Here is a 244,368-nt window from a genome sequence, read left to right as displayed (position 1 = left end):
TTTTTTTTAAAAGTTAAAACAATTAAAATTTGTTCAAAATTTAAAATTGTAACTAAAAAAATCTATTTTAATTTATTGCTGTGGGCTTCTGTCTGTACTGTGGGTGCTTTGGTTCAAGGTAGAGATAGTAACCAATGAAGTCCAGGTCCAGATTTCCTCAGAGTTTTACAGTGCACAGATCTGAGGCTTTAGTCCATGCCCATCTCTTGTTCAAATCACTCAGTCTTTAATCTCATGAAAGCTGTATGCTCAGCTAAATTTAGGGGAGTTAAATGCCCTGCACAGTAACAAAGAAACACTAAAATTACTTCCCTTCAGACCCCAAGGCTCTCATGTTCTTGCACTAGTTGGGGTGCTCTTAGGTTCTGCAGAGAAGTCAGAGACTTGCCCATTCCCAAACACTGGAATTCAAGGAAATAATCTCCATGGTCAGTTACCAAAATAAAGTGTGGGGTGGGTGGAAACTAACGTCAAAGGGAGAAGTGTCAAGCAAGCTTCTGTGTTTATACTGGACAGTAAATATTAATCCTTTATTATTATTTTTGTATTAAACTTGATTTCTTGACCAGAAATCCCAAAAACGTGTGTTAGCCAAAGGTGCTGGCTACACTGTTAAAGAGGGTTTTCTTTTAAATAAATGAACATCTTTGTCCTAGTAGGCCTATACTCTATTGTCTACTGTTTTACTTAGAACATTAGCTGCCCCTAGCGCATTATCAAGAATACTGAATTTTAGCTAGACCTTAGTGTGTTGTTAAATAATGGATTGTGTGTCTTTTTTACTCTAAACTCTTGACCCTTAAAGAATGTCCAGAAAGGAACCACTTGTAACCTACACAAGGCAGATGTTTTCAGCAATTAATAAGATCATCATCAAAAGAGGCTTTAAGCTTATCAGGAATTACTTTAACAGACTATTTCTATCATAATGACTTGATTATAGATATATATTGTAATTGATAAAATAGTGGCTGGTTGAACAGATGTCTTTAGCTTATCTATTATGTAAATCACATACCATGATATTTAGAAATCTACCATCAATAGTTCATTTTCTTTCTCTTTTCTGTGAGCACAGTCTATAAAGACATACCTGTTATAGATATATGTTGTATGGACAAAACACTGTAATTGATAAGTGATGCTCATAAATGCTCTGTAATTGTTTTACAAAATGGATAAGGGACACGTGGTATGTATGGATTAATATCCAAGTATTAAGAGCTAATTATGGTCACAGAGGGTCCCAACAGTGATAAACTGGTTACAAATATTACTGGCTTATTGAATCAAAATAAGATCAAGCATAATAAAGGATTTTTCTTTGTTTTGAGCAGTATATAAGGGGTGAGTTTTGGGGAGTGTGTCATAAGTGAACTCAAGTACACTACCTCACTTCTGCAATCTCAGATTTGGTATACGTTTCCTTTTCTGTATTCTGCATAGTGCTGTAATAAGTATTGCTTGATTGTTTTACTTAAATAAAACTTCAACTGAGTTAGTTATTTGACTTCATAACTTATTAAATCTGAATATACATCATCATCAATGGTCAGGGTCTCAAAATTGGTAGAAATTTGGTTGCACAGCAGAACCATACAGAACTGTTACACTCACACCTTTCTTTATCCATTCTTTTCTGATCAGACCATAGCTGCTGTCATGGTTCAAAAGCTAGTTGCACCTCTGTCTCCTTTTAGGTCTGAGTGCACGCCTGCAGGCATTAAGCCTTGTACTTTTATCTATCACAAGGTGGGATTGCACAACTCTCCCATTCTTAGACTGGGCCCTGGGGTACAGTATCCTGTATATCAACTGTTATTATCCTACAGGCCCAACTGAGTTCAGGGACCTGTGGTTCTTCCCTTCAGGAGTTTGTGACCAGTGGCATATAGTGACAAAACAGCCTTAAAATCAAAGTTTTGTTTATTTTAGCAGTAAGAACAAAGCTTTTAGGGAAAAAGATTTTAAGATAGACATACATGTAGAGTGTTTATCTTATCTAAAATCTTACCATCTCCTGCTGGTAACCCAGGCAGGTGTAACTTCTTTGTACATCCCCAGTGTGGATTGTGTATCTCTGTTTTCCCTGAACCGCTGCGGCCTCTCTTTTGAGGGTGCCCCTTTTAATCCTCCCAGAGTTGCTCTGTTCTTTTGTATTTGTGGGCCTTTTTCTGTACAGGTCAAAACCGCTGTTCTAGGTTGGCTGGAGATAGAGGCAAAATCATCAAAACTAATAGTTCTTTTATTGTCCCTTAACAACTTTTAACTGTTTGCTGAGAGGTGACTATATTTGGCCATTCTTTTCTTTCCTGCTCGTTTTTCCAGACAGTCCCCTATTACACTAAAAGCAATACATTCATACTTAAAGCATCCCAGGAACCAGGCCAACATACAGTATTTATAAATTGTCACAGGGCACCTCCATATCTGTCACTGATGACTCTATTTGTTAGCTTGCAGAAGGCCCAAGCAGATTGTCTCCTCAATTCCCCCAGGCATTTTCAGAGGGCAAAAAGTAGGCAGAAGCATCTGGCATCATCTCACCTTCCTACTCTGAGGTCATCACCATCCTTTTCTGCTCCTTAGGACTTCTTCCCTTGTCTGTTCCTCCAAAACGTCTTACCCCCCCCGCCCCCATTATTTCACCACTGCATCACCTTCCTTCCTCTCTCTGCTTCCCTTGTCCAGAATTTTCCCCTTCCTTTCTCATCTACTCCCCATCCCTCTGGAGTCTTCTCCCAATCACACATCATCACATTCTCCTTTTTTTTTTTTTTTTTTTTTGGGGGGGGGGAAGGGGGGGAGTGTGTGTGTGTGCAGTGAGACAAATGATGAGGGTTCCGGCAGAGGGGCAAATAAGGAACAGTCTCTGTAGGCTGCTGAACAGCTTCAACAATTCCTCAATGCAGGAGATAATTTGGACATGTGATTTGCTGAACAAGAAACCTAAATAAACATTCCAAAAGATTGACATTTATTTCCTTTTACAAAAATACATATTTTCAGTCAAGTGGTAATAGGCTGACATAATTGGTGCCAGTTTACACGGTTCTAAGATATCATACAGTGCTTCAGTTAAATATTTAAAGATAAAAAGAAAAGGAGTACCTGTGGCACCGTAGAGACTAACAAATTTATTTAAGCATAAGCTTTCGTGAGCTACAGCTCACTTCATCGGATGCTGCATCCGATGAAGTGAGCTGTAGCTCACGAAAGCTTATGCTCAAATAAATTGGTTAGTCTCTACGGTGCCACAAGTACTCCTTTTCTTTTTGCGAATACAGACTAACACGGCTGCTACTCTGAAACCTGTCATATTTAAAAGATAATTTACCAGAGTAATGGCCACTTTTCAGTTTCAGGGTTAGAAATGCTAGTCATCAGTTGTGCAAAACAAATTGCAAGTTAGAGATTAATTAATGCCATAGTGGTATAATTTAAATGACAGTCTTGATACAATTTGTTAAACTACCTTCTGATCACAAATAATTTTATATAAACTGTAAGAGTATTAAAATACATATTTTCTTAAAAATAACAATGTGACCGTTTATACCTAAAGACATTTTTAGAAAGATAGTATGAAATATTTATCATACAAAGGCATTTTTTCCATAGCAGGATTGCAATGTCACAAGACTTCTTATTCGACCCAAAGTACGTAAAGCAGAATGTTTTGATAATTGTGAACCACTTGTCATTTAAGAGTATACAGTATATACTGTATTTATTTGTACATCATGGCTTCATCTTATCCTGCTTGGAATAGATCCTCAAAGTCACTCTTTGCATGCAGAGCAAATGCGCACTTTTTATACCAGTCTTAGTTTTCTTGGTTTAAAGTGATCTAGTGGCAACATATTCTTGTTGCTTAATATAGAATGAAAAATGGTTATTTATGCATATTTACTGTATGCATGTATTTTAAGTAGCTTCACTGTGCTGCAACCCCTTCTGGATATAGTCCCAACAATCCATAAGATTCCTTCAGCTGAAAGTAATATAGTTTCCTCTCTCCTGCCCCATTTCCTCCTCCTAAAAAACAATCTAACAATCATTTCCCGGCAGGAGAGAGAAGCACACCATAAGATTACTACTACAAAGATCCTCAACTACAGTGGATTCTGTGCCAGCTAGCACTACTGACATCTATTACAGGATGAGCAACAGTAACATTAAACTTGGTATACTTAGTAAGCAACACTGTATATTTTATGATGAAGACTATATAGTTAAGACTGATTAATGGAAACTTAAATCCTGAATTTCAGGAGTTCAGCTTTAAAATCATTTTAACTGTTCAATGATAAAAATACAGCTAATCTGAGGTTAGCATTAATTAAGGCCTGTGAAGACAATCACCCATTATCTCACTTAAATGGACAAAGTTAAAGGAAAATATACCAGTTTCCTCTTTCTTAGGATACATTTAACAGATGCCTTCTTTTCTGTGCAGAGACAGATGTAATATAATAATTGAAAAAAAGAGTAAAAAAATAAAACAAGATTAATGGCCAATTTAATGCTTTCACTTGTCTCTGCTAATAGCAGTTCTATAAATCATAAAATTGTAAACAATGATTTACCAACAAAATTCCTCAACTATTATGTACTTCATCCAAGTCAAAAACTAACTGCCAGGCTATTGTAACATCAGATGAAAAATATCTAAAGAAAGAAGGCATTAAAAGCAATTAGATATTACCTTAAATGGGACAGTCTCTTTACAAAGCCAAGGTGAACGTTGCTTCCCCCTGAGTTAACAGGAATGTGCACAGCAGCACCAATTTAAAAAAACATTCTGCAATGCCAGCATTGCATTGTGGTCCTGCATGTTTCATAATTTCACATACCCACAGGTTTTTCATAAGAGCACTTGGTTTTAAACACAATGAACACAAATTCTTTAGTGCCATCAGGATTTAAGTGGAACCCTGTAGGTTTCTATTTTAAAAGAAAAGCTAAAAATTGTTTTTCCACTATTACTACTGTCAATTACAGGTGTTAATATACCATTCACAGCTCCATTTCATTGATCTCTGCCAGTCTCTTCTGTGAAGCTTTGAAATATGTTGTGTGTTTGTGACATAAAAATCCTAATAGAAATCATGTTGTACCAGTTTTGAGCAGAATATCCTGTAAATCATCTGGAAGTGCTAGTATAATTGCATCAATGTGCATCTGTAGCTTTTCCATAGTGTCAGGTTTCATGGGTAGATGTTCTCTGTCAGCCTGGAACTACAGGAGGCACAATTAAACACAGTTTTCAATAAAAAACCTGCAAGTGAGTTTAATGTTCATAAAAGAAATCAGACTAATGGATCTGAAGTCCTCCATCTAATGAACAGGTACGTGGACAGTGGGAATGCAAACTTCCCCTCATACCACCAGCTTATTTCAACCTTGATTTGGACAGACTTCCAGGAATCAAGGGAAGTTTGGTTTCCGGGTTCATTTAGGACTCAGTCTTGCTCCTATTGGAGTCAATGGCAAAACACCCTTTGGCTTCAATGGGAGCAGGACTGAGCCCTTAATTTTTGGCATCTCTACTTAGATTGCCAACATCAGTAAGTGTAACTGGGTGCTTTGTCCCTCAAGGTATTGAGGGTCTGAGGCTAGCCAACCCTGATTACTGAATGAGCCACAAACGAGATCAGGTGATTTTCCTACAAAGAGCAGCAGGAAGCCCAGGCCACTGCAGGGCGTGAGAAAGGCTCCTGCTGGAAAGATGCTGACATCAGGAGAGTTTGGAGGCTAGAGACCAGTGAGTCGGAGGCTCCAATGGGAAACCCCTAATTGGGTATGGGCTTAGAGATCAGAGCCAGAAAAGGCTGAGCTCCAGCTTGGAAGAGATGGGACAACATATTGGGAAGAAGAGCTCTGGCTGTGACAGAAGATGCCAGAGCTAAGTATTAACTTTTGGGTTGTCCTGATGGACTTTATTTTGGGACCCTGAGGATTGTTTTGAAATGTTTCTGTTATTAAACCAGCACTAGGCAGGGGTGGTGTAAACCCAGAGAAAAGCCTGTGTGCAGTTATTTCAGGGTCCCTGAAGAGAGGGAAACAGAGGCAAGGCACTGGAGAGCAACCTCTGGCCAGGAGTGGGACACTCAGGAAGCCGTGGGTCCTGTTAAAGTGAGTTTTGAGCCGTCAGCTAGGCAGAGGACTGAAACAATCAATTAAACCATTTGAGTTCTGTTCACCCACCAGCCTTTTGGTTACTGCTGAACTGGGCCATCCACATTTGAATCAGTGACCTGGATGATCACCATCAATTTTCTGAGCTATCAAAATCTTGTGAGGAACATACAGTTCAATTTGAAGTAGATGTAAAACACACAAACACACTCACGCTATAATATGAAGTGACAAATTTCATCTGTACTTACTATAGTTACATACCAGTTTATTCTTTAGCTTTAAGACAAGATCCACTGTTTCTACTTCAGTATGTTTCTGACTCCAGAGAAGCAAGTCCTTTCAGATAAAAATTCATAATTCTGAAATATTTACATACATAAACACACAGTACTTTCAACAATACCATTAATTTACTTTTGAAAAACTTCTAGTATATTTAGAACATTACTGCAATATACTACTTCTCACTATTTATGCATTTGTCATCTTAGAGAAACACAGGCTGGTCAATTTCATTTTCCAGCTCTCCAGCATTAGCACACTCTTTAGGTTCCAAATGCTGCAGAGATTTTTTTATTTTTTTCAAGTGTTTCAAACTGGAATTTAGCTTTTGTTTTTGTTTTTAGTTGAAATAAAAGGTTCTGATAAGTGTCTCAATCTTTTTAAAGATTACAGTCGACAGGTGGTGAGCACAGAACACTTCTGAAACATGGAGCAAAGTTTTGATGTAAAAAAAAATTTTATAAATCACTAAAAGCAAAAAATCTTACTTTTCTTACCTCATTACAGAGCGCTTCTAAATGGAGGGCCTCCAACTTCTGCGTCATTTCCTTCCGCCGGGTCCTGAACCAGCCACTGAAGTTTGGAGATTTCAAGAAGTGTCTTTAATAAAAGAGTGCAAACAAATTTATATTTTAAATTGCATTCTCAATTCAATTCTTTCATTTTCCCCCACCATCAAGTCTCTTACACAACCTCACAAGATTGTACAGTAGTTTTGTTGTGGGGAGGAGGAGGATATAAATATCAATTAGGAGGTTTTCATCTTTCAGAAAAATTATTGATTCTGCTTGCGAAGGAAAGTTATGTAGTGGAACACTGATTAAGAAGCGTCACTACAGGTTTCTGTGTCCCTTAAAAAAAAACACCAAGAAGCCTTATGCTCTGAAGTCCTTATGAAGTCTTCAGGCACAAAGATGCTTGTATTTAAAGGACTTGTCGTTTTATTTGAAATGTTGATTATCGAAAACAATTTGATGTCCCCTGCCATTGTGCTTTAGCTAACAGTTTCCATTCTAATGAAAGGAAAGGTGATTGAGAACTAAAGGGTTTAATTAGGATTATTGCTCTTGCTAGTTCTTCATGAGTTTAGGGGTTAATATAACACAGCTTCTTTGACCTTGGGATTCTTACTTCACACATGGATAGGTATAGGAGTACTGTATAGCCATTTATTCCTGTTTGTACAGATTATTCTTAATGATTTATATTATGATATCACCCAAAGACCACCATCAGGACCAGAGCCTGATTATGCCAGGTGCTGTGCAAACATACGTTAGAGAGAAAACCTGTCCTGGAGGTCCTCCCATCCAAAAGACAGAAAAATGGAGATATAACATACAAGGAAAATAAACATGGAAAAGAGTTAACACAGCTTGGTTAGTTCCTTTTTTAAAAAAATTAGGGTAAAGGTACAGTGAGGACTGGCCACATCTAAATGTACGGGAGTAGGAAAAACAGACAAAGGGAGGGGCACCGGCCACGACTCATCTGCCTATCCATGATCAGCAAGCAGGGTTTTGGAGGCATCACAGCAGAGGTGAGTGTTAAGGGGGCATGTGAAAGAAGATAAAGGTACTACTGTATACTGTACTGATTGTAGTAATGATTATAGTAGGGATTTTTAAAAAAATGTATAAGGGGTGGTGTGGCAAAGATGCTTAAGGAAAAAGTTGTCAGACGGGCAGTAAAAGCTAAGAATTTTGGCAGTGTGAAGGCAGGGCTCAATGGTACAGTATGATACTAGGTCAGATAGAGAGGGTGAGGCTAAGTTGTGAAGATCCTTACAGGGTCAAGACAAAAAGTAATGTGGAAGTGAACGGGGCACTATTCAAAGAAAACTATGATGTGGTCAGGAACATAACCCAGGAAGATGATCTTACCAATTGCATTTTGAAAGACAGGAGCATTTTTTAAAAGAGCCTATCATTATATATAAGAACGGCCATAGTGGGTCAGCCCAAAGGTCCATCTAGCCCAGTATCCGGTCTTCTAACAGTGGCCAATGCCAGGTGCCCCAGAGGGAACGAACAGAACAGGTAATCATCAAGTGATCCATCCCCTGTCACCCATTCCCAGCTTCTGGCAAACAGAGGCTAGGGACACCATCCCTGACCATCTTGGCTAATAGCCACTGATGGACTTATCCTCCATGAATTTATCTACTGTATATACTCGTTCATAAGCCAAATTTTTGTAGTAAAAAATGGAAGCATCAGAGAAGGGGGTCAGTTTATGAACGGGTATAGAGAGGGAGAGGTGAGACACAGCCCGCAACAGTGAGGCAAGGAGAGGCAGCACGGCCAGCAGAGCCAGAAGGGAAGAGGGGGGGCCAGTCTCTCTCTGCTTCTGGCCACGCTGCTCTCACCCCAGCCTCCAAAGCAGCTGCAGCTCCGGGGCTGGCAGGCTGCAGCCGTGCCGCTCAGCTCTGCCCACCAGAGCAGGCTGTGGCAGCGCTGCCCGCCCTGCCAGAGCACACTGTGGCCGTGCCGCCCGGCCCAGCCTCCTGGAACATGCTGTGGCCGCACCACCCCGTCTGGCCCATTGGAGCAGGCTGCAGCGCGCTTCCCAGCCGGCCGGAGCAGCTCCGGCCAGGCCAGAGACATTTTCCCCTAGCCCTCCCCAGATAAGGTGGGAAGAGATGGGATGGGGAGAGTGTGGGGGTCCTGGGCTACGAGTGGGATCATGGGGCGGGGGGGGTGGTCACAGGGGTTGCTCCCCTGACCCCCAGCTTCTCCCCCGCAAAAAATTTCCCTACCAGTTGCTGTCCCGGCCCTTCAGGGTAAGCAGCTGGCGCACCGGAACACTTTGTTTACTTAGGTTTACCTCCATGCCTGCGGACGCTCGAGGTAAACAAAGCATCTCCGCCCGCCAGCAGCTTATCCTGATGGCCCAGGAGCCAAAGTTTGCTGACCCCTGAATTATAGGGTCGGCTTATGAATGGATCATAAAAATTTTCCATTTTTATGTATCCATCTTGGGGGTTGGCTTATGAATGGGTCGTAAACATTTTCCATTTTTATGTATTCATCCTCTATCATATCCCCCCTTAGTCGTCTCTTTTCCAAGCTGAAAAATCCCAGTATTAATCTCTCCTCATATGGCAGCCGTTCCATACCCCTAATCATTTTTGTTGCCCTTTTGTGAATCTTTTCAAAATTCCAATATATCTTTTTTTGAGATTGGGCGACCACATCTGCACACAGCATTCAAGATGTGGGTATACCATGGATTTATATAGAGGCAATAGGATATTTTCTGTCTTATTATCTATCCCTTTCTTAATGATTCCTAACATTCTGTTCACTTTTTTGACTGCTGCTGCACACTGAGTGGATGTTTTCAGAGAACTATACACAATGACTCCAAGATCTCTTTCTTGAGTGGTAACAGCTAATTTAGACCTCATCATTGTATATGTATAGTTGGGATTACGTTTTCCAATGTGCATTACTTTGCATTTAGCAGCACTGAATTTCATCTGCCATTTTGTTGCCCAGTCACCAAGTTTTGTGAGATCCTTTTATAGCTCTTCACAGTCTGCTTGGGACTTTACTGTCTTGAGTAGTTTTGTATCATTTACAAATTTTGCCACCTCACTGTTTACCCCTTTTTCCAGATCATTTATGAATATGTTGAAGAGAACTGGTCCCAGATCAAACCCCTGGGACACCACTATTTACCTCTCTCCATTCTGAAAACTAACCATTTATTCCTATCCTTTGTTTCCTATCTTTTAACCAGTTACCAATCCATGAGAGGACCTTCCTTCTTACTCCATGACAGCTTACTTTGCTTAAGAGCCTTTGGTGAGGTACCTTGTCAAAGGCTTTCTGAAAATCCAAGTACGCTTATCCACGGGATCCCCCTGTAGTATCAAAGCACTTATGATGTAAAAAAGATGGAGTGAAAGAGGTGCTTTACCCAGCACCTCTTGCTGGCCATTCCATCAGGAAAACTGTGCATCTTAACCTCCCATTTGAGAAGGTACTACAATTGCAGTCAAATTGATGGAAGAGATGTTCTGTGTATAAAATACATCCAGAATAGAAGACTGACCAGCATGAAACTATGAGATCCCACATTCAGCTATTTAGAGCTCCCTACTGAAAAGCTTTTCTTCCCATTTATCTAGTAATTTTTTAAATACTAGAATATAGTGCTCTATAACACTTTGCACTGTCACATAAAAACCATTAACAGGTGTCATAAACATACAACTAAGGGTAGCATAAAAATCCCTCCTTTACCTGTAAAGGGTTAAGAAGCTCAGATAACTTGGTTGGCACCTGACCAAAGAGGAGAAGATACTTTCAAATCTGTGGGGGGAAGGTTTTTGTTTTGTGTTCTCTCTGGGTCAATGAGGAACCAGGACAGGGAAAATACATTTCCTAAAGCCATACCTGAACTAAGCATTTAAGATTACAAATTGTAAGTAATAGGAAGGAAATGTGTTAGATTATCTTTTGTTTTAGCTTGTGAATTTTCCCTGTGCTAAGAGGGAGGTTTATCCCTGTTTTTTGTAACTTTGAAGTTTTGCCTAGAGGGGAATCCTTTATGTTTTAAATCTTATTACCCTGTAGAATTACCTTCCATCTTGATTTTACAGAGGTGTTTATTATAAAGAAAAAAAGGAAAAGAAAGTTCTGTTTAAGAATCTGATTGGTTTTTAGTGTCCTAAAAAACCAAGGGTCTGGTCTGTGCTCACCTTGTTTACCTATCTGGTTGGTAGATTCTCAAGCCTCCTCAGGAAAGGGGGTGAAGGGGCTTGGGGGAATATTTTGGGGAAATAGGAACTCCAAGTGGTCCTTTTCCTGAATCCTTGTCTAACTCACTTGGTGGTGGCAGCATACTCATCCAAGGACAGGGAAGGATTTGTGCCTTGGGGAAGTTTTTAACCTAAGCTAGTAGAAATAAGCTTAGGGGGTCTTTCATGCAGGTCCCCATATCTGTACCCCAGAGTTCAGAGTCGGGAGGGAACCCTGACAACAGGTTACCCAGAGGGGCATATCTAAATGGATATTTAAAGTTTACTAAACATTATGAATTTGTTTGATTAGACACGAAGAACTATGAAAATAAATCTGCATAATATTCAGTTATAACAACAATTAGATTTGCCCCCCAAATAAAAAGGGCATGTAACGTTTTATGCATCACTGTATTTACATACAAATTGGTGTCTTTTATTTTAAAAAGTGACCTGTAAAGTCCAATCCAGTCTCCCTTTAACCCAGAGGTGAGCTGTGGTCCTGCTTTCTCAAGTGTTTTCATAAATTCTTCTTGGCTGAATTGTCTCAACTGTGGTGGACTCTACAAAAGAAACCAAGTTTTTGGCAGCTTACGGTATGAGTTGTCTTTAGTCACAAACATCTTCAGCTCATTTGAGGATTATTTCCTTACCTTCCATGGAGATATGCTTTTTTGCAGAGGCATCAGGCTTGCCACATAACGTTCCTGAGATGGAAGAAAAATAGTTTAAGAAAAAAAATCCTGATCTTGGAGCCACTGTATTTTTAATCAATTTGCAGTAATATGCCACTTGGTTGAAACAGGCGGCCTAGAACAGTCTTCTCAGCTATCATAACAAACTATAATAATATACATTTATATAGCTCTTCTCATCACAAAGTGATCTATAAACTATGTACATTCAACACCACTGAAATCCAGCCAACTCTGGCATTAAAGGAGACAACTAAGCAGTTGATAGCATGTTCACATATTCTTTGAATAAATTTTCTCTCCCCACACTGTTGAAGAATTAGAGGAAGTACTCAAAGTAAAAAGAGCTATGGAATCATTAGTGTCCATTCAGAACAGACAGGATCTCTACTGCTGAGGTCTCATCTGAAAGACTACCTCACAATATCTGCCTTTACAGATATACAGATAAATGTTCCCTGCTGGGATCTGAACCTTTGGTTTCAGGGAGTTTAAAATGCTTCAGATCTGATGCTTAGACTACTAAACCGTCATCATCTTCCTAGTGCACCTGAGAAAATTTAAAACTGCAGGACCAACTATATGTTTAAAAAATAAAGTCACAAAAGTAGTCCTGAAACTCTAGTTATTTGAAAGAAATTATGACAATAGCTTTTATAATGAAGACATATTTTTATCATAGGTGTTGGCCAACAAATATTACATATGTCATCTTACTAATGGAATGATGAAGCTTTGTGTCAGTTCCAAGAAATAACGTCTAAGAATTACACTTTGGGCTTCTGCGGGACGTTTCTGTTGTACACCCTGTAAGAAGCAACCACAGTAATAATCTATTATTCCAACATATGACAAAAAGATTTCTTAATTACTCAAAAATTAGGAGACACACCAAAGACCAGGTTCACACTCCACTGATGTACACCTATTTAAAAGACTTAATGCATTGCTGTAGAGAAATCACTAACACTATTAATTGTGTTGAATTTTAATAATCTTAATATAGATCACAGTGATTTCTGTTTCTTTTTATGTTTTTTAAATGGTCTCTATATTTCAAGTTCATCTAGGAAAAGAAACTGAAACATTAGGAGAAAAAAAATATTCCGAGAATAACCTTAAACCAGGCAAAGCTAGGAAATTTTGAGTTGAGAAAACTCACACAAGAGATTTCTCGGCCAAACAGGTTTGGAAAAGCATGGACAGACATTGATTAATCATCTAAACTCTCTGGATTCTTACCCTAATTTTTTTAAATTCCACCATTCAATTTTTATTTTTAATTTTTTTAAAAGCACATGACTACAACTGCTGACAGGAAGACAAATGCTCCCAGAAGACAATGCTTGAATCAGCTCAGGCAGGGAAAAGACATAAGTGTCAAAGTTCATATTTTCAGAGTTTCTTGTTTTAGTCTCTGTGAATTCTGTCTACATACTTGACAACCCATATACGAAGAAAAAGATCTACCAGCATACAAAACAGTTTCAATAAACAGATCTGCAAGTTTACCTTTTGTAACTGTTTTATAATTTCTTCATCTCTGTTCAAGTATGGCTTGTAAGATGTATAAACACCTGGAAGAAAAAAAGAATACAGCCAAAAAACAACTAGGGTATGCATTTTTAGTAAAGAAAATTGTAAGGATTATGTTTTTATGATGATCAAGCTTATTACCAGGTTTAGAATCCAAAGTCTTTAGGTTCTTCAGCTTTTTCACTTTTACCTGTTTTGGAACTTCACCTGCCAAAATATTTAAAAACATCACCACCTTAAAAATCTTTTCTTTGAGTGCATGCACCACAATTAATACATTGTATAATACAAAATGACACATGTATTTACAAATCCTTATTTTTATTCAGTACGTTGCCTGATGACACAAGGTATCAGGTACGTAAGCATCCCAACTAAAATATATACATGAAAATGTAATAGATAAACTAAGTCTTGCAGACTTTCCATTGAACAAAAGTGCATTAAAATAAAAAATATTAAAAATCCTCTATACTGGAGAAAATTAGAAACGGTAGCCATTTGATTCAGAATGATACACATGGTTAAAAAAATTATTACCCCTATAGCAAGAGGACTGCGTTCTCCATTCATCTCCTAAATTTTATCCCATCTCCCTTTGATTCCTATAGGGTGCATACCTTCAGTAATAGTGCTTCACAATTTGGTCGATATAGTATTTAGGGTTGTCAACTGTACAGAAATATTATTAAGGAGAGATCCAAGGCCAGTCCATCCTCCCTAGGCGACCACTACTATTTTGTGGAAGACGTTCTCTCCCTTTCTCCTCCACACCGTGTTGGTGCTCCACGCATAGCATGTAGCAGCCTAGTGCTGCTCTGTAGAACCAAAAAATAAAGTCTGACAATGTTCCTATTAGGTTTCGGAGCTTGACACTAGATTTCTAAATGGGCCAGCTAGTGCAGTACTGTAAGTTATATATGGACACTCTTCACAGCCTTTAACTCTTTTTCTGGGCAAAGACAGGGGAAAGTTGAAGTTTTAAAAAAAAGGTCAGGGGCAGCTGTTTCTCAGGAACTGCTTGATCAAATGATTACACATCTGCACCACAAATTGTATATCTGGTCCCTGAAATGATATACTAGTTTTCAAGCTAATCTGACTGTGCACATGGATTTTGAAGAGGTCTGAAAATTTGACTTTAAACAAATCTTTTTGCTACTTTCACTATGGGGTGTCTATTCATGGCCATAGAATACTTTAAAACTCTCTATCAAAGTAATCTTTCCTCTCTCATTTCAAAAAACTTCCCTAGTTCCAGGGAAGACAGTTCCTAGGCCAATAATGACAGTTATACTCCAGAAGGTGGAACACTACGAAATACTTTTCCATGAAAAATGGATTTCATGCTGAAATACTCTGCCTGAAGTTATTCCTCCATTCTTGGCCCAGAACAAAGTAACGTATCAGAGCAAAGGAGGACTGAGTTCAGATACTTAATATCACAATCACACACACAGAGCACTTTATGATCTTATTACTGGTTGGCTGAAAATTTCTTTGCTATCCAAAAGGTAAGTGGACAGAAATTTCCATTTGTATAAAAAGAGTCATACAATTTTAAGTACTATAATGACTTAAAGAGCATATTACAAAAATCTAAGTAGTTTAAAAAAAAAAATCACATCAGCAAATGCATCTTTTCCTAAAACAGTGGCACCATTAGCTAGTTTTATGCAGGTAGTATTCTGTGCACTTTTTAAATGACTGTTATTCTTCGGGGTTGTCCACACAGAACATTAGCATGCAGTAAACCCGGGTGTGACTACAGCACACTAGCCTGCTCAGCAGTTATGCTCTGTATGGACACTGCTACAGTGCTTTACTGGTTTTGCAGTATGCATCGAGGTACTCCTTTTTGAAATAGACAAGCTCTTACTGTGCTCTACTGATTCTAAAAGAAATCAACTTCAAAAATTTCATGAGTGACACATTAGCAAAAGTTTAATTTCTTGGCAGAGGTATGAAAACAGACTGAGTTTTTAAAGATAAAAACACAGATGCTAATAAGTATCATGACCTCCTACCTTGAAGACAGAAAAATAGAATGCTAGATGGACTTTGCATTAAGTACCACCCCTCCAATATTTTCGAGAGGTTGAGTTCATTTAACATCCTAAATTTCATGACAAACATGGTTAACACTGTTTTGCATAATAAACTCAATCCTGGAAACTGGCTCACAAAGCATTTAGATTGTTTATTAGAGTTCAAGACTTCACTAAAGGAAAAAATAAAAAGTCAATATTTTTTACACTTTGAAGCAGAGTTCTGTTGTAGAGCTTATGTTTTACCTGGAAGTTTAATCTCTCCTATTCGGACAATGTGTGGCCAGTGCTGGAGCGTTTTTGCAAAAAAAGGGTTTGTCACTCCTAAAATGACAGAGGGCCTAGAAAAAGAAGAAATTCTTCAATCAAGAGAGCAACCGTTTTTGCCACTGAAATTTAGATATCAAATATTATTCTAACTTGAACTTATTCTTAAGAGTGAGAAATTAATACCAACACAAAGAAATAATTAACCACATGAAAAACTTATTTTTTTAAACAGCATTTCCCAAAGTCTCAGCTTTCAGAGGACTGCAGAACAGATACATCATAAGTTATGTATACACTAGTGATGCAATTTCCCTGCAAACATACAAGTACTTGTGCTAGCTCGTGTATGTGTACGCAAGCATGGGACTCACCCCCACCAGCTTATAGTGTAGATTTAATTATGAAATTAAAGAATTAACATTACCTTAAGTTTGGTTAAGGAAATATATATGTTATATATATTTGTAAAGAAAGGCCCAGACTAGCAAGTAGAAGGAAGGCCTTGAAAATAACGAGTGATAGAGGAATGAAGTAGGGAGAATGTCTGGTTCAAATCATTAATGAAATAAGGGGAAATTTCTAAAAAGAAGGCCTCTGACTGGTACAGGTGACTGCAGATGTCTTAAAATGAGCCAACATGGCCCTTCCCCAACCCACACTCCAACATTAAAACCTACGTGAACCCAGATGCAATGGGAAAACTGTTGAACAGCATGAAGGAGTCGAGGAAAGGCTTTAGGACAGAGGTCCCCAAAGTGTGGGGAGTGCCCCTGTAGAGAGGCAATGAGGGACTGCCACCCAACCCTCCCCGCCCCCAGCTCTGCTCCAGTCCCACCCCAGCCATATCCCCAGCTCCTCCCATCCCCTCACCTAGCCCTGTCCCCAGCCTTGGCATGGCTCCACACCCAGCTGGGGGCCCAGCACCAGCCTCCACCATAGCCCAGCTGCAACTCCACTCCCGGCCCTGCACCAGCCCCCAGCCTTGGCCAATGGTCGTGGCTCCATTCCCGAACCGGGGCCGAGACTGGGGGCAAGACTAAAAGTGGAGGTGCACCTGGCCACGGGCCTGGCTCCCAGCCCCCACCTGTGGCTCTGCTCCCACCCCAACCTCGGCCCCTGTCCGCGGTCCCACTCCTGGCCCGAGTGGGAGGAGGAGGGGGTGTGTGGACAAGGGTAAGTGGGGGGTGCAACTCTCAAAAGTTTAAGGATGGTTGCCTTAGGAAGAAAGGAGATTGTAAATCTTATCTGGATTAAGCCTGGACATAAGAGTGAACAGTCTCAGATTGGTTGTTAATGGAAGTCAGTAATTGGCAATGACATCACTTGTTTGTTAAAGGGTATAGAAAGTAAACTCTTAAAGGGCTCATTGCTAATACCTGCCTGATCATGTTAGAGCCCACTAATACGGAGTTAAGCACCCCTGAGTTTAGCCAGTTTGTAAGTATCTTGATCAAATGCTTATAAATGTTTTCAGAGTAGCAGCCATGTTAGTCTGTATTCGCAAAAAGAAAAGGAATACTTGTGGCACCTTAGAGACTAACAAATTACCAGTACCAGTAATGTACCAGTCAGAGGCCTTCTTTTTATAAATGTTTTGTTACTGTTGGGATGTAGTGAACTGCTTATTATTTACCTTTTTAGGCATGTTAACAGCAATTGTATAAATATCATTTGGCCTTTGGACTTAATAAAGGAACGTATGGTTAAATTATTATTTGGTGATTTCCCATAGCAATATTAATAATTTCAAATATTAATAATTCCAAAAGTAGACATAACCTTATTTAAAGTCTACACTGTAATAAGACAGCACTCCTGCCACGTCTCACGTTGTACCAATTCTAGGTTAAGTTCTCCTCAGTTGCACTGGTACATCCCTGGAATAACTACGCAAATCTATGGAATTTATCTGGATTTACATAGATATAACAGCAATTTGATCTTGTGTGTAGCTAAAAGCCAAATGGCTACTTCAAGGTTTTACTATGACAAGCCGTTATTACTTTAAAACTTGTGTCAGTCCATGTCCTTTGTCAAATGACCTATTGCTCCTCCAGATGACCAGGATTTAAGAGGGGAGAAACTTATTAGATCTAGCCTAGTTCCCTGCTGATGTATGATTGTTTGCTTTTAGAAAACACTGTGCTTTCTAAAACTAGACTGAAGAAGTCCCACGTGTTGGGAGACCATTTCATAATTCAATGTATTTCACTGTTAATAATTTTTTCCCTTTTTGTTTGCACTGTTGTTGTAGCCCTGTTGGTCCCAGTATATAAGAGAGAGAAGATGAGTGAGGTAGTATCTTTTATCAGACTGACTTTTGTCGGTGAAAGAAGTTTTCAAGCTACACAGAGTTCTTCTTCATGTCTGGTAAAGGTAATTAGAGTGTCACAACTAAATACAATACGGAACAGACTGTTAAGCATAAAGAATTAACACATGAGAAAGTGGGCAACTGACTACTGCAGTCATAGGGCAAAGGTGGATTAGTGGGTTACAGATTATTGTAGTGAAACAAAAGAAGTGGCTCTATTAAGTCGATTATTTTCAGTGTCTAGCCAAGTTACGAATTTAAGCTCCCAGGCTTGTCTTTTGAAGGTGTTTGTGCAGGTTTCCTTCGAGGACTAAGAGGTCAGATGTGGAGTGATTGTTCTGTGATAGGGTATTTTTGTCTTTTTAATCATAATTTTTCAAATGAACTCTCACAGAAAAATGGTAAGACAAAAACACCCTATCACTCTTTTTACCCTGGATGCTGAAGTACAGCATGGAAACTGTATTGTCAGAATTCACCATCTTTAGAACAAGAAACTCTCAGAAATAAAGGCCTCTTCCAGTCTCTAAATTTTTTAATGAAAAAAACCAGAAGGATGCATTTCTCTCTTTTGCTGTTATTTTTAAACATGGGTCACTAAAGTTTAGACAAACACTACTTTGGATTCCATGTGACTGGTTATTCAGTTTGCAATTTATTTGCTAAAAATAAATGGACCACAAATATAGTGTCCAAGTTGGGATGCTTTTCCATTACTGTGTTTTCTGAGGATTTTTCTTTTTTTCTTTTTTTTTTCTTTTTTTTTGAAAAAAAGAAAAAATTTCAGCAGAACAGTCACGAGTTGCTCATGCTTTAAAGGAACCTTGTTCAGAATATGATCAGTAAATCTAATGCAAACAATCAATCACTGATTAAGTTGTAATATTTCAATAAAATACATATTTTGAATATAAGTATATGATCTGGTTACCAACATTTGAATATGGATCTGAAGTGCCACAATTTGGTCTAAGAGCATTTATGAAAATTCAAGATTTCAAATTACATTTCCCAAATACAAAAATTCACAAATATGATTGATACATTCACACAGGTTCACTGAGAAGAGCACAAACTTTTTCTTAAATTTTGTCTACACATGGAAATTTAATGGAATAGCTGTTGTGAAATAAGCTGTTATGCAATAGCTATTCCAGGATAGACCCTTGTATGGATGCTCTATTCCAAAATTAGTCATTTTCTGCAGTAATTATTTTGAAATAAAGTGATTTTTATTCCAGAATATACCATCTCCATGAGGAACTATTCTGGAATGACTATTACAGAATAATTTGTTCTACCTATTCTTGTCAGTTTCCCCATACAGACAAGCCCTGAAGGGCAAGGCATCTTTTCTCATTCAGGATTCAACTCTTTCACCAATCAGGTACACACACATCCCACTGACTTCAAGTATGATCCTAAATAAGAGATGACTAACATTATACCACAGGTTTCAGCTCTTCTTTGACTCCCTCAGGGAACTGACGGGCAGGATCCCCTGGGAGAATAACATGAGGGGGAAAGGAGTCTAGCAGAGCTGGCTGTATTTTAACAAACCCTTATTGAGGTTGCAGGAACAAACCATCCCGATGTGTAGAAAGAATAGTAAATATGGCAGACAACCAGCTTGGCTTAACAGTGAAATCCTTGCTAATCTTAAACACACACACACACACACACACACACACACACACACACACACACACACACAAAAGAAGCTTACAAGAAGTAGAAGATTGGACAAATGACCAGGGAGGAGTATAAAAATATTGCTCAGGTATGCAGGAGTGAAATCAGGAAGACCAAATCACACTTGGAGTTGCAGCTAGCAAGAGATGTTAAGAGTAACAAGAAGGGTTTCTTCAGGTATGTTAGCAACAAGAAGAAAGTCAAGGAAAGCGTGGGCCCCTTACTGAATGAGGGAAGCAACCTAGTGACAGAGGATGTGGAAAAAGCTAATGTAGTCAATGCTTTTTTTGCCTCTGTCTTCACGAACAAGGTCAGCTCCCAGGCTGCTGCACTAGGCGGCACACCATGGGGAGGAGGTGACCAGCCCTCTTTGGAGAAAGAAGTGGTTCAGGGCTATTTAGAAAAGCTGGACGAGCACAAGTCCATGGGACCGGATGCACTGCATCCGAGGTTGCTAAAGGAGCTGGAGGATGTGATTGCAGAGCCATTGGCCATTATCTTTGAAAACTCATGGCAATCAGGCGAGGTCCTGGAAGACCAGAAAAAGGCTAATGTAGTGCCCGTCTTTAAGAAAAGGGAAGAAGGAAGATCTGGGGAACTACAGGTCAGTCAGCCTCACTTCAGTCCCTGGAAAAATCATGGAGCAGGTCCTCAAGGAATCAATTCTGAAGCACTTGGAGGAGAGGAAAGTGATCAGGAACAGTCAGCATGGATTCACCAAGGGCAAGTCATGCCTGACTAACCTAACTGCCTTCTATGAGGAGATAACTGGCTCTGTGGATGAGGGGAAAGCACTGGACGTGTTATTCCTTGACTTTAGCAAAGCTTTTGATACGGTCTCCCACAGTATCCTTGCCAGGAAGTAAAAGTAGTATTGGCTGGATGAATGGACTATAAGGTGCATAGAAAGCTGGCTAGATTGTCGGGCTCAACGGGTTGTGATCAATGGTTCCATGTCTAGTTGGCAGCCGGTATCAAGCGGAGTGCTCCAAGGGTCGGTCCTGGGGCTGGTTTTGTTCAATATCTTTACTAATGATCTGGAGGATGGCATGGACTGCACCCTCAGGAAGTTTGCAGAGGACACTAAACTGGGAGGAGAGGTAGATACGCTGGAGGGTAGGAATAGGATACAGAGGGACCTAGACAGATTAGAGGATGGGGCCAAAAGAAATCTGATGAGGTTCAACAAGGACAAGTGCAGAGTCCTGCACTGAGGACGGAAGAATCCCATGCACCACTACAGACTAGGGACTGAATGGCTAGGCAGCAGTTCTGCAGAAAAGAAATTAGGGGTTACAGTGGACGAGAAGCTGGATATGAGTCAACAGTGTGCCCTTGTTGCCAAGAAGGCCAATGGCATTTTGGGATGTATAAGTAGGGGCATTGCCAGCAGATTGAGGGACGTGATCGTTCCCCTCTATTCGACATGGGTGAGGCCTCATCTAGAGTACCGTGTCCAGTTTTGGGCCCCACACTACAAGAAGGATGTGGAAAAATTGGAAGGAGTCCAGCGGAGGGCAACAAAAATAATTAGGGAGCTGGAACACATGACTTATGAGGAGAGGATGAGGGAACTGGGGGATCCCAGTTGTTTAGTGTGCAGAAGAGAAGAATGAGGGGGATTTGATAGCTGCTTTCAACTACCTGAAAGGGGGTTCCAAAGAGGATGGATCTAGACTGTTCTTAATGGTAGCAGATGACAGAACAAGGAGCAATGGTCTCAAGTTGCAGTGGGGGAGGTTTAGGTTGGATATTAGAAAACACTTTTTCACTAGGAGGGTGGTGAAGCACTGGAATGGGTTACCTAGGGAGGAGGTGGAATCTTCTTCCTTTGAGGTTTTCAAGGTCAGGCTTGACAAAGCCCTGGCTGGGATGATTTAGTTGGAGATTGGTCCTGCTTTGAGCAGGGGGTTGGACTAGATGACCTCCTGAGGTCCCTTCCAACCCTGATATTCTATGATTCTTTTTCTCTTAAATAGCAGGATTAACCAAAATTAAAATAGAATCATACAAACGAAGGGATGGAAAGGACCTCGAGAGACAGGATCAAGTATACCTAAACCATCCCTGACAGGAGTTTGTCCAGCCTGTTCTTAAAAACCTGCAATGATGAGGATTCCACAACCTCCCTTGTAAGCCTGTTCCAGAACTTAATTACCCTTACAGTTAGGAAGTTTCTCCTAATATCTAATCTAAATCTCTCTTGCTGCAGACTAAGCCCATTATCTCTTGTCCTTCCTTCAATGGACATGAAGAACAATTGATCACCATCCTCTTTTTAACAGCCCTTAACATATCTGAAGACTGATCAGGTCCCCCCTCAGTTGTCTTTTCTCAAGACTAAGCATGCTCAGTTTTGTTTTACTTTTATAACTCTTCTTCATAAGTTATGTTTTCTAAACCCTTTATCATATTCCTTGGTCTCCTCAGGACTCTGTCCAATCTGGACATCTTTCTTTCTTAGAGAGCAGAGCCTAAAACTGAACAAAATACTTCAGCTCAGGCCCCACCACTACAGAGCTGAGTGGAACGGATACTCCTGTTAATAAACCCAGAAGTATATCTGCCTTTTTCACAACTGCATCACCTTGTTAACTCATATTCAATTTGTGATCCAACATAACTGCCAGATCCTTTCCAGAAGTACTAATGCCTAGCGAGTTCATTCCCCATTTTGTATAAAATAGTTAACTATAGCCTGCTGTGTCACAACACCAAAAAGAAGGGGTTTTCTTTCCAAAATGTCCAGAATCAAATTCTCAAAAAATTAGATTTATTCTTTTTCGTTTTCCACTTTAAGCCATGGTTGTGGTGCAAGAATGACCTGAACATCAACTTTTACACCTGTAATCAATCTTACTTACGGGGCCTGTGTACGAGTGGTATATTCTTTGAATTCACTGTCATGTATAGTGAAGTAGGGCCTAAAATCACTGCAGTACTTCAAAGGTGAAATACAACTGTGGAACAGAAATATAGAAGGTTGAATTAAGTATATACATAAAGATACAGTATTTCACTTAAATTTACACTAATAAATGTCAAATTTCTAGAGCTTCATTAGATGGTATTCAATATTCTTCTTAGATCAATAGAACTTGAACTATAAGGATGCTCTATCATAGTTACCTAACAAGTGCCAGAACAGTTTCTGACGATTCGGAAGGTGATGGTGCCATAACAACAACTGGTTCTCCTAACAACACTAGTTCCCAAAGCATCTGAATGTGAAAGAACACTGGACAGAAACACCTGCAAACAGATATATAGAAAGAGCATATAGACACTTTCAATATACTTATCACCAAAATGAATACAAATTCCAGTCAAAAGGACAGAACTAGATAAAGGACATTTTAAAACTATAGTAAATATTTTACCTGCTTTTCAAGTTATTAGAACAGTTTCCCCATAAATAAATATTCAATTATATAGACCTTGCTACTTATTGTGGTTACTTTCAACCAGTGTTAGATGTACTTTCCTTTAGTCATCTTAATGCAAACAATCCCTTAACAACTATTTGCAAAGATGCTGTTAAAATTAGTTGGTTAACTAGAGAGTCATGTTTTATGAAACTCCTATTGACCTGAGTGTGATTTGTGAGTATTCAATACTACTGAAAAATAAGGCCAAATTCTTACTTGAAAAGATCCACTTCATGAACAGTAGGTAAAGCAATGGAGATTTGTGTGTCTTCCTGAAAGGCAGAAAATTAACTTTTTGGTCAGTATAACACACATTAAAGTATTGAATAAAAGTTGCCCTGAAATGTTTACAGACAGTGGGCCAAAAATGAAAAGCAGGACATGTACTAGGTCATATTCATAATTTACCTGTGCTAAGGATGAAGTAAGGATATCCATTAAGTTTGTTGCAATTGTCAGTCTTAGCCCAGGGATGATACCAAATGTTTAAGACATTTCAGCCCAAGATTTAGGAGAAAATATAAGCCAGAGGGGGGTTTATCATATTCATGGCTTCTGTGACAAAATATGGAACTTTTAGGGGTTTGTCCCCTAAACGGTAATTTTTGAGTCAGCTCCCCAATAGCCAAATGCTGAGGAAGCTGCACTCCACCTACCCGCATCCTGAAATCAATGTGAAGAAATTTGACCTATTTAAAGGAACCTTGCTCCAGAGCCTGCAGTTGCTTTTCAGTAGTTTCCAGGGGAAGTTTAAGACGATGGTTTTGTCTTTTAGCCTTAAATGGTTTTTCACTTGGTAACCTCTCTCTATGGGTCTCAACTGTAATGGTATCAACTAAGCTGCTTGAACTAACAGCCCTCTGATGCTTTAGGGTTCAACCCAGACCAGTAAGGGGTTGTGCCACCACCTGCACAGCAACTCTGGGTGCCTTAAATGCTACACTGCTGTGGCTCTCAGCGCCCCCGTGATGCCAACAGCCAGCATACAAGCATCCACATCACACCCTGACTTCCACTGCCTTGTTCTTTTTGAAAAGTAACCCCACCACTCTTCCAGTCCCAAATTTTCCCAAAATCCTCTGCCAATGAGACAGTCTGCTGGGACTCCCAGAATTGTGAGTTACCGTGTTACCCCTCTTAGCCTGAGCAAATGAGAGTTTTGCTACTGCTAAACTGCGTGACAATTCCCTGACACACCAGCTTGTATGCCTTGCCAGCAAAATCTTCAGGACTCTTCCTGTCCTTGCAGGTAACAATTAGTGAACAGCCATCTCCTGGAACACCCACAGAAGTAATTAAATTAATTGCTCCTTTAATGAGATGCAGTGTATTGTCTCTTTTAATTTAACCAGGGTTTGACAAATACTCTTATTTCAATCACAACACTGAATTGTTTTATAGCAAAAATAAAACAAGTTTATTAAACAAGAAGTCATAGGTTTAAGTCATACCAAGTATAAGGAGTAAAGATAGCAATGGTTACAAACAGTAGTAAAAGTATGCTTTTATGAGTACCTAAGAACTGCCACATTAGGTTAAACCAAAGGTCCATCTAGCCCAGTATCCCGTCTTCCGACAGTGCCCAATGCCAGGTGCTTCATAGGGAATGAACAGAACAGGTGATCATCAAGTGATCCATCCCCTGCTGCCTAGCCTCTGGCAAACAGAGGCTAGGGACACCATCCCTGCCCATCCTGGCTAACAGCCATTGATGGACCTATCCTCCATGAACTTACCTAGTTCTTTTTTGAACCGTTATAGTCTTGGCCTTCACAACATCCTCTGGCAAAGCATTCCACAGGTTGACTGTGTAACTTAAGCAAGTGATAATCCTTGCCTAAGTATGTTTTTCACCTATATTCAGTCCCAGTGACTTCAACCCTTTGGTTGAAGGACTCAGTGCTCTGTGACTTCAAGGGCTCTCCCTCTTTGAATCCCCCAAGTGATGGGTAACTCAAATGACTTTTTTGCCCCTCTTATATCAGCCCAAAGTTTCTCTCTGTTTCAAGAGCCAGGAGGGCTTCTTGCTATTCTTCCCCTTCCTGTTCTTCCCATCCCCCTGCTGATTTGTATGTAAATAGAGCTTCCATATTGCTTAATTTACACTGGAGACAGGTAGATAGCTGCCTTCCCTCCTGTCTGGGAGAAAACCTGTCTCTCCCTTTGTTTGGTTACAGACTTTAAAGCACAATATCAGTTAGCATCCATAGTTCCTCATAGTGTTATACATACACCCCAGAATGATATTAATCATCAGTGTGTTACAGGCTTTCATAGAAAAGACCTTACTCACTACACTTTGTATACAGTGTTACTATATTATAAAATCAGGTGATCAGCTGCTTACTATTTGATGTTCTGACAATAAACCTTTTAAACATATTATTCGAAGAGTAAGCCCACACCAAGCTTCTCTTTCCTGCTTGCGAGTAGAGCCATGCTGTCTTCTCCCCTATTTTTTAGATTGATAGCTTTGTTTACCTTATATATAAATGTGCTTTCATTGTATCTACCTGACAACCAGGCTGGTCATACAAGCAAATACACATTTCTTTGTCTAAGGCAGACTGAGCTTATGCACTGCTTGCCAAACACATTAAGAACATAATTCTAGCACATATTTATAACACTCTGTACATGCCCCTATATACATCACACAAGAATATTAATGATCAGTGAGTTATTAGTCTTCCAGTAATATATTATATGCCACCTTTTAGGTATCTATTATGACACAGGTGTAATGAGTACGTCAGGCCTGACAGGAGATGCTGACACAGAGTAGTGAACCACCAGTGGGCCTCTGTATCATAAACCCCTTGATCAAAAAGGGGGCCGCTGGCAGGATATTTTCTGGAAGGAGTTTTCAACCCTAGAACTTGCTGCTTGGTCTAAGGGAGCCTGCACTTGGATTGCCATCAGGACACAATTAGAGAAGGGGCACAGAAAGAAAAGATGCTCCTGAGTTTTTAATGGAGGGGTTTAAAGTAGTAGAATTACAGATTATTTTGTTGGGAATTGAATTCACAAACTGTTAGATAAAACACTGAATATGGCTACTTGTTTATTGCAATTGCCATAAGCACCTAGAATTAAGAAAGGGTTATCTAATTTATTAATTAATAAATACCTATATTTTATATAGAGCTTATCAGCAGCAGATCGCAAAGTGCTTCACAATCTTTACAGGAGTGTTATGAGGGTAAATACGCTAAAGTAGGGAAGTATTATTAGTTCCAATTTTTACAGATAAGGAACTGAGGCACAGAGAGGCTAACTGATTTGCCCAAGGTCACACAGCAAGTCTCTGGCAGAGCAGAAAACTGAATCCAGGTCTCTCAAATCCCAGGGTAGTGCCCTAACCATTAGCCCATCCACAACAAATTCCATGACTCCTCTGTGACCTTTTACAAATTGGTACTTACTAATCTGATTTTACCACTGTGACAAAACCACCACTCCCTTTATAAGCCACTTAAAATGAAAATAGTTTATAGGGAAAGTATCCTGACTTCTTGGTTCACGGCACTGCCACGGACTCACAGGGTCTGGTCTATGCCCCAGCTGGTTATCAGCCTCCTAGGAGTGACTCCTTCATGTGCCAGACCCCAAGGGCCCACACAGTTCCACAGGGGCAGGCCTGTGGCCTCCAAGAGTGGGCCTTCAGCACCAGCATCCCCATCTCTCACTCATGGCTCACTGCAGCACATCCAGCCTCACCAGAGTCTTGCAGGAGGCTTGTACGGTATCCCTTCAGAGCATCACATTCTCAATGAGACAGTCAGCCTTTTAAAAACAAGGTAACCATTTATTCATTACCTGGCACACAGCATCGCAAGTCCTTAGGTTAGCATAGAGAAATGCAGGTTAAAGTATAGTCCATTCTGGTTAGCCCAGAGTCTCAGCCACACTGTAGTGAACCCTTGTTCAGGTTCTGTGTTTCTCTCAAAGTCTGACCTCCTTTACCAGTTTCCAGGTGAGAGCCCAGACTCATTCCAGAAGCCAATCCTTTATCCCCCAACCTTACACCTCCAAGTCCTTTGTTCTCAAGCTGGGGTCTGTGCCCAGCTTCCCTGCTGAGAGTCAGGTGTCTTCTCGAATTTTCCACTGATATGGAGTTGACCTTGGCCAGTCATTTTTTAATAACCTATTCAGGCTCCAGACAACTAGGTGACATACCTTCACCTCTCTCTCTCTAAGCCCACCCTGAGAGCAGACTTAGTCCTCCCCACCTTCAGGGGAAACTGAGGCAAAGATAGGACTCACAAAAATACTACAGAAAATTCCCTTTCCATCACAGGCCCACTCTAAAATAGTTGCATAACCCATCCAGAAATGGTTTGTATAGACATTTCTCAAACTATTCAGGCAAACAATGCTTCATGGAAACATCTCTTAAGCCACCATATCACATTTAAGTACTATGTTCTCTCAAGTACAGCTGCCTTTTTGCTAGGCCCCAGCACCACAAAATTAAATGGCATGTGTGGCTATGCAACCCAGAGCATGAGATGTGAAACACAGTGTCAGAAGTCGTTAAGGAAAACAGACTTGTTGAACTCCTTCAGATAGGTTTCTTCAAGGTGCAAAATATACAAGAGCATAAGAAATCAGGAGACTGCAGTGAAAGGATGGTCTGCAAAGATACTGAAAGGCACGTACTAAAGCATTCCTTTGTGCTTCTCATAGGGAACATATTACACTGTGCTCCAATATCTGCATCAACTTTCAATTTGTTATCCAGATGCAAGTCAACGTGTTCAGCCTTCAGTAACTTGGGGCCTAACTATAATCGATACTGCCTCTTTTTGTGTGACAGCATAGTACTACTGATATTTCATCATTTATTTTATTAAGATTGTTTCTACATGTACCCCCTTTAGAAATCAAAAATAAATAATTTAGAATGGACAGTGTTTTAAGATCATGCTCATTAAAATTTGTACAGACAAAGAAGCCATCTCAAACTGCTTTCACTTATTCATCCAAAAAAGCAAGAAAACTGATATGTTGGGTATATCAGCATCAAAAATGCTATAATTCACACATCTAGAATACACCAAGATAGTAATAATTTAAAACCAAAAGATACACGCTCTCTTTCAGTGGTCTGTACTATAGCAATATCTGATATCTACCTGGTGTGTGAACTGTACTATGTGGGTTGTTCCAGGCTTGTCATGACATGTTGGAATCCGCACCTTAGGAGGGGGGAAAAGAAAAAAGAAGTAATTAGCTTTCCTATCCAACTAATTTACGCTTAGAATACCAAGTATGGGACATTTATTAAGGTTGCCTGACATTTCCCATTACAAGTTTTCCCATTCCCTGTTTTCAGTTGTTTATTACTGCAAATTTTAACTCTTTGGGCTGAACTTTTTCATGCAGGCTGTCTACCTCAGGCTGAACTTTTTGGAAAATAATAAATAAGAGGGTTCTACTCCAAAGAGTGATACTTAACTCCCCCTGACAATATTGAAAATCTAGCTAAAGACCACAGCTACAAGAACTATATTAATGTTAAAGAATCCTACACATTTTTAAAAATGTTTAGTATGTAATACTATGAGTATGATTGGTTTGTGTTTGTTTTACTAGAGGCAAGCTGAAAGTTCCTTTAATAGAAAAAATCCTAATGAAAACAGAGCTCAGAACCTGTGGCATTTTAGAAGTTAGGAAAGAAATATCCTAGATAGGTTTTACACTTCTCAGTTTAAAATGGTAGTTACCAGTGAGAATGTATCTCCCAAAACCTCAGACTTCTTTCTAAACACTGGTTGAAACCAAAACCAACCGAAAAATGTTTATGTAGTTCCTGACCTCACAATCTGCAGCTGTTAGTACTGCAACCCTAAATCATATCATATTGGAAACCGGTGAGGAGTGGAGGCTCAGGAGTGCAGACTGAAACAGAGCTAGTAATTGCCTAAGCATAGTGGGGAGAAAAAAGCCATGATGCAGCTGAAAGTGTCAGCAGCAGCCTCCCACACTTTCCAAGTAACTAAATGCTAAAAAAAATAAAGCCATTATAAAAGAGCATTCTGTTTTCTTGTATCCGAGAATTAAATATTCAGAATTTAGAAAAACAGAAGATACCCCAAAATAAGGCAGATCCAATTCTTGCCAATTAGAAGTTATAATAAAAACAGAACACTGCTTTACTAGTAAGAACAGTTCTTCCAAAATTGTCTCACGCAGATCTCCATCTCTGGGAATGCTCAGGCCTCTGGCCACAAGCCTGGAACCATTTGATAACAGCAACTCTGCAGTCACAAACTCTGCATGGATGAAATCTATTCAAGGCTATGAAGGAATATGGCTCCCAAATGCTTCAGTTCCTATCCCTATCCAACCACTGCAGTTGCTATGGTTTAGTTTAGTGTGTACTAGCTTAAGCTTTTAAAATTTATTTTTAAAAAAAATTTTGTATTCAATATTAGGGGTAGGGATAGTTTTTAAGTTGCTTAATTTCTTGGACTGCCAGGCCCCATATATCAACTGACTTGCAGATTTGTAAAATATTGAAAAACTACTAGGACAAGCCAGATTTTCCTCCAATTTCCATCAGTTTATCTCCACTGACTTGAATGGTGTTACATTCATATAGTAGAAAATTTAGCCCTAAATATTTTAAAGTTTTCTCCAATGTGCCAGTATATTCTGGCACATCAATGAAATCACTATGAAAACCTCTTGGAAAGTATATTCTGGAGGAAAGGTGCTGAAACAGCAATTAGCTAGCTGCTGAGGACTGGAAATTTTGTTTTTGAAACATTTGTTTTGAACCTCTACGTAAAATATTAGTGATTAAAATTATATATATTTTTAATATGTTTTCAAAGGACTCCAGGACATTTACTCTGAATCCTCCCAATCTTAACTAAGAAAACAAGGCAGAACACATTGAATATATATAGTAAATGGGGGAGGGGAGAACCCGGTAAAAAGCCATACATTTACCTTCATTATAATGCCCATAATAGGCAAATTTAGTGTTTTCCCTGGGACTGGTGGTGGCCAATGATCAACATCACTACAAACTGAAAAACAGAGTCAAATAGGTAAGTATACTGTATATCTAGTTTATATATCCTATACTCCTACAAATTCAGATTACTTGTACAGATACTGAACAATTTAAGTCTTAAATTAACATTTGTCCCCAACAGCATCACTCCCCTGAGACCTTTTCACTTACTCATCTATTTTGTACGCCTCACATTCTGAAGTCATCTTATTGCATACCATAGACAAGGTCAATGGTGCATGTTATTCTAATATAAAGGTATTGTAAATTATTCATTTGTCCAATAACAAGTATCACTTTGTCTTCTTTTCTTTTTATTTATATTACGGTAGCAGCCAGAGGTCACCATTAGGATCAGGACTCCATTGTATTAGGTAAGTACAACTACATAGCAAGAGAGAGTAAAAGGAGCACACAGTTATACAGATTAGCCGTGAGCCCAGTTTGCTACTAAATTTTTTAAAGATAAACAATAAATATTAGTGATATGCCAATGATAAAGCCATCTGGCTAGAAAGCTTACAGGTTTTCTAGAATTTGTAGTTGTGAATACTGTTCACTAGTTCAGCAGGTGCGAGCTTTAAGCACAGAAGAAAAAGTTGTTTTTTGGTCAAAGGTTGTGATACAATACTGTAAAACCCTGCTAATATGCACTTCAGTAAATTACAAATCCCCACTGAAAGTTGATTCCAAAATTGCTGTTCACTGAAGCACAAAGCAGCACGACACTGCTCAGGACAGAACCAGCTGGGACAAAAAGGAGAACGTATCTCACACCTGGACCATTTATGGCACTTAGTGAAGCTCTGAGATGGTTATGAGTCACTTATTATTGGTAGTCTCCTATTGCTGTTGCTTCTGGGAGATGAAGGCAAACCAAGATTCTTAGTGACCCCATATCAGTAGCTCCAGAAGTTCAGAGGATCCAATGGGCATAAGGAAGCCATTAAAATGCCACTGCCTCCTCCACCTACTCTCCCTTCTCATCAGCAAAAGCTCGAGAGCTATTATACCTTTCTCTGTGACAGTGAATCCAAACTGCAAGGAGAGCAAATTACGGCGGCTGCCAACGACCTGTGTTAAGCAGGTGGGTCCCCAGACTGAGAGGACAGAGGCTCTTCAATGGGGAGCATTGTGCTACCCTTGGAAGGAGTCAGGTTCTACCATATTATAATCTTCTAGCTAATAAGTCTTCAACCCAATTTAAGAGTTTAACTAACAGCCCACCCAAATGGAAAATACATGCAAGCTACAATCTTTTTTTCCTATTATTAACAAGCTAGAAAATGCCATCAGTATTTAGCTCATGTGTTGCATGGAATTTCTATAATTTTTTATGAGCTTTTCCAAACCAATAAAATAGTATTAACTAACCTGCTTCCAGGAAAGGTTCATTCTTTTCAAAATATTCTGGTGCTATATGCCTAAGCACAGTGTGGAAAAGATGGATATAAGGAAGTTTGCTGATGAGAACCAAGGACTGGAATAAAGAAAGCAGCAAAATAATCCAAGAGTAAATCATTTTAATTGAGTCCCTTCCGAAAGTAATAATAGGCATTTTTACAAGAAATCCGATCATTTAGCAACAAGTGTGTAACTACAAGTAACAACAAACAGATCTATAAATGCCAGCAGCTATCAATTTATTGTTTCAATATTAGTGTAGTTTGGCTTTGAAAAACAAATGGCATGGTGTGATTGCGTGCAATACAAAGGCTTCTGTGTTAGGCTTGCTCAGTTTGCTATAATTAAACAGGTGGCTTTAATAACAGCCTAACCTGCAGCTCAGCCAGGAAACTTAAGGACAAACAGAGTTCTTTCTGGCTTGTGCATCGTCACCAGTAATTTATACTCTGCAAGCCAAATTCTGCCCTCAGTTATACTTATGCAAGCTTCTAGTGAGAGTAAAATTTAGCCCTACAATTGGAATTTAGTTAACAATTCTGTTGATTAGATAAAAGCCAGAATAAAATTCAGCTAATTCTGCTGTAGTTTTGTTGGATTTGAAGGGCTAACAAGAGTGAAAAGTAGTTAAAATTATTTTCACTGAAGTACACAAACATTACTTCAGACACAGAAGATGTGCTGAGTAAGGGGTTTTAAAAAATAAACAAAAATTTGAGCATTTTTCAGAGTAGAGCCACAACAGCACTGGTTCACACGTACACACCTTTCCACCTTCCAGATATGGGAACCTATAAAAGGTCTAGATCAGAACCAATAATGGGAAGGGAGAGGATCACCAGCTAAGAGATGTAAATATCAGAAGAAACTTAGAAAGGACTGAATTCAACAACAGAGTTGATGTTTTTCCTCCTATAAAAATGAATGCTATTTAAAGCTTGGCTCACACTATAGCTTGAAAATGTGCGATAACAGTTCCAAAGCCATTAAGCAAAATTTTCTCAGAACAATATTCTCCAACCATTTACTAACAGGGTTACTTAATTTCACCAGTGTGGACAGAAATTTTATTTACAAAATGTCTATAAACCACCTAGTCTGAGTTACTTTCTAGCATGGCTTCTTCACATTGTAATATTCATCAGCTCAATTTATAAGTGTTTTCACCCTCAGTAATCAGAGTATCAGGAATCTATTTCTCTGATCCTATAAACTAAAACATACAAAAAAACCAAACCTGCTATTGGAGTTTTTCTTCTGTTTGATGAACTACTCTTACTAAAAGGTACGGTGGATAGAATTATTTTGGAGATATACATGCAGACTATACATAATAATGACTTATGAATAATATTTATAGTGAAGAACACAATGCATGCCCTACAATTTTTTTTGCAGCTACAGTTCAATGGTAGATAAATCATATTTCATTTCTTGAGCACCAATATGCTCACAACTGTAAAGAAAAGCATGAGACACTGCTTCTCCCTTATTGAGCTTCAAGTCTAATGGCCTCTGGAATTGATGTTGTACATGTTTTTCTAGTAAGACATTTGATTACCTTCTGGAAGTAGCCTCTTTTTAATGTTTTGTCTCGAACTTGTCTAAAATATACATAGCCATAGTAATATGCAGGGTCCTTCTGTTAAAAAACAAAGCAAAACAGTAATTTGAAAGTAAAGACCGCTCCCTATTTTTGAATATTCTATGTGTTATTTAAAACATCATGTTTTCTTACATACTCTAAATTTAATATATTTGGTAAAGTGAAAGGATACTTTGCTTTACAGGAACTAAAAATTCTACAACTGCTTGAACAGAAAAGCTCAAGATGGACTTATCGTAGCACTAGGTGGACTTATTGTTTGTTCAGTGTGCTTGCTGTTTCTATTCTCCCTGTACCCGTCCCCCTGAAATATTCTGCAACCAGACTTAGTTTCCCCTAGAAAACACTATCAGAAAGTCCAATATAATGCTATACATTGGCTCATCAACAGTTTGGCATGGATTATCACTAATAAAAAAAAAAAATGTCAATACTGAAATTTGTTTTAAAAAAAAAAAAAAGAGAGAGAGAGAGCGCTATGCTACATAGTGTAAGGTTTAATGGTGAACTAAAGAGCTTCTACTGACCTAAGAAAAAAATTGTTTAAAATTTGTCACTTAACAATACATATTATCTTAATCAACCAACAGGCACATACCATATACTTGGATTACAGTTCATATGTTACAACTGAGGCTACAATTTAGTCACGGAGTTCACAAATTCTGTGACTTTACCGGACCTCCGTGACTTCTGGGGCTCCAGGAGAAAGAGGCGAAATTGTGCGCCCCTGTCCTATAACTGGGGCTGGCTGGAATCAGAACCCTGCAGCACCAGCCCAGCTGCTTCTGCCGGGGGTCGCAGCCGCAGCCACAAGCCCCTGCTCAACCACTTTTGCCGGGGGCCGCAGCTGGAACCAGGGCCACATGACCCTGGCCGGTGGCTAGAGCAGGGGCCATGCACCCTGCTGGCAGCTTCTCAGGTCCGTGCGCCCCCCGCCCCCGCTGCGGCTTGGCAGGGCTGCAGTCAGGGGTCCGCACCCATCCTGCGGCTGCAGCCAGGTCTGGAGCAGGGTCTGTGTACCCCCCGTGGCTGCACCTGCCACTGCAACCACTAGAACCAAGGATGGGGGCTCAGCCTGTCAATTCCTCCCTCCCCCTCAATGGAACTCCATTCCTTGCTCCCTACCTAGCCCTCCCCGTTATTTTTAGTAAAGTAAGGGACGGGTCACAAGCAATAAACAAAAATTCATGGAGCCCGTGACCTGTTTGTGACTTTTACTAAAAATAACCATGATAAAATCTTAGCCTTAGTTAAAACCTGTCTCTGACAAACAAGGAATCCTTCGTTCTAGTCTGATTGTGGACATTTTCAGTAAATATTCACGATGTTTTTCCTTTCCTTATTTTACTAATTTAAATCTTGGTCTCCTGATTTTGGTTGGTATTGAAATCATATGACTATGAACTAATGTTTAAAAGCACACGTTAAAAAGTTAATCTAAAAAACATTCCCAAAGCATTAAGAAAAAGAATGCAGACTTAAAACAAACCTATTTTAGCATAAAGTATTTAAACCATTTCCATCCACCCTAAACCTAAGAATTCACAACCTTTTCCACCTATACTTATCAATCAAGGCTTGAGTTCAGGGTTCTGTATTTTCCCAGAAGTAGATGAAGATAATTAGTTTTGTAAAGGAATTCAGAAAGTGCAGCTTTGATTTAGGTGATGCCATCAATAGCTGAAAGAAAAACAGAACTCTGAATTCAGATTTTGGAAAGTAAAAAGTTCTTATTTTTCATTAAGAAACCAAATCAATTATTTATTCAGGACCAAGGATCTGATTATTTTCTAGCTTTAGTTTTCAGGGCAACCCATGGAGTGGATCTGGTCATCAGTGGAATTCCCCTGTACCACACCACTTATCTAGCCATGAATAGCATATATACAGAAAAAGCACTTAAAAGTGATAACTACTAGAATACTTTACAGTTCAAATACCATCTGGTAGTGGCATGCAGCAAAAGAAGGAATTTGATGAATATTTCTCTTTGAAAATGTTTCTTAATCAACTTCTCTAAATTAAATTTGGTCATTATGACACCAACACCAAAAATTCAGATCAGAGTTAGGGTACCTGTGCTAAATTTTAAATGCACTTCTGAACTTTCTGTTTTTAAATTGGGATATGTTTCCTTTTAGTGTATTTCCAACCTTTAAGGAAACTGGTAAGTCTCCATCCAGCTGGTCCAGCATACAGTGCAGTGAGAGCTTCCTACCAGAAGATTGGCGAAACCTAAAACAAAACTGCGTGTCTCCAAGACAACCTATGCCAAAACAAAAACAGAAAAGAAAAAAAGGAAATAATGGTATCTTGATTTCAACAGACTTTAATTGAGGACTTGTCTACACAGGGATGACGCATCAGAGTAACTTCAGTTTGTTTGCCTTACAGTGCTTTGAGTCCACATGCAACTTTTTTTTTTTTAAAAGTGAACTATTTGATGTTTTGGGCCACAGAAAATAACCCTACTTACAATATACCTTCTCCAGCTGTTCATAACATTCAGAAAGTCTCCCTGCCATCTACTCCCGCCCCTCGTGCAGGGTGTCTTCCCTTGCTCTCACAGATGTTGTGAAATATATGCCAAGCACTTATCACACAAGGCACATAATGATGAAAAACATCCAGCCTTGATGGAAAGCACCATCACCTTTTTTTCAGTCTTCCAAATGCGTGCTCCACTGTCATTCTGCGACTACTCAGGGTATAGTTAAATCACTCCTTTTTCTTATTCAAGTGTCCAGTAAAAGCAACATAAGCCAGGGAAGCAACGGGTATGGCTTGGTCTCCCAAAATGACAGGAGAAATCCTAACTCCTTTAGTGACCATAGTGGTTTGGAGGAGCAAAAATTCCCTTGTTCATTCCAGCAAGTAGACCTGAATTTCTAAATATTTTAGCCTCATGGATCTTTCCCAACCACCCTACATTAAGAATGTGATCTTCACAGTGATCAAGTAGGCCTTGCAGCACCTTGGAGAAATACCCTTTCCTCTTGATACAGTCTTTGGTCTCGTATGGCGGTGGTTGCTCAAAGAATAGGAATACAGACCCCCTCTATAGCCCAATGCAGTTCAGGAGCCCCATCCATACAAAGCCACATGCATTGTGATGCTGATGACCTGGCACAACAGCACTATCTTAACAGCATTAAACATCTCATGACAACACCAAAGTGATTAGGCTGCTGACCAGTAGCAATCAGGCGTGGCACGCTTCCACATGGTGATGGAAACATGCATCCCCAAGCTGAGGAGAGCTCTCATGTTGGTATTCTGCCACTGCAGCTCTAGGATGAGCACCGCACAGATATCTAGGAAAGCAGCATTCCACATCCGGAAGTTCAGTAGCCTCTTGGTCCTCCCAGTTCTGCATCACTATCCTTTCCCACCAGTCAGTGGTGCTCAACTGAATGAAACTGCTCCAGAAAAATGCCCTGAAAAGGTAACTACTCCATTTTATGTCCACTTGTAGCCATACTGCTGTGGCATCCAAAGCTGTTCACAGATGCCCAGACAAATCCATCTAACCGCACAACTGCCAATGCATGTGAATCATCCTATTCTTATTAATGACTGTTATGATTGCAGCAGTGTGCCCTCCATGTTGCCTGACAGCAGTTCAAAAGTGTCGCTGGCAAAATACGGATGAATTATGGGAAGGCAGGAGAGGAATCATGCATGTGGTTAATTTGACCTCAAGTCCCAAAATTCCTGTAGGTTTCAGTACGCATCCCACAATGCACTGAGAAAAATCCCAGAGCATACAGCTGAGCAGCAGAACACTGTACCATGGGATATCTGCCCAGACTGCTGTGCAGTTAATTCAAACAAACAGTGAAGCATGGATATGATCAACGAGGAAAGTACCTTAAGCCAGTATAACAAAGCTGTGTGGGCACACTTTATTTCAATATAATTAATGCGCTGCATTCAGAACTAACAAACTAAACTGATGTAAGGTACCCATGTAGACAAGCCCTGAAGGTAAGTTATCCTTAGAATTATTAACACCAAATGACTACACACATGGTCATATTGTTCAGGACTCAACAGCTATTTAATTAACAGCTTCTTTTTACTTGTGTAATTTAACCGAGAAAGTAGGTGAATGCTCTTTCTACAACCATCTATGCAGCATCAAACACAAGACGACGGTTTGTTTTTTAACTGTAGTTACTTCAGTCTAAACTCTGCTTTTCTATTTCTCAGGCGGATTAGAACTAAAGGAAAAAAAGCAGTTATGTCACTATTGTTTTATTTAACCAACTCTTACTTTTATGGCCACTGCAGTACATTTAGTGACTTCAATAATGTCTTAAACCGATTTCTGATCATGCTTGTTGAAAGAAAAATAGACAAGTTAAATTAATTGGTACAGAAATGAACAAATAATAGAAATGCTGTACAAAAGTAAGAAAGTGAGAAGTGGACAGCACAGGTATGTTTTGCCTCCAAGTCTCACCAGCACCTGCTTCAATTATTTTGAAAGACAAAATACGAGGCAGGTCTGCATAACAAACAAAGGAAAAATAACGTTCATATTTTGCTTTGAAAATAATCTATTACCACTACAAAGTCTACTCACATTATATTCTAGAAACAAAAGAAACTTGTCTTAATACACTGCATATATCAACTGATAACTTCTCAACAAAATTCATTGTCTCGCAGCCTGATACATTCTATATCATGAAAGACCTGATAGACTTTGGCTCTTGATTCAGCTGCAAGCTAACAACCTCCTTCAAAATTTGTTCTTATGTTGTATTAAGCTTTCCTGCTCAGATTTAAAGCCTAAAAAAAGAAAATCAAATCTTCAAGTTGTATAGCTTTTGTTTTAATTGTTAAACAATTTTCCAGGCTAACTTCTGGAATAGTGTTTTCATCCAGAGGAGGACTCTCATGATTTATATCTTTTTTCATGCACAACCATGATGATAGGAACGCTAAAGTAAGTCACACTATCAGCAACAAACAATGGTTTCTCTCCTCAAATTAATCCAGTTTTATACACTATACTCCTAGAATAATTTAATCTAGTCTTTTTAAAAGTACATTAGTACTATTTTTGAGTTTCAAGTTAGGTTTTATTCTTGATACATTATACTTTCAAGTATGATTTTTAAGTGTTGGATAAATTTGCAACCATTAACATTTATAGTAATCTCAGGTGAGGGTAATACATTTCATGGTTCAGAACGTAAACCAATTATATGCAGGACTCAGGAAGGAACTGCTCCTCTACTGCAGGTATAAAAACAAAGAAAATAAATTATCTCACTTTTAGCCACAAGTCAATAGGCAAAAATAAGGCTAAGCAAATTGTAAAAGTTACATAACAGCTAAAAAATGTTGGCAGAGCATATTACCAGCAAATCTGTTTTCCCCCATCCTTCCTCTTAAAAATTACAGAACCCGAACTTTGCAGCGGGCCCAAGTTGCTAATCACAAGTCTTCAACTCCCTTTGGAAGTTGAGAAGGGAGAGGATAAGTGAAAGAAGAGTTCAGCAAGCAGGACCACACAGTAATAGAGGCAAGGATTACAGAAACAGAAGACAGAGAGCCTAGCATTCTACTTCTAGACATGCTTTTATAATAATGAAATACAGACCTTTAACAAGTTAGAAGCAGTTAATTCTTTCAATCCAATATTCCCACCTCCTACTAACTTTAAATATTTAACCTCCGTGCCTCAGTTTCCCCATCTGTATAACCCACCAATTTCATAGTTATATTGGGAGGTTTAGTCACTGTTTGTAAAATGCTTTGAGACCATCAGGTGGAAAAAACTAGAGAAAAGCACACATTTCACAAGCTAACATTCCTAATATTTCACTTACACATAATAAACTGGGGTTCCTACAGATTACTGCAGTAGAAATAACTAGATTTTAATATTTTAAATTAGGGCTGTCAATTAATTGCAACCAACTCATGCAATTAACTAAAAAAAAAAAAAATTGCGATTAAAAAAATTAATGGCAATTAATCGCAGTTTTAATCGCACTCTTAAATAATACCAATTGAAATTTATTAAATATTTTTGATGTTTTTCTACAATTTCATGTAGTATTCTGTGTTGTAACTGAAATCAAAGTGTATCTTGTTTATTACAAATATTTCCACTGTAAAAATGATAAAAGAAATACTATTTTTCAATTCACCTCATACAAGTCCTGTAATGCAATCTCTGTCATGAAAGTGCAATTTTCAAATGTACATTTTTTTTTTGGTTACATAACTGCACTCAAAAACAAAACAATGTAAAACTTCAACGCCTACAAGTCCACTCAGTGTTACTTCTTGTTCAGCTAATTGCTAAGACAAACAAGTCTGTTTACATTTACAGGAGATAATGCTGCCAACTTCTTATTTACAATGTCACCAGAAAGGGAGAACAGGCATTTGCATGGCAAGGTCTTTACATGCCAGATATGCTAAACATTCGCAGGCCCCTTCACACTTCGGCCACCATTCCAGAGGACATGCTTCCATGTTGATGACACTTGTTAAAAAAATAATGCGTTAATTAAATTTGTGACTGAACTCCTTGGGGGAGAATTGTATGCCCCCTGTTCTATTTTACCTGCATTCTGTCCCATATTTCATGTTCTAGCAGTCTCGGATGATGACCCAACACATGTTGTTCATTTTAAGTTGTTCACTGCAGATTTGACAAAATGCAAAGAAGGTACCAATGTGAGATTTCTAACGATAGCTACAGCACTCAACCTAAGGTTTAAGAATCTGAAGTGCCTTCCAAAATCTGAGAGGGATGAGGTGTGGAGCATGCTTTCAGTAGTCTTAAAAGAGCAACACTCTGATGCAAAAACTACAGAACCCGAACCACCAAAAAAGAAAATGAACCTTCTGCTGTTGGCATCTGACTCAGATAATGAAAATGAACATGAACATGCGTCAGCTACAACAGTGCTATGAGAACGCCTGTTCTCACTTTTAGGTGACATTGTAAACAAGAAGCGAGCAGCATTATCTTCTGCAAATGTAAACAAACTTGTTTGTCTGAGCAATTGGCTGAACAAAAAAATCGGACTGAGTGGACTTGCAGGCTCTAAAATTTTAGATTTGTTTTATTTTTGAATGCAGATTTTTTTGTACATAATTCTACATTTGTAAATTCAACTTTCATGATAAAGAGATTGCTCTAGAGTACTTGTATTAGGTGAACTGAAAAACACTTTCTTTTGGTTTTATACAGTGCAAATACTTGTAATCAAAAATAAACAAAGTGAGCACTGTACACTTTGTGTTCTGTGTTGTAATTGAAATCAATATATTTGAAAATGTAGAAAACATCCAAAATATTTAAATAAATGGTATTCTATTGTTGTTTAACAGCGCAATTAATCGCTTGACGGCCCTATTTGAAATTAAGGTTAAACTGTGAATTTCCTGGGCTTGTAATGCTTGGGGGTGGGGGCGAGGGTGGATAATCACAACATTCCCTGTAATACAGGTTTACCCTAAATTACTGAGAAGTACAGTCAAACTTAACTCTGTCTCAGTATAGTTTGGTCTGGAAATAGAACACACAGATTTCAGATGACAAAGTAAAGGAAGCATTTACCTGAATTGGAATCTGGAAAAGACAAATAGCAAATACTGGTTTTCTGGAAAGAAAAAACAACAACAGAGCAGTTATATTATCTGAAACACACAATTTTAAAGTGACATACTGAACTATATATGTAATAGCTCTTACTCACCTCTTTATCTGTAAGTTTTGAATGCTGAGGATATATTACCTACCAAAAATAAAGTTATTTTGTTTGAAAACAGAATGGATAACTTTAGACTGTAATAAGTTCATCTTTTAAATAGCTGCTATGATGCAGTACTCACTGACCTGTCCATGTCTATCCTAGTTTCAGTACATGGCAGTGAAATCACATTTCATAACACTATCCTTTTTCCATCTGCTAGAGTTTGACTTTCACACTCCTCAAAAATCAGTGCTCTTTGCTACTAAGATAGTCTTCATTATCACAGCTGCTAGTTATATCATAACTTGTCTTCTCAACGAGTCACTGTAAAAACCTTACTGGTGCAAAAAATGTAAGCTTACTGTCTCTCCCCCACACCTGGGGGGGAAAAAAAAAAGGTAGAAATTGACTGAATAAGGATGGTAACTAGTTAGAGTATGTTTGTTGAGAATCAGTGTTTGCTCCAGGCTACATCATCCCTTAACTAGAGTTAACATAATTGCTACTGCAGCCACTTGAGGTGATAAAAAAAACATTAAAATTGTGCGCAGGAAGCAACTGAAGAGAGACAAAGTACAGACTTGGCTTTTGAAATAAACGCACAGCTTACTCCTCATATGCCCTTTCACCAATTTGACATCCTGTCTATTGCTTCTTTGAAAACCACCTGGAGAAATAGGGCAGGTATGTTCTAAAGTTTAAAACACTTTGGATGGAATCATGGTCCCACTGAAGTCAATGGAAAGACGCCCATAAATTTAATGGAGATCAAAATTTTACCCTTTAACTTAAAACTCAAATTGTATTTACAGAGATGAGCCAAATGTTACAGCAGCAAGAGGGCAAAATATTTTATATTTAGACAGACCAGTACACTGAAGACTTTTTCTTGAGGTAATTAGAAGTACCTACAAAAACTGCTTTAAAAGAATGTTAAGTTTGCAAAGACTTCCCTTTCCTTCATGGGTCATATAGAGAACAGAATTGCTTGCACGGCCCTCATCATGCTCATTACATTTACAGGCCTGTATTAAGATAATGACTGTAATCAAATTTCATTCTTCAGGGCTTCAGCCAGTTGCCTACAACAGTCAGGAAAGAATTTCCCCTGCGATGTACAGCCATTCCCGTATGTATTCTGGAGGTGGGTTTTACCTTCCTCTGAAACATTATAAATCAGCACTCTGAGGTGGTTCCAAGAATCCTCTTCATAGATGTCTGGTTGGTGAGTCTTGCTCACATGCTCAGGGTCATACAGATAGTCAAATATAGGGTCAGGAAGGAGTTCTTCCCCAGGTCAGATTGGCAGGGATCTCACAGGTTTTTTGCCTTCCTCTGTAGCATGACACATGGTTCATATAGTGGGAACATATCCTTAATATCTCACCTAATCAATTCCTGCTACTGTATGGGCCTCAGACTGTATGGGCCTCAGACAAAGACCTTAGTCTTTCCTATTCTCTGCCCACTGGACACAGTTTAGTCTCCTGAGGACTGAAGTGCTTTGGTCTAACTAAAGACTTTGCTTTTAGGGTACCTGGGTGAAATTTAATTGCCTGTGATATACTGGAGGTCAGACTAAATGATAGGATGGTTCCTTCTGGCTTTAAGTTCTATGAAACTATGAGACAAGCTCTTAAAAAATCAGGAAGTATCATAATCAAGGTCAACTTTAATTTTACAGTCCTTAAGTACATGATTGTGTACTAATTTTTCCACAAAGGAAGCTTGCCTCCATCCTACGATGGCAGTATGAGACCTGGTTTAAGGGTTATAAACTTCGTATCATTAATACTAGTCAGTGATAAAAGTCAAGACATGAATTCTTCATCTCCTGAGACCCAGCCCCATGCACACTCTTCTAGGCCAAAGTATATTTTGATGAGGGAGAGCAGCAAAAGCTGCTGCTACCATTTTGTCATATCTTACAGAGTTTGTGTGGCCATTTCAGAATGATGCAGGAGGCTCAGTGAGCTTGGAGGATGCGCAACGCAGATGGATGCATCAGTAAATAAAGGGACAAGTGCTGAACAAGCTCCACTGCACATATACAAATGGCAAATTTTTGAAGCTTGTAAAGTGACAAAATCTTAATGGATTTTCAGTGACATCAGAAGACGCTTCTCCAACCTTAAGATCAGGCTCCTGCCAAATTTCAAATTCCTAGCACACCCTGGTTTGGAACAGCACTGTTTCAGATAAAACTACAAAACAACTTAACTTTGGCAAACCAATCCGTTTTTCCCTAACTTTGTTTTCAAAAACAGCTGAACTTGTATTGCACAATTTTTTTCCAAACATTTCTACAGAAGGCTCTAGAGAATAAGTATGAAAAAGTTCAACCAAGCAGTTAACCTTTAGGAAGAGCTCAATTCAGTTGGAAACAGTGGCTATATAACGGAGGAGTAGTAAGCAACCTTAATATAATTGCTGCTACAAACTCCATCTTTAACAACTTAAGTCCTACAAATCTGTTACTAAAAATCTGACAAACACACACACACACACACACTATCTTCTCTTTCACACACAAAAGAATAACTTAATGCCCCACTGAAATCCAGTTTGTTTTTTTATCAAATTTTAGCACTCGAATAGTTTAGGATAGGAAGTTTATGCTGTCTCCAACTGAAAATGCAGGGGAAATATAAGTAGGATTAATGTAATTACCAACAGTGAAATATGGCCAGGATACAGGAATTTCATTCTACCTATGCAAAAAGTGCCAAATTAATCACAAATAGACTGCACCTCATTTCTCTCAGAAGGAAAACTGCCATATACCAAGTCACCAACACCACCTGTAGCAGTAGAAGCCTGGGTTTTCATTGGTCTCCCTTTCTATTACTAAATGGGCCTCATCCTTTTCAGATCCCAAACAGGGCACATCACAGACAGAAGTAGCATGGATGTTAGCAGCACAGAAATTAGGCCTTATCTACAGAGAAAATGCACCAATTTAAACTAATATTTAAAATATCAGTTTAGTTAAACTGGTGCAACACTTAATACAGACACATTCTTATTTAGATCAGTTACATCTGACTATAGGCAGCACAGGTAGCAACATCTCTAGTTAAGGCTGCCTGAAACTTTCCATTATAAGATTGTTTGTTGGGGGCTGGGGGGGGTCAGTTGCCTATATCTTTACCAAACTGTTTGGCTGGAAATTCTCCATGCTTGGTACCTGCCTCAGACTGACTGGGGGGGGCGGGGCGTGTTCAGCTAAAACAATTCAGACATTTCTCAGAATGAGACATGAGTAAAACATGTTTTTTCCATATTAAATTTTTTTTACCACTATTATGTTGAGAAGCTTTGGTGCCTCCATGCTTTAGAAAAAATACTTGAAATTTGTCAGGAGGTGGGGGGTCACCAAGGTGTCAAGGATGTGCCTTTTGGGGCCACCATGAAAGTCAGCCAAAATTTGGCCACATTATAATCCTCTGAAAAATCTCAGTTTGCATATGCTGTTAGGCAGCTTAATTCTCTGAAGATTCCATCTGTACTGAGCATGCTCCAGTACTTCACACCTAACAGATGTCAACTTGACTGTGCATGCACTATCCCAACAGAGCAACTAAGCATGGTCCATTCCAGGACTGCGGGGATGAAGGCAACACTTTCCCTGCATTTGACCCTCCTGGTGACTTGTGTAGTGCCAAGTACCAGAACTGGGGACAAATGTTCCCAATTCTCCCATTGTTCGTGCCCAGGCGGCGAGGAGGAGGAGGAGACTCCATGATTTGAAGGCAGAGGGGTGAGAAATTGGTGGGGGGAGGAATGCAACGAGGGGACAAAGGGGCAGGATCAGAGGGGAACAGAACCGAGGGGAGGACAGGGTAAAAATAGGAGCCAGGGACAGTCAAAGAACTGGAAGGGGGGGAGACAAAGACAAGAACAGGGGACACAGGCAGAAGCACAGAAAGGGGCTGAGGACAGGGGAATAGCAGCAGTGGAAGAGAGAGGCTGGAGATGACAGGGACAAAAAGGTCTATAACCACTATAGATCATTGTGGAAAGTTTTGGTTTACATTACTTGCCTCATATCACATAGGAACTGTGGCAGAGGCAGGGATAGAATCTAATTTGCTATAATGGCATTCAAATGCCTTAACCATGAACACCAGAGTTTCAGCAAACCAGCGTTAAGAAAACCCCACTTAATGGTGAGAGCCTAAGCCACATTTCATAAATAAAGGCAATGCAAAGTGATTTGAAAATAGTGGGCATTGGAGACAACCGAATTTTACAAGCTATTTGAAAAGAAAAAATATATATATAAGACAGCCTTCTTGAATACTTCGCAGACTTGCAGTTTTCTAGACACGCAAGGTACTGTATTGCTCCCTCTTTCCTTTGAAAGAGTTTCAAGACAGAAGACCAGATGTGTGTTCATTAATTCCAGTTAAGAGAAAAAAAAAGTGTTCACTTTGTAACTTCCATACCTTTTGGTATCTCATATGGTTGAGAAAGTTACCTGTACTTTGTTACTCAAGGTGAAAATCTTGCTGCTGATTAAAGACAGTTTAAATGATAGAGAAGTCTTAGACCCTAAGCCTGCAGATACTTAATTTTAAAAAGAGATTCCCTCAGAAATGTATGGGATTGCTTGTGTGGCAAAAGTTAAGCATGTGGATAAGCACTTGCCGAATATGGGCCACTGTGAGCTCTCCTCACTGCTGAGAAAAGCAAAAAGGGCAGTAAGAAAAGGAGTACTAGTGGCACCTTAGAGACTAACCAATTTATTTGAGCATAAGCTTTCGTGTAGCTCACGAAAGCCTATGCCCAAATAAATTGGTTAGTCTCTAAGGTGCCACTAGTACTCCTTTTCTTTTTGCGAATACAGACTAACACGGCTGCTACTCTGAAACCTGTAAAAGGGAAGTGTTTACTTAAGTCATGTGTTGCAAACAAATTAATTTCTTTGTAGTTAGTAATACATTATAACATTAACCGAATCAAATTTTTAACTTCAATTTACTTATCACTATTTATTCTATTTACATTTCTCTTGGATATAACAAAGAAATGCCATTAAGTCTGTTTCAACTTTGTTAAGAGCTGCAATGTCTGGGTTTCAGAAACTTAAGAATATATACTTACTAGTGATCTGGAGGAGATTGAGAAGATGATCTACACTCAGACTGCTACAATACAACTTTTAAACCTTTAACACCTGGATACTATGAAAATGATACTATTAGAGAAATGTGAAAAACACACTCATTTTGGATCAAGATGACAACAGTTCAGAAAAATGCACTGAGGGGTGATGGGTGTAGGCTAAACAATTATTTGAAGTTAATTAATTCTATTACTTTTCTTGGTGTTTGCCTACTTTTTATTTTCAAATGTAGAGGAACCCAGTCAATTTAAAATCTAGTTGTTTTAAGACTAAAATAGTTCAAAATAGTGCCCTTACCTCTGAGTCAAGTCTTCTGATTTCGTGCAATCAAATCTCTCTCCTTTTATTTATTTTTTTTTTTTTAAATTTTCTCTGTTGCTGTGTAACACAAACAATAGGGGAAGTGCCCGACTCCGGGAACGCGATAGTGAAACTGACTCTACACAAAGTGCTGTCAAAAGCCCAAACTAAAAACATCTCAGAGCACGGGCCCAAACGCCCCCCGCCAGTGACGCCGACCTGCAGGGTCACGCCGGACGAAGCCGGGCAGGTGCGGCGCCTTCGTGCAGACCGAGAGAGAGTCAGTCTCGGGCGGATGGCGGCCCCCCGGGAAGGCGCAGCGCGGCCCCCCGGCCCGGACCATTCCCCTCCTCAATGCTAAGGGCCGGGCGAGCTTGGGCGCAGCGCGGCAGAGTCTCCCTGCGGCAAAGGAGCCAGGGTGGGATACCGCCCCCCCCCGCGACGGACGGTCAGGGCCTCTTCCCGCCCGCGTCGCTCACCTCCACGGCCTGGCCCAGCTCCAAGTCGAAACCCACCACGCACACGCAGTGCAGCCAGGCCGAGAAACGGTCCCAGGGCAGCAGCGACAGGCACCGGCCCAGCGCAGCCTCCTCCGCCTCACAGGGGCTCCGCGAGGCCGCGCTGAGGGCGCCGCTCTGGCTCTGCTCCCGCACGGCCATGGCACTAGCGCGGCTCGGCCGCGGCAGGAGCAGCCGAGCCGGCTCCAGCCCGCAAACCAACGGGGAGAGGGCGGCAGGGTAGAAGGAGAATCACGTGACACGCTGCGCGCTCCGTCTTCTTCGGGGATGGGAGCGTCCAAACTACTTCGGGGGGGGAGAGCGGGAGAGTCTAAAGCGTCCCCAAGCGAGCGAGCAGGCGAAAGCGAAAGAAGCCGCCCGCCGCAGCGGGAGAGTTGCCGCAGCTCTCCCCGTTGTATGAGGCGAGAGGGTCCGTCCAGCCACTGGGGCTGGAGGTTCAGGGCAGGCCCTGAACTTCGACCACTGTCGCCCTGCCCGCTGTGGCCCCACAGAGGAGGGGAGACCTGCCTGACCCAGTCCCTCTTTAACAGTCGTGATCCCACCTTTGGCCCTTTCATGGTACCTGACCCCTGGCCTCACAATTGTCACGGGGCCAGTTCCTCCGTCTTGCTGGTTGCCACAGCCCACGCTGTGCCCTCTTGCTTGTTGGCTGCCACGGCTCATGCTATGTCGCTTGTCACAGAGTTTAAGGCAAGAAGAGACTGCCAGGTCCCTGTTCATCAGGACACTGGACACCACCCCTCACCTGTGCACCAAGCCCAAACAACCAGAATTAGACCGAAGTGTTACTGCCCTCAGGGGGATTCAACTAGTGTGTCACAGATAGAGAACAGAAGGTACTGAGGTGAACCAACGCTTGAAAGCCCTGCAGTGGCAGGGGCTTGATTATTTGAGACATACTGTTGTTCCTGGTTAAGACATTAGACTGAGATTTAAAAGATCTGGGTCCTATTCCTGGCTCCTGCCCTCCTCTGTACAAGTCATTAGATTACTCTGTGCTCCATTCCCTATCTGTGAAATGGGGAAGTCATTAAAAGCCATTTCTGCATATATTTTGAACTCCGTGATGTTCTCAGCACCCCCATACTAGCTGTTTTTTGCTTTAGGATGTATTTATTGGGTCATATCAATGCCACCCAAGCCACTAGAGGGTCCTTTGCATTTTCAGGCTAATATTTGTTTTCTGAGAAACAATGTTTTCTCAAGGTTTTATGTGTCTTCTCTGAAGTGATAGTTTTTTTCAACCATAATTCCAAGGTAACAAAGATTTGTGAGTGGGGTTATTATTAAAAAGTCCTTTTCCAGGTGCAGTAAGTGGGTTTTACTTTCCATTAAGGAAAGTGTGGGGCCTTAACAGGTTGACAGTGTGTCTTTAAAGGAATGAAAAAAAGCAACAAACATATTAATATTTTAAACGGTACTTTCTTTTTTGAATAAGTAACATTATTTTTTCTAAATACAATAGTTTCCTCTAATTACACTTGTACATATCATTACAGACATTTCACACATAATAGATGTCCTGCTTTTATCATTTTGCTTAGTTGTCTTGCACAGCAGATGGGACGGGACTTCCTCAGATCTATACAACTTTAGACTTCAAACCTACACTGGTTATTTCTCAGATAGCAGCTACTCTCTTGCCCTGTGCTGGCAGGCCATGTGCCCTTAAGCCTCAGCTTCAGTGAGGCGTGAAGGTGTGAAAGTCCACTTCTCAGCAGAGTAATGCCAAACACTGATTAGGGACTGTTGCAGCAGCAACTTCTTCTTCAGTCATTGCTAACAGGATTTTCAGACCAGTCATGCTGGTTTTAAACTACTGTTTGGAAACCAATATAATTAAATATAATGCAATCTGCAGTGTGGATGCAGTTATATCAGTATAAAGGTGTTTATATTAATATAGATTGTTTCAGTAAATAGATATAGTTATAATTTCTAAACTGATATAGTTAAATTGATACAACAAAGATATGCAGACATGCCCTAAGGACCTAAATTTTGCTGCTTTAACTATGCCAATATACTTAAAGTGGGAAAAGTCCCCTAGTGTGGATGCAGTTATACCAGTTAAACTTGTGGAGTTTCAGGAAATGGAATAAGTCATACCAGTATAAGGCATTTTTATACTGGTATAATTGCATCCACAGACACTAGGGCTTTTACTGGCATAATTATGTTGGTAAAAATTACACTCCGAACCAATAACTGTACTAGTGAAACTTTTAAGTATAGACCAGTCCTTCGATGTACTGCATTTGTGACAGGCTTCTTGCCTTCCCCAACACATACTTATCCGCACAAAGGCCAAGTACAATCTGGCCCTTTATCTGTCAACACCAACCATTAAAACAGAAAATAACCCATTAGTGAATACTTCTCTGTCACTGCAATCAACCAAAGATTAGCATTCTGGGGACGTGCTCTTTCATTATATGTTTCCAATGCATCAGCAAAGAAAGTGACAGCCTACTACAGAACATATTTGTAGGCCATACATCTGTGTTGTACAGCTCTCAGACAAAAAGCTCTTCAGGGATTCAGACTGGATCACTGCACAATTCAGAACTGATATGCTCTGCTGCTACATCATTGGCACCCATGGACACTCTGGAAGCTTGAATTACCATGCATTCAAATAATACTAGCTACTCTACTAAGTATTGCAACAGGACCATTTCAACAAATGACAGAGTGGGTGACCAAAATGTCACAATGCTGTTTCCCCTTGATTAATTAATTTTGTGAAAGCACTTCTGCTACCTAAAAAAAGATTTATTACATTTCCAATCACTGCATCATAGCAGCAAAAAGGAAACTTCTTACAATATTGTATACTTTCCACACATATTAAATATTAACATATTAACCCTCTAGTGAATCAAATAAGGAGTTAGGGACAGGGAAGTCAAATCTAAGGTGAAAAACAAGAGGGCATGATTTTGGAAATAAAAGGGTAATGGGTATGTCATAGTAGAAGCAAGATGGATCTACACAAATGAATTTCAAACTTCAAGACCTTGCTTATCACTTCCAAGACTCAAAAGTATTTGGCATACCGCCTTTATAATTGTCATCAACAATTTTTAGTAGATTGTTATTCTTACCCTATACCTCAAATTTACCCATATACCATGTGACTGAGGCCCACATACCACAAGTTGAAAATCAGTTCTCTAGCAAGTTTTTATTATCTAGGCTACTGTGTTAAGGTATGCTGTATGAAAGTAGGAAGAAAATAAAGGAGATCAGGGAGAGGGAGGAAGCGGTAGAAAGTGCAGCAGAATTTAGATTCATTTGAGGAAAGAGATTTAGAGACGAGAAGCAGATATAAGGACATTTTAAAGTTAGCAAGTATAGTGAAAAACGAGATAAGGGAGCATAGCTGTCCAATTCTCAGCCTGGGCTCTGCCAAAATCTCTTTGTCTCTTGCCCCTGGGTCTCTTATGGGCGCCCCCACTCCTGGACAATCTCTCTGTTCCCAGCAGGAGTTCAGCTGACTTCCAGCATCGTTTCTGAATCCAATTACTTCTAGTCACTGGTGGCACTCCCTGGGTTCTGACACAGGTTATTGGCTGGGAGCAGCCCTCCTGGGTCCCTCACTGTATCAGGCTTGTAGTGTTAGTCTGTACCTCAAAGTGAGGGGGAGGGGTAAAGAGGAATGGAGAGAGGAAAGGCTAGCCACTGCTTCAGGCTGGGCTCCCTTTAGTACTTGAGCTCCAGAGCAGCCTCTCCTTCTGGGCAATGTCCTCCTTGTTGAAGGAGGAGAGGGAGAATGTCACCTTTGCCTTTTCCAAGAGGCACATGTTCTGCAGGTGCACGTAATTGGCACTACCTGAGTACAGGAATACTTGCTAGCCTATCACTGGGATGTGGATGTGTCCCATCACAGGGAGGAAGTTCTGATGATGAAAAGTAGAGAAGGGTGTAAGCAGAGAATTCCTGCCAAATAGCATTTTTTCTTTGAATTTTTTAGAAAGATCTTACTTAGAAAGGAAAGAGGGTTTGAGGAAGGAATCAAAGGAAGAGAAAAATCATTGGTGTTTGTAGGCATTTGAGTCAATCAAGACGAAGAAATAAAGTTCGTTGTAAAGGAAGATGGCAGAATGGAATGGAGAATGCACATATAGTGGAGAAATTCCATTAATTATCATATTTAAGTTCAATGTATATATTCAGAGGTGAAAGTAAGCCGGTACGCTCCGGTACAGCGTACCGGCAAGCAGCGGAGGCGAATTATATGGGCTCGTGGCTCCACTAATGTTCAGGGCTGGGTTACCCACCTCCTCCTCCCGGGTCCAGAGCAGAGCGTCCCTGTCTCTCCCCTGCAGCACCATGCTGCCTCCCTGCATTAACTGCCGCCGCAGGGTCCTAGTGCCCCCTATTCAAAAGTGGCAGGGCAGGCTGCTCTTCCCCTGCCCTTCCCCCTCAGACCCTTTCATTTTCCAGCGGGACCCTCCACCAGTACAGTCACCCTCCCTGCCCGCAATCACCGCTCCTGCCCCATGCTGGGCAAGGGGCAGCCCCATCTCCCATCCCCAGTGAGGCTACAGTGAGGGCCAGCAGCAGGGGATGAGGTGCACATGTGATGGCAGCCCCCCTGCTCACGGCACCCACCACAGGGGAGGTGAGGGAGATTCCTGGACCTGAGAGGGGCCCTAGGAGCACATGCAGTGACAGTGGTGGGGGTGAGTGTGCTGCTAAGGGGGAAAGGGGGTTCCCTCTCCCAGAGCTCGCTGCTGCCGGGGGGAAGAGGGCTGGAGGGAGTCCTCCTCTCTGGCTCCAGGCGTGGGGCAGCCTCCCTGCACCCCAAACTCATCTCCAGCCCTGCCCCACCCCAGAGCCCATACCCCCAGCCAGAGCCCTCATCCCCAACCCTCTGCCCTAGCCCTGAGCCTCTCCAACACCCCAAACCCCTCATCTCCAGCCAGAGCCCTCATCCCCCCCGCACCCTCTGCCTCAGCCCTGAGCCCCCTCCCACACCCCTCATTCCAAGCCACACCCCAAACCCATCCCCAGCCTCACCCCTGCACCCCCTCCCATCCCCAAACCCCCCTCCCAGAACCTGCACCTCCTCCCTCCGCACCCCCCCATCCCCAAACTCCCTCCCAGAGCCTACACCTTGCACCCCTTCTGCACCCCAATCCCCTGCCCCAACCCAGGGCCTGCATTCCAGACCTCCTCTCCCCCCACCCAAACTCCCTCCCAGAGACTTGGGCAGGTGGGGGGGGGTGGACTTTGGTGGGGGGGCAGAGCTTGGGCAGAGGCAGGTTCTGGGTACCACCAAAATTTCTACAAACCTGCCACCCCTGCCGGCAAGAGCCGGTGAGCCGTACCAGGGCAGACCGGCTTCCCCAGGTAGCAATTTAAAGGGCCTGGGGCTCCCAGCAGCAGCTGGAGCCCCGGGCCCTTTGAATTGCCACCAGAGCCCCACTGCCGGAGCCCTGGGGTAGCAGCAGCAGGGCTCAGGTGGCGATTTAAAGTGCCCAGGGCTCCTGCTGCCGCTACCGCCCTGGGCCCTTTAAATCACCGCTGTAGTCTCGCTGCCACTACGCCAGGGCTCCGGGGACAATTTAAAGTGCCCGGGCGGTAGAGGCAGCGGGAGCCCCAGGCCCTGTAAATCGCCCCCGGAGCCTGCCGGAGTCCTGGGGTAGTGGCGGCGGGGCTCCCGGGGCTATTTAAAGCGTTCGGGGCTCCCACTGCCTCTACTACCCCGGGCCCTTTAAATAGCTGCTGGAGCTGATTTAAAGGGCCCTGGAGGGTAGTGGTAGACGGAGCCCCGGGCCCTGCTGCTGGACACCCAGGGCTCCGTCGGCAATTTAAAGGGCCTGGGGCTCTGCTGCAGTAGCAGCAGCTCGAGCCCCGGGCCCTTTAAATCGCCCCCAAACCCCAGGGCTCCCAGCCACCTCTGCAGATGGGAGCTCAGGGAGTGATTTAAAGGGCCCAGTGATTTAAAGGCCTTGCCTCTTCTGGTAGAGGCCACACCTCTTCCGGTTGCGGCCCCGCCCCCTTCTCAGGACTGCAGAGTACCGGCAATTCCTTTAAGTTACTTTCACCCCGTATATATTTATAATTTTACAGTTGTAGCTAATTTAAACATCCAGTGCTATGGTATTCTTCAGATAGCAGCCTTTTTACTTAAAAAACAAACACACAAAAATAAATGAATAAAAATAAATGTTTTCAGTAAAAGCAGAATGAGGAAGACCACACAAACAAAACCAGCATGTGGGTATTTTTTGAGGTGTTCAGTACCTCTCAGAAAGTGTCCCTCTCTAGGTCCAGGGTAGAAATAGGTGGCTGGGTATTTTTACCCATCAGAATGTGAAGTTGTAGATTGCTTGCCAGGAATAAAGATAACTGACTGGCTGGCACATGCTCAATTTAGGCAAACCACCCCTTGCCACACATGACATAAAAGGCAGTAAGATTTGGCAGCCATATTAGGTATGGGTAAAGTGGCCATTCCAGTGGCCATCTTAGTTAAAGTCAGGAAGCCCATAAAATTTTATGGATGACAGCCATCATAGCTAATGGCAATAAGGCCACACTGTATAACCATATTGCATGAGGGAAATGGAAAGGAGGGCACAATCACATTTCTCTTTCTAGGCAGTTGGTGTCTATGTGAGGCCAATGGAATGAAGAGGCAGTTAAGTCATATCCACACCTGCCTAGGAATTTGGCCTAAGCGTCTCAGGATAGCATGGAGTTTCTCAGGTCCTAAGGACTGCCTCAAAATCTCAGCATCTTTTGCTGCAGTGGCCCCCATGAATTCCAAATTAACTGTAACCATTTAGGGAAAAGATCTGGGTGTTATGTGCAACTCAGTGGAAAGATCTGATTATTGTGCAGTAGTGATCAAAAAGGAAAACAAATTATTTGGCTGTATAAGGAAGAGGTATTCACACTGGAAGTTGTGAGCATTTGTCTAGGGGTCATGACCACCCTGCCTTTTCAAACTGCAAAATGGGAGGGGGCTACCAGCTAGATCCTAGCTAAATGGGTGGGATGTTGCTGATATACAGGTCCTAATATGGAAAATTGGCTTGCAGTTTAAAAAAGGTTCAGAACTCCTGGTATAAGAATGATATCGAAAATAATATTATAGTGCAATTATATAAACCAGTAGTACACACTCACCTGGAACAATGGTCAGCCAATGTCAAGTAGGACACAGCAGAAACAGAGGGGTCCAGAGACTGGCAATGAAATTAAATAGCAGCATGGAGAGACTTCCATATGGAAAGAGATGAAAAGAATAGGATTTAGAGAGGAGATGGATAAGGCCCCAATCTCTCAAATACTTAACATGTGTTTATTTTACATCAGTGGGGAGATTTTGGCAGAGCCCAGGCTGAGAATTGGACAGCTATGCTCCCTTATCTCGTTTTTCACTATACTTGCTAACTTTAAAATGTCCTTATATCTGCTTCTCGTCTCTAAATCTCTTTCCTCAAATGAATCTAAATTCTGCTGCACTTTCTACCGCTTCCTCCCTCTCCCTGATCTCCTTTATTTTCTTCCTACTTTCATACAGCATACCTTAACACAGTAGCCTAGATAATAAAAACTTGCTAGAGAACTGATTTTCAACTTGTGGTATGTGGGCCTCAGTCACATGGTATATGGGTAAATTTGAGGTATAGAGTAAGAATAACAATCCACTAAAAATCGTTGATGACAATTATGAAGGCGGTATGCCAAATACTTTTGAGTCTTGGAAGTGATAAGCAAGGTCTTGAAGTTTGAGATTCATTTGTGTAGATCCATCTTGCTTCTACTGTGACATACCCATTACCCTTTTATTTCCAAAATCATGCCCTCTTGTTTTTCACCTTAGATTTGACTTCCCTGTCCCTGACTCCTTATTTGATTCACTGTCATCTGGCTTCTATACCCTCCACTCCCCTAAGATCACTTTTCTTGCCAAGCGCAAAGACCTTAGCTTCATATTTTTTTTTTTTTGGTTTGACCTTTCCGTTACTGTCAATCACTCCCTCATCTGCTTGGGCTTTTGATTCATCCAGTTCCTCCCAACGTCACTGACTGTTCACTATGTCTTTTTCAAATGGTTGTGTCTCATTCTCCTCACCTCTCTCCAATGGCATCCTTCAAAGCTATGTCGTTGGTTCTCTCTTCTTTCTATATACCCTGCCATGGAATGATCTTATCTGCTACCATGGCTTCAATTTCTAGTTCTTTAACCATCTTCTACTAGATTGCTTTAGAGAGGCAGCATAGCCAAGTGAATAAACCACTAAACTAGGACTTCGGAAAACTGGGTTCTCTTCTTGACTCTGCCGTCTTCCTTGCTCTGTGCCTATCTGTAAAATGGGGATAATAATGTTGACTTCCTTTCTAAAATGCTTTCAGACAGGCTTCTGAAAAGCACTATATAAGAGCGAGGTGTTATTATATTGCTGATTAAGGTTATGAGTTTGGTATGGAAATTTTTAGTAAATTTCACAGCAGAGGTGTGGGGAAAAATAAGTAAGTCACTAAATAATGTAGGTTTTGCTACATCAACATACACAAGAATATAGCGTAGGTACTGAAAGGTGAGTCTGGAATGTGTTGGAGAGAGAGCCAACCTCCGCACTAATCCTGCAGGAGAGGCTCCTTTCCCATGCGACTAGGCCTGGCTCCCTGCTCTGGGAAATGCAACCTGGTGCATGGGGTCACATCACAGCATCACTCAGGTTTGGCTTGCCTGTCCCTACGGAAATGTGAACGAGCCAAACCTGAGTGGTGTTGTGACCTCGTGCCAGGTTTCCATGCCACTCAATTTGGGGGGGGGCCTAATCAAATGTGTTTTTTACAGTCATTTCCAATATTTCACAGACAATTCAAATTCATGATTTCTGTGATCACCATGACCTGTGACAAAATTACAGCTGTATTTGATGACTCACCAATCTCTGTTCTCTCCTGGCCTTTCCTCTTCAATTCAGTCATGCTAATGTCTTTTCCACATCTTATTCTGTAGCCATCAGAAGCTGTGATTGCACTGAGACACTCCAAAATATAGACTTATTGCACAACATTTAGCAAGTAAGTGCTGTAGGTTTCATGTCATGGTGATAAGAATGTAAAAGTTGAGGCTAAGGCAAGAAGATATAGAGGGAACACAGGGGGTCGTGAAGGGAGGAACTAAATTTTTATGTGCATGAAAAGTACACTTAGGTTTGTAAGTGCAGTCCTGCCTTAGAGCTTTATTTAAACTAAGATGAAATGCAGCCCCATGAAACGGGTGAGTTTTTAGCAACTTCCCCACTGTGTGGGTGGAGAAAGGGCATTGGGGCCCTGCTCAGCCAGCCTCACTTTCAGGGGCAGCATCTCTGAGTCCTGACTGCGCTACCTTCTAACCTTTCCTCAGTGGAACCTCCCTCTCCAGCCTTGGGGCGATGGCTTTTCCCCTTCTTCTTCTCCTCCTCCTCCTCCTCCTCCTCCTCCTCCATCAGCCCCAGAGCAACAGCCCCTCTTCTGCGGGAAACGTCCCTGCACCGGCTCTTCACAGAGCACAACATTCCTCTTTGCCAGCTCCTCGGGAAAGCCTCTCTCGGCCCCGCCCCACCCCACACCCTCAAAGCGCCGTCCCCGTTCCCCTCGCTTCTCCTCACACCGCCCCCCCCCAACCCGGAAGCGGAGCCCACAGGAGACATCAGGGTCAGGGCTGGGGAACAAAGTTCCGCCGGGGCTTCATTTGCCACAGCACGCAGGTGCGCGCGCTCCACATCGGCGCACTGCTGTGCGAGCGAGCCCGGCGCTTGCGCAGGAGAGGGTAGGCGGTCGCTGGCGTATCCTTCGGTCAGGCTCAGTTCACAGCGGCTCCTCCCTCTCCCGGGTGCCAGCCCTCCCTCCCCCCTTCCTCTCCCCGGCAGCGCGGCTGCTACACCGGGTAGGTTTCCAGTCACTATGGCGGCGGCTGCTGTTGGGAAGGTAAGAAGGGAGGGAGAGGAGCGCTCGCCTGCCCCTCTGCCGTTCGCTGGGCCGGGGAGCTCCGGGCCGGGGGAGGGGGCCGCCAGGCCGGGGCTCAGCCTGATCGGGTTTGTTTTGGTTTTGCAGGTCAGAAGAAAGTTTTCGTTGTCGGCGGCCGCCTGAGAACGACACTGAGCGGGAGGCATCCGGGCCCGGCTTCCAGGCCTCCCCCGCAGCCGGAGCAGGGCCAGCCCCGCTGGGCCAGCGGAGACCCCGCTCCTCAGGAGAGAGTGACAAACGGCATCCCGATGCGCAGCCACCTGCGGAGACCCTGAGCGGAACAGATCCCTCCCCCTTTGGCCGGGCGGCGGGAGACCTCCGGGAGATTCCTCCCTGGGACTTATTGTAGCAAGCCCCCGTGAGAGACACCCCTCCGCCCTCCTAAGGCGGCCCGCCTCACTGAGACATCCACCTCTGTCCCCCGTCTGAGGGGCGATCCCTTCTTCTGTCAGCCCAACCTTCGTGAGCGCCTGCAAATCCCCTGGCTGCCACTCCCCTCCCAGTTGAGGAGGCCCTCACCCCTTCAGTTCGTCCTGGAAGACCCTTCCTCTTAGTTTCTCCGGGGGTGGAGAAGAGTTTGAAGCCCCTCTCCACTCTTTATCAAATTCCATACCTGAGTGGCCAATTGCAACTCTAGCCTCAGGTCAGCTTTTTCTGGTGTAGGGGAAGAGAACAGTGCAGCTTTGCTACCTCTAGTCGAGGACCACCCACGCTACTTTATCTTAATGTCTGAAGAAGATGAAATGTGGACTGCCATGTGGATCAACTAAACTGACTGTCTTTTGTGGAGCGAATGCTTCATACGCATTCTCCATCTCTTGATCTGGGCTGTGAGGCTGGCTGGACGCTAAACGTTTTTTATCCCCTGGCTCCCGACCCCTAAATCTTTCCTTGCTTTCATGCTGCATTGGTCAAATTTTTGGTAAGTGCTGTTTACAGAAGAAGGAAAAAAAAGAAGGCAGTCTGAATCCCCAACACAAGTATTTATGTGTGACTCATCTACTTGGATTTAAAGACATCTCCACCTTTGGGGAGTCTTGCTTCTCTTCTGTGAAGTCAGATGTTTGTTCCTGTTCTTCCTGATGAGCATGGATTGAAAGTTGCGCCTTCTAGATTTTTTCCAGGGTGCTGCTAATACTGTTAAAGGACATAATGGGGCTTTTTCACTGGATTATTGCCAGGATCAGTTTACACACTGCAACAATGAGTTGTTAGGCATCTCATGTACAGGTAACATTTGTCCTGCTTTAATGTAAAATTGTGGGGGAGATTTGGGATAAAAATTTTTGGAAGGCAGTCTGGATCAGGAAGAGTTTCTCTTCATCCCTGTTTGGCGTGACATCCCCAATCTGTCCTCGATGCCTTCAGCCTTGGCTATCTTCACTTGCCGCCCGAACTCTCACCCATTTCAGGAGCGTCATGTCTACCTGGATGAGCCTGTCAAAATTGGCCGTTCGGTGGCTCGCTGCCGGCCAGCTCAGAATAATGCTACTTTTGACTGTAAAGTGTTGTCCAGGAACCATGCCCTTGTCTGGTTCGACCACAAGACAGGCAAGGTAAGTCCGTTTGTGTTTGAAAGGGGGGAGAACAATTAATGAAATACTAGATTATTTTAATCAAGGGTTGGGTTTCTGCAAGTTCCTGTAAACTGCAACTGGCTTGAAGTTTCCCTCTAAATAGTCAGTATGGTCACATTTGAAGCAAGTAAGGTGTATGTTGTCATCAGGAATTCTGATTTTCAGTTAAATTGATAAAGCCCTGCTAAAGGAAAAGCTTGAGAACAGGATTTTTTAAACATTATAAAAACATAAAATTGTTAGCAGAGGGAACTGGTGAATCCTGAAGATTGCCCATGTTCATTGTTCATTCCTGTGAAAGCATGATGTCAGAAGTCTTATTCTATGTAATACAAAAACTGAAATTATAAAACCTGAAAAAGTTACCATAAGCAAATGTTTATTTTGAAAACATCTTACCTTAAATTTAGGTTGCATTTCTCTAAGAGAATTGTTGTTTTTCCTAAAGCACAGTTCATTGTGTATAAACAAATGTTTAGTCTTTCTAATATGTACAGTGTATTTTATATTCGGTAAAAGGCTTACAATTTTAGTGGTGAACATGTCATTTTGAGCAACTGTCCCAAAAACAAAGCATTATAAATGGCTAAAATCTGTTTTATATGGTATTCTATGTACTTGCATTTTTGAATGTTGGACAAAATATTTTAGTCTTAACTTATGTGCAATCAGGATAACATTAGCTGCAATGATTATAATGAATGGCCTATGAAATCTGCTCTCATTGCTAGTGAGATGGAGTTAAAACATGCAGTGTGTTATCTTAACTTGGGCCTAGCCTTCTCAGATAAGGATGACGGCTGTCATAAAATGTTTTGGGGGCTTTGTAATACTTGTTTTGTCCACTAGGGACTGAACTGGGTTAACCAAAGCTATTTTGCTTAAGCTGTCATGTTAAATTTCAATTGCTAACTAATAGCAAAAGCTGTGCTTTGTGCACAAGCTAAAGTCAGTCAAAAAGCAATGTGCTTTAAAAATATGTATTAAAAATTCCCTGGCCTAGTGCGTGCTTATTTGCTGCTGTTCAGGTTTGCACTCTGATGCTTCTCTTTGGGGTACTTTTCAATAATTCAGTTAATTCTAATAGTCAGGTAACCAACTGTTTAAAATTGTGACCCAGCATAAGGAACCACATGGTGCAGTAAGAGTTCTTAAATCTTCTAATAATTACTATATGTTATTCAATACTTAGGCATGATGGGACAAGCAAAGAGTTTAATTTCTTAAGGCTGGGTTGTGTCATGACTTTGAAGTTGCTTACACATAATTATCACAAACTGCTATTTATGTGAATTAATATTTTACTGGATTTTTTTATATACTGCATAATGCAGTATATGAAATCCATTTTGGATCCTAACATCAGTCTATAAAATTTAATATTTTCTATTTGAGATTATATATGTGGTCTTTCCTGTTTTACATAGTGGGTTGGACTCAGTCACCTAAAATGTCTGTTCCAATCTAGTCTAGCATTTCTGACGACATTTTTTGCATATAATGCCTTCCATCCAAGTTTCTCGGTGCTTTACAAACATAATTAAGCCTCACAACAACCTTGTAAGGTCAGTGAATATTTTTACAGATAGTTAAACTGATGCACAGAGCAACTTTGATGTTGGGCAAATCAACTAAATGGATGGCAGAGCTTACAACATAGGCAACTGAATTATTTTTAATCCAGAGTTGTTAGTGTTAGATTCACTAACAGAAATCAAATAAACGAGTTTTTAAATTGCTTTATTTTCTTTGCATGACTCTGGATTTGTAGTGGTTTACTTAATCTTTCATATTTAAATTACAGGTCTGGATTTGCCCAAATTGGTAGTGAATAAAAGATGTAGGGATTTGATGGTGGATGGGCCTGTAACATATGAGGAGCTGGCCTTGGTTAAGTACTTCTGGACAGATGTCCACATAATAAACCCATAACCGTAACTGGTAATCTTGTTGGTAGTTTTGGCAGATACCCAGGAATGAATGGAGAATCCACTACATTTTCTTTCTTGAAGGTGGTCCTTCTGAAACAGGGTTGAAGCATGCTGGTGTAACAATGTGGAGCAACTTGAATTGTATACTTGTTGTGTGGCTAAATGGGGGAGTTCAGTCTCAGGGTCTGCTTGAAGTCCTATATGAGCAATAAATTGCAATAAGTTAAGGTGGCTTTTGGGGGTGGAGAGAGAATGTAGTTTTAATGATATCACAACATGATTGCCTACACCCCAGTCCCTTACAATCTGGCCTAGCAGCTATGACTGGGCTGGTGTCCCCAAGTCAAGGACAATCATGAGGTGGTAGTCAATGAACAAGGAGTTGGAGTAATTCCTAGAGGTGGGAAGGACAGGCAGGAGTCAGGATCAGCATCAGGCTGGAGTTGGAGACTGGAGAACAGAAAGTGAGGTGAGCTCTGGAGTTAGACTTCTGGCCTACTGCATAGTTGTTTAGACAACATTCTGGGACACCATCCAGGGTTAAAGAGTGAGAATGGGCCAATCAGAAGGCTGCAGGATGCTGTCACTCTGGACCTTTTGGGCGACACTTCTTGCTGTGCCTAGTTTTCACAGTGCTCCTTGGCTTTGTAGGACCTCTCAGTGGCGATGTGATAACATTAGCTATCCTAAACTCTGCAGACTTGGGTTCTAGTCCCAAGGATTCTTACAACAATAAATAAAAACACTGTAGTGAAAAGGCAATTGAAGACAGATGCATATGGTCCTTGAATTTTCCTTTATGATCAATCGCAAAAATATTCAGCTATATTGCTTATAATTCCTTACTCTTACAGAATCTGCAGTGCTTGCACAGTGCAAACAAAAAACACAATAATTACATAATTAAACATGCTAGTAACATTTGCACACAAACACTGAAATAACAAATGGTTAGCAGAGCCAGCCATTATAATAACCACTCTTACCCAGGAATGTCATTAGCCCACCAGTGATCTAATGTCTTTGTCTTACTGATTTACGTAATATGTAATCATTTCTCGGAAGCTTGCAGATGGAACAGAATACCTTATTAAGTCGACCTTTTGTGACAGTTTAGGCAGTAATTTTAAAAATATTTTATAATGGGGAGAAATTTTCATAGAAGTGCATCGCAAGGGGCATAATGATTTGAGGTACCAATAAATTAGACTGATTTTTAAACAGGAAACCATAATTTCAATCATCAACTTTAATTTTATTTTGCATTTGTGCTTTTGCTGTTTTTATTTAAAAAAAAAAGTTGATTTTCGATTGGTAACCAGTAAAACATATTGATGTGCAAGTAAATATAGTCTTTACAGCAAATTTGGTGCTTTTTGGTAACCAGGAATCTAAATTATATTTATACACATTTATTTAAGCAATTATATACCTCAATAGACGTTTATTCAGATTTTTAATTTTTAGTTGTGTTAGAAATGCATCATTCACCATTTTCTAACTAAGATTAATTTTGTACTTGTATAGTGTCAAGTATCAGGGGGTAGCCGTGTTAGTCTGTATCCACAGAAACAACAAGGAGTCCGGTGGCACCTTAAAGACTAACAGATTTATTTGGGCATAAGCTTTCGTGGGCTAGAACCCACACCCCATCATCTCAGGCATCGGCACTCTTACAGCAGGGTTATCTGGCTATTTGGACTCTGTCCTCAGACCCTACGCTACCAGCACTCCTAGCTATCTTTGAGACACCACTGACTTCCTGAGGAAACTACAATGCATTGGTGATCTTCCTGAAAACACCATCCTGGCCACCATGGATGTAGAAGCTCTTTATATCAATATTCCACATGAGGATGGACTATAAGCTGTCAAGAACAGTATCCCTGATGAGGCCCATGGCACATCTGGTGGCTGAGCTTTGTGACTTTGTCCTCACCCACAACCATTTCAGATTTAGAGACAACTTATACCTTTAAGTTAGTGGCACTGCTATGGGTAGCCGCATGAACCCACAGTATGCCAACATTTTTATGGCTGACTTAGAACAGCGCTTCCTCAGCTCTCGTCCCCTAGCGCCCCTCCTCTGCTTGCCCTACGTTGATGCCCCTTCATCATTTGGACCCATGGAAAAGAAGCCCTTGAGGAATTCCACCATGATTTCAACAACTTCCGTCCCACCATCAACCTCAGCCTGGACCAGTCCCCACAAGAGATCCATTGCCTGGACCAGTCCCCACAAGAGATCCACTTCCTGGACACTACAGTGCAAATAAGTGATGGTCACATAAACACCACCCTTTTCCGGAAACCTACTGACTGCTATACTTACCTACATGCCTCCAGCTTCCATCCAGGACACATCACACGATCCATTGTCTACAGCCAAGCCCTGAGATACAACCGAATTTGCTCCAATCCCTCAGACAGAGACAAACACCTACAAGATCTTTATCAAGCATTCTTAAAACTACAGTACCCACCTGGGAAAGTGAAGAAACAGATTGACAGAGCAAGATGGGTACCCAGAGATCACCGACAACAGGACAGGCCCAACAAGGAAAATAACAGAACGCCACTGGCCATCACATACAGCCCCCAGCTAACACCTCTCCAGTACATTATCAACTATCTACAACCTATTCTGGAAAACGATCCCTCACTCTCACAGACCTTGGGAGGCAGGCCAGTCCTCGCTTACAGACAGCTCCCCAACCTTAAGCAAATACTCACTAGCAACTACATACCACACCACAGAAACACTAACCCAGGAACCAATCCCTGTAGCAGACCTCGTTGCCTACTCTGTCCCCATATCTACTCTAGCGACGCCATCAGAGGACCCAACCACATCAGCAACACCATCAGTGGCTCATTCACCTGCACATCCACTAATGTTATATAATCCCTCATGTGCCAGCAATGCCCCTCTGCCATGTACATTGATCAAACCAGACAGTCCCTACATAAAAGAATAAATGGACACAAATCGGACATCAGGAATGGTAACATACAAAAGCCAGTAGGAGAACACTTCAGTTTCCCTGGACCTTCTATAACAGATTTAAAAGTAGCTATACCTGAACAAAAAAAGTCAGAAACAGACTTCAAAGAGAAACTGTAGAACTAAAATTCATTTGCAAATTTAACACCATTAATTTGGGCTTTATTAGGGACTGGGAGTGGCTGGCTCATTACAAAAGCAGCTTTGCCTCTCCTGGCATTGACACCTCCTCATCTATTATTGGGAGTGGACTACATCCACCCTGATGGAATTGGCCCTGTCAGCACTAGTTCTTAACTTGTGAGGTAACTCTCTTCTCTTCATGTGTCAGTATAATAATGCCTGCAACTGTAATTTTCACTCCATGCATCCAGTGAAGTGGGTTCTAGCCCACGAAAGCTTATGCCCAAATAAATCTGTTAGCCTTTAAGGTGCCACTGGACTCCTTGTTGTTTTTACTTGTAATTTGTGTCAACTCTCTTTCGATGGAAATTGGCATTCAGTGAAAAGTGGACAAAAGCCTGCATTTAATTTTTTTAATAGAAAATGACCTTATGTGCTGGACACACAAGAAAAAATTTACCAAAACATGTTTTACATTTAAAACTGACTTACCTTTTAAAAACCATTTGTAGTTAGTGAATAGATGTCACCATGTCCTTCAGGATTTTACTACAGGGCGAATTCCTTCTCTCACCTAGTTTTTATTCATAGATTGGAAGAGGGCGAACCAGCTTTCCTGCTTTTTTCAATCCTAATTGGTTTCTCGGTTTGTGCTCTCTGTACCTGCAGAAGAGGTGACTGCTGGTTTAGCACTTCAGCAAGCTCTGATTCCAGGAGCTTAGTCAATGGCTTGACTTTGTTTGCCACCAAGTTTCAAAAGATACTGCTTGCATATTTTTTTAATTTAATTTAAATACTGTTAATTGTGTTTAGGTCTTAATTTAAATTTTCAATTTCAAATTAATTTAAATAGCTTTATTTTTTTAAGAAAACTTATTTTTATCCATCCTGGATACCAAGCTTATTTGAGAATGACTGGTTGCCATACTGGTTTTGAGGCTGCTACATATGCTACACTAAATCACTGTCTAAAAATGTCGTGGAACTTTTTGTTGAAAGATTTCAGTACCATACGCTGTATAGTGTGCTTTACATATGTGTGAAAAAGCTCCCTGCTCAAAGAAGCTTACATCTATGTAAGACTAAAATGGTACTAACAGTATAAAAAAAAAAAAGTGGTGTGTGAAAGTGGGGACAGGTTTTGTGGGAAATGAGTAATAGAAAGCCAAGTGAAAATAGGGTTTAAAGCACTGGTTCTCAAACTTTTGTACTGGTGACCCCTTTCACATAGCAAGCTTCTGAGTGCAACCCCCCCCTCCTTATAAATTAAAAACACTTTTTAAAATATATTTAACACCATTATAAATACAGGAGGCAAAGCAGGGTTTGGGGTGGAGGCTGACAGCTTGTGGACACCGACCTCTCTCTTTCTCCCTCCCCCCCATGTAATAACCTTGCGATGAGAACCCCTGGTTTAAAGGGTCACGTGTAACTAAAATCTGCACTTGTCTGAAAAAAATTGCTGTTAGAAGTAAAACTGAAAAAAAAATTACTGTTAGAGATTGCACTGAAGATCACTGTGACTAAAAGGGGATGGGGGGGAAAATCTTTTTGAAAGTTTCTTTTTGTATTTGGCAGCACTCTAAGAATAGTCAGTTTTACTGTTTTCCTCGTGTAGACAGTCATGCCCTGCTTTGCTTGTGGGCTTCTCACTCAAAGGTAGAGAGGAAAGAGAAACAAAGTTTTTAAATCATAAAAACTGGTCTCAAGCTTCTGGGGACAAGTTCTACCCAAAACTATTTCTAACTTATTTTTTAAATATTCTATTACAGATTGAGTCATCACTTTAAGGAGGGATTGGAAAGAGAGAGTGGGTTACTTGACACATGGGAAGTGAGAGAGAGAGACTAAGTCTCTCTGAAATTTTTAATAAAATAATTGTTCAGCATCCCTTTACTTCCACTCCTAAAACCTACCCATAATATATGAGCTGTTCACATGTAAAAACTTTTTAAAAAACCTATTTCATTTTAATACAGTCTCAAACCCTCTAACAACTTTTGCCTTGAAAAATTGCAACTTCAAATACTGTAGAACTCTGGGTGTGACTTATTCCCGGCTGAAATGTTGGAACACTTCCAATTTAGAGTGAAAGTCCTTGGTGGAACTCTGAAATTCCCTTCAGATATTTAGGCTTTCAAAAAGGTCCATTCACCAGAGGCTTTTAAAGAAACTAATTAGCCATAGGGTGAGAGGCAAAATATTGTCATGAATCAAAAAACATGAGATGTAAAAAAAAAAGAGTTAGGAATAGGTGGTCAATTTTCATTAATGCAAAAACTGAAGTGGGTTGCCATGGGGTTCCATACTAGGAGAGGTGGTGTTCAATGCATGTACAGTCTGGAAAAGGGGTTGAGTAGTAAGGTGACAAAGTTTTCAAATGTAAATTATTCGGTTAGTCAAGTCCAGAGAGGACTATGACGAGCTTCAGAGGGACCTAACCATGCTAAATGAATGGGTAGTGTGATGGTAGTTTAAGTTTTAATGTTCATAAAGGAGATCAGGCTAGATGACCTGGTCTTAAAAATCTATGGGGGAAAAATAAGTAATGCACATTGGAAGGAAAAATGAGAACTAATAATTTAGATACTGGTGGGGCATATTAACAGTATCTGCTCCAGTAAAGGACCTGGGCATCACTGTGGACAGATGAATGAAAACCTCTGTCTAGTGGCAGCTGAGGCTTAAAAAATAGCAAACAATGTCAGGATACATAAGGAATGGAGAAGAATATAAAAATATAACACCATTATATAAAGCAATGGTTTGCCATCATCTGGAATACTATGTTCAGTATTTATCACTCTGTTCGAAAAAGGATTTTGCTGAATGAGAGAGCTCACAACACAGTGTTGAGAATAATATGAGCATGGAAAAATGGTACAGAGAAGGTAGCAGGAGTTTCTGAATGAAACTGAAAAGCAACAAATTCAAAAACTGATAATAGGAAATAAGTTTTCATGCAACACATAATTAGACTATGGAACTCATTGCCGCAGGATGTCATGGAAACCAAGAACTTGGAAAGATCCAAAGAGGGATTAGATACTTGTCTGAATGAACAGGATATCCAGAATTGTTGCAGTAAATACCACTTAAAAAGTTCTAGTGGGAAATAAAACATCGAACCTCTCTCAGGGTTTAACTAGTCTCTAATTATTAAAAGTCAGGAGTTTGCCTTGTGGGGAGCAGATTATTACATTATGATTTGTTCAACCTTACTCTGAAGTATATTGTGCTGACTGCTGCTGGAGACAAGATACTGGATTAGCTGAACTAGTGATCTGACCCAGTATGGTAGTTCTTATGTTTATTTTCCCTTTAATACTCCTGCCTTGAGGCTGTGGTGTTCTGCTCTCAGCTGGAAAGAAGTCAGTTACAAATATCTTTTAGCAAATTTCAGTGCTGCTGTTTATTTGTGTTGAGTGGCCCTTGTCAAGTAAATTGAGGCATTTCTTCTTCCACGCTTCCAATTGTTGACCTTTATCCCTGGTGATGAGGGTGATATTTCAATTCCCAAGAGAAGCATTCCAGTAAGAAGATGAAATCTGATACTCCTCACTTAATTATTTTATTGTTTTATTATTATTATTTATTATTATATGTCTATTCTATTCTGTGATCCCAAATAAATTATCCAAATTGACAGTGGTGTAAGTAAAAAGAATTGGGTGCCTAGAGTTCTTAATTTGACCACACTTTACTGCTATCACAACATTTGTTTTCAAATCTAGAGTAGATGGGGTGCCAGCCATGAATGATTGACGTCAGTTATTGCCTCCTAATCAGGATTTCCACAGAGAGATACCAACTAGAGCTGTTGCCAGAGAACTAATACCGTAATTTTTGGGGCTGATGAATTGCAATCATGGAATATCAGTCCTGAGCTAGGAATACCAACATGTTGATTAGATTTTTTTTTTTTTTTTTTTTTAAATTTGTGTACTTGAATGAGATTTTACAAGGGCTGTAAACCCTTATGTTTCAGGCTTAGGAAGAAAACCTCCCCTATGGACAGGTGACAGCTATTTTTTTGTACGTTCTTTGAAACATCTGGTACTAGTCTGATCTGGCATGGAAATTCTTGTGTTCCTAAGTCGTGCCTTGGTATAGTGCTGCTTTTTCTTAATTTTGAATGAGCAATTATTCACAAATGGATTTAATGCAATGTAATTATTCACATATACCTGTTGGAGGTGTGTATTAATGTATTCAGTATATTTTTGCACAAAAAAAATATTGAAAATGTTGACTGCTATGCATCATATTGCCTTTGCATTCTTGAACTGGTTTTCTCATAACGGTAGATGCTTGCTGTAGGGTACGTGGGCTCTTTCAGTGTATCTGCTGCATAGTCAAAGCTTCAAAAATGGCTTGAGTTAATGCTGTGAAAATGGAAAGAAAAAGCTCTGCCCCATGTAATTGACTGTAACAAGTAGCATACATATAATTTTAAAAACTGATTGTACTACAATAACATTTCAGACTATTAAAACTGAATAATTTAAAATAGGCTTGTTTCACTATGTTTGCAGTTAACTCTGGTTTTCTGTAAGAATAACCTATGTGAAAAGGTTGTCGTTTTGGTTTCAAATCAGTTATACTTCCTGGTTAACATGTGGTGTTTGGGTTGTTTATATTGGGATTACAAACACTACAGGTGGATGTTCATTTGTAGGAATTATCAGCCCACTCTCATTGGGCAAAAGATGCCCACATATTGAGCTTTTCACCCAGAGCATCTCCATCACCAGTCTTAGTGTAGGGGAAAAAAAGACAGTGCTGACTTTTCCTTGCTGACAGCTCCTTTCCCTTATGCAGCTCTTCCTGTTTGCGGTGGAAGAGCTTATTATCTAAAAATGTTTCCAGCAGTGCATTTTCAGCAACTGTCGTGAACAGGTGGCCCTGTAGGAATGATAAACAAGTAATGGTGATGCAGTAACTGTTCAACTACATTAGACACTAAACTAGATTTTCTGTAGGTATTGTCAATTTTGTGCATATGTTCTGTGAATGGGCTTTCATAAGGCTGCAGAATCACTGAGGGTATGTCTATTTTGCAACTAGGCACAGCAGCTGGCCCATGTCAGCCAACTTGGGCTTGCGGTGCTCATGCTGTGGGACAGTTTCATTGCAGTATAGGCTTCTGGGCTTGGGCTAGAGCCCAGGCCCCAGCTTGAGTCCAGAAGTTACACTACAATGAAACAGTCCTGCAGCCTGAGCCCTACGAGTCTGAATTGGCTCTCACAGGCCAGCTGCAGGTTTTTTATTGCAATGTAGACACACTCTTGGTGTCTGGTAGCTAATCCAAACATCTTGTACTGGGTGTTGTGGGGGAAAAAAACCAAAACAATCTTGAGCACCAGGCAGATCTCCTGGTTTTGTAAGATCGGGCTTCTGGCCCTCATACTTGTTTATAATAACCACTTATTGAAATTTTGTGAGACACACCTCAGTAGCATTTCTCACAGGCTTTCTTCAGTTCAACTTTTTGCTTTTCCTTATTTTGCAGATTTTAGCTGTGATAGTTGACTGAACTGCATTCCAGGTGTTTATGGGTTTTTGGTGTTTTTTTTTTTTTTTAAATTTTTTTTGTGGGTGTTTGTTTTTTTTTTTTTAAATGCACTGCATGTCAGTCACAAGTAGTCCTAGCAGTGCTATTCTCTGTTCAGCTAAGTTTTTTTTCGGCTACTTCCTGGTGTTTTGAGGAAATTGCAGCCTTGCAGCAAAAAGTGGGAGTGGCATGTAGATTATCTGTAAGGCAAGTTTTCTAAATGTCAACAATATTTTGTGGTATATGTGACTCATTTTACATTTTAAAACTTTGTTTCTGTAAATATTAATCTTTAAGAACCAATTATTTGAGATATTTAGTGTTTTGAGTTGTGTTTTATTGCACCTGGGACCAGATATAGTGGTCTTGTTAGGGGAAAAAACTAGTAAAGGTACTCCAAATTTTTGAAGATGTTAACACATGAACATTTCACAAGGATAAATTCCTTATCACAGTGACTCTTAAGCTGTGGTTCATGGGCCAGCAGTGTGGGTGAGTGGTGGGAAATCCCTTTCTGAACACATGACGCAAAGCTGAAATGAGCCTCAGGGCTGTTGAGCCCTCCCCCTTACTATCATAAGCACCTCTGTTGTACAATCACATTAATACACTTGTCCAGCTCTCTGTCTCTCTAGCAGAAATCTCCTTCTGATTTCCAGCCTGAACTTGTTCATGCCCGGTTTATACCCATTTGTTCTTGTCAACGTTGTCCTTTAGCTTAAATTGCTTTTTCACCCTCCTTGGTGTGTGTTGCCCTGATGTATTTATAGAGAGCAGTCATGTCCCCTTCTGTAATCTTGTTGCTAGGTTAAACAAGTGAAGCTCTTCTAGTTTCCTCTCACACTATAGACTCTCCATTCCCCCTGATCATTCTGCTAGCTCTTTTCTGCGCCGGTTCCGGTTTGAATTCATCTTTCTGAACATGGATGAGGAGAATTGTACACAGTATTCCAAATGAGATTTTACCAGTGCTTTGTGCAATGGCATTAATACTTCTCAATCTCTACTGGAAGTGTCTCACCTGATGCATCCTAGGATCACATTGGCCTCATTCACAGCTGAATCACATTGGTGGCTCATAGTTGTACAGTGATCGAGCAACATACCCAGGTCTCTCTTTCTCCTTTGTCATTTCCAACTGATGAGCGCCCGGCTTGTAGATGATGTTTCTTCTTATTAGACTCTAAGTACATGACTTTGCCCTTCGTACTGTAAAATTTAATCCCATTTCTGTTAGTCCAGTCTTCAAGGTCATCCAGATCTTCCTTTCTAATTTTCTGCTCCTCTGTATTGATGAGGCCTCCCAATGGTTGTATCATCAGCAAATTTCATTAGCATATTTCTACTCTGTATGCCACAGTCATTAATTAAAAATATTGAATAAAATTGGTCCCAAGACCAGTTGTTGAAGAACTCCCCTAGTAACCTTCCTCCAGTCTGATAGTTCACGTTTCAGCACAACTCATTTCCTTCTCCCCTTTGGATAGTTCTTTATCCACAATATCATTCTTATACAAATTCCCAACTTTGCTAATTTAACTGATAATAGTTCCGTGTGAAATGCTCTACTGAAGTCAAAGTATATTAGACCTACAACAGAAGCTCTGAATTATGAACACCTCAGGAACGGAGATTGTTCGTAACTTTGAAATGTTTGTAACTCTGAACAAAAGGTTATGGTGGTTGTTCTTTCAAAAGTTTACAACTGAACATTGACTTAATATAGCTTTGCAACTTTACTATGCAGAAGAAAAATGCTGCTTTCCCTTTGTTTGTTTGTTTTTTTAAGTAGTTTATGTAACACAGTACTATACTGTATTTTGTTTTGGGTTTTTTATGTCTCTGCAGCTTCCTGATTATGTATTTCCGGTTCCAAATGAGGTGTGTGGTTGACTGGTCAGTTCATAACTCTGGTGTTGGTAACTCTGAGGTTCTACTGTACTTCATTACCCTTATCTAAAAATTTGGTGGTTTTCTCAAAGAAGGAAATCAGGTTTGTTCAGCATGATCTACTTTGGCAAATCAGTGTTGCATTATATTCCCTTTACTGTTTAATTAAATTCATGGACATATTCTTTCCTTCACAATTTGTTTTAAAACCTTGCATGCTACTGAGGTCAAACTAATAGGACTGCAGTTGCCCAGATCATTTTTTCCCCCCTTTCTTAAATATATGACATTAGATGTTTCTCCAGCAATATGCTGCTACCTCTGAATAGATACATGTATTAAAAATCCTTGCTACTGAACTAGAAATCTCATGTGCCAGTTCTGTCAGTATTCTGGGATGGAAGTTATCTGGTCCTTCCCTTCTTTTTCCCCCCTCCCCCCAAAACCCCCGATTTGAGCTCTTTAAGCTTTCCTTCCACTTCAGATATGTTAGTTTCCAGCAGCTGTCCTGCCTTCATGCCTATGTTCCATATCATCATCCTGAGTGACAACCAAAGCAAAGTATTCATTTAATTTTTGGGCCATACCTATATTATCTTTAACCTCCGTCACATCCACTGCATAGTGGCCCAGCCTCATCCTTCCTTATTCTCTTTTTATTTATATAATTTTAAAAAACTTGTAATTTATTTTAGTTTCCTTGGCAAGAGCTAATTCAGCTTGACTTTTAGCAATTCTCACTCTGTTCCTACATTTTCTAACCTCCAATAGGTGGCTTTTTGTGCTGATGAATCTCTTTTTCCATTCCTCGAAGCGCTCTAATACTCACCTGGTGAATAGCCACCTCCAAGAGGGTCTGGAGTGTTCCCCTACTAGTTTTGTGGTTGACTGGTCAGTTCGTAACTCTGGTGTTCATAACTTTCAGGTTATACTGACCTAAAAATATCCATTTGTCATTTTAAAAAACACAATATGTATATCGAATTTTATCACTCTTCAATTTTTTGTGTTGTTTATCTTACCATCTAAGCTCTTTGGGGCAAGGACTGTGCCTTTGTCAGTCTTTATAGAGAATGTAGAATAGGCGCTCCAATCTTGATTGTGAGGACTCTGGGTGCTACTTAATAGAAATATTAAATACACAACCTTGTTTTGCACTTTCAAAACTATTGAGGCAGATGCAGATGGTGTACATCATCTTGCTAAGGTAATCTCCCAAAGACATAATGATTGCTAAAAATTATGCATCTTTTTGGAAAGCAATAATATCCAAATACTACTCTTCAAATATAGTGTTACTGTGATTGGTTATGTTATTTGAAACTCCTTCAAGGAACAGAAAAGATTTATAAAGGCAGAAGTCTCATCTTTTCTCTTAAGGCAGATTTAAATTGTGACTCGTTTGCCTCCTGATACTGACTTGCATTTCTTCATAACACAAGCTGAGATGACTAGACAGAATATGCTGTTATTATAGAATCATAGGCCTATTCTGAATGTCTTAACTGTAAAAGATCAGTGCAGTCAGTCAGTCAACTGTATTTTTGTAAAACAACCTGCTACTATTTAAGCTGCTGTAGCGCTTCAATGTAAGACACTACCTATGCTGATGGGAAGGACTCTCGGATGGGTGTAGGTAATACACCTCTGTGAGAGGCGGTAGCTAGGTTGATAGAAGAATTCTTCTGGTGACCTAGCGCTGTCTGCAGCAGGGATTAGGTCAGCTTAATAATGCTGCTCAGGGCTGTGGATTTTTCATCAAGACAACTTAATTTTCTAGTGTAGAGAAGGCCTTAGAATCCTTATGTAAGTAACTGACTTTTTTCCTTTCAAACTACAGTCCTTTTCAAAAGGAGAGTAAATAAGCTCTTTGGAAAGGCAACTAGAAGTGCTGTTGACATTAGGCTTCTTCCTGCTATGTGAACTTGTGATGGATTCTTTATTTTGGTATCTGAGTTGTATATCCTCCATTTTACTGTAAAATCATTTGTATTCAGTATTTAAGATCTAATTATCTACATAATGTAATGTGAACTGTGAATGGAAACCAGTGAAAAGTTCTTAATCTCACTTGGCATTTAAACCGCCTTAAATTTCTGTACAGACATTACTGAAGCATTGTCAGATTCCGTTTGTATAAAGTGTACTTTATTAAGCACAACATATCAGTAAAGTATTTTAAAACTCTTTTGTTGAAACTGAATTAATGAACTCGCATATGCGAAGTGCAATGCTAAGTTTATTTTTTGAAATGTGAGAAGAATAGTATTTGATTATGAAAGCCTGTTGTGTAGACAAAACTTTTTAAAAAAATCATTGACCATGGTAGGCATCTCTAACTAATGGTTAATTTAAAATGTCATTTCTTAGAGCTGTTAACTCTTAATACAGTTATAGGAATTTTTCTCAGTTAAATGTGAAATGGCTTTGAGGATAAATAGTTTTGATATTTATATATTATTAAGCTTTAGAATATATATTCAGCGTGGCTTGAGGGTCTTCCATTTTTGGAACTTTTCAAGTTGTTTGTTCATTAAAAGCTTAGTCACCGTCATCTTCCTCTTCCCCCCCCCCCCCTTTTTTTTTTAAGAAGTGTTGTGTCCACATTGCAACTTACCACTGCAACTGACTTCTTCGCTAGTCTTGTCAGAGAGGTCAAACATTGAATGAAAATGGAGACAGAGTCACGCTAAGCACTAAAGGATTCATCCAATGCAGACTCAAACATGCTAGTACGGAAGGGTAGAGAAGCTTTTTATGCTTTTTCCAAGGATATAGGACTTCAGGCCTATAGCTGTTTGCCTGGTGGGAGTGGCCCTGACAGTTAACCAGTTAAACGATGAAAATGATATTGTTTAACTGGTTAACTTTTTAAAACAATATTTACATCCTTAGTTTCTGCTAAAATTTACTTGTTGGAAGAAAATGAAACATCAAATAAAAATACATGATTAGTTCTGTAAGAGTGGAAATAAGAGTACTTTCGCTTGATGGCTGTCAACCACTACTTCCTTTTTAAATACTCAAGGGGAAACTTATATTTTTTGTGTTCCTCTTCATTTGAACATTTTTTTTCCTAGACTACACATACTAGAGAGAGAGAGCATGAAAGCCAGGAATATACATCTACACCAAAAGGAGACCCATACCTTCACAATCTCTGAAGCAACAGAAGAAACTTAAATGTAAGGATAGCAAGTTGGCATTAGATACAGCCACAGTAATTGTTGAGCAGGGCATTTCACAGAAATACAAATCCTATCTGACCGTAAACCAGCTGTTTAGAATGTGGGTAGGGATCTTAATGCTTTATGAAAGGGAGACTTAGTAGACCTGTGTTTCTATTGACTGTATTAAATGTAATGGTACAAAATTATACTTGCATGTGACATAGAAACACATGTTCTCTGTTATCGATATTTCTGAACATTTGAAGGCATACTTCTTTCCCCATGTGTTCATCCTAACTTCCAATTAAATTTATCTTCTAGACAGTTGATTGGAACTCTTAAAAATATCTGTATGGTATACTGACACCCTCTGACTTCCAAATTTGGACACAAAAAGGATGAAAGTGGAAAACTCAGTATTTTGTACCTGAACAAAATGTACTGCACTGACGCATTAACCAACAGCTCTCTTTCAAAACTTGAATTCTGCTCTCGGATATATATGCAACATTTTCACTGATTTCAATGGGAAGTCTACATTTATATGTGAGAGCAGAATTTTGTCATTAATATCTATTGTCACAAATTGGTGGACTTGTTTTACCCGTATGTTCATTTCCACAAGGCTAGTCAACTGTAATATGCTCCACTTAGGGCCAGCTCTACTAATGGACTATCACTTGGAAGTTTTTGTTAGTGCAGAATATGTTTGCCTCCCTGCTTTCTGAATAAGATAGTCCAGGGGTCGGCAACCTTTCAGAAGTGGTGTGCCGAGTCTTCATTTATTCACTCTAATTTAAGGTTTCGCATGCCAGTAATACATTCTAACATTTTTAGAAAGTCTCTTTCCATAAGTCTATAATATCTAACTAAACTATTGTTGTATGCAAAGTAAATAAGCTTTTTAAAATGTTTAAGAAGCTTCATTTAAAATTGCAGAGCCCCCCGGACCGGTGGCCAGGACCCAGGCAGTGTGAGTGCCACTGAAAATCATGTCGCATGCCACTTTTGGCACGCATGCCATAGGTTGCCTACCCCTGAGATAGTCCAACAAGAACATAAAATATCCACATAGTGCACAGGGTGCCGTTTACCATATAAATGAAATCCAGGTTGTTGTCTACAAACCCAGGAATGGTATGAGTACTTCAAGCTGTCTTACTTTTAACACACCTTAGTATCTGCATTCGTCTGAAATGTTTTTAAGCTCTCTTTCCCTGGAATAAGTGTGAAAGGAAAATGAAGCAGTGTATTTCAGTAACAAGCCCTTGGAATACATCTAAACTGTAGTCTGGATGCATTTTGGAAATGCTGTCAAATGTCTCTTGAACTAGACTTTTTCCTAGCTCTCAGCTTCACTTCTCTTACTTTTCTGCCCTGTTAACCGTGTGCAAGGGCTCGTCTACACAGGGAAATAGATCAAAGTAGCTAGTTATTCCTCAATAGCTGTCTCAGAATAGCTCTATATTTGGACACTCCATTTCAGAATAAAAGTCACTTTATTGCAGAATAATTTGTGTGCTTCCAAAGTCACTTTATTCCGTAAGTGTCCACACAAGAATCTATCGCAAAATAGCTTATTCCACAATAGCTACTGGTCAGTTTCCCCATGTAGACAAGACTTAGGCTGATGAGCTGAGCCACTGGCCAGGGACGGTAAAATCATGCCCCAAAGCTATTGCTCCATTTTTTTCACAACTTTGTTATTGTCAAAGTTCAACACAACACAGATGCCTCACAGCTCCTTAGGGTCTTGTCCCACTCTTGTCTTCCAGGCTTTGCAGCCCTTACAGGCTTGCTTTCAGGATTTCACACTCTTCCTGGCTGAGACTTCTCCCCACAGGCAGCTGCTGATTCCTGCAAATGTCTCTTTCCCATCCTTCAGCCTGCCAGCTGCAGCTCAGAGGTCACCCTCTCAGCTGCTATACCTAAAAGACAGGAAGTCCTATATATGACTTCCTGTACAGTGCATAACTGGGAGGAAGCATGTGACCTGCAACTCAGGCTCTTTAAAACCAGGAGCTGAAGTGTTAGTACTTTTGTGATTGAAGAGAAATATTTTATCAGTTTCTTGCAGAAGCATAGTCTATTTAAGGTAACTGTTTGCTGTGATTTTGCTGACATGAGTGCTTGTTAGCCATGAAATATTCCTACTTCCATCTAATGATGAATGAAGTTAAAACCAACTTCAGCTATTCTGGCATAGTTTTGTGATTTATTATTCAGCCAACCAGTATCCTATGTTGTGTGTGACATAGTAAATGCTGATAAGAGGAGAAGAGTTCTGATGGACTTTTAGTACAAAAGTGATTGGGCTTTTTTATTTTGCTCAGCTGACCAAATGAAGGTACTCGTCATGTATCAACTTGACTCCCTCGTCCCCCTTTCCCACCCAAACACAGCTTTATTTTGGATCATCTTGAGATGTTTGTAGTTGTACAACATTCAGTATAAATACGGCAATTGTGCCACTTAAAGTTTTTCCTGGGGTGTAAAAGAGAATTGTGGTGATTTGAAAAGCAAGCCCTATCCTATATTTTATTATTGCCACTGGAATCTTTCCAGTATTTTAAAGATGTATCTTTCATTTTATGTATTAGAGTTAGATAAGTTTGTACTGGAAGGTTCTTATAGCTTGGAGATCTCAGTAACAGGAATTTTGGCATAAGAACTTAGTTTAGCTAATAATGTAAATGCAAAAATTGACTCTTATTTAAGACTAAATTCCATTTCTATCCATTACAAAATGGGAAGAAGGTGATCAGGGTAGTATAGGCTTAGGCTGTACGTTAATAATAAATTAGTATTGTCCCTCTCTGCTATTCTCCCTAATGACTACTCCTGTTTTTGAAATCTAAAACTTGGGAACTATACCTGTGTACCCCCTTTTCTTTGTAACTGCGGTGTTGACAAAGGCCCGCAATATGAAATCTTCACTACTTTCCTGTATCTTTCAAAACTACATCTGCTCAATGGGTTTACGAATCTTTGTTTTATAATGACCTTAATCATACAAAACAGTTTCAGAGATTAGATCTTGTTGGTAATTTTGTATCTCGTGTTTTAACTTGTTAACTGATGTTTAAAAGCAATTTTTATTATAATGCTGTAACAATGGGGAGCAAAAACTTTAAACACTTTGCAATATTTAACTTTATATTATTTTTGTGTGTGTTCAAGTATTAAAGCAGAGTGGAGACTTCAGTAACCCATTGGACTCTTATACAGCATACAACTTTTCATCTAGAGGCAAGTTTTTAATAGTGAGTGATCCTTATATTGGTGTACTTTTATAATTGTGACTGAGAAATTACTCTAAAAATTGAATACAATAGGGGTTTATTGCCCAGTGTTGTGACCACATGGGTCTGATTACTAGTATTATTGTACCATGTAGATACACTGCACGCTAAGCCCAGGCTCTGACTCAAGTTTGAGTCCATACCCTCCTTCCATCCATGTACAGATGAGTGTGATTGATGTCAGCAAGCACTCAAGACTTGGGTCCTAGGACCCTGCTGGCAGGGTGGGTCAGAGCCTGAGTTCTTCTGTGACTTGGGTCCAAGTCTGGTGGTGGTTCATATGGTGTAGCTGAAGCTGCAGACTGGAGTCAGAAGTCTGCATATTCCAGTATGGACATGTTAACATGTTTGAGACCTGGGTCTGGCAATTTTAAACCCAGATTTACAGTCCAGTGTAGACATTCAAGCATGGGCTTGGAAGCACCAGGTCTACAAGCCTGGGTCCTACAGACTGGGGTTTACCATGCAGTGTCGGTATATGCTGTAGTCATGGACTGGGACTCCAAGTCCCTTTATAGCCTTTAGGTCAAGGTCCACCATCTGTATCTGGGTCTGGGACACGCCCTGGCTACCTAAGTGATATTTGTACCTCCTCATTGCTGCTGGTAGATTTCTTTACTGATATTACTGGGATTGAAGCAACTGCCAGATTTTTTTTTGCACAGAATCAGTGTCAGAATATTATGCCACCACAATGTTTGCAGCAGTGCTACATCTACAAGCCATTTTGCAACAATATGATGAAGATCTAATTGACTTGCAACATACCAGTGCTGTGTCTTAACCTTCAGTAACACCTGAAAAATTGTACTGTAGGTGTCTGTCTGTGAGGCAACAGTCAAGATGTCTTTTTTTTAAAACATAAATTGAAATATTTTCAGTATCCACTTTAGGAATTGTAATTTACACAGTAGTTCTCTCTGATCTTCCTATTTAAAAAAAATCAGAATATTGTTACTAGTTAATACTTTGTTTCATGATGTGCTTCTGACTTATTGTCTATTTCAGAAATGCATAGTTTTAGAATCATGGGCTATGTAGAAACTAGTTGATTTCATTAGATGGGAAGATTTTTTTTTTTCATAAAGAAGGTGTAGATTTGGTGACATGGGTGCAATGTTATCAGAATTTCAAATAAAGCATAAAACAGTGCACTTTCTGTGACATGGCTCTTAACCATTATTTGTCCTATTATTTTTACTTGGAGTGAAGAGTTTTTTGTAAAGCTTATGTAGGTTTTGAATGTTTCAGTTCTAGTTTTTTAAAAAATATTTGGCAACGTGATAGTCTTTATATTCTGTATATTTCACAAATACGAATTACTCCCTTTGTTGTGGCATATTGTTCTTCCAAATTTTTTCAGCAAATCTTGCAGTCGTTTCATTGTGAACAATAGAGAACTTTTTATAAAAGTTCTTGAAGTTTCTGATCCATGTGTATTGTATACTGTGTGTTCGTTTACTCTTAGAGAAGTGAAAGTGCCTAGAAAACGTACTTTAAAAATTCCTCAAGAGTTTTTGCTTAATGAATTATTGTATTTCGCATTTACCAAACAGAATTTTTTGTTTTCCTATGGTCTGGACATGCCTGTTCTCTAGAAGATTTTTTTTTATCATCATCATCATCATCAGCGGATCATTGTAGAAATCATTTTTAATAAAAATAGCATTTTCTGCTGCTTAGTGGAAGATAACAGAATTAGGACTATCTAAAGAAAAATCTTCTTACAGACATATTGAAAGCTTGACTGCAGTACTAATAACACATGCACGTACATGCTCTGAAATGGCAGAACTAAAGGGAAAGATTTATGAATTTATGTATGTACGTATGCATTCAATGGTTAGTTCATCTTTCAGAATGACTACCCAAGAGCGTAAGTTTTCAAACAGCATTACTCCTATTGGAGAACTTCATTCCCTGTATTATGCAGTATTTTACTAAGTGTTCTTACACTACATCAGATGACATCATGCTAAGATTCTCTTCTGTTCAGGTTGTTTATACTGAACTCCTCGCTATTTATCAGCTGAGCAATGTACAGGTCAATCTCTCCATATTCAAATAAATCAATCATTCCTTTTTAGGTAACTAAAATTACTTCAATTAGATGAAAACAACCATAGGACTTCCTCTTCTCCCCCCCCACCCCCACCCCCCCCCCCCCCCCAAAAAAAAAAAAAAAAAGAGAAATCAGATTAGCACAATGAAGGGATTCTTTATTTCATTGGGGAGTTCAGTCTCTAACTCAGCTACAACTGTCAGCCAACTTACAAGATGGGTGTGATAATATCTTTTATTTGACCAACTTCTTTTGCTGAGAGACAAGCTTTGAGTCCTCTGACTGGAGCTCGGGTGCTGAGCCTAGGGAAGGAGTGGACTTCAGAGCTCAAGCCCCAACTTCAAAGCACTGCCTACACAGCTACAGTATTTTTAGAGCACTGATACAAACCACGCAAGTCTGAGTCTGTCGATTCAGGCTGAGAGGCTTGCTGCCGCGATACTGGTTAAATCAGTTCATAAAATGTTACTCTTCTGTCCAGTGGAACAGTAGAGCGACTCCTCGCTATTGTATAGTGATTTCAAGGTAACCCCCACTCTTATAAAATACATTTCTGTTATTTAATGTCTACAGATACAATTTTTGAGGTCTAGTCTTGTCTTGAAATGTTCACATAATTTATGTTCCATACAGTTTATTATTTTTCTTGAAGACCTGAGTCAACCTTGTCTATATTTGAACCTGTGGCTTTCATGGAAATAAAGTAATTCAAACTGGATGTTTATTTCTTTAGGCAAATCATCCCTTGAAGTCTAAAAGCCCAGATGCACTGTCTGGTAATTTTCTCACTTCATAAATCTGCATCTTGCTTCTGTTCACTCAATTTATTCTCTAAGAATCTCCCTTATTTGGATTTTATAATAGGTGTTAACACTAGTAGACACAAAGGTCTGTTCCTCTCTGTGCAGTACTAATCTGTTTCTTCAAACTGCAAGAGTTAATATTTGCTTTCAAAATATAAACGGCATATACTGTACAAACCCTAATTGTCCTGGCCTCTTCTGTACCATACTCTCTCCATAAGACGGATAAAACTCTAGCATAGAAAAGCTATGTGATTTGCCTTGGAGGCACCGTGTAGACGAGTGGATTAGTCTTAAAAACCTGGGTTCTAATTCAGCTTTTACGCTAATTTGCAGAGTGAATTTGGGAAAGCTACTAAAGTAACTATGAACCTCAGTTTCCAAATCTGCAAAATAGGGATAATGTTTACCTATTTCTTGGGGGTATAGTGAGACTTAATGAGTCTCTGTAAAATGTTGTTGTGTAAGTGCAGAGCTGTACTAAGACCAATCAGTAGTATAGGTGAGAATGAAAGTAGATCTGTTTACTCTCTTTGCTGTGCTTAATTTAGTAGGCCTATGGCTTTTGAGGAAAGAAGGGGGCAGAGTGAGGGTTTTTATATCATGTCGGGGTTTAAGGCATTTAACTATGCGTTGAACAACTTGTTAGCTGTAACTGAACATTCTTCTGTATATACGCAGGTCTAATTTTTCCAATATTTAACACTCAAAAAAGCTCCCATTACAGGGGCTATTTACATGCCAAATGTCATGTTTTGAGATATGGGCTCTATCTTGTATATTTCAAGTAAATTTTTCAGTGTAAATACACATTCCTTGTTCACTCCACTTAATACATTTAAAACTTTTTTCTTTTGAAAGAAAATAACTGCATTTGAGACACATTAATTTTAAGACACAGAATTCAAAAATGCAGTTAGGGAAACAATTAATTAAAGTCTGGCTGGGCTAGGGTGGCTTTAAACTAGTTTAAGCGAAAGGTGGGTTTCGTAGCTTCATTTTGCCCCCCTCCCCAACAAAAATCAACAAACCCACAATGAAATAAAAAAAAATCTAGTAGAAGGAAACCGCTAAATTATCAAGAAAAAATAATTTCCTGAAGTGGTTGTGTATAAAATTGCTTGTGAACTGAATAGGATGATATAGAGCTGCTGCTGCAAGGGGAAACTGACTGGATTATTTATTTTGCCATATTTGTTATATCAAGTGATTTTAAAAAGCATTCCCCTTTCCAATCTTTCTGGAAAGGAAGGTAGATTTGTCCTGTAAACTAAAAACATAGTCCTGAAATACAGATGGCTATAAGTTATTGGTTAGGGAGGATGAAGGAGAATTTTATTTAATGGTTGACATGTATGGTATCTGACAGCCTCAAATGTCTCTGCTAATATTGTAATTTTTAGTGATGGACGTTTGGGTTTTTTTTTTTTTTTTACATAGCTGAATTGAAACTCCCATTTTCATAGTCTGTCTAAAATGGAGTATTTTTTTAAAAGCTGAGAGAGTGGGAGAAAGGCAAAAGGGAGTAGAAAAAAGGTCATGCCACAAGAGAGGACAAAAGAGGCGGCGAAGGGGTCAGAAAGGGGGAATACACCTCTTACTCCCAAAGCAAGAAATTCAGGTCTCAGAAGTGCTGGGAGAAGGATGAATCAAAAGGCAAAATATTTTTAAAAAATTATCCTTGGAGCATAGTGGTGGTCTAACTTTTTTTTACCGTTTTTAATCTTCGTAACAGTGGCATACTACCATTTTTTGATAAAACGTTGACATGAACCATGAGCAATGAAATGTGCTGAATTTGTGTGAAAACTCAGACCGATTTTGTTCTTATTTTTATTATTTTGGATAGTTTACAACTCATGTTCTCAAGTTTGTTTCCAAGGAAGCTGGGACTGTGGTAGTGAGTGGGAAGAAATTAACTTTCTATTGTACTTTTTCACTACTTCTTCCTTTACAGTCCCCCTCTCTCTCTCTCTCGGTTAGACATGATCTCTAATTCTAATAGCACTTCTCACTAGTAGTGTTATTTGTGATTTGCTGATGGGACATCATGTTTCCCTGAGACAAAAAGGTGGTGATAAACTCTCCTGATGTTAGATAAGGAGGATTACAAGCACTGTATATGATCCTGCATCCTGAAATGAACCCTGTTTGCTTTAAATTTACCAAGTAAATGGTCTGAGATTTTCTGTCCCAGTTAGTCATCTGTACTATGTTATGCATATATGTGCAACCTATATACAATGTGGTGTGACTTAGGGTGATGGAGTGAGGCTCCTATCTTTCCCTTATTGAATGTGTTTGGGTGGTTTAAGTTCTGGTGCAGTAAGAACTCCTTCCTATCTTTTCTTAATAACTTGGCTATAATTTGTAGATCTTGTAAGCATAAAGGACTTGGGAGCATGGTGGTGCTGTCAGCAGTGACCAAGAATGGTGGAATGTAGAGAGTATGAGGGGGGAAAAAAATCAGGAGTTCAGCTTTGATCATGTAAAGTTTAAGCTGACGGTGATGCATGTAGGTGGGAGATGCAGGTTTTGACAGAGGGCAAGAAGTCAGGAGTGGAGTGATAAATTTGCAGTTCAGCTGCGTAAAGATGGTAGTTGAAACAGTGTGAGTGGATAAGAGAACTCAGAGGGTTTGAAAAAAATAAGGGAGGACAAAGGATATACAGTAGAACCTCAAAGATATGAACACCTCGGAAGTGGAGTTGGTTCATAACCCTGAAATGTTCATAACTGAACACAATGTTATGGTAGTTCTTTCAAAAGTTTACAACCGAACATTGACTTAATACAGCTTTGAAACTTCATTACGAAGAAGAAAAATGCTGCTTTACACCATCTTAATGTAAATGAAACAAGTACAGAAACAGTTTCCTTACCTTGTCAAATCTTTTATTTTAAACTGTCCCTTTATTTTTTTAGTAGTTTACTATACAGTTACTTTACAGTACTATATTTTAATTTTAAGTAATTTCTCTTGCTGCCTTTTTTTTTTTTTTTTTAGTGTTTTGTTATGCATGGGAGAGGAGAGGGTGGGCGCAGGGGAAGCCAACACAAAAACCCACTGATTTAAATGTCCATTCAAATAGCACTTTAAAAAAAATGCTGCAGCAAAACATACTGGCACTAGTCTTTTTATAATGACAATTTAAAAAAAAAATTATCCAAACTTAACTTCCCTGCTTAAGTACTACAGGATAAACTATGTAGACTTGAAAAAAAATCTTTAATGGTACTTTGCTTGAGGTTGCTAACGCACTTTTTTGCTGCCAAGGTGTGTAGGTCTTGAAGCATCATTAGGTTAATTGGTGTAGCTTCAGGCTGTTCAAGCCATTGAAGACAGGCAACAAAGCACTCTTCTGCTTGTGTGTGTGGGATCTTTCCTATTCCTATTTCCTATTCCCCCTTGTTTTTTTCCTAACCCCCCCCCCCGCCTCCTTCCTCAGACGTTCTTGTTAAACCCTGGATTTATGCTGGAAATGGCCCACCTTGATTATCATACACATTGTAAGGAGAAAGAAAAGGAGTACTTGTGGCACCTTAGAGACTAACCAATTTATTTGAGCGTGAGCTTTCGTGAGCTACAGCTCACTTCATCGGATGCATACTGTGGAAACTGCAGAAGACATTATATACACACAGAGACCATGAAACAATACCTCCTCCCACCCCTTATTTCATGGTCTCTGTGTGTATATAATGTCTTCTGCAGTTTCCACAGTATGCATCCGATGAAGTGAGCTGTAGCTCACGAAAGCTCACGCTCAAATAAATTGGTTAGTCTCTAAGGTGCCACAAGTACTCCTTTTCTTTTTGCGAATACAGACTAACACGGCTGTTACTCTGAAACCTGTCATTGTAAGGAGAGTGATCACTTTAGATAAGCTATTACCAACAGGAGAGTGGGTTTGTGTGTGTGTTTCGGGGGGGGGAGAAAACCTGGATTTGTGCTGGAAATGGCCCACCTTGATTATCATACACATTGTAAGGAGAGTGATCACTTTAGATAAGCTATTACCAACAGGAGAGTGGGGTGGGGGGAGAGAAAACCTTTTTGTAGTGGTAAACACCCATTTTTTCATGGTTTGTGTGTATAAAAACGTCTTCTATACTTTCCACAGTATGCATCCGATGAAGTGAGCTGTAGCTCATGAAAGCTTATGCTCAAATAAATTGGTTAGTCTCTAAGGTGCCACAAGTACTCCTTTTCTTTTTGGGATCTTCCTGGCATTCTCGCCCTCCTTGTCACTGTCTGGTTGTGCTGTTTCTTGTACCAGTTCAATTATCTTATGGTTGCTAAGAATAGAGGGTCCATTCTCATGTTTATCCGCTTGTAACCATTCCTTCTGTTCCTTCGTGGTGATATCCAAAAGCTGTCGCTCTTCAGAGAAATTGAGTTGATTTATTTCTATCATGGTTTTCTGGATTATCTGGTTCAGTGTTATCAATACATGGCCAAAGTGTATTCCACAAATGTTTCAAAGACTGAGAGCCAGTCTCACTCCTGGACTCAACACATATATAGACAGCATCTTGATTGTCAGCTGTTTACAAAAATCTGTGTACGATTCAAATTGCATTGATCCCAGTAATCGCCGTAAGAATTTTCACTTTTGTTGCCATTTCATGTTTTCCAGAACACCTCATTCTCATAGATTTTCAGTGGCAGGGTGAGATGGCACATTATCCATCAGTAACACAGCTCAGATCAGTAAAGATTTTGACATAAGGTAGTCTTTCCCAAGTGGAACAAAGTGTTTTTAAAAAAAAAAAAAAAAAACACAGTTGGAGAAAATACCTGTATCTATCCAAGCACTGCACTGGCTGTAGTAAGTAGAGTTGACGTAGTGATGTTTGCAAAGGAGCAAGGTTTCACACTTTTGTGAATGAACACCAGTGGGAGACTGAAATCCCCACTTTCTTTAGCAGTGGCCATCAGGGTGACCTTATCTTAACTGGATTTGAAATTCTTCACCTGTTTTTCTGATCTGTCTGCCAGAGTCTTGTTTGGAAGCAGGCGCCAGTACAGGCCCATCTCATTGCAGTTAAACATTTGGTTCCGGGTAAGTTCATGCTTATTCAACACATGATTTGAAAGTGTTTTAAAATTCACCAGTGGCACTCAAGTCAGCTGTCAGAGACACTCCTTCTATCCCCAACTGCTGTATCCCATGCCAATTTTTTTATTTTATTTTATTATTATTATTTTTTTTTTTTTAAACCGACAGAGCCACCCTGTGCTTGCTTTTAAAAGGTCCTCACCTTTGTCTGGATACGTTTCTCAGAGTAACTTTCCCTTTTTTTTCCATCACACCGCTTATAGGAGTGCCTTTAGATCTCTCTTGTGCAAACCACAGGTGCACTGCCTTATCAAAATCAGCAGCAGCAGCTTTGCATATAATATACCTGCTTTTAACTGCTCCATTGTCTTTGGCTTCTTTTGCAAATTGCTTTATTTTTTCCTGGATTTTCTGAATGTCGCCGATGGTTGATTTCCTGATACCATATTCTGCTGCTATGTTGCTGAGGCGAACACCATCGTTGAGGTTTTTTTAATATTTATGTCAATTGAAAGTATGACATGTTTGTTCTTCTTACTGCTTGCCATTTTGCTTAGTCGTACAGTACTTGAAATCACTTCAGAGGCCAGTGAAACTGCCCTCAGATGTGCTTGTACTGCAAGGCCAATAACATGTTACATTAAACTTCTCAACACACTTCCTTGTGTGATCACATCTAAATACAGCATAAGAACTATGGGTAAAACTTTCAAAGGAACCAAAGAGGCTGATCACTTAGGGAAATGTTCTTCCAATACTACCCCTGTGCTCTTTTATATACTCTGCAGTCAGTGCCTTCCAGCTGTGCCTTTAAGATTTAATACTGGTGGCACTGCTTGGTTTGCAAGGAGCTCCCTGCCCTATTCCTGTTTCTTGCCTTTGGGCTGAGCTGGGCGGGCCTACCCCGCACCCTTGGCACGACAAGCCCCAGCCCTTGGCTGCCTCTACCCAGGTGTGCACTACCCACACTCCAGAGGCAACAAGCAGCAGGGAGTGGCCACCAGCCTGCTGCCAGTGCCTCTTCCTCCCCTGCCCCTCGCACTCCCAGAGGTGCTGGCAGGACCTAGGAGCACAGCTGCGGGCTAAGCTTGGGCCTCATCAATGGGTGTGTGGTGCAGGCTGTGGCCCTTTACAACTGAGATGCTTCTCCAGAGTGTTCTTCATCGGATGCATCCGATGAAGTGAGCTGTAGCTCACGAAAGCTTATGCTCAAATAAATTGGTTAGTCTCTAAGGTGCCACTAGTACTCCTTTTCTTTTTGCGAATGCAGACCAACATGCCTGCTACTCTGAAATCTACCCAAAAGTGTGAGCCTTCTGGCTTACCTCAAATGGGTGGGGGAAGAGGGCACATGGTAACTGTAGCATATACTATGGGCTTCTGATTTTAGGTTTTAATCAATAAAACGCTGGTAGAAAAAAGAGAGAAGTTGGTGTTTATTGGATAAATACCGGAAAAATACCAGAAATGGTTACTTGTCTAAGGGCTTGTCTACACTGATAAGTAATGTGGACTATAGGGGTGTGATTTCTAAAACACTAACATATTGCCCATTAATTGGTCTGTGTAGATCCTAATGGTAAGTGTTAAAGGTTCCCTAGTACACTTTAACATAATGCTGTTTGAAACAGAACTCTGTTAAAGGTCATTAGGGAACATTGCAAAGACTACTCAGGACAGTATATACTAAACATTACTCATTTCAGTATGTAAAAAAAGAGCCTCAAAGCACCCTAATATTTGGACAGTTAAATAAAACTTAAATGGCTACAAAATGAACCTGGAAAAATGAAATTAATAACCCCACCCACCCAAAAAGCTATACAGGTAACACACACTTTGCGCAGAAGTCTAACACATTATTACTCTTTAATCACAAAAGATACAAAGTACAGATCATTTAGAAAACAACAAACAAGCTAAGTGCAGTGCCCCTCATTACCTCACCCTTTCCTTAGGAGTCCTGGGCAGTCCATCTGTGTTCAGGACGAAAGGGTTCCTCTCAAGCTGCAGCCTGAGCCAAATTGTCTACGTGGCAATTACAGCCTGAGTCAGCTGGCAAGCCTGAGTCAGCTGGTGCAGGTCAGCCACAGGTGTCTAATTGCAGTGTAGACATACCCTTAGTTTGAGCTGGTGAAAATGGCTGATGAGGGCTAAAAGATTAGCTCCTGTCCTCCTCGTTAAACCTTCCAGAACCTCAGGTGATCTCCTGGTCCGCCCCAAACAGGTGACCTTGTTGCTAGGTGACCACTTCACTGCTAAACCAGTTCCTCTGGGCAGGAGTAAAGCTTTTGTCTAGTGACTATATTTCAGTGGACTAGCACTTAATTCAGTGACCCTCTTTTGTTAGCCCTTTGCCACTCACCTTTGGAATTCCAGTCCAACATGAAGGCAAAAAAAACCAGAAGACATCTAGCTCCCATTCAACACGGAGTTTGCAGCTTGGTAAGGATACATACTAAGAGTTGATAATCTGACACAGAATTAATAAATTAGGCAGAAAGATTCTCCAAATCATCGCAGAGCAGGGGTGTGTGCAAGGGGGGCAAGCAGGGGCACGGGCCCCCCAATCAGTGGGAGCATAGAACTCCTCCTGGGCCAGGCTGGGAGATCCAGCTGACGGGAGAGCAAGCTCTGTTGGCTGCAGGGCCGCAGTGGGGAGAACTATCTCCTCCAGCTGCTGGGGGAGAGTGAGTTCCTCCGGCCTCCAGGGGATGGGAGGAGCAGCAGGGGGCACAGAAACTGCCCCTCCAAAAGCAGCCATGTTTTCATTCCTGTGCACACGCCCCTGTCCCATAGGGTGTCAAAGGTAGCAAATCAAATGAGGTTGTCAATGTGAACATATCCCAACATCTGCTCCCTCCACTCTAGTAATGCGCTTAACGCCTTTGGAAAAAGAGAAGGACGTGTGGTCATAGGGCTACTACGGTTTTGTTCTATCATCATCCTTGCCAGATGATAGAACAAAGCTGTAGAAACCCTGTGACCACACATCCTTCTCTTTTTCCAAAGGCGTTAAGCGCGTTACTGGAGTGGAGGGAGAGCAGATGTTGGGATATGAGCCAGATTGGAGAGTTGAAAAGAGGTGTTTTTGTTGTGGGGAGAGTGTCAAAGGATTCTGGAGTGGTGATTATCAACAACTGAGTTGGGAGTGGAGGGTACTGAGCAATATAGATACCCTGCACTGTAATTGACCAGGTGGAGGCAAGTGGACAATGTTAAAGGAGGTGAAAAGAAAAGGAGGACTTGTGGCACCTTAGAGACTAACAAATGTATTAGTGCATAAGCTTTTGTGAGCTACAGCTCACTTCATCGAATGCATACAGTGGAAAATATAGTGGGGAGATTTTACATACACAGAGAACATGAAACAATGGGTGTTACCATATAGACTGTAACAAGAGTGATCAGGAAAGGTGAGCTTTGTTCAGCAGGAGAGCAGGGCAGGGGGGGACCTTTTGAAGTGATGATCAAGGTGGGCCATTTCCAGCAGTTTACAAGAACAGTAGGAGGGGAAATAAACAAGGGGAAATAGTTTTACTTTTGTGTAATGACACATCCACTCCCAGTCTTTATTCAAGCCTAAGTTAATTGTATCCAGTTAGCAAATTAATTTCAATTCAGCAGTCGCTTGCTGGAGTCTGTTTTTGAAGTCTTTTTGTTGTAATATTGCCACTTTTAGGTCTGTAAAATCGAGTAACCAGAGAGATTGAAGTGTCCTCCGATTGGTTTTTGAATGTTATAATTCTTGACGTCTGATTTGTGTCCATTTATTCTTTTACATAGAGACTGTCCAGTTTGGCCAGTGTACATGGCAGAGGGACACTGCTGGAACATGATGGCATATATCACATTGGTAGATGTGCAGGTGAACGAGCCTCTGATATTGTGGCTGATGCGATTAGGCCTTATGATGGTGTCCCCTGAATAGATATGTGGACACAGTTGGCAATGGGCTTTGTTGCAAGGATAGGTTCCTGGGTGAGTGGTTCTGTTGTGTGGTTGCTGGTGAGTATTTGCTTCAGGTTGGGGGGCTGTCTGTAAGCAAGGACTGGCCTGTCTCCCAAGATCTGTGAGAGTGATGGGTAGTCCTTCAGGATAGGTTGTAGATCCTTGATGATGCGTTGGAGAGGTTTTAGTTGGGGGCTGAAGGTGACGGCTAGTGGCGTTCTGTTATTTTCTTTGTTGGGCCTGTCCTGTCGTAGGTGACTTCTGGGTACTCTTCTGGCTCTGTCAATCTGTTTCTTCACTTCAGCAGGTGGGTATTGTAGTTGTAAGAATGGTTGATAGAGATCTTGTAGGTGTTTTTCTCTGTCTGAGGGGTTGGAGCAAATGCGGTTGTATCGTAGAGCTTGGCTGTAGACAAAGGATCATGTGGTGTGAGCTGGATGAAAGCTGGAGGCATGTAGGTAGGCATAGCCGTCAGTAGGTTTCCGGTATAGGGTGGTGTTTATGTGACCATCGCTTATTAGCACCGCAGTGTCCAGGAAATGGATCTCTTGTGTGGACTGGTCCAGGCTGAGGTTGATGGTGGGATGGAAATTGTTGAAATCATGATGGAATTCCTCAGGGGCTTCTTTTCCATGGGTCCAGATGATGATGATGTCCTCAATGTAGCGCAAGTAGAGTAGGGGCGTTAGGGGACGAGAGCTGAGGAAGCGTTGTTCTAAGTCCGCCATAAAAATATTGGCATACTGTGGAGCCATGCGGGTACCCATAGCAGTGCCGCTGATTTGAAGGTATACATTGTCCCCAAATGTGAAATAGTTATGGGTGAGGACAAAGTCACAAAGTTCAGCCTCCAGGTTTTCCGTGACATTATCAGGGATACTATTCCTGACGGCTTGTAGTCCATCTTTGTGTGGAATGTTGGTGTAGAGGGCTTCTACATCCATAGTGGCTAGGATGGTGTTTTGTTACTGTCTAAGGTGCCACAAGTACTCCTTTTCTTTTTACGGATACAGACTAACACGGCTGCTACTCTGAAGGAGGTGAAGTGGTGTTGAGAGGAATAATGAAGATTTTAAAATAATTAGTTATGATTGCACATTCTAGATTGCACAGCTGCTTAAACACACAAACAATCTGCACTGTCACTTCCTCATTTTAAAAACACGTCTGCCATTAAGGTTAGGTGCTTGAAGAGCAGAGTTGCTGCTTCTTGTTAGGGAGGGTCTCAAGAAAAATGGTAATCTAAGATCAAAGTTACCATATGAAGGTAATGGGATTTTTAATTGAAAAAAATGCTTAATTTACTCAGTTAGTTGTCTACATATCTTGTTTAATAATGTATATTTCATTTCACTTTATTTTACTTGGCTTAGTTGTGTGTAAAAGTAGGGTTAATATGGGAAATAGATTTATCACTAAGAGATTCACAAGCAGCATTTGTAATATGCCTTTTTACAGAAGAACAGGAATTTTGTCAAATCAAAAAAATTATTTATGGAACTGCTTGTGCACCAGAGTAATTGATCTCCAATGAAGGATGTTAGAATTAAGTTTTATGGTATTTCTAAAATGAAATCATGGCTAAATTCAATAAGAAATAAGGAATGCAGATTCTTTGACTGTATTTTAATCATTTGAACATGGACTGAATAATATATTTTGGGTCAGATTTGGACTATCACACTCCATGGAGACTATCATGTAGTAAACTTAACCTGTTTTAAATCCCACTTTAGCAGATTAAGATACAAATCTTTACAAATTAAAAAATTGGGTTTGATAGTTGCTGCTGTTTTGCATTTTAACTACACATACAGAACTACTTCTGTTCACTTGCATACTATTCCATTTCAACTAAAAAAATGTATCCGTGTACACTTGATGTGTTTTTTGGATTCTGTAGTTTATGCAAAAATATACCAGGCCATTTTACAGCATGGTTCAAAATAATTATTTAGGAAAAAACATGTGAGATTTTTAATGTTTGTTCTAAGTTTAAGTCATTTTTAAATTGTGTTTTGGTATGAGACATGCTTTATTATCTAAAAATAAATTGTAGTTGTGTTTATAATTCAGTGTGTTCTGAGCCTGTCTCTACCTCTGCATGTGTTCTGATTTGCTAACTATCTGAGCTCCAGTATTTAGTGGCAATGAAAGGTAAACGAAGTAATCGAGAAATTTCAGTTTAAATACAGTAAATAAAATTGTCTGTGCTTTAAGAAACACTTGGAATATCCTATACGTCTCTATTACTTATTACTAGTATTTGTATTACCATCCTGCATAGGAGCTCTAGTCCTGGACCAGGACCCCACCATGCTAGACAGTGTATAAACACAGAATAAAAAGACAGACCTTTCCCCAAATAGCTTACAATCTGTTATTTTAGGGATACACTTTAGATTGGTTTTTAAAACACTGAGGACAAATCTACACTACAAAATTGAGTCGACCCAAATTACATCGACATGCAGCCACCACAGTAATTAAATCGCTTTTGCATGTCCACATTGCATTCCTTGTGTCTGTGGTGCACGTCTTCATCAGGAGCGCTTGTACCGATTTAACTGTCAGTGTGAGGCATTGTGGGACAGCTTCTGAAAGGCAGAAATAGTTGACGTAGATACTGCTTTGCTTACAATGTTTTAGTACGTTTAGTATTACTGTTTTCTAATGTTTAAGGAGCTATGTGAACCAAAAAAAACAACAACCAAAAAAACCCCATGCTTAAGGATGCTGCATTTATACAAATGCTTAAGGGTGCTGGAAATTTACAGTTACATGGAAGAAAAAATTGTTGCAACCTTAACATGTTAGCAGCATTTATTCTTAAAGCTATAATTAACCATAAAGGTATCTGTTAATAATTCTTATTTCTAAACAGGTTTTGTAGTTTTCCACTTTCTATGCCACTTTGAAGTGTGCTTAATCTGCAGATGCAAGAAAAAATGAATGTTGTATGTATTGTTAACAACTCTGAGTAGAAATGCAACATGTATACTGCTTCTTTTTTCTAAATACATTCATGTTCAAAATTTTAAACATTTACAAATACCAGCAAAAAGTGTTTTGTTTTGTTTTTTGTTATTTCATACCTGATACAGATGGCTGAAGTGTCTAGGAACCACAGACTTTTTATGGATTAATTATCTAGCTTTTTTGTTGTCTGTCTGGCTACTGGAATAAATCCTGTTGTCTGGATTGGTACAGGAGGAATTAACAAACCTCTAATTTATATTAAAACAAACATGCTTTTAATAGAGAGTAACTCTTATGCTATGGAACAAACTAGATTTGTTTAGAAATATTTTGAATACTAGAATTCTGTAATATGGGCCTTGCTCATCCATTTATTACTAATGACTATAAAATGCAAATATATTTTTCAGATTAAGCATTGCTTTGAACAATTGTTTTCACCACTGGTATATATTATGTAAAATTCTAATAGATTAATCTAAATTTAAAAAAAGATATATCACTTGTTAACCTTTTCAGGGAAAATATTAAAAGGTAGCTTGTCAGAATTCTTGGTTTATTTGATGTACTGGCAAAAACCTTGCTAAAATCCACTTATTGAACAAAAGGTGAATATGTATAAATCACCTTAAACATGGAAGAAATAAATTACTCAACTTTTGCTTCTGATCCAGGGTTAGGTCATCTTTTATTTTACAGTGAAAAAGATTATACTTTACCCTTCCTCCTCACTGTTGATTATCCCCAGGCATTGCAGACTCAAATATATTTCCTGTTAAGATTCCCTCTGAGTCCTTGACTCATTGGGTGCAGCTCCTGCTGTGAGGGTGGGGCAAAATATTTGTAAATCACTCCCAGCAAATCGAGTTTTAAAAAGAAGAAATAGCACAGGTGGCAATGATCATTGACTCCACTTAATTCCTGCTGGAACAAGTAGTAAAATGACAAGTACCTAACCCAAGGAGTCGGTTATGTTGGGTCACAGGCCTGGTGCAGCTATACCACAAAAGCTAATGAAAACATACTGCAGTGTCTGATAACTGTTGTTTCTCTTAGATGTTTACTATAGTGTCTCTTCTTGATATTTCAGAGTAACAGCCATGTTAGTCTGTATTCGCAAAAAGAAAAGGAGAACTTGTGGTACCTTAGAGACTAACCAATTTATTTGAGCATAAGCTTTCGTGAGCTACAGAGCTGTAGCTCACGAAAGCTTATGCTCAAATAAATTGGTTAGTCTCTAAGGTGCCACAAGTACTCCTTTTCTTCTTGATATTATCTCCCTTAGGAGAGTAACTCGTGAAAACTGGGCAAGAAATGTATTCTATGCTCGGTGTGTGTATTTAGAAGGAAAAAAAAAAAACAACCTGGATGATGATTAGGAAAGTCCTTAAATATTTCCTAAATTGTAGCATATTCAAAGAGTTGATGAAACTGTCTGCAAATGCTTGTACTGACAAGTGAATTTAAACTAAATGCACATTAGTAAATATTTAAGAAAAGAGAGAATTCTGCTGAAGTTGTGAAAAGCCCCTTTTTTTTCTGCCAGAAAAGAGTTTTTTAGGGATTTTCACTCTTAGAATTAGTCACCATTAGTATTTATGGGAATATTTAAAATGAAGTTTCAGCTGTTAGAGCTTAATGTTTCTAGTGTTAAATGTGCAAGGAAAAACTTCGAAGGGGAAGTGAAGAGAACATCAAGGTTCCTCATATGCCTATTAGGAAACAAGTTTTAGAAAAAGTGGGGGAGGGAAATGGGTGAGGCTCTTGATAATGAATGAGGTGTGTGCTTTGTGGGTGAAATCAACTGTCACTCGCTGAAGAGAGGTGAATAAGTGGAGTTATGAACTCTAGGGAGCGTAGGCTTGCTAGAATCTAGCTACTAAGAAGCTGGACACTATTTCTAATAACTTGGTCCTATATAAGACTAGCTAGTTGAATTTAATTTTTCAGTTTTGAATGCTAAGTATTACTCATTCTAATTGTGATATATGTAAAAGCTGCATCTCAGTACTGCTAATGAGATTCATGGTTACCAAGCAGGATTCATTTATCTGACTCATGACTAAACTTGAAGAAAAACGGTAGGAAACAAGTAATGGAATGCAATGAAGTAAGAAAAACAGAATTATTTTAAAATGAAAATATTTTCAATAATTAGGTTACAGGATTTTCACTCATCTGAAAAAGTGCAGAAATTGTTGCTTGATATTCTACAAGATCCAACTCTACTGAATTGGAAGAGCAGAATATAGAGTTGGATCCTGCAAGTAAGATGTTTCCTACACTATTGTGATATACCAATGATGATTTAGGTCCTTGTTCTAGGGCTTCCAGCGGCTGATTCATTCAGGAACAGTCTATTAATCTGTCAATCCAAAGGTAAAGATGAACAATTATGTCATTAAAAAGCTGAAAGGCAAAGACTTGAACTAGAGAAGCTCAGTATAACACTGCATCAGCAGTTTAAAGAAATTATAGAAGCACTTTACACTGTGTATATTCTTCCAGATTAATTTTAGATCCACTACTAAGTAAACAAAAAAAAGTGGGGGGGAGGAAGGTATGGTAGGTGGTTAATCTGGTGGTTAATCTTGATGGTTAATCAAGGACGAGCAATGTTAAAGGTTAAATATTATAAAGGTTAGAAACATGTATACAGAAGTAAAATGTATTCTTTTTCTGTCTGAAAAAGAAATTGCAAATTAGTGTGTGACTTGGTGAAGATACCATAAAAATGCAGAGAAAAAATATGGCAAGAAGTTTTTTTGTCACTCAGTGAAAACAAAACAAAACTTGAACTTCAGCACACTATTTAAACCTCAGTGAGAGAAATAATTCCTAATATATTCCTAAGTTACTTGTGAAAGTTTGCCAGGGGCGGAGGGTGGGAAACCCACCAAAAAACCCTCAAAAACACTTGTCCATCTTCATGATTGGTTGGCTGGAAAAAAAGCATGATTGATTTCCCAGACTCATAATTACGCTTGGTAGAATGCAAGATTCTGGGTTTGATTGTCCTTTCACTTTTACAGCTGTAACTGCAGTAGAGTTCTCAAATACCAGTGGGCCAGTTAGGGTAGACACAGACATGTTTAATTTTTGGACTTATGGCTGCAACTTTAACACTTTAGACAAGGTATCAGACAGTAACTAGAGGCAACCCATCCGGGCATCAGCACAAGGAGAGGCAAGCAGAAGACAGCCTCTACAAACCTCCCTAGAAATTGAAATGCAGAGCCTCTCAATCTCTCTAAAGTATGTCCAACTCCCCTAAAGAAGCCTTATGTGAGCCTTCTTATTTAGGGGCCTGCCAGGGTTGAGATCCTGGGCATGCTACTACCAAGGAATTATCAGAGTCTTCGAACATTGCTCGAGAATCCTTGCAAATCCACACTCCTTCCCCCAATACTCCGGCAGGTGAGGGGTTTGATGCCTAACTTGCAGTGGGGGTGGGTGTGCTTCCCCTCTAGTCCCATGCCTTACCTCCTTTACTAGCCACATTTTAAGAAGCGGAATTCTTCATCCTAACTGCCAGGACCTACTGCCCACCCTTCAGCTTGTGTGAATCAAATGCATAACAGTGTCAAAGACCTGTATCACAATCCTAGCCTTGACACCAACTCTTAGCCCAATGCATAGGCGCCGACTTCCCCTCTGCCCGGTGGGTGCTTGACCCCCCCCACCCCCCGTCCCACCCCTATTCCACCCCCTTCCCTCAAGTCCCCATCCCTTCCCTGCCTCTTCTCTGCCTCCTCCCCGAGCATGCTGCTTCCCCACTCCTCCCCCTCCCTCCCGGAAAGTCTTAAGCGCTGCCAAACAGTAGTTGTTGTTGGGGCGGGGGGGGCATGAAGTGCTGGAAGGGAGGAGGAGGATCAGGGACGTGGCATGCTCTGGGGAGGGAGAAAGAGGCGAGGATGCAGAAGCTTGGCCTCCGGTGGGTGCGGAGCACCCGCTAATTTTTCCCCATGGGTGCTCCAGCGCCCGTGGCCCAACTGAATCTATAGATAACATTGCAACTTCACCACAGTATGTCAGGAAGCTAGCTAACAAATCTCACCTGTGCAGTTAACCAACACATTGTAGTTCTGCCAGCACAAACTGAGAAGTGTTTTGAAGTCCAGATGACGCAAAAAGAGTCCTCGAATCCAGAATCTGAACCATGCCATGGTACCAGTAATTCAAACCTATTAAACAGCCCCTTTCAGAAGTTGTAACAGGTGAGGAAGGATAAGATTTGAGGTGATGCAAAATGAAGCAGGAGAATGAATTACTGCTTCTTTGCATGCACTCCATGCATCTGAACAAGTGGGTTTTTTACCCACGAAAGCTTATGCCAAATAAATCTGTTAGTCTTTAAGGTGTCCGGACTCCTTGTTGTTTTTGTGGATACAGACTAACATGGCTACCCCTCTGATACTTGCTTCTTTGCAAAATCCATTATAGATAGACCAATCTTGGTGCTTGTTACAGTTGATGGGAATTGTCCAATGAGGAGTTTTCTTGTAAGAGAGCCCACCTGCCTGGCCATTGTGGACGATGGCCCGTAAGCTGTATGGTCTGTTTTCCTGAGTGCTGGCTGCAGTGGCTGGTGTTTCTTTACTGGTGTAAGCAACAGAAATATTTAGGTAGTCCTAAAGGCCCCAACCTTCGTTGGGGCTCTGTGTTGTTCTAGGTATTGTACAAAAACAGAATAAGAATGCTGTCCTACATTTGTATCCAACTACTGTCTTATATTGAAATTTGTACTGAGTGTGAGGAGGACTTTGATCAAAACATAGTCCACATTTTACACAAGGGTCACTAAAGGCACTAAACTTATTAAAGCAGTTGAAGTACGTTTCAATAGGGAATTTACAGATTACAGGCTGACACTATAGTCAGAATTTCATTGGAAATCTGGATTGCTATGGCTAACAAGAAAGAACTGGAACCACACAAACACAAAATAGAGGATTTGAGAAGCTATGGAAGCTTTCTGATACTTGGCCACAATGATTGGTCCCTAATAAAACATCACAAAGTGAGTCCAAACCAGGCAGAAGAGGCAGAAATGTGGCTGATGGAACATGTTTGTTCTTTTTTAATTTCAGCATTCCAAATTGAAAAAATGGATTTCTGTCCTATTCAGTGAAGGCGCTTGTATCAAAGATCGTGTCAGAATTGAGGAGACTTTTCTAAGTAAAATCATGGAAGAGGAGCAATTTCAGAATTTTCGTAATTTTTTTAAAAAGACATGCTCTCTTTTGAACAAGCTCTAACAAGTCAAACATATTTTTAGCACACTGAAGCTGATTTTATCAAAATGTCATCATAGATACATGAAGCAAAAGCAAATAAGTTGGGAACTGATATCTAGTGCAAATACAAAAGTATAGGCCTAACTAGTTAATATGCCAGGAATTCAAGACATGAGGACAGAATTACTTGGACAATGAAGACTTTTCATTTCAGGAAATATGCACGTATCTTTATGGCTTGAGGAATAAATATGTTTATGAAGTGATTAAATGTAGTATGTTCAATTTCATAAAACTTTTGGGTTTTTTGTTTTTTTTTTTTAAAATGTGTTTCCCTAGGGTGGGGACAACTGGGTTCTTCTGGATTGAGGGGGGAAAAAACTTGGAATCCACTGAAGCCCAAACTTGTGAGTCATGGGTTACTGGAGTTTAATGGTGACGTTTTACGCTGAGGAAACCCTGATGCCCAGCATCAAGGGGTTAATCCTGTATGTGTCATAGAACAGGCTTTCAGTTGAATTAAGTGCTAAAACAAAGGCTTAGGTGCTTGTCTTGTATCCTTTATCGCATACAGATTTATCTATTTATAGTAGTGCTTATGTGGAATGGGGTAACGGAGAACTGTTATAAAGACCAATACTGTATGTAGCAGAGTTTTAGCTGTTACTGGTCTATTTATAAATCTGTACCACAGTTAGCAATTAGAATATATTTTTAACCAATCAAAATATCTTAATTTCTGCGTCATATGATGTAAGTATATCTATTATGCTCACAAATGTGAGAGCTGCTAAATGCATGTATGCATTGTGAAGTTTTGTCTACAGTTGACCTAGTTAATGCATTTTTATCAAATGCAGTCACTTTTTGCTTGAATTTTGTTTTTAATCAGGAAAGCATTACATTAAATGGAAAAATATACCTAATATTGATTACTTGAAAGCACCTAGGGGCTCCAGTCTAGTTTAGGAACCCATCTCAGTAGGCACTGTACAAATGCATACTAGGAGACAGTTCCTGACCTGAGGAGCTTACAATGTAAGTTAACCAGACAAAAGGTGTGAGGGAAAACTGAGGCACAGAGAAATGAAGTGACTTACCCAAGGTTTTTGAGGGTTTGTGTGTGTAGGGATGATGAGATGTCAGTGATTTATCGCTTTTGCATCTTTAATTTTTATAATATAAAAGGATTAAATAACTCATTATAGGTATGGCTGGTAGCACCACCTCTTGAGATCTCCAGACTCTTTTCACTGTAATGCTGTGTGTTCAGTTCTTTATAATTTTGCCAAACTCATTTAAAAAAGTAATTGCAATTAATCCCATTGTTAAGCAATAATAGAATACCATTTATTTAAATATTTTTGAATGTTTTCTACATTTTCAAATATATTGATTTCAATTACAACCCAGTACAAAGTGTACAGTGCTCACTTTATATTTTTCATTACAAATATTTGCACTGTAAAAAACAGAAGAAATAGTATTTTTCAACTCACCTAATACAAGCACTGTAGCGCTATCTCTTTATCGTGAAAATTGAACTTTATAAATGTAGAGTTATGTGCAGCCAATTGCTCAAACAATTGGTTTACATTTGTAGGAGATAATGCTGCCTGCTTCTTGTTTACAGTGTAACCTGAAAATGAGAACAGGTGTTCGCATGACAATGTTGTAGTTGATGTCACAATATATTTATGTTCCAGATGCGCTAAAGATTCATATGTCCCTTCATGCTTCAACCACAATTCCAGAGGGCATATGTCCATGCTGTTGATGGATTCTGCTTGATAACGATCCAAAGCAGTGCGGACCAACGCGTGTTCATTTTCATCATGTGAATCAGATGCCACCAGCAAAAGGTTGATTTTCTTTTTTTGGTGGTTCAGGTTCTGTAGTTTCCACATTGGAGTGTTGCTATTTTAAGAGTTCTGAAAGCATGTGCCGCACCTTGTCCCTCTCAGATTTTGGAAGGCACTTCAGATTCTTAAACCTTGGGTCGAGTATCTAGCTATCTTTAGAAATTTCACATTGGTACCTTCTTTGTATTTTGTCAAATCTGCAGTGAGAGTGTTCTTAAAACACATGCTGGGTCATCATCCAAGACAACTAAGGCATGAAATATATGGCAGAATGCTGGTAAAACACAGAGCAGGAGACATACAATTCCCCCCTCCCCCACCAAGAGTTCAGTCAAAAATTTTAATTAACGCTTTTTTTTAAACGAGTGTCATCACCATGGAAGCATGTGCTGTGGGATGGTGGCTGAAGCATGAAGGGGCATATGAATGTTTAGCATATCTGGCACGTAAATACCTTGCAATGCTAGCTACAAAAGTGCCATGCGAACACCTGTTCTCACTTTCAGGTAACATTGTAAATAAGAAGGTAGCAGCATTATCTCCCGTAAATGTAAACAAACTTGTTTGTCTTAGTGATTGGCTGAACAAGAATTAGGACTTAGTGGACTTGTGGCCTCTGAAGCTTTCCACGGTATCGTTTTTGAGTACAGTTTTATGTAATGAAAAAAATCTACATTTTGTAAGTTGCACTTTCACAGTAAAGAAAGTGCACCACAGTGCTTTTATAAGGTAAATAGAGATACTTTCTTTTGTTTATCATTTATATAGTGCAAATATTTATCAAATAATATAAAGTGAGCACCATACACTTTGTATTCTGTGTTGTAATTGAAATAAATATATTTGAAAATGTAGAAAAACATCCAAAAATATTTTAATACATTTCAATTGGTATTCTATTGTTTAACAGTGCAATTTAAACTGCAATTAATCGTGATTACTTTTTTAAATTGTGATTAATTTTTTTGAGTTACTTATGTGAGTTAACTGCAATAAATTGACAGCCCTACTTTTAACAGTTTTTTGGGTTGAAAGTTTCTGGCTGTTTTTGGTTGAGTCCTTTGGGTAAATTTCCATTGAAACAATTCAGCTGTTTCTGAAAATTAGGCTCGGAAAAAATATGGCGTTTTGCCCATGTTAAATTCTGGTGACCTTTTCTTTGGAGCAGGGATGTGATCTTTGGTAAGGGGGTGGCCTTTGTTGCAGAAAAGGGCCTTTTGCCATTCTTGTAAAAATCTATGTAACTTTGGTCTTTGAAAAATTGACAGGTCGCACATGCACAGTAGTAGACTTCATAGTTGTTTTTGTTTTTTTTTTTTAAGCTGCTAAATTTCCTGAAGATTCCTTTCACACAGGGCATGCCGCAGCCATGGGCTGAGCAGAACTTTGCAGTTCCAACTCTGGGTTGCTTTGGACTGTGCTGGTCCAGGCACCTGAACTGAGAGCAGTGACTCTGTCTGTGCTGTGCTCTCAGTGGTCTACTGTTGAGCCCAAGTAATGTGCAAAAGAAAGGTGCATAAATTGATTGCAGAAGGGATGAGAAGGCAGTGGGGGAGTAGATTGGGACAAGGAGCTCAACTGGGACAAGGAGCTCAATTGAGGGGTGCAGGGAAGACCATTGGAGCTCGGAAGGAAGAAGTATGTGTAGGGAGGCCATTTACATGTTCCTGGAATACCTGACATTCCAGCACTTCCAGGAACAGTGTAGGCTCATCCCTGCCAATGTAGCCTTGTATGCATGGTGCGTGCAAGATCATTCCCACACCATATCACTCTTTTCCACACCATACCACTCTTCTAGTCTTACCTCACACGCACCATATGTACAAGGTCATATTGGTGGGGCCAAAGCATTGGCTGTTCAAAATGGCATCCTCCATCTGATTCTGGACAAAACCATGTCCAGTCCTGGACAGGGGCAAACCAGCCAAAAAGAGGACTGTCTGGTATAAAACTCTACAAAGATGTGCTGGTGGTGGGGTTACAACTGGAGGCCAAGTTGCGGGTGAGGGAGAAACAGGTTGGCTGAGAAGTTGGGATGGGGGAACTAGGTAGACAGGAATTTGGCCTTGGATGAGAAGCCTAAAGAATGGAGACTCTCACTGGCTAGGTGAGAATGGGACTGGGACAGGGAGACTGGTAGGGAAGAGAAGACTGGGACAGGGACAGGTAGGAGGCAACTGGGCAGAAGGGATTACTGTTGGGGCAAAAGTCAATACCCACTAATCTTCAAAGAGTGGCATGGCACCCAAGATTCCTAGTTTTAGCCATTCCTCTGCTGAGAGCACATACCTATGAAATACACTGGCAAAGTGAACAGGAGTACCTGTGGCACCTTAGAGACTAACGAATTTATTAGAGCATAAGCTTTTGTGGGCTACAGCCCACTTCATCGGATCCATAGAATGGAACATATAGTAAGACACACACAGACACACAGAGAGAGTTGGAAGTTACCATACAAACTGTGAGAGGCTAATTAGTAATCAGCAGGAGAAAAAAACTTTTGTAGTGATAATCAAGATGGCCCATTTAGACAGTTGACAAGAAGGTGTGAGGCTACTTAACTTAATGACAGGTTTCAGAGTAACAGCAGTGTTAGTCTGTATTCGCAAAAAGAAAAGGAGTACTTGTGGCACCTTAGAGACTAAAATAAATAAATAAATTGATTAGCCTCTAAGGTGCCACAAGTACTCCTTTTCTTTTTACTTAACTTAAGGAAATAGATCCAATATGTGTAATGACCCAGCCACTCCTAGTCTCTGTTCAAACCCAAGTTAATGGTATCTAGTTTGCATATTAATTCAAGCTCAGCAGTCTCTCGTTGGAGTCTGTTTTTGAAGCTTTTCTGTTGCAAAATTGCCACCCTTAAATCTTTTACTGAGTGACCAGAGAGGTTGAAGTGTTCTCCTACCAGTTTTTGAATGTTAGGATTCCTGATGTCAGATTTGTGTCCATTTATTCTTTTGCGTAGAGACTGTCCGGTTTGGCCAATGTACATGGCAGAGGGGCATTGCTGGCACATGATGGCATATATCACATTGGTAGATGTGCAGGTGAACGAGCCCCTGATGGCGTGGCTAATGTGATTAGGTCCTATGATGGTGTCACTTGAATAAATATGTGGACAGACACTGGCAAAGCGTCTTCCTCTAGTGTTGGTCCATGTGGAGAATGACAAGGTTGCCTGTGCAACCTTAATTTTCACCCCCATATGCATACACTGTTACATTCTTGAATTACATGATCACATACTATTTTTTCCATAGGTCCCCTGCCTCATTCAGTACATAGGGTGGCACCTGCAGGGTTGTGAAGTCAAGGAAACTGTTATCTGTAGAAAGAAAAGGAGTACTTGTGGCACCTTAGAGACTAACCAATTTATTTGAGCATAAGCTTTCGTGAGCTACAGCTCACTTCATTGTAGCTCACGAAAGCTTATGCTCAAATAAATTGGTTAGTCTCTAAGGTGCCACAAGTATTCCTTTTCTTTTTGCGAATACAGACTAACACGGCTGTTACTCTGAAACCTATATCTGTAGGGCCCCTGCTTCATTTGTTGCTGATGTGGCAATTTCTTGCAAGATCACTGAAAAAACCTTGTTGAATTAAGTTTAAGTAGCTTTGGAGACCATTGTGTTAAAAATGCAAATTATATGTATTACCATGGCATTGTATGTAACTTCTGTATGGGGGAGATGTGACCAGTATAAATGCTGGCAATATTATGAGCATCAAAGGACTATTTGAGACAAGGTGCCAGACAAGAAGAAACACGTGGAATAAACAAAGTTATGTGGGTTTCCCAGGAAATCTCTAGAGGGAGGTATATGCAAATGTACCACCTGCAGTTATGCAATAATTGAGTAGTTTGAAGCTTTGCCCTGAGGAGACCTTTGTTCACTGATCAGCGATCACATGAGTACCAAATCAAAGGCCCAAACTGTATAAAGGAAAGAGTGAACTATTCACGAGTGTTCTTGTTCTGAGCTGAAAGCCGTTATGAACTTGTAACCACAGAAAAACCCCTTGGTGTAATGTGAAGGACTGACCACCTACCAGAGTCCTTGCTGGAGTTGAGGGTGATCTCTGGTAAGCTTTTTAGAGTACATGTAGGTTATTTTGTTGTTTTTCATTTGCTTTCTCTGTAATACTTACACCTTAAGAATAAATGTGTTTGCTTAGAAAGAGCTGTATGCTAACTTATAACTGGGCAATTACACTGTAGCCTCTGGGGAGAAAGTAAAGCACAGAGGCAAGCCTGTAATGAGGTCCACAGATCCAAGCCACCATGAATGGGCTGTTCATTGGGTAAAGATATGAGGCTAAAATTGGCTTTCAATGTTTCAGTTCTTTACAGGATTGTTCTATTTAGTTGTAGTGTTTTAATTTTCCTTATTGATATATTCGTCAGGATTTTCTTAGGCTGTGGAAGTGACAGTTTCTTAGAAATGGAGGTTTAGTCTGTCTCTGAGGCTGCATAGGGCAGAGACCCAGTGTCATGGATTAATGAGGTCTACAAATCCAAGAAAGGAATTTTTCAGGTAAGGCATGGATAAATTACTCAGTTCTGTGTTTGGAAAGAAGCAGAATGGTGTCCTTGTATCACATGAGGCTGATAAAGTACTTTCAAGTCAGTTAGTAACTAAAGCTCAATGCAATGCAATATAATGGTTTGTAGTATCCAGGAGGTCAGACTAGGTGATCTAGTGGTCCCTTCTTACTTTCAACTCTGAATCTGTGAATGAGGAAAGACAAATGAATAGCTGTTCACTAAGTAACACAGCCCATTTTGTGTACAGAATGATGCAGGGGTGCTCTGGATAAGGGTGCAGAAGGGTGAACTATATGATCATGTAATTAAAGACAGTATCAGAATGCATAATACACAGAAGGGAACTGAATTAAAATTGAACAGGCAACCTTAATTCTGGCATTTCTTAACTTTTGAGTGCTTGAGTTTGCAACCTTAATGTTCTTTCAGTGTAATTTTTTTGTATAATATATAACATACCCAACAAACTTCATTCTGAAACGGGGTTGCTACACACAAGACATACTTGACAAACACTGCAAAAGCAAGAAAATGAAAAGTTAAGCCACTTAACAGCATATACCCTCTATTTTCTCCACCCACAGGCACATACCTTACCTATAACTACATATACCACAGACAAGACACTGCAACCTCAACTCTGGGCACCTTTTTGCCCTTCTTCATGCTCCCCTTTACTGGATTATGTTCCCCTCAATATTAATAGATGTGCATATTCATACAAATTTTTATTGGGAGTGGGTAGTTTGGTAAAGGATTGTGGGTAGTAGGGCTGTTAATTGGGGTGATGGAAGGCTGACCTCTGTAAGGGGGCAGAGTTACAGTTGTGATGTCTTCTGTGATGTGTGGTAGTTGTGGTGATGGTAAGGTGTCCCTGTGTGTGGAAGGGTTGAAGATATCTACTGCTAAATGGCTTAACAGTTGATTTTCTTGCATTTGTGGGTTTCTATCAGGTGTGTTGTGCATTCATTTGCTGATTTTATTTTTAATGCTTAATTGAGAGTAAGGACTGGATGGGGGCATTGGAGTCAGACGTATAGGAGGGGTAGGAGTGCATCTGCTGAGGGAGATGGTGCATGAGCCGTTCTGTGTTGTAGCATTAAAGATGACAGAAAAATTTACTTCCTGATAGTGACGGTTTTAAGGGCCCCTGGCTACTATCAGTGTTTCAGGCTTGCACGGACAGTGCATAAACTTTGTTATAATGTGAGTATGGGCTAGAAAGAATTCTAAATCCAACTTTTATAAAGTCCAAAGCCGTCTATTGCATCAGACTTAGGACGGACTTCTCTCCAAATTTTCAGTACATCAGTCAGCAGTGAAAAGTAGGACTGCTAAGGAAAAAATTTCAGTACAAATTCAAAGGTTTCCTAATAACATTTTATGAAGAGAAAACAAACTACAGAAAGCATTCAAAGGTCACAAAAATTAAAACTGAAATTTTTCACCAGGTGGCCATTCACTTTAAGAGAAGAAACAGATTTGTGTCTAATTTCAAGCCCATCTGAGAATCCAATTGTAACTATGGAGTTACTGTCAGGTATCTCCATAGTACATATATACATACACACAAAATTGTTGAACATTATTTAGTTTGTAAAGTCAAGGAATCGAAATTAGGAAATGTCAGTCTGACTATTGCCTGTGCAACCTTAATTCTCCCCTTCGTGTGTCCAGCCTGTGCACTGATGAGGTAGGAGTCCTGTTAAAAAAAAAAAAAAAAAAAAAAAAAAAAAGTGTGTAATCATTTAATTACGACTATCATAATGCCTGTACCCACAAGGGAGGAGAATTAAGTTTGCACTGACTATCGTAAATCTGGTATTTTCTAACTTTTAGTTGATTGACTTTGCAATCTAAATGTTCTTTTAACATCATTTTTATATGAAATGTAACAGGACTTTTAAAGGGAAAAAGTTAAAAAAGCCTTCAGTTTACAACTGTAACAACCCCCTCAGTCATCACCTGTAGGGTTTGAAACCTGAACCTACCGTGCACTTTGAGCTACAGGTGTTAATTACATTAACTTGCAGCAGAAGAAGGCTGTTATTCTGGAGGGTAGCATGTATTTCTATCTAGGGCAGGTGGAGAACCCAGCCCATCTAAGCTTGGCTTGGCTTCCAGCCCTCCCATTTCACCTACCGACAACTCCCAGGTGTTCCCATTGTGGTAGCAATAGTAGTATTGCTGCTGCTCTTATTTTGGTGGTCACAGGAACCCAGTTCTTACTGATGGTTGTGTTCAGCTATTAATTTTGGTGAGCTGAAAATTTTTCCTAAGGAATGCAAATGGGAGCGGGTGACTTTTTTTAACAGTTTAATTCAACTAAACCTGAATGGAATTTCATGGGACAAAGAAAAGATACTTCTTTAGCCTGAGGGATTTCTCCCTTCTGAATTTCAAAGGTCATCTGCAAACCGTGGAGGTACTGGAGCTTTTCAAAAATTGCATGTATCTTTTATAATGTAAATTTAGGCAACCTGAATATAGGCTTCACCACCAGCTCTCCCCCTATGAATATATACACATGCGTATTCTGAACAAACAAAATTTTAGTTTATGTATTTTCAGTAATTATATCTATAGCTATAATTAATGAACAACCTACTGGTTGTCACTTTAACATTATTATTATTTTGGCTTTGTTCCAAGGCAAGCTATTTTCCTGTAATATTAAAGAAGAAAACCAGAGTCTCCAGCGTCCAAAGCTAACTAAAGCTTATTAAGACTCTGTATAAATACTAATTTAATTATAGGGAGTATAAAGGATTAGCAGACTTTCTTTGATCAAAGTATAAACAGTGCCCAGTGCAACTGTTAAATTTAGGAGGCAGTGAGTAACCAACTTGTTGAAGTGTTGAAAAATACTTAAATAGTCAAATATACTACATTATGGAGGTATTGTCTGAATTGTTGAGGGAAATTTTAATTTTGAGGACTCTGATATTGTGGTGTCTGGGACCATATAGTACCTAATATTTTGTCAATTAAGCAAACATGTTAAATCACAACAGAATTAATCACCTTTAATACATATAATTGATACAGCACTGTCAACTATCTGTGGTAATTTTGAATGAAAGGTTCTGCTCTTTCCTTAGCAAGTGAGAGACACTTCATCCACATGCTATTAATTCTCTCTTTTTTGGAAATGTATTAATCCTTACAACCAAAATATATTTCTTATCGTGGCTTCATTGGGAACCCACCTCTCTCAGAATCTCTCGGAGCCTGGGCTCCAGTCCAAGCCTAAACATCTACACTGTAGTTTTATCGCCCGGCAGCCCAAGCCCTGTGAACCGGAGTCTGCTGCAGATCTTTTATTGCAGCACAGATATACCCATAGTTACCATGTGCCTGACTTCCTCCTCACTCACAGTAGTGAAAATCATGAGTCACTACATTTGAAGTCAGTGGTGCTGCACCAGTGTAGAACAGTATAAGCGGTGGGAGAATTGGACCCTTTGGTTCCAGGTCTAGGAGAAAAAGAATAACTAAGGCCTTGTCTACAACTGGGGATTTCAGCCATAATTCACCAGTCCTAGCTGTGTCAGGTTGGATTCAAAATAGAAAGCATCTTCGAGATTCAGAATGTGAGAAGCAATGCAATCAGAGACAGATCAGTGGACAGTTAAATGGTCAAAGGTGTCTTATAATTTCAGTCTTCTCACATGACTACCATCGCCACATATATAACGTGTATATACTATATAGAATTTCATCCTTAGGTTTCAAAATATTTAGTCATGTGCTTGTCTTGAAGTACTTGTTGATCTCAAAGGAAGTCCCAGTATAATTGCCTTTGTCCAGGGACGCTGGGCTCCTTTTATTGCTTACTTTAAGAAAGTCTTGATCAGGAGTTGGTTCATCAAATCTAACCTCCTAGCAGACTCTTTTCATCCTTGCTTTGTTGGAGTTATGGGAGGAAACGTTAAACTTCCAAATATCAAATTTATCTTCTGTGCTGGAAAATCAGTTCTGCATATTTGCAGCCACACCCTTCTATGACTGAGGTCTCTTTCCAATTAATTATGTTAGTCTGTTCTATGGAATGCTGAACTTTCAGAATACTGGATGGAAAGCAGTTTCTTGAAGAAAGTGTTGTTTATGGCAAATCTCCTTTCCAGTAATAATAATTTACATGGTACTATTTATTTTTAATTAGTAGGCTTAATATCAAAACACCTATATAGGTGTTTAGATTTAACATACAACTTTGCCACTATCCTCCTTTGTTTATAACCCTAATGGGGTGCTGACTCTCCCCAGAGAGTACATTTACTTTTGACTGAAGTTGCTGTATAGACTTGGATCTTGTCTGCGTTAGAGAAACTTCTGAAAAAATTGGCACAGTTGCTAATACTGGCTATCCCTGCTTTCAGCATCATGACTCTTAGGCCTTACCTTCAGTGGATTTCAGCCACTATCATAGCTGTATTGGGATTGTCCTGGCAACACAGAAAGAAAGACAAGATGCAAGCAGTGTGGTTTAATTAGGCTGCAGCTTTATTAACTCACCTAGGAAATACCTGACAATAAATCATACAGCGTAGGTTATCACACTTTCTTAATTGTTCCCACTTCTTTGGGGGCTGCTTTCACCTTGTTCCTGCCCATTGCTGGGACCCCACTGGGAAAAGGGGGATTGACTCCCTGCTCTACCAGATGTTAAGAGTCCCCACCCTTTTTCTGGCTTCCTTAAGAAATGCCTTCCTCCAAGTCTACTTCCAGCTCTGGTTCAGTTTATCATGGAACGAGTACCTGCACTCGACACCTGCCACATGAGGCACTAGCAACTAGCTTGACTGCCTCCACCCCCTTTCCCCATCCTGAGGCAGGTACACAGATCATTCCCTCCCTAATACTGGCCCAAAAATATCTGCTCCCCAGTCAGATAAGTGTACCTCATTGTCTGTAAATTCAGGTTCCCATTATGACATTTCTTGATTGCTAATTACTGGTCTTCCCCATTCAGGTATAAACTTAATCACCTCATGATTCACACACCTTCTGCTTTTGTCAACCCGTGGAGGCTTGGCAGCTCCCTGCTGTATTCTTCACTGTAACGTTTTGGACCAAATTATAATCCGCTCCAGGAAAATTATCCTGGATCTGCCTCAAATCCCTCGATGATCAAGTCAACCCCTGTACAAATTTCCAAAAGATTTTCATGAAGGTGGATGATGTTCACATTGGTGGCTGCTTCCTGGCTTCCAAAGAATGTGCAAGGGGCATCAGCATGTTCCAAGAACATGCACCTTCTTCCCTGTCAACTCAGGATTGCTTTGCCACTGAGCCCCAGCTACGAACTTGAGTTGAGCTGGCCCACTCACTGTTGTGCCTAGTGTACAATACTGTGTCTGTAGATCCCCACACTAGCTCATGTTATCTGTTCTCTTGTTCCTGAAATTGGATATAGTAAAATTAGCTAGTCACACTACTGGACTCTGATTTTCCACCTGGGACTTCACATTTGTCTTCAACATATTTTCAGTGTTTATCTGCCCGAGCCCCTAGACAAGAGTTGGGCAGCTTTTGCTGCCGTGATCCTGATTGAGTGGAAATAGAATTCAAATGTGTTTTGCCATGATGGGGTTCCCTAACTGCAGTAGGGCAATAGATGGCACGCATATCCCTATCTTGGCACCAGACCACCTTGCCAAAGAACACATAAACTGAAAGGGATACTTTTCAATGGTGTTGCAAGCTCTGGTGGCTCATAGGAGGCATTTCACCGACATCAATGTGGGATGGTCAGGAAAGGTGCATGATGTGCACATCTTTAGGAACACAGGTTTGTTCAGTCAATCAGGGACTTTCTTTCCAGGCTGCGATATAACCATTTATGTTGAAATGCCAATCATGATCTTAGGAGACCCAGCCTACCCCTTGCTTCCATGGCTTATGAAGCCATACACCAGCCATACACCATCTGGACAGCAGTAAGAAGTGGTTCAAAAATAGGTTGAGCAAGTGCAAAATGGTGGTAGAATGTGTTTAAAAGTTTGTTGGTGAAGTTAGCTTACTAGATTAGACCTCGGTGAAAGCAATATCCCAATTGTTATCGCTGCCTGCTGTGTGCTGCATAATGTCTGTGAGGCAAAGGGAGAGATGTTTCCACAGGAGTGGAGCTTGGAGGCGGATAGGCTGGCAGGTAATTTTGAGCAGCCAGATATCAGGGCAATAAGAAGAGCCCAGTGAGGAGATCGGCATCTCTGGGAGGCTTTGAAAATCTGTTTCAGTCATGAGCTACAGTAATGTGCGCCATTTATCTGCACTGTGCCTTCCCTTACCATCCCTTCCATTGCGTCCTTTTCCCTGTACCTCCCCTTCTCCTCCTCCCCCACAAAGTCCCCATGCTTGGAATAAATTGAGTATTTCGTTCTCGAAATGCTGACTTTTATTGCACAATCATAAAGAAACTGAAAGAACAGGAAAATAACTTAACCTTGGGCAAACAGTGGGATAAAATTTGGAGGGGAGAAACCAAGTCTACTTGTCTGTGAGAGCACAGAAGTTTTGCCCATCAAACTTCCCCATTGAATGATCGCCTTTTGTTCTTAGTACCTTCCCCCACTGTTGAGTGGAAGAGATACTGCACCTTCCTCCATGCCCCCCTCTCTTCCTGCCTCCTTTGGGGAGGGGACGGGAACAGGTCAGTATTTGCAGACCATTGCGCAGGGGCTTCAGAGGGAGTCTAGTCTCAAGCTGGTTTTCTTGGAAACTCAACCAGATGCCTCAACATGTCTGATTGGCCCTTTGTAATCTGCAGCATCTCATCCTGCATGGCATGCTCATGCTGCTGGGATGGTCTCTTGCTCTCCATGTCTATGTCCAGTTTTTCAGACAATGAAATCCTCCAGGCTCTGAGCTCTGAAGCAGCTGTCTTGGAAACATTCATTATCTTATTGAACATGTCACCATGTGTTCTCTTTTTCCCTCTTCTAATTTGCTGTAGCCTCTCCGCTGATGTGGAGGATGTGCTGAAGGCCAAGCTTTCCAGTGTAAGGCATGCAAAGCACAAGGCAACCACTGTCAGTACATATCCTGGGTCTGGTACATGGTTGCTGTTTAAAAGTCACTCCCCTTATTACACTTAAGTAAAAGCCAGAACATAATCAAAATCCCTAGCTATTCAATGAACTGGTTTGCTGTTCCAGCCCTGGTGAGTATGGTCCAGCATTGGCGACAGGTCTTGTGCTGCAACTTGTGGGAACGCAGGTAGGGAGCATAGGCAGGCAGATGGACCATTCCCCCTCCCCTTAGGAACTTGGAGGTTGCTTTGAGATCAGGGACCAGCATTAAGCCTCCCAAATTGCGGGCTTTGTCCAAGGTGGCTCCAGGAGGGGGAATTGTGGCCAAGAGAGAACACAGGAAGCCCCTCTCCCTTCCCCCCGCCCTTCCCTTAACGTTGCTGGTAGCTTGCAGATTCTGAAGATTCCAGGCTTGCAGATTCTGAGGTCAATGACCAAAACCACCAGCAAGTTGACTGTGGTTAAGGGACCTGGAAATCACCATGGTTTGGGGATCACATGCTTTATTGTTTGTAGTACGAGCACTTTTTAATGAAAACTTCCACTGTCTCCCCTAAGTCACCCTATGTGATATCAGTCTTCTGAGGGTAACAGAGGTGGCAAGGGAGCAGATGCTGCAAGCATCTGGGTACAGACCAGCTCCTTATGCTGCTATGCCAGCAGAGTTAATACTGGAGGCATGGGAAAGTGTCCTACTGTGGTGGAAGAAATAAGGCAGCTCTCTTTGCAGAGATCTCCATGGAGGATTTCCAGGCCATCCCTGTGCACATAAACAGTCTTTTCTGGGAGGCACCCGCTGCGAAACTGGAGTGGCCACTGGGAAGCAGATACCCACTGCACCTCACTTTTTCTTCAGATTAAACATAAAATATAAGAGCATGTAACCCCTACAGTTTGATTGGAATTGCATACTCACCGGAGGTGCCTTCCCTGGCATCACGCTTGGTCACCATACTGTCCGGCGACTGGCTGGACTGCTCTGGGGTTAAATAGCTCCTGGCTCTCAGGGAGAGTAGATTTCCCACTTGCCTGTCACCCATTCTCCTCCTCTTCCTTGTCCAGAATGTCCTTCTTGTTGTTTCCTGAGGTGGCCTGGGACTCAGATTCCTGAGAGGTATTCACACTGCATTTGGGGGTAGTGGTGGGGTCACCACCGAGAATCGCATGCAGCTCATTGTAGAAGCAGCATGTCTGTGGTGTAGAAGCAGCATGTCTTGTGGTGCAGAACCAGAACGACTGTTCCCTCCCTTGTCTTCTGTTACGCCTGCTGAAGTTCTTCGATTTTTCACACAGCACTGCGTGTCCCTAGTGTAGCCCTTCTCCCACATGCTCTGTGCTACCTTTTCATAGATGTTTGCTTTTTTTCAGCTGGATTGGAGCTGTGCCTGCACAGACTCTTCTCCCCACAAACCAATAAGATCCACCACCTCCCGTGTAGTCCAGGCTGGAGCGCGTTTGTGGTGTTGAGTCACTATGATCAGCTGGGCTGGCAAGCTCACCACGCTGATCAAACAGGAAATGGGAATGCAAAAGTTCCCGGGGCTTTAACAGGGGATGGGCTGTTTCCTATGTACCTGGCTGCTCTGCAGCAGAGTTGAAAACCATCTCCAGAGCGGTCGCAGTGAAGCATTGTGGGACACCTCCTGGAGGCCAATTCCATCAACTTACACAATACTGTGTCTAAAGTGCCTCTCTGTCGACCCATCAACATCAAATTAAGCACTACGCCTCTCATGGAGGTGGAGTAATTAAGTGAACATTACAGGCAAGTTAGGTCGGTGGAAGGGACCTGGGTAGTGTAGACAATACATTATTAGGTCAATATAAGGTGGCATCCATCAATCTAAATGTGTAGTGTAGACCAGGCATCAGTAGAAGCAGTACAGCATCTGGAAATGGCTTTAATACATCTGTTCATAGCTTTCCAAACTTGTAAGCTATTCAGAGCTTTGTGTGCAACCGTGAATTGATAGCAATCGCATCTCTTTCATGCTGCTGCTTTAGGAATGGTATAGATAAGCGCTGCAATTGCTCATGGAGGAAGTCTTAAAAATATGAAGGAAGGCTGAAGTAGTTGAGACAACCCCTTTTCATCCCATTCACAATCAGGAGATGTGAGGAGGGGAGAACTCGTTCTCTCTGTCAGTCTGGAAGGAGGAGAGGGGCTTTGTATTTGATACTGGTAGGTGACTAAGACAAAAAATGAAACTCCTGAGTAGGATCCAGGGACACCATTCTGTTATGGTTCTTAGCACTTTACCTTTTTCCAGACATCTTGGGTTGAAGCTGGGGGCTTGGGTTCTTCCTAGATTCTTGCCCTGAACCTCACTGTTGGTGCACTCCTCATTTCACCTATTTTCTTCTGATTAGTAGGTACCTGATAAACTTTTAAAATTCTGCTGTATTCATTTGTTATGCAGCTTTTATGTTTTAAAAAAAAAATGGAAAAGATGATGGCTTAATTTTCTTCCTTTTGCAGGAAAAATTAGTTACTTGAACATCTCAAGGGACATCGGGTTTCTTCAGATAATCAAAGTTTTGTGAACTATAAACACTTTTTCTGTACAAGCTTCACATTCTGAGGATGCAGAAAAAATGGATCATGTTAATTTTGGATAATTAGGCTCACCTTTTTCTCCTCAAACGCTTCATTCCCTTCATTTGATAAAACTGGACAAACTCCTGTAAATTAGTTGATGTTTCAGGATTTCCTTAACACATGTAACAGTGTTTGTTCCTCCTTTACCTTCTTTGTCTATCAACTACAGAGCTTCCAGCACAGGTGCTGGAGCTAGGGGTGCTTCTGCACCCCCCCCCCCAATGCTTGAAATGATTTCCTTCATATTATTATTCCTAGGGGGATTCTCTGCCACTGCACAATACAGAATTTTGCAGCAATTAACTTGCACACAGAATTTCCTTTCCCCAATGTAAATGGTCTGCAGTGTGGCTGGCTGCCACTAGGGGCTGCTGGACCAGCAGAGCCCAGCTCTTGTATAGAAAACACTGCCTGGGGGAAGGGGTGGGAACTAAAGGGTTCCTAACAGCTGCAGTTCTCAGCATGCTCTGAGGGAAGGAGAAGGCTGCATGCAGGAAACTCCGTGCAAACCTGGGACCAAGCATCAGGCTGTTTCTCCCTCTGGATCCCTGGGTTCTGCGGGGGAAAGAGGGTGTTTTGGCTGGGGGCTCACAGCTGGGCTCTGGGGGGAGGGGGTGTGCATAGCTGGGCTTGGGGGAACCCGCGGCTGGGCTTGGGGAGGGGGGGGGAGGAGAGGAGGTTCAGGTGTATTGGCTAGGGGTGGGCCTGCAGCTGGACTCTGGGGGGAGGGATTGTGAGTGTCTGGCCCCCCTCCTGGGATTGTAGGTGGGAGAGGGGGCAGAGAAAGAGGAACTGGGTTGTCATAGGTGTTTCTTTAACTCTTGCCTCCTGGGGGTATTTTTGAATGTGTCTGTACTGTTAGGAACATACTTGCTGACAGGTATTTTGAAATATATTACCAAAATAATTGAAACGGGTGTAATTATGTAGTTTTATGTTGACAAATAAAATTTGAAGAATTTTGTGGGATTTTACAATATTGTGCACAGAATTTTAATTTTTTTGGTGCAGAACGCCCCCAGGAGTATTCATATACATGGTTTAGAGTTCAGTTCAATGGCTCTCAGCACTCCCACTATACAAATTGTTCCAGTGTCCCCCGCCTTCCAGTGTTTTTCTGTAAAATGATCATGGGTTCCTTTTGTTAAATGTCATAGATCTTCTTGTTCCGTTTTATTCAGTTCACATATGATTTTAATAATTTCAGACTTCAAATTTAAAAAGTCTCTAGGATTGATTTGGCTTAGTGCTAGTTTCTTAATTTAGAATGAAGCTCTGTCAAAGCAAGGTAGAGTTCCTTTTTTTATAGTTCACTTCTGACCACTGTAGTCTTTAAAAAAAGAGTAATATTTTTATTCATAGTCATATATTAAAATGTACTTAATGCAGAGCAATTTAACAAAATAACTCAGGTTTAACCACTTCCTCTTGATCATGACTTTAAGATTAGAAAGTTGTTTGCTATCTGAGAGATCTTAGAAACACTTTATTCTCTAGTACAGGAATTCTGTTGAGGGTAGCAATATTTCCCACTTAAGGGGAGAATAAATTAATTTTAAATCTTTGATACAATAGCATTCCACCTATGGAAATCAAGTTACGGATTGAAAGAGCTATGTGGGGAAGCTTGCCTTTGTCTAGCTACCTCGCTCACTTTCTCCGTCAAAATCAGCACACGCTACAATTGAATTTTCGTATTGCTTGCTGTTCAAATAATTTTTACCTAGTGTGTTCAGCACTAAAATTTGAACATATTTCACCCACCAGAACCCCTATCATTTTGTAGTTGCCTATAGTAAACAATAATACTAGCTCTACTCCATTCACTATCCAAGTCACCAGGAAGTAAATCATAAGAGAACACAGATGATGATAATGATAGCATTATATAATTTCTTATTTGTTCAAAGCATTATATTTATCCTAGGTATTTAGCCTTCAGAGCTCAGCCTGAGGTTTCTTCTTTTCGGTCTTTTAAAGCTATAGTTGGTCACAGTATATCGGCTCAGCCTCTTTAGGTGGAACTACAGAAAATGTATTTTTATATCTTTTGCATAAGGCCTTCTCCCTTACAGGAGCAGTACTGTAAAATACATATTTTGATCTCTTAAATCACATTTTTCCAATTAAACATTTTGAAGGTATTTCTTCATCAAATTCTCCCCCAAATCATTCTGAACCAAAATTATGTTACACAACAAACTGGTTATCTCAAGGCTATGTAGTGAATAACAATTTCTCAGGAATTAGGCCTGTGGTTGGATGTTTTATTAATGTAAACTAAAAGGACATTTGCAGTGTGGGGAAGCTCCAACTTGAGCTTAACTAATCCAGGTTCAATTTAAAAGCAAAACTCAGTCTTATCCATGTAAATGAGGGTTGCTTTTTGTTGGTAATTTTTTGATTTGACATATTTCACCTTACATTGTTGCTCATGACTGGGGATTCAATACCCGCCTCCTCTTCTCAGTGTCTAAAGCAGTGGTCCCCAACCTTTCTTGTGGGAATAGCATATTGCTATTCCCAGAAGACCGTGGTGGGTGCTGGACACCCCGCCGCCAAACTGCCGCCGAGAAGAGCCCTGAATGATTCAAACATAAACTACTGCCTTTAATTCAATGAACATGTCTCTTCCCTCCCCCCTCCAACTTTTTTGAAAAGTATTTTTAGGTCCAAAACAGACCTGCTTCTCCAAGATCAGCTGACAGAGTATCAAGAACTGCCCTTTTATGTCTTAATTACATTCCAGAAAATTTCTCCACTAGATAGTGCCACCTTGTTTTCTAATTAAGCAGCATCCCTTAAGCTTCTCTTGGGTAAGCTAAATAGAGCTCCTTCAGTCTTTCACTCCAAGTCAAGTTTTCCAATCTCATAGTCTTTCTCATTGCTCTCCTCTGAACTTTGTCTTAAATTTTTTGACATCTTTCTTGAATTGTGGACACTAGAACTGGACACAGTATTCCAGTAGCAATCATACCAGTGCCAAATACAGAGATTATTAACATCTCTACTCCTACTCGATATCCCTCTGTTTATAAATTCGAAGATACGTTAACCCTTTTGGCCACAGCATCTTGCTGGGAGCTCAGGTTATGCTAATTATCTGCCATTACCCCCCTCTCCCCCCAGGTCTTTTTCACAAGCAGTGCTTCCCAGGATAGTCTCCCATCCTATAAGGATGACTTGCATTTTTTTTTTTTTTTTTTTTTGGTATATGACTTTGCATTTGGTTATATTAAAATTCATGTTGAACCCAGCTTACCAAGTGATCCAGATAGCTGTCAGTTACCTCTTCTTTATTTTCCACGCCCCAGTCGCTGTCATCTGCATACTTTATCAATAATGTCTCTTTCTTCCTGGGCATTGATAAAAATAGTGAATAGTTACTAGGCTAGAACTTGCCATGATGTAATTTCTAATGATGTAATTTTGCCCTCTTGAATAAAATGAAGTTCTAGTAAGAAGTGCTAAATCTTATAATGGTGTAACAGTTCTATTTTACCATTGCGTGAGAATTTGGCTTCGGAAGTATAAAGCAAAGTCTAATGTTTCTTTTGTGCTTGGATCAAATATCTTCTGAGAAGTGACCTAAAACTTTTAAGTTGAAGTTGTCAAGGCTGATTCCCCACTCCGGCACTTGGAGCGCAGAAGGTGGGGTCCCGCAAGGATTCTAAAAATTAATACTGGCCACCGCAGGCTTGTATTAAACTCCCAAGGTTACAGCTTTTCTCTGACTTTTGGATGGGTAGATGCTGCCACCGCCCAAGTGCAAAAACCCCTTTGAGAACCCAGCAAGGCGCACTTAGGAAGTCCTTCCTGTGGGGTACCCTCAAGCCCTTTCACCCCACCCTCCGGGGAAGAGCTGAGAGAGAAAACAAAGGAAATCAGCTGTTGCCACCAACTAATTAAACATGTGCACAAACCTCTTAAGACACAAAATCCAAACTTGTTCTTAAAAAAGAAATAAATACATTTGAAAACTTAGGCTATTGCTAGATTTAAAAAACCCACTTACAAAAATTAAGCATCAAGAATAACCACCTTGAGGTCCAGCTTAAAGGTTACAAGCAAAACAAAAGCATTTGGGGTTAGCACAGAGGAATCTACAAGCCATAAAGAAATTAAAAAATAAAAATAAAAAAAAATGGAATCGCGTCTTCCTAGATATTTCCTGATCTACTTACGTATCTGGGGGTTTCAAGTGAGTAATTTCTAGGAATGATTCAGATGATTTTTCATATCTGGCCCCAGGCTTCTTACAACATAGTTCCAGCCCTGTCTCTGCTTCTCCCCCGAGAACAGCAGAGACAGACAAAGGGGAAGCTTTTCCCCAATTTTAAAAAGTTCTGGCCTTTTCATTGGCTCCTTTGGTTAGGTGCCCACTCCCTTCCTTTTACCTATCCAGGGAAACTTTTTAACCCTTCACAGGTAAAGAAAGTAGAGAATAACTACTAAGAGGGATTTTATAGCTAACTGGCTGGCTGGGTGTCCATAAAAGGGAGATCCCACCCCCCTTTTATTTATCACAGAAATAATGAAAAATAAATTGAGACAAGGGGATGGCCTTGAGGTTGAAGCACTAGGTCTGGGATAGAGCATTTGGAGTAATTCCTAGCTCTGGTACAGATTTTTCTCGTGTGGCCTTGGACAAATGATTGAATCTCCTTGTGCCTCAGATTCCTGTCTGTAAAACTGAGATACTTCCTTTCTCCCAACTTCTTGTCTTTTCTATTTAAATTGTGAGCCCTTTGGAAGCCCCTTTCTCTCTGTGTGTGTGTGTGTGTGTGTGTGTGTGTGTGTGTGTGTACATGCTAGGGTGACCAGACAGCAAGGGTGAAAAATCAGGACAGGAGGTGGGGGTAATAGAAGCCTATATAAGAAAAAGACCCAAAAATCGGGACTGTCCCTATAAAATCAGGACATCTGGTCACCCTAATATATACAATGCTTAGCTCAGTGGGCCCTCTGTCCCAGTTGGGGACTTGAGGATCTATTGTAATATACAAATGTGTCAAGTATCAGAGGGGTAACCATGTTAGTCTGGATCTGTAAAAGCGGCAAAGAGTCCTGGGGCACCTTAGAGACTAACAGACGTATTGGAGCATAAGCTTTTGTGGGTCAATACCCACTTCGTCGGATGCATGTAGTCGAAATTTCCAGAGGCAGGTATAAATATGCAAGCAAGAATCAGGCTAGGGATAAGGAGGTTAGTTCAATCGGGGAGAATGAGGCCCTCTTCTAGCAGCTGAGGTGAGAACACCAAAGGAGGAGAAACTGCTTTTGTAGTTGGCTAGCCATTTACAGTCTTTGTTTAATCCTGAGCTGATGGTGTCAAATGTGTTTTGCTCTCTGTGTTGCCATGGACGTTGCCTTTATAATTGTATAATTTTTTATTATTAAAGCAACTTTCTAATATTTAAACATTCTTTAGCTTTAAGTCTAAGGTCAGTTTAAATCGCTCTTATCTAAGAGAGTTTTATATAATTAGTACTACATCTAATTTGGAGCTTTTGCTGAGAACTTTTCTCTGTTATCCTCTTCCTGGGTGGAATTACACCACCTCTTCTGAGGCTGTTAATCAACTTCCATAAGCTGTTTTGTTTTCTTTGTAGTTTGTTTAGAAAGGGAGAAGTTAGAATGTGAAGCGACAAACTTTAAGAATACGCTATAAAGAAAAGGAATTGAGTTTGAAATTAATACTTGTATTGACTCTGCCTAGCATTTGTAGCAAAAGGTTAATTTCCCCAAATTCTTATGTGAGCCACAATGACAAAATTAAGGAAGAGAGATGTTTAAAAAGTAGTAATTAGTAACTATGGTGACAAATGTCTTATTGCAGCAAGTCAGTCAGCTATATATAAAGTAAAGTACTTGTAAATTAGAACTCCTCCTCTAGATCTGGCTGTCTTCAAAAATATGCCTTCTACATCAAAATTAGTGACATGGATGTTAAAGGAAGTCTGTTTTTGTAAAGTGTTCTCATATTATGTGGTAAAATGTTTTATCTTTTTGGAGGGGAGGGCAAAGTATCACACGGAACTGTTCCCTGTAATATCTGATCGGTATTTGCAATTTAATGGCCGTACCTGAATGATGCAATGGATACCTGAATTTTTTGGAGATGAATTTTACTTTCTGAACTTCTGTTTATATGCAGCACTTTAGTTTTTCCAGACAAGAGTGGTGCCTAGTTGTCTCAGCAGAGGATCTTGGGCTGAAGGTGGAGCTGGGGGCTGAACTGGACAGGGGAAGGAGCTGGGGCTAGAGGCAGAGCTGGCCTGGGGTATAGAGGCAGAGCTAGGGTGGGGGCAGAGCAGGGGCTGGAGCGGAGCTGCAGCTTTATGGCGCTCCCTTCCTGTCCCCTGTGGGGCTGGCCCAGTCCCCGCAGCGTGCCCCCCAAATGTTCCTCCATGCCCCCTAGGGGGGCATGTTCCACAGTTTGGGGACCACTGATATAGAGGAAAAATATTCATTCAGTAAGAGGGACAACATTGTTTAGCATGCTGCTGGGGAGAGAAGGACTGCCTCAGGCCATATTTTTCTCAGTGTCTCTTTAATTTTCTAACTGGATTGACAGCGATCTTATGTGCTGCCTTAATGCTGTTCAGGAATCATTCTTCCACTGTTTGGTTGCCATTTTCCGATTCTGTTGATTTTGCCTGTTTGGGTAAAGTTTACATTACCCAGCTTGATGCAATCAGTGGGTCTCAGTGGTTTCCGGAAGAGAAACTACAGTTTGAGTTTATTCTTTTGGCTAATGAGGCATTTCTGAGTTTTTCAAATTACATTTGTGACACTTATACTAATAAGCAGTCCTGCTGGCTCATGTTTAGTCTGTTAGGTGGCGATCTGTAGGGTTTGAGTATTTTCAGTCCCATTTTCCACTCATTATGGAGAAATATAAAAACAGTAAACAGCCATTACACAAAAATATTGGCTGTATACTAAGAGGTTAATAGTTTGATCACTCAGATACTCTTCTCAAATGTTTCAGGCTTAAGCATTACTTTTTTGTGTTTTGTAGCAGCAGCAGTTGGGCTCTTGATTTTAAGAGGATAGGGCTGATTTGCATAGGATGGTTTAAGTCAGGGTTCGGCAATCTTTGAGAAGTGGCTTGCCAAGTCTTCATTAATTTAAGGTTTTGCATGCCAGTAATAAACTTACAGGGCACCCCCGACGGAACCCCAGACTGGCTGTGGGCTGAGCAGTGCCGGCGGCCGGGACCCCAGCTGGCAGGGACCAGCAGACAGAACCCCAGACCGGCAGTGTGCTGAGCTGCTCAGCCCGCTGCCAGTCTGGGGTTCCGTCGGCCAGCCCCTGCCAGCCAGGTTCCCAGCCACTGGCCCCGCTCAGCCTGTTGCCGGCCCGGGATTCCGTCCATCCAGGCTGGCAGCAGGCCGGCAGCAGTTCCATCCATCCTGGCTGGCAGCTAAGTGCCCCTAAAAATCAGCTTGTGTGCCGCCTTTGGCACACGTGCCATAGGTTGCTGATCCCTGGTTTAAGTTTTCCATGTGCAATAGCAAGCAGTCTTATTTGACTTGCTAATCTAAGTTTTAATGCAGTCTCTAAATAAGAAACATATTAGACCTTTGGAGTAACCATGTCATTTTCTAAGTTTGGAGAGATGGATAATGAATTCTGCACACACTTCAGTAGAGTTGGGTTCTGTGCCAACTCTTGATAGATCAGCATGAGAGGGAGGCAGAGTTGTGGCTCCTAGGGCCAGTGATAACAAAGGGTGTGTGAGATTGCAGTCCCTTTTTAATCCGTTAGCTATAAAAGGAGCCACTGAGCTGTTCTTTACTCTGCCTGGAAATTGTGGAGTTGATTTTTGTGCACTCTTTCCCTACCCAAACCCACTTTACTTTGGCGTTCTGCATCAAGTGTTGATTCTGTGTGTCAGATTTACACAATTGTGGAAAACCTAATACTATTTAGATTAATCCTCCAAAGAGAATAGCTTTATTGTATAGCAGATGTCTAAAATCATAAGCTGAGGAAAACTGTCCTACAACAAGAGAAGGGAAATGAACAATTGCCTTTCAGGAGCCAGGTAGAGAGATTCTAACAGAATGTCAACTGACAGCAAAGTTCAGATCACCAGATGAGCAAAATGCTTTCTTATATCTCATGAATGTTCTCTTCACTTTGGATTTTTGCTAACTTACAGTGTGTTCTGATGGCAGAAGTTTCTTGACTGGACATTAGTTTAATCACTTGAGAAATTAATTCCAGACTGAGAGTTGGGAATTCTACTTCCTTTAATTCGTTCATTACAAAGTTTCAGTGTCCTATTCTCTTTTCTAGTTAGCACTTCCACAGAGTTGAAGAAACTCAAAAGCTGTGGAGATAACAAGCAATCTTTTTGTAACATTCCAAGTTGGCAGGAGTACGGTTAAGGTATTCCTGGTGGAATTCTGCACCACTGCACGTATGCAGAATTCATGTGGTGTCGTCCCCCCCCATACATACACAGATTTTGCTCTGCATAATATGGATTCTGCTAGTGAAGCACTGCACTTACATCTTTTGCCCACCAGGGGCTGCTGTGGCACAAGAAGAGAGGGCAGCCAGACGCAAAGAGGCTGCATTCCTCACAGTGGGGCCAGGTGAAGAGGCACAGGATGGACAGAGCAGGACAGGCAGGGATGCGGGGGGAGGGTGTCACAGATTGGGGTTCAGAAAAGCTAGTGGGGGGGCAAACTGGGGCATGGGCTCAGGAGCTAGTGGGGTGACAGCATTGAGCCAGGGGCTAAATGAGAGGGGGGGCTGCAGGGACACAGGGATGGGGGCAAATAGGGGTCAGCCAGGGTCTGCATGGGGGAGACTCCTCAACGTCCTAACATTCCCCATTCCCCACCCCCAAAAAATTTGTTCCATACTTTTCCCACCCAAACCCAACAACCCTCCAGGTTCACTTCCATGCTCCTTCCCTCTCCCTCAGCTTCTCCATTAGTCACGACTCCCGCAATCCTCTGCACCACTTCTGAGGGGTGAGGGAAATAGGTTTCTGTACTGTAGTTTAAAGGAATTACTGAGAGTCCTGTGTTAATGTGCTTAGTAAGGAATCTATTTGTGTGGTTAAAAAAAAACAAACAAAAAACATTTCCTGAATCTCTTTTGTGTGTGTTTGTATTGTTATAGACATTTGCTGACAGGTATTTTTAAATAAATTACCAAAATAATTGAAACTGGCATGGTTATATTGAGTTATTTTGACAAATAAAGTATCCAGAATTTTGCAGAAGTTTAAAATATTGTGTGCAAATTTTTTAATTTTTTGGTACAGAATTCCACTAGGAGTATTAAAGGCTCCTTTTCCTCAGAAGTCTCCTTGATTGAAGTCTCCTGGGTTCATCATGCATACCAAGCTTATGCTAAGCAAACCAGTTAACAGCTGCATTATTGGTTACCAAAAAAAGTGTTTTCAACTTAGTTCTTGAAAAGAAAAATGTTAGTTTTTCAAACGTACAGTTCTTTCACTCTGCTTTTTTAGAGGTAATAACATAAGCCTCTGATTCATTTTCAGTATTAGATCTGTACAGTATTAAGGCTTCTCTTAATTACTTGCTAGACTTCTAGAAAAGTACCAGTTTATACAGTGACTTAAATCCAGAAAAAGTTTCCACTGGTTGTTTAAGGTAATTCTTCAATTATACAACCTAAAAGAGTTAAGTAACCATGAGAGAGATCGAACAACAAAAAAATCATACAAACTGATGATAGTATAATTCCTGCAACTAGAAAATGATAGTTGTGTTCAGTGTTTATACCAGTCCTGGGGGTTGGGTAATAATTCCTGGAGATGGATGTGGAAAACTAAGATTTTTGATGTCATTCCCTCCCTCACATAAGGGACTAGCTATCTTTGTTTTCGGTAGTTTGTCTCCATCTGTTCGAGGACACGGTCCTGAGCAGGCTCTTGTTAGAATAAAGACAGTGGCCTTGGAGGCTTAAGAGCAAAATTGATTTGTCACATGCTTCAGTGTGCTGCTTTCCTTGCAACCTGTATGAGTTACCATTAGCTTAAAGGGCACGGCTAGACTCGAAGCTCCAAAGCGCTGCTGTGGGAGCGCTCCCGCGTCAGTGCTTTCAAGTGCGAGTGTGGTCACACGCCAGTGCTGGGAGAGAGCTCTCCCAGTGCTCCTGGTACTCCACCTCCTTGAGGGGATTAGTTTAGCTAATTAGCTGGGGCACTGTTTACACTGGTGCTTTTCAGCGCTGTAACTTGCTGCACTCAGGAGGGTGTTTTTTCACACCCCTGAGTGAGAAAGTTGCAGTGCTGTAAAGTGCCAATGTAGCCCTAGCCTAAGGTACTTGGTCCTACTTGCAACAAAATATGCCTTCTCAGTCTTCAAACACGATGACTCCAGGAAGTGCCAAACCCCATTCTGGTACCAGGGGAATTCTGCTGTCCAGCTCCATTTCACATCCTACAATGCTAGAAGTTCTTTGTAAACTACTGGGACAGCTTAGACTCAAAAGATGTACACTGTGTTGGATACTCCCTTTAGTGAATATCAATAAGTAGGTAGCCATGCAAGGGATAACGTCTCAAGGGAATCAGCCTTCCAGAAGCGTGAGAGGGCTGAGGAGCCCCAGAGCAGACTGCCTATCTGTCAAAACCCTGCAGATCTACTCCAGAAAGGCTCCACGCTTATACAAGAGGAAAGGGAGGATGAGATAGAGGCAGGGCCATCCCGAGGTGGGTGCGGGCCCCCGGGGCGGAAGTGACGGGTCAGGCCCGGAAGAGACTAATCCGCCGGCCAGTCGCACCAGCCCGCGGAGGATGGAGCGGGGCGGGTTCCAGGGCGGAAGTGATGGATTTGTCTTTTCTGGGACCGATCGTGCCGGCCAATCACACCAGCTCATGGGGCCCCCTAAAGTGCGGGGCCGAGAGCGGTCGCCCTGATCCACCCTACCCAAGGGATGGCTCTGGATAGAGGGCAGGCACTGGTAGGACTGAGCCTGCGCCTTAATCAAAGACCTGACTCTAGCACTTACGAGCAACTCTGCGCCCAGGGGAAGACAGGCAAAGAACAGAAGAAGCTTGCACTGTGCAAGCCCTAGTCTGCTGGTTCAGCCTTCATGAGGCTTGTGGAGCAATAGTAATCTGTGAAGATGCCTTTCATACCAGCAGACCAAAATAAAACCTAAAACTGCAAAAGCATAATTATAGAAAATAGTCCCGTGTTTGAGATTAATAGCTGAAAAGTATGCTCATGTGTCATGCAAACTGGTCAAATTTTATACTTGTTCAATAAATGTAGTGAAATAATTTGAGGGATATGAAAATTACATAACCAGAAATTGCTCCTGAAACCACAGCATTCTAATAATGTTTCTTCATGGAGACTAATTACTAAATACTGCAATTCAAAGCCAGGTCTGCACTAGAAACTTTTGGTATAGTAATACCTTCTTGGGGTTTGATTTTGGGGGGACACCAATTTAAAAATTGCATTTCCACTTGAAAACACCACCTTGTAACACCTAAGGTTAATATAAATGTAAATATTGGAGGGTTTTTTAGTTAAATTGTATATCTGATAACACTTTGTCATCATTCTCATGTACAGCTCTGTAAGATTAAAAATGTAAAGAATTTCATTTCAATATAAATAAGATTTTTATGGAGTAAGTTTTCTTCCCATTTTATAATCTTAAATTGTTAGTTTGTTTTGTACTTGTTTCTTTAGTTTTCTAATTGTTAATAGATTTTAGATTTTACATAGAATTTTATTCTCTTCAGAGGTTTCATACTTAGACTTTATATTTATGCCGAAATAGACAATCGACAAGTAAAGGGGCCTTATTAACATGCTTAGCATGAGAAAAAAAATCAAAAAATGTTTTGGCTAGGCTGTACTCAACATTTGAAGTTACTTGTAAATGTACTCCTAAGTCATTTATGTGCTTTTGAAAATCCCACCCTTAGGTGCCTCAATATGGCCTATCTCTAGGTCAGTATTTTTTTAAATATTTGGGAGGAGTTGAGAGCTGGTCCTCTGCAGCAATATTTCCATTCTGCATTTGGGCTTGCTTCTCTCACCTTCTTGGCCCCATATCTGTTTCCTGAGTCTTCATTTTTTCCCAAGCTTTTCTTTTTACCATCAGTGCCCTGTTGTACAACCTGGCTTATTTGTATCATAGAAACACTGATTTCTTAAGGGTTAGATGTCTTAACCACTTTAAGGGTTAGATGTGTTAACTGACATGATAGTGAATTTTAGAATAGATACTGCAAAAATGCTTGTTGCTAGTCATACTTACTTGTTTAAACACAACTAGCAACAATTGTTTGTGTCGCAGCTATGCTTGAATTTACAGTAGGGTTCGTTAACACACATTAGTGTGTGTTAAAGCACACTAAAATTCAAGTATAAACATAATGTAAAATGCGAAGTTTGCAAACAGAAGTATTTCTTATTCCTAGCTTGTGTATTAACTTGACATTCTACAGTAGAATGGAATTTGTCTGTAGCTTCCATTTAATCAAACTTTCTTCTTGCAGAAAACTTATTGCAGTGTAATTTCTTTCTTTACAGTTCTATCTTCAAGACACTAAGAGTAGTAATGGTACCTTCATAAACAGTCAGAGATTGAGTAGAGGATCTGAGGAAAGCCCACCATGTGAGATTCTGTCTGGTGACATCATCCAGTTTGGTGTAGATGTGACAGAGAACACGCGGAAAGGTAAGGGTACGGATCACCTTTTTTAAGTTTCTATTTTTAACTTCAGTTGTCAAGTATACTTATTGGGAACATTGTATTACCCAGAAAACTTCAGTGGGAAAAACAAACAAATTTAAAAGTTTTAAATAGGCTGTGGTATTGTAGGGAAATCCAGGGGTTCCTGTGTGGTTTTTACCAATGTTTTTACCCTCGAGATAGGAGAATCCCACAGTATTGTCAAACAATAGGATGAGGATGGTGCTGGTGCAGATGGTCATTTGCATAAAGTATTTCTTGATAGCATGGTCAGCAATAGTTTGAAACTGATGAGGCTCTTGCTGGCTGACTTTTTTTTTTTTTTTCCTCCCCCTGCTGCTATTGCTGCTGGGAGCACTCTGAAATTGAGAGGGAAAGGGATAAAAAGACAATGGAAAGCTAGAGATATGCTGCTGCTAACTGAGGGACTGTTAAATTAAAAAGAAATGCTTCATCCTCCAACTCGAACTCGCACTCTCCTATAAGCATGCATACTCGAGAAAGTCCTGTAATAAGATAAAAGCTGCATCTCTGGGTTAATTGTTAGGGGCTAGGGACAGCTGGTCTTTCTTCTGCATTTATGTACAGTTTGGCTAATTTTTCTAATAGTGATTGTCATTTCTTGTTCTTTGTTAGGCTTATTCTATGCCAGGGGTGGGCAAACTTTTTGGCCCGAGGGCCACATCTGGGTATGGAAATTGTATGGTGGGCCATGAATGCTCACGAAATTGGGGGTTGTGGTGTGGGAGGGGGTGAGGGCTCCGGCTTGGGGTACGGGCTCTAGGGTGGGGCCAGAAATGAGGAGATTCAGGGTGCGGGAGGGGGCTCTGGACTGGGGCAGGGTGTTGGGGTACAGGGGATGAAGGCTCTGGCTGGGGGTACGGGCTCTGGGGTAGGGCTGGAGATGAGGGGTCGGGGGTGCAGAAGGGTGCTCCGGGCTGGGACCAAGGGGTTCGGAGGGGGATCGGGGCTGGGGCAGGGGGTTGGGACGCAGGAGGGGGTCGGGGTGCAAGCTCCAGGTGGCACTTACCTCAAGCAGCTCCCAGAAGCAGCGACATGTCCCCCCTCCAGCTCCTACACGAAGGCGCAGCCAGGTGGCTTGGCGCGCTTCCCCCTCAGCAGGCGCTGCCCCTGCAGTTCCCATTGGCTGTGGTTCCAATGGGAGCTGTGGGGGCAGCACGCCAAGCCTTCTGGCTGCCACTATGCATAGGAGCTGGAGGCGGGACATGCCACTGCTTCCGGAAGCCGTGTGGAGCCACAGCACGCATGGAGTGGGGCAAGGCCCCAGCTGGAGCGCCAGAACAGGGCAAGCCCCAGACCTTGCTTCCTGGAGGGAGCTCAAGGGCCAGATTAAAACATATGAAGGGCCGGATGTGGCCCCAGGCCATAGTTTGCCCACCCCTGTTCTATGCATGAGCTTATAATAGGCTTATAATACATAGCCTCAGAAATTTCTTAAGAAAATGAGTGCCTGTTAGGTGATTCACACATCAGAATTCTTGGAAAGAATCCTGCATGAATTATTTATTCAGCAACACAAAGTTTGGCAAGAGAATGTAAGTGCCTCAATGGAAGCATAAAGTTAGTCTCTACTGTTGTACCAGAATTCTTCACTTTCTTTATAAAGATGATATTCAAAAACCTTATATTAGGAAGAAGAGAGTATTAAGATAAATTGATAGTTGAGGGAAACTACTGGATTAACTGCAGATGAGATAGTATCTTACTCAGTAGTATCCCTGAATAGCAGAAATTTTAAAGGTCATAAGGTGAATAGGATGATATTATGAATTCATGCTGCTGTTTAGTGTTTTTTGTTCTTTTCTCCTATATGTTTGTAAGTGTGTGTCTCTAGCCTTGCAGTTTATATTGGGCACTAAAATATGAAGACTAAACTTTAATAGGGAATTAAGGAATACGTTAAGTAATTGGGGAGTAATTCATCAAGGCATCAGAAGGGTCTTATAGGGCTGTAAATTACCTTCAGAATAGGCTGGGAGTAAAGGTCATCCAAATGAACTCTGCTTTTTACTTCCATTCCAAACGTTCCTACTATATATATCTCTTGAGTTTCTTTCTGAACTAAACATTTTTAAGTTTTTTTGTATTAAAAGAAAAAAAGTAGAATGACGTTTAAGCACCATTTTGCTGAATTGAATAATTTTATCTAATAACTTACCCAACTTAAAATTTCATCAAGTGTCCTTCAGTCCTCTGCAAACTTGATTTTGATGAGGAATCAGTGTTGTGGGTAAAAAATGAAGCAACATTTATGCATTACAGACTTGCCTGGGAATTATTTTAAAATGCCATTAGATCTACAATCAATGAATGCCATATATAGTGCATTCCAGGAATATGTAGAATGCACTGTGCCATGGAGCAGGGGTCTCCAAACTTTTTGAATCGCGCACCCCCAGGGCCAGCTCTGGGGAAGCAGAAAAAAAAAATGCTGCTACCGGTGTGCCGCCGAAGACGGAGCAGGGAGAGCCGAGCTGCTGCCGAAGAATCAAAGGTCCAGGAGTCCTGCTGCCACTGTGCCGGCGGCGCTCCTCCTGCTGCGCACCCCCATGGCTAGTCTTGCGCACTCCCTGGGGTGCGCACACCCCACTTTGGAGACCACTGCCATAGAGTACACTCGACTGCAAATAAACTTGGGAATGTTCTATTTTTGCCAAAAATTGCTGCTTACACTAAAAGAGCGGGTGCTAGAGTTTGGAGTATCTGGGTCCAATCAAAAGGCCGTGTGAGCTAGTTGAAGAGAACACTTTGAACTTTCATGTTGTGAAAAGAAAGGTGAGTCTCAGAGACTTGTGTCAATATCTACAATTAAGACAAATTCTGTAAAATCTTCTGGAGAATGCACTAAGGAGATGTGTTCCAAGTATGGCAAGAGTAAGTATTTTCATGGTTTTAAGTTCTTCCTTCAAAATACCACAGTATCTTAGACCAGGGGTCGGCAACTTATGGCATGCTTGCAAAAGACAGCGCTCGAGCCGATTTTTTTTTAATGGCACGCTGCTGCCTGCCGGGTCCCAGCCGCCGGCCCCGCTCAGCCCGCTGTCGAACCCAGGCCGGCCGCGGGCTGAGCGGGGCCAGTGGCTGGGACCCCGGCAGGCAGGAGCATGCCATTAAAAATCCTGCCCGCCCCGGCCCTCTCTTCTCCGCCCCCCCACGGGGGCAGGGTGAAGAAGCTTGGTCCTGCCGGCTGCTGCTGCAGGGCAAGCAAGCTCCCTGCTCCCCCGCCGTGCTGGGTTCCTGCCCCTCCTCCTCTCCCTCCCTGCTGCCGATCAGCTGATGGCCCTTGCGAGGGAGGGGGAGAAACCAAGCCGCAGCACGCTCGCTGCTCTGGGGAGGAGGCGGAGAAGAGGTGGGGAAGGCGGGGTGGAATCAGGGCATATCCCCTCCAGCCCCCTGCTGTGAGCTTCTCTGGGCAGGGGGCTGGGAGCACCCCCATGACCCTAGCCCATGCCCCCAGCCCTGACCCCCTGCACCACCCTCACACACTCCCAGCCCTCTGCCCTGACCCCTGCATCCCCTCACGACCCCAGCCCTGACTCCAGCACCCCCCCACGCATACCCAGCCCCCCATGTCCTGACTCTTGCACCTCCCACCCCCACCCTGAGCACCAAACGGGAGCTCCTGCACAGACACCCCAATTCCCACCTGCACCCTTGCACCAAATGGGAGTGGTCCAGGTAAGCACTCCACACCCAAATCTCCTGCCCCAACCCTGAGCTCCCTCCCTCATTCTCGCTCCTGACCAGACCCTAAACCCCAACCCCCAGCCTACTCCTTCACCCCCAGCCTTGTGCTCAGTGCAGAGAGAGAGGAAGAGAATGGGCTAGAGCCAGGGAGAAGGTAGTTACCCACTCTATGTGGGCAGGGCTGGGATCCCAGACTGGCAGCGGGCTGAGTGGGGCTGGCAGCTGGGACTCTGGCTGGCAGGAGCTGGCGGACGGAACCCTAGACCGGCAGTGGGCTGAGTGGCAGTGGGCTGAGCCGCTCAGCCCACTGCTGGTCTGGGGTCCCAGCCGCCGACCCCGCTCAGCTCGCTGCCAGTCTGCGGTTCTGGCCGCCAACCCCTTGCCAGCCGGGGTCCCGGCTGCAGGTCCCACTCAGCCTTCTGCTGGCCTCGGTGAATGGAACCCCAGGCTGGCAGCGGGCTGAGCGGGCCGGCAGCGTAAGATCAGCATTTTAATTTAATTTTAAATGAATCTTCTTAAACATTTTGAAAGACTTGTTTACTTTACATACAATAGTTTAGTTCTATATTATATAGACCCATAGAGTGAGACGTTCTAAAAAACGTTAACATGTATTACTGGCGCGCAAAACCTTAAAGTGAATAAATGAAGACTCGACACAGCACTTCTGAAAGGTTGCTGACCCCTGTCTTAGACTATATTGCAATCCAGTCACTTCACAAATTTCATTTTGGTAAACCTAAGCTGTTTGAAAGATGGGTTGTTTGAAGGAAAGTTATTTAAAAGCTTATTAACGCATACATTCTTTTATTCATTTACAATGACCAGTATATGAGGGGAGAAATTGGCATTCAGAACAGATGTCTGTCATTAATTTGATTAACTTCCCATTTAAAATTGGGGCTGAAAACTTAACCCTGTCTTAGGCCTTAAGAAATATTTTTAAGTCAAGTGAAAAATACATACATAGACGCAGTTGTAAATTGACAAGTTAAGTGTTTATGCTAACGTTTTTAAAGGAACACTGTCACTTGAATTTTTGAAATTGATGTATTAAACATTTTTATATTATACCCTTTATATAATGTGCTCTGAAATTTTTTATCTTTTAAAATGCAGTAATTTTTTTTGCTGATATTCATGCTACTTTCCAGTAAGGAGGAGACTGGGTCAGCCAATGATATCACAAAATGTGGTCCCTGCCCCCATTCATTGACTTGGAGAGTGAGGAAGGGTAGGGTTCCCCTGCTGCCTTCCCGTCTCCTGTTCATCCCTAGCTTTATGCAGAAGTCCACAATAAGGAGACTCTGAACATAGAAACCCCACCCATTGCATTGTTGTTACTAATGAACATCCTCATGTAGTTCCAGGGGAAGAATGTACACATGAGGTACCTTCAAAGCATGAATGAGAGTGACATCGTCATGCCAGTGCACATGAGAGGAGCTACAGCTGAACAGCAGCATAATGAACTGACTATACAGAAAACACAAAGGGCTATTAAAATGCACATAGTAAACAAATGGAAACAATACTTTCTTTTGTTCATTTCTTGTAGTTTACTATAATATTATTCATAATAATAGGAAAAATGCAGACAAAAATGCCATATACAAATAGCGACACTCCTTTAAAACTAAATTCCATTCTGATATTTATATAGCATCTTATACAGACACTAGTCATCTTCGCCTTCTGAAAAACATTTGCATGCTGATAATGTAGTGATTGTACAGGCAAAGAGTAGTAGTTGTGCTTTTGAAAACCCTTGGATATATATAGATATCATCATTATAACCCATTTTTATTGTAAAGGCTATTTTGTTTGAGTAACCAGTTTTCCCAATAGAGAAGAATTCCACTTTGGTCTGGTTCATCCAAATAATTGCACATGTAAAAAGGTAATATTGCCCCTATTGGGTTGTAGTATAAGCATTCATTCCTCAAATTCCTAGTGTTGAGCTAGAATCCCTGACATAGGCCAGAGATGAGTTCGTCCAAACTTTTTTTTTTTCCTAGGTTATGTTATGTATTGGTGAGCACCTAGGCCTATTCACTTTTTCCCTACTTAGTGCATGTTTTCTCTGTTCCTCACCATCAACATTTCTCTGCATGTTGCTTTTAGTGATGGCTTGCTTTCTGTTATAGCGATTATTTATATTCTTCTTAGAGTAGTGTCCCTATGGGTGCTCCACTTTAGGTGTCTGTGTGCCCCTGCACCTCTAATCGGAGGTTTTTGGTAGCAGTGTCCCTTTGAGCCTGCGCATGTGCTCTCCCTCCCTCATGGTCTGCCTCGAGGCTATTTAGCACTGCACGGGCAAACGCCCCCTCTTCCTTCTCTACCGCCTTTGACCACCCACTTCAGCCTGGGACTTTAATCTAGTTCTCAGGGCTTGGACTAAACCTCCCTCCAAGTCCAGGGCAACTTGTACTCTCTTACTCCCGTCCATGATGACAGCATTTGTAATTGCCATCACCTCAGCTAGGCACAAAGGAGAAATAGCGGCCCCCATCATTCATGGTCTTTGTCTTAAAAATAAATAAATAAATAAAAAATAATAAATAATAAAAAAATAAAAAAAAAATATCGCCCCTTTGTCTCCTCCTCTAAGGCCATATCCCAAGTGTCTCCCTACTTTTTCTGCACTTTCCATATGAATCAACAGATCCATCTCCCTGTTTTTTCCCAAAATCACATTGTGACAACTGAGAGACAATTGTGCATATGCTAGATATTAGAAGGACATTAGTATTCTACTTGGACAGGACTAAAGACTGCAGGAAATCCCCTAAACTCTTCCTTTCATCCACAGAAAGATCCAAAAGCTCTGTGATATTTCCTCAAAGACTATCCAAATGGGTCTCTAGTTGCATTAATCACTTAGCAAGGGCGCATCTTGCTTCCATCCATACGCACTCCATGAGATCAGTTCCTACCTCAATTATATTCCATAGGGATACCCCTATCTCCCCAATCTATAGAGCAATGATTGGGGCCTCTGTCCATACTTTCACAGAACATTATGCGATCACTGAAGATTCTGATAGAGGGGACACCTGTTGCAATTTGCTATCTCAAGCTTTCCCATCCTTGGTTCATGTGAGCATGTCCAGTATGAGCCAAGCAGCGCACTCAGGACTGTGCCTGTCTGTAACATGGGGAGAGCATGCTCCAGTCAGGGTTGCTGGGCCTGCGATCACAGAGGGGGGAAAGAGGGAAGGGCAGCAATGAGCACCCTGGGTTCCAGACAGTGCCACTGGGCCTGATCCCTGCGCCCGGGGGCGGGGGGGGGGAGGGAATTAGGGGAGGTGCTGCTGGGCTCGATTGGTGGGTGGGGTGATACTTCAGGGCCCGATCCTGTGCACCGCCCCATTTTTGCACCTCTGCTGGCTCTGTGCCCTGCATGGCTGCCCCACTCGCCCCGCTCTAGCTATGGCCCTGAGCTACAAAACACAAAAATTTATTATGCTTCACCTTTAAGTTTGATCATTCATTCATTCACTGAGTAACTGAATGGAATGTTATGTGGCTATCTGTTTTTCTTTTTTGAACATGAATTGTGCAATTACATCTTCATTTTATACAGAGACATTTCAAAATCATTATTCTGCACCTGAGGAACTAGCAAATAAGTTACAAAACAAGTTAAGCAGCACTAGTTACCCTTTACTTCCACTTTCAGTGATTGTCAGAATAATGACCTAAACCTTTGATTGGTGAGCTTGTTTTATTGAAACTTGGCAAAGTTGCTGTTTCATGTATTTGGGTACCTGTTTTTGTATTTCTCCTGTGCTTTGAATGCTGTGCCACCATTTGTTTATAGACTAGACTCTACCTTCTTCTGTATACTTCTCATTTGGTAGTCTGTGAGAGTAGCTGGCTAATCAGATGGTTCAAGGCTTGACACCCTCTGCTGCTGCCACCATCCCACTGCTACTGTTTAGAACATAAGAATGGCCATACTGGCTCAGACAAATGGTTGTCTAGCCCAGTATCCTGTCTTCTGACAGCGGCCAGTGCTGGATGTTTCAGAGGGAATGAACAGACCAGGGTAATTTTGAATAATCCATTCCCTGTCTTCCAGTCCTGGCTTCTATCAGTCAGAGGTTTGGGGACATCCAAAGCATGGGGTTACGTCTCTGACCATCTTGGCTAATAGCAATTGATAGACCTATCCTCCATGAACTTATCCAATTCTTTTGGCCTTCACAACATCCCCATGCAACGAGTTCCATAGGTTGACTGTGCTTTGTGTGAAGAAGTATTTCCTTAAGTTTGCTTTAAACCTGCTGCCAGTTAATTTCGTTGGGTGACCCATAGTTCTTGTGTTATGTAAAGGGCTAAATAACCCTTTCTTATTCACTTTCTCCATACCATTCATGGTTTTATAGACCTCTATTTTATCGCCCCTTTGTCTTCTCTTTTCTAAGATGAACAGTCCCAGTCTTTTTAACCTTTTTTTGTATGAAGGTTGTTCCATACCATTAATCATTTTTGTTGCCCTTCTCTGTACCTCTTTCACTTCTAATATATCTCTTTTGAGATGGGGTGACCATAACATGCGGTATTCAAGGTATAGGTGTTCCATGGATTTACATAGTGCCATTATGATATTTTCTGTCTTATATCTATTTCTTTCCTAATGATTCCAAACATTAGCTTTTTTTGACTGCCACTGCACATTGAGTGGGTGTTTTCAGAGAACTATCCACGATGACTTGAAGTTCTTTCTTGAGTTGTAACAGCTAATTTAGACCGTATAATTGGGTTTGTCAGGGTGGATTTGATTTAAATCAAATGGATTTAAATCGTGATTTAGATCACTAGTCAGGAAGTCTCGATTTAATAATGGATTTCTACATAAAAGTGTATTCTTGTTGGTTGTTATAACCTTAATTCATATTCTTCGCAACTTGGAGATAGAGGTAGGTTTCATTTTTAGAAGGTACACAATATAAATTTATTAAGTGATTTATTTTGAAAACGTTTCAGATTAATTTTACAGCTATATCAGAAAATGAATGATTGGTTATTTCATTTACCAAAGGTAATTGAAGCAGATATTTATGAAGTCATTGGGAGGTGAACTATCTCCAATTCAACAGGTTAATCATTAATATTTGGAGCATTTTCTTGCCATGCTGTATTAGGAGGAGAACATCACCAGACAGAAATTTAAATTGTTTTATTAAACTAAAACAACAACATTATGTATTCTGGATTTTCTTCTTCAGTAGCAAACATATAATTTTTTAACAAAACAAGCATATGAATTTTTTAATTTAGTTAAACGTTCAAGTTGTTTAAAATCAGGTTTGTTTTTGTTAAAATTGTTTTTAACTAAAATAGTTTAATTTTTTTTTTTTTTAATTTCAATTGTCAGCCGAGGTTAACATGAAAAACTTAAACTATTGGCTTCTGCAGCTAACTCAGTCATCTTCACCTTCATTTTCCTGTTTGTTCATAATCTGGAAAAGAAAAACGAGCTTTCCTGCTTTTTGAGGTCCCAAACAATTTCTCAATTTGGAATGAATTAGTCCAAAGTAAGAAAATATTTTTTCTACACTGGCTGAAGAAGCTACTGCTGTTTAAAAGTGAGATTATCACTTCAACAGTCTCTGAATCCATAGAGTAACAACTATATTTTTTGCTCAAACATGAGAATTCAGGAATAGTCCAGAAGGAAGACAGGCAGTCCTTAAGAAAGAAGTATGAAATAATTTTTTTTACCAACCTGAAGGTCCTGCATGTTCAGAAATGTTCCTTTCATCATCTTCAACGCAGCTTCCTCCTGAGAAGGAACACTTCTCATGATGTTGTTTCATTCTGGCAACCAGGCCTTGCATTTCTTTGTTGCACTGTTTGCATTTTGCACGCATGCCTGTCTTACCTACAGGTAGAGGAACTTCATTAAAATATTCCCAAACTGGGTCTCTCTTACAGACCGCTTCCATTATAGGTTTTCCCTTCTAGTGAGAGAATGGTATGATAGATCTCAAATCAATGAAGGCTACACTCAAAAAGACCTCAAGACTTCTGGAATATGCTGCTCAGACAGTTTCACTTTTGTTTCCACTACCTGTCCCTCCTTTCTCACATTTATCTCCTGACCTTCTTCTTCTTCTTCTTCTTCTTGTCCAGATCTATTCCGCCCCCAACAGTCTTCTGTTCACTGAACTTTTTGAAACTTTGCACTTTTAGAGAGAGGTAGGGGATTGACCGTGTACACAGATTTGCAGAGGGAAAATAGGGTTGAGGTCTGTTATTTCTCACCTCTCTATATATGATATTATTTATTTATTTTTATTTATTTAAAAACATTTTTGCTGTTAACAAGCATGTTATCTCTGGAGACACAAATCCACAGTTTGAGAACTGCAAAACTAAGCTTCTCTGATAGTATCTTCTAGACTGAGCACTGAGTCCCATTGGGTAGATAGAAAGATTAACCTAAATAATCTATACAGAAGCCCATGGAACCCCACAAAATGGGGTCCCTAATCCATGAACTACTGGAACTCATTTACAAAACTTTTTGTGAACATTACATGGAAAATATTGTCTCATACTATAGAATTATACTTTATAATCCCTATTCCATGACGAGATATCTTTGAGCTATAATGCATCTTAATTAAAACTATCTTTAGATAGGTATTTTCCTCAAAAAGCGTTTTATCAAAAAAATCTGACTTAAATAAAAAAATCCAATTTTTTTTTTAAATCATTGATTTTTATCCACTCTGGTTTATATTTTCCAATGTACATTACTTTGCGCTCATCTGCCATTTTGTTGCCCAGTCACACAGTTTAGTGAGATCCCTTTGTAACTCTTTGCATTCAGCTTGGAACTTAACTATCTTGGGTTTTCATATCCTCTGTAAGTTTTGCCACTTCACTGTGCACACCCTTTTCCAGCTGAATATGCTGAACAGCACATATAGATTCTTGGGGGGGCCCTACTGTTTATCTCTCCATTGTGAAAACGGACCATTTATTCCTACTCTTTGTTTCCTATCTTTTAACCAGTTACTGATCCATGAGAGGACTTTCCCTCTTATCCCACGACTTCTTAGCTTCCTTGATGGGCTCTGGTGAGGGACCTTGTCGAAGGTTTTCTGAAAGTCCAAATACTCTATATTGACTGGATTTCCCTAGTCCACATGCTTATTGACGCCCTCAATGATTCTAATAGGTTTGTTAGGCATGGTTTCCCATTACAAGAGTAGAGGTGATTTTTCCCCCAACATATCATGTTTATCTGTCTGATAATTCTGGTCTTTAGTATAGTTTCAGTTAATTTGCCTGGTACTGATGTTAGGCTTCCCAGCCTGTAGTTACCAGGATTGTGTCTGGAGTCTTCTTTTTTTAAAAGTCGATGTTACAGTAGTTATCCGCCAGTCATCTGAAACAGAGGCTTATGTAAGGAAGAGGTTACATATCACAATTAGTAGTTATGCAATTTGATATTTGAATTCTTTCAGAACTCTTGAGTGAATACCATGTGGTCCTGGTGACTTATTCTGTTTAATTTATCAATTTGTTCCAAAATCTCCTCTACTGACACCTCAATCTGGGACAGTTTAGATTTGTCACCTAAAAAGAATGGCTTGGGTTTGGAGACCTCTCCAACAATCTCTGCAGTGAAGACTGATGCAAAGAATTCATTTAGGTACTCTGCAATGTCTTTGTCTTCCTTGAGTTCTCCTTTTGCAACTTGATTTTGCGAGCCAGAGATTGCATCTCCATCATACTTCTAAAGCAGTAATGTACTCCTCTTATTAAGCATGCCCTCTTCCCCTAGCCCATCCCTGGTCTCTCAGACCTCTAAACACAACAGGATATAGAGGGAACAGAAATCTACTTTTCTGGACTTATCTCTAAAGCAAATTATTTCCTTCCTGTCCATCTAGTATCCATTAGATACCACTAATGCCAAGCCCTGGGATTGACTTTGCCGTTACTTGAGCTTTCCAGACTTCTCTTCCAGTCATTCTGAATTGAAAGAAAGAAACAGAAAGTCTAAGATGGGTGACTTGAAAGCACTTGCTTCCGATTCAGGGTCCTACAACTTTCTGCAGTCATTGTCGGATTAGAGGACCCTCCTCAAAAAGATTTTCATTCAAATGGTGGTCTTTCTTTGGAAAAAAAATTTATCTTCTTATACATCCTGCAGTAGAATGATTCCTTAGTTTATTTGGTAAAATCCACATTCCAAATTCTTGGCCACCTCCTAATTTCTCAAGTCAGGTCTACATTATAAACTCACATCAGTATAACTGCCGCTTAGAGGTGTGAAAAATCCACACCCCTGAGCACCATAGTTGTACCAATCTAACCCCCAGTGTAGCCAGCATGGCCTCCCATTGGCATAGTTACGGCCTCTCATGGAGGTGGATTAACTACACCCATGGGAGAAGCTCACTTGTTGGTACAGTAGCATCTTCACTGAAGTGTCACAGCAGCACAGCATTTTAAGTGTAGACCTGCCTTTAGAATCTGTGTAAACTCCCAAAGGGCTATCTGGGAACATTACCTGAAGGTAAGGTCTCTGCAGTCTCTAGTTTCAAATGTGGTCAGTGTTTCCCCTTGAAAGCAATACTTCCTAAATATGTACTTGACAGATTTATTTCTGTGCTGAGAAAGGCATTTGACTACTCCTCCCCTATAGTTGAATATATCTATGCATTCTTTTTGTGATTAGTGCTTTAGAAAGAGTGGGGTTTAAATTCCCAAGACTATTCCCTGCTCTTTCGGTGAGTCCAAAGCCAAGGAATTGCAGACCTGGACAAATGTCTTCTGGTGACATGACATATCTCATGAAGATAACTGAACTCTTGCCCAGTCTTCTCTGACAAATAAATGTAAACATTTTTCAGGTGGCTCTTAATGAGGACAGATGCTAAAGACAAGAAAATACTTCTCTAAACATTCGTATCTTGGAACTTGATAGACCAAGGAAGAATTAACTCTCTTGTTGGGTTACCTCTCCCTTAGTTCCAGCTTCCATTGGATAGCTGTCTTAATGTTGTTCTGAAACATTTGTTCCCCTCTGTTCAAATCCAGGTTCACCATATCTCTGAAATTATCATAGAATATCAGGATTGGAAGGGACCTCAGGAGGTCATCTAGTCCAACCCCCTGCTCAAAGCAGGACCAATCCCAGTTTTTGCCCCAAATCCCTAAATGGCCCCCTCAAGGATTGAACTCTCAACCGTGGGTTTAGCAGGCCAATGATCAAACCACTGAGCTATCCCTCCCCCCTTTAAGCCTTCAAAGTTAATAAGTGTTGATATTTATAATTTGTGTTTTTTAGGTGAGTGATTTTGTGCTTAGTTGACCTATCCTGTGCTTATTCATAATTAGTTTATTATAAGAAAATGTCTCGAACAGTCCATACCTTCCCATCCCTATTACCCAGGAGATTTCACTTCCCAAATCTGAAGAATCATACAGAAAAATGCAGATGTTTTATGGATATCTGCAGAGCCATGGAAAGATCTTTTTTGATAAAACCAAGTTCTGAAGAATATCTGAGAGAGTGATTTGTTCCTGATGTGGTATAAATGAAATATAAATTGGATTTCCTTATCTTAGTCTAAGTGGTATCTTTAGTTCAAGGGTAATTAGACCCTACTCCTCTCTGTGTCTTCCTCTTTCTCTGAAATGTGAGAGGGCTTTGAAGGGTGGTTTCATGATCCTTGCTACATAGTTCTACAAGAATTCCAGCGCAGAAATTCTTTCTCTGTCCTTGGATGCAACCTTCAGGAAGTGCATCCTTAGGAAGATAATAAACAAATAGCTCCTCTGTGCTACCCTCCTTTGTCCCCTTGGAAACAGGGATTGTTAAGCAGATCCCAGGTGCTATAAATTCATGTCTGGCAACGTAGAAATATTTATTTTACCTGTTAACTTCTAATCTCCAGATGCACTCATATAAAGCTACCCAGTAAACAGAGGATGGTGTTCGACATTCTCCTTATTTCCAGAATTTACGTTCCTGTCACCTAAATTCAGTTAAGACATACTCCCATTTTTTGCCTAGTCTCTCATGTTGTCAGTGTTGTGTTTTGAAATCTGCATTTAACTTTCTTGTCTACAGAGAGCTAGTTATCTGGAAAAAAAATTGTGTAGGTACTATTGGGTGTGAAAGATCCAGAATTGAAACTACACTATAGGTCAGGAATCAGCACAGGGCATCAAGTCTTAAAGTTTCTGACTGGCAGCTTTTTGCTTTCTCATGGGGAGGTATGAGCAGGCAGACCCAGACGTTAGGGGTTAATGCTTAAAGACTTTCCCTTCATTCTGTTGCTCATCCACTTCAGAGTTCCTTGATTGTAACATAGCTGCATATTTCCTTAAACCATGTTTGCACTTCCATTAAATAAATAATGTCTTATTAAGTGATTACTAAGACTCACAGTATTCTTATTTTTTCTCAGTTACCCATGGATGTATAGTCTCCGCAATAAAACTATTTCTACCAGATGGTATGGAAGCCCGATTACGGTCAGAGTAAGTATAATCAAGTATTTATTAATATCTACGGAAATTAGAATATTTTATGAGGTTTCTTGTTAAGTATATTCCTATTGTAATAAATAACATGTAACACATGTAGATTTATATAGGTCTGTATAGGTATGTGTCGTACGTAACTTATAAGATCCCTGCCCCAAAGCATTTATAATCTAATATGCACTGGTAATATAATTAAAAGGCAGCACTCACACAAGTGTGAAATTAGTGGGGTGACAAAAGTGGGAGAAGAGAACATTCTCTTGGTGAGGACCTTTTATATGTGGTGGTTTATGCTCAAATTACAAATATATATGTTAAAATTGGTTATAAACTGTTATTGTGTATGCTTTGCTCGGGTAGATAAAAGCATAGAGGTATGAACTTGTATCATAACTGGAAACTTTGTTAATGCACAGTTAAATTATATGAACTTGAATGGTTTTAATTTTATAGTGGTATTCAGAAAAATAAATAGAATGAAAAACTGGATTCATAAACTGTGTTTTTGTGTCTTTACATGAAGACCTATATTTTTATGCATCTGTGAGTGTGAATGGGAGTCATTTTTATGAATTTGTTGAGGTGCCATTTAGATTTAAAAACTGAAATCTAGCAAACTAGATTTGCCAATTTGGTAAGTATTATAGTCAATATTAGGATGGAATTTAATTAGGATAACTTCTGAGTGCAGGGAGCATTAGTTTACAAATTTTAACACTAATTTCTTTCAAAGTCTTTTACCTTGGACGGTATTTCTCAGATGAGTACACAAGGTAATTCTTACCTAACCAACAGTTGTGTACTCTTGTGCTTCTTGGTGAATAAACAATCAAAAGGTCATCAATCAAGTTTAGATAAAACAAATGTGCTAGGCACGTACTGAACATAAAATACACATGCAGGTTTGTAAGTGATTAACAAAAATCAAAAGTGTGGCTGTGACTTTTGGGGCCCCTCAGTGCCAACTGGCAGAGAGCCTACCGTACTGTAACTCGCATCAGGCCTGACACACTGATTGCCCCAGCACTGTGTTGTCATAATATGTATCTAAAAGGTGTTATGTAAATTAGCATATGTGAACTGATGTCTCACTGGTCCTGAAAATCATGGCATTATGTATGTACAGATTGTGTACAAAATTGTGTGTGTGTGTTGGAAATATATTTTTAAAATATGTTTGGGAGTGCATAAACCCAGGCTGCCCAAGACAAAGGCATGTTGGTTTACCTGTCTTACTGGCTTACTGGAAGAGGACAATGAAAGTACATTTACATATACAATAAACAAAGTGAACAAGCAGCAGCTTAATGCACAGATGGCAGGGACAGAGTCTGTACCCCAGGAATCCTTCCTGGCTCTTGAGACAAAGACAGTGAACTTTGGGTAATATAAGGGGAGAAAAAAGGCATTTTAGTTATCCGTGACTCCAGGAACAAAGGGAACCAACACCCTTTGATTCCATGAACATTGGGTCCCCTGGCCTGGAGGGCTGCATATGCCAGTAAGAAAGACAATCTTTGCCTGAGCAATTTTAACTTGCTAAGATTACATTTTTGTCACTAGAATGCATGTCCCTATTTTTTGTTTTGTTTGTAAGTATACCTGTCTCTTTTTCTCTTCCTCAATATCACTCAAATCTCTGTTAATAAACTTAGTTTTGTAATAAAACAAGAATATCACAGTATTGTGTATTAAAGTGAAATGTGAATCTTCACCTACCCTAACACGCTGATGCATGCTCTCAATTTGGAGACAGCCAACATAATTTCTTGGAGAGGGAATGGACACTGCAGGCTCTGGGGAGCTTGGGAACTGGGATTCACTGACAGTTACCTGCAAGGCCAAGTTTAGACTGGTGGAGTCTTGAAGAGTTTGCTGGCAAGGTAGACAGACTGGTGTGTCAGGAAGCTGACACACAGCTTAGCAGCAGCAAAGCTCTCACTCTTACTAAGACAGAGTGCTAACACAGAGGCCCACAGTTCTGCGATCCTGAATGGGACATCACAGGGGCCAAGCAGCTATACCAAGGAACAATATAAATCACCCAGATTTCTTAGTACAATTACTTACAATAATCAGTTATCTATTCTTTAGTACCTCTAATACATATCACTCTTTCAGTAATTCTCCAAGGAGCAAGGATGCACTTATTTTAAGCAGGCCTGCTGTTAGAATTGTTTGATATGAAAGGAACAAGTTTAAGCAGTTGTTGATATTTTGAGTTATTGGCTTTCTTAGGCCAATGGGTGTGGACTTATAAATGAGAAATATGCATATAGCATTACTTAATTAAAATCCAAAATAAGGTTACTTGAGGTCTGACTAGAAAGAGTGTAGACACTACAAGACAACTTCCAGTTATTGTATTTCTCCTTCTATTCTTTAATATAATCTCTGTAGTGAAATCTTACTGCTTCTTCTTAGTCCTGTTAACCTGGGATAGGAAAGAATCTTTCCCACACAGCTGGTCTGAGTGTCAGTAGAATTCCTTGAGTCTGAAGCTTCTTTGTGGGATCAGTCAAATCTTCTTCTTAGTCCTGTAACCCTAGAGAAAGGAATCCCTGTGGTGTGGAATTAATAAGACTCTCAGGTCCCGCACAATGACCTCAGTTTTATGTACCCTGATTTTCCACGGGAGGTATCCAGGGTGGTAAACTGTTTCATCAATCCAGAGTGCCTACAACCTACACCAGAAATGAGCACAAAGAATTATCATCTTACTTTGCAGAAAAGAGCATGTACATTTAGGAAGACTTCTCGAACAGCTTGTTATGCTCTGCCTGTACCCACCAACCAACAGCCCATCTGCATTCCCAGAGTTCAGCACATTCACACATCAAGAGGTTCTGAAAAGTGTAAAGAAGTCTCGACCCATGACTTGTGAATCCAACTCATAGCTTTTCTGGCTTTTGAAAAAGAGCTATGAACAGCTAGTGCCACTCCTGACCAAAATAGCAAAGGAATCCTTCCTTCCTCCTTCAAACATACAGTAGTTTTACCAGAATTGTAGAAACCAACCTTGGATACATCATTTCAAGATAACTACAGCCCAGTGTCAAAATTCCGATTTCTGAGCAAGATCATAGCAAAACTAACCAAAGGCCAACTACAGTGCTGCAGAATTCCCCCAGGAGTAATGTGAAGTGGTCAAACTACGTGGACTCAGATTCTTGCAGTATGAATGTGGGAGTTGCAAAGTGGTTTGAAAAATGGAGAAGCACAAATAAATGGACATCTATTGTGGAACTGCATAATTGCTTATTCATAGAATCATAGAACCATAGAATATCAGGGTTGGAAGGAACCTCAGGAGGTCATCTCGTCCAACCCCCGACTCAAAGCTGGACCAATCCCCAACTAAATCATTATTCTCAACCAGCTTTTCTCTCTCTGCTTCTTAGCCAAGCTAAGGTGATTTTAAGGTGTCATTCTGGGGCTGTAGTAACTTTGGTGAATGGCCCTGGCAGTGGCAGAGGGGTTGAACCAGACTGTTTTTCCTTTAATTAAAAAATATTACCTGCAGTTTGAGAGGGTGGTGGTTGGTAACTGGCAGCTGCAGCCTTAGATTTCAGTCTTCTGACAGTTTTCCTGTTGCTGTCCTATAAAGTTGTTGTGACAGGAATAATGGGTCTTGGCTCCCCATAAATGGGAAATATCACCTCTTGTAATATAAATCAAATACCCTGAATACAGCACTGATAGAAGCTATGTGAAGACCCATAACAAATAAATGAAAAACATTTTAAAACAAAATTAATGGATTTCAGAATTCACACATTTTGTTTTCATTGCAATTTACTGAAATTTTGTGGCAAATTGGAGATATGTGGTGGTTTCCAATAGGAAACGTGCCTGTGTTTCAGAAATTTTTTTTGTCAAATCTGTAATTCAGCAAAACATTTCACTACAGTGAATTAGCGTTTTCTGAAGAAATTGTTTTGTTGGAAAATTTCCAACCAGCTCTACTTGTAATTGCTTCTATAATTGTTTTTCAGATGCCATGTTTTATTTTTAATTTGATTAGGTGATGAAATAAAATATTACTTTCATGCACAAAAGACATGCTTTTAAAATTTCTGTTTTGGCGAACTTTTTAGTATCAAGTAAAAATACATGATCCGAATTTAATCATGGTGCAAAATCACTATTGTATTTCATAAAACATAGATTTTTAAACTTTCGTATTAAATCTTTTTATATGGTACTTCTTGGATATTTACTACTATACTGTGAATTAAACATCAAATTGAAATTCATCCTATTAAATCATTGTTTTCTAATGTATGAAAACAATGTACTTTTTTGAAACTTGGTTTAACATGCTATTCTGAAGTGATTCAATTAAGTCAGCATTACTTAGTATAGGAAATTATTTCTATTTTAGTGTGATTTGGTTTCTAAATCTCAACTTCTGTATCAGAATATGGGAATCTAAACTGTCATTACTAGTTAAAATTAGAGAGACCAGATGGGTGAGGTAATATCTTTCATTGGACCAGCTTCTGTTGATGAGAGAGAGGAGCTTTTGAGTTTACACAGAGCTCTTCTTCAGGTCTGGGAAACTAAGGGCTTGTTTTGTATATACTACGGATATAGTGCTGCAGTGACACAGATGTGCCACTGTAGCGCTGAGTGAAGACATTACCTATGCTGATGTGAGAGCTTCTCCCGTCAGAGTGGGTATTCCACCTCCCAGAGAGGTGGAAGCTATGTTGACAGGAGAAGCCTGTGTCTTTGTTAAAGTGCTGCAGGGGCAGTGCAGCTGCGCTGATGCAGCATTTTAAGTATAAATTTGCCCTCAGAGTGTTGCTACTAAATACGAGGTAGAACAGATTGATTAACATAAGTAGCTAACACCTTTCAAGGGACCATTCAAAGTGAAGTGGCCCTTTTTCACCCTTTCAGTCTTGTGCGGGGAGAGCTGGGAGGGGTTTGTTAGTTGGTTACAGATGATTGTAATAAACCATAAATCCAGTGTCTCTAGTCAGTCCATGATTTTTAGTGTCTAGCAAAGTTATGGAATTAAGCTCCCAGGCTCTTCTTTTGAAAGTATTGAGTAGGTTTCCTTTGAGGATGAGGACTGATAAGTCAGATATCAAATGAATGCTTTGTGAAAGGTGATCACTCATAGATGATGTGGTGTATTTTGTCTTATCGTTTTCCTGTGTGAGTTCATTCAAGAGCATAGTGATTGTCTTGTTTCGCCCACATAGTTGCTATTGGGGCATTTAGTGCACTGGATGAGGTAGACCACATGTTGTGATAGACATGTATAGGACCCAGGGATCTTGAAAGGTGTGTTGTCAGGTGTTGATATATCTGCAAATTTGCATCTGTTGTTCTGGCAGGGTCTGGTGCTGCTTTGAGTAGGTGTGTCCTAGTCTGTGGGGAGCTTGCTTCTGATGATGAGCTTTGAGAGTTTGGGTGAGTTGTTTGAAGGCCAGAAGAGGAGGGCTCAGGAAAGATTTTTTTATTATTATTATTATTTATTATTTTATTTTTTTTAAGGACGGGGACATGCCTGGGAGCTGAAATTCGTAACTTTACTAGACACTAAAAATCATGAATTGAATAGAGAGACTGGATTTATGGCTTATTACAACAATCAGTAACCCACTAACAACTACCTTTGCCCACCTGCTCTCCCCCACTTCCTTTCCTTACCAGGCCACTTCACCTTGAATGGTCCCTTGAAATGTGTTAATTACTTATGCTAAACAATCCCTTTCACTTTTTGTATTAGCAGTGATGCTGAGTACTTTTCCCAGACCTGAAGAAGAGCTCTGCCTCAACTGAAAAGCTTTTCTCTTTCACCAACATAAGCAGATCCAATAAAAGATATTACCTCACCCACCTTGTGTCCCTAATATCCTGGGACCAATCAGGCTACAACAACACTGTTAAAATTCGGAAGTTATGTAAATTGCTCTTGTTGTTCAAATGTGAAATTGTACAAAAGTAGCTATTTCCTTGTACAAGATTAGTTCATTCAACTTTTTGTATAACATTTTCTTTCTTCATCAGTAAAGTTGTATATTGGTGATTTATCTAGTGCCTGTAAGTGCATGTTTTTGTGCATGTTACTGATTTCCACATGTAAGTTGCATTTGAACCTTAACAAATCTTCTTTATTTTCAAAAACATATAAAATTTTATCTAATTATATGATATAAAAATAGTGATCAAGGTTTTAGAAAGTGGCTCACTTGTTTGTTTAATTTTTAGATTAGAACTAAAAACTAAATTTGAAAAATCTACATCAAAGTATGATTTCACAAAATGGTAGTGAGCATAAGATGTAAAAACAATGTTTTTAATTTCTGTGACTTTTCTCTAAGAATGAACTTAAAAATGAAGAATGTCTTAAGTTAAACATTTACAGGAATACTGATAGTTCTTGGATTTTTGAACTGCTGTTCCGTACTTGATGTTTACTTGCATAATTCTGTTACTGAACAGATTATAAGGTGTTTTAATTCTTTTTTCAGTGTCATCCATGCTCCATTACCAAGTCCTGTTGACAAGGTAAGTCATTTGTACTCGGTCTTTAATTAAAAAGTTGAAAGAATAAGAAAAACCTAACTACTTGTAGGTGTGCCTTGCATTAGATTACTTTACATGGTTTAATATTACTGTTTAAAAGAATTAAATGTTATTCATTCGTTCAGTATCACAAGTATATGCATGGCAGACTGAGTTTTTATGGTATGGGAATGCTCTACTTTTTCCACTGGTGGTCGGGGTGGAAATGTTGGCAAAATAACATGAAGCACTACATGCTTAGGTAAATCAAGACTGGCAGAATTATAGAGCATCAAAGATGGTAACAAGAAGCGTGAATTTAATGAAATAGGACAGAGGCAATGAGAGATTCAAAAAGGGGAGTGACATGAGCAAAATGACTGGCATGAAAGATGGCTTTTGCTGCAGAATGCTCTATGGTTTGGAGTGTGAGACAATGTGAGTTTTAAGGAGGACTGAACGTTCTATCCCACCTCAACTACTGTGACATCTACAGTTGTAAGTTTTCAGAGTAGCAGCCATGTTAGTCTGTATCTGCAAAAAGAAAAGGAGTACTTGTGGCAACTTAGAGACTAACAAATTTATTTGAGCATAAACTTTCGTGAGCTACACGAAAGCTTATGCTCAGATAAATTTGTTAGTCTCTAAGGTGCCACAAGTACTCCTTTTCTTTCTACAACTGTAAATTTTTAAAAAATAAGGCAGTGGTATCCCATACTATTTAAAAAATGGTTATGGAGCCCTTTACTCAGTGGATAAGAGATGATTAGATTAGATTAGGAACAGTGAAGTGACAAGAACAGCATTTATTGACTGTTATATTGAGTTGGTTGACCCTTTGGGGGATGCACATGTATACCTCAAGCCTCTACCTGCCCTGAGCCAAGGCTATAAATAACCTGATGTCTATTCCTCTGCCTGACAAACTGTCTTTATGAACCTGTTCCTTTTCTCTTTTGTCTGTGTCTGGCAGTGTTTTTTTTTTTTAATTACTATTATTATTCCTGTTTTAAGTATGTATTAGATATTTCCCAACAAAACAAAAGCCCCAACTTAGTTGAGATCTCTCCACCAGTTCCAAATCTGATGGCAGATCAGGTATTGAAGCAAAGGCGCATCTCTTGTTCCCATGAGTTTTCTGCTCTTGGTGGATCTAGAGAGAGTCGAGCATGATTAGGAGAATGACTTTCTGCTGTTTTGTAGGTCTTTCTCTAAGTTGGCCCAAGCCAGACTCTAAAGCCTCCTTATGCAAGAGTCATTATCCAACAAAGCACTAGGGAAAATGTTGGGGTCCTTGGTATGTTGCAAAACATAGGTAGTAATGAAGCCTCACCCAAAATTTTTGACTGAATTGGTTTTAACTCTTCATTTGAATCAGTCCATTGTTGATTTATTTCCATGACCATTCAGCCATGCTGGGGGGACATCAGATGATATTAAGAGCAGTCAGCTACTATTTAGATAGAACTTTTCAAAAATCATACTGCAGATATGTGCCTTGCACTTTTTCTGAGTGGTGGAAGAACCTTGTGCAGACTGATGCTTTGTTTAGAATAGAATATATCACAGGGAGGTAGCATGGCCAAGCGGGCAGGGCCCTGGACTAGGAGTTGGGAGACCTGGGTTTCATATCCAGCACTACCCCTGACCTGCTGTATGATCTTGTGCAAGTGGTTTCACTGCTGTGCATCTGTTGCCTTCCAAGCATATTTGTGTGTGTGTGTGTTTTAATTTAGGTGGTAAACTCTTCAGGGCAGTGATTTTTTCAGTATCTGTTTGTGCAGAGCCTAGTGCAGTCAGGCCTCAGTCCTGTTTGGGGCTTGTAGGTAGTATTGTAATACAAACAATAAACAACAATACAGTAATGGTAGAATAGTAAAGGTGCTAAGAGGAAAAAGAACTGGTAGGCAGTGATCTTTCTTAAATATTTACAGATACACTTTGAATTGTCTGAATTTGATGTAGAATACCCAACATGATTTTGATAATATTTTCTTATTTCATAGGTTGCTGCTAACACTCCCAGTATGTACTCTCAGGAACTGTTTCAGCTTTCTCAGTATCTACAGGTAAAATTGGTTTTCTATGAAGACATTCTTTTTTTACTCATTAATTTGATAGTTTATGCAAATAACACAACCAAGTAGTTAATCTTTTTTTAGAATGTAAATCTTTCATGTGTATGTGTACACCTGTGTATGTTCAAAGTATGATTCAGTTAATTCTTAACTGTTAGTGTTTAGAAACCGCCTTTTCTGTTGAAAACTGCATAAAATATATGGTAATTGCCCTTATATGGTATCATCATTTCTTTTATGAATATTTTTACAGATAAATTATTTGGCTTGCATAAGTATAGAATTCTATATATGCACATCCCTGCAGACTTGATAGTGGTTTCATATGCTATATGCATCTGTATAAACATAAATCTGGTACTCCCTCACTTTTCTTAGAATTGAGAATAGGTTCCAACCTTCTTGTATTTATAATTCTTCTTTGGAATCATTTTAACTTGAAAATTATTAAAGGACTGTCAGTGAAGCTTTTTAGTAGTATAACCAGAAAAAATTCATAGGAGAATATGAATGGGAAATACTAAAATGCATTAACATATCTGGATTTTTAAAGAAATAATTTTTTATCTGTCACTTAACCACCATTTTTTCTTTTAAATAGATTTTTATCTTTATTTTTGTTCTCCTTTCTACAAAATGTAGAATAAATGTAGGTTATGTAGATTGGTTGGTTGTAGGAAGAATTATAATTCCTCTGAGAGGAAGAGGTATGTTAAAGAAAATTCTAGCTTTTGGAAAAGCTGAAGGGAAAGGGATGTTGGATTAGCTTGCATGTATGGCATATTTCCTTTTGATTCTGGAACTAGGAAGTAACATTTATGTTCTGAACTGTGAATCGTGATCTGTGAGGTTGATAATAGCTGGATTTGTGGAACTGTGTGTATTTTTAGAAATGCTTCCCAAAGTTCTTCTAAGGCATGCAAAAGCATCTTGCTACCTTCTTGCTGTTAGTGCCAAATAGTTCTGGTAATCATAAAGCTACTCTGAGGTAAAAGGCAAATATGTGTTTTGTTGCATTCCTCTATTAGAAGGGAATGTGGATTTCTCCGTGTCAAACTGATTTGATGGGAAAGTGCCAGGAGTAAGCAGAAGTGACTTTGACCTATAATTTGGACTGATATCACCTGGCTTGCAGTGCAGTAGACAATCTTATTTCTAAATCTTTACATATTCTGTTTTAGGCTTCACCTAGTAAATCTTGCAGTTCTCTAAAAATAGAAAAGGTTTAAAAATGGTTTAATCTAGTAGCGTGTTAGGAATAAAACGCTTTAGACTTACACACTTCAAGGTCAGAAGGGACCATTGTGATCATTTAGTCTGACCTTCTGCACATTACAGGCCACAGAATTTCACCCATCCACTCATGTAATAGACCCCTAACCTCTGGCTTGAGTTAGTGAAGTCCTCAAATCATGGTTTAAGGACTTCAAGTTACAGAGACTCCACCATTTACTCTAGTTCAAACCTGCAAGGTGTCTCTATCAATCTGACCTGGGGGAAATTCCTTCCTGACCCCACATATGGCAACCAGTTAGACTCTGAGCATGTGTGCAAGACTTAAGATCATCCGATAAAATACTGCTCACTCCCCTATAAGATCATCCATCAGATTATGTGAAGATTTTTACAGAATAAGTCTTTGATCTCTGAAAATCTTGTGATTTAGATTTCTTTTTTGGGAAATAACCCTGCTTATGGCAATTAACTTTTTCAGAAAGGTAGTTGAATTGCAGATATTGGTAATTATTTCATTTATTGATTATATTGAGCATGATCTGTGTGTACTATAAATGTGTACACACTGATATTTATATACATTTTCTTGCAGATAGCATACTTTGAGAATCTGAGACTAGAGCTTTCTTCTTGCCAGAAGTAAACTCCAAATTTCTGGTACTCTTCAAGATCTGATACATGTGGCTCCAAGCCTCTCTGAATAGAGAAGGGTAAACTGCACCATCTAGTGGCTTGAAGGAGAACTTTTAAAACTATTTGTTTAGAAATTAGTTTTTCACTTAAGCTTAATTAATGGAGTAGCTAACTTATACTAGAATTGGACAAGGTGCCTACTGTAAACTTGTTTATTCAAGACACACAAGGCTTTGTTCTCACTTACACTGATTTCACGTAGGCGTAACTGATTTCAGCAGTTATTCCTTGTTTACTCTGGTATGAGAGCCCGCTCAGGCTTTTGACTCTGTTACATAATTCATTTATTTTCTATTTTGGTAACCATTTATAAAACCAGTACTTTTTTCTGGTGCTCAGTTAACATAATTTACGCTACTTTCCCCCTTCTGCCTTGCTAAATGTAACTAGATTTTAATGTCACTGAATTGCAGAACAACTATATTTACCTATATTTACTTTACTGAGTAGGATGTGACATGACTGGGAATATACAAGTGAACTTATTCACTCTGAAACTGATAGTCACCTTTACTGAGGGACCTATGGATGGGTCACAAAATAGAGCATCCATAGTATCCAAATAACCCTTTTTAAAGAGGGATTGTAGAAATAAATGTTTCTTTAAAAATAACGTGTAAATCATCCCTTCTGACAATTCTCTCTACCTTCAATTACATTTCTGCCATTTTTGTTTTTAGTTTACACGTGGTAATTTTGAACTGTTTAGACTGTAATCTCTTTGAAGCAGGGACTGACTTTTTTTGCTGTGTATGTACAGGGCCTATCAGAGTGAGGCCCTGTTTCCTGATTGAGCCCTTTATTTGCTCGTGAAATGCAAGTTCAAGATGGCATAATGTTCATTTAAGGGAACCAGTTCTAATAGGTACAGTAGGAGGATTATTCACGTAATAATGGAAGCTATATTTATATGATGATAGTGCCTAGAGGTCCCAGAGACTGGGGACCCATTCTGCAAGGCATTGTATGTATCCGTAACAAAAACAGTGCCTGCCCCCAAGATCTTATAATCTAATTAGATGGTAAAAGCACAGTACTGTGCTTCCCATTTTACTCCTGAAAGCAGACTTCCATTTTACATATGCAAATTATACAAATATTTAAATTATACAAATATTTACTATAGCTAAGAAATCCTTTGTGAATTAATGAAGGACAGAATAGGTTATGAAAGTTTCAATATGGCAACATATTGTACACCTCCATTAATGTTCATAACATACTGCTTTAATTTCTTTTGAATAAAGCAAAAGTAACCGTGGCTAGAAAGTTCACTATAATATTGTTCAGTAGAAGAGCGTAGCATTGTATAAGAAGTCCAGATTTTAAAAATTGTTCACATGAAAATGTGCATGGACAGTTTGTGTGGAGTTATTTTAATTGTGTGTGGAAATGACCAATTGGACATTTTAGCTGGTCCTTTGTGCATGCATGTTACTGTGTACATGTAAAAAAGCTGTGCCCACTCTATACATATAATTGAATCAATGTTTGTTTTTACATGGTATATATGGTTGTAAATTGATTCAGAGGACTGACAAAAATTGTCCCTTAGAGGTAGTGTTTAATAAAAGGTTAAACAACACTCTCTAGATATATTTTAAAGAGTGTGTTGCCTGTTAGAGATGATTCTGATTGTACATTTCAGTGTATAAGTGTTCTAAGAGTGTTTACTCCTGGGGGAATTCTGCACCAAAAAATTAAAAATTCTGCACATGATATTTTAAAATTCTGCAAATTCTATTTGTCAAAATAACATTATATAATCACGCCAGTTTATCAAAATAATTTAATTTATTTCAAAATACCTGTCAGCAAGTATGTCTGTAATAATACAGACACAGACATACTCAAAAATTCCCCCCAGGAGCAGTTTCTGCTTCTCTACCCCTTCCCTCCCCCCAAGCCCAGCCGTGGGGCTCCCCATGGCCCAGACACTCTTCCTCCCTCCCTCCCTCCCCCCAAGAGCCCAGCTGCAGGGCCCCCCTGGCCCAGACGCTCACACTCCCTACCCCTGAGCCCCGTCATGGGGGCTTCCCCTGGCCCAGAGGCTCCCACCCCCTTCCCTCTAGAGCCCAGGAATCTGGAGGGAGAAACAGACTGATGCTGGGTCCCGGGATTGCAGGGAGTTTCCTGCATGCTGCCTCCTTCCTTCAGGGCGCACTGGGAACTCCAGCTGCCAGGAACCCTCCAGCTTCTACTCCCTCATCCCCTGGCAGTGTCTTCTACTTGCAAGCTGGGCTCTGCTGGGTCCAGAGGCCCCTAGTAGTGGCCAGCAGCTCTGCAGCCCGTTTCTGTAAGGGGACGGGGGGGAGGGAAATTCTGCACGCACAGCATAAGTTTCTGGAAAATTCTGCTTTGTGCAATGGCACAGAATTCCAGTGGCACAGAATCCAGGAGTAAGTGTTAAAAATAAGAGCCTATATAGTATGCACAATAACAAGCTGGATCTAAATTATGCGATAAGATTTCTATAGCTCTCTAATGTTAAGTTCTGTAGAAAGCTGAAAATTCTGAGGCAGATGTTATATGTAAAAAGTTGAGGTTGTGAATTATGAAAATTAATGATCATGATGGTGTTACATTTATTTTAATATTAAAATACTTATGCTGCCTTTCCCTCATTTTGATATTTTCATTCTCCCACTGTTTTTTTTTTTTTTAAATATTGACATAACCTCTACAATGAAGTTAGTACTATTTTGGGTTTTAGAGAAGGGCAAATAGATGTGAACAGGAAGTTTTAACAAATGGGATAATGAAAAAATGGGGCATTTCGTACCTGTAAAAGTGTGGGAGGGAGTCTGGGAGTTTGGGCTTCCAGGAAGTGGTTGAAGATTTTGTCACTAGTGATGACATTAAATGCTGCTTCTCTTTCCTTGCACCATGTGGGCAGGTGCAGGAGTGATTTGCAGGGATGGGGAGAACTTTACTTTCTAATTTTTCACCCAGCAATTAGCTGTCCCGTTGCCATAGTCCAATAACGGTCATTGCATTGAACAGTGATGAATAAGCACACCACTGACTGTTCCTGCTATAAAGTACTCAGCAGTAAAATAGTTAATGTTGACATTTAAACTGTTACCATGCTTCAGTTAGCATCCAGAGATGAGTGGGGCAGGTCATACCTCAGAGCTATTGTTTCAGGCAGTTGATATTTTAAAGATAAGCTAAGGCTAGATACTTACTTTTAAATAAAAGCTGAAGTGAAAGTCCTAGTCTGGGACTGTGGCTCAGCGTACTATGTTCTGAAATAGCAGTATGCTAAGCTGAACTCAAGAACTTTTCCTGGATTGTAGCAGTGTCCACATGGGATGTTACTGTGCGGCAAGCTGCTGTTCTGTAGATTCAGCCCAGGTTTGCAGTACAGTAACTTGCCATATAGGCAAGCCCATCGTGAACTCAAAATGATCCTTCCATCTGTGGAAAGAAAAAACATAGCCTGCCTTTTTTTTTTAGTTTGGCATTTTCATGTAATTTAACAGAAAAGATAGTTAGAATCTCCTATATAATACTTCATATTTCAAATACTACCAGGTTCCATGAAAAACTTGCTCTTGACTTCATTATATGTATTGCCATTCTTCACACGTTGCATGCACATCAATGTATGTATTATTACTCTCTTATTTTTGTCAGATGTAATTACATAGATTTATTAGGTATTTATTTAAATATTACTTACTGCTAAGTTAATAGTAGCTTGCAAGTAGAAGTAATAATACTGCCTTTTAAAAATCAGTATTTGCTGGCCTATTTTTTGATGGGGAGCAGTGAATATATCAGAGAATTTTTTGCATTGTGTCTAATTACATTTAAGAATATTTATATCTTAAAACAGTTTTATAAAAATTAGTCCATAAGGTACACTGAAAGTCTTGGAAAAACTGTTCCTTTTTGTAGCCAATTCTCCAAACAAATTTACATCAAATGCATAATGTGAGCATAAGCAGTCTTTTCCTGGTGTCACCACTAAGTTAATTTTTGTTTACCATTAAACTAGCTTCTACACAGTATAAAAATTGAGTTTCTCTCTTTATTCATCTGTAGTTATAAGAAGCAAAGTGTCATGATGACATTACTCTTCTAATATGTACAGGATGGAGTGGAAGCTGATCCATGTTATTGATTAATATAATGTAACTTTTTCCTAAAGCATGTACTTTAGAATATAGTAACTTTCTGTAAAATCTAACTTTTGAAAGGTAAAATGAAGTTCTAGTCCTTTATTTCCAGCATAATCTCACAAAATCACTTTTAATAGGGCTTTTTCCCCAGCCTTTACAAATAGAGAACCCACCAATAAGTTGCTATTGAGACTTCGTCAAAATGTTCTTACGCTAAAGGACAGGTACATTCGGTGCATCTGGAACTGGTATGAAAAGGATGGCTTTAAGAATCTAAGCTCACTTAAACAATTACAGGAATATGTATAAATAAAAATGAATTTAAATTTGCTAATGCATTGCTATAACTTAAAATGATTGAACATATGAGTTAAAATCTTCCAATCTTCCCTGCCTCCCCCTTTTTTCAGTTTAGTAGTATTTGGTTATACATTGCATTGCTTCTGTTTTTTCCAATAGTTAGTTTGAACTGACCTGCTTGCATTTATATTTTCATCGTAGGAAGCCTTACATCGGGAACAAATGTTGGAACAGAAGTTGGCCACCCTTCAGCGACTGCTTGCTGTCACACAGGAGGCTTCAGATACTAGTTGGCAGGTATCTGCAAGATTTCTCTTTAATGTACAGGCCTAAGAACTTAATATACAGTGGGCTATAAACTGTAACTTTCAATTTATTATAATAAATGAGTAAAAGTTGAAGGCTGGTTCTCTCGCTTAACTGATAAGGAGACATTACTGCTAATAGACTAAGTGCACACATATGTTTATCTTAGAACTAACCAGTACTATTAATTGTTTCTAAAGTGAATGTCTCTTAAGGAAGTGATATTTACCCTTTTCAGATATTTAATGTCTAGACTTTTCCTGTGAAATGCAAAAACCGTATAAACATTTTGTTTTATTCTGTTAGTTTAAATTTATTGTATTTTCCAACAGGCTTTAATAGATGAAGACAGACTACTATCAAGGTTAGAAGTCATGGGAAACCAATTACAAGCCTGTTCAAAAGTAGGTAGTTCACTTCAGATTAATCATATAGTATTTAGGAAAGTTGAATGGCAGTGTCCTCCTGAAAGCTTTGAAAATTAAATAGTTATTGTAAAGCAAACTTTCAGTGCAGTTGGAGCACAGACTTTCAAACGGGCTCACTGAAGCTTCAGTGTGGTGGGATGCTGGCTGGCTGGTAAGGAGAAAAGTGTCCTGGCTCCTTTAAGATTGCCCCCACTGCCTTGGATTTCAAGGAATAGATAGGAAATGGGTGTTGGGGGGGTCAGTTTCCTGGACCAAAGAGCAACCAGCAGGGACTGGCTCAGGTGAGGATGCAGATCAGCATGTCGGTTGTGTATTTGTACCCTGCTCCTCCCAGCCAAGACTCTCACCACAAAAGCAGTGCATACTCCACTCATGCATGAGATTAGAGTAGGATTGGGTTTCATATGTGCTGTTTTTTGTTGGGGCTGGGAAAGAATTTTTTTCCCTGACAGATTGGCCAAAACAGAGTGGATGTTTTGGTTTTTTTTGTTTTGGTTTTTACTGGGAGCAGGTTAAGGCATCACTGGGGTAGATAATGAGGTAAATCAAATTGTCACAATTTAACAGGTGGCAGGCGTCCAGTGAAGGTACTTGTTCAGTGGGGCAGTGTGGTTCCTTGATAAACTGGAGTTGGAAGTGGACTTAGGGGAAGGCTTCCCTCAAGGAAGCAGTAAAAGGGGGTTGGCAGTCCTATCATCTGGCACAGCGGGAAGATAACCGGCCCCTTTTTACTAGCCGGCTCTTAAATCTCATATGGGAGGTGGTGGGGTCCCAGCAACAGGCAGAGACCAGGTAGGGAAAGGGGAAGGCTGATGGCAGGCTTACCAAAATGTTGGGAACAATTAAAAAAAGACTGATAAACTGTGAAGTGCAGGTCATTGCCAGATATTTTCCAGATAAAAATTGTGGCTTAGTTAAACCACACCCTTGTGTCTTGTCTGTTTTCCTGTGTGTCCACAACAATGGGGTTTACAAAGTTTCACACTAGAACATTTCTTTAAGCAATTTTTGACAAACCTAAATTATACGAAATGGTAATTGTAATCAAAAGTTTTCATATTACCTCTTATTCAACATTTTCTGGGACCTTGTGCATAGCCAAAAATATGGCAGGAAAAGACATTCAACCTAGCTAAAACTTAGTTTTCAGCGTTTATTACCATGAATAGTGTTCTCTTAGGCATATACATGTAAATATGTAGTCAAATTTTTTAGGGTTTTTTTCCTACAACAATCAGTGCTCGTTGGCCTCTTCGCTCTGGATGCAAATTTTTCAAATGTAAACTTGAATAATTCTTTGCATCCGATGAAGTGAGCTGTAGCTCACGAAAGCTTATGCTCAAATAAATTGGTTAGTCTCTAAGGTGCCACAAGCACTCCTTTTCTTTTTGGATTACTGTTAGTTTGCCAGTACATTGTGTACCATTTATTTTTTTCATTGTTATCTTATGACAGCCTGGATTGTATTTAGAAAAGAGAAAAAACAAAATCCTGTAAGATAAGAACCTACATTAGACCTTCCAAGTTGGACCTCTGTCATATACTAATATGTCAAAGTTTAGGTCTGCTAAACTTGACGCTGTACTGGTAGTGCACTGATAGAAATGAGTAGATTTTGTTTTAATTTTTGTTACTTTAATAATGAAATCTGGTTCTAGAGTCTGCTGCCCTAAACATTCTAGCAAATGCCTGTCTCTTACCAGTTTATACCCAGCCGTACAAAAAGCCACTGAACATATTGTTGCCCTTAAGATTTTGTTACATTTGTCAAAATTGTTCCTCTATTCTTGGCAAAGTAGATCTTTAATGGTAGTTTAATAGAGAGAACTACTGTATGTTCAACAAAACGTTAACCTACAATAGAGTAGTGTTTTGAGATATAGCTCCGCTATCTTAAACTTCTACTTACAGAATCAAACAGAAGATAGTATACGAAAGGAACTGGTAGCATTACAGGAAGACAAACACAACTATGAGACAACAGCCAAAGAGTCCCTGAGGCGGGTCCTTCAGGAGAAAATTGAGGTGGTCAGAAAACTATCCGAAGTGGAGGTATTTAGATTTTGTTTATTTTATAATCAATGTTGTAGCACTATTTGAATATTCCCAACTGCTAGTCCTTTACTCTATTCTAGCACCTACACTGCACCAGTATATGTTTGTTGTATTAGTATTCTAGGAACAGTATACTGGAAAGTACTGGAGATGTGCGTTTTGCCTGTTATACAGTATTTTAAGCAACAAGGAAGAAGTTAATGCACAGTAATGAAAACAGTGGTAGATCAGTAACTAAAGTCCTTATTTTTCATTTTTTAAAAAACTCAGGGAAGGTGTTCTCCATGCAGAAATTAGAGTGCTGTATAATTCCTGTCTCCCATATGACATACTTCATATATTTAAAAAATACAGTTTGACAATAGTTAAATAAGACTTTAAAAATGAAAGCTTAACTGGTCATGCAAAATACCATTTTAGAACATTGGTTTTTTTTAAATGATATTTTGTTGGCCACAGTCTGCCAACTGTTTTTTTATTCCGTTCCTTCAAATCCTTCCTCAACAATTGCTTTTTTTCCTTCCTTTTCACCAGTGATCTCTCTCTATTCCTTCCCTCTTATCCAACTTAATTCTCATTTTAAAAAGTAACAGAATTTAAACTCTATTCACAATATAATTAAACCCACTGTTTTACTCTTTAAGTCTTGTTTTTCTTACTCCTTTATCTTTATTTCCTGTGTCAGCTTACTACAATGAGTAATTTGTGTTACTATGAGTAGTCTCATGGCTTCAATCAAATTATTCATGTGTATAAGGTTACTCTCATGCATCGATGTTAAAATTGGGCCTCAACATTTGTAAACTCTTTCGGTAGGACCTGTCCTTTCTATGTATGGAAAGTATCATGAAATGTTATGGCGCTATAATAAACTTGACATATAAATACGCTTATTTTTTGTTTTGTTACTTCTCTTGACAAGTTTGCTAATTATTGCAGATGCATTTTTGCTCCTCCAAACACACTTCTTTTTGATCCTGTAATAAAATCATAATACCGAATTTGTGACACATTTTGATATATTAATTTCCTTGCCTCTAAGAGAAAACTCTTAATCAAATCCTAATTTGATTTTGTATACATCTTTTTTTTTTTTTCCTTCAATTTTGCTCCACTCTAAAAGTCCTTCGGTACTTGCAGATGGAGTTTGTAGTTGAATGCTTTTGTTATTAAATGTGCATTTCACCCCTTTCTTGGCGATGTAGTTACTAGGGGAATCTAAGCTCAGATGCTGCTTCAGGTTTTTGGTAAAATAATTTAACGACAACTCGGGCTATTGCGCTGTGCCAGAGATTTTTCCCTTTGTGCTATCTGTTGGGCTGGCTCTAGCGCTCTCTGGAGTCAAGCGTGTATTCGCTGGTATAAGTGGCCCGGCCAGCCGTGCACCGTCTCAGTTCCTTCTTACCACCCGTGACAGTTGCTGGAACAATGCTTTCTTGCTCTGGCAAGATTTCTTCCCGGTGATTTTAGGCCTACCTGTACCTTGATGACTGGCTGATCAAAGGCAGGCTCAAGATAGCATCGGTGCACAGTCCGAACCACCTTCAGAGTGCTGGGTCTGCTGATAAATGAGCAGAAGTCAACTCTTTCCCAGTTCAGAGAATTTATTGGGGCAGTGCTCAACTCAACCCAATCCAGGGCCTTCCTGCCAGAGGCCTGCTTCCAGACCATGGCAAACCTGATATCCAAAGTTTTGGCCCACCCAATCACAACAGCTCAAGTGTGCCTCAAGCTACTGGGTCACATAGTCGCTTATATGGCAGTTCAACATGCAAGGCTGCACCTCAGGCCCCTTCAGATGTGGCTAATGTCAGTATACTCCCTGAACAGACACCACTTGAACTCAGTACTTACAATCCCTCCCCCAGTCCTCACCTCCCTGGGCTGGTGAAAGGAGTCAAGGTCAATAATGAAGGGTGCCCTTTGTGGCTCCACAGCCTTCAATGTCTTTTAGTCTTGGATGCGTCAGATCTAGGTTGAGGAGCCCACTTCAACAACTTCAGGACTCAGGGTCTCTTGTACTGGGAAAAACTCTCCCTGCTCATAAGTGTCAGGGAGCTCAGGGCGTTGCACCTGGCATATCAAGTATTCCCCAGTTCTCAGCAAGGTGGTTCAAGTCCTGACAGACAGTACAGCAGCCATGTTCTATATCAACAATCAAGGAGGGGCCCAATCCTCTGCCCTATGTCAGGAGGCCCTTGGTATATGGGACATCTGTGTTAGACACTCAATTACTCTTGAGGTGTCTCACCTCCCGGGAGCCCAGAACGTGTTGGCGGATCACCTCAGCAGGTCCTTCTCCTCTCACCACAAGTGGTTTCTTGCCCGGAGGTCATCCATGTCATCTTCCAAAGGTGGGGGCCTCCGCATGTGAACCTGTTCACCAGGGAAAACTGAAAATGCCATCAGTTCTGTTTGCTGCCCGGGCACGGTACGGGCTCCTTCTCCGACACCTTCCTGCTCTCGTGGGCAGGCCACCTATTGTACTCCTTTACAATGATTGCCTTGGTTCACAAGGTTCTCCTAAATATCAAATGGGACAAGGCAAGAGCTGTCCTGATAGCACTAGTGTGGCCATGGCAGCATTGGTTTGGCATACTTCTGGACCTCTCAGTGGCAGCTCCACTCTCACTGCCACTCTGCCTGGACTTGATTTCGCAAGACCGCAGCCGGTTGCTTCACCCAAATCTCGCCTCTCTGCACCTAACTGCATGGGTGCCGCATGGCTGAACCCTGAAAAACAGGCCTGCTTGGAACAGGTTGGACAAGTCTTGCTAGGTAGTATAAAGCCTTACACCAGGGCTACCTACTTGGCCAAGTGGAAACGTTCCATTTATTGGGCCTTCAAGCAGGATCTCTCTCCATCTCAATCTTCTCTTTAGTCTGTCTTGGACTGTTTGCTCCACCTAAAGCACCAGGGTCTGGCACTCTCATCTACTCCCATGGGACTTAAACTTGGTCCTTTCAAGGCTTACGGAGGGCCCCCTTCAAATCATTAGCATCATGCTCCCTACTACTTCTCTCCTGCAAGATCACCTTCCTGGCGATCGCCTTGGCCAGAAGGGTCTCTGAGATCAAGGTCCTTATGTCAGAACCATTTTTACATGGTGTTCTTCAAGGACAAGGTCCAACTGCACCCTCATCTGGCCTTCCTGCCAAAGAAGGTGTCTCAATTCCACCACAACCAGGTCATTTTTCTACCTGTCTTCTTCCCAAAACCTCACAAAAGCTATGAGGAATGACGACTTGTACATTGGACTTTAGACAGATCCTTGCTTTTTATATTGAGAGTACTAAGCCCTTCTGCAAATCCATGCAACTCTTCATGGCAGTAGTGGAAAAGATGAGAGGCTACCTGTGTCAACCTAAAGAAGCGTGTATGGATAACTGCCTGTATTTGGGCTTGCTATGAACAGGCGAATGTCCTGCCTCTAGTTACTATGACTGCTCATTCCACAAAAGCCAGGCTTCGTCAGCAGCATTCCTTGCACAGGTACCAGTCCACAACATCTGCAGAGCCATGACCTGGTTGTCTCTTCATACCTTCAGTTCGTGCTGCGCCATCATCCAACAAGCCCAGGACAATGCCAGTTTCAGGAGAGCAGTGTTGCAGTCAGCATGTCCATGAACTCCGAGCCCACCTCCTGGGGAACTCCTTGTGGGTTACCTAGCATGGAATGGACATAAGCAAGCACTCAGAGGGAAAAAAAAACAGTTACTAACCTTTCGTAACTGTTGTTCTTTGAGATGTGTTTCTCATGTCCATTCTATGACCCACCCTCCTACCCCTCTGTTGGAGTTACCAGCAAGAAGGAACTGAGAGGGTCCGGTGCCAGTGGCACCTCTTATATCGGCGCATAAGTGCGCAACTCCAAAGGGCGCTAGAGCTGGCCCAATGGATGCCAGTAAAGGAAAAATTTCCACAGTGCAGGTGGCATGCACGCAGCTAGTGTGGAATGGATATCCACAATACATCTCGAAGAACAACAGTTATGGAAGGTTAGTAACCATTTTTTCTCCAGAGCCTACTCTCATTTTTTCTTGCACACACAACTTGTTTCTCCACTTAATGTGTGGTTATTCTTATTTAAATTGAATGTTACAAAGGTGTTTTTAAATAGGTAGTATTTTTGCCAACATTTGATCTATCCATTTTGGCCTTTATTAACTATTAGAAGCAAAGAGGTTTTTAGATCATATTTCTTGTCATAAATTGAAATCTTCAGTATCAAACTTCAATATCCATAAACTGTCGCTATTTTTTGGTTTTCACATGCACCAATTTTTTCCTTATAGCGAAGTTTAAGTAACACTGAAGATGAATGTACTCACCTGAAAGAAATGAATGAGCGGACTCAGGAAGAATTAAGAGAATTAGCAAACAAGTACAATGGAGCTGTAAATGAAATTAAAGACCTCTCTGACAAACTGAAGGTAGGAACAGAACTTTATCTAACCTTCTGCAATTGTTAGTCCTTGCAATCTAACATTGCTCAGTAAAAACTAGTAATAACATTCTCAAGGTAACTTTTTTTTTTACCACCAGAGAGGGAGTGACACAGCTCTCTTTCAAGCTGGTAAATGACAATACAGACCTGTTTCATGAACCTAAGCATTTTGATTGGTGAAATGAGAAACTGAAGCAGTTCGGCTGTCCTAAAAAGTTGTTTGGACACCTATGCTGTCCGGATAAAACTGAGATATTTGTTCTGTTTTACTATAAAATTATTGAAAATAAATTGTAGAAATTGTTCTGGGATGTTTTGTCTTTTGTTACGGTTCCAAACAAGGTGTGTCTTGATGGACAGAGGCTTTTAGGACAAATTGTGGAATAAATTGCTGTGGAATTACATTAAAGAAATGGAAATACAGGAGAAAATGTATCTATATGAAATAAATAAGATTTCCATGAACTAACTTCTGGAAACGGCTTTGTAGAAAAAGGTTACAGATGGGTATTAAACTTTCTTTATTAGAGTGGCTAAAAAGGGAGTCACATCTGAATGTTTACTCACGTTCAAATTAGTGCATCATTGTCTTATAACTTAATTTTTTCTCACATTTGAGCAGGTGGCAGAAGGAAGACAAGAGGAAATCCAACAGAAGGGGCAGGCAGAGAAAAAGGAATTGCAACATAAAATAAATGAAATGGAAGAGCGAGAACAAGAGCTTCAGGCAAAAATAGAAGCTTTGCAAGCAGATAATGATTTCACCAATGAACGGCTAACTGCTTTACAAGGTCAGTCATCTAGTCAAAAAATACTTTGATTTTATCTTTTTTCTTTTAATCTGTGAAATATCTTTTTCTTGGAATTCTGTTTACAGTACGGTTAGAACACCTGCAAGAGAAAACTCTTAAAGAACACAACAGCTTAGGTAGGTATGATATTAATGTTCTTTGCTTAAAGCTGGATTTCATCTTTAAATTTTTACCCCATTAATTATATTTTAGCAATCCTTATGATCTAGGTATTGCTGACAGTAAGAAAAAAGCATTTAAAATTATGCATTTGGCTGTTGTTTCCTCTTAATCACTGATCATAGTTGCATTTGACCTGTTAAAATTGAAAGTAATATCAATGTAACAAAATACCAGAAGAGGGCACTGCTATTTAAAATATTCATCAAGTTTTTCTTTTGTCCATTGCTTGCTTGTGAACTCAAATATGTTTGTGTAGGAAAATGTTTTAAAAAAATAATAATTTTTTTTTACTTACTTGATGGTAATTTTTGGATGATGATAATTTTTGACACATTTGATCAATATGTGACAGGATCTGTCGTGCAAGAAAGTATCATTAAATTGTATCATGTGTCCTAACATAGATTATTTGGTTTGATTGTTGCTTCAATACTTAGGATAAGGAGGCAGCATGGAAAGCCAATTACATTACACAGTGCTCTACATAAAATACTTTGCTTGAATCCAGAAATAATACCCTTTCTTAATCGTAGGCATACAAGTTGATGACTTCATACCTAAAATTAATGGGAGTGCAGAAAAAGGTAGTGTATCCTAAATAAAGACTAACTTTTTTCTTATAGTTGCTGTTTAAACTTGAACAAATTATGTTTATTCTCTAAGATTTTGTTTTTAATATTTCCTGTTACTTTTTTAAAACAAAAAATATGTAGATTGTCACCTGTTAAAAAGGCAGTCGTTTTGGTTAGACTTCAAATCTAGGTTTTGTAATAAGGCTTTTCAAAACCTAATGAGCCAAACCAGAAAGTAATAGCTTAACCTTTCTTCAGATGGACTCCCATTGAATTCAAAGGAAGTCTGCCTAAGATGTCAGGATCCAGCCACTATATTAGCAGAAATAGTTTCATTACTTTTAAAAAATCAGTGTAAACATTTTTGTACTTGCTTGCCACCCAGACATTATACTCTTCAACTAGTAAGTCAGAAGAGGTAAGTAAATAGGCCTGACTATTAGAAGCAAGTGAATGTTTTCAAAGTCTACCTTGAGTGAAATGTATAAGTATAGACACAGCATAAATGGTAAAAACTAAATAAGATTTTTAAAATGCAGTTTTTATCTGAGATGTTAATAAAACAGATACAGTAACCTCCTTTTTCCACAAAGGAATTTAAAATGATTTTTTATGACCTGTGTCCTTTTAAGTTAAATATAGTTTTTTAAACTTTACTTTTTGGGGGTTTAATTACCTATATATTTTAAGACTGGGATTGCTTTTTCCTTCTGTCAAAAAGTGTGCATTATCACACCATATGTAGTAATCAACCCCAGGCTTTGACCACATACAGTGTGGTGCTCATGTGTGAGGCTAGAACTGGGCATAGAGTGCTTGAGATTATAAAATGTTGGAAAAGACTTAAGTTTTGCAATAAATAATCAGAATTTAAATTTTTTGTCTCATATGAAAATATGTACTGTAAATGGTGCTAAAATGGAAAAATATTTTTGCAATAAAGGACTTGTAAAATAACTTCGGTTGGTGAATGCTGAAGATGTTCTTTTATCTGCCACACTAAATATTGATTGGAAGCATTATTGCTTTTGATCACTAATCTTATTTAATAAACTGGCACATAGTAGTTCAGATCCAATGCTTTTAAAAAATGTTTATTCTACTTCTATAGAGTCAAAAGGGTTGTTACTGCTAATACAGTATTTTTTTTCCAAACGGAATGAGTTCTTCTACAGGGCTTAATTTTGGGAGTTTCATTTTGCTTGCATATTAAGTATGTCATAACTTTTAGCATGCAGGCTTATTTTTGTCAATAAAGCCCTCCATCATCTTTCAAGCATGAATTCTCCCTTTACCATGCTTAACCTTGCCCCCAGTGCTATTCCAGACAGGGTTCTGAAGTTCTACCATTTTCTTCTTTTATATTTATTGACATTCTCTTTCCACTAATAGATTTCTTACTGCCGTTAACATGCTTACTGTATTGCATGGCCTCCATGGAGATTGATGATACTGTGAATTGTCCAGCAGAAAAAACTTGTGTAGAGAGTTTGATTGACCAACGTTTGCAGCCTTTATAAGTGCCATAGGCATTTTGAAGCAAACTTTAAAATACTATACATTGATCCTTTATTAGATTTTTATATAAACGGAGGCTTCTTACGTGAGGTTTGTAGCTATCTCAGAATGTGTAAAACACACATGGGGAAAACTTAGATTGATACCTAAAGAAAGTGAAAGTGTGATGAACTTTAGTTATATGCTGAAGTCCCCTAAGTACCAGTTATCTCTCCTAACTCCATCCTGAATTCCAGACACTTAACTATGATGCATATTGTCTCTTACTCCTTAGTGCTAATGTCTTTTGTGTATGGTATTTCTCTGACCTACTGCCAAGTCACCGGATTGGCTGTAGATTATTTTTTTTTACTGATGTAGCATTCTATCTTAGTGTCCAGAGTTTCAAAACTTTGGAATTTTAACCTTAGTGACATTTTAATAATTGTTTAAGAAAGCTCTTCAGATGTAGAGTTGTTTTGAATCTCTAGAAAGTGATTAAAAAAAAATTTCCATAAGAAAGCGAGTTCACTTTTTTGTAAGTGAAAGAATGGTTTAAAACTGAAATGTCATGTTTTCAGTTACTGAAATTGTGACGTATCCTGTAGAAAACACTTGGGTGCACCATGACTACTTTTAATCTTCATGCTTTCCAAACCAAAAGAAAATTGAGGGTTAGGATTTTTTTCAGAAAGTAATATACTACTTTGGACAAGAGTAGCTTAAAGCTAAGCTGAAATGTTTTATTTATTTTTTTAAATTGTGGACTTCCAGATTACAAATGTATGTATTTTAGAACAAAAACGTTGAAAGGAACTGTCAAATCTAGAAATTTTTCAGTCATTTCAGTTAATGCATACGCCAATTTTTGTGGTTTTACAGCCGTATTTTCATTTTGAAAATTCTCTCCCCATTGTTGTGACTGTACTGCCACCTCTAAGCACTGAAAAATGATGAGCCAAGCCCTGAAATGTAAGAGTCAAATTGGTTTTAAAATGATATTTAGATAAATAAATAAATCATTGTTTTTTTTGCTGGCTGTGGGTTTTTTCAACTCTGTGGGGAAGCCTCGCACTCCCCATTTGTACGTGGTCATCTGAGGTTCAAAATTTAATCTAAATACATAATCGTTCCTGTTCGCCCTGTGCATACACCCTGCACTTCTTTGTGTCCCTCTCCAAAAGGACATGTAGGGCTGTGTGGGCAAGCTGCCCTCAGTTCCTTGTCAACCACCTTGGCCTGAGATGGAGCATTAATGTGCCATACTTTCTAAGTCTATTTAGCTTAGTTACCCTTCTTTATTATTTTTTTTCTTTAGTTTTATTTAGAAATTTAGGGGGACTTTCTCTCAATCCCTTTCCCCTTTGTGGAAGGGGACATTCCCCTTCTGAATACTATTGCCCCTGTTTCTGCCAGGCTCTCCTGGCTTCAGGCAGTGCATCTCTTGCTGGGAGGCTATCCCAATCAGTGACAGGCATTCCCATTGTATCTGGTGCTTGGGAGAGTCCCGTATCTCACAAAAGTATTCCATCTGCTCCGCTTTTAAAGACAGAGCAAGGAAAATTGGGAGCTAAAACTGAGTCTCTTAATGATGAAGTGCTCCTTCTATCAGGCCTCAGATCCAGATCAAGAAACCCCCCAGGACTTTGGTTGCTGAGTGCTCCATCAACTTTGGCATGTTCATCTTGATCTATCCATGGAGAAGACCCATAGAAAAGGGAGTCATTCCCCATAGAAGGAGTTAATCTAAAATAGACATTGGTCCCTGCAGAGCAAGACCATGGCAGAGACCTCTCATCCCACTCTGGGTATGGCTGAGGCTCCAGATACTCTCGATACAATCCTGTGTCCAGGGCTCTAGGCTCAGCAGAGAAAAAGAACAACAAGCATGCCTCAGTACTGAGATCTTCAGTGCCGCACAAGCCGGTCACTGCATCGTTGAAGCCTGCCCCTCTGTGAGAATGGTACCCACAACTCATTCAGTACTGTCTACATTTAAATTAGTCACTAAGATAACCTTGGTAGTGGGAAGACACCATCATTAGTACCCTCTACTTAAACCAGAGTAGACTTGCCAGAGCAGCATAGAGCCTCCGTACTGACCACAAAACAGGGTCCTGCTCTTCAAACCCACCTAATACTCCATGAGTTCAGATTCTCAAGGGGTCTAGTTTTGAGGGAACCAGAGTCTCCCTTGTTAGTCGGCACTGAAAGGTTATCAGTACCAAAACAAGCATGGTTGCCCAGGTCTGACCTTTCCCCAGTGCTGCTTGACTCTCCAACATCTTCAGAGAGTGTTAGTGTCCACCTCTTGAAAATATTCAAATTCAATTCTGGCACCTCAGACAGAAGGATTTCCATCCTGACACTTTTTGACAAGAGCGGGGAGCTACACCAAAGATGGGTCTGTTTCCCCAAGTTGGTTCGAGCACCAGTGGATACCACCCCCTATGAATTTTGGACCTCCCCAATGGCTGTACTGGTATCCTTGGGCTGCATATTGTCAGCTATTTTCCCATTCCCCTAGTCTCTCCTATGGGAATACCGGGAGAGATGCTCCCCTCCTCCAATTGCTCTTCCTCCACCACCTTCGGCACAAGAATCCTTTTGAGGAGCAGGAGGCCAGGGCAGATAGAGGTAACCAAACAAATATTTATTCATCTTCCCCACATGCAGTGGTTATGCTTCTCCTGCCAGCTGTGGCTGATGTCTGACGCTTCCAAGCATTAATGAAGCACATCATGGATTCTCACCAGATCCCCTTGGAAATGGTCAGGGAGTCACAACATAAGCTCATGGACGTTGTCCAAAGAACTCCCTCTACCTGAGTTGCCGTGCCTATTAAGGAGGCCCTGTTGGATCCTACTAAATCCATCCAACCCCCTACAATAATTCTGCCAATGTGTAAATGGAAATATTATATGCTGGCTTAAAACTTTGAATTTTTGTTCTCCCATCCAACACCGAACTCCCTGGCTGTGGAGGCAGTAAATCAATGTGGCAGACAATATAATGCAAAAGCTGCACCATATTGTAAAGACCAAAAGTGCCTGGATCTATTCATCAGAAAGACCTATTTATCCATCACTCTTCAATTTAGGACCGTGAAACTCTCATGGTGAAATACAATCACTCAAATATGCTAAATTCACCACCTTTATTGGGCGCTTGACCTGTTTCAGGCTATTATTACGAAGGTCAGTTAGCTAGAGCATCGCTACAGAACTCGTTAGATGCAGCCAATGCTGTAGCTGGATCCAAGGTCCCAAACTGCTCAAAGATCCCACTCTACTTCATTCTCAGAATTCCAGAGACCATTTGAACCAGCCAGGAAAAAGTCAAGGTTCCAGAGTAAGAGACCACTTGCTTCCTCTGCACCCGCTACTGAGCCGTCATTGTCAAAACTAATGCTCAGATGATAGTCTGCTCGAGATCCTGGAAATATCCCACAACATCGAGCTGCATATATATTTTATTCACTTTCAACCCTTTGGAGGCTCTCTCCCATGCAGAAAGAAAGTGGGAGAAACAATCAGATCAGACTACTGCATGCTGGAGTTTATATCAGGGTTCGCTATCCATTTTACCTCCCTCCCCTATATCCAGCCCCCTTCCACATCCCTCTTTAGGGACCCCCTCTCACAAGCATCTCTTAAAGCAAGAAGTTGATTCACTTCTGCCAATGGGTGCTGTACAAGGAACTATTCAGCACAGAGGAAAGGGGTTTTGCGCCCACTATTTTCTGGACCCAAAGAAGAACAGAGAATCGAGATCAATTTTGAATCTAAGACAACCAACTTTGTCAAGTGACAGAAATTCAGGATAGTGCCTCTCTCAGATATAATTCCATCACTAGAATCGGGGGATTAGTTTTTGGCCCTCAACCTTCAGGATGCCTATTTTCATATCACAGTTTACCCATGTCTCAAACTATTCCTGTGCTTTTCAGTAGAACACCTGAAGTATCGAGTGCTCCCACTTGTTCTTTCATCTGCCCCAAGTGTGTGCTCAAACATGCTGGTGGTGGTCATAGCTGACCTCTGACATCTGGGGATAATCATTTTTCCATACCTTGATGACTACTCAATGGCTGGTCTTACAACTAGGTTTTCAATACCACAAAGATGATGAGATCCCTGTTCTGCAAACTAGCATTGCAGTTCAACATCAAGAAATCCCCTTTTGAGCCTGGTATTAAAAAAGAAAAGAAGGCGGAAAAAAAAAAGTACATAGGAGCCTCCTTAGACACTGTATCAGCCAGGGTTTAATTCCCCACCCCCACCCTCACCCCAACAGGTTCTCGACATTGGTAAATCTCATCTCAAAGATTCATATCAGCCCACAGACATCAATAAGTTGTCTTCAATTACTCAGATACATGGCAGGTTTACTTTGTGGTGCCATGTCCCAGGCTCTGCCTTCAGTGTTTCCAGGGTTGGTTCAGGACTGTTTTTCACTCTGAACGAACACAGCTTAAACAAGTTAGTGTCAGTCCCTCATCAGGTAAGAGACTTTCAATTGGTGGACAAACCCGGGTAATGTCTGACCAGAGATTTGGTTTGTTCAGCCTCCTCCCTCTATCACCATAATGGCAGATGCATCTCTGATGGGTTGGGGGCACACTTAAGGACCCTCACCACCCAAGGCAAAGAGTCTACCCAAGAGAGACAACTGCACATTATGTTTCTTGAGCTGAGGGCAGTCAGGAATGCTTGTATCCACTTCCTGCCTTTAATCAAGAACAAGTCCATAAAAATCCTCATGAACAACATAGCTTGCATGTTCTGTATCAACCAACAAGAAGGGGCCAGGTCCCCCTTCCCTTTGTGATGAAGCATTAAAGCTCTGGAACTGGTATATAGCCAATTGCATTCTTATTTCAGCAACTTACTGAAACAGAACAGGTTAAGACTACCTCAGCAGGCATTTCTCACAGGACAATGAATGGGAGCTGGAACCTCTGATTTTCAATCAAATTTTTCTGACTTAGTGGGTTCCAAAAATAGATCTTTGCCATTGTGACCAACAAGAAATGCAAACATTTTTCTCAAGGAAGGGGATTGGGTCCTTTCTCTTTGGGAGCTGCCATCCTTGTTCCATGAACAAGAAGTCTTCTATATGTTTTTCCCCCCATGCCCCTGATTCTGAATGTAAGAAACAAGATAAAGCATGACAAAGCCAGAATTGTATTAATAGTCCCAATGTGGCCCAGACAGATATGGTGTCTTTATCTGATTCACCTAGCCATCGGTCAGGCAATTAGCCTTCTGCCCGTTCCTCATCTTCTTTCCTAGGATGCCAGCCTCACTCTTCATCCCAACCTGAAGATACTGTATCTCAAAGCTTGGCTCCTTGATGGTTCATGGGACTAGTCAATAGGGAGGTACAACAGGTATTACTGAAGAATAGGAAAGATTCCATGAGATACTTTTTCTCTTGTAGAGGTAAGTATCAGCCTGAGGTGTATCCAGAGAAGTGTTCCACCTATTGATTATTCCCGCTCAATCATACCTTGATTACCTCCTAGAGCTAAAAATGATAGGATTATCCATGAGCTCTGTCAGGGTCCACTTGGTGGCTATAACAGCCTTCCATGCAGTAGTTGAGGGATTGTCAGTCTTCCCATCCTACAACTGTAAGGTTTCTGAGAGGATTGGGGAATCTTTTTTCCCCAAGTTAAGGAACCTACTCTTATTTGGGATTTTGATTTAGTACTTAGATCCTTTATGGGCTCTCCCCCCTTTGAGCCAATGACTACCTCTTCCCTTGTTAATTTATCTCCTATGGCAGCCTTTCTGGAGACCGTCACCTCTGCTTATAGGGTTGGAGAAATAGGGGCTCTAACAGCAGAGCCTCCATTTTACAGTATTTTTCAAGGAGAAAGTTTCATTACATCCATGCCCAAAATTTTTACCCAAGGTGTCATCTGAGTTTTACCTGAACCAAGTTATCCACCTTCTGGTTATTTCCCAAATTCTAGAGAGGATGTCATTTTACACACTTCGATGCTTAGGAGGGCATTAGCCTTTTATGTGGACAGAACTAAGTCATTTAGGAAGTCACCCAGACTGTTCATGTCTGTTGCGGATAGCTCCAAAGATTTGGAGGTTTCCACCCGGAGACTCTCTAAGTGGATTTCTGTCTGTATCACATTTGCTACAAATTTACGGACATATGGACTCTTCCTAGGGTGTTGGCCCATTCCATAAGATCTCTATCTACATCTATGGCATTGCTCAAGAATGTTTCTATTCTGGATATTTGTAAGGCTGCCACATGGATTTCCATACATACCAGTTTTCTAAATCAGATACTACTATTAAAAAGGTTATATTGTCTTCAGTCGTGGACTTAGTGCCGAAACCCCCTCCTCCAGCTGGAGGTACTGCTTGGTAGTCACCTGAAGTGGAGTGCCCAAAGGCACGCTACTGGAAGAAGGAGGGGTTAGCTCAGATTATGCAGTAACTGGAGATCTTCGAGATGTGTGTTCCTATGGGTGATCCATTATCTGTCCCCCTTCCCCTCTGTTTTGGAGTTTCCTCTGGGGACCTCATGGCAGAGAAGGAACTGTGGGCAGTTTGCCCACACAGCCCTACATAACTTTGGAGTGGGGCACAAGGTGCACGCACAGGCCAAATAGGCACTAATACCAAAAATCTCTGATTAAAGGTGCAAGGGGTATGAGCACACCTGAAGTGGAGCACCCATAGGGGGACACATTTCAAAGAACTCCAGTTACTGCACAGGGTGTGAGTAAGCTCACCTCCTTTCCTTCTATCTATCTAGAAAAAATAGGCAGCTGCCCCACTCACATTCTCCGTCATGCTTCCCCCCATCTCCTGTCACCTACTTCTGTCCTGTATTCAATATGCCCCCATATTTCCATTCCTTTTTCTGTAATACAAAGAATAATAGAGGCCCCGGCAGAGATCAGGGCCTCGTTCCACGAGGTGTTATTAATATGTAATAAAAGACAGACCATGCCTGACCCAAAGAGCTTACAATCTAAACAGTAAAGACTGTGTATGAAGAAGGAAGTATTGTTATCCCCATTTTATGTATGGAGAACTGAGCCTCGCAAGGACTGTGATTTGACCATGGTTACAGAGGAAGTCTTTGGCAGAGCTGGGAATTGAACCCACTGCAGGATGTTACACACAAGACCATTGTGTTTCCAAGAAATCTCATTGTGTTTTATTGTGATGAGACTCCAACCAAAAGAACCCAAGGAAAAATAACCTTTGCCAATGTAAAAAAACAAAACTGTGTGTGTGTGTGTGTGTGTATTTTCAAATTTTAGGAGGGATTACCATTAAAGAGCAAAGAAAAAAATCACTTCAGCTCTAAGAAGACTCTTTCAAATAAGTATAAAAATATTCAAATTAAGAATAAAATATGTAAAAATGTTTTTTCCCCCCTTAGTGCAAGGATTTAATCTTTTTTTGTTCAAAACTAATAATATACTAATGGTAGGAACTGCTTGTCTCTCAGTGCTGTGGGGTTTGATATTTCAGTAAACTGCAGCATAAGAAGGTATCAAGGATTGCATCATCTTATATATTCTAAATTTATTTTTAATATAAGTCTGTTGGTGAACACTGAGTTAAATCTTTGGTGTAAGTATAGATTTGTCAGTGGAAGTAGAGTCAGGTGTGTGTGTGTGTGTGTGATTTTTGACATAGCTAAACTGAAATAGGTGTTCTAGTTGGTGCTAAATGTAGGAATTTTTGTAAAATGAATCAGTTACTAAATTTGTTAAATAAAGACTTTTAGAAATAGTATAATATTTCTTGAAGTACATATTTTTCATTCATTTTCATTAATAACTTCCATAGAATTTAGTATTAAAGTTTACACTTTAAAAATTGAACATACTTTTAATTGAATATGTTAAGTATACTTTCCCAATATTTTGTGCAACTAGGTCTAAAAAACAATCTGTAAAATTTCTAATCTCCAAAAAATAATTCTTAACTATTTCAACAGAATATGTCTTGTCTGCTTGTATATTAGGTTGATTCATCATATTGAAATCTGAGAATAACACCTAATTTACAAATATTTTAATGTATATTTCAGATTTTATAGTTAAATCAGTTCTAAGATGATGAGGAGATGTAAACTGAAGTGTTTCTTTCTTTACTAGAGCACTTTCTTTCAAAGAGTGGAGGGGACTGCACTTTTATTCATCAGTTCATAGAGTGCCAGAGTGAGTACAGAGCATTCATCACATTGACTTTAAAACAAAAAAAACAAAATATCAAAAATGAAAAATACATTTATCAGTACTACTTAATATTTCTGCAGTAGTGGAAATGCGCTGTAAGTATAGAATTATGGCGTTATGAACTCCAACAAAGTTGACTCTTTAAGAGTAGGAGATATCTTTGTTGCTTTTGTGAAGTGCTGAGCACATGATCTGTGTTTAACACTTTAATCTATTATTACTTTCTATCAGCGAGAGAGCATGAGTGCTACACTGTTGCCGTATGTGTGTAAGATTGACCTAATTTTGTAACATTCATGGAAAATAAGAGAAGCTGGAAGCCTGACTAACATTGCCAATTAAAATAAACATTGCAGGCTGCAGCAGACAGATAGGGATGAGGTAATGGTGCCTGTTGTCTCTTCTCTGTTTAGCATTATATATGTAATTTCTGGTAATTTTAAGGTTTTATAATGCAGCTTGCACTAGATCAAGTGTGACTGCAGGAACGAAACTATAAAAGAGACTAGTATTTTCATGTGGAAATATAAGATTTTCCAAAAAATGTAAAGAAATGGAGCATAAGTGCTTACTACTGATCTTGTAGGAAGGCAGATAGTTTTTGTGCTTGAGGTGAAAAACTTGCTTTTCAGAGCGTATGGTTTTAAGGATAATTAGTAGAGAAACAGTCATGTCTGCATGGAGCAAATCTTTAAGGAAAAACTCTGTTTCTACTTAGCTTGTTCTGTGAGCCGGGACAGGAGCACGAGCTGAGGAGAACCCTGAAAGCGCTATGAAAGCATAGCTGGAAAACAGAACTCTTTTTAATAGCATGGAGATGCCAGAAAGAACACTGCTTCCCCACATACACAATACTGTTGTGCTAGGAAGGTTTTTACAACATTTGTTAGGTGTAACTTTAAACATTTAAGTTAAATTTATGAATTAATGGAGCAGAGAGAAGTACGCATAAACAGAAGTGAGGCAATACTTTTCTTTGACAATTGATTTTTGTAGTTATGCATGTTGACCGCTGTTGTGTTTCTTAGATTCACTGCCAAAATGTAATGAACATCGCATAGTATGAATTTATTGGTGGGTTTCTGCTTTTTAAGGTGAGGAATAAAATATTATACATTTAATTTATATCAGAATACTCTTAATGCCCATTTCAAAAGACCTAAGAAAAATTATCAATAAACCAAAATACAAAAAATTAAATACAGGTTAATTCCATTAAAAAATGGCATGGGCTGTATCTTCCAAAACTTTAGGGACTGATCCAAAATTTCTCAAGTGGAGACTTAAAAAGAAAATTATCTTCAGTAGTTTTAAGCTTGATAGAGATTACTTAAGGCTCCTCTTTCTAACAGACGGCATAGTAAAAGTGAGCTTGCTGGCCTAATTGATGAAGTCAACTTCATTTTCAGTGGTATGATGTATGCATTGTTTGGTCTTTTAGCTAATTAAAATTGTATATTAGTTGATCTTTTAGCATGAGATCTGCAAACTAAAGCGGATGAGCACTTCTATCACTGTAAGGGTACAAAAGTGATCATCTTGATTTAACTAAAAGATTTCAACATGCCTTTGAACTAAGAGAGATAAGAAAATAAAAGATAAAACGTATTGAAAGAAGTGGGGAGAATTTGATAGCTGAAAACACCAAACTTCAAGAACCCGATCAAATAGTAATATTTCGTTCTTGCTTTAAAAAAAAAATGGAGCCACTGAATGAGGAATAATATGTAAATATAAACAAACTTTTTGAAAGAGTAAATTTATATTTCCTTCTAAGCAGATAAGAAAAGAAATTGGAAATTCTAAATGAGCAGGTCGTGAACTGTAATCTGGACTATCAGAATGCCAACCCTAACTGTTCAGAAATCATGAGTCAAGGCCACAAAAATCATGAGCCTGAAAACAGATACATTTTGGGTTTTGAACATTTAGGCTACACTTGTCACGCTTTCAAGCTTTTCCTTGCAACAATGAAGGCTAGAAATGGATTTTAATTAAAAATGAAGGCTGTGATCCTCCTGTATTCACAAGACTCTGGGAGCTGGGATTTTAAAATATACACCAAATATTATCACTCATGCTAAAATCACCAGAGAAAGCAACTGGGCTGTGATTACTGCTAGTCCACAGAGCTAGCCACATTATACTGACTTATCTGTTTGTTTCCAGGAGTTTTTACAGTTGTCCAGGTTTTTCTTTCCACAGGGAGAGACTGGAAATCTGTAAAAATGCCTGAAAAGGAGCTGTCAGTCTAGCTTCCTCTGCTAGTGTTTGCTGCTACAAAAGAGAAGTAGAGGAACCAGTAAGACTGGATATGCCAGGCACCAGCAGGGGAGAAAGGAATGAGACAGCTATATAGTGTATCCAGAAGAGAAGAGGATGTTGTGGTGGCTGAGCAGCATTTCTAAGGGCACAGAGGAGAAGGGATCGATGTCTGCAGAGATAGGAAGAAAGGGAAATTATGTGGTAGCAAAGCACAAGTAGGGAGAAAGAGAAACAGAAGATGAAATGAAGAGCATCAGAAGACTGTGATTAACTCTTAAAGAGAACAAAATACTTATTGTGTTCATAGATATTGTAATCCATGTAACCAGCTACTGTCGTCGCGACAGGGATGTTATGTCATCAGTAATGGGAGTGAAGGTAGTTGGTGCCATCACAAATTGGGGGCAGGAGTGGTGGCATATAGTTCAGAAGACACTAAGGCCTGAATTTGCTGAGGAGCCTAATGGAATTTACAGCAAAATCCGCATTCAATACAATGGAAATTAGTCACCTAGTTTCCTTGGGCTTGTTTGAAAATCCCAGCCTTAAGATTTGGGCCACACTATGAAAAGTTTTGTGAAACCCTGTTTTGAATGGTCTGGGAGAACAGTAGCTTGATATGTTTGTTAATTGCTCCTCACCTATTCCCTCCATTTCTCACTGCTTTTTGCCTTAACGGCTGGACTGCTTCACCATATTTATAAGGTGAAATCCTGGTCACTTTGAAGTCAGTGGTAAAACTCTCATTGATTTCACTAGGGCCAGGATTTCACTTTTTCAGTCTTTTGTTAGGTCTGTGGTGATACATTGCTGTTAATGTGGGACACTTGATTATCCCAAAAGTGGTGAAAACACTATGCAGATAAGAGGAAAGTGATGCAACGTGCAATTTTCCTCCTATTTTAAGCTTTGCCTTTTTTTTTCTCCCATTGGTATTTTAACCTTTGCTTCTGTGCTTTTTTTTAAATAAAAGTGGGTATATTTTATGTACAACTAACTGTTCCCTTAAACTTTTAAGCAAGTTTTTTATTTTTAAAAGTGGAAATTTCTTTTAATTATTTTACTGGTTATTTCTATTTTCATAAGTAACATATGGGACTCATTAAAGGTGACCTACAAAGGGGAAAATTGGGCTTGTGACCTTTTGCTTCTTTCTGATATATTAAATGGGCTTAAAGTTTTGTCTGCCCTTGAAGACGCTCTAATGCTTTGTCTGAATATTAATAAAATGATAAAGCTTAAAGAGTTACTTGTGAGCAATTAAGGGAAAGCATTTTTAGTCAGACTTCAAACATGCGGGATAATTATTTTTTTAACTCCTATGTAACTTCAGACACTGACACTTTGGATAAAAGATGTTCTTGTTAAAGATCCAACATGTTTATTGTGAGCTGATGCACCTAAACTGTTCTGAGCAAAAGAAGACTTAACATTATTATTACTAGAGTAGTAGTAATAATTACAGGGCACTATTGTGCTATATGCTGTATGAACACAGAGTGCCTCGAACAATGGGGTCCTAGTCCATGATTAGGTATGATTATTGCAGTAATACAAATAATAATAATAAGACAGTCCCTGTCCCAAAGATATTAAAATATAAATTAAAAAGACAAAGGGTAATTCTAAGGTAGAAAATCAAGCAGAAAACCCTAAAAAAGCTCCCCCCCCCACTCAAACCCTCCAGGCCACATTCATTCATCATAAAGAAGCAAACATGCAATCTAACTTTAAAACAATTATTTGCACTTTACCTCTGAAGTACACAGTCTCAGTAAATAATTCTTAAAATAAACTACTATACTGTATAAGCATGCCAGTTTCTTGAGGAGCAGTCACTGGAGAATATCAATTCTGGTATGGTAATCAAAAACTTTAACAAATGCATAAACATATTCAGCCAAAAATATGGGATATATGTGTTTTTATTCAAATAGTTTACTTTGTAAGCCCCTCTCGAAAATAAATTTCTCAAAAATATACAGACAGGAGTACTTCAGATTCTCTAACAAATCCAGTGTCTGCTAGCCTTACTCATGTTGAGTAATAACTTACTGCAGAATTGTGGAATAAGGTGCTAATCTTAAGTAAAGAAGGCCAAATTTGGTCCGATGTTTTTCTTTGCTCACTTTCTTGCTACTTCCCTATTTGGGGTTGCAGCTTTTATAGAATTCTTCCAAAACTCATGATTGAATTCCAGGGTGTTGTACAGATTGGTCTCTCTAAGGTCCGCTAATACCCAGTCCATGTATCAAGACTTTGCTTTCCCTCTTGGTCATCTTCCACCGACAAACACTGCAAGAGCAATCATACCAGTATAGCTCTCCGGTTTCTGCTGGATATGCTGAAATCAGCATAGCCTAGTTTTCCTCAATTTGTTTTCAATTGGAGCAACCCCCACATTAGTCCCTTAAGAACCTCATTTTGTTTCCCATCATGGCATGTCTTTCCATCTGAACATCGTCATTTCTGTAGTGGAGAGCATACTGAAATCTTTTCTAATGGCTGGCCTAGTCACGGTCCCATATATTTGGATGGTTCAAATTAGTTTTTTACACTGTAATTTTTAACATTATTGGTATCTTCTTGTCACAAGGAACTGGAGTCAGTTCCCTCCATTTGCACCAAAATGCTGGGCATATCGCAGGATGGCACCATAAGCACCAACCATTGATCCCAGGTATTTAAATGATTTCACGCTTCTAAGCTGTCTGTCTGTGATGTCCTTTATGGCAAGTCCTGCTCCCCACACGTGTCATAGCCTCGATTTTACCAACATTCACTCTAAGTCTAGCCTGCTCAAAACTATGTTGCCACATTCCAAAGTTGGTTTGCAGGGTCTCAAAATCTTCTACATATATCACCAAGTCCTGTGTATTTATTGCTATATATAAATATGGCCAAGTCAAAACAAACTTTTCCATTTGCTTTGAACTTTGTTGATACTTCATGGCATCTTGCATACTGTTGTTAAACTGTTGTACAGTATACAAATGGAAAACATCAATAGCAGCTTTTAATCAATCAGCTGTATTCATGTGTGATGTTGGGTTTACTGAAGAAGTTATGCCAAAAATCAAACTGTGGTCTGCAAAGCCTGTATTAAACTCATAAACTGTCTCCACACACATGAACACACTGTGAATCACTGTGGTGGAGGAAACGTTAAAAATTAGTTTTTTTCATCAGAATTCTTAATAAAAAACATGTAGAAAATACACTGCTGAAAGCAATTTGAGTTGGCCAGGAAAATAGATCAAGGTCAAAAAAGACCAACTTCTTTTTTTCACACTAATTGTAAACTGCTTTTGGTTTTGACCATGCATGGATTTGTGCAGAGTCCAAAATCTGCAACACATTTTGCTGCCATAAACTAGTTACACACCCATTCTAACTAATTGTTTTATGATGTGGCTGACACTGTTATGAATGGAGTCATTCTCATCTATAAATCAGGCAGGTGAGTAGCTAATGTGGATGCAGGATTCTTATGTTCAGCTCCTTCTCCAGGGGGGCGGGCAGTCTTCCCCAGGTGCTTTTTTGCCTTGCTAGAAGAAACTCTGGCTGGTGTATATGTGAAATCCAGTCTTTTTTTTTCTGACCTCAGTAGAGTTCTGTAACAACATGGAACAAGGCAAGACAAAGGATACTTCTCTTTTTGGCCCTGCTTCTCCCTTCCTCTTGCTCCCCCCTCCCCCCCCAAAAAAAAGCCAGGAAAGAAGGGTTGAAAATGCTTTGGGCAGGGGATCCATTGTGCCACCGCCCCCAACACACACACACAATCCACCCGCCATGGCTTCATACAACTGCTGTAGCTCGGTCTGAATGATTGGTGGGAGAGGAAACGAGTTGTGAATTGGGTGACTATCCTGTGCTTCAGCAACCTCTCAAAGCACTTCTTCACTGTGAATGTACTTAACAATGTGGCTCAAGATTCCATCTTGTTAGCGGGCAATATCTTGGCTACTTGCATCCTTGCTTTAAGATCTTAGTCTGTTCTAGGGTGTAGATAGCTCCTCCAAACTTTCTCTTTACTCTCCAGAGGCATACTGGGGACTTAATCTTGAAAGGTCTTGGAGAAAAAAAAAACTACCTCCCCACTCCGGCTTCGTATGGGAGACACTCATTTTACTTGATTCCTCATCCATCTTTTTCATGAGGCAATCTTTATTGAAGTACAGACCAAGCACAAACTTCAGCATTGCTTTTGCAGTCAGGGATTTAAATCCAAAGCTTCTTACAGCCAGAGGAAAACTAAAGGTAACCAACTCTAACCACTCTTGTCTCTCCTTACCATGTTCAGCACTGGAGGGGTATTTTACTGTTACTTCGTATCTGGAGCAGGATTACCTCAAACTCTTGGGTGCCCATCTTTTCGATTAAACATTTTTACTATATTCAGAACAATCACTACAACTATTTCTCCCACTTGAAAAACAAAAACAAAAAACTGTATTTTTTCTGCTCCAAAAAAAACAGAACAACACAAACACACAAGCAGATCTTCCTGTAATGAGAAAGGGGAGAAGAGCTGAAGATGCCATAAATTGGTTAGGGACCTTACTATTAGAATCTCTCATATTAATTGTGGCTTTTTTTTTTCTTTTACACTGCCCATCACTGTATTAAGATTTCCTTGATTTTTGGGAAAGCGAGGACAGTTCCCATTCGGGTCTTCCGTAACAGGTTCTCTAAGGCACTTCCTTAGCAGTGAGGCGCAAATAAGACTGTTACCCTGAGAGTCAAAACCTTGTGCTAAATGCCTGCTGTCCAAGCCCATTTGAATACATGCTCATCATCCCGCTCTTCTTTTTGTGTAAAATGGCTCTTCTTATGGCCATCTCTGTGGGCACCTGGTCACAGAACTAGAAGTGGAGATCTGGGGAGGCTATAAATTCAGAAACTCCACTTTCTCATATAACTAGTTTTTCTAAGAAGCTGGTAAATGCTAATTGTTCTCAGTTTGACTTTTCAGTCATATATAAAAAACCGCTAGAATAACTTTACGAAGTAAAATTAATCCTTCATTAATTAGCTGAAGTATTTAAGAATGGATATTATTAAATAGTAAAAGCAAATACTTAACATAATTTCTGCTGTATTCATTTTGCTTCACGTTATAGCAAAGTTATAGTTAACTGCGTGATGATCTGCTTAATTTCCCATGCCAGAATCAAATTTTTGTTTAAGCAGGGGTATGGAGTAATACTGTCCTCTTTAAATTTGGTCATGGAATGTGGACGACATAGACATGCACAGGGAAATGCTTGCTGAATATGGACTTGGATAGTAACGTTTATTTTGTTTGGCAGACAAGTTCATAGACGAAGGACATCTAACCAAAGTGGAAGAAACAAAGCTTTTGAGAGGTTAGATTTCTGATTTATATAACTTGTTTTGAAACATGTTTTATGTAATGGGTGTGTTTTAAAATAAGTTTCTGATTTAAACCAATAACTTAGTAATATTTTTGTTAAATATTGGAAATATAAGGTAACTTTTTAACAAGTCCACAAAGAGTAAATATAGTTAGTGTCCATTGATACATCACTATATAAGTATTTTAGGGGGGGAAACCAGAAGGAAACTACTTTGAGGGATGGGGGTGTGTGGTAGACTGTTCTTGACTGACTTACCTGTGTATTTCTCATCCAAAGGTTTTTTTTTAAAAAGGAATTTTTTGCAAATTAAAATCTCTTACTACTAAATAAATTGCAGACTGAGTTTTTTCACTGAGCAGAACCAGAAAATATTAGTTAGTCTTAGTTAACAGATAAGAGGGAAAAGGTGTGGGTTTTTGTAAATAATCTAGAAATATCCTAACAGTGTTAAAATGAACCCTAATCTTATAAACCTGCTTTTTTAAAGATAAAACATGAATGTGCAACCCTTTAAATTTTGTCACTTTCTTGTTTCACAGTCTTTTTATAAGGAAAACTAAAATACAAATATTTATTTGGGCAACTTAAGTCCCTTAATATTAATGAGCCTCATGTTGCAGAGCCAAAATCAGGAGTGCTATAGATGTTAGTAATTTATGATAGTCCCCACATTGAGCACAATATTAACAGTTTAATATTTTGTTTGTTCACTGGATATAGTGGTAAAGTGCTGACATTTAACCATTAACGTTTTCATCCTTTTTTTCATGACTGTTTCTTAATATATCAGAGTATTGATTTCTGCCCATTTATTAGCATAGATATTGTTACATTTAAACATATTTTGGTCGTTCAGGATTCCAACTTTGTTTTTAGAATTACTTCATCTTCTCTGTGCAACTCCATTTTAGCTTGTTGCCGAGCTTGTATAACTCCAGACAACATGCCATGTTTGGCAAAAGAATGCATACAATAAGCCTAACTGTAATTTAACACTTGCATGCCAGTATTATCTTGCAAAATGATGAGCTATTTTTAGTATCTATTAATACTCTAATAAGTATGGTGTCAACAAATTTTAAAATAGACTTTATTTTATTATCTCATGTATTAAAGTAACTCACTTTCACTATTGAAAGTGTGAAAAAATGGAAATGAAAGAAAAATCCCAGGAAAGAGCTTTGTGTTACCAAATTGTGGTATATAAAAATTAGGCAAGTTTTTCATTAAAGTGCAATACTTGCAGATTTTGAAAAAGTGACCTTAGTATTCATGAAAGTAGGGGACGAATAAGTGACTTACACTAAATAGTTGTACAGTTAGCTATTGGGCCAGATTTTGATCGCAGTTACATTGGGGTAAACTCTGAGTAACTGAGATCAGAATCGGACTACTGAATGAATTTACTTCCTTAAGACTGCCACTGCTACTCCTGAAAATACCCCTATTATTTTTAATATTTGTTTTAGGCTTCTTAACCAAGGATGACCAAAAAACTACCTGAACATTTGGTGTCAACAAATTTTAAAATAGACTTTATTTTATTATCTCATGTATTAAAGTTACCCAATAATGCTTAAAATGGCTATTATCTGTGTAAATTGTTTCCATCAGTATTGAAAAAGACTCCTTAGTTTGTAATTTTGGTATTTTGTTTAGCAAAACTTGAAAAATCTAACATAACATCTATGATAAACCATAAATACATTCATAATTGAAGATTTAACAGTTCTTTAAATATAAATAATATTGAAAGTGTGAAAAGATGGAAATGAAAGAAAAATCCCAGGAAAGAGCTTTGTGTTACCAAATTGTGGGATATAAAAATAGCTGCCAGAACTCATGAACCATTAGTCTTCGGGGAATGCATATGTTGATGGCTACCACCTTCTTTCTTGACTAACGTCTGTTAACAAAAAATGAGGTATCTTGTTTGTTGTTTACTTTCTGTTGTGACTCCCACAACTGGATATTCCTCTGACATAATGACCTGGTATAATCTTTTTTTACTTTGTCTGAAAGTATGAAAGGGAGAAGTGTATTCTGTTAATCTGTCTGTCTCTTTCCCTCTGACTACTTGTCTGTTTCCCAGAGCAAGGACTTTAGTTTCTGTTGAATTTGTTTTTGCTTTTCAGTTCCATGAAATCATTGTGTGACAAGAAATAGCAAGTTCACGATGTCTGATATCAAATTATGTAAAAGAAAGTTATGCCAATCCCGATAGGTTTCCCATGCACTTATTTGTCTATAACTGCATGTTCGTTCTTCCCTCTTCTGCCAGATGCTTTTTTTTTTTTCCTTTTGGCATGTACATTATATATCAGCAGGTGAAGACAGGATTTGTGATGACAGTGCTTCATGCTGATATGGAAGGAAAGACTCTCTATACTGGGAGCATTATAATAGCTGTCTATCTAAATCCCTCATTACCTGGCACTTGTGCCCGAGGAGAAGGGTCCTCCAATTTGTGGGTAGACAATAGTGCTATCCAAACAAGCCAGAGCGCAATGAGCGAGGGGTAGTTTATTATATGTGTCCTCAAGCCTTGATGATGAGGGCATGATTCATAATTCTTGTCTTTCGGTCTACCACCATTGTGTCTGCGTGCATCCATCTGAGCTAAATTGAAGTTCAGAAATAAAATTAAGCTATTACAGGCATATAAAGTGAGTCTTTGGCCTTGTTGAGTCAAGCGGACTGTTGCATGGGAAAAGGATGAATTAGTATAATGAAGTCCACTTCCCTTCCCGTTTTCTCTCTTTGTGAGGTCTCTAGACCTAGCCAAAAAACTGCTTTCATGGTTCCACTAAACTTCATGTAACTATCTAGTGGACAGAATATAGAAGGCTGATCCATAAGCCCTTTCAGAGGTGCTTTTGTGCAGGCATGTAGACCATTTCCTATTAACATAACCTAAACTTAAAACTATTTTTAAAAAACTAGTTAAAATACTGATGATTCACATTACTAAGATTAATCTTTATTCATAGTTCATTTCAAATTTATATTACAACACAGTGCACGTAGGCATCTATTGCTGTTGTTTTACTTATTCAAAACACTGCAAAATCAAGTTTTTGTTCTCAGCAGCATTTTCTTTCCATCATGATACAATATCTGTATTGTTCTGGAAATGTTGCTGCTGTTTTTTCTGATTTGTTCCCGGAAAGACTGAACAAAACAACCAGCTTTTACACTGGGTTCCAACTGGCAAGAGTACAACTTTAAACAAAAGCCGAGGCTATCTACGAGGCAGTTACCATCTCATGTTAGACTGTAACATTAAATATGTGATCCTACGGCTGTTTAATTCATTTTGGAGTGGGATTTTAAAGCCACAAGAAAAACCCTGGCTTTTATTAAAGCACAAGTGTAACAGTTTTCTTCAGTTCTGCACTTTAAGCAGCATCTAGCAGTAGATCTAGAATTTCTACTAAAAGCCATAGGAGACACACACACATTTTAATTGAGGTTCTCCTTGTCTCTTACAGAAAACCAAGCAAGAGCAAAAGAATCTGATTTGTCAGATACCCTTAGTCCAAGCAAGGAGAAAAGCAGCGACGACACTACAGGTAAATTTGGGTGTAAATTTCTGCAAAATGGCTTTGGTGTTGGTAAGTATGTTAAGGTTTGCTATTAGAATCTAGAACATAAGCTACACTTTATATTTCGCTCAGCCAAATCAAGTGTAATTAAAGAACAACATGAGATATAGTTTTTTGCTACCTTGTAACCAGTTTGGGGTAGGGGGAGAGAGAGGACAGTAAAGGTTTCTCCGGTCTGTTTGTAGAATCTGTTCGTAGAACTTGACTCTAGTCTACCCGCTGTTTTAAAGCAATTTAAATTTTTTGTTTAGATGCCCAAATGGATGAACAAGAGCTAAATGAACCTATTGCTAAAGTATCTCTTTTAAAAGGTAAACAAATTTCCATATTTTTTAACTTTAAGATGTAGTGTGACAGACCCACATTCTGAATAATACATGCGTGTTTTATTCTAGGACTCTCTATTTCTGTCAGATGAATATTTGTAGTTAAGTGAGAAGTGCTCAAGTTTAAATATTTAAATTACTTTATTAAGGAAGTATGTTTGAAAAGAAATCGTGATTCATTCATTTGAAATAAATTAATGTAGCCAACTGTTAGTGTAGAGATAAGTGACATTTTAAATTAGAGTAATCTTTTTTCCCAGTTCACACCAGTACCGTTAAAATAAATCTTCATGTATAACTTAAAGCACGAGTCAAGAAAATAATAGTTTCTCTTTGTGTTCTGTTTCTTGGTTAATAATCCGTGTACCTCTTCTGGTCATTGTTACCCAATAATGCTTAAAATGGCTATTATCTGTGTAAATTGTTTCCATCAGTGATGAAAAAGACTCCTTAGTTTATAATTTGGGTATTATTTATATTTAAAGAACTGTTAAATCTTCAATTATGAATGTATTTATTGTTCATCATAGATGTTATGTTAGATTTTTTCAGGTTTTGCTAAACAAAACAGCCTATGTTGGATATATTAGCTTTGGACATTTAAATTAGAAAATAAAATTCTTCTGCATGAGACCTTCATACTGCAGTCAGACTTAAAAATGTATTTACTGTTTAACTGCAAACTTGCCATGGTCAGCAAATTATTTTTTTCAAATTGATCACATGAAAAATAGTTTAAATACAAGTGATAAAATATTAATATACCATTATATTTAACATGTTGAAAGGTAAACTTTTGCTTCACTTCTGTAATTATAGATTTTTTTTTCTTTTATGGTCAGCAATGACACAGTTCTTATGTTGGGTTACAAATGAAGGGAACACTACTAACTTTTTGTTTGCTCATAAAACCTGGAAATCATACAGAAACCTGAAAGGCTAACATAAGATCTCTTCCTCAACTGTATATGTTTTCCCAGTTTTCCCAGTATATGTTTTCCCAGTTTTTTACTGGAAAAGATGAGAGGTTTTTATATCTGAAGTACTTCAGAGCAATTACAAAATGTTCCGTGAAATAGCTAACCAACAAAAATATAGCTTATATAGCTTATTTTGGCAGATTAGAGTTGGTGAAACAGTTTAAGAACTCAAGTGTTTGAAAAGTCGAGGACATACCAATGAGTTTGGTTTTGTAACTGTAATTAATGCCATTAATGGGAACGTAGAGATATTCACTGACTTCATCTGCCAATAGATAAAATTTAATACTGTCATGTTCCATAAGTGAACATAATTACTTTAATAATTTTAGTAGTAGAATGTGTTGCTTCTTTCGAAGAAAAGCTACATGAATATTACTGGTTGTGAATTTTATCAACATGTGTTGTTGAAGTAGACAAACCTTGACGTACAAAATACTTGTGAATACTTCAGAATGTGTTAGTCTGCAGTTCTTCTTATGCAGGACAGAAAGCCAAGAAATAATTTGCAATATGTCATGTAGTAAAATAGCAAATCCCTGTTCAACCCACATTTCAAATATATATATTTCAACCAGGAACTGATTTCTAATGTTGAAATGTAATTCATTAATCCCTCTGTATTTAATATATTAACTTTTGTCTTAAGGCCTGTGGTTGAAGAATTATAATTCAACTATGTAAATGAGTTCAAGGCTGAAATTTGTAAAACAGGATATCAGACCATGAAAGAATTCACTTATTTAAATATCAGTTTGTCTTGTAAGATATGCATTCTGTACTGTAGGCAAAAAATGCCTTATTACAGAAGTATTACTTTTACCATTCTAAAACAATTTATTTTTTAAGAGCAATTCTGGAAGTCAACATGATTTTAATCATGTTTTTGGTGGGGAAAAAAAAGTAATGGTGGAAAGGAGCTGGAAGACCATCTAGTTCCTTTTCCTATAATATGCAAGTGGGTTCCTATTGATTTATTCATGAATGCTTTAGCTACCCTATATCTGCTTATGTCATGTGAGAAGAGAAGGTTTTGGCTAATCAGATCCCAGCAAAATCAAACATTAGTTCTCTCAAACGGCACTAAAACCTGAGATCCCAAATCAGTCATGTTACTTTACTTAGGCCACTCCTTCAAGCAGGTATAATTATTCACACCTGTGAATTATTGATATGTGCTGTAACATCGTTTCCACAGTTGAAAATCCAAGTAGTCGTCAATACCAAACTTCCAAATTATTTCCAGCAGGAAAGTAATTTTATTTTTTACATTTTAGTATTTTGTCTTGCCATACAAGAGAAATAATACTGCTGTTGCCCCTTCTCCAAAGTCTCCACCCCCTCCCTGCCCCTATTGGACTCCTTCCCCAAATCCCTGCCCCAGCCCCGTCTCTTCCCTACCGCCTCCCCTGAATGCGCCGGTTTCCCGCTCCTCCCCCCTCCCTCTCACAGCTTGTTACGTCGCAAAACAGGTGTTTCGCGATGGCAAGCGCTGGGAGGAGAAGCGGGGATGGCGCGCTCAGGGGAGGAGGCATAGGTGAGCTAGGGCAGGGGGGTGGGGGGGAGCAGCTGGTGGATTAAGAGCACCCACCAATTTTTCCCTGTCAGTGCTCCAGCTCCAGCTCTTTTAAATATCTTCAGCAACAAATCATTAACTTCTATTGTAATAATTTCACACACTGCCTGTAAGCCAGTGATTTTATTCAACAAACTTTTCAGAGTGCTGCATTAGGCATCTCGCGTCCCTCCCTACTAAAGAGGACCTTACATGTTAGAGTAGGACTCAGTTGGCTTAGCTATGCATTAGTAGAGCCATTGGAATACAAAAGTTTTTTTTTGAACTAGAAGCTCTTCCTGGGGCTTCTAGGGAAATGCAGAAGTGTCAGATGGGCAACTAGTGTTTCAGTTTGTTCAATTATTTACTTGAATGTAGAAAACAACTTAGGAAGTTACTGTAATTCATGGAACAAGAGGATGGTGATACATTTAATTCTGCTTCTGTTCCTTCCATGTGTGTTTTCTATCATTAAACTTGTTCAAATTTGTTAATGCTCCTTCTATTTTATACAAGCCGAAGTGTGGAGGAAAAAATCCATAATACTTTTGTGCATTTGCCAGACTGTTTTGTTGATGAGGTAATGTATTTATCAGCCACTAATAGAGGTTTCTTGAACTTTGCCTTTTGAAGACAGGCTAAGTCTGTCAGTGGTTGATAATTTCAAAGAAAAGTTGAAGAATTAAAAATAGGTGTCTGTGTCCAACAAATACAGCACCAGGAAACAATCAAGGCATCTAGCACTGATAGTTCTTATCACCAACTTCCTAATGTTTCTTTAGATTGCAAATGATGTACTCAGTTGTTACTTAATACAGTTGGCATACTCAGTGTTTCAGGAATTTGACAAAAACTTGTGATTTTAATCTAATTTATTTGATTTCAGTTGAACACTGTTTTTCCCCAGAGGGAGGCTCGCTATTGGATAGGGTCCTTCAAGGCCCTGGAAGTGAGCTAGGTGCCTCAAATATGAGAGCTGTGCAAATGTCTGTCTTCATGAAATTTTTTCCACAGATTCTGACTGTTATGGATGCACATGGATATGGGACAATTAAAAGGCAGAGCCTAGCCAGGGTTCTGTGTTTGTGTATGGACACTAAGACCACTTCTGTAAAGGCAACCATATAGGTGGAGTTCTCTTGGTGCCTTTTTTTTTCCTGCCTGCCATCAGATTTGGAAGTGTTGGTCTGATCTGGGTTTTATTTTCCCTGTAACTACTTTCTAGGGCCTTAAAATATATTTGATGGCAGATTCTGACATTGGAAAGATAATTTTAAATTGTGTGGGAAATGTTTCCACAAGTTGTCCCTCACAGACCATCATAAGATATTCCTCAAATGTTTGTGACATGGCTCACGGCCTTAGGAAGAATATCCATGTTCAGACTTCTTGCCTTGAACCAGGTTGGTGGGGGAACAAATGTCTCATGCCTTGGCACAAATTATACTAACTTTTACACAGCAGTTCTAATACTGTCCATGGAGACAAAATAGAAGAAATCCTTGATATTTAAGGAAGTGATTAATTTATTCTTTCAGTGCATTGATACTTTGATATGGGGCACAAACTTTAAGGGTTGGCATATAGAGCCAGCACTGACTTCTGTCCCCGTGGAGTTCTGATTATCTTAGATACATACAACATCGGGCACTTGTCTTGAAGCTATTTTGAATGTTGCCCCTTGCGCCTTTTTCTGGTTTGAGTAAATAGCAAGTTAGCCTGCCTGATATCAACTGAAGACTTTCTAATCTAGTGTAATTTGTCCTCTTCCTCTAGATGTTTTGGAAGTCGGATGCCTTTTAGACTTATGATGGCGATTTATACTTCCTTTTGGATTTGCTCATATATGAATGGTTAAGGGAATGTTTTGGGGAAAACTACTTATTTCTCACTTTTCAGAATGCTCATCCTTGCCACTCTCCAAGAGATGTCTATATAAACTAGAAAATTTGATGCCCTTTCTTTCCCTATCACACTTTACTTTGTGTCAGTGTCTGCTTTTGGGAGGGGGGTTTGTCCTATTTTTATCTTTGCCTTATTACTTCTGTTATAGGTCACAACTATTTGTGAGGTCAAGAAATATTGTTTTGATGAAGAACTTAAGTCTAGATAAATATTCTAAAATATTTTGTTTTTCCTTTCACTTTCTTCCCACGTGAAAGATTAACTCTTAAAGATTGAAGTGGTTTACCACTAAGCAGTCTTCAAATACTGTTTATAACTCTCATATCACTGATAAGTTTACATGAATTCCTTCTACAAATCTTTGTGTGGCAATTAGAGGGAAAATCGTACAATATTTATTTTGGGATGATCGTACTCTAGTCCCATTTAGACTTAAGAAAATATTGTGTGCTATTCTAGATGTGGAAATATACATTCCATAAAATTTTAATGGAAACCCTTAATTAAAGCTCGAATGGTCAAAACATTAAGCCCAGCCTTTTAGAATTGCACTCAAAATTCCCACAAGCAAGGGAAAGAGCAAGTAGATTGTGTGTTTCAATTCTGATTAAAGTTGTTCTGAAGAACAATTTGCAAAATTATACATTTACAAACTAATTGCCACACAGTTGAGTAATCATTGATTACTATGTAGAGCTGGTTGATAACTTTTTGATAAAATTTTCTTTGTTGGAAATATTGATTCATAAAAACTGGAACTCTTTGAGATGTACTGGGCTCGAGGAAACTATGTCAAGAGAGGTTTCTCAGGTTTCTGATGGAATTTCTGGTCAAAATAAGAGCAACTGACCCCCTGAAGAGCCTGGTGACTATGGCAGTCATTTGGAATGCAGGAGAGTCAGGCTGAAGTTCTTGTTCTACCTGATTCGGAGCAGGTACTTGAACCCAGGTGTCCGACATTCCAGGTGAGTGCCCCTAGTCACTGGGCTGTAGAGTCAATTTCTCTCTCTCTCTCTCTTTCTCTGACCCAATTAATATTTATGTATGCAAAGTGGAATAGCTCAAACAGGAAAGAGATCTGAGTTCAAGCCTCTGCTCAGAATCAATCTGTCCTGTTTGAGCTGTTCCATTTTGTATAAATAAATATTCGTTTGGTCCGAGGAGGGTGGGGAAGAGGAAGAAAACCCACAAGTATGGCTATTGCCTTCTCCCACTCTGTGGGCCTGTGTGATAACTTGAATAGTTTTCCAGCTCCTAAGGAACAGTGTAACTGTTAAAATGGAATCTTCAATTGATGGTAGAGAAGCTGTCCACCAGAGATCTTAGCTGAGATTTCTACTCTATCTATGGAGTAGGGGCACTACTTCTTTACCATACTGACTTGAACACAACTTGTTTCCAGTACATGAATGAAAAGGTTGACAACCTCATTAGGCAGGACAAAATGTCCAAGTACATAAGCATTTATCTCTGGGAGACTGAGAACAATACCTCTATAATAAAGAGAAACTGTGGTTAGAAACTCCGGTAGACCATAGAAGAAAATGTTTTGTTCCATTTTTTCAGTATTCCCTTTTTGTCCTTTTTTATAATTCCACTCTGTAAAAATCTAAACGTTAAAAGTGTGTTGTTGTTGTTTTTTTTAAAAAGCTGGAATCATTACTTCCCTATCCACAAGGCAATTGCTGTGGAAATTAATTGTAGGGCTTAATTTTTATATCCTTGTAATGATCAAAAAGCTATTCTCTTACATTTCTCATCTCTGCTGGAGATGTTGTAATGGAGACCTTACCTATATTTTGAGGATATAATAAGACGCAAAATTGTGGACACAAGCAACATGAAATATATATTAATATTCAGTTTGACAAAAATCCAATTTGTTATATTTTAGGGGAGACACCTGCAACAGTGGTCAGCCACAAAGAAAGATCCATGTTCAGGATGTTAACTACCACAGCATGGAAATGTATAACGCTACTTTGGCGTTCAAGGGGAAAATCCATTAATATGTGGTTAAAGAAATTGCAAGAGGTCCAAGACATGGAGTTTATTACTGCACGAATAAGACAAGCACAAGATATTTTTCTGGAGAGATGTGATATGATAAGTACTTTGTGGTGGTATGGTGAAATAACTAGCTTAGAATAAGAATAAGAAAAATAATCATTTGAGACAAGCAACTAACTAGAACAGTTATTTCCTTGATCTAATATATAGCTAAATAAATAAACAAGTATAAACAAAATATAACAAAAGTAAACTTAATACTGAACAATCAGTAGTAGTTTGTCTGAACTCTCCAGCAAAAGTATCTCTGGGTCTTGACTGGGGTTTTTCTTCTGCCCAATATAAATTAATTTTAGTTCTGTATGGATTTTGGGATTGTCAGTTTATTAACCATAAGCTATGTAATACATGCTTCTTTTGTTTCTCATGTCTGATAGCTGGACTGTTGTGTTCTTCCTATTTTTCTGCAACCAGACAATTGACTTGAATTCCTTGAAGTTTCTACCTTCCATTGATGTAATATGTGTAGTTTGAATTTATTGTCTGCTTCCCTATAAGGGCCTGATTTCACAAACCCTTATGTGAATAACACTTATGTGAGAAATGTTAAATGCATAAGAGTTTCAAAGATCACATCTTAATATTACAAATTCCTTGGAGCTAGAACTGTCTCTTTCTCCTGTAGTCTACCAAGTCATACTACTGGTACTCCATTATTAATAGACTATGGGAATGATATGCTGTTATTAGTTAAGGTTTTTACACATTTGTTTATATGTTTCTCTTTTTTCTGCTACTTGAGCATTCAGTAATTTTAAGTTGAAAAAGTATTTTGTATTTATTTCAGACGAATATGAATATTTCTAGTCCATTGGCACAGATGATTTCTTTTTATTCCCTGAGGTCTTTTATTTGTGCAATTTTATAAATAATACAAAAACTTTGAGATGGGGAAGAACAGATTTGACAAGTTTTATGTATTCATATGTATTTTATGTAAGCATAATTCATATGCTTACCATTATTTGAGCTAAAAATACATCCTTAGACATGATCTCAGATTAAAGGAACTTTTAATATTTTCAAAGTAATATCACAGTGAAGCAAGTTTTTAGGCCAAAACTTGGCTTGACTTTCAGTTGGACCGAACATCTGCTTTTCCTGTTGACTTCAAATGGCTTGCTCAGCGCTTCTGTAAAATCAGGGTGCTTTCATGTAGGTGCCTACCTTGAGACACCTAAGTTCAGAAATGTTAGCCCAAGTATGGCATTATAAATCATGTTGTGTTTTATATACTTCCATCATTGCTGAAATGACATACTGAATTCTTTCTGCTAGCAACTTGTGAAGTTGACTTTCAAAGAAACGGTGCACATTCTTTATACTTTATAAATTACGTTACATGCACAAAAAGAACATTTAAAATGAAATATCAGCATCATTAAGGCTTCTTGAATATAATCCTGAGATATGCCAATTCTATGCAATATTTAAAAAAAAAGGTTTAAATTTCACTAAGTGTTATGTAAACTGGGATTCCTTGTATATGTTATGTTTTTTTGCATGTTGGATTTAACTACGATTGTTTTACTTTCATTTCCCTCAAGATTAAAACAAACTGCTAAATAGATTAATGTTTTTTGCTAACTTCTACCTAACCCAGTGATAACTATTGTGGCTAATATTGCATGATTGAAGCTAAAAACATTGCCTGTCTTTATGTGGCAGTACAAATAAAGTTGCTATGCAAACTTATGCTTTAAAATAAAAATGTTCTTTTATCAGATGAATTACAGGGTGCACAATCAGAAACAGAGACTAAACAAGAAATTCAGCAGCTGCACAAGGAGCTGATTGAAGCCCAAGAGCTAGCTAGAACAAGTAAACAAAAATGCTTCGAACTTCAAGGTGAGACAGAGATATAAAAAGATTTGAATGACTGTCCTGTAGAATCAAATTTAAGTGCAAATCTGAGTAATTGTCCTTAAGTAAATATATCAGTTAATCTTAAAAGGGGCTGCTTAAACCAATTTTGTCTAATACAGTAAATATTTTGTTTTACTGCCCATATGTAGAAAAAGGTATCTTTAACCTGCCAGTGTCTCTAGCTTATAAGTAATCTTTTATGCAAAACCTAAATTTTGGGCCTAAATTGATGTGACAGTCTCCTTTTAGCAGTACCACACCTTTAAGTGAGTTAATGAAATGCAAAATTTATTTATCTGTATGTATTCTTTGATTCATCTATTTTAATTGGATAATAAAGGTAGTTAAATGAGTTCAGTGATAGCTAGATCATTTTTTAGACTCCCCATCCATACATCCTGTTACAATCGTATCAGTGCAAATAGCAAAAGTGTTGGTTTACTTTTGCAGAAAACTATGTAATGTAGTTCAAACTCATTGTAGTCAACATTCTTTTGGGAAATCTCTACAAATTTCTTTCTATATGCTTTCCACTCGCACACAGTACAGTTGCATTTCCAAGACAAAATGACTGGCAATATTAATTGTTTACAACCTAAGATTAATTATACTACTACCAAAAATCATTTAAAAGTATTAACTTTTTATTAAACTACTTACATATGCATTAGCTTTGATTTGTTGAAATCTGATTATTTTAATCTTTCAAACTTCATTTTTGGGGAAATAATTTGACTTTGAGATTAACTTTTAAATTATTAAACTATACAGCTGAACATTTTTTTAAAATTTTGAACTAATTACAACTTTAGGCACATTTCCACTTTCATTTATAGCACTACTGGAAGAAGAGAGAAAAGCATACCGGCTGCAGGTTGAGGAGTCCACCAAGCAAATACAGTTTCTGCAAGGTATGAAATAATTGATTTTTCTCTTTACTCTTTATACGTCAGGTATAAAAGAAAATACTTCTGTCACTTTTGGTGGCATCGGGTAACTTTTATAAAAGGAAATAATTATCTATGAATCTTAGTCTAATTTCTCTTGAGTGCAGTTGAGAGTTGAACTGTGTCAATTTATGCTTCTCAGTGATTCGTACACTACTGATTCACTGTATTTTCTAGGTTTTAGCAGGAAATAATCTCTAGTGTGCATTTTTTCTCTTTCCCTTTCACCTTTAGATTCTCCAAAAAGGCCTGCTGTGCTACCTTACATTTGTCTTTTGACAGGCATTCTGAACTTGACAGGCATGCTTAATTCTTACAGTGATTTAGGTTTTATGCCCTGGTCAGCTTCTTCCCTTATTGGTAGAACTTCCCTAAATAAGTTCTTCTTCTGTCCATTCCAAAGCAACTTCCAAATTCAAAATCTGAAATAATAAAAATTTTAGTGAAACCACTGCCTATACTTTTATGAAGGAATGGCATTGCATTACTGGCTGTTTCCACCTGAGGTAAATAAGCAAACCGTGAGTTTTCCAGCCCAAAACAGATAAAGCAAAATGGAATCCAATGCTTACATCATTTTTACATTCAAACTTGTAGATCTGGAAGCGACCATCACCAAGCTAAGGAAGAACAACTTCTAATGAGAATAAAAATAGCTACAGCAAATGAGTTTACAGGTGATAATTTCAGTAATATACCACTCGCACTGAAAAGTATATAGAGTACCGCATATGCCTTCCGGCTAAACATATTTAGGCCTTTCCCAGGATAATGCCCTCCTGCAGAAAAATCTGAGGAATAATCTGATTGAGCTGGCTGCTCTGTTAACAGCCTAGCCAAAAACTGTCTTCAACCAACCAACCAACCAAAGCAGTAGCAAAAGTGGGAAATGTGATTCTGGAGGAGGAGGAGAAATCTCAACAAGGATCCCCTCAAATTGTTTCTTTGCTATTCTTTTGTAGAGTGGGAGCCATTGGCAAAAAATAAGCCTCAGAGCCTGCCCACAAACCTGGCAGACCCACACTGAGGCTGTGGGCCTCTGCTCTAACTCTTTTCTTCTGCTAGCTCCTTAGCTCCTTGCCGGTTATGCTTTACAGTGAACTCTCTCTGGTTTCACTGTTCCCAAGGACTCCTGGAACAGGGGTGGCCAACCTGATCCTGAGAAGGAGCGAGAATTTACTAATGTACATTGCCAAAGAGCCACAGTAATATGTCAGCAGCCCCCCATCAGCTCCCCCACCCCACTCCCAGTGCCTCCCAGCCACCAGCAGCCCCACCGATCAGTGCCTCCATCTCCCTCCCCGCATCTCCTGATCAGCTGTTTTGTGGAATGCAGGAGGCTCTTGGGGAGGAGAGAGGGCAGTGCAGGCTTAGGGGAGGGGGCAGAGCCTTTGGCAGAGCCTGGGGTTGACCAGTGAGAACTCGCTGGCACATTGGAAAGTTGGCGCCTGTAGCTCCAGCCGCGGAGTTGGTGCCTGTACGAGGAGTCGCATAACTTCTGAAGAGCCGCATGTGGCTCCGGAGCCACAGGTTGGCTACCCCTGTCCTGGAAGATGTTCTAGTATATTTTCTAGAAGATCTGCATGGGGTTAGGAAAGTGGACAGTGGTCAGACTCATCACACCTCTGGCGCACCACTCTTCCTTGACCCACATCTGTGATGTCTGGAGAAGAGTGGGGGATGGGAAGGGGTAGTGCCACAGAAGCAGCTGAATCCCTACCTCCACAAGAGTAGTGCTCCCTCCATTCATGGATGGGAAGAGTAGGGAGACTGTAAGGGCCCATGTAATTAGTCATTGTATAATCAAAGGGTTCAGATCAGATGAGGTAATGGCTTTTGTCTGTTGCCTAAATAAAAAAAGGTGTCATGGAAACTTCATTTGATAGCTCTCCAAATTACACCCAGTGTTTCAGAAACCATTCTAACACTGCCTGGCAGCTATTGTTACAATGAAGATTACCCTACAGCATGACCATATTTTTCAAATGCTAATAGCTTCCTGAAAAAATATTCTCTGGATATGAATCTTCCCATGTTTGACCCCAGCCCAAAGGATTCTGAGATCTTTTTATTCATTAATAACTGAGACTGCACTAAAATTCAAAATTTTTCAAGAAAATATTCCTTACTGAAGGAATATTTATTGGTCCTTTGCCAGGTTTGATGAGGGAATAAAAATTAAAAAGTTATGCTAAATTTATCAAAAAGGCTTTCATGGAAACCAGAGAGAGATCCCAGAATAGCCAATAGCCTGGTGGTCGGGGCATTCACCTGGGACGTGGAAGACCCTGTTTGAGTCCCTACTCCACTGAATATTTTTAGAGTGGAACAGCTCCAACAGGAGAGATTGGGAGAGACCCACCCTAGAATAACGAATAGCCTGATAGTTAGGGATGTAGACAATGGTAGAGCAGGGACTTGAACCCAGATCTCACAGATCACCGGTGAGTACCCTAGCCACTGGGATATTGGCTATTCTGGTGTTGGAGAAGGGCTCTCTCTTACTTATTCTTTCTTTGACCAGAAATAGTGACAGGTTTCAGAGTAACAGCCGTGTTAGTCTGTATTCGTAAAAAGAAAAGGAGTACTTGTGGCACCTTAGAGACTAACCAGTTTATTTGAGCATGAGCTTTCGTGAGCTACAGCTCACTTCATCGGATGCATAGCATATCGTGGAAACTGCAGAAGACATTATATACACACAGAGACCATGAAACAAAACTTCCTCCCACCCCACTCCCCCGCTGGCAACAGCTTATCTAAAGTGATCATCAAGTAGAGCCATTTCCAGCACAAATCCAGGTTTCTCACCCTTCCCCCCCCCCCCCCCCCCCACACACACACATACAAACTCACTCTCCTGCTGGCAACAGCCCATCCCCCTTTGAAACCCCTCTTTATAATGCGCATGATAATCAAGGTGGGTCACCTCCAGCACTAATCCAGGTTTTCTCACCCCCCCCCTTTTTTTCTCTCTCACAAATCTTGGGAGAAAGGCCAGTCCTTGCCTACAGACAGCCCCCCAACCTGAAGCGAATACTCACCAACAACCACATACCACACAACAGAACCACTAGCCCAGGAACCTATCCTTGCAACAAAGCCCGTTGCCAACTGTGCCCACATATCTATTCAGGGGACACCATCACAGGGCCTAACAACATCAGCCACACTATCAGAGGCTCGTTCACCTGCACATCCACCAATGTGATATATGCCATCATGTGCCAGCAATGCCCCTCTGCCATGTACATTGGTCAAACTGGACAGTCTCTACGTAAAAGAATAAATGGACACAAATCAGATGTCAAGAATTATAACATTCATAAACCAGTCGGAGAACATTTCAATCTCTCTGGTCACGCAATCACAGACATGAGGGTCGCTATCTTAAAGCAAAAAAACTTCAAATCCAGACTCCAGCGAGAAACTGCTGAATTGGAATTCATTTGCAAATTGGATACTATTAATTTGGGCTTGAATAGAGACTGGGAGTGGCTAAGTCATTATGCAAGGTAGCCTGTCTCCCCTTGTTTTTTTTCCTGCAAAACCCCCCCCAAGACGTTTTGGTTAAACTTGGATTATTGCTGTGCACATTGTAAGATGAGCTGTTGCCAGCAGGAGAATGAGTTTGTGTGTGTGGTTTTTGGAGGGGGGGGTGTGGGAAAAAGGGGGGGGGTGAGAAAACCTGGATTAGTGCTGGAGGTGACCCACCTTGATTATCATGCGCATTATAAAGAGGGGTTTCAAAGGGGGATGGGCTGTTGCCAGCAGGAGAGTGAGTTTGTATGTGTGTGGGGGGGGGTAGGGGGGGGGGGGAAGGGTGAGAAAACCTGGATTTGTGCTGGAAATGGCTCTACTTGATGATCACTTTAGATAAGCTGTTGCCAGCGGGGGAGTGGGGTGGGAGGAAGTTTTGTTTCATGGTCTCTGTGTGTATATAATGTCTTCTGCAGTTTCCACGATATGCTATGCATCCGATGAAGTGAGCTGTAGCTCACGAAAGCTCATGCTCAAATAAACTGGTTAGTCTCTAAGGTGCCACAAGTACTCCTTTTCTTTTGACCAGAAAATCCATCCTGGACCGGAGAAACCATTCCCATCCAAAATTTAATCCCAACTGTGAAGTTAAATCTGGAACTGAGTTGCTAGAGGTGTCATCATTAATCTACTTAGAGTATAGTTAAGGGAGGAGTTTTTTCCCTGTAGGTTTTCTTCAAATGTAATAAATAAACCTTAGAAAAATCTATACTTGCATACGTTATTTTCCAGCCCAGCTGCATAGGTTGCAGGAAGATATTGAGAATCTTCGTGAGGAAAAGGAGAATGAAATTTCAAGCGCTCGAAATGAATTGTTACGTGCTCAAGATGAGATTTTGCTCCTTCAACAAGGGGCAGAAAAGGCTGCATCAGAACGAGAAACTGATATTGCTGCTTTGCAAGAAGAGCTGCAGGAGGTGCGGGCTGAACTTGAACGCTGGCGGAAAGAAGCCTCCGAATACGAAAAAGAAATTGTCAGTCTTCAAGCCAGTTTCCAGCTGCGATGTCAGCAGTGTGAGGATCAGCAGAGAGAGGAAGCTACTCGTTTACAAGGTAAGAAAGTCATGACTCATCCTGATGGGAACTGTCACAATCACTTTGTGATGTCTGAGTGGCAGATATTTAGAATTAAATTACTCAGGTCATTATTATTGTGTATTTTCTTTACTATCAAAATCCATAGTGTAAACAAATTTGAAATTTAACTAGAAACTTCGCATGAATACACTACATAATAATTCTACACTGCTTTCTGTCACTTAAATAGGAATTTAAATTTTGTCTAATTGTTCCTATAAGATATTCGTTATAAACGTAGCTATGCTTTTCATTGAAATAAGAGTATTGTGGCACTAGCTGAAACGCATGGCAAAGTCCACATATTATAGGAATATACATTACTACAGGAGTTGCAAAGTGTTCAGCAAACCTCTGTAGCTATAATCTTCTAGACATTTGGCTAAGAGGCCTGGAGGATCCACTGGCTTCCAGTTCACTTCTGCTGCCAGTTCAAGAAATTGATCCTTTCAGTGCAGTCTATCAGCTGTCAAGACTATTGCACTCATATTGGGCAATACAGGTTGCAAACCATGATCACGTGAGAGCAGGCAACAAGGCATTTCTCAGAGGAGGGAATCCAGCTAGGGAATAAATTCCCAGGAGAGAGAAAACTAATCTGGAGTCTGGCACATTTAGGTCACACTTCAAGATCTACCTCTTTCACAAAAACTTTACCACAATAACAAGAGTGACACAACTACTTCTCCCAACCAATCTCTCTCACTACAAGAGGATCTTATTTTTTCCTTGATCAAAGGAAGAGCCATAGACTCCAGAAGTTCACTAGGGATCTTGTTGCGCCAATCTGCTAACCTGCGATGTGCTCAGATACTACAATGATGGGCACCAATACAAAAACTATATAGATGATGAATGGAACTGCACCCTACAGTACTGCACTCCAGTATCACCCTCCAGTGTCAGCCCCAATTCTGGTGTGTATCTTGAACCTATGTTAGAGGAAAGAGTGATACAAACTTTCCATACTGACATCTGCATTAAGAAGTTCAAGGAGCTCAGGATACGGATTACAATATACAGTAAGAGCAGTATAAATAATACTTGTACTGAAATTTCTTCAGTGGTATGTAGATGGAAGTTGGGACATACCCAAGATTTAGAATTCTGCATTAATTACTCTTTGTGAAGGTCTCTGAGGTATGTCTACACTGCAGTTAAAAACCTATGACTGGCCCATGCCAGCTGACTCCGGCTCGAGCTGCGAGGTTGTTTAATTGCAGTGTAGATGTCCAGGCTTGGGCTGGAGCCTGGGTTCTAGGACCCTGTGAGGTGGGAGGGTCCCAGAGCTCAGGCTGCAGCCTCAACCAGAAAGTCTGCACTGCAATTCAACAGCTCCAAAGCCCAAGTCAGCTGGCATGGGCCAGCCATGGGTGCCTAATTGCAGTATAGACATACCTTAAGAGAGCTTTGCCTAATCCAGTCTCTTGTCACTGCATCCCGAAGACTCTTTCTCTACTAGTTGCATTGGTTGCTGATTTTCACAGATGTGATTTCAAGCTTCTAATGTTTGCTTTGTATGCTTTGTTACGTGGCTCTGACATGTATGGCAACTAGTAACTTCTCATTCTCCTGAACTCTACTAGTGCTAATAATTTTGTAGTTAGATGTCAGTGGCTGGAAAAGCAGATGCTTCAAATAAACTTTTCCATAACTTTTTCAGTTTTCAAATTCTAGTAATAGACATCTAAAGACTTTTTTTGGTAATTGTCTTGAATTTTTATAAGAAACAGCAGCACTAAGAAATAGTGGCTAAGTGGCAGTTCTGCAGAAAAGGACTTGGGAATTACAGTGGATGAGAAGCTGGATATGAGTCAACAGTGCACCCTTGTTGCCAAGAAGGCTAACGGCATATTGGGCTGCATTAGTAGGAGCATTGCCAGCAGATCGAGGGAAGTGATTATTCCCCTCTATTTGGCACTGGTTAGGTCACATCTGGAGAATTGCGTCCAGTTTTAGGCCCCCCACTATAGAAAGGATGTGGACAAATTGAAGAGAGTCCAGTAGAGGGCAATGAAAATGATTAGGGGACTGGGGCACATGACTTATGAGGAGAGGCTGAGGGAACTGGGTTTATTTAGTCTGCAGAAGAAAAGAGAGGGGGGATTTGAGAGCAGCCTTCAACTACCTGAAGGGGGCGGGGGTCCAAAGAGGATGGAGGTAGGCTGTTCTCAGTAGTGGCAGATGACAGAATAAGGAGCAATGGTCTCAAGTTGCAATGCAGGAGGTCTAGGTTGCATATTAGGAAACACTATTTCACTAGGAGGGTGGTGAAGCACTGGAATGGGTTACCTAGGGAGGTGGTGGAATCTCCATCCTTAGAGGTCTTTAAGGCTAGGCTTGACAAAGCCCTGGCTGGGATGATTTAGTTGGGGCTGGTCCTGCTTTGAGCAGGGGATTGGACTAGATGACCTCCTGAGGTCTCTTCCAACCCTAATCTTCTGTGATTTTAATCTAAGTGTTTAAGTGTCTCAAACTATTAATAATGTTGGCTTATAGTTTGATATACGATATATACTAGTTCTGTGCCACAAAAACATTGTATAACATAATCAACTTGACAAGTTAGTTTTTACAAGTCCTCTCAGATTTTTCCTTGTTACTTTTTCAGGGCACATGAAACATTATTTCTTTGACTATTTTACTCAGAGTAACTTCACATTGTTTACAGGTGAACTTGAAAAGTTGAGAAAGGAGTGGAGTGATCTAGAAGCTGTATGCCTCTCCTTAAAGAATGAGAATACTTTGCTTGCATCTGAACTTCAGCGACAAGAGAAGGAGCTTCATAGGTAAGAGCTACTGACTCTAAAGGTTATGTTGGAGACCCCAGGGTATGGCCACTAGTTAAGTTGAGGGGATGGAAGGCCAATAAGGGTCGAGGAAGTCTCCCTGCTGAAGGCCTAAGGGCTTCTTCTCAACCCCCCTTAATAGAATTCAGGCCTGGCTGGTTTGAGTAAGCTCTTTTGCTCTTAAAACAATGTTGCAGCCGCAGATAATGCCTTATAGTGTAAGGTTTGCTGACGCCAAGTTAAAGATAATAGGAGAGAGACAGCTACAAAGCCAGACAGAATGTGCTGGTTATTTAAGTTGCTAGGAATGCTTGTTAGAGGTTGCAGGAAATAAACATTGTTGTAACCCATATAAGGAAGGCAGAGTATTTGTGCAAAGTTTTAATTGGCTGATGTGTAGTGCAGTAGCATTAAGGAATATAAAAGTGTGTGTAATGACCTACTCTGGTGTGCAGGATTTGAGATTCTATTCTCCCTGTACCTTGTTTGCAGCTGCAGATAAACTTTTCTACTTCTCCACCCCATTGTGATTATTGAGTGACGCACACCGGGTAACGAACCCCTGCTGTTGTTTTGCCTTTCGGCACTGGGTGCCGGCAACAGTTACAAATGGCCTTAGCTCAAAAGGTTTCTATAACAGCTAAAAAGGACTTTAAAAGTTAGGGGCCAATTATGTTTTTTGTTTTGTTTTTTAAATAGCATGTACACAAGAGAACTGGAGTGTATATTATGCATTTTATTAACTTTTGATTTACAGATCGTTTTGGTCAAAGAACAGTTCACGTTTACAATTAGTTACATTTACACATTTTGTGCTCCATTTTTTAAATATTTGTATATTACTAATGAACATAGAATATGTTTCAGATGACCCATCCTATTTTAATTAAATTTTGCCACTTTAATAGGGACTTGGGAATATGCATTCTGATGTCGGTTAAACTTAGTAAAAGTTGTCTTCCTTTACTGCCCGAAAGAAAAAAAAATGTATAAAAACTTGGATTAGAAAATGCTTAACATTTGGAGCTTGCAAATAACATTGAGATAGGATTACAGGATCCTCTATTCCAGGGGTCGCAACCTTTGGCACCCGGCCTGTCAGAATAAAGCCACTGGCGGGCCGGGCCGGTTTATTTATCTCGAGCGTCCGCAGGCACAGAGCCCTGCAACTCTCACTGGCCACGGTTCGCCGTTCCCGGCCAATGGGAGCTGCAGGAAGCGGCTTGGGCCGAGGGACTTGCTAGCCACTGCTTCCCACAGCTCCTGTTGGCCGGGAACGACAAACCGCGGCCACTGGGAACTGTAGGGCTCCGTGCCTGTGGACGCTCTAGATAAACAAATGGGCCCGGCCTGCCAGTGGCTTTACCCTGATGGGCCGGGTGCCAAAGGTTGCCAACCCGTGTTCTATTCTGTCACATCACTAATGTTCATGGTTAAGGCTACGATTTTGTCACAGAGGTTACAGAAGTCACAGAATCCATGACTTTCAAAGACCTCTGTGACTTCAGCCCCGACAGCTGGGAGCTGCAGGGTCCCGCCACCTCCTGCAGCGGCAGAGAGCTGTGAAGTACTCCCACCACCTGAGGCAGTGGGCCCCCAAGCTCCCAGCCACCCCAGGCAGGGGCGGTACCCCGCAGCTCCTGGCTGCTGTGGGGGATGGAGACTTCCCCAACCACCACGGGGGCGGGCAGGGGGACCCTCTCAGCTCCCCACTCTGGCGGCGGCAGAGGGATTCCTGCAGCTCCCTGCTGCTGGGAAGAGGGCAGGGGGACCCGGGAGCTCTCAGCCTCCATGGGTGGTGGGGGCCCCTGGGCTCCCAGCCGCCCCACAGCTGCCCAGTCCTTTCCCATTTTATCATGGATATTTTTAGTAAAAGTCAGGGACAGGTCACGGGATTCCATGAATTTTTCTTCATTGCCCGTGACTTGTCTGTGACTTTTACTAAAAATATCCATGACAAAATCTTAGCCTTAGTTATGGTAGACTTCACTGAAGCGATACTGTGTTGTAAGATGTATTTCATTTACCATGTTATGGCAGTTAATAAAGGTAAATCTCCCATTCTTACAACAAGTATATACTTCACAATGAAATAATAATAAAGTGTGTGTGACTTTATTTAGATTATTGGATTATTTAGAATATGTTTTGATCTTTTTGTTCCTTCATTCTTGAGTCATTTTACCTTACTGCTAAAGAATGCCTAAAACATCCAACTTACACAGTAGTAATTTGTCCGTTTTATCCCCTCTTCCTCCATTATCCCTTTTGTCTTCACTTTTGGAATCTTGTGTCTTGATTATTCATCTAGAGTATAGTACTGAGACATTAACCTGTTTTTCTTCAAGTAGTATCCACATCGGTGCCCCGCTTCAGGTGCCCATGCACCTCTTGAGTCCTTGATTGGAAACGGTCCATTAGCAGTGTCTGTTTGACCTGCCCATGTGCATTGTGCTTCCTCATACTGGACACCAAGGCTGTATAGGGGTGTGTGGGTGAACCACCTTCAGTTCCTTCTCAACCACCTCAGCCTGAGACTGAGCCTTAGTATGTCCACTTTGAGCATGTCTCAGCTGTTCTGTTTTTCTAGAGTTGTTTGTTAAGATTAGTTAGTTGTTAGTAATAGTTATAGTTAAAGAAAAAGTGTAAGAGGATTGTTTTACTCCTCTTTCTTCTCTGAGACACTGCTAGGAAAAATAAGTCTATATATGGCTCAGTGGGTTTCAAACACTGCCTCTCCTGCCAAGAGGCTATACCTGTGAGCAACTGCCCCTCTAAGTGAGTCCATTGCTTTGGGCAGTCTCACATCTCCCAGAAGAGCAACTTCTGCTTTGGCCCTCAAGTCCAGGGCAAGGAAGAAGAGGGAGATTAAATTCAGATTGCTGATGATGGAATGCTCCCTTTGACCAGTTTCTGAGTTGGGTCAGGAGACTCCTCCCTCACCCATAAATCTGCTCTGAACAGATCCAGTGTCCCTTCAACCTCGGCGCAGGCTTCCCCGAAGAAGTGGAAGACTTTGGAGGCTTGAGGGAAGCCTTCCAAAAAAGAGAAATGTGGACTCTCATCTTAAGGAACCAGCTCAAAAAAAAACACCCCAGGTCCCTTGTGACATCTACAGCCTCCAAAGCTTAGACCTCTCGACTTGATACCATTCAGTCAAAGGACTCCTCCCTCAATACCGGTGGGGCTGGAAAGTCCTGGAGCTCAAAGGAGAGGGACATCCGTGGTACCCTCTACCAGGGATGAGGAGGGCAAGCATGGGCACTCTGGACTGGCACCATCAAGCATAGCCCCACCGTTGATACCTATGCATTCAGCACTCTTGGTACCAAGCAAGCAATGGCACCAAGGCATCATTGGCATCTACATTGGTACGCCCACCATCAGTGTGATATTGTCCTCGGCTACTGCATTGCCACCGAACCCCTACTCAATACCTCAGAAGTTTAGATACACAAAGGACCTTTCCGTAATGGATGAACCAGAGTCCCTGTTTCTCATGGGAATTGAGCACCTCTCGGTACCAAGACCCTGATCTCTGGACCACCATCCTCCACTACCGCATAACTTTCCACCATTTTCTGCCGGTGCCCCTCCATTGGATAATAGTGAGGAGGATGAAGGAGACTTCCAGGTGGTCTCTTCTGTTTCCATTCAGGGTTCTTCAGGAACCCATTCTTTGACCATCACAGGGAAGATTGCACTCATCGTTAAGGTGGTGGAACCAACCCTGCATGCCACCCCCACTCCTGGTGTGGGGGGGGCAAGTGACCAGACTGGGACCCCTGGGCTGCTTATCAGCAGCAGTTCACAGACTACTAGTACTATCTCCTATGGTATTAGAGCTGTACAGCCCACTCCTCCCCAACCAGCTCCCCTTCCCCTGCCCTCCTTCTGCCACACACAGGAGGAGACATTTGAGGAGCAGGAGGCCAGGGCAGATAGAGGCCACCCCTCAAATACCTATTTTATCCTAGTCTCCGAGTGAGACAGTTATGCCTATACCACCATTCCTGGCCAACCATTTTTGGCAATTTCAAGACCTCATAAGGGAGTAGCGGATGCTCTTCAAATTCCATTTGAAGAAGTCAGGGGACTCACAGCACAAACTGTTGGATATCCTGCAGTCAGCAACATCCTCCAGTGTGGTGGTACCCATTAACGAGATGCTCTGAGATCCAGCCAACAACGTGCAACAGACACCTGCCACTGTTCACAGTTGGGACGAAGAGCCCACTTCAATGCCCTCATGACTCGGGGCAGATAGGCAATTTAGGAAACCAGGCTCCAGATCAATCTTGGCTCTGAGGAACACCGCCTTCATTTCACACTCCTCTTTAGGGACATATCAATCAGGGTCATGACTGACAACTTATCCTGCATGTTTTATGTCAACAAGCAGCAAGGAGCACTTGTGCATTAAAGCCATGAAATTATGCGACTGGTGTATAGCTCATCAAATCCAAATTTCAGTGGTCCACCCTCCCAGATATCCAGAACACTACAGCCTATGTCCTCACAGGACTATGAATGGGAGTTAGACTCTCAAGTTCTCCACAGCATATTGCAAAGATGGAGACTGCCAAAGGTGGATCTCTTCACCACCTGCAGGAACAAGAGGTGCCCTTTTTTCTACTTGAAAGGGGAGAATTTTCTTCTGTCTTGGAAGAAAGGTCGGTTGTATGCATTTTCCCCAACACTGTTGATACGAAGGGTGATGAACAAAATCAGACAGGACCAGAGTTACCCTTATAGTGCCAGTCTGGTCGAGACAAGTTTGGTACCCTTACCTGCTCCACCTTTGGGCTTGAATGGTGGTTAGATGCAACCACATCTCATTTCCTCTCACAGGATAAGGGTCATGTGCTTCACACCATTGTAGGAGTTCTCCACCTCAGGGCATAGTTCCTTGATGGTTCATGGAGTTAGAATCCTCTCACTTTGTGGAAGTACAACAGGTGTTACTGAATAGTAGAAAGAGGTCAACCCAAACTTCTTATCTGCAGAAATAGAAGAGATTTTTCCATTGGTGGTGGTGTTGCTGCCTCCTCCTGAATTTGTGCCACTTTGTCATCCTGGATTACCTGCTGAATCTGAAGAAAGTTAGTCTGATTAAGGCCCATTTGGCTGCAATATCAGCCTTTCATCCTCCGGGAGAAGAATTCTCCATTTTTTGCTCACCTGGTATCATCTAGGTTTATTGAGAGTTTGGGGAATCTCTACCCCAGATAAAAGTCCCCACCAAACCTGGAACTTAAACTTGGTCCTTAGTTACCTTGAGACCTCCATTTGAACCTATGGCAACCTGTTCTCTGCTCCATTTAACTATGAAGATGGCCTTTTTAGTAGCCATCATGTCGACCTGCAGAACTGGGGAGAGGGAAGCCTTGATGGCAGATCTCCCCCTCCTTTATGGTATTCAAAGACCAAGTGTCTTTATGTTCACACTCTAAATTCTTACCTAATGTTCTATTGGAGTGCCAGTTTAACCAATCCATTCATCATCCAGTGTTTTTTCTGACACCACATAGCTCTGTGTAGGAATCCTGTTTCCATGTCCTGTATTTTTAGGGCATTAGCTTTCTACTTCAATAGGACCAAACAATTTCAAAAGTCACTTAGGCTCTTCATCTGCTATGCAGATAGATCCAAAAGGTCCGCAATCTCTGCTCAGAGACTATCAAGAGGGATATCTGAATGCATTATCACTTATGATGCTGCAGGCATTCATTCTCCCTTCCCCCCCCCCCCCCCACCCAAAGGGCGATAGCACGTTTGACAGATCACAAGCAACATCTGTGGCATTTCTTAAGACTGTGCCAGTATCTGAGAGTATCTGAGACTGCTCGAAAGTCACCTGAAGTGGAGCACCTGGACACTAGTCTAAGAAGAGGTTACTCACTTTATGCAGTAACTGTGGTTCTTTGAGATGTGTGTCCCTTGGGTGCTCCACTATTAACCCTCCTTCCCCTCTGCTTTGGACTGTTCTCTAGAGGATGTTCTGGTGGAGAAGAAACCTGAAGGTGGGTTGCCTGTGCACGCCCATATAGCCTTGGTGTCTGACATGAGGAGGTACAGGGCGCATGCATGGGCCAAACGGACATCATTAATGTAAAATCTCTGATCAGGGGCTCAAGAGCCACATGCACATCTGAAGTAGAGCACCCATAGAGAGAGACCTCTCAAAGAGCCGCAGTTATTGCACAAAGTGAGTAACCTCTTCTTCTTTTAGACTTGAATTTTTACCACGTACCTACCCTTTTCTTTTAATGTTCTCAGTGCCATAGGTTCTAGTTATAGTTACCAATGGAAGTTCCCTGCAGTGGAGCATTCCAAGAAGGGACGAGTCATTGTTTTAGGCAAACTGAAGCCAAATCTTATACATGAGTCTCCCTTCATTCTATTTCTGCTCCCATTTTCTCTAACTCCTGACACTTCATTTCCCCTCTTCTCTCCTACCCCACGTTTCTACTGTATCCAGTCTAACACCACCACCACCACACCTCCCCATTACAGTTTCCCATATAACAATATCTAGACCTGTTATATTCCCAGCAACCCTCTGTTGCCAGTTCAGGCCTCTCTAGTGGTATATTCTCACTGACGATGTGCACCAATCTTTTTCCCCACAGGATCTTACTCCATCCTGACTAGGTAAAAATGTAGCACAGGCTAATTTTCTAAAAGTAGTCGCAGTGGTCTGTGCACGTAAATATGTGATCACTTTTGCATTTGTGTTTCTTCACACAAAATGTTCATGCTCAGATGTGGGGACACAGATGATCTGTTTCTATTCTTAAAACAAAGCCAGTGGTTTCTAAGAGAGTGGTTCATATTTCTATTGCTTATATTTTATGGTCACAAATTACAATTGCTTAACTTAAATACTTAGTATTTAATTATTAACGTACAGATTTTTACATTAATGAAGCACAAAACTTTCTGAAATAATTAGATTTGCATGAAGACCATTATATTTTCTGTTTTAGAATATTCAAGATATTTATTAATTTGTTACTGATAAGCTAGAATTGAAGTAGATATATGTACATTATGCATACTGTAACTATCTCATTGAGATGCACTGTTCTTTTGAGTTAGTTTCTACTCAAAGTATTTGTAATTATTTTCTGTGTATAAATAGATAATCCAAAACATATTAGAGTGCTTGCTCATATCAATTTCAATTAGGTGTGCGCACGCCGCATGCACGGCCGTCAGAGAATTTTTACCCTAGCAACACCCGGTGGGTCAGCTGGGGAGCCCCCTGGAGTGGCGCCTTCATGGCGCTGGATATATACCCCAGCTGACCCAGCGCCCCCTTACTTCCTTCTTACCGCCCATGACGGTTGTTGGAACTGTGGAGCTTGGCTTTGTACTCTCCACTCTCCCTAGCGTTTTTCCTACATAGTTTAATAGTTGATAGTTATAGTATAGTGTTATAGTTATAGTATAGTTGTTCTTATTAGTGGGGTTGGAAGGGGTTTCCCTCCTCCCTGTCTTTTGCATGGGCTCATGCCCAAGGCTCCGGGCTTTAAGCCCTAAGGCTCCTGCTCCAAGCCTATGTCAAGGAGCGACCCCCATGACTCTTGCCTGAAGTGTCTGGGGCAATCTCACCAAGCAGAGAACTGCAGGATCTGCAAGCGCTTTCATCCCCGGACTAAGAAGGAGCAGGACTTTCGCTTAGGACAGCTCCCCATGGAGCTCTCTCTTGGCTCTCAGCCTCCAGTGGCGCGCCAAGACCTGGCACCGAGCGCTTCGCTACGCAGCGCCCCAGCTTCAGCAGTAGGAACGGCACCACAGTCAGACTTTGATAGAGACCTGCGGCACCGACGTTCCCCAGTTCCTTTGTTATATGGTGTGCTGATGCTGCTCTCCATCCCAGGGGTAGCTGCAATTTGGTAGTGCTGTATGGTATGCATATGGTTTGTAATCGGGATAAAAAGTGCTTTATAAATTATGTAAATGTTTTACTTTAAAATGTGAGGCATGAATTGAATATTGTTTTGCAGTTCTCAGAAACAGAGTTTAGCGCTAACCGGTGATCTAAGTGTTCTTGAAATGACCCGAAAGGAACTTGAAAATCAAGTGGGATCTTTGAAGGAACAGCATCAACGCGATGCAGCTAGTCTAAAAACTCTACTCAGTCAAGCTGAGAATCAAGCAAAGGATGTTCAGAAAGAGGTAAAAGGAAAGACATTAATTCCTGTTATGATTGGATCCTATGACCAGCGACTGATATTTATGCTAGCTAGATGGAAATACAGTGAAAATAGCTATGACCTCAAAACTTCTGAAAATTGTTATTAATATAAGTGGTTCTGTGTCAGTGGGACTTGATGCACAAATGAGGAAATATGTGAACCTAAAAGGGAAGCTCAAATAAGATGTGTGTTTGGCAACTTTCTAAATACTTGCTTTTGCTCTGTTTGTTAAGCTGTTCATGGGCAGCTTTCCCTTACGACTACCATTCAGATGGCAGATAGGCAGTCATCTTCTTGACCACAGCATTAAATTCCCAGTAACCTTTATAAACAGGTAGTAACTGTTCTGAGACAATTTGTGTACTATATTAGATGCACCCATTTTTCCTAAGCACTAGGAATTCACATCCTCTGCAAAGATGAGTGTCCTTCCTATTTAATAGAGCCTCGCTTGGATCCGCAAGGCTTTTGAAGGTGATTAAGAAGTGCATATGATAAAGTTAGAACCCTTCAAATGACGCTGCTAAAGCACACGCTCTGTGGGGAAAAAAAGCTGCAATAGTTAGTTCCTTTTCTCATGAACACAATTAGAGAAGCTTTATCCAGCCACAGGTGGATTTTTCATTATCCTTTTTGTAATCCTTTTCCTTGCTTTGTCATAAATTCATCACCATGATGTTATATACCATTTTCATATTTCAGAAAAAAATGTAAATTAATGTTAACTTATAACGTTATAACTATAGAAGTTCTATATCCATAAAGGAGCTGCTACTTTTAGCTCCTTTATGGATATAGAACTTTTAGCGTTGATGCTTAAAGCAATGGTTTCTAGCCCCCCTAATGATCTGTTGTGAAGGTTGCCTTATAGCCTATAAAATAATTTGAATATCTATAGACCCTGAATGATAGGAAGAAGCTTCCCTTGACAGAGGAATGTTTGACACGTTGTCTAAGCGCTTTTAATCACACTTGTGAAACAATAGAATACCAATTCAAATGTATTCAGTATGTTTTTCTACATTTTCAAATGTATTGATTTCAATTACAACACAGAATACAAAGTGTACAGGGCTCACTTTATATTTTTATTACAAATACTTGCACTGTAAAAATGATAAACAAAAAATAGTATTTTTCAATTCACCTTATACAAGTATTGTAGCGCAATCTCTTTATTGTGAAAGAGCAACTTACAAATGTAGATTTTTGTTGTTACATAACTGCACTCAAAAACAAAACAATGTAAACCTTTAGAGCCTACAAGTCCACTCAGTCCTACTTCTTGTGCAGCCAGTCGCTCAGACAAACAAGTTCGTTTACATTTACGGGAGATAATGCTGCCCGCTTCTTATTTACAATGTCACCTGAAAGTGAGAACAGGCATTCGCATGGCACTTTTGTAGCTGGCATTGCAAGGTATTTACGTGCCAGATATGCTAAACATTCATATGCCCCTTCATGCTTCAGCCGCCATTCCAAAGGACATGCTTCCATGCTGGTGATGCTCATTTTAAAAAAATGCATTAATTACATTTGTGACTGAACTCCTTGGGGGGAGAATTACATGTCTCCTGCTCTGTTTTACCCGCATTCTGCCATATACTTCATATTATAGCAGTCTTGGATGATGACCCAACACATATTGTTCATTTTAAGAACACTTTCACTGCAGATTTGGCAAAATACAAAGATGGTACAATGTGAGTTTTCTAAAGATAGCTACAGCACTGGATCCAAGGTTTAAGAATCTGAAGTGTCTTCCAAAATCTGAGAGGGAGGAGGTGTGGAACATGCTTTCAGAAGGGTTAAAAGAGCAGTATTCAGATGCAGAAACCAAAGAACCTGAACCACCAAAAAAGAAAATCAACTTTCTGCTGGTGGCATCTGACTCAGATGATGAAAATGAATGTGCATCGGTCCACACAGCTTTGGATCATTATCAAGCAGAGCAGTCATCGGCATGAACACATGCCCTCTAGAATGGGGGTTGAAGCATGAAGGGACATATGCATCTTTAGTGAATCTGGCACATAAATATCTTGCGACACTGGCTACAACAGTGCCATGCGAACACCTGTTCTTACTATTTATTGTCCCTCTTGATTAAAGAGGGACACCGTCACATTGTGTTTGGTGTGGCACATAAGTTGAATATATTCAGGTGCGGCTGTCAGTGGAGTTGGCCACCAGCACACTGTAGTTTCACATGACATGCTATAGTGAATTCACCCTTCTTGAGAACTGCATAATTCTCTCCACCCCCCCCTTATGAAAATATTTTTGTTTGTGTAAATGATAAACTCCAGAATTAGTGGACTATCTTAGAATATCCTAGCCAACTTAAATCATTCTAATGAAGCATCACTGTTGATTATATCACAGACAAAGCTGGGTCTGATCTGGTTAGCAAATGTATGGGAAACCTACAAAGGAAAACTCTGAGTGTGGTAGGAAGTAGATTGAGTTATTTAGTAGGAGAAATACTACTTTGAGTCCATTCTGAACTCATGCCCTGTATGCCCATAGGGGGCATACTGTGGTTGGATGTGCTATTTTTTGAATGAAATGTAAAAGAGTTACTGAAGTTGTCATTAAAGTTTGCATATCACTTTATACTAGTGTTAGTGGAGTGTAGCCTCAATTTCTAGGCTAAATTTTGATTTGTTGTGTTATATTCTGCCTTCTTAAATTCCCTATGCAGTTTTATTTGGATAATGGTGGTCCTTACTTACTTTTTTAAAACAAAGTGCGGTAGTATGCACTTTTAGTTGCTGCCTTCTATCCAAGAAGAAGGCTGCATTCTAGTAGTAGGTGACGTAATTTATGAATATAACATATGGCATTAGTAAAGATGTTGGTATCACGCAAGTAAGCCGTTATATAAATAAGACTTTGTTCTCCTTTAGTTATACCTGCAGTAGGATGTTATGAGTCTCTTTGCTACCAAAAAGGAAATGCATACATGCAACTAGTTCTAAGCCTTCAACACAAGGGGGAGAAATCATAGTAAAAAGAAAACTTAGAAGACTGTTTCAGGAGGAATGGAAAAAGGTTCTTTGTTGTAGTTTTTCTTTGGGATATAAGATGGTTTTAATTATCCTCCAAACAGATCTCTCATCTGCTGTTTTTATATAGAACTGCTAGTTCAGACCAAATTATCTTGAAACGTGGTTGATAAAGGAAGAGTTTGTTTCTGAAGCTTCATTGACTTACTTTAACAGAACTTAACATCTAATGTCCAATTTAAGATGAGTCTGTAGATTATTTTTTCTTTGCCTTTAGTATGAAAAGACACAGACTGTACTCTCAGAGCTGAAGTTGAAGTTTGAGATGACTGAGCAGGAAAAGCAATCAATCACAGATGAGCTCAAACAATGTAAAGACAACCTGAAGCTGCTACAAGAAAAAGGAAACAATGTAAGTCTGTACAAATTATGTGTGGGCCTCTGTGATGGCAAGTCTTGTGTTGATTGTGACAACATCTGAGTGTTACACAGTAAAGATCAGATTTTCAAAAGGGATGTGTACAAAAATCCACCTGCAAATGCATACCTAATGTGTGCTGCCCTACTGTCTTTGTACATGCAAGTAACCATTTATATTCCTGTGTATTTCCATGTGCAAATATGCAGATTGAATGCACAATTGCAGTAATAGTGCACATAAATTAGGTGCATAACTGCATACACTGTTTTACACATGTCCCTGTGCTTCTGCTCTCTTTAAAAATATGGACTAATGACTAGCAAACAGAGCCAGGTAAAACGTTTTCACTTCACAAAAAAATGCAAAAAAATCCTCTCTGAAAATCTTCTGTACAGAAGCCAAAAGACCTGGACACAATTTTAGTAAAAATAACAGGAAAAACAGATCTTTCCCAGGATATTTTCCTTCTGTGTGGTGGTCCGTTCAGTAAATGTTATCCTCTGACTGTCTCCTGGTCTTGCCTCTTAAGGACAAAGGGCTGTGATGGGCTAGTGCTGCACACGTTGAGAACAGTGTTCCCTCTAATATTTCTCACCCATGTGTGGAATGAATTTTATTATGTGGTGGGGGTGGGGCCAAGGGGTTTGGAGTGTGGGAGGGGGCTCAGGGCTGGGGCAGAGGGTTGGGGTACAGGGTGGGAGGGCCCTGGCTGAGGGTGCAGGCTCAGGGCTGGGGCAAGGGATGAGGGGCTCAGGGCTGGGGCACAGGGGTGTGAGGGTTCCGGCTGGGGGTGCAGGTTCAGGGGTCGGGCCAGGGATGAGGGGCTCAGGGCTGGGGCAGAGGGTTGTGGTGCAAGGTGTGAGGGTTCCGGCTGGGGGTGTGGACTCTGGGTCGGGGCTGGGGATAAGAGGTTTGTGGTGCAGGAGGGTGCTCAGGGGCTACAGCGGGGAGAGAGGACTCCCCCCAGCTCTCTCTCCCCATAGCAACACCTGGGATGGGGGTGAGGGGCACCTCTCCCCGGTGCAGCAGCTCTGGGGCTGCGGCTGCAGGATAGGTGCTTCTCCCCTGGCCCCAGCAGGTCTGGGCTCGGGGAGGGCTGCCGCAGCTGGGTCCAGGCAGGGAGAGGGCTGGCCGCAGTTGGCCCCATGCCGCTCCAGCCATGCTGCCCCAGTGGGTATGGGCTGCTCCAGCTGTGCCTGGCACCAGCCCTGGCCATCCTGCCCCACCCCAACCGTGGCTGGGCCCGGGTCGCTCTGGCCACGCCTCCCCAGCAGGTCCAGGCACAGCAGGTTGGGGGCCGGGCTAGGTGGGGGTCAGGGAAAGGGCACCCCTGCCCCAGCCATGGCAGGTCCCTGGGCTGATTCCTTGAGCGCCTGCGTGGAGCTAAATAGGCTGCAGCAGAGCCGCGCAGATTACTGGGAACTTAGATTGGGAAGTATAGCTCAAATGCACTACGCTTTCCAGCCTCAGTAACTGGAATGGTCTTTTCTGTAGTAATTAATTTTTAAATATATCACAGGATGGAGTGTACTGCCAGAGACAACTTTTGGTGCCTACAAAGCACAGCGACCTCTGAATGCCACTGACACTGTTAGAACTAATATAACCCCTGTAGACCTCTTAACATGCAGCAGAATTGGGAGAGGAGGACAGAGAAGGGGAGGCCACATTCACGCTCTTCTTTTTGCTGTATGTGCTGTTCTTGGTAATCTCACACCAGTTTCTTTCCTGCTTGGAATCCTTCCCCAAATTTTTAATGACAGACCACGCTCTAGTGGTCCCTTCTGGGATTAAGCACTGTGAGTGAGAGGGAACAGGAAAAAGGGCCTGTGTCAGCAGGGAATACATTAGAGGTATGTCTGCACTGCATTGTAAACCCAGGTCTTTGGCACCTACATTTGTGGACTAGGTGTTTCCAAGCCCATGCTTGAGCGTCCACACTGCATTCAAAACTTTGGTTTACAATTGCTGGACCCAGGTCTCACAACCATGTTAACACACCCATGTTGCACTATGCAGACCTTCTGACTTGGCTCTATAGCTTGATCTGCGTCCAGACTTGCAAACTGACAGGGCTAGGACCCAAGTCCCAGGAGGACTTGGGCTCAGACTCACCACCCGATTGGGTCCTAGAATTTGAGTCCTGAGTGCTTGCTGACTTGAGTCAGATAGATTTTGTGTGGCTGGTAGGGCGGGTTGGGCTCAAACATGAGTTTATAATGCAGTGTAGACATTCTCTGAGTGGCTGGTGGTAAGTAGTAGATTCCTTACACTTAACCTTTTAAGAACCTGGACCTCAGGAAGCAAACTAAGTATGTCAGTGAAAAACTGGGAGGAAGGACTGAGGGAAAACAAGAGAATGGGGAGGCTGGAGGAGGTCAGAATAAGATGAGCAACAGCAAAGACAGGTTTCAGAGCAACAGCAAAGAGTGTATGGAGGAACTCCTAAGAGGAGTCTCAATTCAACAGTCATGGGGTGACATTTTTAAAACTTTGAAAATTTAGTTAAGCTTGGGCATTCTCAAGAATCATCTTGCTAGGTGACTCAAAAAATCCTGAAGCTTCCAAGGGCCTGGAAGTTTTTTCCAAGTACCACTAATCTCTTCTTGTGGCTGAAGCCATCATCTTTCACCTCACTCTTGGCTAAGATTTTTTGGAAGAAAGGACGCCAACTGTGGAACTTCCTCCCTTTTGTGGCCTGCCAAAGCCTGAGTTTATAGATCTTCAATCATAGTGTAAGGGGCATGTTTTTAATCAAGCATTGGTTTGACAGGAGGATAGCAATGAGGAAACTTTCATTATATTTCAGGGTGGTGTGGGGAGAAAATAAAAAGTTTGTCTTGTCTTTTGTGGGCAAGTACATTTAATGTGGTGGCTGCCTTTAATGTATGTCATGCATGTTGTATGGGTGCATGTAATGATAGCTAAAATAAAATGCAGTAGACCATTCTATGTGTTATAAATGCTAGAGGAGAGAATTCCTTTACTCCATTTGCAAACTTATATTGGAAATCCACAGGATTTTTGTGTTCCTCTTTCTTTTGAAGGGGTGAAGAATTAATTTTAAAAAGCAATGTTATGTTCTAAATGCATAGACCTATGGAGCTACATGTATTTGCATGTTTGTCGTTTATTGATGATTTCCTGAGACTTGAAATGATGGATTTATCCATGTGAATGGTTCTGAGCATGTTAAGTGCTTTGATCAATTTGAAATCCTTTTGGCACTTTTTTGACACTACATTGATTATTTCTACCACCATGCTTCTTGTGGGAAGATGTCACTTGGATTTTCCGCACAAACTACCAGAGTGATACTGCATGAAAATGCCTTGATTATAATTACACATAACTTGCCTATTGGATATTGCTTTGATTAAAACAAATTTAAATTAGCATAAATTCAAGGCATGTATTGCACAGGGTAGAACACCTTCTAAATTTCATATGTGTTGACCTTTATTTGAAGTTATGCTATGAAATGCCTGTATTACTTTAAAAAAAATCTATTAGAAACTTATTCCATGAAGTCTGTAAACATGAGTTTCTCATATTTAGCTGACTATACAAACTCAACATGGCTTAGCACAAAAGAGCACTAAAAAGACATCTAGCATGATCTGAACTTACTCCTGAGTAGGTATGTCTACACACATATATAGCCAGAGAAACAGAAAAAGCAGGTGTCTTCTAAGGATAGTTTAAAAAATAAACTTAGTTAATGAGTTAATTCTCATCACCTATATCAGTCACTCCTTTTAAATTGAATTAACCAATGCATGACACAGGATAGAGGTTATCCAGCCAAAGCTCAAAGTAAAGAGGTGTGTTAGTGTCTATTAAAACTAGTTGAACAAATTTCTGTGCAATTAAAACATTGAGACAACAATGTATGTGTTATGTCGAGGGCCTGAAATTTGTCTAGAAACACAACATTGTCACAACGTGAGAGATCAAGACTTAGCCCAAATTGCTAAAAGTTGGACTTATCAGAAGCTGATGACCTGATGGAGATTTTCATCTCCCAGGGTCCCCTGATGGATATGTACTCCATCATTGTGGTACACTTCATTGCTAATGTTGAATAATGTTGCAGTCTCCTAGAAGTGTCTTGACTACAGGGTTTCCATTGTGATATAATTGTAAGTTATTCATAGGAAGAGAATTTTTTCTTGTGGGCAGGAGGTTGAAAATTGCTGAATGTGAAGAAATGGATGAAGAATCTGTAGTGCTGCTTGGACCTTCTGAATATGCAGAGTCCACTGCCTAGGGATGCCTGGATGAGGTTTCATTGTGTAAAGGAAAACCCATGCTCAGTCTCCCATCTTTTTTTTTTTTCCCCTTTTAAAAAGGAAGACACTAATGTGATAGATTGACAAATCAGTCTAAGGCTCATTTTGACCTGAAATCCTAAATTCTAAGAGGTGACAAAGGGCTTCCTTAGAACATTTTTCTGCTTACTTCATCTTATTTTTAAATATCCATGTTCATTTGAGTAGAGTGGTGTACTAACTTTGTATACCGAATTAGATCATGCTGTATCGTCTTAGATGTCTTTAATACGTTTCGATTAAAACAAAACTCACTCTGACTTATTTTCCCCCATCTAAATCATCTTTACCTTATTGATTTTATAGCAAAAAATGATTTTTAATATCCCTTCCCTTCTTTAGCCTTCCATATTACAACCCGTCCCAGCCGTATTCATCGGCCTAATCCTGGCTTTCCTGTATTGGTGTTACGGCCCATTGTGGTAGAGAAAGGTACAAGCACTACTGTTCAGTCAATGTATGTTTGTCCCTGTCGCCTGTTTGTGCCATTTTTGTAAAATAGTGCATGGTGAAATGCTCACGGATATTTATTTACCTGAAGCAAACCCTTCATTTAATATGCTGTAGTGGTGATGCTGTCAAGCTGAACAATCAACTAATCACTTAACACCTGTGTGGTTTCTTTGTGATATTTCTAACTATGAATTAATTCTAACCTAACCAATTTTGAATGTGTCTCTTCTAACTTGGTCTTTAGCAAAATGGGGCATATTTTGTGAAATACTGCAGTGACAGGGCCTGAAAGAAAACTAATTACTTAATCAAATATGGAAAATGAAGAGTTTGTCTGTTTAAATTGAAATTTGGTCCTTTTATTTCTTATTTGTGGATTTAGAATTTCCTCTCTGACTTTGAACACTTTTTTTCACTTTTCTCACCACTGCTGTGAAAAACGTGGAAAAAGGACAAGATGGGAATAAGAGACAGGTGGTGGGTTTGCATTCTTAACTCTAAGCTTGCACTACATTTACAATGTCTCCCAATATGTCCTGTGTAAAATACTTGTTACCGTTGACATAAAATAATAAAAGTTATCTTGATAGTATCCACTTAGCACTAATATCTCAGAGCTGGCTTAAACACACAAAGCAAAGAAGTTGGATGCTGTTATTGCATAGCATAGGCCTAGCAATACTTTTGCGCAAACAATATTAGAGCATCTTAATCCCGCAAAGGTTTAAGAGGAGATATTATCCTAGGTGTGTATTGTAACGAAGTTTGAAATACAGTAGGACTAAAGAGACTCATTGTGACATGCCATTGTGATGACACTTGGAGTTCCTTGTGGTAGGCCAAATGTGGTTTGTCCCCTTGGTGTCAGGATTTCCCAACAGTAAAGGTTCCTGGGAAACATATTAGTGATGTTTATCAACAGGTGCTCAGGACTTATCGGAACCAAGGGGTAAACTGAGTAGTGTAAACTAGAACAAATATGATATTGATTTTTTTTTTTCTCCACACAGAGACAATGGCCTTGGATGCCTCTGATGGCAGCTTTGGTTGCTGTAACAGCTGTGGTGCTGTACCCAGGCCTAACCAGAGCTTCTCCATGAGAACTGTTGTTGAATCCATTCACCGTCCTCCCTTTAGAAGCTGGCATCACTCACATACTGGGGAAAAACAGATTAATTCTCTTCCTTTTTACCTCTTAATACAACAAAGCTCTGCGCGAGAACAGTAGTAGGGTCATTTGCTTTAAACTGTATAAAATGTATCTGTCTATAAAGAGGGAATAAAATTATGACTTCATTCTACTGTGAGCAATATTTTTGCTTACAATTTCATGTAATTTTTAAATTAGTATGTTGGGATTCTAAATACTATTATGGTGGCCTAAAGTAGGCTTCTTGGTACCAAATTATTTATAATGGGTAGGTTTGTGGATATTTTACTTTAGAATCTGATTGCCAGATTTAAAAGAAAAACACATTTCTGATTTGGATACCCATGCCAAATAACCTTACAGATACTTGGAAACAGAGACAGTATGCTCAGTGCCTTTTAGGTTGAAATATTTTTTTACATTAATGTTCCATTCTTACTTGCTGTAAGTCACTGAGCTAGTGGGAACAAGACTTAAAATAACTTCTCTTTCCAGGCCTTTAGAAGGAAACAAATATTTTGCTTCAGTAAAGATTGTTCTATTAATAATTTTGGGAATAAATACAATTCATTTCCAGCCTTAAAGAGATAGATAAGACATTGGATGGCAAACACCTGCCTAGGATATTGTGTGTGCGCGTGTGGGAGTGTGTGCTTGTGTGTGTTCTTGAGTGAACTAAGGTATTTCTGGGAGCAAAATCTTGGTCATTTGATGGACATAGTGCAGTGATCCAATTTATATTACCTTTAGTTCGAATGTAATTTATTAAATTCATATATTTAAAGAGACATTCTTTAAAGTCTGAATATTTTCACACATATCACATTTTAGCAACTTATTTTTTCAGTCATTTAATACGTTCAAAACTGAACTGGAGAAATAATATTTGTCTATTTAGGTAAGTTTTTACTGAAAACTTCAATATGGGAGTGCTACAATGCATCTATGGGTAACTGAAAAAAATCCAAGATAAGCAAGCTATTGCCAGGTTAGTCATCTAACTGGTCATGTATGCATCAAGTTAATAAGCTGAGAGAGTTTACTTTTGGTAATTAGAAACTTTTGCATCAATGTTACATGACACACTATGCATAATATACCTTCATACAGTGGTCCCCATTAAAAAGTTTATTTCCTAGTTGAAGGGTGGCAACTGTTGTTAGTTATCGACTTTTTGATTGGGTAACCACTGTAGTTAAACAATGAATTAAGTGTTGGCTATAGTTGTCTTGTGCAACTCAACAGTTCAGTTAAAAAAGTTTTATTAAGGTCCTAAATATAATATACTAAAGGATTGCAAAGTAAAATGAATTCATCTAATGGAAATCTAAGAATAGGAAAATAATCTCAGCGAAGATTGAATTGGCTTTAAAATATATAATGGCAATCAACAGATATAGTTGAATATTTAAATAGAATTTTAGCATATAATTTGCCTTGTGAGGTTTTGAGGGTCATTGTCCTTTAATTAAAGGTTCTATCTTAAAATATTTGGGATTTGCTAATGGGAGGATTATTAGATTTATGGAAGAATAAGCCCACAAGTGACTTTTAGAATATAATATTGGGTCATCTAGTTAACATTTCGTCTTTTTCAGTTGCAGGAAGCCACCCAATCACAAAACACTCATATGCCAGTGGTACTCGGTACCTCTTGTATATAGATTATTGCAAATATTGTTCTGAAATGCTTTACTTCAGAATTACATTTTTTAAAGTAAATAATTGTTTTAAATCTATTTTGTAAAGGTATAAAAAGTACAATAGAATTTCTCGAGTACAGATTAAACTATTTGCACTAACACACGTGATGTGCATGATTTAATAAAATAACTTTACTCTCCATATGCATGTTTGAGTTGAATCTCATTTGAAAACCGCACATCTGTGTTAAATTCATTGTGTGCTAGGGATTACTACAATGTTTGCAGCATGTTTGATAATCCAAAAGGTTTTACTTTTCATTTCACATTCACACTGGTTTAAATTTAAATCTCTCTCCTATGCAGGTCTATTTTTAAGCAGAAAAGGAATGGGAATGTGAGGAGCTGGGGTTTGGTGCTGTGGAAAAATCTGGAGGAGAGGTTTTTTGTTTTGGTGGTATAGCTTGGAGGGTGCCTATGATGGGGTGGAGAGCCAGGGGAAAGGTGGGAGGGTGGTTATGGATAGTGCAGAGAGCCTGGAGCAGCTGTGAAAGGAGTTGTAGAGGGTAGTGCAGGAGCTTGAGGCAGTCTCCCTCCTTCTCCCACTAGCTTCTCTAGTTCTGCCCTGTCCCTTTTTAGCCCTTTTTTTCTTCCCCACCTTGCTCCATTCACCTTCCTACCACATCTGCCTCTTCCCTGGTGCTGGCCTCCAGGCAGACCTGGGGTCTGCTGAAGGAAAAGAGAGGCAGAGAGGCCACATGAAACCTGAGGATATAGTAGCTCCTGGTGGCCAGATGCAGGAACTGTAAGCAATCCTTTCCACCTTGCAGCCCAGCTAGATTTAGCATGACAGGGCTGCCAAATTTGAGTATCCTGTGAGATGCCTGACCATTGAGAGCCCTCACTATTTTCACAGCACTATTTCGTTTACACAAATACAAGAATTGTGAGTTTTCAGTAGTCTTCAAAACATCAAAAGCTGACAATGTTAATCTAGCATGTCTATTTAAAATGAGAAAAAAGTACCTAACTTGGTGAATGTATGTGCATGTATGCATATTTATATTCACTTTATATACACAGACACACATAATGTGTATACTTTGCATGGATGTGTGTGTTCAGTATATGCATCTGTGTCCAGATATACAATACAGTATTTCCCATAGTACAGTGCTCTTCCATGGAACTGTTAACTTATGCACGTTTAAAAGATGATCAAGAATAAATTAAGATGCATAGTTCACGCTCCTTTTAGGGAATACCTGGAAGAGAATTGGTTAGTGTCTCGGAATTTTCTGATCTCCAGGGTATTTACAATAAAAGAGAAGGTGGATAAAAAACTTTTCCAAACACAGCCACCCGACTGAGCACAAACCTGCCTTCCTAGCTGACTGTTATTGCATATGTTTACAAAATTATCTATGTTTACATGCACATCTACAACCCTTTTTGAATTACAAGGCCTGAGGTAACTACTAATTAACTCAGTCTGGGGATTATTACAACAAAAGGTCGGGGATTTTTTTTGTTAAACTAACAAATCCCTGCTGCAATGAGAGCCTGTTAGAAGGTGATGAGCACCCTCAAGTTGCATTGAAGTTAATAATATTCGAGAGGCACTCAACATCTTGCAGGATTGGTTCCAGAAAACTGTTTCATCAGTTACATAGCCCAACTGACACATTAAAAACATGTCTCCTCTAACCAGATTATATTACTCTGTTTTAACATTTTTAGTCTTCTAGTGCAGTCCTTACTGATGCAAAACTTTGACTTCAGTGAGTTTTACCTGTATAAGGACTGCAAAAGTAGACCTTTGCTTCACAACCTAAAGGGGAAGTATAATTAAAAGAAAATACAAGCTTTTTACCTGTACCGTGTTTCTGAACTATATTAAAGTTGACCTCTCTTCTGTAATATGGTTGAAGTCATCTTGTGATCAGATCAGTGAGCTCTTTTTGAACGACTTGTCATTTTTTTTTGCCAAAGGAAATTTCAGGATAACATTGGTGATAAATGAAGACTGAATTTTATGGAGAGACACAATATTTTATAGAATTATGTCGTAAAGGAAACAAGCAGTCTTATCACTGAGTCAGTGCCAGATTGACTGCTGTATGGTAGCTGGAGTCAATGTAACTATCCATCTCGACAAGTAAACTTGTGAATCCCAACTTATTTTCTGTCTTCTGACCAAATTTTCTAGAAGTGTCATCAGTAACAGCTTTCACTGACCTTCACATGTGCATTCTGTCTGGTTCCAGGCATGTTTAAAAAAATCTTGGGTCATCAGTGTCACTCTGACAACTACAATACCTTGTGGGAAAGTGGCATACTTTCTGTAGTAATTTTGGAGTTACGGATATACTGATATATAGGTTTGTCATTTAAAACATACATACACACACACACATGCACACATAGTGTAAGGCTATTTATGCTTTATCTTAACTTATTTGTCTAAAACTATTTTTTCTATCTTTCTTTATATCAACTCCTCTAAGCACTTTCTCCAGCTTCAAAATCAAAGTATTTTCTTTGAGTAGTTCTTTACCTTTGTTTTCATGTAACAAAGGTGGAACTCTTAGACTTTAAGGCCAGAAGGGATCATCATAATTGTGTAGTCTGACCTTTTTGGCAGATAATTTATTTTCTTGGCCATCTTTCTCTAAGATTATCCATCCCTCAGTTGCAGCTGTTCTGTCAATTAAGAGAATGCTCTTGTTGACTTTTAGGGACCTTTACCCCATTCCACACCACCCAAAACAAAAGAAGGTGTATTCTTTTGATTAAATGTAATTCAGTTTCAAGTACTTTTACCATTTTCTAGTAAAGATGGCTGGGTGTGTGTTTATCATTGGGCTGTAGTTACTCTGGTATGACTTTTGATATGACTTTGATTTTGGGTGGTCCTCTTTTAGTCCAGAGAGATATGGCTGTATAGCTCTGCTCTCTTGCTTCTGGAAGCAGGAATATGCAAATTAATCTCTCCAGCCACCAACCATGGCCCTTTTAGCAGTTATACCAGTATAGTTAAACCAATATACTAGTATAACTATCCCTATGGAGACTTATTCAAAAGAATGGCTTTTTTGGTGTAGTGTAAACTCTTTGTGAGGTGACATAAGCTAAACTTAAAATCAAAACAAAAAAATACCACTCTTACCAGAATAAGAGCATCCACTCAGGGAATTATACTGGTATAGCTATTAGTTTAAATTCACACTTTAGCTCATAGCAGTAAAAATTTCCTTTACATATACAAGCCTTTACATATATCTCCAAGTCTTCCTTGAGCCTGTAGAAGAATCATATTGCTTGGGACAATGGCTTCTTTAGCTTCACTCTTCCCCAGGAACAGCCTGTGTTGCAGTGATCCTTCCCAGAAGCACCGTCTGGGTGGTTTGAAGCATGAGTTCACTAACATGGTGTTTGGCAAGCTGACAACGGTTAGAGCCTGTGTGTATTGGTTCCACAACTAGGCCTGATGTGTTGCCACACAAAGCCAGTTCCTCTAGTTGCCCTTTCAGCCCGCAGGAGCTCTTCCGGCAGCAACCCTTTCAGGATCCTGTGTTCGGGTCTATGTAGCATTATGCAGTCTGACAGAACCAGAAACTACATGGAGAGGAGGGAACACATCAGAAGGTCTGTAGGGTCAGTCAGAAGATGCAACAACTGCTTTCTCTCCCCCTCAACCCATCTACCTCAGGATCTGTTTGTGAGACTTAACTGTTCCTTGAAACCCTTACCACATCTAGTTCCTCAGACCCAGCTGACCTTCCCATACTAGTCCTCCTTTGGTTGTGCTTTCAGACAGCCCCCAGAACTCTGCAGCCCCTTTTTGTGACCTCTTTTACTTTCTTTAATTGGAAATCAGGTCACAGCATTAATTCTTACATGTCTGCTAGGCCTAAAGTTTTTCAGTCCTTTCTAGCTATTCCTTAGGACCATCCTCCAGTCCCTTGTCAGCTCCTGCTTTGCCTTTTAAATTTTTCCTCCCACTCAATTTTGCACAATTACTTGCAGTTTTGAGAATCTGGCCTTTTTAAAGCACTCAGTATATTACTGGTTGGGATCATATTATGTTTGCACATAAGCAAAATGGTCATGATCACTTGCATCCAGCCAACCATCAGTTTTTAATTGAGTGATCAATTCATCTTTATCTGTCAGAATGAGGTCTAATATAGAATGACCCCACTTTGGCTGCAGTACTTTTTTGTCTTAAGTTCTCTGATTTTTAGACCTCCAAGGTTGTTTTGTAGGGGGATGCAATTTGCCTATTAATAAAGTTTAAATGTGTTCTTCCCTTAGTTTATTTATAATTCTACTTTATACTGTTGCATGTTTTGTACAAATAATTAAGTATCATTGTGACAGCATGACAATCGTTTCCCCCACATTCTTTGTTAGAGCAATGCTTTGGTAGTTTAGGGTGGGTGCGGATTTCCTTCTCTGAATGAAAGCTTGGCCCTATGTTAGGTGGAATGCAAATATTTAGTTTAGTACCCTGGCATTAACACAGCCTGCACTTAGGTGCTTCAAATTGTTTAATAATCTCACATGCCCAGGATCTCTCTCACATCTTATCCAAAAGACATTTCCACCAGCATTATGCCCTCTAGGGTGATGCTGGAGCATTGGTTCAGTACTGACTCAGATGAAAGAAGGACACCTAGTGATCACCAGCACCTCTTTCTGCAACATCAGTGCTGTTAATGAAAGTTCTCTCATTCTGGACTGGTATTTGCTTAGCTTTTGTGATCATCTAGGGATGCAGTCTGGCTCCAGTCTGTGGCAAAATAGGTTACGTGAATGTACAGTTGGCCCTCCAGCTATTGCCTTTTATTTCTGTTTCTCCCTGAAAAAAGAAAAAACTCTAAAACTTGAACAAAGTTAAAGCATTTCAACTGTCATATAACTGACAGGCCTGTTTACTAAAATAATAATTATGTTGAATACAGATGTGTGGTTATTCTTCATGTTTATTGTTGGTAGCAGAGTCCATGCCTAGCATATATCACTCACTTCCCTCTCAAATCCCTATCTGCCAACACTACTGCAAAATACCTTTCCTTGGGGCATGGAGGCAAAAACACTTTTAAAAAATTACATAGATTCTCTTTAACATAGACAATGCAATGGGGTGGAAGAGAGTGCAGCTAACTCGCACTTACTGGCTCCCTGTCACCTGACATTCTACTCAGGCTAGCTGTGCATAACGTTCACTAATGGGAAGACGTGTTTGTTTCTTCATCGTGTATGTATCTGTTTCTATCGTAGAATATGACTGCAACGTAAGCATAACTGGGGATTTTTCATTCAAAATATTTTTCTATATATATACTAATTAATAGTACCTGGAGGGTGGGGGAGCAGAGGGGGGAATGGTGGTCCTTGCAGCTTCGTAATGGTTCTTCCTGCATTTGCACATTTGCCTTGGTCAGATATTACTGTGTGAGTGCTTATCTTCTTTAAATCAAACATTGCATCAATGACCTATGTTCCCTACTAATTCTAGTCTAGTTATCAAAACTTGAAATTTAGTAGTTTTAGTTGACAGAGCCTGTTCACACAATTCATTTCAAAGTTGTAACTCTGTTGTTTCCCCTGGTATGCTGTGATGTTTCAGTCCCTTCATCATATCCCAGCCAGCTTCTTCAATTTATTACAGTAATCTCTCTAATCAGTACTTCATGGGGCAAGTCCACCCTCATAATACTCAAATGCAGTTCTATGAGCACATTCTTACTCCTGTGTAGAGAGAATTTTAGTAGACACTAGTGAAGCAGTGTGCTAACTATATACAGCTTCTCCTCTCAAATCTAAAGATGGGTGGTAGTAAACAAAGCTTGTTAAAATTTGATTCCTGCTGCTTAGCTTACGTGAAATAAAGTGGTGTCAGTTCAATCACAGTTCCTTCTTACCCTTGTTCGTAGCCTCAGCAGAGGAATCAACAACTTAAAATAAAAACAAAACCATGAAACTTTTCAAAGCCGAAATGAGATGGCTTTTTGTGAGCACTCAATAATTTTAACAGATGCATAGGGTCTTGCATCTACACAGAATACATATTTATCAGGAAAATCATGGTCATTTGCTGTCCTCAGAGGGGCAGAGAGAAACATCTGCAAGATTTAATCTGCTGTAGATTGCACTGGGATGAAAGACAGGACTAAAATACTGGCTCACAGGCCTGTCTTAAAGACACATCAATTCTCTTAAACACCAAAACCAATACAAAGCGGTTAACTTTGTTCATTTAAGATCACCAGCTTCCAGTTTAGCTGAATTGAACTCTGCTAGGTGAAGATTATTATGACATTGTAAGTTGTTTAAATATAAGACAACAGTTGGGTGTAAGACATGTACTTCCAGTGTACTTTGTTCTTTCATTGGCCATACTGTAAGTAGGGCTCAGATTGAGCTAGATTAACCCCCCTACCTATCTTTTTTATGATGGTGCCATTTTGTTCTTTGAAGTGTGGGTTTTCATTTGAGTAGGGTGACCATACATCCCATTTTTAAAGGGACAGTCCCATATTTAAGCCCTCCTGCAGGTGTCTGGACTTTTTCTTAAAAATGGGCAAATTGTCCTGTATTTTCTGTCTTCACCCCCCATTAGTACTGGCGGGTACTGCTGCTGGCCGGATTCCCTGTTCCCCAGCTGCCCGTCTCCCAGGGGTGAGTGCGGGTGGGGGTCCACTGGCCAATGATGGGGGTGGGTGTGCAAGGCTGGTAGCGGGGCAAAGTTGCATCATGCGGGGCTGGCCCCTCCCCCTCCTGGTCCCTCAGCACAGCCCCCACTGTGTGCTGGCTGTTGGCCAGCAGGGCTCCATCTCCCATCCCGTTTCTTGCGAGCACAGGCTCTGCACTGTGAGCTGTGGTGGCTTTTGAGGGTGGGCAGGCGCCAGGCAGTGGCTGGCTACGTGTCACCTTTGCTGCCCACCCATTGGCCCTTTACATGCTCCCCCTCTCGCTGTCCTCTCCCTGCTTTGCCCCTTCACCACCGCCAGCCCCACTGCTCCTCCATATCCCCTTAGGCGGGGTGCATCCCACTCCCACTGTGTGGAGAACCAGCCCCTGGTTGAAGCGCTCAGCTCAGCAACAGCCAGGCGGGCAGGCTTCTTCCTTCCCGTACTGCCTCTCTGGCTGGGTTGGTGTCCCGGGAAAGCCCAAGACCCTCCAGCCTGGGACGCTGGCCAGGAGGAGCAAAGCCTTGAAAATGTTAAATACAAACCAATTTAAAAACAAACCAATTTAAAAAGATTCCTGCCTGCATCTTGCAAGCCTGAAACAAGCTCTGAGAGATGTGAACTGCCCCATTCATCTCAATGAGATTTAATTTAGCTGCCCAATGATAATTAACTATTTTGCTGCTGTCAAAGCGTGTGAAAAAGTAGAGGGAGGATCATATTATGAATCTACTGGTAGTGGCATCTCATTGTGGTACCATGAGAGGATGTCGCTAGGGAGACATCTTAACCTGGACAATGGTGTCAAAAAAAGAGGAGGACCCCTGATGTGTATCTAAACCCTATCAAGGTTGACTCAATTCCATAAAACCCATCCAAGCCTTACAACCAGCCAAACCTATCCCACTTGAAAGCAACCAGGGTTAAGGTCTACTCTGATGGTGGTTGTTGGGCCAGGAAGCTTCTTTTTGGTTCTGTTGCTATTTGACCTGCTGGAGGCTGTCTGCAGACTCAGGCAGATGGCATACCATCAATTACTCAATTCACATTTTCAAACTTTCCTTTGCAATCATGAGGCTAGAAATATTTTTTAATGAAGACTTAAGATTCTGATGCCATCATAAAAGTGGCATCTTGGGCTTTAGGTATGTGATTAATGTGGTAGGTCATAACCTGGCCTGTCAATGGGTGTATCTTTGCCCCGCTGAGAAGGAGCCAAGCATCAGGAGCCTAGCATGAGATCAAATTCTGAGAAACTGCACAATCTGCCGAGAGTAGTGTCTCATTTTCGCAATCTCAAGTGCTGGAGTTTGGCTTGTGGGCAGAGCGCAGGAGAGTTCCATTGCTACTTCTATTCCAGTCTGAGCCCTGACTCTGTGTTAACTCTGGGTAAGTAGCTTACAAATATATTTTTACTCAAACTATATATGTTCAGTTACCCAGACTAAATGTACGAATAAACTATGTGCTTTCTAGAAAAGTCATTTTGCTATCAGTTCAGTGCTATAGCTCTAACAGCCAGGTGCAGGTACCCTTTATACATAGTTATAGGGAAATCACGGCTAGTTTACAAAACGCCCATTCCACACTGGCAGAATGAAGTTACTTATTTTTTAACACTAAATATAATTTAAAATTTTAGATCTCTCATCAAATCTGAAACAATTCAAAGTTTTTAATATTCAATTTGGGGGACTACTATCCCGGATGCCAGCTATCTCCAGTCTCTGCTGAGCTAGATTACTATAAAGGTGATGGGAATAGGGCAGCTGCTGCTCATCCAGCACTACTATATCCCAGCTGGCTAGATGTCTTCTGAGTAAATAAATGCCTTTCCAATGGAAAGGAAAGATTTAACACTTTGATTCACTGGTTGCCTCCTTATTGCTGTTAAACTGGTGTAGAGCAGGAATGGCTATTTTTCAGTTTCTTACATTCTGTTCTCATGTTTTCCTGCTTATTTCACAAATGCTGTCATGCTTCTTTATTTTAAGCAAGGGGATGCTACTACTGGCCGGCATAAAAATTGCAAAAACTAAGTTTTGGCATGTAGTTCACAGTGAGAAATGCTGCATGTTCAGCTTTTTTGCATGGAGGAGGGTTTTCTTCTAAATCACTGCTAAAGTAGCCTATTCGTCTTAGGTACTTCTCTGGTCCCCCATTACTGCAGTATCTGAGCACCTCACAATCTCTTATGTATTTATCCTCCACAGCACCCCTGTGAAAGTAGGGAAGGGCCCTTATACCCATTTTATGGTTGAGGAGCTGAGACAGAGAGTGGCTAAGTGATTTGCCCCATGTAAGGCAGGAAATTTGTGATGGAGAAGGAACTTAAACCCAGGTCTCCTAAGTCCTAGGCTAGTCCCCTAACTCCAGGACCACCGTTTCTCTCTAAGAAGACTAACAAGTACCATGAAATGAACTCTACTAGATCGATAAAAATACTTAAATCAACATAATCTCAGCTTTATTTGTATTTGACCCTGGCACAATGTTAGACCGATTAACTGGGATGCATTTGAAAAGCGAGAGCAGTTGCCAGTGTGTGTCAGTGTAGTACCAGGAGGAGAGAAGGTGGGTGGAGTAACGGCAGGCTGAGTTCACAGCTGTAGAGGGTGAGGCAAGTATATATGACTGGACACTGCCTCCCTTGCCAATATAAATATACAGGCCTGCAACTGTCTGTCTAATATGGCTTATTTTATGAGGGAACAATGATAAATTGCACCTACCAAAGTCCCCCTCCTTCTAGGAGAGTCGACATCACCAAGAGGCATTTACACTGGGTCTGGGTTTACAGCTGTGTATCGGAGACCACCTAGCTTTCAACCAACTCGCTGTAATCTGCCTCATCATCCCCTTCCTGAGCTATAGCAAATACCTCCTCCTTGTCCACTGGTCCCACAGGACCTCCTCTGGAGAGATTAAAGTATCTGGCATCATCCTAGGGCTGGTGATAGGATCCCTGCTCAATACAGCATCAAGCTCTGCATAAGAGACAGGGGTGACTCCAGATGTCGTATTCTGCTCCTTAATGTTTTGGTAAGCCTGCCTCAGTTCCTTTCCTGTTGCCTGGCCTCGTGCCCCAGGATTCCCCATTTCTTTTGAAACGAGTGCCCTCTCTGTGCCTGTACACTGCTTTCTTCACAGCCTGAGAAAAATCAAGATCTCCCCTGGTCTGTGCAGCAGCACAAAGAGAAGCTGGAGCTGTGCTCGTAGCATGGAGAGAGGTAGTGGGTAACAGGAACAGATGCAGCTGCAAGCTATGTGCTGGGCATATGAAATAGGAAACATATTGTACCAATAGACCTATATGGGTGGAGGACTAATATCTCTTGGAAAGGGGAATAACTATGCCAGCAAAAGTGGAGGGTTTTGTCAGTAGGACACACAATCAAGGGTGGATGCATGTGGCACCTGTGCCAACTGAAGGTGAGTTTTGCCAGTAAAACTACTAGTGTAGAAAAAAAATTGTTGATGTCAGCATCCCCTTACGTTGTCTTAATTCAAGGTTGTATCACTCAGGCTACACCATTGTACATGATAGTTGAGAGACTTTTTATAATATTTACTTCATTGTTCGTTACCTCATCCATAGAGCCTAGCTAAAAGTTTCCTATTATTAAAAAGATGGGCAAGGATTCCTATGAAACTGAAAAGGAATCTTGTTACTCTGCCCTTTTTTTCTCACACACATTCATTCATATATACATGTGCGTGTGTATGAAAACCGATACTGACAGTTACTTGAGTAGTTTGTGCATTTTCAATAACAAAGGCAAGTAGAAAATGCTGGTGAAATGTCTCCAACAGCTCTGAAGATTCAGAGAACAAACATTTAATGCTTAATAAAAGGGAAATCAAAGTAGATGTGATGGCCTCTTACGTTAGGAGGAGCAAGAAAGGTCAGATGCAGTAGACATTTAAAACTTTACGCAGCCTCTCTTTTGCCCTAAGTACAATGGTCATTTAAACTGTGAGTAGCCCAATGATTGCATCTTTGAGCTTTTATTAATTTCATGTTAAGAGCCCCAAGGATTGTGTACAACGTCCAAGAGGAGACAGCTCCACATTTCAGTGCATTGTGCTTACTGAGGATTTCAGTTCTTGCTGTCAATGTACATGATCAGGAGACAAAAGTAAGGTCATACCCTGGAACTTCAGTTCATAAGGTAAAAGTAATCCTTCTCTATTCCCTCCTAACAGAGCTGCTCCTGGAAGACAGAAATAAACACTAATAGTTGCTCTATGTCACTGGAGTCCGTAACAGAACACCTGCAAACATGATAGGAACAAGACCTGCTACTGGATCACTACAGTTGAGTAACAATGAAAGAGACAAAATCATGCATTATTATTGAAAGTGCCATCTGTGTTTTCAGTGCTGTGCAATAGAAGATATTACTCGTGTTTCAAGGAATTTCCAGTTTAAACATCCTGAATGGAAGGACAGCTTTTTCTGTTTGTCTGTTATCTTCATACACTGTGTTTGCAAAAATGCAGGCCACCTCCATTCTTAATGATGGGGAGTGGGGTTGGAACCATATCTGTGCTTAATAGAATGTTGATATTTTTCCATTAACGTTTCTCTCATGTCAAAACATAACTCGGGTACATAAAGTTCTTTGAGTGTGTGTGCCAGGAAAAATTATATTGCTTTTAACTTGCATAGCCAATTTCCTGTGAATGAAGAGAATATTTTGAGGATGCATTTTTGGGATCAGTTTTTCTTCTTTCTCTGCTCCTATTTGCCTCTCTCACACTTCTACCTACCTGGTAAGCAAATTAAGATGTTGCCCAAGAGAAAGAAGATGAGCATCAATGACCAAAAATAAGCCACATAGCAACACTTATTAACAAATAAAATGAAACCATAGTGGTGTAATGGCCAAACTGAGTTTACAAAAGGAGCTGAGAGAGAGCGAGCGAGCACATTTTAGGAATTATGCCCCCAGGAAATATACGATCTCTTCTGAAGCATAATTGTTTAACAAATATGATTTGTTTTCTGTTTAATTATTATTTTGAATCTGATTTAACTTCTCTAGTTCAGATTAAATTGTAATTTGTCAGCAGAAAATTATAAACTAAAAAAAAATCAGGGCAAAAATATATGAAAATTCATACCTGCAATCCTCAGAAGACCACAATACTATGAATGTAGGAGTTAGCTCTTTCTTCAAGCTCACTTTTTAAATCTGTGTTTGAACCCCTGCAGAATTCTTCTGTAAATCGTTCATGCATGAAACACAATAACAGTAACTACTGTCTTATCACAGTGATTCCCTGTATTCATCACTGCAAACCCCATCCACAAAGGTATTAGGTACAGAACCCACAGAGTTAGGTACCTAAATCCCATTTTAGGTGCCACTGTGATCCACAAAGCTGCTGTCTAGAGCTGTAGGTGCCTAAGGTCACTGGGGTGCCCTTCCTTCTGCCCCAGCTCCAAAGCAATCCATGAACCAGGGGAAGGTATGCACTCCTCTGCTAAAGTTCCAGGTGGGGCCTGCTCCAGTAGGGGTACTCAGAGGCCACTTAACTCCACAAAAAACAGCTGGAGAGAGGGGGAGGACAACCTCCCATAAACCTTTAGCCCAGTGTCTAAAGCATGCACCTAGGATGTGGGAGACCATTAGTTCAAGTCCCACCTCTCTGCCTGATGAGGAGAGAGGATCAGAACAAGGATTTGCCAGCTCTCAGGTGAGTGCCCTTATTCACTGGACTATAGAAGGAGTCTTTCTCCTTGTCTGGCCTGATTACTATTTAATTAAAGTGGAACAATTTCAATAGGAGAGCTTGAAGGACACGCACATCAGACTATCCCATAGCTAAGTGGTTAGGGTGCTCACCTGAGAGGTAGCAAGCAGCTCCCTGTTCACATCTCTTCTACTGAGGCAGAGGGGGGACCTGAACTGGTGCTCACCTCTCTCCCAGGTGAGAGCACTACTCAATGGACTGAAGATTATAAGGGTCCTCCTTTGCCTATTTTGTGTGAAATTAGGCAGCCTCTGAACATGCCGATGGGCTCAGACCCCACCTGTAACTTACGCAGAGGAGCACCTATCTTCCCCTTGTTCCTGGATTGCTTACAGAGATAGGTGCCTCCTGTGGAGTGGATTTAGGTGTTTATCTCTGGAGTGGGGCTTAAGACTCACCCCTCTTGTTATCATCTCCCATGGGTTAGCTTAGATGACTCCCCGCAGTGTGGATCACATTCCAAGGCTGTCCCCATTCATGGTGTAGGAGCCTAGGCACCTAACTCAGGCTTTATGGATCACAGTGTTTCTGTGGTTTTCTAGGTACCTAAAAGTGAGGTGTTGCAATGCTCAGTGTCAAAACACCTCCCTTACTTTTGCGGATCTGGGCCTGAGAATGTTGTTGGTGTTCACTGAACTGATGTAAAGTTTGTACGCCTCCGGGAGAAAGGCTATTAATGTGTACTAGTAAAGATCACCATGTTGAGGCTGTGTCTGGTCTGTTTAATACCACAAATAGGAACGCCATATCCTCCTTGTCAGTGCTGTAAAAGTAATGATGCACCAATGCATGGCTGAGACTGGTGCCTTTAGTGAGCCTCTGCTATACAGGCAAAGTCATTAGACTTGGAATACATTCAGCAAACAGCTAACTCTGGATGAGTTGATAGCTATATTTCCTTTACGTCTGGATGAGAGCTGACTTGCTCCTAAATGGCCTTCCAGGGAGGATACAATCATACTAACACGTCATCCCTCTTCCTTGCCACCCTACTGCACAGCAACCCACCCACTCCTCCGGTACTACCTGCAGTCTTGCCGGGACAAGACTGGGTTTTCCAGTCTGGTTGAGGTCATTTACCCCAGGCCTTGCTGCCACAGACCAGACAGTGACTCTGGGAAAGGAAAATAAGGAAGGGAGATGGGAGAAAAAGGCTAAGATGTATAGTGAATGTGGGGTCAAACAGGAAACAAAAGTGGAGGCCTCAAAATAAGGGGGAGAAGAAAGAGAAACAAAAGTGTAAAAGGGAAATAGGAAAGGGTTGGGTATTTGTTGCTGGAGCCTCTTTGTCCTAGCCTGCGCTATAGCACCATCTACTAGGAACCGTGGAGGCTAAGAACCCAGGGATTGATATATAGGTAGTCTTGGCCCAATTCAATTGTTTTAATATAATTTTGCTGGATAATATTGAAGTTTATTTTTAAGCATTTTTTTCCTTTTTATCGATTTTAAATTTTCACAATTGTGCAAAATTATGGGTTTTAAGCATTTTATTTTAACTTTATTGATTTAAGTTTTCACAAGAGTGGGAAATTAGGGGGGGGGATCAGGCAATGGAAGGGGGTCAGACAATAATTATTTAATGACAGTAGATGAGATTCAAAAAGTTAAAAGCTTTATAAGCATTAAAACACAAATTGTCAACATCACACGTCAAAATATACACAGTAAATATCCTCAAATCAAACTCTGATAAGTTACTTTGTCCACCTATAAATTTCAATTATTATCGATTGGAAAAAAGTTTCTTCAGTTTGTGCGCATGGTGAAATTAACGTTTACTGACATTTACCCATAAAATTCTAATCCTTCCAAGCCTAGGCTGACTCCACCACAACCCCTCAGTGTCTGTCTGTCTGTCTCTCCTTACCTGGAAGCATGTCCTCTGCCTGCTGTATCCCTCCCTCTCTCTCTCTCTCTTGCCCCTTCTCTGATGGATTCAGTTGGGAGTTGCAGAGATGAAGAGGAGGAAGGGCGATCCATCTAGGAGGGAACCAGTGTCGAGAGGGACAAACACCTTAGTGTGAAACTAGGGTCCACAGGGTCCTCATCGATGGACTACATCGATAGGGTGGGTGGAGGCATGGCAGCCTGAGTCTGGCGGGGGATCCAGGCATAGAGACTACATCAAAGAATGTACAGAGATGAAACTGGGAGGACACAAAGGAGATTCAGCTCAGAACGCATGTAGGATAGAGTTTTTTATCTATCGCTAGAGAACTAATAGAGAAGAGCAACTAATCAGACCTATAGCAGAGTCAGAAAACCCAGGCCTGGTGGAGAAGTGGGCAGTTTTAGATCCGTATGAGGTGAGTGCATGGGGGAGAAATAAATGAGACATTGGTATTAAAAATGCATGTAAGGAATGAACAGGGATAAATGCCAATGGTACATGGAAATGCCCTTCCTTAAAAAGGCCCTTTTTAGGGTATCATTGAATGTAGGACTTATGTCCATTATAAACTAGCTTCTTTTAAGTTTCAGAACAGTTACTGGCTTATGGACTATAGTAACTGCCTTCTGGAAGTGTTGCAATAGCTCGCACAGCCCGTCCCGGCTGGTACAAGCTCTTTCAACATGGAGACAAAGTGGCCCCATGAGTCTATTGTCAGAGACCTTGCCTCTAACTCCCACATCTTTGGTCTATTTACCAACAAATGTTAGTAAGGAAATGAATGTTAGTTTCAAAGCTCATGTTAGAAGCAGTAGTTAGGGGGAAAGCTTAAAAATTACAAATATATTTTATGTATATATTTATGTATATATTTTAAATTGCAGTGCATTTATACTTTATCACAAAATATCACACTTCTCAGCAAGTGATCTAGTGGTTATTTAATAAAACCCAAACAGATGCTTAAGGCAGAATAAATGGAATGAGGAAAGCAAAGAACAACAATTGTTTGGTAACCAAAATTTAGTCAAGCTGTACTGGGGAAGTAGTGGAAATGGTTTATACCAAAGTCTAAAATTACCTTTTTTTGTTGGCACCAGGAGAGAGAAGCAAAGTTAATTGCCGATCAATTAATTTGGTTAAGAAGCACTCCCCGAGGTTCCACTGAGGAACTGATTCTGAGATGTTCTGGGAAGCCTGAGGTCTTCTCAGTTAAATCCAAAGATGGTTTATGTTTGTGCCATCATCGTCTCATAGCTCTTCATGTGGTTGGTGTTTGGATGTGGACTCTGTGATGCTTGTCACCCCTCCTAATCACCTCTCTCTTTCAAAGCTAATGCCCATTTGCCTGAGAGCAGTGACTAATATAGTAACACGCCAATATAATGGGTTGCATCAATTGCATGTTTTCTTGCTGATTCACACTTGTAAACTTCTGTAGAAAACAGTCCAATTGTACACACAGTTCCTTCAATTAATTTGGTGGCTTTCCATGCACTCTCTACAGCAGTTTGCTGTAAATTGCCTTAGATATGTGTTGTACCCTTAATACTTGCCATGTGTTGCTTGCCTCGGGGGATGGTATGTAATGTACTCAGATACCAATAAATATGTTATGATGTAATGAGAACTTACTATGGCTTTAAAAAAGTGCAAAACAAAACAAAATCAATCAATCAAACAAACAGAAAACCCAAATCCCTAATTAGGTAATAAAATGACATCATGCAAACACCTGCATAAGTGTTATTTTTTTGTCCTAATTTAAGTCTTTTTAATTAGTGACGTTAACGCCGCATTGATAAAAGAACCTACATGCCATAAATCTGTTAGCAGTAATGAAAGAAGGGCCAGCTTGACAAAAAAACAAAAACAAGAAAAAACAAACAACAACAAAAAACCCAAGAGCAGCTGCTGCGGGATTGTTCAGCCATCACTTCAACATGAAATATTTCTTATATTGTAGGAAAAATGTCACTCCCTTATATGGCTGAATTGTTCTATTTCTAACTACGTTAATTTCAACTCTGAATTATTTTGCAACAGGTGTATATTTTTGCTTTAGAGAGGTGAAAAGAATTACTCTAATTGCACTGATGGAATAAATTAATAGAAGAAGTAATAATATATGCATTCTTAAGAGAGGGAAAACATGGCTTGTGATATAAGGCAAATACATTATCCACTAGGATACACAGGAAGCAGATATTGAATTTCAAGTGTAGTGTTTTTGGTACTGCAGGGTTTCTATACTTTTCTTTTAACAAAAGAGAAGCATACAGTGGAATCTGCACAAGAATCTATCCTTAAGAGATTCCCGAAATCTTCCCAAATGTACAGAGCAGTTTTGTTTCACTTTCATTAAAGATGAACCCTGTCATGCAGCCAATTTTTGGTATCTCCCTTGATCTATCACTTTACATGCTTCCCTCTATTGATATGTGCACAAAGCACACTAATGCTAAATAAAAATATTGATTAAAAATGATTAATAAAAAATGAATATTAAAGGCAATAGAATTCCAGCAGAGTGCATTCTCTTTTTAATATTAAGAGCTTGATGCTTGTGAAATTTCAGGAAATTATACGTAGGGTGCAGAATGTATTTACTTCAGCAGAATTTTCATGAAAGCAGTCAGAGGAGACTCTTCCTCCTGTATAGAGTTCCATCAACATCAGGAATTCCGTAGAGGTGATGTGTCTAAAGTGGGAACTCCCTTTGAATTATTAGGCCATAATGTTATACATATATAAGAGTACAAAGAGGAGACTAGACAGGGCTGGATAGAGGTGGAATTCACCCCGATGCAGCAGGTCTGCTGAATGCCCTCCAGACCACTTGGGACTGCCGAGGGCAGGGGGAAGAAGGCCACCGAGTTAGGTATGCTTTGGTGGTGGTCTCATTTAAAGTCAATGGGTCTCCAGTGGAGGGCAAGTGTCTGTGTGTCTGCATTTCTTTGCAAGGTGGGACCCTTACTCCCTGCCCCACAAAGCTTGCTATCTTTATGTTTGGACAAAGCCGAGCATAAAATAGTCCCATCACCAAAAAGCTTCCAGACCAATACACAGAGAAGTGCTCTCATTCTGCCTGTGGTTAGGGGAAAATTAAAGAAAAGAACATATTAACACCCATAAAAACTCTTCTGAGAAGTGACAAAAGCTGTGACCTAATCACAAGGCTGGCTCTAGGTTTTTTGCCGTCCCAAGCTCAGGTGGGGCTGGGGCTCGCAGGTGGCGCTGGAAGCGGAGGGAGTGATGTCACCTTCTCCCAGCACCTGCAGGGGCTTTACCTCCTCCCCCGCCCGGCCGCGCAGAGAAGCCCCGACATAAGGGGTGGCACAAGGCAGAGCAGCGGCCAGTGCGCAGAGGTGGCGGCTCAGCCCTGGCTCCCCGGCAGGACTTGCCCTCTCCTCCCCAGGTAGCGGCTGGGCCCTGGCAGCTCAGCATCCCACGGCTGGGGCTTCCCCTTCCCACTGCTGCCGGGGGTGTGGGAAAAGTGGCGCAGCTCCGAGAGCGCAACGGCCCCGAAGAAAAAGGATGGCCGGAGGGCCGCCCCTGGAAATGTGCCACCCCAAGCCCGTGCTTGCTTTGCTGGTGCCTAGAGCTGGTCCTGCCTAATCACTGGCCTGAAGGTATACTTATGGCCCTGAAATTCACATTTAGCCTGGCAGGATAGAATAGCACCAATGCCAATCTTCTTATTTCTGCCAAGTCTGCAAAGCTTTTCCTTTGCCACAGTAGACTGGGAGGGTAGTCCAAGAAAACGCTCACACAACTACCTCAATATTCCAGTTGTGCCACCAATATGGAAACTTTACAGCTGAGATTTTCCAAAGATAGAGTCTTGCACATTAGTACAATGGTCCTCTGCTTAGTTCTATTGGCAGATCTAATCTCCTTGCCCTAGCTCATGAAATGGTTCTGTCTGAGCAGTTGGTTCTAAGAAATCCCTTAACCTAGTACTCCTCCCCCCCGTCCCCCACCCTGCCCCTGGTTCTGTTGCTTTACTACTCTCTGATGTGCTAAGAAAATGGACACTCTAAAATAGTCTCCACAAATTACATTCTGGGTAAATGTTTTGGTTTCTTTAATCACAACAAGAATGAACTAACAGTACATCGAGTCATAATACCCTTTGGGTGGTCAAAACTTTTTGCCAGCCACCCTGTATTTCGTTACAGAAATCTTCTGCTATTCTAGTATCTGAGACTGCATCTACTAGCTTAATGTGCGTGTACCATGTCCAAACTTTTAGGCAAAGATAGTATCAGACCCTGTAACCCAACTGAATTTTAAAAAGAATCCTAGCAGCACCTTTCCAATCCTAGAATCTTAAAGTCGGTTCCTAACAATGCTCCACAGTGCAGCTCACCAGAGGAGGCGCTAGAGTCCCAAAGCCACTCTAGAAACCAGGTGTCCCCTATATCAATGTGTCTTATTTCATTCTCACCAAGGCCATAATATACACATATTCAGTGCACAGCCACTGGGCCACTCTGTTGCTCTGACCATGAATTTTAAGTTGAACAAAGCAATATGGTGTGTTTTGTTTGTTTTAATAAGTGCAGTTGTAAGGAGTTAATGATCCAGACTGCACATATTTTATTACTCGATAATCCCCAATTTTAAAAATTAGCAACCCAGTCTGTTGTGCAAATGGTTTTGAGGCCACAGCTAGAGACTAAAAACCTGTGAGTATGAGCTCAGTTGTTAAGGCCTTGTCTGAAGGACCCTTACTAAGTGCATTGGATGCCAATATACTGTACTGAGCTAGCTAGCAGGTATGTGAATCGTGCTACTGGACAGCAGCAGAACTGCTGAACTGTGTGTTGAGCAGGCTTCACGCTGCCAACAGCAGTTCTCCTTTTGCTCAAATAACAGGGACCTTTGCTTTTAGAGCAGGAGGGAGCTGAATACTCTCTCCGCTGTAACAAGGAGGTGCCAGTGCCCATAGCATGCAGCTCACAAACAACTGTGAGCTTTCGAGATGGCTAGATGAATTGCTGAAAAAATTAAATAGATTTTTTTTTTTTGCAGGAATTTTTTATATTTGACTAAAAGGGATCCTAGTGTGGAAGAGATTGGACTCCAACTACACCACTAATTATAACTTCACGTAAATTTATAGGCACCCTGTCCATTCAAAGCTAAACATTGTCACCTGATTTGTTATATTGAGGGAGAGGTAATTTAAATGGTAACAAAAACAAACAAACAAACTGTCTTCCTTTGTATCTAAAACTAGTTTCTGTTGTAATGTTTCTGTAATGCCCTAGTCTCTGGTAAATGTAGGGTTAGCATGGGCTAGAGGGAATTAAATGGTGTCAGCGAAGCATCTAGGTCTCTAGGATCTGATGTGGTTCCCCTCTGGAGTAATGGCAACATTCACAGTGATTTCAGTGAGAGTAGCATCAGGCCCTCAATCTCCCAAGATGAACAACAGCCAAGATTTGGTAATCTGGGCAAAGTTAGTAGCACTTTTATTTTGTTCCACTGCAAGGGAAGAACAAATTTAAAAACAGCCTTTGAACCTCACAAAGAATTGTTCCACTTTAGTGTTGTGCCATTGAAATCAACAAATGCCCTTGCAGTGTCCCAGAATGTAATGAAGAGACTTTGGCAAGCTTATTTGGAAAGAATAGTGTTCTCTATTCAGCTACCATAATAGCACCAGGAGCGGCATTTGAACAGCAGTTTCAAGGGCATGGTCAATATATTGTTTGTAATGTTTTAAATTATTTTCCCTTACTCTTGCTTAAAAGAGGTGCTTGAAATATGAAGCTCAAATTCACTTTTTCACTTTCATTTGTTCTCTTCCTTCACACATCAGGTTGTTATTGGAGGGGCTACTCAGAAGTAAAGGAATGCTTGTGTTGATTTTTTTAAAAACAGGATTTTTTAAATGCTTTGTATTTTGAAAATAAAGTCTCCACTTATAAAGTATTTCACTAACTTTGCAAACAGACATTACAGAAAGACTCCAATGTGGTCAAAATGTGATGTTACCTATTTTGAGTGTCTTTTTAAGAGAAGTGGAATCCCAAAAGCCAGCACTTAATCTTAAAGAGATGTTTCTTGGTATACTAAATCATTAACTTTCACATGAGATTAAGGCTACATGTCCCCAGTATTGCCAGCAAACAGCTGTGTTTGAACCTAGTTGTTCTAATATGATGTTCCTGAGTAATCTGGAGAAAGATTCTTTTTCTGAGCCTCATGCCAGCCCAACTATATTACAGACTAGCCTCTGCACTTTTAGAACACATCTCTCAGAAAATCAAATCCATGCTCCCAGTCTCTCCCTTCATTTTAGTGTTAGGACACTTCCTATGTAATTTTCTGCTGTACTTCTGAATATTTGCTTGTCCTCAGTGCAACAAGCCAGCATTGCACTGTGCAATGTCACATGACCTGGGATAAATTAAATCCTTGGGTGAATTCTGAGAACAGTATACCTCTCCTCCCACCGAAGAAGCCAACTTCCTGCACTTCCAACCCTCCCATTAGGCCAGGAGCCAGCAGCAGATAGGCAGGCCATAGCAGGGGATCATACCTGGGGTTAGGACAATTTGGCAGTGGAAGAGAATAAGGAGACGGGGACAGAAGCAGTGATAAGACAGGCAGGCAGTACTGTATAGGCACAATAGGACCCTGGTCTGTGACTAGAGCTCCTAGGCATGACAAATAAGTATAATAAGACTGCTAACCTGCTCTGGGTGACAGTGGGGGAAAATACAATCTGGTCCTCATTAAGGCCCTGGACTTGGAAACACTTATACGTGTGTTTAACTTTACTACTGTGAGTAGTACCAGTGGTTTCAAAAGTTAAGCATGTGTGCAGGAGCCTAATCCAAAGCCCATTGAAATTGGAGGGAGTTTTCACACTGACTTCAGTAGTGTGTAATTGGGAGGTGGTGTTCCTGATGAGATGCACATATGAATATGCTTATTTCCAGTCCCTTAGGTAAAGAGCCCTAAAAAAATGCCTTTTTATCCTTTGTCAGCTGGGCATTAAATCGTTCCGTTTATTTCAGCTTACACTGCACCTCTGTTTGCATAAAGTGCACTCTTAGAAAATAGATGGATACGAAACATTTTAAACACAGTAATTTGGAAAACGTTCAGATTGTCTTGGCTGTGTTATGTATGCACACTCCAGCTGAGACCATGAATATGTGTGATATATTTATGGTCAAAAATAGCCCACATTCCCTAATACTTTTTCAGTGGGAGTCTGTGCATCGGCTTTAAATCTGTCTACATTAAAGTGGAGGGGTCATTTGGATGTGAATGGGATCAGAAGTGAGCCTAAAGAAGTGATGCTTAAAATTCAAAGCAGCCCAACCTGCCCCATGGTGGCTTAATCATATGACTGACTTGCTGGCAACACACCATCAGCCTAATTCCAGGGAGAGATGCTTTAAATGAGCTTCAAATGGGAAGTTTAAATGATATGCACATGAGGGAAAAGAAAATAGTGTTTAATTGAAGCGCTGTCCATGTATATGTTTTTAAGATAAACAAGGCAGACTGGGAGAATATTTTATTCTGCCCTCACTGCTGCAAAGCAAACTTTCCCACAGCGTTTGACAGAGATAATCTATATTTTAGCCATACTAGTGAATTTGTAGTGACAAGTTTTCATTTTGAATGTTTAAGAATTTCCTGAGCGGTTCTCATGCAATTACTTTGATTAACAATGAGGTTTTCAGACCAAGATGAAAGAGACTTGGAGGCATTCAGAGGACATAGCTTCATGCTACTCCTCTCTCTGCTGGGTTTACTTTCCACAGCTTTTTTACACTCAGACCAAGTTCTCTTTTGAAAATAAACAGAGAGAGAAATATTTCACTTCTCCATATCCTTTGAGCATACTTTCCAGAGGTGCTGAGGTGGTGGATGTAACATGGATTAGGAAACATGCTCATTTTGATATTGAAAACAGAAAAACAAGCTCAGCGTCTTGCCCTGATCTACAGTAAGAATACAGAAACATTATTTTTATAGGAAAAGTAGATTTTTAACAGAAAAAAACCAAGGCTTCAGATAATCATTTTTGTTAGTAGTGAACCATTTAAAACAGGCTGAGATAGTCTGTGCAGTTTTGAATAACTAGGAAATGTTACCTCAAATTTGGATAATTCAGGTCTTTTTGTCTTTAATTCTAAAAATATGAGTGCCTCAAAGATAATCAGGAAAAATATCAGTGACATGGCATTTGCTCATTCTAGTGTAAATTCCATGGTTTTATTTTGGCCCATTTAAAAAAAAATGTGGAAATCTCCCAACACTTATAAAGTAGCAAAGGTCTGCATTGTATTTCATCAGCACAGTGCACACCCTAGTGCCACGATAAGACATTAGTTCAGTACATGCTACCAAGAATCCTACTCTGGATCTCCACATGCCACCATGGAAAATCCTGTCAGTGGACGCTAGTGCCATCTGAAAGATGGGTAGGCAAAAGTGGCATATAAAGTGTTGCGTGGAGCCAGTTTACACTGGATCATGAACTGGTGCAAAACAAGGTAGGCCACGCCCGCCTTC

The 244,368-nt window shown here is 40.3% G+C and overlaps 2 protein-coding genes across 39 annotated transcripts; one reads left to right on the top strand and one right to left on the bottom strand.

Moving 5' to 3' along the window:
• Nucleotides 1-2,956: 2,956 nt before the first annotated feature.
• On the bottom strand, nucleotides 2,957-47,219 carry DENND6A (DENN domain containing 6A). Of its 7 annotated transcripts, none has more exons than XM_007060719.4 (20): nucleotides 46,834-47,219; nucleotides 40,930-40,968; nucleotides 40,791-40,833; nucleotides 35,353-35,465; nucleotides 33,152-33,232; nucleotides 31,561-31,666; nucleotides 30,120-30,199; nucleotides 28,298-28,360; nucleotides 23,376-23,431; nucleotides 22,861-22,983; nucleotides 22,596-22,691; nucleotides 15,702-15,796; nucleotides 13,549-13,614; nucleotides 13,384-13,448; nucleotides 12,589-12,678; nucleotides 11,830-11,883; nucleotides 11,630-11,739; nucleotides 6,924-7,026; nucleotides 6,406-6,480; nucleotides 2,957-5,241 (listed from the first exon to the last, which is right to left on the bottom strand). In XM_007060719.4, the coding sequence occupies exons 1-20, from the start codon at nucleotides 47,011-47,013 to the stop codon at nucleotides 5,110-5,112; spliced, it is 1,770 nt and encodes a 589-aa protein (XP_007060781.1). In that variant the 5' UTR covers nucleotides 47,014-47,219; the 3' UTR covers nucleotides 2,957-5,109. The 7 variants fall into 7 exon arrangements, 6 of the variants coding, with proteins under 6 accessions (XP_007060781.1, XP_027678926.1, XP_037759514.1 ...); XM_027823125.3 differs by having other exon boundaries at nucleotides 6,393-6,480; nucleotides 46,834-47,136; XM_037903586.2 differs by lacking the exon at nucleotides 46,834-47,219 and adding an exon at nucleotides 37,476-37,538 and having other exon boundaries at nucleotides 40,930-40,966.
• A 9,268-nt stretch (nucleotides 47,220-56,487) lies between these two features.
• LOC102929319 (sarcolemma associated protein) lies at nucleotides 56,488-221,673 on the top strand. Of its 32 annotated transcripts, XM_037905692.2 has the most exons (26): nucleotides 56,613-56,814; nucleotides 56,941-58,409; nucleotides 126,098-126,251; nucleotides 140,412-140,484; nucleotides 146,979-147,015; nucleotides 149,019-149,081; nucleotides 155,648-155,743; nucleotides 156,085-156,156; nucleotides 158,092-158,232; nucleotides 162,532-162,669; nucleotides 163,306-163,474; nucleotides 163,561-163,611; nucleotides 164,191-164,241; nucleotides 173,873-173,935; nucleotides 178,815-178,898; nucleotides 181,531-181,587; nucleotides 185,091-185,171; nucleotides 185,456-185,515; nucleotides 193,766-193,888; nucleotides 194,743-194,817; nucleotides 199,126-199,446; nucleotides 202,142-202,259; nucleotides 210,272-210,443; nucleotides 213,749-213,883; nucleotides 218,566-218,655; nucleotides 219,687-219,824. In XM_037905692.2, the coding sequence occupies exons 2-25, from the start codon at nucleotides 58,212-58,214 to the stop codon at nucleotides 218,647-218,649; spliced, it is 2,616 nt and encodes an 871-aa protein (XP_037761620.1). In that variant the 5' UTR covers nucleotides 56,613-56,814; nucleotides 56,941-58,211; the 3' UTR covers nucleotides 218,650-218,655; nucleotides 219,687-219,824. The 32 variants fall into 32 exon arrangements, with proteins under 32 accessions (XP_037761625.1, XP_037761621.1, XP_043406321.1 ...); XM_037905693.2 differs by lacking the exon at nucleotides 218,566-218,655 and having other exon boundaries at nucleotides 56,563-56,814; nucleotides 126,098-126,245; nucleotides 219,687-221,673; XM_037905691.2 differs by lacking the exon at nucleotides 218,566-218,655 and having other exon boundaries at nucleotides 56,584-56,814; nucleotides 219,687-221,673.
• The last annotated feature ends 22,695 nt before the right edge of the window (nucleotides 221,674-244,368 follow it).

This window comes from Chelonia mydas, chromosome 7, assembly GCF_015237465.2.
Source record: "Chelonia mydas isolate rCheMyd1 chromosome 7, rCheMyd1.pri.v2, whole genome shotgun sequence".
Lineage (NCBI taxonomy): Eukaryota > Metazoa > Chordata > Testudines > Cheloniidae > Chelonia > Chelonia mydas.
Note: the sequence above shows the minus strand (reverse complement) of the source record. Positions and strands in the feature narration are given on the sequence as shown.

What these genes read in the sequence shown, in the direction of transcription:
- DENND6A (XM_007060719.4), bottom strand. Translation starts at nt 47,013, where the DNA reads ATGGCCGTGCGGGAGCAGAGCCAGAGCGGCGCCCTCAGCGCGGCCTCG. An exon ending in ACTGTTCTGGCACTTGTTAG is followed by an intron (nt 22,692 to 22,860) that starts GTAACTATGATA and finishes TCTGTTCCACAG; the next exon opens with TTGTATTTCACCTTTGAAGT. An exon ending in TAAAGCTAAAGAATAAACTG is followed by an intron (nt 5,242 to 6,405) that starts GTATGTAACTAT and finishes TGCCTCCTGTAG; the next exon opens with TTCCAGGCTGACAGAGAACA.
- LOC102929319 (XM_037905691.2), top strand. Translation starts at nt 58,212, where the DNA reads ATGCCTTCAGCCTTGGCTATCTTCACTTGCCGCCCGAACTCTCACCCA. An exon ending in GAACACGCGGAAAGGTAAGG is followed by an intron (nt 126,252 to 140,411) that starts GTACGGATCACC and finishes ATTTTTTCTCAG; the next exon opens with TTACCCATGGATGTATAGTC. An exon ending in ACCTCTCTGACAAACTGAAG is followed by an intron (nt 162,670 to 163,305) that starts GTAGGAACAGAA and finishes ACATTTGAGCAG; the next exon opens with GTGGCAGAAGGAAGACAAGA.